This window comes from Ahaetulla prasina, chromosome 15 (genome assembly GCF_028640845.1).
Source record: "Ahaetulla prasina isolate Xishuangbanna chromosome 15, ASM2864084v1, whole genome shotgun sequence".
NCBI classification, from domain to species: Eukaryota; Metazoa; Chordata; class Lepidosauria; order Squamata; family Colubridae; genus Ahaetulla; species Ahaetulla prasina.
This window is the reverse complement of record NC_080553.1, coordinates 3,484,942-3,773,299: the sequence shown is the minus strand read 5'-3', so window position 1 is coordinate 3,773,299 and position 288,358 is coordinate 3,484,942. Positions and strand designations below refer to the sequence as shown.

General features: G+C 44.7%; 1 protein-coding gene across 1 annotated transcript; it reads right to left on the bottom strand.

Moving 5' to 3' along the window:
- Positions 1-73,194: 73,194 nt before the first annotated feature.
- On the bottom strand, positions 73,195-272,831 carry RTN4R (reticulon 4 receptor). The gene is made up of 2 exons (XM_058158563.1): positions 272,510-272,831; positions 73,195-75,340 (listed from the first exon to the last, which is right to left on the bottom strand). The coding sequence occupies exons 1-2, from the start codon at positions 272,622-272,624 to the stop codon at positions 73,902-73,904; spliced, it is 1,554 nt and encodes a 517-aa protein (XP_058014546.1). The 5' UTR covers positions 272,625-272,831; the 3' UTR covers positions 73,195-73,901.
- Positions 272,832-288,358: the final 15,527 nt, after the last annotated feature.

Genomic DNA, 288,358 nt, shown 5'->3' with positions numbered 1-288,358 from the left:
CCTTTCAAAAGAGACATTTACATACCCTTCAAAGGCGTCTAAAAAGACTCCTGAGAATACGATGGACAGCCAAGAAAACAAACAAGTAGATCATTGAATAAATTGATCCAGAGTTTTCGCTCGGGGCACCAATGTCCAGGCTCAAATTATCCTCCTTCGGACACCTTATGAGAAGACCCAGCACTCTGGAGAAGATTGGGAAAGGCGGAAGAAAAAACAGAGGATGACCAAGGGAGGGAGGGTGTGCCTCAGTTACAGTTGCGATGGATACACTGGGAGACTTGAAAGAACAGGTTAGGGATAGGTTGTCTTGGAGAAAATCTATCCATGTGGTTGCCAGGCATTGCAAAGGTCTTGATGGCATAAAATCAATCACAAGACATAAACTTTTTTTTAAAAACCATTAAGAAAAAGACTGCAGAACATCCCCTCCAGCAGCCCCAATAGGAATGAGAACTAGGCAAACAATCAGGCATACCTGTAAAACAATACTATAATCAAGGAACCACCCAGGAGGAAAGTACTGGTAGGTCAAGCAACTGCATACAAACAGGCAGGAAACCCCTTGATGATGTTACGTAGTTGGGTAATGCAATGTTTGCAATCAAATACCCAAATACTTAAGTTCATGAGCCAGCAATGTGCGGCAAAAGCCAAAAAAATCTGATAAAATCCTTGGTTGTGTAAACAGAAACATAGAATCAAAATCACGTGAAGTATTAGTACTGCTTTATAAATCCTTGGTAAAACGGAATACGGAATACAGCATCCAGTTTTGGCCTCCACATTACAAAAAAGAGGTTGAGACTTTGGAAAAAGTGTAAAGAGCAACTTACTGCACGAATCAAGAAGAGGGCCGTGAAAATATTTGCAGATCCCTCGCATCCTGGACATAAACTGTTTCAACTCCTACCCTCAAAACGACGCTATAGAGCACTGCACACCAGAACAACTAGACACAAGAACAGTTTTTTCCCGAAGGCCATCACTCTGCTAAACAAATAATTCCCTCAACACTGTCAGACTATTTACTGAATCTGCACTACTATTAATCTTCTCATCGTTCCCATCACCAATCTCTTTCCACTTATGACTGTATGACTATAACTTGTTGCTGGCAATCCTTATGATTTATATTGATATATTGATCATCAATTGTGTTGTAAATGTTGTACCTTGATGAACATATCTTTTCTTTTATGTACACTGAGAGCATATGAACCAAGACAAATTCCTTGTGTGTCCAATCACACTTGGCCAATAAAATTCTATTCTATTCTATTCTATTCTATTCTAGATGATTTTTTTTTTGTCACAACAGTATACACAAACAATTGTCATAGATAAAGCAACATATTTTGAAGAAAATATAGTAATATGTATAAAAATATGCATCAGCTATATAAATTTGATTAAAGGCCTGGAGACTAAAACATATGAAGAATGGTTGCAGGATTTGGGTATGGCCAGTCTAGAGAAAAGAAGGATGGGGAGGGGGGGCATGATAGCAGTATTCCAGTACTTGAGGGGTTGCCACAAAAAAGAGGGGGTCAGATCAGGAATGAAATGCTACTGGTTAACTCATAACCAGTAGCATTTATACTCACAATCCCAAAAACTTCAACCAAAAACTGCCTACTATTGACCTCACCCCATTCCTAAAAGGACTATAAGGGGCATGCATAAGAGCACAAAAGTGCCTACCGTTCCTGTCCTATTGTTCCCTTTCATTATATCCAATTAATTAGTTATAATTAGTTATTGCATACTTTTACTTATATATATGTTTTTCTTTTATGATGTGTTGTTGTTTTATGTCGATGTTTACTTATACTGTTGTGACAAAAAAACAAATCAAAACAAAACAAAAAAACCTTCAGTTTGGGAGAACCAGTAGTGATAAGAACTACCGGTAATGATAAGAACTACCTGTTTGGGTGAACCGGTAGTTAGCTACCAGTTCCTCCGAACCGGTATTTCCAATGGTCAGCTGTGCAGCAGGGTTTAGCTTTGTTAGAATGCAGGAAATCCTGCTTTCTAGAGAAGCTAAATTGTGCACCACAGATGATCCCCCCCTCACTTCTACTTACCTTCCCAAGCCTCTCTTTGGCATGTACTGTGCATGCGGATGCACAGATCACGTGCAGAGCGCACATTTGGTGCACAGCACGCATGCGGGTGCAGCGCACGCTTGGTGAGCAGTGCAAATGCGAGGCCAGCAAACTGGGAGCAAACTGGTTCGGAATTCACCACTGGGTCAGATTATTCTCCAAAGCACCAGAAGGCAGGACAACAAACAATGGACGGAAACTAACCAAAGAGAGAAGCAACCTAGAACTAAGGAGAAACTTCCTAACAGTAAGGATTATTAACCAGTGGAACAGAAGTTGCCTTCAGAAGTTGTGGGTGCTTTTTAAGAAGAGGCTAGACAGTCACTTGTCTGAAATATTATAGGGTCTCCCGCTTGAACAGGAGCAGGGGGCTGGACTAGAAGACCTCCAAGGTCCTTTCCAGTTCTGTTCTGACCTCCCAAAACAAGAACTCCATAACAGAATGTAAATGTGATATCTTGGGCATCATCCAGCATAACTAGACTATAACATATTGTATCTGCAGGGAGTCAATTAGGCTCTGTTTAAATAGCTTCTGAGACAGACAGTTCTGTTGTTGTATAACTCTTATACTTAGGAAAGTTTTCAGATCGTCCAACCTAAATATACTTCCTTGTAATTTAACCTCTCTGGTTTTTTTTCTTGTCTTCTGGAATAACTCTGAACAATTCTGCCCCAAGTTGTCCATGACCTCCTTCAGCTACTACAGTATCTCCCCACATTTTCTCTTCTCCAGGCTACACATACCCAGTTTATGCCTCTAATCATTCCTCACAATTTTTCCTTCAGGCTCCTTGTCCTTTTTTGTTTGAGTGAATACGCTCCCCATCCCTCTGCTCCACTCTATCAATGTCTTTCCAGAAATGGAACACCCAGAACAGGAAACAGTATTCTAAAAATTTTCTAAGAAAAGCTGAAGAGAAACGGCTGTTTGACGTCTTTTTTTGTAACCAGGAGTGGGCTTTACAATTTTTAACAAGGTAGTCTCTGCCTGGTTTCTGGGTGGGCGTGGCCATGGTGGGTGTGGCCTAATCGGTCTCCTGCACCATGGTGGAGGGGGTGTTTTCGCCCTCCCTGGGCTCTGGAGGCTTTCCACCAGCCTCTGGAGGGCAAAAATGGCCTCCCCAGGCTCCAGAGGCCCTCTGGAGGCTGGAAACAGGCCCATTTCCGGCCTTCCCAAACTTTAAGTAGGCCAAATTTTTGCCCTCCCCGAGCCTCCACATGTGCCTTACACTTATCTGCATCCAAAATGGGTGGAGACTCCTGGGAGGGGTGGGATGAGATGGGCGGGGCCAGCCAGGAGTGGGATTTGTGGGTTCTCTGAACTGCACAGAATCTTAGCTAGAGGTTCTCCCGAACCCTTGCAAACCCCCAGCAGCCACCCCTGTCCGTAACAGCTATCCAAAAATCTTCATATTCTGACACACAGCAGTCAAAGTACAACACACCACACAGCCAATCACCACTCAAAAACTAACCCTACCATACATAAAAGGGATATTGGAAATGACAGCCAGAATCCTCCAACCCCTAGGAATAGCAATGGCCCACAAACTCATAGCCACTCCTCCAGGAGTGTTGTAGCCTGTTGTGGCCTGTCAACCGCTGGGCCCTCTAGCAGCTGAATCAGAGGAGGATGAGGAGGAGGAGGTGTGGGAGTCAGGGCCAGCATCAAGGCAACCTGAGAGCTCCAAGAGGGGAGAGGGAATGGAGCTGTTAGAGAGATTGAGACAGAGGCGGAGCCTGGGCCATCCATCAGCCCTCAGATGGAGACTCAACAGCCCCCAGGTCTGGAGGTGGCTGATGAAGAAGAGGAGGAACAGCTGGATCCAGTTCCTGATGCACAGATGCATAGAAGGCAGAGGAGAGGAGAGCAGTGGAAATCTATAGGCTGATCCTTGAGATGGAAGAGCCACCGCTGCTAGCGAAGCCCCACTCTAGGTCTGGGATAAAAGGCAGGGGGCGGAGATGAATAGATGTGGCAGACAACTATTCATCTCCCTGCCAGGCAGACTTGTTAGCCTGCGGTGAGAGAGAAATGTTTTGCTGGGGCTGCTGGGGCTCCTAATAAAGGAATCATTGATTTAAATACAGAGGGTTTGTTGTGTTTGGGAGCTGGGTCAGAACATATCCAGAACCAAAAGACAAGATACAAAAGGATGCAAGAAAGAATGTCATCTACAAAATGAACTTTAAGTAACCATTGCAACCAATTTCATGTGGGACAAACATCACATCAATTAAAAACCAGGATCCACAAACACCAGCTGGCAGTCAAATGCCACAATCCCAAATCCTTAATCTTTATCCACACTGACACCAAACAGCGCCAGTGTCAGCTTTGGAAGCCATACCCAGCGTTTTCTGGAACGCTGACAGCCAGTTCAATTGGAGCAACACAAAAATCATCGGGCACATTACCACCTGCCACGCTCATGAGCTCATCGAAGCCTAGCCCTCCACAAGAAATTCCATCGACAGACACATTGGCCTACAACCAACCTATGAACTCCTCAGAATCCAAATTCTGACACACAGCCAACCAGAGACAGCACCGACCCACAACCAACCCACACTAGACCCTCCATCCGCAGGTCACCTCCCAGTGACCCTGACCTGATGTAACCTTCTTAATAACCACTCACAAAGCATCCCTGGCCTACTCTTGAGTTGCCATAGGCCAGAAGGGGGATGGGAAATTGGTGAAATGGCCCAGCAGCCACCCCTGTCCGTAACAGCTATCCAAAAATCTTCATATTCTGACACACAGCAGTCAAAGTACAACACACCACACAGCCAATCACCACTCAAAAACTAACCCTACCATACATAAAAGGGATATTGGAAATGACAGCCAGAATCCTCCAACCCCTAGGAATAGCAATGGCCCACAAACTCATAGCCACTCCTCCAGGAGTGTTGTAGCCTGTTGTGGCCTGTCAACCGCTGGGCCCTCTAGCAGCTGAATCAGAGGAGGATGAGGAGGAGGAGGTGTGGGAGTCAGGGCCAGCATCAAGGCAACCTGAGAGCTCCGAGGGGGAAGAGGGAATGGAGCTGTTAGAGAGATTGAGACAGAGGCGGAGCCTGGGCCATCCATCAGCCCTCAGATGGAGACTCAACAGCCCCCAGGTCTGGAGGTGGCTGATGAAGAAGAGGAGGAACAGCTGGATCCAGTTCCTGATGCGCAGATGCATAGGAGGCAGAGGAGAGGAGAGCAGTGGAAATCTATGGGCTGGTCCTTGAGATGGAAGAGCCACCGCTGCTAGCGAAGCCCCACTCTAGGTCTGGGATAAAAGGCAGGGGGCGGAGATGAATAGATGTGGCAGACAACTATTCATCTCCCTGCTAGGCAGACTTGTTAGCCTGCGGTGAGAGAGAAATGTTTTGCTGGGGCTGCTGGGGCTCCTAATAAAGGAATCATTGATTTAAATACAGAGGGTTTGCTGTGTTTGGGAGCTGGGTCAGAACATATCCAGAACCAAAAGACAAGATACAAAAGGATGCAAGAAAGAATGTCATCTACAAAATGAACTTTAAGTAACCATTGCAACCAATTTTATGTGGGACAAACATCACATCAATTAAAAACCAGGATCCACAAACACCAGCTGGCAGTCAAATGCCACAATCCCAAATCCTTAATCTTTATCCACACTGACACCAAACAGCGCCAGTGTCAGCTTTGGAAGCCATACCCAGCGTTTTCTGGAACGCTGACAGCCAGTTCAATTGGAGCAACACAAAAATCATCGGGCACATTACCACCTGCCACGCTCATGAGCTCATCGAAGCCTAGCCCTCCACAAGAAATTCCATCGACAGACACATTAGCCTACAACCAGCCTATGAACTCCTCAGAATCCAAATTCTGACACACAGCCAACCAGAGACAGCACCGACCCACAACCAACCCACACTAGACCCTCCATCCGCAGGTCACCTCCCAGTGACCCTGACCTGATGTAACCTTCTTAATAACCACTCACAAAGTATCCCTGGCCTACTCTTGAGTTGCCATAGGCCAGAAGGGGGATGGGAAATTGGTGAAATGGCCCAGCAGCCAAAGGCAGATGCACATTCCAGACTGATCTCTCTCAAGGCTGTATCCCAGGGTTACCTACAGCAGCAGAGGGGAGTGACCTCTACAACCCACGAAATTGCTCCGTTGGCAAATGTGATTGATGACACACCCTGGAGGGAGGAGGAGAAAAGCTGGCTACACTTGGGAATGTGCCAACATGAAGCTCCTAATAAATAACTGGATTTCTTTTGAAGCTTGGCTCGAGGCTCATGATTTAATTGACACTTATCACAAGACCCATCACAAGACTCACTGATGACTGACACCTAACCCATCACAAGACCCTCACTTGACACACCTACACCTGAAGCTCTTATAAAAGGAAGAACACTGACATTCCCTCAACTCTGTTGAAGATGTTACCTAGCCTGGTAACAAACATTCAGAAGCCAGCCCACAATCTTGGAGAAAGAACCTTCCACCTCACAGTATTTTAAATGTAGCCTGAACAATACAAACTAGAAAAGAGAGGTGGCTTCTTTTGATATAAACACATACTTTTGTTGATACAGCCGAGGATTTCATGAATTGTTGGCCAACGTTCAGCTTGTGAATCATTAAGACATCCAGATCTTCTTTGCATGCTTTGCTACCCACGATGGTTCCTAATATTGTCAGTAGGTGCGTGAAAATCTATGAAGATAAGTGTGCATGAGCATGATTTCCTGAATGATCTAGAATAGGTTAGATCAGGGGTGTCAAACACAAGGCCTGCGGGCCGGATCCGGCCCACGATGTGGTGGGATCCGGCCCATGAGGCCAGGGATGGGCTTCAAAAATTTTAGCAATGGGTTCTCTGCCCGGTTGCTGGGTGGGTGTGGCCATGGTGGGCGTGGCCTAGGCAGCCTCCTGCACCATGGCCAGGGGGGGTGCGTTTTTTCCCTCCCCAGGCTTCGGAGGCTTTGCTTGAGCCTCCGGGAGGCGAAAATGGCCTCCCCATGCTCTGGAGGCCCTCTGGAGTTTCTGGCCTTCCAGGAGGCCTGTTTTTTGCCCTCCCCAAACCTCCGTGCATACTCTGCACTTACCTGCATCCACAACGGGCCACTTGAGGACTTCTGGGAGGGGTGAGTGGGGCCAGCCAGGAGTGGGATTTGGGAGTTCTCCAAACTGCACAGAATCTTAGCTAGAGGTTCTCCTGAACTCCTGTGAACCCCCAGCAGCCCATCCCTGCATGGAGCCATCCTGGAAAATGTAAGGAGCCAGCCTGCATTGCTTCGGCCCGCTCTACCCATTGTGAAGAGGAAACATACCAGCAGTTTGAGAGTGGCATCAAGCTGGCCATGGCCACCTGGTTGGCCACACACATCCAGGTCAACCACACCCCTGATGCGGCCCTCAATGAAATTGAGTGACACCCCTGGGTTAGATTACATACACAACTATAAACATGGGCTTATAAACCACAACAAGGAAATGAAATTATAGTTCGTGCATGTAAAAGTAAATTAAGCATTAAGCTGCTGTTACTTGCCCCATTGCTGGATGAATCTCACAGCTTATTATTATTTATTTTTATTTATTTATTTGTCACAACAGTTATATAAGTATACAATCAAAGGAACATTATGATAGGAACTGTAGGCACACTGGTGCTCTTATGCACGCCCCTTGTAGACCTCTTAGGAATGGGGTGAGATCAATAGTAGATAGTCTTTGGTTAAAGATTTGGGGATTTTGGGAAGAGACCATGGAGTCAGGTAGTACATTCCAGGCATTAATAACTCTGTTACTGAAGTCATATTTTCTACAATCTAGATTGGAGCGGTTCACTTTAAGTTTAAATCTATTGCGTGCTTGTGTATTGTTGTGATTGAAGCTAAAGTAGTCTTCAACAGGAAGGACATTTAGCAGATGATTCTATGAGTTAAACTCATAGGCGAAGGCGGCTGAGTTCTAAATTTTCTAAACCCAGGATTTCAAGTCTGGTGGCATAAGGTATTTTGTTGTAATCAGAGGAGTGGAGAACTCTTCTTGTAAAATATTTCTGGACATGCTCAATTGTATTAATGTCCGAAATGAGGTGTGGGCTCCAGACAGGTGAGCTGTATTCGAGAATTGGTCTAGCAAATGTTTTGTATGCTCTGGTTAGTAGGGTAATCTTTCTGGAGAAGAAGCTATGCAAGATTAAGTTTACAACTCTTAAAGCCTTTTTGGCGATGTAGTTGCAGTGTGCTTTGGCACTTAGATCGTTTGATATGAAAACTCCAAGGTCCTTAACGGGGTGAGGGTCATCTATAAGGTAATGTCCATCGAGCTTGTATTTAGTGTTTAGGTTCTTTTTTCCAATGTGTAAGACAGAGCATTTGCTGGTTGAGATTTGGAGTTGCCAAATTTTTGACCATTCCGACACAAAGTCAAGGTCTTTTTGAAGGGTACCCGCATTGTTGGTAGTGTTAAATAATTTAACATCATTGGCGAAGAGAACACAATTACTTGTAATATGGTCACAGAGGTCGTTAATGTATAATATGAAGAGTGTTGGTCCTAGAACGCTGCCTTGGGGGGGGACACCGCTATTGACAGGAGCAGGATTTGATAGGGCACTGCCTATTTTGAAAGTTATTTTATGTAATGGGGAGGGGGTTGGGAGACGAAAAGCTTTGGATGTGGTTATTTGGATTGGACTTTACCTTGTGATTGACCCGGGAAGCCGGGGGGTGGGGGAGGGAGGGGGGTGTTTTGTTTTTTTTTGGGAGGGAGGGGGAAAAAAGGGGGAAAAATGTTTTTGTTTTTTTAAAACTCTTTCAATAAAAAAAAATATAAAAAAAAATAAGGCACTGCCTATTTTGACCACTTGTTGTCTGTTTGACAGGAACGCTGTTTAACAGGAACGCTGTTATTCAATTATGGAGGGGATTATTCAATTATGTAGGGGACCAGAGATGCCGTAGGATTTTAGTTTTAGAAGAAGTTTGTCATGTATATTGCTTCCTGGAGCAATATATTTATACAAAAAACCCAGCCTCTGCAAAAGCAGGTTGGGAAGTTCTGATAACTGGAAACCAGAGACCTGAATTAATTTGTGTCCTGTACATATCAAAAAAAAAAACACCATTTGGAAACTTGTTCAACATTCTTCACAAGACTCGGCTCTGAACAAAATCGCAAACAGTCCCCCTGTGATTCAAGTTTGAAGGTGAAACATTGACAAATCCATGGCATAGGTGTGCAAAGCAGAGATAAGTCTCAATCTGTGATACATCAAACACAACAGAAGTAAAGCCAGGGTGCTTTTGCGAGAGACAATTCAAGCTGCAAGGAAAAAGAAAAATGTTTAACCTCTAGGCTTTTTGACTGGCCTGTTTTCTGCAAATGATGCCGGAGGTGAGACTGTCAGGCTGCAAGTTACCGGACAAGCTAAGTAGCAATTAATTCCTTATGATGTTCACCATATCTCAAAACCCCCAGAAAACAGTTCGTATCTGGACAATAAAACGGCAGACATAGTATTTTGTGTTGTTTATCTGGGCTAAAGAATGATCCGGTCTTATTGGGATCAGCCATAGCTCCCAGTGCCCAGTCAGCTGTGGTCTTGCTGGAAAAAGCTGGCCTTGGCTTTCACTGAAGCTTCATCAAAGTAAGATTTGGAGCAGACGCCATCCGTTTCCTCAAAGGAAAGAACTGCCAAATTTCAAGCAAACCTACAAGGAATGTTGAAAATAGGAGCAAAAACTTGTAAATCGATTCACAGTTCCAGGTTTCACAGCAGACCTAGGCACCCTGGTAAGATTGGAAGGGAGCTTTGTTTAAGGGAAAAGAGAGAGAAAAGTCTTCAGGCATGTTTCTCCTAAAATCTTACCAATCCCCTCCTGGTATTTTGACAGTGATGTCGCCACATTGTTCTCTTTGTTCTGAAGGTTGAAGAGAGCCAATGTTATGAAGAACATCAGTCTTAATTATCAATCTTATTAATTACAATAAAATATATGAGCCACGGTGTTGCAGTGGTTAGAGGGCAGTACTGCAGGCTACTTCTGCTGCGTGCCGGTTGCCTGCAATTTGGCAGTTCAAATCTCTTCAGGCTCAAGGTTGACTCAGCCTTCCATCCTTCCGAGGTGGGTAAAAGGAGGACCCAAATTGTTGGGGGGCAAGAGGCTGACTCTGCAAATTGCTTAGAGGGGGCTGTAAAAGCATTATGAAGCAATATATAAGTCTAAATGCTATTGCTATTGTCCCTTCCTTCCTTATTGTGGGGCTCCACACCTAAGGCTAGGGGGAAAAAAACCTGGATTGTTTATGACTCAAGCTATTATTGAAATCTGTCTCTCATCTTAATTGTTGGGTAAAACAGGCCGTCCTTTGAACCCATACTGGCAATTATTATGTCATCTGAACATAACATGTGTTATGCTCCCTGCTGGTATAAAAACCTTTGCATTTTGCTATCTTGCCTAGCTTTCTCTGATTTTTTGCTATCCTGATCTCAATATCCAATATTATATCATGTTTGCCATCTGCTGATTCCTTTTCCTAATTGTTTATTATCCTTGTATTTATATCTTGCTGGGCTTTATAACTTCAAATTAGGGGGTTTGATTCATCGGTTTGCAATCCAGCCTGCTGCAATTCATTTTTTAACAGCAGGGAACAAATATCTCCTCTCCCAATTTTCCAGAAATACAATTTCAAAAAACAAACAAACCAGAGACTTCTTTGATATTGAATGTTATCTACATATATAAAAGCAAATTCCACTCACTCATCACGAAATCTCCAGAACAGTAAAACCTGTAAACCTGAAATACTTCACTTACGTTCCTCTTGGCTTCTAGGTGCTCGCAAAGAAAGGATTTTTCAAAATGACCATCAGATCATTAGTACTTCATATACAGTATATTAACATGCTCTGATGCTAAGGAGTTAGACTTTCTTTCTCCCCACCTGAAAAGAACTCTGTTCCAACTGCCACTTGCCACACATTCCGTTCACTGGCAGACATTCCACTCCTTCACTCAGGAGCAGTCTGGGGCTCCTTACAGTACTAAATGTCGCTGCCTCACCAAAATATCTATGCCTTCCACCTAGGGAACTGCTTCCTGACTCAAGGCGGCGGGAGGGATATTATCTTATGAGTTTCAATCACCGACCACCACTATGCCAACGGATTGTGAACCAAATTTTTCCTGCATAGTGTCCCAGTCCCAACTCCCTTCTTACACTGACCCCCTCAGTCCAGATGAATCTGTTCCTTCTACTCTAACACCAGCTGAAGGGAAAAGACTGTCTTTCTGCTGCCCGGAAGTACAATGGATGCTTCCAAATGACGTCTTTTGGAGCCAGAGAGGTGAAGGAGGGAAATTTTATGCCAGCATTCAAAATGTAGGGCAGTGGTGGCTTGCTACCGGTTCGCCCTGGTTCAGGCGAACCGGTAGTAGTGGCAGGGGAGGCTCCGCCCACCCGCCCGGATGTCATGAAATACCCTCTGTGCATGCTTTGTCGTTATCACCAACAAATATACTTTGTTGGTGATAATGACAATGAGAGTCTGTCAAGACCATGGGGATGCTACTATGGTTGTAAGTGTGAAAAATGGTCATAAGCAGCGAAGTACGGGTATCCAGCTAGTATTCAATATGGGGACCCTGGGGTGAGTCATGGGAGAGAATTTCTTCTTAATATTGAGGGTGTTAGTTGCGCTCACCTTCATTAGCCTTACAAGATTGATGAGGGGTCCCCCCCACCTTTTCAAAGGGTTTAAAAGTGAGAAAAAAAATAATCTAGAAAACTTTAAATTACTTTGCTAGATTAAATAAATTGCACAGTGTTCACGTTTTTGCCTGATTAATTTTTCTTTTCCCCAGTCTTCCGGGGAGTTAATTTATCCCCATCTGTTTATAAAAAGGGTCAAATTCTAATTAAAACAGTGGTGGTCCTTATTTAGGTCTTTATTATTAATATATTATTGAAGTTTTTAAATGATTGTTAACAAGCCACACGAGAAGAGTAATTTTTCTGTCTGCTGAATCGACCCTCTCTGTCCCCCTTTCCGCCCCCCCCCCTCTTCATCCTTGATTGCTTTGATTTGAAAATTACGTATCATGGGCAAAAAGACATTTTCCTCTTTTGTGCTGGATAATTACATGAGTTAACAATCCTTTCACTTTGGCTGGGAATTCTGCTTAATGACTTCCAGTCACACACTAAAAAAATTTTTTTAAAAAATGGCGGACTTAAAATTGAAGGGTCCGTTTGACCCAAATCTGCTGATGGCCCACCATCAGCGAATTGAGCGGACACATCACTGAAGGAATCCTGCAGAGGGAGAAAAAAGGAAACATTTAAATGTCAGCAGCAAAAGGAACCAGACAGGGAAAAAAGAACAAGAGCATCAAAAGCGGTTTGAAAATGTCAGCAGGTGTTAAGACGCACACACCTGGGGTGGGCAGATCTCAGAGAGGGGTCCAGCCTGCGTTGGGCTCTGCCGATTCTCGTTCCGTTTCATGGAAATAAATATTCTTTTGAAATTCAGAGAAGAGCATTTCCGTGACGTCTTTCTGGGTGGAATGGGATGGTGGCTTATGGATGGAAACTGATCAAGGAGAGATTCAACCTGAAAAATGAGGAGAAATTTTCTGACAGTGAGAGCAATCAACCGATTGGACAGAAGTTGCCTTTGGTAGTTGTGGGAGCTTCATCCCTGGAGGCTTTCAAGAAGAGACTGGACGGCCATCTGTCAGAAATGGTGTAGGGTCTCCTGCTTGGTCTAGATGACCTATAAGGTCCCTTCCAACTCTGTTAATCTGAATCTATCTAAGATGATGAAAGGTCTGGAGACTAAAATGTGAATAACGGTTGCCGGAACTGGGCCTGGCTAGTCTAGTGATGAGAAGGACCAGGGGAGACATGATAGCAGTCTTCCAATATTTGAGGGGCTGCCACAGAGAGGAGGAAGGGGTCAAGCTATTTTCCAAAGCACCTGACGGCCAAACAAGGAATAATGGATGGAAACTGACCAAGGAGAGATTCAACCTAGAAATGAGGAGGAACTTTCTGACAGTGAGAACAATCAACCGATGGAACAGAAGTTGCCTTCAGAAATTGTGGGAGTTTGATCACTTGAGACTTGCAAGACAAGATTGGACTGCCATTTGTCAGAAACGGTGTAGGGTCTCCTGCTTGAGTAAGGGATTGGACTAGATGACCTATAAGGTCCCTTCCAACTCCATTGATCTGTTAGCCACATCATGTCCACTTCTCTACAGAGACATTTTCTGACAGTGAGAACAATTAACCGATGGAACAGAAGTTGCCTTCAGAAGTTGTGGGAGCTTCATCACTGAAAGCTTTTAAGAAGAGATTGGACTGTCATTTGCCAGAAATGGGTCTCTTACTTGGGCGGGGCGGGGGGTTGGACAGGAGAGTGTCACCCTTGAAAAAATAATCAAAATTTGATGCAGTACTAAAAGGGCAGAGCTTTTGTTGGGTAGCTGTAGTTGCCACCTTGGCTTTTTTGATCGCTTGGTGAGGCCTCATTGATGTCAAGATATAACATCCACTGTTATATCACCAACAACGAAGTAGGCTAAAATATTTTCCATTCAGCACTTTGGTGCTGCCTCGACTGAGATCATACCTTGGTTTTTTTTCAACCTAGGTGGGGAATGGCATTTGGAAAAAGACGGACTTCAAAGCAAGGGGAGTGTGGAAATCTCAGGGTATATTCTGCCCTAGTCTTCCTGCTTTTAATTATCATCCTCTTTTAATGACCCCCATAATCCCTTGCGGGGTGGAGTCTGGGCAACTGAATGGAAATGAGTGTTTACTGGCTGGATGCCCTTCCTGTCGCCAATGCGGAGGGTTTTTCCCAGCCGATATATTCTCATTGTGCCCAGAGAGAGAAATATCTGCCTCTACCTAGGATCGAACTCACAGCCTCCTGACTGTGAGGTGAGAGCTCCACCTCAAGGCCACTTCACAAATGTGTCACTTCTGTAGGAAGTTAGCACCCATCCTTCTCCTAGGAAAATGAGATATTTTAGGAAATATTAAAAAGGCAGAATATTTCCCCTAAATGGGAGGCAGAAACTCAGCCCGCCCCCACCTTTGTCAATGGGCCATTAAAGCCTGGGCCAGTCTATTCTACATAACAAAGATCTTCCTCCTTCAGGCAGAGCCATAGTAGGAATTGCCCAAAGCCCTTTCATTACATCACCCAGCAAGGCTCAACCAGGCTTGGGACTCAAAAACACAACCTACAAAGTTAGCCCTGCATGGCCCCATGGGAGTCTGACAACCAATCAGAACACAAAGCCCAACAGAGGGCATAAAACCCAGGCACTCCTAGCATCTCTGCCCATTTTCTGCCCAGGATCTCAAGCCATGTGATTCTGTTCACCAATAAACCTTCTTTCCAAGCAACTTCCATGAATCCGGTGTCTTTCCCCCGCACTTGGAATTGAACCCAGATGGACGTTTCTTCCAACACTTCACTATTCGATGTTCGATGTTCAATGTTTGGCTCAATCGTGGTCATCAGCTGAGGACGCCGTGTGTTTATGCATTCTCTTAGAAACAAGAAGAATTTATCTCTGGGGAAGGCTGTTCCTTCCCCAAACTTCCCCCCCACTTCTTCTTATCTCACCCTGGAAGGCACAAGGAGAATGGAGTGGATGCGGGACTGAAATTCTCTGAGGTTTTGGTGGAAACAGCAAAGATTCTTTGCAAAGATTTCGTCTATTTTAAGAAGTGGGTTGAACTGGAGCGGCAGAAATGCCAGGCTCTGCCGATAAAATCTGGGTCTTTTATTGTCAGCTCTGATTCAGCAGGATAAAAGAGAAGAACTGCGCTTTTGAAGTGCGCTTTAAAGAAAAATAGGATTTTTTGGTGAAATGCCATCGTGCGGTGAGTGTTATTCTGGCATTTGCCTGGTGATGAGGGGATGGTCTATTTTCCACTGGAGACTGATTTCCAGCCATCTGCATCCTACCTGGCTTCCACATTTTCCCAGAAAACGAAATTTCTCCCGCAGCGAATTAATTGTTCGCTTTATGGAAAGGGAGGGAGGGTGCAGGGTGCATCTCGAGAAAGTGAGGAATGATGGAACAACTTGGAATACAAGTGGTCCTCCTGTCTTGCAACAGTTCATTTAGTGACCATTCAAAGTTACAAAGGCACTGAAAAAAGTGACTTATGACCTTTTTCACAGTTACGACCTTTTTTTTTTTACATTTATATCCCGCCCTTCTCCGAAGACTCAGGGCGGCTTACAGTGTATAAGGCAATAGTCTCATTCTATTTGTATATTTACAAAGTCAACTTATTGCTCCCCCAACAATCTGGGTATTCATTTTACCTACCTTATAAAGGACGGAAGGCTGAGTCAACCTTGGGCCGGGCTTGAACCTGCAGTAATTGCAGGCTGCTGTGTTCTAATAACAGGCTTCTAACAGCCTGAGCTATCACGGCCCCTTTGCCGGAAAAATGACCTTTGCAGCATTACCAGAGTTAACAGCAACAGAGTTAGGATTAGGGTTAGGGTTAGGGTTAGGGAGGTCATCTAGTCCAACCGCCCACACCGTACACCATATCTGACAGATGGCAATTCAGTCTCTTCTTGAAAGCTTCCAGTGATGAAGCTCCCACAACTTCTGAAGGCAACTTCTGTTCCATGGGTTGACTGTTCTCACTGTCCCGGGGTCACGTGATCCCCTTGCGCGACCTTCTGACAAGCAAAGTCAACAGGGAGGCCAGAATTCGCTTAACACCCGTATGACTAACTTAGCAAATGCAGTGATTCAGTTCACAAATGTGGCAAGAAAAGTCAAATAATGGGACAACACTCACTTCACAAATGTCCCACTTCATAACAGAAATTTTGGGCTGAATTGCCTGTACAAAAGTGGAAGTCAGGAAAGCAAAGGCTCAGGATGAACAAAGACTTGCAACAGAAGTTCAAAAAAGTTTCTTTCAACCTATTAACAAGAAAAAAAAGACAAGGAAACAGTCGGTCCACTAAAGAGAAAAGATGGCAAAGGAAGTAGCAGGCGGTAGGGAGAAAACAGAGTTGCTTAAGTCATTCTTTACATCGGTCTTCACATAAAAAGAAATTATAGCCCAATGTTATCCTTGTTTGCCTTCTGTTCCTGTTGTGACCCAGGCCCAAGTAGGTAGTAGTAAATGCAATCAGTTCAAAAACAAACAGACTTTATTAGAAGAGTTGAGAATTATTATTATTATTATTATTATTATTTATTTGATTTTTATACCGCCCTTCTCCCGAAGGACTCAGGGCGGTGTACAGGCAACAATAAAATACAGACACTACAGTATACAATTTAAAATGCAAGTTAAAAAACTTATTATAATTAGCCTAGAACTTTAAAAATTTATAAAAACCAAAACCCCATTTAAAATTAGTAAAAAATTTAAAATCGATAAAATTTATGTAATTTAAAATTTAAAATTTAAGCCAGCCCCGCGCGAATGAAAAGATGTGTCTTCAGTTCGCGGCGGAAGGTCCGAAGGTCAGGTATTTGGCGTAAGCCCGGGGGAAGTTTGTTCCAAAGTGTGGGAGCCCCCACAGAGAAGGACCTTCCCCGGGGGGCCGCCAGCCGACATTGCTTGGTGGACGGCACCCTGAGAAGTCCCTCTCTGTGAGAGCGTACGGGTCGGTGGGAGGCATACGGTAACAGCAGGCGGTCCCGTAAGTACCCAGGCCCTAAGCCATGGAGCGCTTTAAAGGTCATAACCAACACCTTAAAGTGCACTCGAAAGGCCACAGGTAGCCAGTGCAGTCTGCGCAGGAGCGGTGTTACGTGGGAGCTACGCGAAGCTCCCTCTATCACCCGCGCAGCTGCATTCTGGACTAACTGAAGCCTCCGAGTGCACTTCAAGGGGAGCCCCATATAAAGAGCATTACAATAATCCAAGCGAGAGGTAACGAGTGCGTGAGTGACTGTGCACAAGGCACAAATTAACTCATTCTCAGTGTCATCCAAACTAAATCAAAGCAAATTCTTCATAACACAGTTCTTCAGTCTTATCACCAACCTTGGTCTAATTAGGCAAACTGCCAAAGGCTTGACAAAAATTCGAAAGCAAAAGACGCCAACAAGAAATAAATACAGCAAGACAAGGAGCAAGGCTATCAACATTGTTTTCCGACAAAGAGCCCAAATGCTGTTGTTGGTCTTTTAAGCCTTTTGGGAAGGGCCAATCATCTCTTGGCCCTACTCCCGAGTCGTCTTCTTTGCTTTAGCTACTCTTGGCTTCTGGCAGCTCTTGTTGTGGTCTGCCAGCAGCCTGCGGAGCTATCAATGGAGTTGGACAGTGATGAGGCTGAGGAAGAGCGTGGGCCAGTCCTGGAGGCTGGGGAGGGCCTGGATGAAGGCTCTGCGTCGGAGGCTGAGGTGGGGCCAGGGCCATCGAGGAGTGAGATGCGGACTCCAGAGCCTCCAGAGACTGACAGTAGTGAGGCAGAGGAACAGGAGGAGCTTGTTCCTAAAGCACGCATGAGAAGAGCTGCCAGAAGGCAAAAGCAGCTCAAGCAAAGAGGATGACTCAGGAGTAGGGCCAGGAGATGATTGGCCCCTCCCATAAGGATAACAGACCAGCAACAGCATTTGGGCCTTGCTGGAAAACAACGCTGATAGCTTCATCTTCTTGCATTTATTTTGAATCAGTGTCTTCTGAACTTTTGCCAAGAAAGGTCTTTGGCAGTTTGCCTAATTGGATCAAGGTTGGTGATAGGACTGCGGAATTTGCTTTAATTTAGTTGAACTATGCTGAGAATGAAGTAATTCTCAGCTGTTCGAATAAAGTTTGTTTGTTTTACACTGACTGAGTTTCCTACTACCTACTGGGGCCTAGGTCACAACAGCTCTTCTCATGCGTGCATTAGGAACAGGCTCCTCCTGTTTCTCTGCCTCACTACTTTCAGTCTCTGGAGGCTCCCCGATGGTCCACACCTCACTCCCCGATGGCCTTGGACCTATCTCTGCCTCCGACGCAGAGATGGGGCCAGGGCCTTCATCCGGGCCTTCCCCAGCCTCTAGGACTGGCCCATGTTCTTCCTCAGCCTCATCGCTGTCCGACTCCATTGCCAGCTCCGCAGGCTGCTGGCAGACCACAACAGTTCCCTCATCTAAATCATTTATGAAGAGTACTGGGCCTAAGACAGAACCTTGTGGTACCCCACTCCTTTCTTCTCTCCATATGGATGCAGTACCATTAAGCGCAATGTCAACTCGGAAAGGCCTGCTCTCGAGTTGCCGTAAGCAAGTGGGGATGGAAAACTGATGAAATGGCACAGCAGGCAAAGACAAATGCACATTCCAGACTTACCTCTCTCAAGGCTGTCTCCCACAGTTACCCACAGCGGCTGGAGGGGAGTAGTCTCTACAATCCGTGAAATTGCTCCATTGGAGAATGTGATTGATGACACACCCTGGGGGTAGTGGGGGAAACAGGGTCATGATTGGGGCATAAATTACGTAGGGTCAGAGTTGGCTTCACTTGGGAACATGCCAACATGAAGCTTCTAATAGGTAACTGGATTTCTTTTGAAGCTTGGCTCGAGGCTCATGATTTAATTAGGGCATCCTTCGGAACCCAGACAGCAAGCCAGCTCTGACCCTACGTAAGGGTCATTGAGTAGAGTTTGTCAGCCAGTCATCAGAGAGAAGGCAAAGTTGCCACAAATGGGTCTTCAAAGCCAACAGCAGAGACTTTTCATCACATTTCGTTTATTTCAGCATTTTATATAACCATCCATCATACCACAGTGGCACTGGGTGTGGTGCACACTGGATTAAACCTAGAAAACTAGAAGGTCTTTTGTGGGTTTTTTTGGGGGGGGCGGGGAGGGGGAGCGGGGGGAGAAACAAATCCTTCATTATGAAAAAAAATGTCATGAAGTGTTCCTAGCTTAACAATTGCAGTGATTCACTTAAAAACCATGGCAAGAAAGGTCATAAAATGAGACAAAACTCACTTAACAGCATAAATTTTGAACTCAATTATGGTCGTAAGCTGAGGATTACCTGTGGTGGATTTCACAGCTTAACTCTGTTGTGTAAAAATGCAACGCCTTTTCAAACCTGAATTTCCCATCACCCTTCATCTCTAGATAACTCAAACCCTCCCATATTTGGGGAGAGGGAAACAAACTCTCTTTTCCCCTACGCGTCTCTATAATTCCCAAACTTTTTATTACACGCCTCCTTTGTCTTCTTTGTCTATTTGCATACAACACAGCTGTATACTGACGGACTGCTGTGTGGATTGCTCTGTTTACTAATGGCGATACACTTGCGAAAATTGCCCATTACAAAATGGTGCTTTGTGTGCAAAAACCCCCCACAAAACAAAACAAAACAGCACAACACAAAGCAAAGAATACCCTTGCCTTGTTCTTTTCAATGCATTTGCTGATTTATAAATTTATTGCTTCTGATGCCGCCTGCTAGAAAGCCTTCAGTGATATGCAAATTAGATTTTATTCATTAGCTGATCTTCCCCGCTTCTCCTGAAGTTGCAAGGGAAGATTTTGCAAAAAATCAAAAAAATCAAAAAAAAAAAAAGTGTGAGAAGGGCAAGGAAAGGTGTGGGAACATTCTCTTATTCCACCTCCTCCCTTAATTTATTGATAAATCGTGAAGCTGAACATTTCAACAGCTGAAAATGTGTTTGCATGTTAACCTGGTGTGCTAGTACGTTAAATGGTAAGTGGGGGGGAAAGAGGAAAAAGACCCCCACCCCACCCCAAGAAAGGAATAGAGAGAAGGAGATTAAAACTTGGTGATGAAGTTAGAGAATCTTCAGTCCTCTAAGTGTCATTGAATACCCTTCCCTCCCATGGACAGCTTTCATCCTTTTCCCATTTTTGCAGGGCAGATGGAAAGTTCCCTGCATGTTCCCTGAGCTTCCCTGAAGTTCCCTGAGGATGGGCTCCAGCACCAGCCAGCACAAGGATGCGCTAAGCCTTAGTAAGGCCAGCGCTAGAGAACTGCATCCAGTTTTGGTCACCATACTATAAAAAAGAGGTTGAGACTCTAGAAAGAGTGCAGAGAAAAACAACCAAGATGATGAAGGGACTGGAGGCTAAAAGATAGGATGAACGGTTGCAGGAACTGGGCATGGCTTGTTTAATGAAAAGGACCGGGGAGACGTGATAGCAGTCTTCCAATATTTGAGGGGCTGCCACAGAGAGGAGTGGGTCAAGCTGTTTTCCAAGGCCTGACAAGGAATAAAGGAAGGACACTGATCAAGGAGAGATTCAACCTGGAAATAAGGAGGAATTTTCTGACAGTGAGAACAATCAACCAATGGAACAGAAGTTGCCTTCGGAAGTTGTGGGAGCTTCATCACTGGAGGCTTTCAAGAAGAGACTGGACTGCCATCTATCAGAAATGGTGTAGGGTCTCCTGCTTGAGTGGGGGTGGGGGTTGGACTAGATGACCTACAAGGTACCTTCCAACTCTGTTAATCTGTCTGATCTTCCATGATATTCAGATTCTTCTCAAAAGTGCGAAACTAAGTGCAGAACCTTACATTTCTCATAGTTGAATTACATCTTATTATTTATTTATTTGTCAAACACAACAGTATATATAAGTATAAGCATGAAATAACTATATGAATTGGATTCAATCAAAGGGAACATTAGGACAGGAACGGTAGGCACGCTGGTGCTCTTATGCATGTCCCTTACAGACCTCTTAGGAAATAGTAGAAAGTCTTTGGTTAAAGCTTTGGGGATTTTGGGAAGAGACCACAGAGTCAGGTAGCAACTCTGTTACTGAAGCCATATTTTCTGCAATCAAGATTGGAGCGGTTCACATTAAGCTTAAATCTATTATGTGCTCGTGTATTGTTGAGATTGAAGCTGAAGTAGTCTTCGACAGGAAGGACATTGTAGCAGATGATTTTATGAGATATATTCAGGTTGTGCTGAAGGTCGGTGGTGTTGGGGTAGGGCCCAGTGTTCAAGTCTATCAAGATCTCTGGAATCGTGAGCCTATATGCTAGTTTGTGTCATCCACAGATTTTATGAATCTCCCCTCTATCCCTTATCTAATTATTTATCAGGATGTTGAAGAGTCCTGGGTGCAGCATGGCAACCCTAACTCCTTCTGGACTAGCGGTCTCCAACCTTGGCAACTTTAAGCCTGGAGGACTTCAACTCCCAGAATTCCCCAGCCAGCTTTGCTGCCTGGGGGTTTCTGGGAGTTGACGTCCACCAGGCTTAAAGTTGCCAAGGTTGGAGACCCCTGTTCTGGACACAGACCCATGAAGACCACATCTTCTAGATTCCAGTCACAGCCTCTTTCTGGTGAGGAGCCCTCCCCAGGAGTACCTTCATTATTTCCTTGCCTTCTTCTATCATCTCTTGTAACCCTTTGAAGTTGAGATCCTCATCGATAGTGTTTGTTTCTTGAAAAAAATACCTTGTGCTGCTTTTTGCAAAAATCTGTTTTGCTTCCCATTTCTTCTGTTGTTATTCTCCTTTGTAAGCAGCTGAGAGAATATCAATTGGCTGCTGACAGGTGAAGTGTTCTTTTAAGAAATAAATACGGAGAGGCTCCTGGGACTCCAGCAAGATAGATTAGCTCCACCTGAGAATTGGAGAAGAAGTCAGTGTCTTGCGAATGCAATGATTTAGGCTGCGTTCGAAGGGCTGGAAGAGAAGACTTCAAATATTGCCTGCCAAGGACTTTTCTCCCTGGAAAGTGAGAGGAATGTAAATGAAGGTCCCAGGTCTACATGTGGGGAGAACTGTCCCCAGAGCTCTGGAGGCAATTCCCAACTATTAACCGTCAAATGTAATTTTTAAGCTGCCTCTAGGGAGAAACGATTAAATACCCAGTGGGAGGCTATTCGTATCAGCCAGCTCTCTGTTCTTAATTAGAGTCAGGTTTAAAATAAATTATTTGCAGTTGGATGTGTGAGAGGTCCCAACCTATTTTCCTTCCCCACTTCTGACAGCTACCTGTTAGAATTGCTCTGCATTTTTATCCTGAAGGGTCTTGACTAGGTGATCTCCAAGATACCTTCTGTTGTGACTCCAGCCCCCAAACCTGGCCCCATGCCCAACAGTGACTCCGAGAGTGAGGGGGAAGGGTTGGTAAGGCTTACCTTGGGAGCACCGATGCCTTTGGCCCGGCTCCAGGAGCCAGAACCACACCAGTCGGAGGACGTAATGAGGCCGTCATCCCCTGGTTCCTCCCTTCCCCAGGCTATGCCTTCAGACCCAGCTGATAATAATAATCAAGCTTGGCTTGACCTGCGCTTCAGAAGATTAGAGAGGCGGCATCATCAAAAGGAAGGGTGGGGTAGGAGCCCCACCCCACAGGAGCTTTGGGACTGCTCTCACTCCACAGGAAGCAAAAGTTTAGCTGAACCGTTTCAAAAAGAGCTGAAAGTCTTGCTACATGAGTCATTTGTTTGAACTTTGGCAGGCAGCTGCAATTTCTCTGCCAGGACTGATAAGAGCCATGAATCCACTGGCTGAAGGCCAGCTCGTGGGTCTGAAGTGGGGAAAGAGACAGAACACCTTCCTACCATGTTTCCCTGAAAATAAGACCCTGTCTTATATTTTTTGAACCCCAAATTAAGTGCTTGGCCTTATTTTCCGGGAGGTCTTATTATTTTGGGGCAGGTGGAGCAAGACGGGGCTCCTTTTGCCATCTTACCTGATTTCCAGCTCTGTCTCCCTAACCCTAACCAGAGGAAATGGCGGGGACTGGCTGCGCATGTGGGTAAATATTTTGGGGGAGGGCTTATTTTCAAGGGAGGGCTTATTTTAGCTCATGCGCTCAAAAGCCTAATTGGGCTTATTATCAGGGGATGTCTTATTTTTAGGAAAAAGGGTATAATAATAATAATAATAATAATAATAATAATAATAATAATAATAATAATAATAATAATAATAATAATAATAATAATAATAATAATTTAATTTGTATACCGCCCTTCTCCCGAAGGACTCAGGGCGGTGAACAGGCAGATAAAATAAAAATGATACATTTCAATAAAAACAATATTTAAAAAACTTATTCCAATAGCCTAAATTTAAAATACAATACAAAATATAAAATAAACCCCAATAAAATCCATATTTAAAAAACCCTATTAAGCCAGTCCTGGTATAAAGCTAACTAGAGCATATGCCCTATAATTCAAGGGTACGGTCAGTGGTGGGCTCTAAATTTTTTATCAACCGATTCTCTGCCCTAATGAATGACTGGGTGATGTGACTGGGTGGGATGTGACTGGGTGGGCGTGGCCAACTCGACATCACTCACCATGCCTGGCCCCGCCACCCAACCTCAACAAAATACAATCTCTATTTATTTACTACTACTGAATATCACTTAACGGTGGCAAGGAAAATCACAAAATGGAGCAAACCTCACTTAAATCTTGCTTAGCAATGGAAAGTTTGGCTCAGTTGTAGCCATAAATCAAGGACTACTGTCCTGTTTTTTTATGCAATTGAGAAGTTAACACCTTCTTAAGATTTTTGAAAACTGCTCTTCTATGTCATTCTCAGGTTCCTTCTGCATACTTTGTATGCAGAATACAAAACGTTGTATTGCTAACTAGGGCATACAAAACCTTTGCCAGACCAATTCTCAAATACAGCTCATCTGCCTGGAGTCCACACTGTATATCAGTCATTAAAATGATTGAGCGGGTCCAGAGGTATTTCATGAGAAGAGTACTCCACTCTTCTACTCACAATAGAATCTCTTATGCCACCAGGCTTGAAATTTTGGACTTGGACAATCTGGAACTGCACCACCTGTGGTCTGATCTAAGCATAGTACACAAAATTGTCTGCTACAACCTTCTTACCTGTCAACAAATTCTTCGGCTTCAACCTCAATAATACATGAGCAAATAATAGATACAAACTCAAGGTAAACCACTCCAAACCCGACTGCAGAAAATACGACTTCAACAACAGAGTGGCCAATGCCTGGAATGCTCTACCCGACTCCATTGTTACACCCTCAAACCCCCACAGCTTCAACCTTAAACTGTCTATTGTGGACCTCACCCCACTCCTAAGAAGTGTGTAAGGGGCGTGCATAAGAGCACCAGTGTGCCTACCATTCCCGTCCCTGTTTATTTGTATTTATTTCCTTCGTGTTCACAATCTTGGAAGGCCTCCTCTAATTTGTTGCTTTCCTTCTTGAACAGAGATTGGACTCTAAATGGGGTCTGACCAAGCCGAACAGAATGAAATGATTGTTGTTCATGATCTGGACTCCTTACGACAACCCAGATTGTTGGGTGCAAGATGCTAACTCTGTAAACTTCTTAGAGAGGGCTGTAAAGCACTGTGAAGCGGTATATAAGTCTAGGTACTATTACTATTTATTTTCCTTCCTTCCTTCCTTCCTTCCTTCCTTCCTTCCTTCCTTCCTTCCTTCCTCCCTCCCTCCCTCCCTCCCTCCCTCCCTCCCATGCTACACAGTGCTTAGAATGCAGTATTGCAAGCTAACTCTGCCAACTGCCAGCAATTCAATCCTGACTGGCTCAAGGTTGACTCAGCCTTCCATCCTTCTGAGGTAGGTAAAATGAGGACCCAGATTGTTGGGGGCAAGAGGCTGACTCTGTAAACTGCTTAGAGAGGGCTGGAAAGCACTATAAAGTGGTATATGTCTAAGTCTATTGCTATTAATGGCAGCCACTGAGCTATCACCCATTAAACTGTGCAAGAGTAGAAGGCCTATCTGCATGGCAAATACCACATTTTTACTCTTCAGTAGGTCACTGAAAAATGTACAAATGTGAGGAAATGCATTGTACATTTATTCATTTAGAGAAAGTGTACAGCAGAATGATTATTCTTGGTTGATTTCTCAGTGTGATCAGACAGCAGTTTATTTTTATCATATAATAAAGTTGGCTGAGAATTAATAGAGTATTTATTGTTCATCATTGCACACGGATCTGTCTTTGATTCCTTAGTGTATAAATGCAACAGTGGAGCAATTGACAAATCTATCTGGAAGGGTTGTGGGGTCTCCACGTCATGGGTGGACTGCTGGGGGTTCGCAGGGGTTCGGGAGAACCTCTAGCTAAGATTCTGTGCAGTTTGGAGACCCCTCCCCCAAATCCCACTCCTAGCTGGGCCCTCCCACTTCGCCCCTCCCAGGAGTCCCCATGTGGCCTTTTCTCGATGCAGGTAAGTGCAGGGCACACACAGAGGCTTGAGGAGGGTGAAAACAGGCCTACCCGACATTTGGGAAGGCTTCCCGAACTTCCGGTAGGTCCATTTCCTGCCTCCAGAGGGCCTCCGGAACCTGGAGAGGCCGTTTTTGCCCTCCTGGAGGCTCGAGAAAAGCCTCCGGAGCATAGGGAGTGCAAAATCCGGCCCCACCCCCGTCGTGGTGCAGGAGGCTGACTAGGCCACGCCCACCATGGCCACGCCCACCCAGCAACTGGGCAGAGAACCCCTTGCTAAAATTTTTGAAGCCCACCCCTGCTGAAGGTTTTGAAGAAGAGTCTCAAGGATGGTTTCATTGATCTTTCTGCATGTTGTGGAGAGTTGAACTAGATGATCCTTGCAATCCATTCCACCATTCTATGATTCTATGGAAGAATAAGCAAATGTTCCTTTCCCTTCCCTTCCCTTCCCTTCCCAAACTTTCCCTTCTCTTCCGAAACTTCGACATGACCTGAGTTTAACTCATAGAATCATCTGTTACAACGTCCTTCCTGTAGAAGACTACTTCAGCTTCAATCACAACAATACACGAGCACACAATAGATTTAAGCTTAATGTGAACCGCTCCAATCTTGATTGCAGAAAATATGACTTCAGTAACAGAGTTGTTAATGCCTGGAATGCACTACCTGACTCTGTGGTCTCTTCCCAAAATCCCCAAAGCTTTAACCAAAGACTATCTATTGACCTTACCCCATTCCTAAGAGGTCTGTAAGGCATAAGAGTACCATTCCTGTCCTAATGTTCCCTTTGATTGTATACAATTTCATATAGTTATTACATACTTATGATTATATTTATGCTTATATATCGTATAGTTATTTCATGCTTATGCTTATATATACTGTTGTGACAAATAAATAAATAAATAAATAAATAAATAAATAAATAAATAAAATGTCATGTTAGTAACGAGCTGGTTAGAGACATGAATGCACTTTAGTATGCAAATTATGTTGTATTGTTTGGCTAAAAACATGAATTATATGCAGCAAATGTTAGACTACATGATGCAACGAGGAGCATGGCTCTGAAAATTAATGTGCCAGAGACCAAGGTAGTTGTATTTGACAGAGAAAATGGAGTCAACAATTGCACTTTATACATAAATTAAACAAAAATTAGAACAAGTAGACGAATGTGTGCGCTTTGATCATCTTTCCCTAAAGATAAGAAAAAGGATGGATAAACTTTCAGAGACACATGTTCTGGTAGAAAAACGATGCTCTCTCTCTCTGCTTTGTGGAATGCTTTTCTTGTCAAAAGATTCTCCTCATTTTCTTGCTCAATAGTAGTAATTGTGAGAGGGATCTTGGAGTCCGAGTGGACAATCATTAAACAGGAGCCAGCCGTGTGCAGCAGCTGCCCCAAAAGCCAACACAGTTCTAGGCTGAATAAACAGAGGGATAGAATCAAGATCACATGAAGTGTTAATACCACTTTATAAGGCCACGCTTGGAATACGGCATCCAGTTTTGGTTGTCACGATGTAAAAAAGATATTGAGACTCTAGAAAGAGTGCAGAGAAGAGCAACAAAGATGATTAGGGGACTGGAGGCTAGAACATATGAAGAACAGTTGCAGGATCTGGATATGTCTAGTTTAATAAAAAGAAGGACTAGGGGAGACATGATAGCAGTGTTCCAATATCTCAGGGGTTGCCACAAAGAAGAGGGAGTTGGGCTGTTCTCCAAAGCACCTGAGGGTAGAACAAGAAGCAGTGGATGGAAACTGATCAAGGAAAGAAGCAACCTAGAACTAAGGAGAAATTTCCTGACAGTTAGAACAATTAATCAGTGGAACAACTTGCCTCCAGAAGTTGTGAATGCTCCAACACTGGAAGTTTTTAAGAAGATGTTGGATAACGATTTGTCTGAAGTGGTGTAGGGTTTTCTGCCTAAGCAGGAGGTTGGACTAAAAGACCTCCAAGGTCCTCCAATAGTGCTGTAGAAAGTTAGCACACACCACACACCCTCCTAGAAGAATGAAATATTTTAAGGAATATTAAAAAGGGCATATCGTTATACTTTCCCAAAGGGAGAAATGGAGAAACATGGTTTTTTTTTCCAGACAGAAAGCACCCCCCCCATTTTCCTAAATAGCCCACAGCAGCTGTCAGCACTTAAGAGATAAAGAGCTTATTGAAAGAAGCCAAGTATCTAGGTAGCTCTATTCATAAGCAAATAGCCCTCACTCAAGATCCAAAACAGGACAAAGCTATTAAGCCATAATAAGAATTACCCAGCACCATTTCAGAACATTGCATCATCTCATCAGCAAACTTCAACCAAACCGGAGAGACAACCCACAGAGCCAAATATTTCCCATACATAACACCTACGTGGCCCCATGGGAGTCTGATAACAGCCAATAGAACACATGTCCTTGCACAGGAACGGGAAGCTCAAGTACAAAGCCCAGAGAAGGTATGCAAGCCACCCACTCTCAATTCCATCTGGTCAGCTGCCCAGAACCATGTACTTGGTGGTTCATCATTAAACCATCTTTCGAATAAGCCTCCAGCCTCCATTTTGTCTCCAGTGCCTTTCTTCTGGCTTGGAACTGAACCAGATGGATAGTTCTTCCAACAAAGCAGAGCAAGTAATTCCCCCAAATTTCATTCCTATTCTGTATGTAAACCTGAGTTACTTTGGTTCAATCATTGTTGCCCCGCGCCTTCCAACTCCACCCAATGGAAGTCCTGCAGACATGAGACTTTTAGTAGCATACAGATTCTCCCTCCTTGAAGTGAGTTTAGCTCCATCCCTCTTCATGTTCTGGATGACCTCAAGGCCCGGCTAGGTCATGGAGCCTGGAAACGGCTCCATGACCTAGCCTGGGAACCTTGAGACGGTTCCACAGTTAACCTTCACTCTCTCTTATATTTTGTGTTTTTAGCAAATATTTTAATAATGGCTGCATTTGATATATTTATGTTTTACTTCGTTGTTGAATGCTGCCCTTTTTGTGAGATAGGCAGCTATATAAACTTGAGAAATAAAATAAATAAGCCGGCACAGCCTGAGTCCAGCTGCAGGAACCTTGCATGCAAGCTCCCCCATGGCCCTCTCCACTGGAGGCTTTCTGAGATGGCACCAATTTTGAGCTTCATTCAATCCCATTACGAACAACAAACTGATTCAGGCCACAGCAGCTTTCGGCAGCCCAGACCTCCCTCCCCCCGGCCCCCCAAGCCCGGTGTGAGAGAGCTTTGCTTGCTCTCTCAGCTAAGTAGTTGTGCGTACGGGTGTGGTTTCTGCACACCTCTACGCACACACGGCAGCCCTCTTCTCTCCCTGGAGAGGCTACTTAGACAACCGTCTTCTTCCATTTAACAAGCAACAGGATGCTGGGCTGGCTTCAGGCAGAGCCACAGAAATTGTAATTCTGCTCTTCTCCTGCTCCTCCATCACCAAGCCAGGTGAAAAAGGAGGATGGGAAGGGGGAGCGGGGAGGGGGAGAGATCAGCCTTTCCTCTGGTCTCCAGAATCAAAGCCCAGAAATGCCTCAGGAAATGAAAAGTAATCAGATGCCCCCAAGTTTTCTCCGCAACACCCTCACCTGGCTTTTAGAAATGGCTATTAAAGGCTGTGGGGCTGTGGGAAGCCACCCCGCCCCATTCCTAGAAGAATGAAATATTTTGAGGAATATTTCAAAAGGCAGATTATTATATTTCCCTAAAGGAGAACTGGAGAAACATGCTCTTGGAGATAGAAAGCAGCCTCCAAGTCTTTCTTATTAGCCCCCAGCAGGTATTTTGTGTCCATTAAGAAAGATTGGGCCAGCCTATCCAGAAACCAGCCCCAGTCTCCCTGCCCCCAAGCAGAAACTGAGGAAGCCAACTTTTAGTAATGCAGATTTGGTAATCCATTCAAGGCAGGCTATTTTGAAACAAAGGCAGAATGGTAGGATTAGAAGCAGCCCCTCACTCAAGATCCAACATAGGACAAAGCCATTAAGCCACAATAGGAATTATTGCATCAAACATCAACCAAACCTAGCTCAGACAAACACCTAGGATTTGTACTTTTCCTATAGAGTCAGCTATGACCCCTACATAACCCCTACATGGCCCCACGGGAGTTTCACAACAGCTAATAGAATACATGTCCTTGCACAGGAACAGGAAGCTCAAGTTCAAAGCCCAAGAGAAGGTATAAAAAAACCTTCCACTCTCAACTCCATGTGCTCAGCTGCACCAGAACCATGTGCTTTGTGGTTCTGTTCATCATTAAACCATCTTTCCAATCAGCCTCCATGTTTCTAGTGTCTTTCTCCCAGCTTGGAACTGAACCAGATGGATATTTCTTCACACAAGGTGGAACCCGAGGCAGAAGGAGTGAGAAGAAGGCAGAAGAGCTCATCATGAAAGATGCTCTTGGCAATTTTGCTGAAACTTCTTCCCAAGTGGAAGATGCTTCTATCTGTTTTCTCAGCTTGAAAGTGTCTTTCAGGTTCTCTCAGGGGTGCTTCCGATGCTGCTAGAGATATCAGAGAAGAGGACTACTGTGGAAGCTGCCTTCTGTGGAGCATCCTTGGCTGGCGAGATTTCCCCAGGCTAAAAAAAAAAAAAGATTCCTTGGAGCAGTTTCCTCTCGTGGAATGGAAATTTGGGAAGCCAGGGAGGCTGTAGGTTGTGGAGAGAGGACATTCTGTTTGTGGCTTCTCCTCCATTGCAGCTTTCACTTAATTAAAAGATTAATACTTCCCTTCCTCCCAGGTGTCATCAGTCACATGGTCCAATGAATATGGCTGGCAGGCTCCTCTCTTCCTTCACCAGCCTCCTGTGATGATGACCTTGGTTCTCACAGGAAAACTTTTTATTTTGACTTGTAAGCTGGGCTATTTACTTCCCCCCTCCATTCCCACTCTCTGTCAGGGTTCCAAGTAACCCACCCCCAGCAAAAGAAGACCCCGAGGCTAGGCATTCCTCAATGTTTCCTCATATCTGGGAAAACCTGAATCTGAAAGCTTCCAGGTTTTCCCCACCCAAAGGAAAGTCCAAGTCCCTGCCCAGCACCCACATGTCCATCACATAGTCCAATCAAAGCACAGTCCCAACTGAAGATGCCTCCCAGTTCCAGCCCTCCAGGTGCAGGGCAAGATGTCCTTGACTCTCTGAGAAAGGAATGTTATCATGACTACATATCACCCTGGCTCCATACAATCCCCCCTCCCACTTTCCCACAGTAGTAAACATGGCAGGCCGGAAAGGCCAACAAAAAAGATGGCTTCGAGGCATGACACTCTCAGGCTTCGTGGCAACTGTGAGGCAGGACAAGGTTTGTGTCAGCCACGTTTGCTTCAGAGTTGACAGTATACTTTTAACTGTCATGGCTGTGGGATGCTGCAGATGGGATGGCTGCAGTGATGGTATTCAGCTGGTTCTTTCCGGTTCAGACGAACTGGTAGCGATGGCTGCAGGAGGCTCCGCCCACCCGCCCAAATGTCATCATATCCCATTTTTGACCCTCTGCTCATGCCAAGGATTCACATTTGTGAACCGGTAGCGAAGGTCAGTGAATACCACCCCTGGACGGCTGACATGTGGTAATCCAAGAAGGCTAGAGAAAGGACTATTTTCAGGGAAATAGGTGGCCTTTGCACACATGTCTTGGTTGCTAAATACCTGCCTAAACATGTACAGAACTTCAGACTTCAACTATAAGAATATCACTGCGGTTCTCTTGCTTGAAAGAGTTTTGCAAATATTTTATTTCAACATTAAATAGAAGTTATGAGGGATTATTTTACCAATGGTTAGGCAATAAAAACAGAAGTTAGAAATGCAGGGACATAAAAAGGATAAATGTTAAAATGGAAATTTGATAAAGTAGACCAGCTAAATATTATTGTTCTTATAGTATCAACGTTATTGTGATGAATGTTATTGTAAGCATTTTGTTGATGATTGCCTAAAAACAACTGTACTCAGATGACGTACTGTTTGATTGAAATGGAATTTTTACATGTTATTTAAATAAAGTAAATAAAACATTTTTTTTTTTTAAAAAAAGAGAAGTTATTAGGGAAAGATTGCCAGAGGAGTAGTTTTTAAGTTTGTCTTCTAAGTCCAAGATAATACAGACTCTGAATTAAAATCTGTTAAATACACATTGACTGAAGGCACATAGTGGTGCAAATTTTGGGGTTTTTTGGAGGAGGAGGGAAGAATAGAAGAAATACTTGCAGCTGATTCATCAAGTTCCATCTCAGCTACTGGTCCCCATAACGGTCACACTGAGTTTCCTGGAAAAGCCCACAAATTGAACATGAACACAGCATATACTTGCCTATTTGAGATCCTCAACAGCTGGTGTTATAATGTTGCAATGTAAGACTCCCACACACAAAAAAGGGTCACAGTGGCTCAGTGGCTAAGACGCTGAGCTTGTTGATCGAAAGGTCAGCAGTTCAGCGGTTCGAATCCCTAGTGCCGCATAACGGGGTGAGCTTCCATTACTTGTCCCAGCTTCTGCCAACCTAGCAGTTCAAAAACACATAAAAAATGCAAGTAGAAAAAATAGGGACCACCCTTGGTGGGAAGGTAACAGCGTTCCGTGCGCCTTTGGTGTTGAGTCCTGCCGGCCACATGACCACGGAGACGTCTTCGGTCAGCGCTGGCTCTTCGGCTTTGAAACGGAGATGAGCACTGCCCCATAGAGTCAGGAATGACTAGCACATATGTGCAAAGGGAACCTTTACCTTTAAGACTCACTTGTTAAAGGTGGGAACACCACATTTGATCCTGTCTCAAACTGCAGGTGAAGCCACTCAGCTCTGCGATCCAAATTGAAGTCCTAGTGGACAATCAAATATGAGCCAGGAGTGAGCAGGACCCACCAAAAAAGCCAATACAGTCCTAGGCTGTGCCAAAGGAATAATATCAAAACCATGTGAAATGTTAGCACCACTTTATACTGCTTTGATAAGACCACATTTGAGAATACTGCATCTAGCTTTGGTCGCCACAATGTATAAAGATGTTGAGACTCTAGAAACAGTGCAGAGAACAGCAACAAAAATGATTAGGGAATTGGAGGTTAAAACATATGAAGAATGGTTAGTGGAATTGGGTATGTCTAGTGCAACCTTAAACCTTAAAAAAAATAGAATAGAATTTTTTTATTGGCCAAGTGTGATTGGACACTGAAGGGCCATTTGGACCCGTTTCCCACAGAAAAGAAAACACCGGGAGCCACAAAACCCTTCCCATGCCTGATTATTTCTTGAGCGGCCACAAAACTAGCATTCTTCTTCTTTTTCTTGTGCCATATCCATCATCGGATGTTGGGGATCAGGTTGGCAATCCTATTTTTTTCAACAGCCGCATGAAAAAGTGCTGCTGAGTTTTGTCCAAACCAGCCCCTTAGATTTTGAAGCCATGATGTTCTTCTTCAGCCTGGACCTCCTTTGCCTTCGATCTTTCCCTGGAGGATTAAATGAAGGATGCCATATTTTTTCTGGGTATCGCATCACATGTCCAAAATATTCTAATTTTTACTTTTTAATGGTTTTGATGATTTCCCTTGGCTTTTCCCAAGTGGTTTATCACCTCCTCATTTGTGATACGTAACAGCTGCCTGTAAATCCACATTTCAAATGCTTCTAGTGTCTTCAAGTGGTTTTCGGTCAGAGACCAACTCTCTACTCCATAGAGCAGGATAGAAAAAATGTAACATCTGACAAGCCTGATTTTCAATTTTAGGCTTATGTTGTGACAGCAGAAGACATTTTTCATTTTGAAGAATGCTGTTCAAGCTTTCTCTATCCTTGTCTTTACTTCACTGATTATGTCCCAAAACTAGCATATGTAGTTGAATTAAACGTTCTGTTTTCTTTTGAAACTTTTCTTTTCTTGGATTTATCCATGATTGGCCTACTGTGGGGTTGAAAAGCTTAATAAATCGCATCCTGGCGGGTGTCGCACATTGGCGGTTGCTGCTGACCGCTGGTCTAGTGCAGGGGTGAAATGCTACCGGATCGGACAAGTAGGTAGCGGAGATTGGGTCTGGTTCGCCGATCCGGTAGCAATCGCTGGCTGGCCACACCCCAAACCAGTCCACAGCCCGCAGTCCAGCCTTCGCAAGCTGGACACTGGGACACCGGGAAGGCAGCTCGCCACCTGCTTGCCCTTTGGTCAGGGGCCGGGGCCCATTCCCTGAGGCCCTGGAGCCACTGCCTGCCCAAACCGAGTCAGGGAATGCACCATTCCCCGACTCTGGCCTTTCCCCAGAGCTGCTGCCCACTCGCCGCCCGCTCGCCGCCCGTTCGCCCTTCACCTTTGGTCAGGGCCCAGGGATGCCTCATTCCCCTGAGACCCCGGAGCCACCACCTGCTTGCCGCCTGCCTCAACTGGGTCAGGGAATGCACCATTCCCCGACACCAGTCTTGCCCTGGAGCCGCCGCCCGCTCTTCCTTCGTCATTCGGCGTAAACTTACTTTCCTCCAGTGGCTGGCTGCCAGGAAAGGCAAGCATCCAAAAGTTACTGGAGTCCCTCTCCTTGAATATGCCGCCGCCATTGCTGCTTGTTCCATGCACCGGCAAGTTGGGTGTGTGCTTGCGCAGCCGGTGCATAGAACAAGGCAGCTTATTCAAGGAGAGCAACTCTGGTAACTTTTGGATGCTTGCCTTTCCTGGCAGCCAGCCACTGGAGGAAAGTAAGTATATGCCGTGTGGCGAAGGAAGAGCAGGCGGCGGCTCCGGAACAAGGCTGGTGTCGGGGAATGGTGCATTCCCCGACCCAGTTGAGGCAGGCGGTGAGCAGGTGGCGACTCCGAGGCCTCAGGGAATGGGGCGTCCCTGGGCTCTAGCCCCTGACCAAAGGCGAAGGGCGAGCAGGTGGCGAGCGGGCGGTGAGTGGGTGGCAGCTCCGAAGAAAGGCCGGAGTTGGGGAATGGTGCATTCCCCGACCCTGTTGAGGCAGGTGGTGGCTCCGGGGCCTCGGGGAATGGCGCATCCCTGGGCCCCAGCCCCCAACCCAAGGTGAAGGGAGAACAGGTGGCGAGTGGGTGACAAGCGGGCGGAGAGGCTGCAGCTGCAGGCATCTCGCAAAAAGGGAAAAGGCAGAATAGAAATTTAAAATTTTTTCCTACTGGGTTCTGTGGGCATGGCTTGGTGGGGCGGGTTGTAACTGAGTGGGCATGGCTGTAAGGGACATTGAATTGGCCACGCCCACTCAGTCACAGGACACACCCACCCACCAAGCCACACCCACAGAACAGGTAGCAAAAAATTTTAGATTTCACCCCTGGTCTAGTGTAATGAAAAGAAGGATCGGGGTGACATGATAGCAGTCTTCCAATATCTAAAGGGTTGCCACAAAGAAGAGGGAGTCAAACTATTCTCCAAAGCACCTGAGGGCAGGACAAGAAGCAACAGATGGAAACTACTGTTCAGGAGCGAAGCAACCTGGAACTAAGGAGAAATTTCCTGAAAGTGAGGACAGTTAATCAGTGGAAAAACTTGCCTCCAGAAGTTTTGGGTGCTCCATTACTTGAGGTATTTAAGCAGAGATTGGACAGCCATTTGTCTGAAACGATACAGGGCTTCCTGCCTGAGCAGAGGGTTGGACTAGAAGACCTCCAAGGGTCTCTTTCAATTCTGTTATTCTCCACGGAATTGTTTTGACGGTTTGATTCACCGAAATATATTTCTGTGCACACATCCCCCCAAAGCCCACTGAATCATCTGATTGATTCCTATGCACTTGGTTTGATTTGATAACTAAATTGACTCTGTTATTTGATTTGAGGAGTCCGTTCTAAGCTATGTTTCATTCAAATCACCTGCAAATTGACATCTCCAAATCGAAGCTCCTCACAGCCCTAACAATCACCATGATAAATAACCAAAGTCATAATTTAACTGCAGTCCTGGCGAATAAGCATTTCCCTCTGTCCCTACATCTCTCATAATTCTGCTTCATTGATAATGCCTCGGTTTCAGCACTTTGAGGGATGTGGGAAAATTCCCCATTGCTTTGCTCCGCATCACAAACTTGCTGTACAAATTGCTGTGCGATTTCGACCTAAACGAAATTGCAGTAACTCCGTACCTGTACTCTCCAGGAAATTATCCCAGCCTTTGAAATAATTTTATTTACCTCTCTCGGCATGTTTTTCAGCTCCAAAGAGCCCTACCAATATGCACTATGCATCATCTTAATGTTGTGTTGTGTACACACGTATATAAAATAATCACACAACAGAGAGCACACCAAATTGCCCAGAAGGGACATAAGGCTTAGCTATAAAAGAGACTTTTGAAAATATTCAAATAGTTAAAAGCCACAGTTGCACAACGAGGACTGCCAGGTGAGTAGATTTTTTCCCCTCAAATGAAAACAAGGAGCAGGGCAAGACCATTTTATATTCACTGAGAATACTATGTAGAAATGAAAGTAGGGATGGGGATTTTTTTTGGTCCAATCTTCCTTTATAAGGAGGCGTATTACTTCAATTTCAGTGTAATCTGTAACAATAGTGATATAAAAATGTACAACTTAATGAATGAGTGAACACAGAATCTAGAGGAATAAAGGTTCGGCCTTTCCCCAGCTCAATTTCTGTTTAATTTCTCATCTGATACGTGGGTGTTTTTACCCTCATTTGGAAAATAGAAGTCAGCAGTTGGCCAAGAGATCCTGTATAATCCTTGCAGGGGTTTTCTTGGCAAATGACATCAGGAACAAAAAGATACCACAATTTTTCTTAGAAACCTTTATTGGCTTTCTCAGCCAGACCTTCCTGGAGCCCAGGGGTAAGGGCTGTGTTACACAACAACCTCCCTCCGTTGTTGTGTAGAAAACAACATTTGTACCCATTAATAAAGCATATTAGGAAGGCTTTGCCATCTATCCATGAGAACAAAAATCAATTTGTGGTGCATCGCACAAAAAACAATTTTAGCCTGCTGTGCACACAAGATGAACAGCAAAATCTCTCTCCAGTGAAGACAGCAAGGAAGGCGGCGGGGGGGGGGGCAGATAGTAACATACAATTGTAGAATCATAGGGGTGGAAGGAACCTTGGAGGTCCTCTAGTCCAACCCCTGTTCAAGCAGGAGACCTTACACCAGTGATGGCGAAACTTTTTGGCACCAAGTGCCGAAAAGGGAGTGTGCATATGTGTCTGGGCCACAAGCTGGAAGAGGAGCTGCCCAGGGCGCATGTGCATGCCCGAAAATAAACTGTTGTGCCTCGTCCGCTTTCCCCGCAGCCGGGCCCGTCTTATCTGCTTCCGAACGCTGAGGAATGTCCTAACATGCCTCCCGGCCCCAGCCCTGTCTCCATGCCCAGACAGGCCGAGGAAGAAGAAGCGCCCCCAGCCCCCAGCCCTGGCTCCATGCCCAGGCAAACGGAGCAACTAGACCCCTCCCCTCCCCCGCAGCATGTGAGCCTGAGGAAGGTCAATTACCAACAGCTGCAGACTGGAGTGACCCTCGCTTCAGGAGAATTGATAGGCGGCGTCAACAGAAGGAAGGGAGGGGCAGGCCTGGATAAGTGCTGAGTCATAGAGCCACACCCCATGGCCTATATAAAGGACCTGCTTTCTGGCATTCTCTGAGTCAGGCAAAGTCTACCTTATCTTGCTGAAGTCACTTTCTGGTCTCCTGCCCGCCTTGAGAACTTTGCTAGGACTTTGGCAGAGCTGCAGAGGCACGCCTGATTCGGATTTCCCTGACCCGGCTGTCAGCGGAGGAGTGGGACACGACATGAACTTCTGGTTTCAGCCAGCTATTCTTCTGGGTTTCTGGCACGCATGCAGCTGGCTGGCGCATGCTCAAGCTGGAAAACAGTAGACCAGCTCTTCTAGTTTCCAGCACTGCCACATGCAAAAAGATCAGCTGATCATCACACACACCAGAAACCAGAAACCCGGAACAGGAACAGGCGATGCCGCTCAGGCCAGGTGACGTGGCTCCATGTGCCACTTCTGGCATGCATATCATAGGTCACCATGACGGCCATTCTGGACCAATGGTTGTCCAATTTCTTCTTGAAAACCTCCAGTGATGGAGAACCCACAACTGAAGCCGTTCCACGAAGACAATCTATTCTGACTGTCAGGAAATTCCTGCATATTTTCAGGTTGGAGCTCTCTTTAACGAGCTTCCATTCATTGCTTCTTGTCTTGCCCTAAGGTGCTTTCTAGAATAGGTTCCCCCCCCCCCACATCTCTGTGACAGCCCCTCAGCTACTGGAAAACAGATGCCACTAATGTTAGTCAGTTGCCAGAAGAAGCCAAATTAGGAAGCTGAGCAGAAAGGATCTGATCAGGTCTGAGCCATGCCAGGTTGGGACAAGATGGCTTGTGATCCCCAAAGTTATAAAGTTTTTATTGGTTTCATTCCAAAAGTGCCATTTCAAAGTTTGAACATGGGGGAAAAAATCCACTGGTGCCCATAAGAGCCAGGTTAGATCATCAATACCATTTCAAAATCTATCATTTATAAACCACCTGGCAACCCTGAAGCTGCCCTCACCGAGGCCATTTTCTATCTCTATTCCCCCCCTCCCTATCCATCAGCAACACTGGAGCCTCAAAATGGCTTCTGTCAGGTTAGCTTCAGGGTTGACAACTCCCCCCCCCCTTAATTGAAAAGGACTTCCTGCAAAGAAAAGTAATTGCAAAGAGCTTACTTATGGTTCAGTCTAACCTCTTCTTCCTCTCCCTGGGGGCCCCTTAGGTTTCTGGGGGGGGGGGTGGTACTCATCATGAAACTATTTGACCAACCTATGTGCCTTCACATCCCAACTCTTGACCCAAGTAGCTTCGGAGAGTGGGTACCCCTTCCATTGCACTAGATACTGCAACCGCCCCCTGTGCAATTAGAATGCAGGATTTTCTTTATCTCGTAATGTGTCTCCCCTTGCACCACTATTGGTTTTGGGGCTCCAGTAATGGAACACCTACAACTTCTAGTGGCAAGTCGTTCCACTGGTTAAACGTTTTTCAAGTTAGGAAGTTTCTTATTAATTCCAGGTTGCTTCTCTTCTTGGTTAGTTTCTACCCATTGTTTCTTGACTTGCTTTCTGGTGCTTTGGAAAATAAGTTGAACCCCTCTTCTTTGTGGCAGCCCCTCAAATACTGGAATACTACTGCTATCATATCCCCCCCAGTCCTTCTTTTCTCTAGACTGGTCAAACCCAAATCCTGCAACCGTTCTTCATATGTTTTTGTCTCCAGGCCTTTAATCATCTTTGTTGCCCTTCTCTGCAATTAAGAAGAATTTTTTATTTATTTATTTTGTCACACAGTATATATGAGCATAAGCATGTAATAACTACAATAACAATAACAATAATAACAACAGATTTGGAAAGGACCTTGGAGGCTTTCTAGTCCAACCCCCTGCCCAGGCAGGAAACAAATAATTCCCTCAACACTGTCAGACTATTTACTGAATCTGCACTACTATTAATCGTTTCATAGTTCCCATCACCAATCTCTTTCCACTTATGACTGTATGACTATAACTTGTTGCTGGAAATCCTTATGATTTATATTGATATATTGATCATCAATTGTGTTGTAAATGTTGTACCTTGATGAACGTATCTTTTCTTTTATGTACACTGAGAGCATATGCACCAAAACAATTCCTTGTGTGTCCAATCACACTTGGCCAATAAAATTCTATTCTATTCTATTCTATTCTACACCATCTCAGACAGATGGTTAGCCAACGTTTTCTTAAAAATTTCCAGTGTTGGAGCATTCACAACTTCTGCAGGCAAGTCGTTCCACTTATTAATTTTTCTAACTGTCTGGAAATTTCTCCTTAGTTCTAAGTTGCTTCTTTCCTTGATCAGTATACTATACAGTATATATGAACTATACAATATATAAGCATATATATAAATATGAGTATGTAATAACTATATTAATTGGATATAACGAAAGAAAACAATAGGACAGGAACGGTAGGCACACTAGTGCTCTTATGCACGCCCCTTACAGACCACTTAGGAATGGGATGAGGTGAATAGTAGACAGTTTTTGGTTGAAGCTTTGGGGATTTTGGGAAGAAACCAGAGAGTCAGGTAGTGCATTCCAAGTATTAACAACTCTGTTACTGAAGTCATATTTTCTGCAATCAAGATTGGAGCGGTTAACATTAAGTTTAAATCTATTATGTGCTTATGTATAAATGTATATATAATTGCTGGTGGGTGACCCAAGTTCAGGTTCCCCTGGAAAATCCTGCTGTCATTTTGGGCACAGGAAGTTGTTGGAGATAAAAGGATGGAGATCAGCAGGAAACCTGCCTTGAGTTATTGGAGAAATGCTGGAATATAAATCTAACAATGAGACCAATAACAGCCAAGCCTGCAAAGATGCTTGCTGCGAGTCTCTTTTTGAAAGACTGTGATTAAAAGTGCTCATAAACATGGACAATAAATTGTATTACATAAATTGCTCAGCATTTATTCTCAAAACTGCATTTTTAATATATTTGAACGTACATGGCAATAAAAAATTGGTTAGAAAGGCAACATAGTTTAGACAAATTGCAATTAATTTAATGACACAGAAAGCTATCATGACTGCCCCAGGCTTTGTGAATTATCTTTCTACTTCACCTCAGCCCGATCTTCGTGAGAAAATCCACCTTGCTGAATTAAAGTCAAAAGGCTTCAGGGTTTTGTAACAGTGTCAAATATTTATAAAGTTTGTCCGAAAATGGAGGGTTAGTTGCATTCATATACAATACATTAATGTACAATAATCATCATATAGCTTCTTTAACACCTGGGCCAGGTATTATTTCCAGTGAGACCGATCTATCAGGGCAACCTAGTCTACCCTGGTACAGCTGACAAAGTGAGGAGAGGCCATGGTCTAGAGGTTAATACAGCTGCCTTATATGCAAGTGGCCTGGGTTTGAATCCCAGAAGTGTATGGCTAGATGATGAGAGCTAAAAGGCTTGAAATAACTATACTAGGTAAAGGTAAAGGTTCCCCTCACACATACGTGCTAGCTGTTCCTGACTCTAGGGGGCTGTGCTCATCTCTGTTTCAAAGCCGAAGACATCTCTGTGGTCATGTGGCTGGCATGACTAAATGCCAAAGATGCACGGGACTCTGCTACTTTCCCACCAAAGGTGGTCCCCATTTTTCTACTTGCATTTTTTACATACTTTCAAACTGCTAGGCTGGCAGAAGCTGGGACAAGTATTTATTTATTTATTTATTTTATTTATTTGTCATAACAATATATATATACAAGCGTTGCATAAAGGGTTATAAATATATGAACGTATATATGAGGAGAAATGAGGTACTAAAAACGTATATATACATAGGGAAAGAAACAGTAGGACAGGAACGGTAGGCACGTTTGTGCTCTTATGCACGCCCCTTTAGAGTCCTCTTAGGAAAGTGGTGAGGTCAACCGTGGACAGTTTTTGAGTGAAACCTTTGGGGTTATGAGAAGAAACCACAGAGTCAGGTAATGCATTCCAAGTATATACAATTCTGTTACAGAAATCGTGTTTTCTGCAATCTAAACTGGAACGGTTGACATTGAGTTTGAATCTGTTTGTAGCTCTTGTGATATTGTTATTGAAACTAAAAAAGTCATTGACAGGAAGGACATTACAACGGATGATTTTATATGCTAAACCCAGATCCAGTCGAAGGCGACGAAGTTCCAAGTTTTCTAGACCCAAGATATCAAGTCTGGTGGAATAAGGTATTTTATTAGTTTCAGAGGAATGGAGAATTCTTCTCGTAAAATACCTTTGGACACGCTCAACTGTGTTGATGTCAGATATATGGTAAGGGTTCCAGACAGGAGAGCTGTAATCAAGAATTGGCCTAACAAATGTTTTATATGCTCTGGTCAGTAGCGTGGTGTTTTTTGAAATGGAAGTAATGGAAGCTCACTCCGTTACACGGCAGCACTAGGGATTCGAACCACTGAACTGCCGACCTTTTGATCAACAAGCTCAGTGTCTTAGCCACTGAGCCACTGCATCCTTAAAAGCTATACTAGTCTCCCTTTATTTCTTTGTCGATAAATTTAAATTTAACACAAGAGGGGCTTAATTTACTTTCCAAAGCAGTAGAAAGCAAGGCAAGAAACAACAGATGGAAACTATTCATGGAGAGAAGCAACCTGGAATTAAGGAGAAACTTCCTAACTCTGAAAATGATTAACCAGTGGAACGGCTTGCCACCAGAAGTTGTGGGTGCTCCATCACTGGTGGTTTTTAAGAAGAGACTGGGCAGCCTCTTGTCTGAAATTGTGTAGGGTCTCCTGCTTGAGCAGAGGGCTGGACTGGAAGACTACCAAGGTCCCTGCCAACTCTATTCTAATTGATTGATTGAAATGTGAACACGAGGCAACAGTATAATATAGTTGCCAAAAAAAAGAGAAAGCAATTGAAATCCTAGCTTTATAAATAGAAGAATTAAGTTCAAGATCAAGGGATCTCATTATTCCCCTTAGTCTATACTGGTCACCTAAATTGTTAATCGATTTCTGGCACTACATTTTAGGAAGAATATTGACAAACTGCAGCATTCCAGAGGAGACTAAGACGAGACGGAAAACATGCTAGAAGCAGTTGGAGAGATTTGGTATGCTTATCCTGGGGAACCAAAGATTGTAGGGAAACATGTTAGCTTTGAAAGGTGTCATGTAGAAATGTGTCACATTAGTACAATAGTCATTGAGAAAGGTGTCATAACAATATTTGATGAGTAACATGTAGAAGATGGGGCAGAATTGCTCAGAAGAAAAGAAATAAAAGGTTCAAATTATAAGGGAGGGCAATGGAGTCGGCCATCAATAAGAATTTTCTTACTTTAAGACTGCTCAGCAATTCAATGTAATGTTGTGGGTGTTGATGGGCTCACCTTCGGAGGTGTTTAACAAGCTGGGCGGCCAACTATTGAGGATGCCATAGGAAGGGGTTCCTGCACTGCATGTGGGAGAGACCAGGGATGGTGCAATGGCCTAGAGGTGGAGCTCTCACCTCACAGTCAGGAGGCTGTGAGTTTGATCCTAGGTAGAGGCAGATATTTCTCTCTCTGGGCACAATGAGAATATATTGACTGGGGGAAAAAAACAACCTCATTGGCGACAGGAAGGGCTTGTTCTTGCTCTATTCTATTCCATTCCATTCCACTCCACTCCACTCTATTCTTTGGCTTTGACTTATGACTATTTTTCACAGTTACCACCTTTGTAGCATCCCCATGACCGTGTGATCTAAATTCAGATGCTTGGCAATTGGTTCATCCTTGCGACCAATGCTGTGTCCCGGGGTCATGGGATCCCCTGTTGCGAGCTTCTGACAAGCAAACTCAATGGGGAAGGCAGTTTAACTTAATAACTGGTTTACTAACTTATCAACTGCCGGGATACCACTTAACAACCGTGGCAAGAAACGTTGTAAAATGTGGCAAAACTCACTTAGGACTACTGTACATGGAAATGATAAGCTGTGGATCCAACTTAGCTATATGTAGGGGCCGATTTGTATACCTAGCTATTTCTTGGGGCCAATGCTCAAATTAGTGGCCAAAATTGTGGAAACCTTTTGGGAAAAGCGTATTTTTGAGGCGCATCCCCCTAGTCATGGGATCAAAATTCAGATGACTGATATTTATGACAGTTGCTGTGTCCTGGGCTGACGTGACCCCCTTTTATTGGTTGGAAAACTTACAAGGTAATTTTTTTCTACATGACCAAGCGGAGGTTTGCCTCAGACTACAGTAGTGGACAAAATTGTGGAAACCTTTTAGGAAAAGTGTGTTTTTTAGGTTTGATGGTTAATAACACCACTTTTTTGGGGGGGTTTCAAGATAATCTTATTCCACTGCTGGAATGGCCTGGGAATAGCCCAGACCTTCACCCAATTGAAAATCAATGGAGCCGACTCAAGAAACTGGTTAGTCAGAAGCGATCCAGCAATAAAACCCAGTTAATTGAAGCCATCATTCAATCTTGGTTTCACATTATAAGAGCTGCAGAACTAAAAGACTTGGTTTACTCCATGGGAAGATATTGTCAGGCCGTCATTCATGCTAAAGGTTACCCAAAGAAGTATTAACTGACAGGGTGATCATTTTTGTATATCTCATTTTTTCTACGTGTTTCACTTTTCTTCTTTATCCCATAACTGCTATTCTAATAGCAAATCCTTCATAAAAGTTATTGCGTTACATTCTTGATTAAATTATCTTTCCATTGATATATAATTTTATGGTACTACTCCAAAAAAAGAAAAGTGGTGTTATTAGCTGGTTTTAGTACCTTGTATGTACCTTGATGAACGTATCTTTTCTTTTATGTACACTGAGAGCATATGCACCAAGACAAATTCCTTGTGTGTCCAATCACACTTGGCCAATAAAATTCTATTCTATTCTATTCTATTCTATTCTAGAAAATACACTTTTCCCAAAAGGTTTTCACAATTTTGGCCACTACTTTAAGCATATTGTAAAGATGGTTTGATCAGATCTGCACTTGACCGGAAATTGTTGATCATTTGATGTTTATGGTCTCCATGGGCCCTGTAGGAGAGCATAACTGCATTATCTCCTAACTCAGGGAGTGAGGGACAACTGCATACCGTTTTCACTGTCTGTAAGGGTAATTGCCAGTAAATTAGCACACCACAATTAAGGCTGCCAATGAAGCATAAAAGTTCATGCAATGCAAGCTCAGCATGGTAAAGATAATGGTCCACAGAAGAACACCAGCCACTAGCACTGTTTTGATCAGACTTGGAGAGATTTAAGTCAGCAAGAATTAGCCCTGGAGTTTATCAATTTAAAGTTTCCCCCATGCTTCACTCTCTGGCATGCTAAGACCATTTCCTTAAGGAGGCCAGAAAAAATAACTAGGAGAGGAAATGAATGACTGGGAGCCTGGAGGAAACGTTGTTAAAAATAAAAACGGTGTAAGTGATTTTGGCATTGCTTTGAAGAAATGTGTGCTTCGCCTAAATTTGATGCTGTTTGCTTGGGATGCTTTCCTGCCAATAACTCTTTGCAATTTAGGCAGGCTTGGTGACGCTTCTCTGAATGTTTAATTTGCAAGCTGACATTCTACACTGCAGCTATCAATGAATTCATCCCTGATTCGGGAGCAAAATACGGGGAATCCTTGGGAAAATTACTATGCGATGGCGAGCTGAGTAAAATTGGATATCTAAAACCTTCCTCCCTCTGAAGGCTCCCTCCATAGATTGTGCTCTGAATTTTATGAATGGGTAATTCTGCCCTCTTTCCACCCCCCCCACAACTTAATCTCCACAGACCCCCTTCCCCCAATCTTACAAAGGCAATAGAGGACAACAATAACAACAACAACAATAGCAGTAGCACTTAGACTTATATACCGTGTCAGTCAGTGGTGGGATTCAAGTAATTTAACAACTGGTTCTCTGCCCTAATGATTTCTTCCAACAACCAGTTTGCCAAACCGTTCAGACAGTTAACAACCGATTCTCCCGAAGTGGTGCGAACTGGCTGAATCCCACCACTGGTGTCAGTGCTTTACATGCTTCTCTAAGTGGTTTGCAGAGTCAGCCTATGGCCCCCAACAATCTGGGTCCTCATTTTACCCACCTTGGAAGGATGGAAGGCTGAGTCAACCTTCAGCCTGGTGAGATTTGAGCTGCCAAATTGTAGGCAGCTGGCAGGCTGCAGAAGTAGCCTGCAGTACTGCCCTCTAACCACTGCACCACTGTAGATAACAACAACAACAACAACAATGAGAAGGTGAAGATCTTGTGGGACTTTCGAATATAGATGGATCGTCATTAAGAACACAACACACCAGATATCACAGTCATCAAAAACTGAAGTGTACAATTTATTGATATCTCTGTACCAGGAGATACCAGAGTCGAAGAAAAAGAACTAGAAAAAATCATGAAATATCACGACCTGGCCATTGAAACTATGTGATTATGGATGGAACATGTAACCGTGATACCCATTGTCATCGGGGCACTTGGTACCATGTCCAAGAATTTTACAAAATACATCAAGAAATTCCAGTTTCCTGCAATAACACCAGCAGAACTGCAAAAAACTGCACTACTTGGCACATTGTACATTTTAAGAAGATACCTAGGATGATAACAGCAACCCATATCAACCATCACCACCAGTCAATGATATTTGTGATGCATTTTTAAATGTCCAGTTGACTAAGTTTCATGTTTAATGAATAAAAGAAATAATAATATGAATACAAGACTGAAAAATGTTACCTTTCTCTGCTCATTGGGAAAATGTGTACATGAAAAACAATCCTCAAAGGCTACACCCATTACTTTTGGGAAAACACATTAATGTCTTTATCCTTTTGGACAGAAAAGATATTATTGTAATTTAAGCCATGCATCAGTTTACTCCCATGCCTGAAACACCAGGATGGCTAATTCTTCGAGTAATTGCTGCTGTATCATAAACCCTTGATACCAATCAGGCCAATAAATAGACTTGCCAAACCAGCATTAAGGGATTGAATTCCTTTCAGTCGCAGAGATAAAAAAAAAACACCTTTTACAGTCATGCAACTAAGATTCATCTTTCTTGTAACTTTGACTCCTTGGCAGACTTCTGGGTCGGGTGCAAGTTGTGTGACACATACCCAGGATTTGCAAGGATGCCATTTCAACAGGTATTAGATTAATCACTGTTTGCTGGTGGACAACCTCGTTTGGAAACCTTTCTCACGAAATGCTGGATGAGTTTTTCAGAAACCAGCAGAGAAGAAAAAGTACAGATCATGTTTTCACAAGCTCCCAGTCCTCAATATTGGTGTGACATCTACTGTATTCAGTCCAGATGGAACGAGTCAAAGATTGATGGATCAGAATAATAGGAATAGGGGCCGTGATAGCTCAGGCTGTAAAGAAGCCTGTTATTAGAACACAGCAGCCTGCAATTACTGCAGGTTCAAGCCCGGCCCAAAGTTGACTCAGCCTTCCATCCTTTATAAGGTAGGTAAAATGAGGACCCAGATTGTTGGGGGGGGGGAATAAGTTGACTTTGTAAATATACAAATAGAATGAGACTATTGCCTTATACACTGTAAGCCGCCCTGAGTCTTCGGAGAAGGGCGGGATATAAATGTAAATTAAAAAAAAAAAAAGATGGATGAAAGAACAAATATGTGCAATTTGAAGTCTTTCCATGAGAGACTAAGGACTTGGTCTTGTTTGTGTGTGTGTGTGTGTGGGGGGAGTAAGTACAATAGAACCAATGGTGGGTTTCAAAATTTTTTACTACTGGTTCTGTGGGTTTGGCTTGGTGGGTGTGGCATGGCTTGGTGGGTGTGGCTTGGTGGGCGTGGCAGGGAAGGATACTGTAAATTCTCCATTCCCTCCCCACTGCAGGGGAAGGATACTGCAAAACCCCCATTTCCTCCCGATCAGCTGGGACTCGGGAGGCAGAGAATAGATGGGGGCGGGACCAGTCAGAGGTGGTATTTACCGGTTCTCTGAACTACTCAAAATTTCCGCTACCGGTTCTCCAGAACCGTTGCCCCGGAAACGAACGTCAAGAGTTGCTCCTTCTTTTCTAGGGCGTAAGATATGGAATAAGGAGCTATGTTGAGATTCTGCTCAAATGTTAGAAAAAGATTTCCTAAAGTAAGACTGGGTTGGCCTGGGAGTAATGTCCCATAGAGGTGATAGACTCCCCCTTCTTGGGTAAATATCTATGGAGATCCTCAGTGATCCAGGACATGGTTGTCCCAAAGAGGCAACTGGACTTTCTGGTTTTTCTTTGAAGATGTTTCGCTTCTCATCCAAGAAGCTGAAGAAAAAAAAGTAGCTGAAGAAGTTTCTTGGATGAGAAACAAAGTGTCTTCAAAGAAAAACTTGACCCAGCAAAACCCTCTAAAGTTAACTCACAGATTCCTTTATTAGGAGCGCCAGCAGCTCTGGCAAAAAGTTTCTCTCTCATTGCAGGCTGTCCAGCAGGGAGATGAATAGCTGTCTGCCATATCTATTTATCTCTGCCCCCTGCCTTTTATCCCCAGAGCCAGGGTGGGGCTTCACTAGCAGCGATGGCTCTTCTGTCCCAAGAACCGGCCCATAGATTTCCACTGCTCTCCTCTCCTCTGCCTTCTGAGCATCCACGTGTCAGGCACTGGACCCAGCTGTTCCTCCTCTTCCTCATCAGCCACCTCCAGACCTGGGGGTTGTTGACTCTCCATCTGAGGGCTGATGATTGGCCCAGGCTCCGCCTCTCTCTCTCTCTCTCTCTGACAGCTCCATTCCCTTTTCCCCCTCGGAGCTCTCAGGTTGCCTTGATGCTGACCCTCACTCCCACGCCTCCTCTTCATTTGACTTGGCTGTTGGAGGGGCTGACAGGTCACAACAAAAACAAGGAAGTCCAGCTGCCTCTTGAAAAAGCACCTTTGGGACTTTCTTGGGCCTCATGGCCCTGTCATCAAGTACCACCCAACAGCCCAGCTCCAATTGCTTTAGGGAACGTAGCCTCACATACATGGAAGTGAATGTTTTTCCAAAAGGGAGATGTTCTCGGGATGTTCTCTGGGTTGAACTGTGACAGGGTTCTCTTCACTGTTAGTTTAGTCATCTCAGTGGAGAATCAGGGTCCCTCCTGAGTCATGAAAGTAGCCAGGGAGGTGACCAGTGGTTGCATCTATTCAGCAGTGTCCATCTTGCTGAGTTGCCTCAGTCATCAAAGAATTGGGCGGTATGTTCCTTCTTCAAGAAGTTGTCCTTGAACCCAGTGATAACTTTTTGATAACTACTATCCCAGGTGCTTTTTCAGGAGGCAACTGGACTTTTCTTTTGAAGGTGTTTCGCTTCTCATCCAAGAAGCTTCTTCAGCTCTGACTGGATAGTGGGGAATGGAGAAATTTATATTCCTTGCAGACAGCTGGTCATTTGCATCTTTTTAGAGGGTCGTTGAGGCTACTTGGTGGTTTATTTATGTCCTCAAGGTCACCACCATCCTGTCAGAGCTGAAGAAGCTTCTTGGATGAGAAGTGAAATGTCTTCAAAAGAAAAAACAAGAAAGTCCAGTCGCCTCCTGGAAAAGCAACTTTGAGACAACCATGTCCTGGATGACTGAGAATCTCTATGGACTTTTAGCCATATAATTTGGGCTAAATGGACTAAAACTTTGAATGGTGTGGGAGTAGGAATGGATTTCCAAAGGAAAAAATTGCAGACTATAGGAACCATTTGCACTACTCAGGTGACCCTGAGGACACAAATAAACCTCCAAGTGCTTCAAGGACTCTCTAAAAGGATAGCAATAGCAACTTGGATTTATATACCGCTTCACAGTGTTTTTATAGCCCCTCTCTAAGTAGTTTACAGAGTCAGCCAATTGCCCCCAACAATCTGGGTCCTCATTTGACCCACCTCGGAAGGTTGGAAGGCTGAGTCAACCTTGAGCCTGGTGAGATTTAAATTGCCAAATTGCAGGCAGCTGACCATCAGCAGAAGTAGCCTGCAATACTGCATTCTAACAACTGCACACCAAGGAAGGAAGGAAGGAAGGAAGGAAGGAAGGAAGGAAGGAAGGAAGGAAGGAAGGAAGGAAGGAAGGAAGGAAGGAAGGAAGGAAGGAAGGAAGGAACAATAGCAATAACACTTAGACTTATATACCACTTCATGGTGCTTTACCGCCCTCTCTAAGTGGTTTACAGAGTCAGCCTCTTGCCCCCAACAATCTGGGTCCTTATTTTACCAAACTTGGAAGGATGGAAACTGAGTCAACCTTGAATCGAACTGCTGGCAATTGGCAGAATTAACCTGCAATACTGCATTCTAACCACTGTGCCACCACGGCTCTTGTTGCATTGGGCAGCTCATTAGAGGCTTCAAATGGTCCAGAACTCAGAGGCAAGGCAAGGTGAATTGCAGATTTCTGTGTAGCTGATCTTCCATTTTTTGAAGAAAGGACAATAATTCAGAATGTGGCTACTTCTTCTCAGATGTCCTGAGGGTGCTGGGTTGTCCAACCTCACTTTGAAATGTCCCTTTTGACCAAATCTGACAATTAGTAGGGAGTTTGTAAGAGAGGGGAGATAATTGTTTTTCTCCCCTTTGCCCAAAATATTTCTTTCCTCTGTGAAATGTAATTCTGTTTTCAACCTGTCAGCAAAGATGAATTGATGCGTGAATCATTAGTGATTGCTGGCTTGCCAGTAATCTTAATGGCCACACATTCATTTTCTGCAAATCTAAGACAGCCCAAACAAGAAACATATATACCTTGGGCTTTTAAAAGGCTAATTACTCAGAGCTAAAATCAATCAAAGAACAACTTTGCTTGATTGGGTTGAAAAAATCAGGAAGGGAGGATTGGGGAAGAGTCAGGAAAAGTAAACAGTAATGAGTGTTCTTAACAGGACTTCAGGTTGATAGAATAGAATAGAATAGAATTTTTTATTGGCCAAGTGTGATTGGACACACAAGGAATTTGTCTTGGTGCATATGCTCTCAGTGTACATAAAAGAAAAGATATGTTCATCAAGGTACAACATTTACAACACAATTGATGATCAATATATCAATATAAATCATAAGGATTGCCAGCAACAAGTTATAGTCATAAGTGGAAAGAGATTGGTGATGGAAACTATGAGAAGATTAATAGTAGTGCAGATTCAGTAAATAGTCTGACAGTGTTGAGGGAATTATTTGTTTAGCAGAGTAATGGCCTTCGGGAAAAAACTGTTCTTGTGTCTAGTTGTTCTGGTGTTCAATGCTCTATAGCATCGTTTTGAGGGTAGGAGTTGAAACAGTTTATGTCCAGGATGCAAGGGATCTGCAAATATTTTCATGGCCCTCTTCTTGATTCGTGCAGTATACAGGTCCTCAATGGAAGGCAGGTTGGTAGCAATTATTTTTTCTGCAGTTCTAATTATCCTCTGAAGTCTGTGTTTTTCTTGTTGGGTTGCAGAACCGAACCAGACAGTTATAGAGGTGCAAATGACAGACTCAATAATTCCTCTGTAGAATTGGAATTAGAATAGATTGTTAACTAAAGCAGGGGTCTCCAACCTTGGTCCCTTTAAGACTTGTGGACTTCAACTCCCAGAGTTCCTCAGCCAGCTTTGCTTTGCTTAGCTTTGCTGGCTGAGGGACTCTGGGAGTTGAAGTCCACAAGTCTTAAAGGGACCAAAGTTGGAGACCCCTGAACTAAAGAGTCCTGGAAAATGCAGCCACGTTGTGGGCAAATATTGGAAAATGAAATGGCAACATTGGTGAAAAAGAGAAGGGGCTGCCACAAAGGTGAAGGGGTCAACTTATTTTCCAAACACCAGAAAACAAGAAACAACAGATGGAAACGAATCAAGGAGAGGAGCAGCCTAGAATTAAGGAGGGACTTCCTGACGGTGAAAACAATTAATCCCACAATTAAGACCCCACCTGGAACCAATTTTGATCATCATACTACAAAAAAAGATGTTGAGACTTTGGAAAAAGTTCAGAGAAGAGCAGATAAGATGACCAAAGGCCTGGAGACTAAAACATATGAAGAACGGCTGCAGGATTTGGGTCTGGCTAGTCTAAAGAAAAGAAGGACTAGTGGGGACATGATAGCAGTATTCCAGTATTTGAAGGGCTGCTCCAAAGAAAATGGAGTCAAATTATTCTCCAAAGCACCAGAGGGCAGGACAAGAAGCAATGGATGGAAACTAATCAAACAGAGAAGCAACCTGGAATTAAGGAGAAACTTCCTAACAGTGAGGGCAATTAAACTGTGGAGCAGCTTGCCACCAGAAATCATGGGTGCTTCATTACTGGAGGTTTTTGAGAAGAGACTGGACAACTGTTTGTCTGAAATAGTATAAGTTCTCTTGCTTGAGCAGGGGTTGGACTAAAAGACCTCCATGGTCCCTTCCAGCCCAATTCTATTCTAACCAGTAGAACAATTTGCCTTCAGAAGTTGTGGGTGCTCCATTCCTGGAGATTTTTAAGTAAACAAGCAAAGGACATACTGCAGTGTTGAGTTTTCACACAAAACTCAGAGGATCAGAATTTTGACTTCTAAAAATGACCTTCATAGACACACTGCATACTAAGTCAAGAAGAAGGAGCAGGGGGAGAAGGAGAAGGAGAAGGAGAAGGAGAAAAAGAAGAGGAGGAGGAGGAGGAGGAGGAGGAGGAGGAGGAGGAGGAGGAGGAGGAGGAGGAGGAGGAGGAGGAGGAAAGGAGAAAAAGAGGAGGAGGAGGAGGAGGAGGAAGGAGGAGGAGGAGAGGAGGAGGAGAGGAGGAGGAAGAATTATTCCCATGATCATATCAGTTATGGCCAAGTGGATTCACAGAAATAGGTGGCATCCATTCACTGTACACAGATCTTCAAGGCAGGATGCCCAGGGTGACTTTTGGCATCTTGTAGCATCCTCCAAAATTGTGATGTTAAAATAAAACAACGAGAGAATGTCTCTCACCCCATCACCTGGGTGATGTCAAAAGAATGAATGCAGATTTTTTTTCTTAGAGCGCATCACTTTGTTTTATTTCACTTTGAGGCTTCTTCCAGCAGTTCCGGTAGCTGGAAGAATCTTCCAGTCAGCAACTTGTAGAAACATCCGAGCAGGCACAATGCACAGCCAGAAGCTCTTAATGGAAGTGCAATTTGGGGTTACCAAGTCAGGGAAACAAATTATGGCGGCCTCAAAGATCCTGTGAAAAGCTGGGCTGCTGAATGCATTCAGCATTATAGGTTTCATTTTAATTTTTGGTGTCACAGACATAGACATCAATTCATGCAGTGCTCGAGTTCAATAATATGATAGTCGGGAAAGAACAAACCTAAATTAATTCCAGACAGAAGGAAGATGCTTTTGATTAGTTAAAAAAAAACAAAAGTAGACATGGGGGATAGAAGTTTAGCCTGCTTGGAAGGGGGCTGTTCTCCTCCCCCCGCCCCCCGCCACTCTGTAAAAGTGCAGATTCTTACTTGATTCATAGGTAGCAAGGTAGACCTTTGCAATATTCTATTTAATCCTTTTGTGAGCTGGTTATTTTTTTGGTGGGTGGTATCCACACGGTGCTTACATTTGGTGTGACTACTGCAACGTTGGGGTGATGTGGTGTTAGAATGCAGTATTGCAGGCTAATTCAGCTCACTGCCAGGAGTTCGATCCTCAAGCTTGACTCAACCTTCCATCCTTCTAAGGGCAGTAAAATCTTGCCCCAGATTGTTGGGGGCAAGAGGCTGACTCTGAAAACTGCTTAGAGAGGGCTGGAAAGCACCATGAAGTGGTATATAAGTCTAAGGGCTATTGCTCTTCCTTCCTTCCTTCCTTCCTTCCTTCCTTCCTTCCTTCCTTCCTTCCTTCCTTCCTTCCTTCCTTCCTTCCTTCCTTCCTTCCTTCCTTCCTTCCTTCCTTCCTTCCTTCCTTCCTTCTGCCGACTGCCAGCAGTTTGATCCTGACTGGCTCAAGGTTGACCCAGCCTTCCATCCTTCCGTGGTGGGTAAAATGAGGACCCAGATTGTTGGGGGCAAAAGGCTGACTCTGTAAACCACTTAGAGAGGATTGTAAAGGACTGTGAAGCAGTATATAAGTCTAAGGGCTATTGCTCTTCCTTCCTTCCTTCCTTCCTTCCTTCCTTCCTTCCTTCCTTCCTTCCTTCCTTCCTTCCTTCCTTCCTTCCTTCCTTCCTTCCTTCCTTCCTTCCTTCCTTCCTTCCTTCCCTCCCTCCTTGGTGCGCAGTGGTTAGAATGCAATATTGCAGGCAAACTCTGCTCACTGCCAGGAGTTCGATCCTGACCGGCTCAAGGTTGACTTAGTCTTCCATCCTTCCAAGGTGGGTAAAACCCTCTCACCCCCCCACCCATGACCCCAGTTGGAGCATTCTTAGTAATTGGTGGTTAATTTCATCCTAGATCTTGATGGCCATCATGGAATGAAAAGACAGAGGAGGAAGCCAGGGGAGAAAATAGAGGAGAGAGAGACAGGGAGAGAGGGAGGGATCTAATTAACTAGTAAAAGTGATTGGTTTTGGTTTCCTTCTCAGGCAGCTCAGCGGCTGTTTGTCAAGAAACAACTAAAATGTCATGGAAATTTGTAAGAACTGTAACCATTACATGAAAGCCCTTTGACTAAAAATCATATCCAATTGCCACTTTGCTGGATGGTCACTCCCACTGAGTTAATAGAATCATTTGGATCAGCCTGAGATTTTTGCACACAACTAGAAACATTTCATAGAGTCATAGAGCTGGAAGGGACCTTGGAAAGCCCCTCAACATTTCTTGATATTAAAACTGAGGGGGGCAGAGATGGTGGGGAAATATTGGGGCGTTTTTCCCACCCAGCCCCAACTTCAGGGATGAGGAAGAAATCAGAACTTCTTGGAAGAAGGTTGCATCAAAATACAAACATGTACATGAATTTGTCTCCCCTCCCCCCATTTTGAAAAAAAGAATGTCAGTGTTGATCAGTTGAATGTGATATATTTGCAAACAGTAGCAAATCAGAAGGAACAAAGGGAGGGAGGGAGGGAGGAAGGAAAGAGAAGGAAGGCTGGAAGACAGGAAGGGAGGGAGGGAGGGATTCTATCATTTCATGTATTAACTGATTAATGTTTTATTGATTATGTGAAATCAAATTGTTGTTGACACAGTGACACATAGATAGCTTTTCTCCATGATTATAATATAATATAACAACAGAGTTGGAAGGGACCTTGGAGGCCTTCTAGTCCAACCCCCTGCCCAGGCAGGAAACCCTACACCATCTCAGTCAGATGGTTATCCAACATTTTCTTAAAAATTTCCAGTGTTGGAGCATTCACAACTTTTGCAGGCAAGTCGTTCCACTTATTAATTGTTCTAACTGTCAGGAAATTTCTCCTTAGTTCTAAGTTGCTTCTTTCTTTGACCAGTTTCCACCCATTGCTTCTTGTTCTACCCTCAGGTGCTTTGGTGAACAGCCTGACTCCCTCTTCTTTGTGGCAGCCCCTGAGATATTGGAACACAGCTATCATGTCTCCCCTAGTCCTTCTTTTTTATTAAACTAGACATACCGAGTTCCTGCAACCGTTCTTCATATGTTTTATCTCCCCCTGACTTGATTCTCCAGGTCTTCCAACAACATGATCAATGTAAGTATTCTGTCTACCTTGCCTTTCTCTTCCTCTCTTTCAATAAACCAATTAATCAATGGAACGGCTTTCCTCCAGAAGTTCTGGGTGTTTCATCACTAGACATTTTTAAGAAGAGATTGGACAGTTATTTGTCTGAAATGGCATAGGGTCTCCTGCTTGAACAGAGTTTTTATTGTTTTGTATTTTTGACTATCACAAGTCTTCCCCAATATTAAAATTTGGAAGCTTTATACTTTTCCTATCCTGTTTTTTCAAAGTCCAACTTTGGCTTCCGCAGAGTGTCACCAGGTCTTGCATAATTTTGATTTTTTTATAGATATAAACACATTGTGTCATCTGAATATCTTTTCCAAGGCTACCTTACCAAGTGCTGATGTGTAGCATATATCGATATTGCTGGCTCCTTTGCAATTAAAAGGCAAAAAAATATGCACCAATATTGTTGTCAATTCTAACCCTAGTTGCCAAGGCCTTCCAGGCGATGCAATGGTGAGTTAAAACCTCTGCAGAGAAGTGGACATGATATGGCTAACAGATTAACGGAGTTGGAAGGGCCCTTATAGGTCATCTAGTCCAACCCTCCACTCAAGCAGGAGACCCTACACTGTTTCTGACAAATGGCAGTCCAATCTTGTCTTGCAAGTCTCAAGTGATAAAACTCCCACAATTTCTGAAGGCAACTTCTATTCCATTGGTTGATTGTTCTCACTGTCAGAAAGTTCCTCCTCATTTCTAGGTTGAATCTGTCCTTGGTCAGTTTCCATCCATTATTCCTTGTTTGGCCTTCAGGTACTTTGGAAAACAGATTGACCCCCTTCCTCCTCTCTGTGGCAGCCCCTCAAATATTAGAAGATGCTCTCCTGTCTCCCCTGGTCGTTCTCTTCACTAGACTAGCCAGGCCCAGTTCCTGCAACCGTTCATCATATGTTTTAGCCTCCAGTCCCCTCATCATCCTGATTGCTCTTCTCTGCAGTCTTTCTAGAGTCTCAACATCTTTTTTATAGTGTGGGGACTAAAACTGGATGCAGTACTGTAGGTGTGATCTTACTAGGCCTTAATAGAGTGGTATTAGTACCTCCCTTGATCTTAATTGTATCCCTCTGTTAATGCAATTTAGGATTGCATTGTCTTTTTTGGCTGCCACTGCACACTGCTGGCTTATATTTAGCTGGTTGTCTGCTAAAACTCCAAGATCCCTCTTGTAGTCACTGCTATTAAGCCTGGTTTCACCCAGTTTATATGTGTACTTTTGGTTTTTCTTTCTAAGTGTAGGACTTTACTTTTCTCTACATTGAATTTCATTTTGTTAGATCGGGCCCAGGCTAAGACTGACAACCAGTGATAAATGTGGTCTAGCAGAACCTGCCTGGTAAAGGTGAGGATGAGAGATCACCCACGTTTTCTGGATGATTCACCCTCATGAGAAGACGACAGGACAGTGGTCAACCAGGGGGTTTGAGCACAAGGAGCCAGAAGAAGCATTAAAGCTCTCAACTGTAGAAAAGCCTTTAAGGACACTGGGTTCATCTAACCTCACTTTCTTAAACACTTAAACATTAAATTGTGCCTCCTTAGTAACAAGTTTGAGGGACGCAGTGGCTCAGTGGCTAAGACTCTGAGCTTGTTGATCAAAAGGTCAGCGGTTTAGCAGTTCGAATCCCTGGTGCCACGTAACAGGGTGAGCTCCCGTTACTTGTCCCAGCTTCTGCCAACCTACCAGTTTGAAAGCACGTAAAAAAGGCATGTAGAAAAATAGGGACCACCTTTGGCATTCCATGCGCCTTTGGCATTGAGTCATGCCGGCCACATGACCATGGAGCTGTCTTCAGACAGCGCTGGCTCTTCGGCTTTGAAACGGAGTTGAGCACTGCCCCCTAGAGTTGGGAATGTCTAGCACATATGTGCGAGGGGAACCTTTATCTTTACCTTTAAGTAACAAGTTTACACAACAATGCCAATGATGTGACACTTGAGAAAATTCAAAATATTTTTGAAGAACGGGGAGAGCAATTTACAGTTAAATTGGCCGCAATGATTTCTATACTGCTAACAACTATTTGAAGAAGATTAAAGAAAAAACAAAAGCTATGAAAGAAAATAATATGGAAAAAGTTGTAGACCAAGATGGCAAAGAGGTAACAAAAATTCCAGTTGATGTAAATATGATGGAAAATTGGGGGGGAGGGAAGTGTGATTATAAACCAGAAACGGCAGCCAGTGGAAATACAAATGATCGGCCAAGAGATGGAAATTTTTATTATTGTATTTACAAATCTAAAGCCTTTGAAAAAAAATGTCTGAGATAGGAGAAAGTAAGTTTCAAAGGAGATTCAATCATTCCACAACCTGATGAATTAAAGACTATCAGAAATGGAAGAAAGGAATATAAAGTTGTCTTGTTTGATCAGGGCTAAAATTAGAAATATTTCTATAAAATTCTGGAAATTCTTTATGGCATTTTGCCATAATATTTGGACACTAGAAACAACAATTTTTGGATTTGAGAATAGATAAGTATCTCTCTCTGTGTGTGTGTGTGATTATAGGAAAAAAGTGAATTATATGTGTAACATTATAGGGGTGGGAAAAATTTGCATTCTTAGTATTTATTGTAAGGAAGATTTTTTTCTTTCCTTTTCTTTTTGCACTTTGACTTCTTTTCTACTTTCTTTTTTTCCTGATTTCAGTTTGTATCATTAAACTCTTCAATCACAAGTTGTTGGTTTTTTTAAAAAAAATTCTGACACTAGATGCTGTATCTGTCATTAGTTTGGTCTATTTCTTCTTGGAAGAGCTGTACAGCTCCCACTGCCTTAAGAAAGTTCAAAACATTCTTAAAGATCCATCTCATCCTGGGCACCCCCTTTTTTTTTTAACTATTACCATCTGGCAGACGGTACAGGACAATAAAAACAAGGACAAATAGGCTGAACAATAGCTTCTACGCCACAGCAGTAACTATACTGAATTCTACTGTATATAGTTCAATATTAATGAAATTTGAGGGGTTTTCAATTCAATTGTATAGAATGTGAAGGATGTGTGTTTGTGTTTATTTTTATAGTTTTCTTATGTATAATGTACACTGAAGATGGCATTTATCAGTAATTTTGTTGTACACGGTGCAATGACAATAAAGCAGGGGTGACATTTAGCAGGTTCTGACAGGTTCTGGAGAACTGGTAGCGGAAATTTTGAATAGATCGGAGAACTGGCAAATACCACCTTTGGCTGGCCTCAGAGTGGGGTGGGAATGGAGATTTTGCAGTATCCTTCCCCTGCCATGCCCACCAAGCCACACCACCAAGTCACACCATGCCCACCAAGCCACACACACAGAACCGGTAGTAAAAAAAAATTGAATTCCACCACTGCAGTAAACTAAACTAAACTAAACTTTATATTTAATTTTTCATTTCATTTTTTCACTGTCTCTTGACTTTTATTATTAGAGTTTGCAGATCCATTGTATTTTCATGGATCAGCACTGTGTCTCTAGCCTAGTGCAGGTTATTGAGGTTTCTTCCTTCAGTTTTAAAACCGCACACTTTTTCTTCCAGTCCAGATTCTTTTAATATATAATCAGCATGCAGGTGGAAGTAATAAGGGTAGAGTATACAACCTTGTCACTCTCTTTTGCTAACTGGAACCGGTCTGTTCTGCCATGTTCTGTCTCATTTGTGGCTTCTTGATTATTTTCAGATCCAAAGGGTAGGCCAGACCAAGGAACCTTTGCCATATAGTCTAAAACAGTGGTGGGATTCAGCCGTTTCGCACCTATTCGGGAGAACCGGTTGTTAACTTTCTAAGCAGTTTGGAGAACTGGTTGTTGGAAGAAACCTCTTGTTTTTTTCCACTTTACAGGGCTAATCCTGTACGGAAGGCAGGAAGGAAACATTCTGGTGGTGTTTCTAGCCTAATCTTTATTGCCCTGCTTACAGAAACTGCCTGTCTGGTTAACCCTTGTTACATTGTAACAGCTAAGGCGAAGCGCCTATCGACGTGAGTGACGTTGAGTTGGCCACGCCCACACGGTCACGTGACCACCAAGTCACGCCTACCCAGCTGGTCATTAGGGCAGAGAACCAATTGTTAAATTATTTGAATCCCACCACTGGTCTAAAACCAGTTTTAGCCATGGTGGTGCAGTGGTTAGAATGCAGTATTCCAGGCTGATTCTGCCCACTGCTAAGAGTTCAATCCTGACCAACTCAAGGTTGACTCAGTCCTTCCAAGGTCAGTAAAATGAGGACTCAGATTATTGGGGGCAAGATGCTGACTCTGTAAACCTCTTACAGAGGGCTGTAAGGCACTGTGAAGTGGTATATAAGTCCTATTGGTATTGCTCTACCCGTCTGTCTGTCTGTCTGTCTGTCTGTCTGTCTGTCTGTCTGTCTATCTATCTATCTATCTATCTATCTATCTATCTATCTATCTATCTATCTATCTATCTATCTATCTATCTTCACCTATTCTATATCTGGTGGCAGAGTGGTTAGAATGCAATATTGCAGGCTGACTCTGCCCACTGCCAGGAGTTCGATCCTGACTGACTCAAGGTTGACACATCCTTCCAAGGTTGGTAAAATGAGGACCCAGGTTGTTGAGGGTGATATGCTGACTTTATAAACCACTTAGAGAGAGTTGTAAGTCACTGTGAAGTGGAATGTAAGTAAGTGCTATTGCTATTTATTAGAACAGCTACAGCAACTGAGTCTGAACGTGCTTTCCCGATCCTTCACTTGATCTTTGTGTGAATAAGGGAAGGGCCCACCTGACACATTTACTCAAGTGGGTTTTCAGAACTGAGCCTCGCTTGTGTCATCATTGCCTTGGTAACGGATCTTCCTTCTGTCCCTCAAGGCCATTCCCTATTTCCACACCGCATAGAGATTTTGCATGAGGACAATTCTGGGATTCCCATTTTTCTAAGCACATTTCACAGCTTGTCGTGTCCCACTCCTCCCCTGACGGCCGGGTCAGGGAAATCCGAATCAGGCTTGCCTCTGCAGCTCTGCCCAAAGTCCTAGCAAAGTCCTCAGAGCAGGCAGGAGACCAGTAAGTGACTTCAGCAAGATAAGTTCGACTTTGCCTGACTCAGAGACTGCCAGAAAGCAGATCCTTTATATAGGCCATGGGGTGTGGCTCCATGACTCAGCACTCATTAAGGCCTGCCCCTCCCTTCCTTCTGTTGCCTCCGCCTATCCAGTCTTCTGATGCGAGGGTCACTCCAATCAGCTGTTGGAAGTAAACTTTCCTCAGGCTCACATGCTGTGGAGGAGGGGGAGGGGTCTAGCTGCTCCATTTGCCTGGGCATGGAGCCAGGGCTGGGGCAGGGAGGTGCCCCCTCCTCTGCAGCTTGTCTGGGCATGGAGCCAGGACTGGGGCCGGGAGGCATACATTCCTCCGTGTTCGGGAGCAGATAAGCAGACCCCGGCTGCGGTGAGAGCGGACAAGACACAACACAGCTTGATGTGATTGACACAATCGAAAACCTTTCTATAACCGATGAAATGCACACTTGACTTCCTTTTGGGGTCCTTTGGCTCTCTCAATCGGTTGTAAGAGTTGTCTCAATTCTCATTCTGGCAGTATTAACGGGGGTGGGTGGAAGCAGGGGTGAAATCCAGCAGATTCTGGAGAACCGGCAGTGGAAATTTTGAGTAGTTCGGAGAATTGGCAAATACCACCTCTGGCTGGCCCCAGAGTGGGGTGGGAATGGAGATTTTGCAGTATCTCTCCCCTGACGCACCCGCCAAGCCACACCCACAGAACTGGTAGTTAAAAAAAAGGTGGATTTCACCAGTGGGTGGGAGGATGAGTGAACAATGTTGGGAGTGGAGTGGAGGCCAAAAAGAGTTCTTCACAGCAGGGTCACACAAAACGTGAAGACCACCTTAGTTGCTCAGATAACTCAAGCTGGAGTCTCTCTTGGGCAGCATCAAGGTAGGAAGATGCCAGAGGCTGATGATCACTTTGGTAACAACTGCAAAGGTGACCGTTCCTCCTGTGTGTGGGAAGGCTATGGGAAACCACTCCTGCATTTTCACCACAAAAGCCACATGGTTAGAAAATACGTAATTATTCATGATATAGTGCCAGCATGTTAAATGTGGTTGGCAGGCATTCAGCAAGCTATGCATAATTTTCAAGAACAACTTCCCCCTAATGCCTGAAGAGAAAATATTTCGATCGGTGTGTGCTACCTGCTCTAAAATATGCCGGTGCTGGGTACATACTATCACATGTGGTGGACATGTGAAAAAGCAAAGAAATACTGGACAAAAATACATACATGGTTAGAAAAAATGATAAAGCAGCATATAGACTATAAGGCAGAAATATTTTTGTTAGGCATAATACTGGAAAAGTATGATAAAGGGAATCTATATTTAATATCACATGTTTTGACAGCAGCAAGAATTGTATATGCACAGTACTGGAAGCATAAGGAAACACCAACAGAAGAAGATGTAATTAATTTTTTTTTTTTAGATTGCGCAGAAATGAACAGATTGACACTAAAATTAAAAGAAAAAGATTTCCTGACAGTGAGAACAAGCAGTGGAACTATTTGCCTCCAGAAATTGTGAATTCTCCAACACTGGAAGTTTTTAAGAAGATGTTGGATAACCATTTGTCTGAAATGGTATAAGGTTTCATGCCTAAGCAGGGGGTTGGACTAGAAGACCTCCAAGGTCCTTTTCAACTCTGTTATTCTATTCTATTCTATTCTATTCTATTCTATTCTATTCTATTCTATTCTATTCTATTCTATTCTATTCTATTCTATTCCATTCCATTCCATTCCATTCCATTCTATTCTATTCTATTCTATTTGATATCATCAAAGATACCTCAGGAGATATTTCCAATTTGCAAGAAGATGTAATACCGGAGGATGAAATGACATCAGCACTCCAGTCATTGTGCCCAAAGGCTACAGGAGCTAAGTGTAAGAAAGTTTAGTTTAGTTTTAGTTTTATTAAATTTTTATACCGCCCTTCTCCCGAAGGACTCAGCCAAAAGGTAAAAAACATGAAAAAATACAGTTAAGACAACAATTTAAAACCGAGCAAATTAGAAGAAATGGCCAATATTAAAAAATTTAAAATTTAAAATTTCAAACCCCAAAATGATAAAACCCCAATTTAAAAATTTAAAAAATATTAGGCCAGTCCCGCTTGAATAAATAAGTGTGTTTTCAGCTCACGGCGGAAGGTCCGAAGATCAGGCACTTGACGTAATCCAGGGGGAAGTTCGTTCCAGAGCGTAGGAGCTCCCACAGAAGACCTCAAGGTCCTTTTCAGCCGACATTGTTTGGCGGACGGCACCCTGAGAAGACCCTCTCTGTGTGAGCATACGGGTCGGTGGGAGGCATAAGGTAACAGCAGGCAGTCCCGTAAGTACCTGGGCCCTAAGCCATGGAGCGCTTTAAAGATGGTAACCAAAATCTTAAAGCGCACCCGAAAGACTACAGGCAGCCAGTGCAAGCCGCGCAGGATTGGTGTTACGTGTTGCTCCCACTATTACCCGCGCAACTGCATTCTGGACTAACTGCAAAGAGAAGGACTAGGGCTGATATGATAGCAGTCTAGGGGCTATCATAGAAAAAAGGGGGGCTGGCCTATTCCCCAGTGGACCTGACGGCAGGACAAGAAGCAAAGGGTGCTTTGGGGTTCATTAAAAGAGTGATCCGACCTAAAACTAAGGAGAAATTTCCTGACAATGGGATGAATTAGTCAGCGGAAAGCTCGCTTCCCAGAGTTGTGGGTGCGCCATCACTGAAGCTTTTCAAGAAGCGACTAGAGAGCCTTTTGTTCTGAATGGTATAGGGCTGTGATGGCAAACTTATGACACATGTGCAAGAGGTGACACGCAGAGCCCTCTCTGTCGGCACGTGTGCCAGCTGGTCTTTGCATGCACCAGAGCACTGGAAACCTGAAGACCAACTGGCCGGCATGAATGCGCGTGCCAGAAACTCAAAGACCGAGTGGCCGGTACATGCATGCACACTGGCCAGCTGGTCTTTGGGTTTCCAGCACTCTGGGGAGCGCACACCTTCTGGTTTGGGCACTCGGTGCTGAAAAGGTTCGCCGTCACTGGTATAGGGTCTGGTGCTCCAGCAGAAAGTTGAAGACCTCCAAGGTCCCTTCCATCTCCATTATTCTATGTTCTAAGTGATAGATGGCTTCTGTTTTTTAGGTTCGACCAACCAGCACATAGATAGAGCATGCCGCCAAGAAATACACTGCACATTAGGTAGAGTATCTTGGGAAACATCACAATTCTATACCTACAAAGACCACAACAGTACAAACAATTGTATTTCCTGGTCACTCTATTGAAGTAAGTTTGCCTCTGGAAAAAAGCAGAATAAAAAGAATATTGAGGGTTTTGAACGTTAGGGTGGGAGAAAACTCCCGAGAGTATCTTAGGCAGCCAAGAAAATAAATGAATGGCTCATTGAACAAATTGGCCCCAAATTTTTACTTGTGGCATAAATGATCAACTTCAAATTATCATACTTCATGAACATCATAATACAACCCAAATCTCTGGAGGAAGCATTAATGCTGGGAAAGGTGGAAAGGAAAGGAAAGAGCAGGACTACTAGCAGTAGGGTGGATAAACTTGATGGCACATAATCAATCACTGAGTTAATTAGCAGTGCTTCTAGTGAGAAACCTGATTTTATTTCAACTATTATTGAATTACCGTTTATTTCCCCCTCTGTCCCTGGATCTTTTCCAGAATTTTCTCCAGAAACCATCAGTTCTTCTTCCTGATACCCAGCTTTCACAGCTGCTACACTTGGGAGAAACATGGCTTCACAACGCAGACTTTTGCTGTTGGTGTGATGTTTCTGTGCGTCCATCGTTTATCTAGTTCTGTTTTATAAAACCACTTTATAAAACCCTAGTAAGGCCACACCTGGAAACGCAACCAGTTTTGGTCACCATACTAGAAAAAAGATGTTGAGGCTTTGGAAAAAGTTGAGAGAAGAGCAACTAAGATGATCAAAGGCTAAAACATACTGTATGAAGAATGGCTTTTTGGATTTTTGGGTTTGGCTAGTCTAAAGAAAAGAATTAGGGTGATATGATAGCAATATTCCAATTACTGAAGGGCTGCCACACAGAAGAGGGGGTCAAATTATTTTCCAAACCACCAGAAGGCAGGACAAAAAACAATGGTTGGAAACGAACCAAAGAGAGAAGCAATCTGGAATTAAGTAGATACTTCCTAACAGTGAGGACAATTAACCAGTGGAACAGCTTGCCACCAGAAATCGTGGGTGCTCCATCACTGGAGGTTTGTAGGAAGAGTCTAGAGCAGTGATGGCTAAACTTTTCTGGACCGAGTGCCCAAAGCCAGAATCCCCAAAATCCAATGCGCGTGTGGCCCCCTGCATGTGCCCCACCCCTTGCACATGTGTGTACCCTGCCCGCACTCCACCCCTGCATGCACGAGACCCCCTGCAGATGCCCCCCCATGCATGCACCCACACCCACATGTGCCCCACCCCTGTGCACAGGTGAACATGCCCCCCTGCAGGCGCCCCACCCCCTGCGCAGGTTCAGCAGAGATCCAACAACCAGCTGGCCAGCAGGAGGTGCGCGCACACGCATGGTGGAGCTGAACAGCTCACATGCCCACAGAGAGGCATGCCATAGCTTCACCATCATGGGTCTGGAGTCTCTAGACAGTCACTTAACATAACATAACATAACAACAGAGTTGGAAGGGACCTTGGAGGCCTTCTAGTCCAACCCCCTGCCCAGGCAGGAAGCCCTACACCATCTCAGTCAGATGGTTATCCAACATTTTCTTAAAAATTTCCAGTGTTGGAGCATTCACAACTTCTGCAGGCAAGTCGTTCCACTTATTGATTGTTCTAACTGTCAGGAAATTTCTCCTTAGTTCTAAGTTGCTTCTTTCTTTGATCAGTTTCCACCCATTGCTTCTAGTGCTACCCTCAGGTGCTTTGGAGAACAGCCCGACTCCCACTTCTCTGTGGAAACCCCTGAGATATTGGAACACTGCTATCATGTCTCCCCTAGTCCTTCTTTTTATTAAACTAGACATACCCAGTTCCTGCAACCGTTCTTCGTATGTTTTAGCCTCCAGTCCCCTCATCATCTTTGTTGCTCTTCTCTGCACTCTTTCTAGAGTCTCAACATCTTATCTGAAATGGTATACGTTCTCCTGCTTAAACAGGGAGCTGGACCAGTAGACCTCCAAGGTCCATTCCAACTCCTGTTCTATTCTATTCTATTCTATTTTATACTGTATTTATGTGTTTTTAAGTGCCTGTAAACCGCCCTGAGTCCTTCGGGAGATAGGGCGGTATATAAATATGATTAAATAAATAAATAAATAAATAAATAAATAAATAAATATTCTATTCTATTCTATTCTATTCTATTCTATTCTATTCTATTCTACTCTACTCTACTCTACTCTACTCTACTCTACTCTACTCTACTCTACTCTACTCTACTCTACTCTACTCTACTCTACTCTACTCTACTCTACTCTTATTGTTGTTATGGACTTTCTCCCTAATGGTGGATGCCTCTTTTATTTCAAAGCTGAAATCATTATCCCTGTGAATTTCTGAACCTATGAAGATGGTGTATTATTATTATTATTTCAACATCTCCAATTCTTTGCTTTGAGTTGGCTGTGCCTGTTGAGTGTCTGAGACACATACTAGTGTCTCACATTAGATTGGTGTTTGTGTTCTCTTCTTTGACTTTCAATACGAGATTCAATAGATCGTAGAATAATCGTGTCGGAAGGGATTTTGGAGGTCTTCTAGACCAGGGGTCTCCAACCTTGGTCCCTTTAAGACTTGTGGACTTCAACTCCCAGAGTCCCTCAGCCAGCAAAGCTTAAAGGGACCAAGGTTGGAGACCCCTGGTCTAGACCAACCTCTGCTCAAGCAAGAGAGTCTATTCCATTCTGGACAAATGGCTGTCCAGCCTCTTCTTGAAAACCTCCACTGATGAAGCATCCATAACTTCCGGAGGCAAGCTGTTTCACTGATTAATTGTTTTGATTGTCAGGAAATATATCCTTACTTCTAGGTAGAACCTCTCTTTAATGAGCTTCCTCCCATTACTTCTTGTCCTGCCCTCAGGTGCTTCGGAGAATAGGGCACCTCTTTCTTCATTAAATTAATTAGATCTTCCTCACTTCCAGTCATCTAAGTGGAGCAGCCAGGAAGATACCGTTGAAATTTTTGTCAGCAACTTTTTAATTCTAATTTTTCTTAATCCAACATTTCTCATCTTAGATTCTGCATAAAAATCAAATAAAAAAAAAACCCAACAACTTTGGGGCATTATTTCCCCAATTTTGAACCATTTAAATGTTTTATTATATGTTTCAATTGTTGCTTCCTGGTGTTAAGGTAAAAGTAAACCTATGCTAGTTGTTGCCGACTCTAGGGGGCGATGCTCATCTCCGTTTCAAAGCAGAAGAGCCAGCGCTGTCTGAAGACGTCTCCGTGGTCATGTGGCCAGCATGACTCAATGCCAAAGGCGCACGGAACGCTGTTCCCTTCCCACCAAAGGTGGTGCCTATTTTTCTACTTGCATTTTTTACGTGCTTTTGAACTGTTAGTTTGGCAGAAGCTGGGACAAAGTAATGGGAGCTCACCTATTATGCAGCACTAGGCATTTGAACTGCTGAACTGCTGACCTTTCGATCGACAAGCTCAGCATCTTAGCCACTGAGCCACCACATCCCTTCCTGGTGTAATAGACATTGTTTTAATAGGCAGATTGGGCGGCCCAGTAGACATATATTTTTCAAAAAGGGGCTTTCATAATTATATTGTAGTTCACATAGACAATCAAGGAAGATTTTTAAAAATTCTCCCCTGCCTTTCCATCAACCATTAGATGTGATTTTGGGGGTCTTTGCAACTTCTGAAACCATTTCGTGCACGAGATATTTGTCCTCCTAGCTATGGCGAAACTCTCCATTTCAGACTCTTAAGCACTAACACAGAACAGATGCTTATTAGAATACAAATTTATTTAGAACTGAGATGGTGCAGTGGTTAGAATGCAGTATTGCAGACTGACTCTGCTCATTGCCAGAAGTTCAATCCTGACCGACTCAAGGTTGACTCAGCCTTCCATCCTTTGGAGGTCAGTAAAATGAGGACCTAGATTGTTGGGACCAATAAGATGATTGCTTAAAGAAGGCTGTAAAGCACTGTGAAGCGGTATATAAGTCTAACGCTATTGCGAATGCTATTGCCCTTCCGTCCTTCCTCCCTTCCTTCCTCCCTCCCTCCCTCCCATCCATGGTAAACAGTGGTTAGAATGAAGCATTGCAGGCTAATTCTGCCAACTGCCAACAGTTCGATCCTGACCGACTCAAGGTTGACTCAATCTTCCATCCTTCTGAGGTCAATAAAATGAGGACCCAGATTGTTGGGGACAAAATGCTGACTCTGTAATCCGCTTAGAGAGGGCTGTAAAGCACTGTGAAGCGGTATATAAGTCTAAGGGCGATTGCTAGTGCTATTTTTTCCCCCTCCCTGACGATTCCTTTGTTTTCCATTATCTGTTTAAACAGGACTTTAACTAAATTACTGTGTACGATTTTAAGCAGCTCTGCTTGTTTTTCGTGAATATCAGAGTTTTGTTCTTAGCAATATTTCTTTTAGGACACATTTAATTTCACCTTCTAGAATATCTGACTTGAGCTCAGTGATGAAATCTTCATATGCATCATTAATTTGGGATCTAAAAAACTGTTTGTCTTTTTATCTTGCCTATCTTTGAATGAACATTTCCCTAGTTTGTATCATTTTCTTAAGTAAACCTCTTGTCCTTCTCATTTGATAGTTTTCCTCGGTTTTCTAATTGTATATATTTTAATGTAACTTTGATTCTTCTGTTATCTAGAGCTCAATTTTTCACTCTCTCTGATGCCTTTTAACTCTCCTTGAGTGATTTTCGATGTATCAACATTTCCTTTTCTTAGCTTTTTGCAGCTCAGGAATTTTTTTTCTCAGTCTTTAATGTCAGAAACTTTAGTTCTTCTACTATTTATTTACTGCATCTAATCTATTACATCTATTTTTAACTCTCTCCATGATCAGAGACTATAACATACGAAGAAGGGTTGCAGGAACTGGGTATGGCTAGTCTAGAGAAAAGAAGAACTAGGGAGTAACATGGTAAGTGGAGTTCCAGTATTGGGGGGGCTGCCACAAAGACGACTTATTTACTTTAGCACCAGAAGGCAAGACAAGACAAGAAACAGTGGTTGGAAACTAATCAATGAGAGAAGCAACCTGGAATTATGGAGAAACTTCCTAACAGTGAGGACAATCAACCAGTGGAACAGAAGTTGCCTTCAGAAATCATGTGTGCTCCATCGCTGGAGGTTTTTAAGAAGAGACTGGGTAGCCACTTGTCTGAAATGGTATAGAGTCTCCTGCATGAGCCAGGGGTTGGACTAGAAAACCTCCAAGGTCCCTTCCAGCTGTGTTCTGATTGGTTGGTGAGTTGGTTGGTTGGTTGGTTCAACAAGCTTACTATAAATTCCCAATATTTTAGCAGGGTCTGTCTTCTGCTTCATTTCCAAAGCCAGCTGTGGCTCATGATTCCAAATGCTATTCCAACTTTAGCATTCTAGCTAAATTCTAGTATATGACTTTTATTTGGTGCTGCGAGGTATCCTAGAAGCGGCCAATTCCTGCTTCTTTGCTCCTGCAGCTGGAGCACTGACTTGGAACACCTGCTCTGGTTGACTTACCTTGGAACAGAATTGAGCTTTTTCTATCATTTTGAGTTGCAGCTGACATGAGACTCGACGCTTTGAGTTATAAAGATGGCTCTTCCTTCTTTCCTATCATTTTTTCTTGGTCCACAATAGAAGATGTGAAGTTTTTAGGTGTGAAATGACCCATTCCAGTTCTAGAATATCAATCTTTCTGCTTTGACAGTCTCGGGTGTGCCTTGATTCACCATTTCGATAGTTCTTACGTGATTCAAATGCATATCTTTGCAGTCGTGACCTCTCCTTTTGACTCTGGACACAGCATCCTCTAGAGCAGGGGTCTCCAACCTTGGCAACTTTAAGACTTGTGGACTTCAACTCCCAGAATTCTGGGAGTTGAAGTCCACAAGTCTTAAAGTTGCCAAGGTTGAAGACCCCTGCTCTAGACATCCTTTTGGCCTTAATCCGGTGGCATCATAAACCTCAGAGCTGGCTGTACTTGCCCTCCATGGTTCCCCAGTAGCTCCCTTCCAGCTTGCAGGGCCAGTCCTGGTTGTGAAGGCCCCTTCTTGTTGGAAGAAGGGAGTGGTTGGCCTTCCCTTCTCCAGTGGATCATAGTTTATCTCTCATCTATACTCTCCTGCCACAGGTGACAGATTAACAGATTAGCAGAGTTGGAAGGGATCTTGAAGGTCATCTAGTCCAACCCCATGTTCAAGCAGGAGACCCTACACCACTTTTGACCGATGGCAGTCCAGTTTTTTCTTGAAAGCTTCTAAGTGATGAAGCTCCCACAACTTCGGAAGGCAACTTCTGTTCCGTGGGTTGATTGCTCTCACTGTCAGAAAATTCCTCCTTATTTCCAGGTTGAATCTCTCCTTGGCCAGTTTCCATCCATTATTCCTTGTCTGGCCTTTGGGTGCTTTGGAAAATAATTTAGCCCCCTCCTCTCTGTGGAAGCCCCTCAAATATTGGAAGACTGCTATTATGTCTCCTTGGTTTGGAGCTGAATCCCAAATTCCACACAGAAGCTCTTGACTTGGGCCCAGTCGGTGGGGTCAGAATGAGAAGCTGAACCCCTCGGAAGATATGTGGACCTGGGCATGAGGTGATGCTACTAACATAAATGGCACAAAAAAGAAGAAAGGTATGAGGAAGAGGAGGGTAGTTTCATTGATCGATATTCACATATTGTTTGGTTTGGAAGAATGAAAGCTCATTCGTGTGTGTGTGTACACACACACACACACATATATATACATACATACATCAGAACTATTAATTCAGCCCATTAAAATTACGTATCGTAATTTCTTGGATATTTTCTTTTCCCATTTTCTAAATGAAGAGAGAAAGGTCTAACTCCCAACCCCAAAGGACCAGTTTCTCCTGCAAAAAGCTTGTTCCAATTCCTGGGGTGTCCACTCAGGGTTGCTGGGCAAAAAAGGTCAAGATGATGGCTTGAATCATGTAGTCTTCATGTTGTCTTCAATTTTTTTACCCCTCCCAGAACCCCTGCCAATCTCATAATCTCACCAGGCTCAAGGTTGACTCAGCCTTCCAGCCTTCCGAGGTGGGGAAAATGAGGACCCAGATTGTTGGGGGAAATAGGCTGACTCTGTAAAACCACTTCGAGAGGGCTGTAAAACACTGAAAACAGTATACAAGTCTAAGAACTATTGTTACTGCTGTTTTCCTTCCTTCCTTCCTTCCTCCCGTCCTTCCTTCCATGGTGCACAGTGGTTAGAATGCAATGTTGCAGGCAAACTCTGCCCACTGCCAGGAGTTCGATCCTGACCGGCTCAAGGTTGACTCAGCCAAGGTCAGTAAAATAAGGACCCAGATTGTTGGGGGAAACATGCTGATGCTGTAAATCACTTGGAGAGGGCTGTAAATCACTGTGAAGCGGTATATAAGTATGTGGGCTATTGCTATAAGCAATGTTTTTTTGCCACCTGTCAAAATTCAGTTTGTATATTTATGACACAAAAGCAGCAGAATGTGTTGCACTGTATTTCACCAACAGTGATGGGGGGAGTTGTTATTCCAGAGAATAAACAGAGAAATAGTCTATATCGCTTCAGATTGCAGATACAATCACTTTTTTTAGAAGGACTCTCCACAAAAATAAAGCTAGCATTTCTGGAACGAAAATATTAAAATGTAGTAAACTTTTTTTTTATTATTTCCTCAGCAGTATAAAATGTCACAGTTCATTTGATCATCTTGGAACGTGTTTACATTTGTTTACTCTTCCTGTGTAGCTCCAAAATCAGGATATAATCCTTAAAGGATCACAACAGTGGCCAAAATTGTGGAAACCTTTTGGGCAAAGTGTATTTTCTAAAACTAGCTAATAACACCCCCTTTTTTGGTGGGAGTAGTACCATAAAATTATATATCAATGATAAAATTGATTAAAATAATTTAATCAAGAATGTAATGCAATAACTTTTATGAAAGATTTGCTATTAGAATAGCAGTTACAGTATAAAGAAGAAAAGTGAAACATGTAGAAAAAAACGAGATATACAAAAATGATCACCATGTCAGTTAATACTTCGTTGGGTAAACTTTAGCATGAATTACGGCCTTACAACGTCTTCCCATGGAGTGAACCAAGTTTTTTTTAGTTCTGCAGCTGTTCTAATGTGAAACCAAGATTGAAGGATGGCTTCTATTAACTGGGTTTTATTGCTGGGTCGCTTCTGACTAACCAGTTTCTTGAGTCGGCTCCATTGATTTTCAATTGGGTGAAGGTCTGGGCTATTCCCAGGCCATTCCAGCAGTGGAATAAGATTATCTTGAAACTCCCCCAAAAAAGTGGTGTTATTAACCATCAAACCTAAAAAACACACTTTTCCTAAAAGGTTTCCACAATTTTGTCCACTACTGTAGTCTGAGGCAAACCTCCGCTTGGTCATGTAGAAAAAAATTACCTTGTAAGTTTTCCAACCAATAAAAGGGGGTCACGTCAGCCCAGGACACAGCAACTGTCATAGATATCAGTCATCTGAATTTTGATCCCATGACTAGGGGGATGCGCCAATAGCCGTGTGAAAGGCTGTCATAAGTCACTCTTTTCAAGGGCATTGTAACTTGGATTGGCCACTAAAGGAACAGTTGTAAGTCAAGGACTACCCTGTACTTACCCATTCATATGTTTCACAGTGCCTCTGAAACAGAAATGGCTTTCAAATTTTCTTTCCCAGGCTAAAATATGAAGGGAAATTTCTCTTGGAAACCGTGTGGTCTCCTTAACCAAACAGCCCAGGGACGTGCGTGAATATCAAGCTGTCTCCATCCCACAGACAAAGAGAGATTTCCAAAGTAAATTGCAGCCATTTGTACATTACTCAGTTACCTGGAAAGCCAACAGCCACTTCGTTGCTTTGCGGCAACATTTTTAGTCAAAAGTGGAAGGCGGTCTGCCTTAATGAGCTGAGAACTTGGGTTCTAAAGGGAAAGTAATCCCATCATTGAGATTTCTGTCACTCCCTTTCCATAGCTCTTGTTAGAATTCTCTCCAGCTGCTTCCAGTCTCCCTGTCTTAACACCCATCCAGGAGGGAATTTTTTCCCTGGGGAATTTAGAAAAAGTGGACACTGGAAGGTTCTGGAAGGGGTGTCTGGAAGGTGCTGGAAAAGATGGAATGGGACAATCTGTCATGGCCAGCTTGCTGCAGGACAATTTGTCATGGCCAACTTACCACGTGAAAACACCTCCTGGGATAAATTAACAATTCGTTGTGGCAAGATGGCTGTGGCAGGTTGGCCATGGCAAGATGGCCATACTGAGTTGGCCATGGCAAGATGGCTGTGGTGGGTTGGCCATGGCAAGATGGCTGTGGTGGGTTGGCCATGGCAAGATGGCTGTTGTGGGTTGGCTGTGGTGGATTGGCCATTGCAAGATGGTCATGGCGGGATGGCTGTGGAAAGACAGCTGTTGTGGGATGGCCATGGGAAATTGGTTGTGATGGGTTGGTCATGGCAAGATGGCCTTACTGAGTTGGCCATGGCAAGATGGCTGTGCCAGGTTGGCCATGGCAAGTTGGCTGTGGTGGATTGGCCATGGCAAGATGGTCATGGCAGGATGGCCGTGGAAAAATGGCTGTGGGGGTTGGTTGTGGGCAATTGGTTGTGATGGGTTGGTCATGGCAAGATGGCCTTACTGAGTTGGCCATGGCAAGATGGCTGTGCCAGGTTGGCCATAGCAAGTTGGCTGTGGTGGATTGGCCATGGCAAGATGGTCATGGCAGGATGGCCGTGGAAAAATGGCTGTGGGGGTTGGTTGTGGGCAATTGGTTGTGGTGGGTTGGTCATGGCAAGATGGCTATACTGACTTGGCTGTGGCAAGATGGCTGTGGTGGGTTGGCCGTGGGAAGATGGGGCAAAGAGTACAGAGAAGCTGGGGTCTCCAGAAGACTGTCAAAGAAATCTTTTCAAATTTCCTAGAAAAAAATATATATGAAGACTAGACTAGACATCCCAACAGACATACACACACACCCTACAGACAGAGACCACAATTTAGTTAGACCTGCAAGATATTTTCCTCTCTCACTTTCCTTATTCGGGTTATTGTTGGCTCTTTGCTTGTCTGTCCTCTGGCATCTAAGCTCTCTTGGCCAGAGCCCTGATTTCAATCCTTGTTTGTTATTCTGAGCTATTCTGAAATATTCACGATGTGAGCAGACCCTTCAGGGAGCCAGGGAGGGCACTGCACCATTAACAAGAGTGGCTTTTCTGGGAGGGAATCCTTTGCTGACGCCAACTGGAAATTGCATAAAGTGGCCCTGCCTGGCTCAGCGCTGCCTTTCCTTCCGGCAGGTAATGGCTCTCAGGTACCTTAGTAGGAGTTTAACAGAAACCAGCAAATCCAGGAAGAAACTCCAACAATGAAGGACCCCCAGAAGAGGTGTGAGCGGTGTGTGCGTGCAAAGGTGATAACACCGTAAGGAAAAAAGAAAGAAATATTTATTTCGTATTTTTTGTACTTGTACACAAGTAAAATAAAATGCATATCTATATATATATATCTATATTCATATTTATATATATACTGCAGTCTTCAGTGAATGAAAAGGGAGCATTCTTTAACAAATGCCTCCTTCTGCAAACCCAGTCAGGTGGAAACGAAAGGAGGTTAAAACCTCAAAATTCAGAAACGTAGGAATTTTAAAAAATGCCACTGATGTGATCTCAGCAGATGGGAAAATGTGCAATATCGTTTAGGACTTCAAATTACAAGTAATGATTTTAGGGTGAGGGGAACATTACAAAGATATGGGGTTATTAGACCTCTTATTTTTCTATTCTTTCTTTCTTTCTTTCTTTCTTTCTTTCTTTCTTTCTTTCTTTCTTTCTTTCTTTTTCTTTCTTTCTTTCTTTCTCTTTGTGAAAAGGGTAATTCCAAGGACAAAGGCAAGATCAACCAATCAAAATCAAACATATAAATTCCAGAAGGAAGAAATAAATTATTTACACTTTTTGTTGTTGTTGTTGATTTTGTGTGTGTGTGAGAGAGTTTATAAAGGCATCCAGTAAAATGTTTAGCATCGTAACGTTTTTCTCTGGGCATAACTTCTTCTTCACAACCTATGGAGAGAAGAGGCTTTGCATTCCCCCCCTCCCCCCCTCCTGTTCCTCTCTTAAAGCCGAGAGCCCCTCCTGAAAGCAAAGGCTTGATTGATTTCAAGAGAAGCAAAAGAGACTCCACATGACGGGGGGCAGAAGAAGGCTTGGGAGGACTGGGGCGCTGGAACTAGCACTGGGAGCCGGCTGTGCCATACGGCACTGGGACCTGGACTTATTCCTTCGAGAACACCCCTGCCTCCTTTTGGTCGGGGCAGTGGAGGGCTCCACGGGACCCAAGAACTCGGGTTTCAACTTGGTCAAAGGGGGCTCGACTGCACTGGGGTACGTTCCAAAGGGCGAGTCGTTGATGTGCTTGTTGCTGCCGTTTTTGGGCAGCTCCGCCTCCACCTGATGCTTGGTTTTGGCCATATTTTCCTTATCCTTGAGTGGGTTGTTAGGGGAAGCCCGGTTGCTGTGAGAAGAAGGCCCTGCCTTGGCTTTGGCTTCGTAAATGAAAGATTTATCCATCTCCGACTGGCAGCATTTCTGCCCGTTGTCCTGAGGACCGAGCGTCGGGTCCGCTGTGGGCAGTTTGCCAGATCTGGTTTTGGTGCTGAAGACGCTCGTTCTGACCTGGTTGAAGGAGTCGAGGCACCCTTCCAGGTCCGTGCTCTGCAAGCGCTTGAGGTCCCTTCCGGCCAGCTGAGCAGGTAAGTGGCACTCCAGTTCGGAGGAAGACCCTTTGAACTGCTTAAACCAATCCCAGAGCGACCGGGCCTGGCAATCGCACAGCCACTGGTTGCCGTTGAGTCGAAGGTACTGGAGAGACCCCAGCGGAGCCATCGTCTCTCCAGTCAGCACCGTCAAGTTGTTATTAAAAAGATACAAGGTCATCACTTTCCCAAGGTCATGGAATGCCCTCCGATGGACCACGCTGACCCTGTTCTGATGCAGCAGCAGCCTATCCAGGTTCGTCAACCCCCGAAACACGTTTTCCGACAAACTCTTGATTTTGTTCCCATGCAGAAACAAATACGTGAGGTTAGCAAGATCCAGGAAGGTGTCGTCCAGAAGCTCCTGCAGGTCGTTGTCCTGCAGGTAGAGATACTGTAAGGAGAACAGACCCCGGAAAAGACCCGTGGACAACTCCAGGAGCCCGCAGCGATCCAGGTGCAAAGTATGCAGGTGGACAAGGCCCTGGAAGGTAGAAGGACTGATGGACTTCAGGTTCACGTTGTCGCTCAGATCAAGCTCTTCCAACTTGTCGAGCCCATAGAATGCACCGGGTTCAATCAGACTAATATTGTTGGAGTGGATCCACAGAATGGAAATGTTGCGGCAGAAAGTAAAGCTGGTGGACTGGATCAGGTTGATTCGGTTGTTGTGTAGGAAAATCCGCTGAGTCTGGACTGGGATCTCGATGGGGATGGTGGCGATCCCTTGCTGCTGGCAGCTGATTGTGATTTTGGGTTCACTGTAACACACGCAGGCTCCGGGACACAACTCCACTTCGGATGGGAAGTTCAAGCACAGCACCAAAATCAGCAGTTTGCTTCCTGAAAAACGTCCCAAAGGAAGGGGGAGAAAGAGAAAGGAAGAGGCAGATTAGATCATTCACAACATTGTGATTCACAACAGAAATGTTTGAAAGGTACCACTAGGGCAGGGGTGTGAAACTCAAGGCCCGTGGGCTGCATCTGGCCTGCAATGTGGTCGGATCTGGCCCAGGGACCGTCCTGGAAAATGTCGCTTCGGCCCAGTCTACCCAATGCAAAGAGGAAACATGCCAGCAGTTTGGGGCGGGGCATCGAGCTGGCCATGCCCACCCAGCTGACCACGCCCAATGAGTGGGGTCAAGCCGACCACGCCCACCCAGCTGGCCCCGCCCAGTGAGTGGCATCAAGCTGGCCACGCCCACCCAGTTGCCCACGCCTAGAGAGCGGTGTCAAGCTGGCCACGCCCACCAAGTCAGCCATGCCTGCCCAGCTCCCTGAGGTCAACCACAGCCCTCATGTGGCCCTCAATGAAGTTGAGTTTGACAGCCCTGCATGAGAGAATAGACAAACGGCCCCCAGCCTAGACAAATATGAGTAAAACGACCCCAATTGAAACAAGAAATTCCCTCGAGCCAATTATTAGCAACAAATTTTGGAAAGAGGAAAAAACGCCGACAGGTATATTTCTTACAAAAGCTCTCTCCATGCCATGGAAATGCTAGTGCTCCATTGGATATCGGGCATCTCCTTTCTTGACCACATCACAAATGACACCATTTTCTAAATGAAGAACCCTTGGTGAATATTGGAAGATGGAACGTTGTTTTGATATTGATTGATGAAGGTTGGATATTAAAAACTATGTACTTTATTCAAGAATAAATACTAACTCAATCGGAAACTTCTGAGAACTCTAGGAGTGGAATGGTCTGATATATAATGGAGTGGAAGAAAAGTATCTTCTTTGTCTTTGGAAGGGGAGTGGAGGTTTTAAGGAATGACTATGGATTATGATTTGTGCTAGATTTTAATTTTTGTTGTTAGTTTTATACCCTGTACTCGGTTCTCGGAAGTCTTGGGGGTGGGGAGGAAGGGAAGGGAGGGAGGGGCAGAAAATGGATTGATAGTTAATGTACAAAGATGATTGAAGATGTATAATTAATGTAAGATCGGACCTGCCTGGCTACTACTTTAGAATGAAGGGAAAGAAGGAGTAGAAGAGAGAAGGAGGAAAGAGAAGAGGAGGAGGAGGAAAGGAAGGAGGAGGGGAAGAGGGAGAAGAAAGGAGTAGGGAGGAAAGAGGAGAGGATGTAGATAAGAGAGGGGGAGGATGGTTATGGAAAGTAGAAGAAGGTAGAGAAGGAGAGTAAAAGGAAAAGGAAGGGGGTGGTGACCGGGCAGACCCGATTAATTGTATATGATGGTACATTAAATATGTTATTGGATATGTTATTGGATAAGAATGTCAAAATAAAACTTTTTTGGAAAAAAAACAAAAACAAATGACACCATTTTCGTGTGGCCCCAATTACAGAGAAGGTGAGAGAAGGCCGACTCCGTTGGTATGGACACGTCCAGAGAGCAGCACCTTCCACTGTGGCCAAGACTGTCTACCAACTAGAAGTCAATGGCTGGTGACCTCATGGGCACCCATAACAGAGATGGCAAGACACCATCAACAAAGACATGCAAGCCGCAGGCCTGCACCCCGGAGATGCAGCTGACCGTGCAAAATGGTGCTTGATGATCCGAAAAGTGGACCCTGCACCTGCGGGAATAAGCTAGAAAGAAGAAGATATTTCTTATCCCAGGGATCCCCAACGCCCGGACCATGAGCCATTCGGAACTGGGTCGTGGAAGAGGCAGGCAAGCATGTGCATGTGCATTCCGTGCCCTCTTGTGTGAGCAGGGATAGTGGTGAAGCGTGTGCATGCACAACTCCATTTGTGCAAGCTCCCCGACAGTTTCGCAAATGGAGCTGCGCATGTGTGTGCTTCCCGGCGACTCCCGTGGGATCGTCCCCCTCTGTTCCCTCCTCCCACTGGTCTGCAAAGCCAGAAAGGTTGGGGAACTCTGTCTTACTCCATTGTTTGCACCTGTGTAAGTTTGACTGAAGTCATAAATGATTTTTTATGAAAAATGACAGTTTTTTTTTTACTTGGGGAGGATGTCACAGAAATGTTTATTACAATTCAAATATCTGGAGCACCAAGAACAAAATCATCTACTGCAATATCCTTCCTGTAAAAGACTACTTCAGCTTCAATCACAATATTACAAGAGCAAAAAATAGATTCAAGCTTAATGTCAACCGCTTCAAACTTGATTGCAGAAAATATGACTTCAGTAACAGAGTTGTTAATGCTTGGAACTCGTTACCTGACTCCATAGTCTCTACTCAAAATCCCAAAATCTTCAACCAAAAACTGTCTACTATTGACCTCACCCCATTCCTAAGAGGACAATAAGGGGCGTGCATAAGCACACAAAAGTGCCTACCGTTCCTGTCCTATTGTTCCCTTCATTATATCAAATTAATATTGCTGATGCATATTCTTTACTTATATATATATATATATATATATATATATATATATATATATATATATATATATATATATATATATATATATATATATATATATATATATATATATATATATATTCTTCATGATATGTTTTTTTTTATGACAAGTTTGTGTATACTGTTGTGACAAATGAAATAAATAAAAAAACAACAACATGCAGCACGATTTCAGATTTTCCTAACTTCTGGACTCTAGTCATTAACATGTTTGTCTTTCACCCTGTTTGGGAGGGACAGAAGGGTGAATAGAAAAAGTTTTGGCAAAAGAAGAACGGTCGTAAAATGGGGCAAAACTCACTTAAGAAACATCTCACTTAACAAGATAAACTTTGGGCTCAATTGTGGTCGTAAGGCAAGGACTACTTGTATTTCATATTTCTTAACTGCCATCTTCTCTGGAGGGGAATTGATAACTTGAGAATCGATGCTTCCGGACCAGCGTTTCTCAATCTTGGCAATGTTCAGATGGGTGGACTTCAACTCCCAGAATTCCTCAGCCAGCGAGGTTGAGAAACAGACAGTCTCACAGCTGGCAAGAGAGGAAGTCCCTCGGCCAGGGTCATTTTTGCAAGATCCCTCCTGGGGAAGGGGAGCAGCTGATTCATTCGTGTGATGCAGCTCTCTAGGTGGGAAGGTTTAACTACCGTTTTTTTGCGGGAGTTAATTAACTGGATCCTGTTTGCACAACACACTAACCTCTGCTGACCCAGTTTAGCCTGCCGTGCAAACAGAGCCCAATAACAGGAGAACAGCTATTTTTGCCACGACCTTCAGAGAGCAGAAAAAGGCAAGCACTTGGCGCCAAGCAAAATGCAAAAAAGCCACCGCAGCCTTCCTTCGGGTGACACTGAGGCCGTCTTCTCAAGGAAAGGAGAGACAAGACACCAGCAGGTGATGCATGTTTAGCCTTAACAGATTAACAGAGTTGGAAGGGACCTCGTATGTCGTCTAGTCCAACCCACCCGCCCAAGCAGGAGAGCCTACACCATTTCTGATAGATAGCAGTCCAGTCCCTTCTTGAAAGCTTCTAAGTGATGAAGCTCCCACAACTTCTGAAGGCAACTTCCGTTCCATTGGTTGATTGTTCTCACTGTCAGAAAATTTATCCTTAATTCCAGGTTGAATCTCTTCTTGTTCAGTTTCCATCCATTGTTCCTTGTCTGGCCTGCTTTGGGAAATAGCTTGACCCCTTCCTGTCTGTGGCAGCACCTCAAATATTGAAAGATGCTATCCTGTCTCGCCTGGTCCTTGTCTTCACTAGACTAGCCAGGCCCAGTTCCTGCAATTGTTCATTGTATATTTTAGCCTCCAGTCCCCTCATCATCCTGGTTGCTCTTCTCTGCAATCTTTCTAGAGTCTCAACATCTTTTTAATAGTGTGGTGACCAAAATTGGATGCAGGATTCTAGGTGTGGCCTTACTAAGGCTTTACAGAGTGGTATTATATTGTTGGCAGTGGTGAGTTGGCCACAGTGAATTGTCACAGACCCTCTCTTCACCCCACTGGCAGCCAACCTCTTGTATGCAGAGAGGGGAGGTAGGAATACATTTGGAGAGATTTCCGAGCCTGATATAAAGGGCTATAAATCTCCATCAATAAATTACGATCATTTGTTCTGTCAATATTATAGCTATGGCTCAGATATTTTATCTGGGCATTGGGAACGGCACCAAGGGACAGATCAGACCGAAGACGGTTCCCTCTTTCGGGTAATCAAAAGCCGGGAAACCTAACCCAGCCCTGTGCTCTTGTCATCATAACTCACTCGGTGCGTTTAATGAAGCTGCCAATCGGAGAGAGAGAGCTGCAGCTGCCGTGGCTCCGGGCGAGATCTCTTCGGAGGAGAGATGGCACCTGCTCAGCAAGCAGGGGACAATCCATGCCTGAGATTATTAAGTTCTTCCAAAGCCCCTCAAGGCTGAGCATTTGGATCGCGCTGGTGACATTGGCTGGCTGCTTGTCAGGTTTTGACACGCTCCAGACCCATTGTATGGAGCAAAACAAGGCACAGGTTCTGAGTGCCCGGCTGACAGCGTGTCACACGGAGGAGGCTTCTCTTGGGAAATTAAAGCCATTCTAACCACCGGGAGGGGGAATGATGCCAAAAATGCAAGGAAAGACAAATCCGTTGGGAGTTTGGTGAGTCACGCTAAGCATTAGGGCTGTGCGTGTAAGAGAAACAGGGTTTCTCCAGCCTTCTCTTGCCCTATAATGAGGGCACCAAACTCCACATGAGGATAGCACTAGCACTTAGACTTCTATACCACTTCACAGGGCTTTCCAGCCCTCTCTAAGCAGTTACAGAGTCAGCCTCTTGCCCCCAACAACAATCTGGTTCTTCAAAAGGGTGGAAGGCTGAGTCAACCTTAAGCCGGTCAGGATCGAACTGATGGCAGTGCACAGAATTAGCCTACAATACTGCATTCTAGCCACTGCGCACCGTGGATGGATGGATGGGAGGGCAGGCAGGCAGGCAGGAAGGAACGAAGGAAGGGCAACAGTATTTAGACTTATATACCGTTCTAAGTTTCAGCAGCACTGAAAAAAAAAGGGGCACTTTTCACACTCAGGACCATCGTCGCATCCCCATGGTCACGTGATTTACATTCGGATGCCTAGCAACTGACTCCCATTTATGATGGTTGCAGCGGTCACACGACCCCCTTTTGCGACCTTCTGACAAGAAAAGTCGATGGAGAAGCCAGATTCCCTTAAAAACTGTGGCACTAATTTCATGAGTGCAGTGGTTCACTTAACGACCGTGGCCAGAAAGAGCATAAAACGGGGCCATGGTGGCGCAGTGGTTAGAATGTAGTATTGCAGGCTGACTGTGCCCACTGCCAGCAGTTCGATTCTGAGCGGCTCAAGGTTGACTCAGCCTTCCATCCTTCTGACATCAGTAAAATGAGGACCCAGATTGTTGTGGGCAAGAGGCTGACTCTGTAAACTGCTTAGAGAGGGCTGTAAAGCACTGTGAAGAGGTATATAAGTCTAAATGTTGTTGCCCTTCCTCCCTCCCTCCCTCCCTCCTCCCTTCCTCTCATCCATCCATCCATCCATCCATCCATGGTGTGCAGTGGTTAGAATGCAGTACTGCAAGCTAATTCTGCCCACTGCCAGCAGTTCCGTTCTCACCGGCTCAAGGTTGACTCAGCTTTCCATCCTTCCGAGGTGGATAAAATGAGGACCTAGATTGTTGGGGGCAATAGGGTGATTCCATAAACCGCTTAGAGAGGGCTGTAAAGCACTGTGAAGCAGTATATAAGTCTAAGCAATAGCTATTCCTTCCTTCCTTTCTTCCAGCTCACTTGTGGTCGTAAGTCGAGGACTACCTGTGGAACAGTCCCAAATTGAGTCACAAACAACCTATTTATAAACAACTGCAATCTAACCCCAAGATTTGCCCTAATAACCCACCACCCAGTTTAAGAATCATTATTTTAAGCCAAGAGGTTTGCCATCCTTCAAGTTGCACAACTCCTTTGGTGATAATTTCATCCATCATAAGGCGCAGATTCCCCCTACCCACCCCCACTTAATCTTTCTCCAGTTTGACACTCTCCAGATGTGGGCCTACAAATCTCATGACAATAAAGCTGGGAACAAGGAGAATTGAAAGCCACACATCTGCAGGGCACCAGATGGGGGAGGCCTTTACTGGGAGGTGGGGGAGATGACACTTGCCTTACAGGCGACACAGCCAACATTCTTGCAGAATGAGTAGAGAGGGCAGCTGATGGGAGCAGGCAATAAGTGAAATTGTACAAGGGGGTGTATTGGGTGTACAGGGGGTTGGGAAAACATGCCACAGGGTCAGGACATTGCAAAAATGTTCCTGCTTTGAGCCATAAAATGTTGGCACTCTGAAATATATGGCCAACCACAGTCTTTCCTTTTAGGGCACCCAACATCACATAAAATGCAGACAAAGAGAAAGAAGAAATGGGAGCTTAGCTAAACTGAGATCAGGGCTAGCAGTGATGACGTTACCTCGTTGGGTCATGAAACATCTGCAAGAAAACAAGCAAGCCCAGAGAGCACCAAGGACCCCTCATTTCAACCCTGAGCTACAAATATTCTCCTTTATTGGAAAACTGAGTTTATACCAACCCCTCACCGCTCTGTGGTTTTCTATCCTGGTAACCCATCTTGGCTTCCCTGCTTTGCACCTCCTCTATGGCAGGGGTTTGCAAACTTGGCTCTTTTAAGACTTGTGGACTTCAATTCCCAGAGTTCCTCAGCCAGCTTTGCTGAGTTGAAGTCCACAAGTCTTAAAAGAGCCAAGTTTGCAGACCCCTGCTCTATGGCGTAAGTATGCCCCTGTTCCATGACCTGAGATCCATGAGTCACTCGACCTGATAAGCCCTGGCCATCCACAGCTCACCGAGGATAGGGTTTTAATTGCATGGTAGTGGTCACCATCTTGACTTGGTTTTGAACCGAGCAAGTTGACAATGCATTCTTGTTCTCCTGAAGTGCCAAGAGTTAACCCTTTGCTGTATCCATGAAGTTTGGCATGACTCAAGAGATCTGGGAGGAATTGGAAGAGAACCCATCACCTTCCTTTCCACCAGCTGTGACAGGAAAAGCCTCATTCTTCAACGTAATGACTAAATTAGTAGACAAGCGAAATACTGTGGACATAATATACTTAGACTTCAGAAAGACATTCCACAAAGTAGACTACAACCTACTTCTGGTAAGCTAGAAAAAAAGTGGGATAGATAGCATCACCACCAGATGGATTCACAACTGGCTGACAAACTGTACTCAACGAGTAGTCCTCAATGGGTCTACGTCTACATGGAGGGAAGTAAGCAGTGGGGTACCACAAAGTTCCGTCTTAGGCCCAGTACTCTTCAATATCTTCATAAACGACTTAGTTGAGGGAATAGAAGGGAAACGTACCAAATTTGCAGATTGATATTAAGCTGGCAGGAATAGCCAACACCCTAGAAGATAGGCTCAAGATCCAGATGAATCTTGACAGACTTGAACCCTGGGCTCTATCTAACAAAATGAAATTCAATGTAGAGAAAAGTCAAGTCTTACATTTAGGCAAGAAAAACCAAAAGTACATATATAGACTGGATGAAACCAGGCTTAATAGCAGTCACTGTGAGAGGGAGTCTTAGTGGACAACCAGTTAAATATGAGCTAACAGTGTGCAGTGGCAGCTGAAAAAGCCAATGCAATCCTCAATTGCATCAACAGGGGGGATACAATCAAGATCATGTGAGGTGCTAATACCACTCTATAAAGCTTTAGTAAGATCACACCTAGAATCCTGCATCCAGTTTTGGTCACCACACTATAAAAAAGACATTGAGACTGTAGAAAGACTGCAGAGAAGAGCAACCAAGATAATGAGGGGACTTGTTGTGTCTTCCCCGCTCTCACCACAGCCGGGGTCTGCTTATCTGCTTCCGAACGCTGAAGAATGTCCTCCCGGCCCCAGCCCTGGCTCCATGCCCAGACAGGCTGAGGAGGGGGCATCTCCCGGCCCCAGCCCTGGCTCCATGCCCAAGCAGGCTGCAGAGGAGGGAGCACCCCCCGGCCCCAGCCCTGGCTCCATGCCCAGGCAAATGGAGCAGCTAGACCCCTCCCCCTCCTCCACAGCATGTGAGCCTGAGGAAAGTTTATTTCCAACAGCTGCTGATTGGAGTGACCCTCGCATCAGAAGACTGGATAGGCGGAGGCAACAGAAGGAAGGGAGGGGCAGGCCTTAATGAGTGCTGAGTCATGGAGCCACACCCCATGGCAGTCTCTGAGTCAGGCAAAGTCGAACTTATCTTGCTGAAGTCACTTTCTGGTCTCCTGCCTGCTCTGAGGACTTTGCTAGGACTTTGGGCAGAGCTGCAGAGGCAAGCCTGATTTGGATTTCCCTGACCCAGCCGTCAGCGGAGGAGTGGGACACGACAGGACTGGAGGCTAAAACATACGGAGAACGGTTGCAGGAACTGGGCATGGCTAGTTCCTTTAGTGACCATTCAAACTTACAATGGCACTGAAAAATGTGCCTTATAACTGTTTTTCATAGTTACGACCTTTGCAGCATCCCCATGATCATGCAATCAAAATTCAGATGCTTGGCAACTGGTTCATCCTTATGACCGTTGCTGTATCTCAAGATCCCCTTTGCGACCTTCTGACGAGCAAAGTCAATGGGGAAAGCCAGATTCACTTAACAACCGTGTTACTAATTTAACAACTGCAGTGATTCACTTAACAGCCGTGGCAAGAAAGGTCATAAAATGGGGGGGGGGAAACTCACTTAAGAAATGTCTCACAGAAATGTTGGGCTCAATTGCGGTCATAAGTCAAGGACTACCTGTAACCGTTCAGAGGCCTGAGGGAAAGGCCGGGGTTTGCCGCTTGCCAGAACCAGACCCATTTTCTCTCCTGCATCTTCTCTCCTGCTTTAATCAGGGTTAGTCTTGCCAATGAGCAGAAGTCATGCTAGCTTATGGTGTATGTTGTGACTCAAGCCCCTGAACCTGGCCCCATGCCCAAAAGTGACTCAAAAAGTGAGGGGGAAGGGCCGGTAAGGCTTACCTCGGGAGCACCGATGCCTTTGGCCCGGCTCCAGGAGCCAGAACCAGACCAGTCGGAGGACGTAAGGAGGCCGTCATCCTATGATTCCTCCCTTCTTCAGGCTACACCTTCAGACCCAGCTGATAATAATAATCAAGCTTGGCTTGACCCGCGCTTCAGAAGATTAGAGAGGCGGCATCATCAAAAGGAAGGGTGGGGCAGGAGCCCCACCCCACAGGATATATAAGGAGCTTTGGGACTGCTCTCACTCCACGGGAAGCAAAAGTTTAGCTGAACTGTTTCAAAAAGAGCTGAAAGTCTTGCTACGTGAGTCATTTGTTTGAACTTTGGCAGGCAGCTGCGATTTCTCTGCCAGGACTGATAAGAGCCGTGAATCCACTGGCTAAAGGCCAGCTCGTTACTCCGAAGTGGGGAAAGAGACAGAACAGTGTAAGGCCGTGATGGTGAACCTATGGCACGTGTGCCACAGATGGCATGCAGAGCCCTCTTGGTGGGCACGCCAGCTGTCGCCCCAGCCCAGCTTCACCTCGGATGCACATGCGCCTCCCACCGGCCCGCTGGCCTTCGGGTGTCTACTGCGCATGTGCGGGGGTCGGGGCGCACGATGGGGATGCACATGTGCATGCGCGGGGCATCTGGGTGCATGTTTGGGGGAGGGTGCAGGAGGCTTTCCAGGTCCAAAATGAGGCATGGGGAGATCAGCATGAGACCCCTCCTGTGCCGTTTTGGGCCCGGAAAGGTTCCTGCACCAACCTGGCAGCCAAAACGGGGTGCGGGGGAGCTGGGGCCCATGTGCAGGGGATGCCCATGCATGTGCAGGGGGGGCATGCATGGGGGCGCACTCGCATTGCATCTTGGGGGTTCTGGCACGTGAATGCCCTCACACGTTTTGGGCACTTGGCACCAAAAAGGTTAATGATCACTGGTGTAGGGTCTCCTGCTTGGGTGGGGTTTGGACTAAATCTGGGGTCTCCAACCTTGGTCCCTTTAAGACTTGTGGACTTCAACTCCCAGAGTTCCTCAGCCAGCTTTGCTGGCTGAGGGACTCTGGGAGTTGAAGTCCACAAGTCTTAAAGGGACCAAGGTTGGAGACCCCTGGACTAGATGATCTCCAAGGTCCCTTCCAGCTCTGTTAATCTGTTACATCTTCCTCTCAAGTCTATCGATCTGCAGATATGATGATGCACTTTTCCTTCAGGAGAAAGTCGATAAGAATCCTCTCCTGCCTGCACATAAAGGGACTCAGAGGCAGCACGAAGCCTTTTGCTGAGTCAATGGCCTTTCCTTGCCTTTATCTTTGGCAGGCAGGGATAGAAAGTGAAAAAAAAGCCCACACCTAGAATCCTGCATCCAATTTTGGTCACCACATTATAAAAAAGATGTTGAGAGCCTAGAAAAAGTGCAGAGAAGAGCAACCAGGATGATGAGGGGACTAGAGAAGCTACGATAAACAGTTGGAGAAACTGGGCCTGGCTAGTTTAGTGAAGAGAAGGACCAGGAGAGACAGGATAGCATCTTCCAATACTTAAAGAGCTGCCACAGAGAGGAGGGGGTCACGCTATTTTGCAAGGCACCTGAAGGCCAGACAAGAAATAATGGATGGAAACTGAACAAGAAGAGATTCAACCTGGAATTAAGGAGGAATTTTCTGACAGTGAGAACAATCAACCAATGGAACAGAAGTTGCCTTCGGAAGTTGTGGGAGCTTCATCCCTGGAAGCTTTCAAGAAGAGACCGGACTGCCATCTGTCAGAAATGGTGGAAGGTCTCCTGCTTGGGCAGGGTGGTTGGACTAGATGACCTACAAGGTCCCTTCCAACTCTGTTAATCTGTAAATCTGAAATCGTGGAGCAGCCCTTCAGATCCTCTCTAGGGCCATGAGGAAAAATGGCCTCTGAGCTAAGCCAGGTGGGAAGAGGATTCCAGCCAGATGCTGGAAGGGACAAGAGGATTAAGCTTAGGCTGGCCAAATGCCTCTCCTCCTGGTCACGCAGGCACTAAGGCAGGGGTCTGCAACCTTGGGAACTTTAAACCTTAAGCAAAGCTGGCTGGGGAATTCTGGGAGTTGAAGTCCACCAGGCTTAAAGTTCCCAAGGTTGCAGACCCCTGCACTAAGGGACACGCAGGGCCTTCCCTACAGTGAAGCAAAGTGGGACAAACCTTTCAGGGGAGAGGTCAACCAGGAGTAGGGGTTGTGCATTGGCCTTGAGGCCCTTGGCCCTTCACTGAGCAAGCCTTTCAAGCAGCTCCCAGCCCCCCATGAAAGGATATTCTCAGATTCAGGGTGGGCTGCTTTGTTCCAAGGGTTTGGCCAGTCTAAAGACAAGAAGAATTAGGGGAGACATAGTAGCATTATTTCAGGGGCTGCCGCAAAGAAGAGGGGTACAAATTATTCTCCAAAGCACCAGAAGGCAAAACAAGAAACAACGGATGGAAACTGATCCAGAAGAGAAGCAACCTGGAATTAAGGAGAAACTTCCTAACAGTGAGGACAATTAACCAGTGGAACAGCTGTCCTCTAGAAGTTGTGGGTGCTCCATCAGTGGAGGTTTTTAAGAAGAGACTAGACAAGGGGTCTCCAACCTTGGTCCCTTTAAGACTTGTGGGCTTCAGCTCCCAGAGCTTTGCTGGCTGAGGGATTCTGGGAGTTGAAGTCCACAAGTCTTAAAGGGACCAAGTTTGGACACCCCTGTCCTACTCGAACAGGAGGTTGGACTAAAGACCTTCAAGGTCCCTTCCAGCTCTATTCTGATCCAAGAAACAATGGATGGAAACTAATCAAAGAGAGAAGCAACTTGGAATTAAGGAGGAACTTCCTAATAGTGAGGACAATTAACCAGTGGAACAGCTTGCCACCAGAAATTGTGGGCGCTTCATCACTGGAGGTTTTTAAGAAGAGACTGGACAGTCACTTGTCTGAAATTGTATAGGTTCTCCTACTCGAACAGGAGGTTGGACTAAAGACCTTCAAGGTCTGTTCCAGCTCTATTCTGATCCAAGAAACAATGGATGGAAACTAATCAAAGAGAGAAGCAACTTGGAATTAAGGAGGAACTTCCTAATAGTGAGGACAATTAACCAGTGGAACAGCTTGCCACCAGAAATTGTGGGCGCTTCATCACTGGAGGTTTTTAAGAAGAGACTGGACAGTCACTTATCTGAAATGGTATATAGGGTCTCCTGCTTGAACAGGGGGACTGCCATGAGTCCTTCCAGCTCTATTCTGATTGATTGAAGGGGAAAAAATGATGTAGCTTGCAGAATCCTCCAAATCTGGTTTGTTTATTCTCATATATTAATTAAAGCATTAAGGTGGGGCCTCTCTACTGCCTTTATTTTTCTTTCTCAGACTTGATTTTAGCAATTGCACTTAGACTTATATATCACTTCACAGTCCTTGACAATCCTCTCTAAGAGTCAGCCTCTTGCCCCCAACAATCTGGGTCCTCATTTCACCCACCTCGGAAGGATGGAAGGCTGAGTCAACCTTCAGCCTGGGGAGATTCGAACTGCTGGCTGCCGGCAGTCAGCAGATGTAGCCTGCAGTACTGCATTCTAACCACTGTACCCCCACGGGCTCTTTAATGGGAAAGATGCTGATCACTTATCTATTTATTTATTTTCCATGTTTGTAGGACCACCAATCTATCTGACAAACCCCTGAGCAGCAAACATACCGCATAAAACATCAACAAAACACAAATATCCACACAGAAAATATGGATCGAGGGCCAGTGGTGGGATTCAAATAATTTAACAACCAGTTGGTGGGTGTGGCCATGGTGGGTGTGGCCATGGTGGGTGTGGCCAGGGGGTTTGACAGGCAGCACTCGGCCTCCTGCAACCCCCTGGGAGCAAAAACGGGCTGCGTGGGGGGCACTGCCTCCCCCCAACAGCCTGTTTTGGGCCTAAGAAGCCTCCCTGCACGAGCCAAAATGGGGCACGTGGGGACTCCTGGAAGGGGTGGGGTGGGAAGGGGCGGAGCCAGCCAGCAATTTAACTACCGGTTCACCCGAACCGACCAGAACCGGCTGAATCGCACCATTGATTGAGGCCCCCTTATTAAAATTACAAAATGTCTACAGTAGGCCTTATATCCACACTGAAGCTCCCATCTTAACAGCCCATTCCTCATGCTTGGAGGACACCACATCAATGTCCCCTTTTCCTTATTGTGCAATATTTTGGAAACATTCATTTATATTCTTGGGCTCAGAGAATTCCATCCTGTCCATCATGTGGATCTTTTTGGGGTGAAGTCACCATCCCATTCTGGATCTTGAAGAAAGAGTCAACTTTTGATCCAGGATTTTTTTTTTTTGTATCCAGATGGGAAACAGTAGCGTCTTGGACCATTGGCATGACAATTGGGGTCAACTGCATACCAGAATACAGAATTGGAAGGGATGAAGGCAGTGGTGGGATTCAGCCAGTTCGCACCACTTCGGGAGAACCGGTTGTTAACTTTCTGAGCAGTTTGGTAAACTGGCTGTTGGAAGAAATCATTAGGGCAGAGAACCGGTTGTTAAATTACTTGAACACCACCACTGGATACAGGACATGGAACATAGAACAATAGAGTTGGAAGGGGCCTTGGAGGTTGCTGTGTCTGTGCCCCCTGAGCCAGCCCACCTGCCAGAAAGTGACTTGGAAAGTGAGGGGGAAGGGCCGTCAGGACTTACCTCGGGAGCACCGGCTTCCCTGGCTCAGCTCCAGGAGCCAGAAACAGGCCAGGTGGAAGAGATAATGAGACCTCCATCCCCTGACTCTTCCCCCCACCAGGCCACGCCTGCAGACCCAGCTGACGGCAATCAGGCTTGGTTTCGTAGGCAGGAGAGGAGGGAACAACAGAAGCAAGGGTGGGGCAGGCCCAGGAAGTGCTGAGTCATGGAGCCACATCCCACAGGATATAAAAGGCAGCGAGAGCTGCTGTGTCTCTTTGTAACAGGCAAATCCACTGATTAAGAGCTGAAGTTTGTTTCTGGGTGACTCACCAGCGTCATGGAAGATAACGGAGGCTCTTGGCAGATGCTGGCTATTCTGCTGCCAGAGCTGATAGTGCCGGCTAATTAAGCCATCACTCGGACGGAGGCGAGGGAGAACAGAACAGAGGTTGTCTAGTCCAACCCTCTGCACAAGCTGAAGCACAAAGTTCTACCTCTCACTGGTCAGGGATTTTCACAATTCCTCGGCCTGTTTCAAGAACAACGGAATCAATTTGGCTTAAAAAGGAAAAAAAAAACCTGGCTTACAATTTCTCCATCAAGGCATAGACCCTTTTCGGTCCAAAAGCAAGAAGCCTTTCTTATTTGCAGGGCAATAAAAGTATGCTGTAAGGCAGGGGTCTCCAACCTTGGCAACTTGAAGTCCGCCAGGCTTCAAGTTGCCAAGGTTAGAGACCCCTGCTGTAATGGAATGCTTGGACGTTGCGAAAGAAAAGGAGCATTTCCAAGCATGACCAGGGCAGAATAGATGGATAGCTCAGCCCTATTTTGGTCTAAGAGCCGTGAGTGCCTCAGTTAAGCAATCGGAGAGAAAGAAGCTGAAATGATTCAGTGAGACTCTCACCTTAATGAGTTCACTAATGAATGGCAGCCGGGGTGTCACGAATTCCATTTTCAAGATTCTGCCTCCAGACTCTCTTTTTCCTGGCATTAAAGAATGATTGATGAAGCTCCCTGAGAATCTTGCATCTCCATTCATGAACTGTTGGGGCTTGAGAAGAGTGTCAACCTGAAGGCAACAATTATCTGCTTTGCTGTGTGTAGATTACACTCAAGCACTTTGTCCCTTCTGCTTAAAAGATGGTTTCAGAAGCAGGTTCAGAGGAGGAAAAAGAGGATGGCGGGGGAGTAGAAACAAGCCCTATGTTGGAAGACAGAATAGGGCATCCAGCATTGGTCACCATAGTATTAAAAAAGAGATTGAGACTCTGGAAAGAGAACCGAGAAGGGCAACAAAGATGATTAGGGGGCTGGAGGCAAACACATATAAAGAACAGCTGCTGGAATTGGGTATGTTTGTTTAGGGGTGTCAAACTCGATTTTATTGAGGGCCGCATCAGGGTTGTGTTTGACATCGGGGTGTGTGAGTGGGTGTGACCACGGTGGGCGTGGTCAGTTCGATGTCACTCATGTTGGGGGCGCCTGTGGAGGTCCAAGCATTCTGCCAGCAAAAACGGAGTGGCCCTCCTGAGCTCCGTTTTTGCTGGTGGAGGGTTGCAGGAGGCCATTGCAACTAAACACAGAGCTCGGGAGGGCCACATGCAGCCACTCCGAGCTCCGTTTTCACTGGCGGAGGCACTGCGGGCTGGTCCTTCACTGTTTCCAGGGCAGCCCCCTGGCTCTGGGCCCTGGACTTTGAGTTTGACACACCTGGTCTAGTTTAATGAAAAGAAGGACTAGGGGTGACATGACAGCAGTATTCCAGTATTTGAGGGTCTGCCTACAAAGAAGAGGGAGTCAAGCTATTCTCCAAAGCACCAGAAGGCAAGACAAGAAGCAATGGGTGGAAACTTCCTGACAGTTAGAACAATTAATTAGTGGAACAACTTCCCTCCAGAAGTTGTGAATGCTCCAACACCTGAAGTTTTTAAGAAGAGACTGGACAATCGTTTGTCTGAAATGGTATAGAGTTTCCTGCCTGAGCAAGGAGTTAGACTAGAAGACCTCCAAGGTCCCTTCCAATGCTGTTATTCTGTATTTGGCAAGATATCAAGAGGAAGGCATGTTTAGCTGTGAGAAGAGAAGCTGTAGGGAGGTGGGATGGCCCTCTTCAAACTCCAGAAAGGCTGTCTCACCAAAGAAGGTAAAAGCCTGTTCTCTCATGTTCACAAGTGCAAGACACAAAGGATTTAAGTTACAGGAAAGCAGTTCCTGCCTGAATGTTGGAAGACCTTCCTAAACAGCTCCTCTCTCACTTTTCCTGGATGTGTCCAAATGGAAGCCGGGCAGCTTATCTTTCAGTGATGCTTGATTTCTGCACATAAGGACAAGAACTTCCCTGGAATGCCATTTAATCAATCAGAACAGATCTGGAACAGGACCTTGGAGATCTTCTGGTCCAGCTCCCAGCTCAAGCAGGAGATCCTATACCCGTGAAGGTATAGGATCTCCACCTATGGCATGCGTGCCGGAAGTGTCACGCAGAGCTATTTTTCTGGGCATGCGAGCTGTCCCCCAACTCACCTGCAGCTGCACATGTGCGCACACCTCAGCTGGTGTTCGGACCTTCGGAGCACATACGTGCAATTCAGGGGACCCAGCTGGTCTTCGGACCTGTCCTGCGCATTTGTGCATGTGTGTGAGAGTACTGGTACACAGTGCGTGCATGCGCAGATAGCATTCACACATGTGCACTGTGCACCTGAAAACCATGTACACGCACAAATGGTGCAACAGAGTGCATGGGGAGCTGTGTGAAAACTGCATGCATGTGAAGACGTGCGGTTGCGTGTGGCCCACCAGACTTGAAATCCTAGGCTTAGAAAACTTGGAACTCCGTCACCTTCGACAAGACCTAAGCTTAACTCACAGAATCATCTATTGTAATGTCCTTCCTGTCAAAGACTACTTCAGCTTTAATTGCAATAATACTAGAGCAACTAATAGATTTAAACTTAATGTCAACCGCTTTAATCTAGATTGCAGAAAATATGACTTCTGTAACAGAATCATCAGTGCTTGGAACACTTTACCTGACTCTATGGTCTCTTCCCATAATCCTAAAAGCTTTATCCAAAAACTTTCTACTATTGACCTCACCCCATTCCTAAGAGGACCATAAGGGGCGTGCATAAGCGCACAAACGTGCCTACCGTTCCTGTCCTATTGTTTTTCTTTTCTTCTTCCTATATATATGCTTGTACCTCCTTATATTTACCCATATAAGTTTATATACTATATAATCTTTTGTATGATTCCTACATATATTGTTGTGACAAAATAAATAAAATAAAATAAAAATAAAAATAAAATATGCAGATGGTGCGGTTGCGCACACAGCGCATGGGGGAGGAGCCGTGCGAAGCACACGAAGCTCGTATCTGTTTGGCACTCTTACCAGGTTCACCACCACTGCCCTATATCATTTCAGACCCCATACCAGTCCTCAGTCTCATGGCTGAATATTATTAGCAGGCACCCAAGAACTCCTTATAAAGCAAGAGAATGAACCAAGGCTTCAAAGTGAATGGATTTATATCTCAACAAAGACCCACCCACTCCCTTCATACGCCCGTCCCATTCCTCAGAATGCTGCCTGCAACTCTTCCGAAAGGCCTAAATGCAATGGGACAATCTGGTTAGCGTACCACTGACCCTGAAAAAATATAATGTTGGGCCTAATGAGGAGTTAATCGATATGGGATTAAACACTGTGTTGACACTTAAACAGGCCACTTTAGGGGCACATAAAAAGGAACATTGTCAGCAGCACTTACAAGCTTCATCTCCAAAGAGGCCCTGAGCTGAAGGGTAGGATATCAACCAAGTTAATGTTTTTTACAAAAGCTTTCGTTGGATGGTCTGGTATAGATCCCTCGGCTCGTAATTCTGTACGACATCTCGACATCTGTAGATGTCAATCAATCTATCAGAATAGAGCTCGAAGGAATCATGGCGGTCTCCCTGCTCAAGCAGGAGACCCTATACCATTTCAGACAAATGATCTAAGTGCCAAAGCCCACTGCAACTACATTGCCAAAAAAGCTTTAAGAGTTGTAAACTTAATCTTGCGTAGCTTCTTCTCCAGAAACACTACACTACTAACCAGAGCATACAAAATATTTGCTAGACCAATACTCAAATACAGCTTGCCTGTCTGGAACCCACACCACATTTCTGACATCAATACACCTGAACGTGTCCAGAAATATTTTACAAGAAGAGTTCTCCACTCCTCTGAATACAACAAAATACCTTATCCCACCAGACTTGAAATCCTGGGTTTAGAAAATTTAGAACTCTGCCGCCTTCGACATGACCTGAGTTTAACTCATAGAATCATCTATTGCAATGTCCTTCCTGTTAAAGACTACTTCAGCTTTAATCACAACAATACAAGAGCAAACAATAGATTTAAATTTAATGTTAACCGCTTCAATCTTGATTGCAGAAAATATGACTTCAGTAACAGAGTTGTTAATGCTTGGAACACACTACCTGACTCTGTGGTCTCTTCCCAAAATCCCCAAAGCTTCAACCAAAAACTGTTTACTATTGACCTCACCCCATTCCTAAGAGGACTGTAAGGGGCATGCATAAGAGCACAAACGTGCCTACCATTCCTGTCCTAATGTTCCCTTTCATTATATCCAATTAATATAGTTATTACATACTTATGCTCATATATATGTTTATATATTATATAATTATTTTCATGCTTATGCTTATATGTACTGTTGTGACTGACTAAATAAATAAATGAATAAATAAATGAATGAATGAATGAATGAATGGATAGATAGATAGATAGATAGATAGATAGATAGATAGATAGATAGATAGATAGATAGATTTCACATGGCTTAGTGTTGCCAAGGCAGAGAAACCCTGATCTAGTCTCATGCCATGCGTTCCAGCAGGCCTGGGTAGCAGGAGGGAAGCGCCCTGGTTTTGCTCTCTGCCAGGTAAGAAGAGCCAGCAGAGACCACTGGAACACCTCCCAAGGGTTTGACAGCCTTCATTGCCCCTCTCCCTCGGCCAAGGTTAGAATCGCTTCCTGCAGAACTCAGAGAGGAAACACTCAGAACATACGAGTAAATTACAAAGTAGTTTTTTTTTTTTTAATTGAAAGAGTTTTATAAAAAAACAAAAACATTTTCCCCCCTTTTTTCCCCCTCCCTCCCAAAAAAACAAAAAACAAAAACAAAACACCCCCCTCCCTCCCCCACCCCCCGGCTTCCCGGGTCAATCACAAGGTAAAGTTATACATAAACCAAACATAGAATAAAATTTTCCCTTCCAATCCAAACAACCACATCCAAAGCTTTTCGTCTCCCAACCCCCTCCCCATTACATAAAATAACTTTCTAATTATTCAAAGGCAATCTGATATTTCTTAATCTGATATCTGTTTTGTAAATAATCAATCCATTTTTCCATTCAATTAAATATCTTTCCTGCGTATTGTCTTTTAAAACGCTGAGATTTTAGCCATCTCAGCCAAATTAATAACTTTCAATATCCATTCTTCTATTGTAGGTATCTCTTCTTCTTCCAGTATTGTCCAATCAATAGTCTTGCTGCTGTTATTAAGTTCAAAATCAATTTAGTCTCAATCCCTGTACAATCCGTTATAATTCCCAAAAGGAAAAATTGTGGCAGGAACTTTATCTTCTTCTTCAGTACATTTTGAATAATCCACCAAATTCTTATCCAAAAGACCTTAATTTTCTTGCAAGTCCACCAAATATGAAAATATGTAGCATCATCACAATCACATCTCCAACATTTCGCTTGGATATTAGGATACATACATGATAATTTTTTGGGATCTAAGTGCCATCTATAAAACATCTTATAAAAATTTTCCCTTAAATTCTGTGCTTGTGTAAACTTAACATTTCTAACCCAGATTTTCTCCCATGTTTCCAACATTATTGGTTCCTGAATATTCTGTGCCCATTTTATCATACAATCCTTTACCAAATCCTTTTCCGAATCTATCTCAAGCAACACATTATACAATCTCTTTTTTATACAATCTCTACTTTAAATTACAAAGTAGTTTTAACCAGTGGTGAAATTAGATTTTTTTTTACTACCGGTGTCATATCTTGAGGACTAACTATACTGAGGCCTGCGGAGTAATAATGTGATAAGATGGTTGGCCAATAAATTTTATTATTATTATTATTATTATTATTATTATTATTATTATTATTATTATTATTATTATTATTATTATTATTATTATTTATTTGATTTTTATACCGCCCTTCTCCCGAAGGACTCAGGGCGGTGTACAGGCAAAATAAAACAAACAATACAAAGTACAATTTAAAATGCGATTTAAAAAACTTATTTAAATTAGCCTGGAAATTTAAAATTTACCATACATTAAAAACCCCATTTAAAATTAATAAAAAATTTGACATTAAAATTCAATTCAAGCCAGCCCCGCGCGAGTGAAAAGATGTGTCTTCAGTTCGCGGCGGAAAGTCCGAAGGTCAGGTATTTGGCGTAAACCCGGGGGAAGCTCGTTCCAGAGTGTGGGAGCCCCCACAGAGAAGGACCTTCCCCTGGGGGCCGCCAGCCGACATTGTTTGGCGGACGGCACCCTGAGAAGTCCCTCTCTGTGGGAGCGGGTTATTTGTTTAATAAACAAATAAAAATAAATACAGGAGTTTACAGTGAACTGGCAGGACATCTTACTTCCTGAGCACCCAAGGCCCTCCCCATTCCCCACCACTCTTCAGGTAGTCCTCGACTTACAACTTAGTGACCGTTCAAAGTTACAACAGCACTGAAAAAAAGGGACCATTTTTCACACTTGGCCACGTGATCAAAGTTCAAATGCTTGGCAACTGACTCATATTTATGACGTTTCGCGACTTTCTGACAAGCCAAGTCAATGGGGAACCCAGATTCACTTAACAACTGCAATGATTCACTTAACAGCTGTGGCAAGAATGGACGTAAAATGGGGCAAAATTCACTTAACGATTGTCTCTCTCAGCAACATAAATATGGAGCTGGATTGTGATCTTAAGTCGAGGACTACCAAGTAAACGTATTTTCAAAAGATCAACAGTAAGAACAGCTGTATAGCCGCTTAATCTGACAGATTTCAGTAACACATTTCCTTTAATGCGCCACTAGAGAGTTACTGTCGTGTCCCACTCCTCCGCTGACGGCCGGGTCAGGGAAATCTGAATCAGGCTTGCCTCTGCAGCTCTGCCAAAGTCCTAGCAAAGTCCTCAGAGCAGGCAGGAGACCAGTAAGTGACTTCAGCAAGATAAGTTCGACTTTGCCTGACTCAGAGACTGCCAAAAAGCAGATCCTTTATATAGGCCATGGGGTGTGGCTCCATGACTCAGCACTCATTAAGGCCTGCCCCTCTCTTCCTTCTGTTGCCTCCGCCTATGCAATCTTCTGATGCGAGGGTCACTCCAATCAGCTGTTGTTGGAAGTAAACTTTCCTCAGGCTCACATGCTGTGGAGGAGGGGGAGGGGTCTAGCTGCTCCGTTTGCCTGGGCATGGAGCCAGGGCTGGGGCCGGGGGGTGCTCCCTCCTCTGCAACCTGCTTGGGCATGGAGCCAGGGCTGGGACCGGGAGGTGCCCCCTCCTCTGCAGCTTGTCTGGGCATGGAGCCAGAACTGGGGCCGGGAGGCATACATTCCTCCGTGTTCGGGAGCAGATAAGCAGAGCCCGGCTGCGGTGAGAGCGGACAAGACACAACACTTACTATGGCAAGAGGTTGCCAAAAGCCACAGCTGCAGATGTTCCAAACCTGTCCACCCCACCTGAGCTGAAGCAGCTTGTGAGACTATGAGGAGCTGTGGGGTAAAAAAACAAGTCCCACCAACTCAGTGGACATTTCCATTTTCGCAATATACAGGAAGAGCCATTTATCACCATCGTGGTCATCATGTCATATTTGAATTCACCATAATGCAACTGTCAACTCCGAAGTGAACCTGGCTGAAGCCATCTTTGGCAGCCTCTTAGTTGCCACGATCTCTGAGAGGGGGAAGTAGATAGACCAGCAAATAGTCAAAACAAAAATGTTTTCTTGTGGGAACCAAGATCACCCCAACAGGTGGCAGTTGAAGAAGGAAAGGAGTGTCCAAGCAGCTTGCCAGCTAATTTCATAGGACAATTTGACCGGGGACATCTGGGGAGGGAAATATTTGCTCTTTTAATTAAAACCACAAGAATTTTTAGAGTTGGTTTTCACTAGCAGTGCCAATATGATGTATCCAATAAACATATTCTTGGAGGAATCTATTTGCCTTGGAGTTCTGCTTTTGGCGGATCTGTTACTCAGAATCCTGACAGCAACCACAGACCAAATCAGATTAGTGCTTTAGACCAGGGGCCTCCAACCTTGACAGCTTTAAGACTTGCGGACTTCAACTCCCAGAATTCCCTAACCAAAACTGACTGGGGAATTCTGGGAGTTGAAGTCCTCCAGGCTTCAAGTTGCCAAGGTTGGAGACCCCCTGTTTTAGATTGTAAAAGGACGGACTTCAATGGGCTAAAAGAGAGACTAGGAAGGATTCCATGGATGAAAATCCTAAAAGGAAAGACAGTTCAAGATGCTTGGGAAACCTTGAAACGTGAGATGATGAAGGCCCAAGCAAAAAACAAAAAACAAAAACCCAATACCACACAGAAAGAAAAACAAAAGGCATCAGATGTGACCAGCATCAAAGGTGGGATTCAGCTCGTTTGGACCGGGTGAACCGGATGCTAATTTTACATCTGGTTCGCTGAACCGGTAGTTGCAAGGATTGGCTGACCCCTCCCCTCCCAGGAGTCTCCATGCGGCCCATTTTGGATGCCGGGAAAGTGCAACGCCCGCGCGGAGGCTCTGGGAGGGCAAAAAACAGGCCTCTGGGAAGTCCAGAAACTCGCCTGTTTACGGCCTTTGGAGGGCCTCTGGAGCCCAGGGGAGCTCACTTTCACCCTCCCGGAGGCTTGAGGTAAGCCTCCAGAGCCTGGGGAGGATGAAAATGACCCACATGCTGTGGTGCAGGAGGTTGAGTAGGCCACACCCATCTTGGCCACGCCCATCCAGTAACCTGATAGACAACTGGTTGCTAAACTTTTTGAATCCCATCCCTGACCAGCATGCTTGCATAAAGAGTTCTCTGACAAATTGAGGGGCAAAAAGGCCAAATATAAAAAAATGGGAAAAAAGAGTGGCACATAACTAAAACAGAATATCAGCAAACAGCCGGAATCTGGAAAGCTAAGATCCAGAATGAGCTAAGACTGGCAACTAATGCCAAAAATAACAACAACAATGAAAAGTTTCTTTCAATATGTAAGGGACAAGAAGAAAATCAAGAACATGATAGTTCCACTAATGGGAATAGATGACAAGGAGACAGGCATACTGCTTAATTCCTTCTTTGCATCTGTTTTTATGTAAAAGGAAGAAATAGCCTAACCTATCAACAGTAGCACCGAGGGAAACAAGTCAAAATAGGTAAGAAATGGTAAGAGGTATCTTCTTACCATTTCTTGCTTATTTTGACTTGTATACCTGTTCTATCCACCCTGGATGAGTACAAATCCAGATGATTTGCATCCCAGGATTCTGAAGGGGCTGGCATTAGAACCGCTGGATGTCATCTTTCAAAGCAACTCCAGCACAGAGAAACTACCAGAAGACTGAAGAAGAGCTGATGTAGTCCCAATCAGCAATAAGAGGGAAAAAATGGATCCAGAAAATTATAAGCCAATCAGTTTGACATCAATACCTGGGAAAATCCTGGAAAATATAATGAGGGGAAAGATTTGTGAGCACCAAGAAATGAACAAGGTGATTACTGGAAGCCAACATGAGTTTGTTAAAAACAGATCATGACAGACAAACCTTACATGTTGCTTTAGTGGACCAGTGAAATGCTGTGGACATCGTATACTTGGACTTCAGTAAGGCATTTGACAAAGTAGACCACAACTTATTTCTTGGTAAGCTGGAAAAATGCGGGATAGACAGTACCCATAACCAGATAAATTTGTAACTAGCTGGGGACTTGAGGTCAAGCCATATGATAGCAATAGCAGAATACAGAATGGAATACACAATACAAAATAACAGAGTTGGAAGGGACCTTGGAGGTCTTCTAGTCCAACCCCTTGCTCAGGCAGGAATCCCTACACCACTTCAGACAAATGGTTGTTCAATCTCTTCTGAAAAACTTCCAGTGTTGGAGCATTCACAACTTCTGGAGGCAAGTCGTTCCACTGATTAATTGCTCTAACTGTGAGGAAATTTCTCCTTAATTCCAGGTTGCTTCTCTTCTTGGTTAGTTTCCCTCTGTTGCTTCTTTTTTTTTTAAAAAAATATTTTTTATTAAACTTTTAATTTTTAAAAACAAAATAAAGAAAAATACAACAAAAAACAAAAACACATTAAAAACAGATAACAGACATAATGTCCATCTGTTGCTTCTTATCCTGCCTTCAATAGCTTTGGAGAATCAGTTGACCGCCTCTTCTTTGTGGCAACCTGTTAGATATTGAAAGACTGCTGTCATGTCACCCCGATTCCTTCTTTTCATTAAACTAGACATACCCAATTCCTGTAACCGTTCTTTGTATGTTTTAGCCTCTTGATTATCTTTGTTGCTCTTCTCTGCAACAATAGCATTTGCACTTATATACCACTTCATAGTGCTTTACAGCCCTCTCTAAGCAGCGTACAGAATCAGTAGGTTGCCCCCAACAATCTGCGTCATTTTACCCATTTCGGAAGGATGGAAGGCTAAGTCAAGCCAGTCAGGATCACACTCCTGGCAGTGGGCAGAGTCAGACTGCAATCCTGCATTCTAACCATTGCACCGCCATTGCTCAGTGATGAATGGTTGAGAGAGTTAGGCATGTCTTAGATGGGCTGCACAACAGGTTGAGCCACCAACAGCTACTCTTTAGTTCAGTTTTGTGTGCTGTGCAGACAGTGGATGAATGACCAGGGCATTTACTGTCTGCGAATGTTGATCCCTCCACACCAGTGGTGGGATTCTGCTGGTTATGTCCGGTTCAGGCAAACCGGTAGTGGTGACTGCAAGAAGCTCCAGCCACCTGCCCGGATAGAATAGAATAGAATAGAATAGAATAGAATAGAATAGAATAGAATAGAATAGAATAGAATTTTTATTGGCCAAGTGTGATTGGACACACAAGGAATTTGTCTTGGTGCATGTGCTCTCAGTGTACATAAAAGAAAAGACACCTTCATCAAGGTACAACACTTACAACACTTAATGAAATGGTAATAGGGAACAAATTTAACACCTAACACCTGCCTGGATGTAATGCGTGAGCGAAGAGCAAGTGTGGAAGGCCATACGCATGCACAGAAGAGTTGCGAGAGGAGTGAAGCAAGCGCTCGCGCTCACATTTGCAAACCGGTAGGGAAGGGAAGTGAATCCCACCCCTGCTCCATACCTAGTCATACAAGGAATAGTTAAAGGATTAGGGCACGTTTAGCTTACAGAATCTTGAAGGGAGAGGAGGGAACTTTTCTGCCTAGTCCAGAAATAAAGGTTGCAACTGCAAGTTAGCAAGTTCAGGCTGTCAACCAGTGGAACAGTATGATGGTATTCTGTCATAAATTTCAAGAAGTGGGGAGGAGGGGAAGGGGTGGGCTACTGAGGATTCGTAGGGGTTCAGGAGAACCTCTAGCTAAGATTCTGTGCAGTTCGGAGAACCCTCAAATCCCACTCCTGGTTGGCCCCGCCCCACCCACCCTTCTCCTCCCAGGAGTCCCCACATGGCCCATTCTGGATGCAGGTAAGTGCAGGACATGCATGGAGGCTCGGGGAGGGTGAAAAACGACCCTACCAAAAGTTCAGGAAGGCTGGAAATGGGCCCATTTCCAGCTGCCAGAAGACCTCTGGAGCCTGGGGAGGCTGTTTTCACCCTCCTGGAGGTTCAAAGAAAGCCTCCGGAGCCCAGGGAGGACAGCACTCGCTCTCCCCAGCCCCGGTGCAGGAGCTCAACTAGGCCACGCCCACCATGGCCACACCCACCCAACAATCGGGCAGAGAACCCCGTTGCTAAAGTTTTTGAAGCCTGCCAATCTTCAGATCTAGCTTTTCTTTTGCTGCAACCACTTAACCTTAGTAAAAGAACCTATCACTTAAACCAAATGGGAGTCAAGAGTCGTTCTTTTCCAGGGTCCGAGTTGGGGCAGTCCTGACACTTTCACTCAAAGTCTTCAAGCAGATCTGTCAGGGACTGTCGCACTGCGGGGATGAGCTGAATGATCTTTAAGGTACCTTAACTCTGATTCCATGGCATTTTGCATAACAAACTAGTTATTTACCCATCAGAAACTTCAACAGTTTTAGTGAGGTTTGAGATATTAATACTAATACCTTAGTAGGCTTAAAAAGGATTCTTGTATCACACAAATAAACCTGAAAGGAACAAGTATTAATACTTCTATCCTATCTAAATAATTATTTCTGTAGAAAAGGGAAACTAAAGAGTCCCTAGTGGTCAGTCGATTTATTGGTTGTTCCAGCAATAGCCTCCACTACAGTCGGTAGTCTAAAAAAAGTTTATTCGCTGGTTAGATTTCCATCCTGCCTTCTCCCTGGCGCTCAAGACAGCTTCCATGAGAATTAGTTCTCGTATTATGGCTAAAACAACAGCCCTGTGAGATAGGATGGGCTGAGAGGCTCTCCTTTTGGTAGCCCAACTCTTTGACCACTACACCAGACTGTCTCTCTCTGAGTTGGATGGGTCCAAAGGAACAAAGGCCAAGTGCATTCGCGCTAGTGGGCTTTTGCAATTGTGTGTGTGTGTGTGAATGCACACAGGAGAGGAGCTGGGTGATATCAAGTGCTATGCTAAAAGTTACCTTGCACTGTTTTCTCAGCTGAACTCATTTACTTGATGGAAAATAAATTGCATTTTGCTTTTTTTCCCCCCCAGAAGAAACTATCAGTGACATTTTCAGGGATGGGTGTCAGGTTCTTGTGTTTCACTCACTTATCAGGGGGTGGATAAGTAATCATCTCTTTAGTGGACTCCAGCTACCCTTCAGACTCAATAGGGATCTTAATAGAAGTTACTCGGAGAAATTGCTCCTCCTGTGTGGCAGTTTGGGTACATGGACGAGGTTTAAGAGAAGAACTGGGTTGGTGCTTCTGCCAATCAACTGTTCACCCAGGAAAGGAGATGCGCAGTTGATATTACGAGTGTATGGATGGCAACAAACCCCATGCAGGTGACAACCCTCTCCTATTTCTGCCCTCCGCATCCTTGGATCAGGAGGTGGTGCAGACTCCACCTCCTCCTCATTGTTAGTGGGTGGTAGCTGCTCCTGGCCCTCACTGGAGCTCCTAGCCAATTTGCTGCTGTTGCGGGTCTGATGGACCTATCTGAGGCTGCTCCGTCAGGCTAGCATTCTCCGAGCCCTAATCCTAACCAACGCTTGGCTCCACACTTTCCCCTGCAGACTCAAAGTCACCCTCCTCCTCTGAACTTGCATCTGGAGAGGGATTGTTGTGGCTTGTCGGCCCCTCCAGCAGCCAAATCAGAGGAGGAGGAGGAGGCGTGGGAGTCAGGGTCAGCATCAAGGCAACCTGAGAGCTCCAAGGGGGAAGAAGGAATGGAGTTGGCAGAGAGAGAGACAGAAGCGGAGCCTGGGGCGTCAGCCCTCAGATGGAGAGTCAACAGCCCCCAGGACTGGAGGTGGCTGATGAGGAAGAGGAGGAACAGCTGGGCCCAGTGCCTGATGTGTGGATGTGCAGAAGGCAGAGGAGAGGAGAGCAGTGGAAATCTATGGGCCGATCCTTGGGATGGAAGAACCACCTCTACCAGCGAAGCCCCACCCTAGCTCTGGGGATAAAAGGCAGGGGGTGGAGATGAATAGGTGCAGCAGATAACTATTCAGCTTCTGGCCAGACGGATTAGTTAGCCTGTGTAAAAGAGAATCTTTTTGCCGGGGTTGCTGGTGCTCCTAATAAAGGAATTTTTGACTTAACTTCAGACAGTTTGTTGTGTTTGGAGAGCTGGGTCAGAACAGGGCTAGAGGGGCGGATTCATGACAACTACATTCCATTGCACCCAGTCTAAATTTGGGATGATGCTATACTACCTTGGCATCTCTTTTCTAACAGCAACAATTATGTTCCTCGCACATGAAAAGCACAAACTACACCATGTCTGTAGGGCAGTCCTGGGAGTCCATCCCTTCAATGGACAATTGCAGTCCAGCTTCATTCCACTCCCCAAAATCAAACAGAGCCTTTATTTGCTGTCTTGCTGCAGTTTGGAACAAGTGATTCTATGGCCAGGTGTGATAATACTAACACTACTCTATAAAGCCTTAAGAAGACCACACCGAGAGTACTAAATCCAGTTTTGGTCACCATACTATAAAAAAGATGTTGAGACTCTAGAAAGAGTGCAGAGAAGAGCAACCAGGATGATGAGGGGACTGGAGGCTAAAACATACGATGAACGGTTGCAGGAACTGGGCACGGCTAGTCTAGTGAAGAGAAAGACCAGGGGAGACAGGATAGTAGTCTTCTAATATTTGAACGGCTGCCACAGAGATGAGGGAGTCAAGCTGTTTTCCAAAGCCCCCGAAGGCCAGACCAGGAATAATGGATGGAAAACGAGCAAGGAGAGATTCAACCTGGAAATAAGGAGAATTTTTCTGACAGTGAGAGCAATAAACTGATGGAACAGAAGTTGCCTTCAGAAGTTGAGGGAGCTTCTTCACTGGAAGCTTTCAAGAAGAGACTGGACTGACATTTGTCAGAAATGGTGTAGGGCAGGGGTCTCCAACCTTGGCAACTTTAAGCCTGAAGGACTTCAACTCCCAGAATCCCCCAGGCAGCAAAGCTGGCTGGGGAATTCTGGGAGTTGAAGTCCTCCAGGCTTGAAGTTGCCAAGGTTGGAGACCCCTGGTGTAGGGTCTCCTGTTTGGGGGGTGGGAGGTTGGACTAGGTGATCTACAAGGTCCCTTCCAACTCTGTTAATCTGTAATCTGACTGGGAAACGGTGTCTTCTGTACACCCCCCGCCCCCCACACACAATCTTTTCCCAGAGCTCTGTGATGAGAAAGAAGATTTATTGAGAGTGGTTCAAATCAGAGGCAATCCAGATCTGCTTTTCTTCCTGTTAATAAAATTATTAATGATTTAATGGTGTGCAAAGGATGGAGCATGTGTCTGCGAGCTCCCACACTGGGTGCAAAAGCATCTATTATTTCTGCACTTATTGCCTTCTTCCTGCAGGTGGTCACGAAAACTCTGCCACCGTCAAAGTTACTAAGTTAATAAACCATGCCTGTTTCTCCTGAGAAGGGCAAGGAGCATAAATCAGGGAAGAAGATGCTGGCTAGGTGGCTCAGGGGCTAAGATGCTGAGTTTGTCAATCAGAAAGGTTGGCAGTTCAGAAGTTGTGGGAGCTTCATCACTGGAAACTTTCAAGTAGAGACTGGACTGCCATCTGTCAGAAATGGTGTAGGGTCTCCTGCTTGGGTGGGGGGGTTGGACTAGATGACCTACAAGGCCCCTTCCAACTCTGTTAATCTGTTAACTTGATGTCCCCAGCAAAAGTGAGATCCAGAACTCTAAGAAAGACCTGCCTAGCTGGCCTGTTCAGGACAGACTTTGCCTTAAATGTCCTTTCAAAGGAGAGGAACATTTTGATGAAACTCTCCTGAGATAAGTCTGGTACGCTTCCATTTGTTTCATAATATGGTGGCCAAGTGAGGTCGGGGTGGCTATCAATCTTTCATGGTAGAGTTCGCTCTCTAACAGCTAGCAGCCATCTTCATTAAAGTTAAGCTGCTTATTAAACTTAAAAGTGTCACTTAAAGCCGCCATGAATCTTGGTTCAGACTGTCCGAGGAGCCAGGAATAGTTAGGCTGATGAAAGATTTCTCGGGAATCATTTTCAAGGACCACTAAGCCTTCACACCGACAACAACCAAAAGGAGCAAAATCCAGCAAAAATGGCTTTGAGCAACTTTAAATCAGAGTGAAAACAAGTTAAAAGGAACACTGTTTGAAAAGGGGAGGGGGAAAACTTATTTTAGCCCACGTAGAAAGATGCGGTTTTAAATGCAATAAAAACAAGTTAAAAATACAGTTAGAAAAGGGGGAAGCTTATTACCAAACAACATAGAAATGCAATTTTAAATGAAGAAATGCCTGGCCGTAAGATTTAAATCAGGGGTCTCCAACCTTGGCAACTTTAAGACTTGTGGACTTCAACTCCCAGAATTCCTAAAGCTGGCTGAGGAATTCTGGGAGTTGAAGTCCACAAGTCTTAAAGTTGCCAAGGTTGGAGACCCCTGATTTAAAAGGATGAAAAAGAACTAGGCAACAAATGCCATCCTGGAGGGTATTGCAAAGGAAGACCCAAATGTTTATTAGAGAGCCAGTTTATGTATCTTAGAGATGAAAGCTGGTTGGGTGACTCTCCCTCTCTCTTGGCCCAGCCTTCCTTGCAAGGTTGTTGTTGTGGAGAAAATAGGAGGAAGGAGCATGTCTGTTGCCTTGAGTTACTTATACAAAGTAACAAAGGTGGGATAAACAAGGTGGGGTTAGAACTCATGGGACTTAATCTCAGTGATCAGAAAACTGAGGGGGAAAAAGTTATCAGAAAACTACAAAAAAGATGATGAAACTTTAGAAAAAGTTCAGAGAAGAGCAACTAAGATGATCAAAGGCCGGGAGACTGAAACATAGGAAAAACGGCTGCAGGTTTTGGGTTTGACCAGGGGTGAAATCTAAAAATTTTCCCTACCGGTTCTGTGAGCGTGGCTTAATTGGTGCGCGTGGGTTGGTGGTCAGATTACTGGGTGGGCGTGGCCAATAACAATAAATAATAAAAATAATAAACAAAGTATACAAAACAATAAGTGGTACCAAAAACCATCTTTCACACTTTACACACACACAACACAACACAACACAACTGACACACACACAATGTAAAAGCAGCTGCACTTCACACAAAATGGCCCTTGCAACAAGCAGGAACCTCACAAATCCACAGAAAGCTCAAAAACCAACTTTCACACTTTATACACACACATCACAACACAACTGACACACACACATAAAATGCCACATACAGCTTTGTGAGATTTTGTGTGTTTGTGTAGTTAGAGTGAAACACTACAGAAACACACCAAATCTCAGAAAGCTGCACAAATAGTTTATTTTATTTTATTATTTTATTTTATTTATATTTTTTAGATTAGGGGGTCTCCAACCTTAGTAACTTTAAGGTTTGTGGACTTCAATTCCCAGAGTTCCTCAGCCAGCAAAGCCAGCCAGCATTAGTTGCTCACTGAGGAAATAGATTAGCTAGCAACTAATTCTGTCTGGTGCTGAAAGTGAAACTGCTGCTTTCGGGCTGGGAAAGCCATGCGTTAGATCAATAATCAGGTAAGTGCCTAAGAATCTCTTAAAAGGAAGTTTTCTATTTGTAGAAAACATGTTTTTTAAGATTCTGCTGATGAGAAACTCAGGTGAGATCGCCAGAGGAGCCTTTAATTTTTTTTTTTAAGTTTAAAGGCTCTGCTGATCTCAGCTGAGGGGCAGGATCCTCAAAGACTTTTTTTTACTTTTAAAGGCATGTTTTCGGCTGAAGAAAAACTGCTTTTAAAAGTAAAAGAAAACCTCTGCTGATGGTGCGGCTCAGCAGAGGCAGGGTGGGCGGGGCCAGGGATTTTTGCCACCGGTTCTCTGAAACAGCAGCCGCCATTGCTACCGGATCGGGCGAGCCAGTCCGAACCAGGAACATTTCACCCCGGGTTTGACTAGTCTAGAGAAAAGAAGAATTTGGGATGACATGATAGCAGTATTCCAGTATCTGAGGGGCTGCCCGAAAGAAGAGGGGGTCAAATTATTCTCCAAAGCACCAGAAGGCAGGACAAGAAACAATGGATGGAAACTAACCAAGGAGGGAAGCAAACTGGAATTAAGGAGAAACTTCCTAACAGTGAGGACAATCAACCAGTGGAACAGCTGGCCTCCAGAAGTTGTGGGTGCTTCATCACTGGAGGTTTTTAAGAGGAGACTAAACAGTCACTTATCTGAAATGGTATAGGGCAGTGATGGCTAACCTTTTTGCCATCGCATGCCAAAAGTGGGGGTCGTGCAGGGGGGTCGCACTTGTGCCCACACCCATAATTCTATGCACCCAGGGCCCCTCCCCCATGCATGTGTGCAACTCCCCCCATGCTTCCCCCCGCTTTTGGCGCGGAATGGCATGGTGGGCCAGTAGGCCCATTTTTCACCCTCCCCAGGCGCCAGAGGCTTTCTAGAAGTCAGGGGAAGGTGAAAACAGCCTTCCCCTGCCCCCCGGAGGGCCTCCCAAGGCTAGAAATGGCCCATTTGCCAACTTCCGGTGGGACCAGAGTTTTTCGCTCTCCCCAGGTTCGAGAGACTTTCCAGGACCCTGGGAAGGGCGAAAACAGCCTCCCCCCTCCCCGGAGGCCGGAAACAGCCTGTTTCCCGACTTCCAGTGGGTCATGAAGGCCCAAAGATCTGCTGACTGGTGCGCACATGTGTGCTGGAGCTGAGCTCGTGTGCCCACCGATATGGCTCTGCGTGCCACAGGTTTGCCATCACAGGTATTGTTCTGTCCTCCTTCACCTCCGTCCGAGTGATGGCTTAATTAGCCGGCACTATCAGCTTGGCAGCAGAATAGCCAGCGTCTGCCAAGTTCTCTGATATCTCCCTCGACGCTGGTGAGACACTCAGGAACAAACTTCAGCTCTTAGTTAATCAGTTGATTTGCCTGCTACGAAGAGACACAGCAGTGCTCACTGCCTTTATATCCTGTGGGGTGTGGCTCCATGACTCAGCACTTCCTAAGCCTGCCCCACTCCTGCTTCTGTTGTTCCCTCCTCTCCTGCCTACAAAACCTAGTGTCTAACCAAGCCTGATTGCTATCAGCTGGGTCTGAAGGCGTGGCCTGGGGGGAGGAAAGAGTCAGGGGATGGAGGCCTCGTTATCTCCTCTACCTGGCCTGCCTCTGGCTCCTGGAGCTGAGCCAGGGAAGCCTGTGCTCCCAAGGTAGGTCCTGACGGCCCTTCCCCCTCACTGTCCAAGTCACTTTCTGGCAAGGGCCCCGGCTCGGGAGGCGCAGACACAACAGGTATAGGGTCTTCCCGCTTGAGCAGTGGGCTGGACTAGAAGATCTCCAAGGTCCCTTCCAGATTCTATTCTATTCTATTCTATTGAGATTCTCAGTCATCCAAGTCACGGCTGTCCCAAAGGTGCTTTTTTCAAAAGGCAACTGGATTTTGTTTTGTTTCCTAGGAAAAGAAAAGTTCAGTTGCCTTTTGAAAAAAGTACCTGTGGGACATTTGAGAAGAAAGGGGAGAGGGCCCTCAGATCTGTCAGTAATGATCCAGATCACCACCAGATGGCAGCAAAGAGATAAGGAAACTGATTGGGGTCTCTCCAGTCCAGATAGGCCAAGGAGAGAGTGACCAAGGGATGATCCTGCACGCATGGCTGACATGGCAGGCAGGGGAAAGAGGCCCTTTCTAAGAGTTGAGGAGGGCAAGATCGTCTTTTGGGGAGGAAGAGGGACTGCTCAAGCTCCCCCCTGCTGCTGAGCTGGGGTAGCAGAAGCAGCTGAGGAGCCTTCCTCTTCTTTTCCCTCCACACACCTCGATGGCCATCCAATTCTGTTTTCCTACAGTTTTCCTACAAATAGGGTTACCATTCTGGGACTGTGAAATCTGGATGACCACTAGATGGCAGCAACGGGATACTAAACATTCGCTGCCATGTTGGTGAGGTCATCTAGATCAGGGGTCTCCAACTTTGGCAATTTTAAGACTTGTGGACTTCAACTGAAGCTGAGGAATTCTGGGAATTGAAGTCCACAAGTCTTAAAGTTACCAAGGTTGGAGACCCCTGATCTAGATTTTTACAACAGACTTGTGAACATGTCACTTTGGGCTGGTTCAGGGAGATAAGGAAAAGGAGCCACCTGTGTATCCGGTTAGCTTCATCCAAAGGAATATTGTCCAACAAGAATGGGATAATAACAATAACAATGACAACAATTCCACCGATCCTTACGAAAGACTCAATAGGAGGACAAAAGTGCCAAATCCAGTCTAAAATACCTGGCTGATTGTATGGTCAATCATCATCGCAATCATAATTTATGATATTTGGAAGGCTACCAATTCCAAGAAATGAAAGGAAGGAGACTACTGAGAACTCAATCGATCAGACTAGAGCTGGAAGGGACCTTGAGGTCTTTTAGTCCAACCCTGTGCTCAAGCAGGAGACCCTATATCAGTGTTGGCGAATGTTTTCAGCACCAAGTGCCAAAATGGGAGCAAGCCTGAACACGGGGGGAAGTGCCTGAAACCGGAAGAGCAGCTCCTTGGTACGCATGCACTTGCTGGGAAGCTGAGCTTCCGGTTTCCAGTGCGCCCATGTGCACCAGTCCCTTTGTCTTCTGGTTTTTGGTGCGCATGCGCACGTGAAGACCAATCAGGAAGAGGAACCCACAACGGCCGGCGTGCTCAGAGAGATGGCTCTGCATGTCACTTCCCGTATGCATGTCATAGGTTCGCCATCATGGCCTTATACCATTTCAGACAAGTGGCTGTCTAGTCTTTTCCTAAAAACCTCCAGTGAGATTTCACAACGTCTGTGAAACTTCTTCCACAACTTCTGAAGGCAAGCTGTTCCACTGGTTAATTGCCCTGACTGTTTAGGAAGTTTCTTGTAAGGTCTTGCCTCTCCAATCTTCCCATGAAAGCAGGACTCTTGAAACTGAAGTTGTTCCAAAAGGAGCTTTTATTGAAAGGCTTGTGATAACAAGAGGTCTAGGCAGGAACTAAATTTTCCCACTTAAAAATAGCAATTTAAAGCAGTGCAAACAAAGCAGGGGTGGGATTCAGCTGGTTCGGACCGGTTCAGGCGAACTAGTAGTTATGGCCAGTGGCTGGGCCTGCTCACCCACCCCGGAGCTATCCTGTCCTATACAATTGGCGTGTTTTTGATGCAGCGTGCATGTGTGCTAGGCGCACATGAAGCAAAGCAGAATGTTCTATTCTAGGTGAACCTATTTTTAAATTATATGAAGCCCACCTCCGAAACAAAGCCACTCTCACACACAGCAATGCAGGAAACAGAAACAGAAACTTTATATAGAGCTCTTTTCAATCCTCCCCACTCCCATTAGAATGCCAGCGTACCAATACAAATATATGGGACCTGACATTTCTGCATTAATTCCGGGTTGCTTCTCTCCTTGATTATTTTCCACCCATTGTTCCTTGTCTTGCCTTCTGGTGCTTTGGAAAATAAGTTGATCCCCTCTTCTTTGTGGCAGCCCCTCAAATATTGGAATACTGCTATCTTGTCATCCCCTAATTCTTCTGTATACTGCACGAATCAAGAAGAGGGCTGTGAAAATATTTACAGATCCCTCACATCCTGGACATAAACTGTTTCAACTCCTACCCTCAAAACGACGCTATAGATCATTGCACACCAGAACAACTAGACACAAGGACAGTTTTTTCCCAAAGGCCATCACTCTGCTAAACAAATAATTCCCTCAACACTGTCAAACTATTGACTAAATCTGCACTACTATTAATCTTCTCATCGTTCCCATCACCCATCTCCTTCCACTTAGGACTGTATGACTGTAACTTTGTTGCTTGTATCCTTACGATATATATATATATATATATATGTAGATCTTTGGTTATTCGGGTTTTCTCCCGCGTAAAATTGGAAGTGTCCTCAGAAAACATATATATACCTCAGAAAACATATATATATATATATATATATATATATATATATATATATTATTGAAAAAGTTTTAAGAAACAAAAACATTTTCCCCTTCCCCCACAAAACCCCTTCCCCTCCTTCCCCCGGCTTCCCGGGTCAATCACAAGGTATTGTTATACATAAGCCAAACATAGAGTAAAATTTTCCTTTCTAATCCAATTAACCTCATCCAAATCTTTTCATCTCCCAACCCCCCCATTACATAAAATAATACTTCCTAATTATTCAAAGGCAATCTGATATTTCTTAATCTGATATCTGTTTTGTAAATAATCAATCCATTTTTTCCATTCAATTAAATATCTTTCCTGCGTATTGTCTTTCAAAAAAGCTGAAAAAATATAACCTTACGATTTATATTGATTGATTGTTTCCTGATTGCTTATTTGTACCCTACGACTATCATGAAGTGTTGTAAGTGTTGTACCTTGATGAAGGTATCTTTTCTTTTATGTACACTGAGAGCATATGCACCAAGACAAATTCCTTGTGTGTCCAATCACACTTGGCCAATAAAAAAATTCTATTCTATTCTATTCTATTCTATTCTATTCTATTCTATTCTATTCTATTCTATTCTATTCTTCAGACTAGCCATACCCATTCCTGCAACCATTCTTCCTATGTTTTAGTATCCAGGCCTTTAATCATCTTTGTTGTTCTTCTCTGCACTTTTTTTCCAAAAGTCTCCACATCTTTTTTGTGATGTGATGACCAAAACTGGATGCAGTATTCCAGGTGGGGCCTTAATGAAGGCTTTATAAAGCGGTACTAATACTTCCCGTGATTTTGCGTGCCTCTGTTTATACAACTCCATTGCCCTACATTTCAAGGGACCTGAAACAAAAAACCACGGGGGATTCAGAGCCATGAAATCTACCTTATCTTACCCCAGACCAAGATGTTCTGTCTCTAGGATGTCTCGTGGGCTAGAAAAATTAGAAGCAGAGTCTGTTCACTGTGTAGGAATTTAGCACCCACTCTTCTCCTAGAAGAATGAAATATTCTAGGAAATATTAAAAAGGCAGAAGATTATATTTCCCTGGGTGAAAAATGGAGAAACATGTTTTTAGGCAGGAAGCAGACTCACTCTTAATAGCCCTAACCCTCCTCAGTAGCCCACAGCAGATGCCAGCACTTAAGAGATAAAGAGATAGCTGGGTCTATTCATAGGCAAATGCCCTCACCCAAGAATAGAATAGAATAGAATAGAATAGAATAGAATAAAATAGAATAGAATAGAATAGAATAGAATAGAATAGAATAGATTCAAGACTATGGAAGCCCCTAGGGTCACAGCCTCTGCAAGATCTCAAATACAAGAATGAGACCAAGAATAGTAACCTGGATAATATATAACAATAGCACTGGGCTTCTCACCTGCCATTTTACAGCCTCAATGTCCCATTCTAACCCAGATTTCATGCCCATTATATATATAAAATACATAATGAGTGGTGCAGTGGCCTAGAGGTGGAGCTCTCACCTCACAATCAGGAAGATGTAAGTTCGATCCTAGGTAGAGGCAGATATTTCTCTCTCTGGGCACATTGAGAATGTATCCGCTGAATATAACTCTGCACCGACGACAGGAAGGGCATCCAGCCAGTAAACACTCAGCTCCATTCAGTTACGCAGACTCCATCCCGCAAAGGATTATGGGGTCATTAAAAGAAGATGATGATATACCATATACCGCTCTGGACTATAAGATGCACCTTGCTTTTGGGAAGGAAAACAAGAAAAAAAATCTTCCTCTGCCTCTGCCTCCCAGCAATTTACCTCCTTGCAGCAAACAGCAAACAGCCTGGTCAGCTTCAACACAGCCTGATTTAGCATGAGCAGCTGATTGGCGGTTGGATCTGCCTCCCAGAATGCCACCTATCAGCTGTTCAAGGCTGCAGGGATCACCGCCGCCTATCCCCGCTGTCACCGCTGCCACCTATCGCTACCTCCGCTGCCCCATTTTCAGCCTCTGTATGTCCCATTTTCAGCCCATTCCAGGCTATGGAGATTCCCACTGCTGTCACCTATCTCAGCTGCCTGGAACAGGATGCGTGGAGGTGGCAATAGGTGGCATCGGTGATGGGTGGCAGCAATCCCCGCAGCCTGGAACAGCTGATAGGTGGTATTCCAGGAGGCAGATCCAACCAACAATCAGCTGTTCATACTAAATCAGGCTCTGCTGAAGCTGACCAGACTGTTTGCTGTTTGCTGACCAGACTGTTTGCTGTTTGCTGCAAGGAGGGTAAACTGCTGGGAGGCAGAGGCCAGCAGGAGCCGACCGGCCGACGGGGCTTTGGCAACTTTCGCTCTATATTTTGGCAACTTTCGCACTTTTGGGAGGGGGTGGAAAAGTGTGTCTTATAGTTTGAAAAATACGGGTATATAAAATACATGCATGCACACCCCTGTCTGACTGTAGCCTTCAATGAGCGAAACAGTGTTTGGTAGGCAACAATGTTGGAATCATTGTACCTTCCAAAGTACAGGACCTTCCATGACTGCGCTGGGCTTGATACTTGGCCAAGTTGTGGCTGCTCCAGTGCTACGGTCAGTTGTGGTCAGGCGACAGTCATTTCTAATCCTCCTTGCTAGCTTCCCCCAAGAAAACTCCATGGGGAAGCAGGCAGGAAATTGGACATCGGTCCCACTGCCAATGCCTTTCTGCCAAAGGCTTCTTCATTCTGTTTCTCTGTGTAGCTAAGGAAATATCTCTGAGATGATGACCCACCAGGGCACGGGTTGTCCACTGTGTTTGTATGCGTGTGTAGGCGTTTGCGTACATACACGTACATACACAAGTGCACACTCCCTCCCACACAATTTCCCTCTCCGGCTCATTGCAATTCAAGAAATGGAGAAACGCAGAGGAGGATGCTTCTGAAATTAATTACTTTCTAACTCATTTGCTCAAGAGCTACTGTGCTGGGAACATGTAAAGAATTATAACCTTAATTAGGGAGTAAACGACCCCTAACTCATCACTGTGTCTGCCGGCTCGGGGAGCTATTTGCTAGCAAGAATGAAAATATCCGGCTTGATTCCTAACCCAACAAGAGACAAAGAGGCGCACGGCAGCCTTGAAATCGGATCCAATGTCTGAGGTTTCTCAGCCATCCCTAGAGATCCCTCCCTGGAGCTGATCTCAGAAGACATGAGGGTGGGAGAGACGCTAATGGGGGGTGGGGGATAAGCCATCTTTTGGGGCAAAGGCAGGGGTGCTATTCAGCAGGTTCTGACAGGTTCTGGAGAACCAGTAGCAGAAATTTTGAATAATTCGGAGAACTGGCAAATACCACCTCTGGCTGGCCCCAGAGTGGGGTGGGAATGGAGATTTTGCAGTATCCTTCCCCTGCCATGCCCACCAAGCCACGCCCACAGAACTGGTAGTAAGAAAATTTGAATTCCACCACTGGGCAAAGGCTCAACCAGAAAATTGAGAAGATCTCCATGGGCAGACATAAAAAATGAATACATGAAGAGAATGGGCAAGTCACGTCAACAGACACATAGACATTAACAACAACTACAGACGATGCAAAAGGGACAATCAACCAGGCCCAAAGAGAGCAAAAAGACTCCAACACCTCTTGACCTGTAATAAGCAGCGCCCAGATCAGCACAGATTAACTCCAAGGTTAATTTGAGACCGACATCAAGTCAACAATACCCCAATCAAGAAACTGAGCCATCAGTAAACAGCCCAACCAAAGAATCTCTTAAACTCCCCCCCCCCCACGCACACAGATAGGCAACACAGCAGAATATAAATGGACAGCAAACCTCACTCCCTTCTAGCACTGATATTGTTACCTAGTTAGGGTAATGCCTTGTGGTGCAACCAAAACAATCTGGAACTGAACACACTCAAAACCGTAGAAATGGTGGTAGACTTTAGGAGAAACCCTTCCATACTTCCACCTCTCACAATACTTAACAACACAGTATCAACAGTAGAAACCTTCAAATTTCTAGGTTCTATCATATCGCAAGATCTCAAATGGACAGCTAACATAAAAAACATCATTAAAAAAGGACAACAAAGAATGTTCTTTCTGTGCCAACTCAGAAAGCTCAAACTGCCCAAGGAGCTGCTGATCCAATTCTACAGAGGAATTATTGAGTCTGTCATTTGCACCTCTATAACTGTCTGGTTCGGTTCTGCAACCCAACAAGAAAAACACAGACTTCAGAGGATAATTAGAACTGCAGAAAAAATAATTGCTACCAACTTGCCTTCCCTTATATACTGCACGAATCAAGAAGAGGGCCGTGAAAATATTTGCAGATCCCTCGCATCCTGGACATAAACTGTTTCAACTCCTACCCTCAAAACGCCGCTATAGAGCACTGCACACCAGAACAACTAGACACAAGAACAGTTTTTTCTCGAAGGCCATCACTCGGCTAAACAAATAATTCAATCAACACTGTCAGACTATTTACTGAATCTGCACTACTATTAATCGTTTCATAGTTCCCATCACCAATCTCTTTCCACTTATGACTGTATGACTATAACTTGTTGCTGGCAATCCTTATGATTTATATTGATATGTTGACCATCAATTGTGTTGTAAATGTTGTACCTTGATGAACGTATCTTTTCTTTTATGTACACTGAGAGCATATGCACCAAGACAAATTCCTTGTGTGTCCAATCACACTTGGCCAATAAAAATTCTATTCTATTCTATTCTAATGAAATGTCTGCAAGAAAACCACCAAGCTCAGAGAGCACCAAGGACTCCATAGTCCTCCTTCTCCTACTAACAAAGCACTGATGATGTTACCTAGTTGGGTAATGAAACGTTTGCAAGAAAACCACCAAATTCGGAGAGCACAGAGGACTCCTCATTTCAACCCTGAGCTACAAACATTCTCCTTTATTGGAAGTCACAGTAATGGCTGCCAGTGTCAAAATGGCCAGTTAGAAAATCTCTCCTGACCATCTCTGGTCCCTAAGAAGTTCTCCAGCATCTCCGTCAGATTTCTGAAAGGCCCAAAGGACGACTGAAAATAGTGGGAGCCTAGAGGCTGGTGCTTGGCAAGAGTTCGTTTTGCTATTTCTTTTATTTTAATTAGATAACTCTTAAGAATTGGGCACAGCAAGCAGCAGGATAACGTTTGTTTATATGAAGCATTCTTCTTCCTGGATATAAAAGCTGATCAGCTCACACATGGCACAACTGGAGAACAAGTAAATAGGAGGCAGCATGGATTGAGTTCTCCAATTTAAGTTCCAAAACAGACTCAGCTGAGGGCACGCATAGAGTGTGAAAGATTTCCTCTGTATCCCACTTTAGCTGTCACTTTGCCTCTGCTTTCTCTAGTTCAGCGGTTCTCAACCTGTGGGTCGCGACCCCATTGGGGGTCGAATGACAATTTGCCAGGGGTCACCTAAGACCATCGGAAATATAGGAAGTATACTTGCGAGTTGAAGAATTGCGCTCCAATGGTTGACTCCACAAGCCAGCTGCAGGCTCTTCAAATCGCTAGCCGAATTCGGCTTCAGGCGCGATGAATTAAAAAAGAGAGAAATCTTTGCTCTGATGTCTCCCTCTCAAGCCAGCTGCAATCACTCCCAATCGCTAGCCTAATCTGGCTTCAGGCGCGATAAACTTAATAGGGGAGGAGTCTCTGCTTTAATGCCTCTGTCCTCAAGGCAATCGCAAGCAGTTCAGATCCCTAGCCAATACGGCTTCAGGCGCGATAAATTCAAAACGAAAATAATTTTACGGTTGGGGGCGCCACATTGTGGGGAATTGTATTAAAGGGGTCTCAACTATAAAGGTTGAGAACCACTACTCTAGTTGGAACAATGAACAATGAGCCCTATCCAACAAAATGAATTGTAATGTGGAGAAAAGCAAACTTTTACATTTAGGCAGGAAAAAATCAAAGGTATAAGTACAGATTAGGCAAGGCCTGGCTCAAAAACAGTCACTGTGAGAGGGACCTTGGAGTCCTACTGGACGATCACTTGAATACGAGCCAGCCGTGTGCGACAGCTGTCAAAAAAGCTAATATAATCCTTGGTTGTATAAACAGGGGATTAGAATCAACAGCATGTGAAGTATTAGTACCGCTTTATACGTGGTCTTCCTCCCTCCAATCTAGGGACGTCCCTATAGGTGCCTCCTGGAGAACGGCCAAGGGATGGCCCTCCAGTGCGCTGTCTTCTGCCACGGTCCTTCACTAGTTCGATTTCCATCTCTGCTGCCAGGGTGTACCAGCCATACAGCGTAGTTGGAGAGGCTCGTGCTCGACACAGTTCGTAGAGATCTCCATTCAGACCATCTTTGAAAATGTCCACAAGGGTCACCTCCGACCACCCTCTCATCAAGGGAACTAAATCACTGAACTCCTGGTTATAATCAGCCACCGGTCTCCTCCCTTGCCTGATGGTTTTCAATCGACCTTTGGCCTTTTGCTCTGCCAGGGGGTCCTCAAACCTCCTCCTCAGTGCAGTCATAAAATGCTCGTAGTTTTGCAGTAAGGGGGAGTGGTTGGTATATAACGACACATACCACGCAGCTGCTCTTCCGGTCAAATTGTGGGTCACAGCTCTCACTTGTGCTGCCTGTGACCAATAATCTTCCCCCCAGTCTATCATGTGGTCATTCACTGCCAGGAACAGTCCCAACTCCTTCGCATTTCCATCAAATTTCTCTGATATGGGGGAATTTTGGCTTTTCCTTCCCTGCAGCCTTGCTTGATCAGCAGGTGGCGCGACCCCATCCAATTCAGCTTCCTCTGGGGAGAGGGTTCCCGGCTCTGGCTCTTCAGAAATCTCACCGCCCTGGGAATCACCTCTAGCTGGCCCCTTTGTCTTATCTTCCTCCTCTTCTCCCTCCCACCTGGAGGACCGAATAGGGGATTCATACCTTTGGCGAGCTGCTTGTCTTACTTTCACCTCACGGAAAAGACGAAATGCTTCCTCCAACTGGCGTTTGTCTCTTATCTCTCTCTCTTCCTGCCAATCCGAAAGTCTCACCGTCTTTTCTTTCCCCCTTTTTGTTACTCCAGACTGAGGCTCTTCGGTACTTGGTTTCCACCTTTCCTCTTCCAGCTTTAATTGCTCAATCCACCGAGCTCTGCAATCTTCCAGCTCAGGGTTAAAAGTGTCAGCAAAAATTCCTCCGGATGCCTCCCCCAGCTCAGCCGGCAGCTGGCCTTCCATCACATTTGGGTTTTCTCCCCCCCCGGTATTGCGATTGCAATCCTGGTTGGTAGACATGATGTGAGATCCAACTTAATGTCAGGCTACCTCCGACTATAATTAGGAAAGAATTCACCTTGACTTCATTTGGAATAAAGAAAAGTACTTTTACTATTTACAATCTTGATAGCAGCCAAGCTAAGTTGGATCTGAGACAAAATATGGCTAACATATCATATCCCCCCAACTGTCCCTCCTCCTTCAGGAGGTCAGGCTGGTCTGGTCCAATGCCAGCTCCTTCTCGGCCCCTCGTGGTAATTTTCTTCCACAGGTCTCTAGTTGTCAGTCATCTTAGAAATGCAGTGTCTGTTGGAAAAACCCGCGCTGGCAACAATCAGCCGTTAATCCCCCCTCCCACATTGTTATGTCAGCCGACACTCTTAATAGGCTCCTTTCCCTTACCCCGTACGGTGGTATGATACATCTCATTTCCTTAATAGTTTTATAATACAGAAATAAACATTTCACATTCTATCTACTGATATAATCATTCAAAAGTATACGAAGATTGGAGTGGAGGCTGACAGTACCACACCTGGAATACTGCAACCAGTTTTGGTCACCATACTACAAAAAAGATGCTGAGACATTGGAAAAGTCAGAGAAGAGCAACTAAGATGATCAAAGGCCTGGAGACTGAAACATATGAAGAATGGCTGCAGGATTTGGGTTTGGCTAGTCTAGAGAAAAGAAGAATTAGGGGTGACATGGTAGAACTATTCCAGTATTTGAAAGGCTGCCACAAAGAAGAGGGGGACAAATTATTCTCCAAGCACCAGAGGGCAGGACAAGAAACAATGGTTGGAAACTAATCAAGGAAAGAAGCAACTTGGAATTAAGGAGAAACTTCTTAACAGTGAGGACAATTAACCAGTGGAACAGCTTGCCACCAGAAATCATGGGCACTCCATCACTGGAGTCACTTGTCTGAAATGGTATAAGTTCTCCTGCTAGAGCAAGGGGTTGGACTAGAAGACCTCCAAGGTCCCTTCCAGCTCTATTCTATTCTAAAATTCTAGTGTTTAAACTTGGCAGCTTCAAGGTGAATATGCACTTTAACTCCCAGAATTCCCCAGCCAACTATTGCTGCGAATTCACCTGCTGGTATTTAAGGATCAAAATGACCTCCCTACTTCGCTGAGAAGCCTATTAGCTTCCAAAAAGACCCTTAAAAACTCATCTTTTTGTTAAGGCATTTAACCACCGGATTTGTTACCTTTAATTATTAATTCTATTTGCTTCACTTGTTTAATTGCTGTTTTAAAGGTTTTTAATGTCTTGATTCTAAAATTGTTGTTTATTCTAAACCGCTGGGAAACTTTGATCATCAGGAAATGAATAAATAAATGTCCAGAAAAATGCACTTTATAGATCAGCTAAAGAGACCAGGTGTCATCTTTTAAAATTGCCTGTGAAATGAACCTTTCTGGAAAGGAAAATCTTGAGCCTTTAGCAAAATGCCAGGCAAGAGATGCTACTTGTAGTACATACCACAATCAACACCGAGTCTCTTTCTGTTATCAAATGTACCTGGATCACTGCCAGGACAGAAAAAAACCAGCAATAGCAATTAGACTTATATACACAGTGCTTTTACAGCCCCCTCTGAATGGTTTACAGAGTCAGCCTCTTGCCCCCAACAATCTGGGTCCTCATTTTTCCAACCTCGGAAGGATGGAAGGTTGAGCCAGTCAGAATCAAACTTCTGGCAGTGGACAGAATTAGCCTGCAATACTGCATTTTAATCACTACGCCACCAGATCTTCTCTGAGCACATCAAAACAATACATGAGGATAAGGCAAAACAATGTCTCCAGTTAAATAAGAATTGTTGTTCTTAGTTGCAAAGTCGTGTCCGACCCATCGTGACCCCATGGACCATGTTCTTCCAGGCTTTCCTGTCCTCTACCATCTTCTGGAGTCCATTTAAGTTCAAACAGACTGCTTCAATGACTCCATCCAGCCACCTCATTCTCTGTCGTCCCGTTCTTCTTTTGCCCTCAATCTTTCCCAGCATGAGGCTCTTCTCCAGTGAGTCCTTCCTTCTCATTAGGTGGCCAAAGTATTTCAGTTTCATCTTCAGGGTCTGGCGTTTTAAAGAGCAGTCAGAGTTGATCTCCTCTAGGACTGACCGGTCTGATCGCTTTGCAGTCCAAGAGACTCGCAGGAGTCTTCTCCAGCACCAGAGTTCAAAGGCCTCAATTCTTTGGTGCTCAGGCTTCCTTATGGTCCAACTTTCACAGCCACCCATTGCAACTGGGAAAACCATCGCCTTTTGTTTTATACGCACTTTTGCTGGCAGGGTAATGTCTCTGCTTTTTAGTATGCAAACCCTTGAGGCTCTTAAAATAGACGAAAAATGCAAATCCTTGAGGCTCTTGAAAAAAAACCCTATCATTTAGCAATAGCACTTAGATTTATATACCACTTCTCAGTGCTTTAGAGCCCACCCACCCCAGTGGCTTACAGAGTCAGCCTGTTCGCCCCCAAACAATCTGGGTCCTCATTTTACCAACTTGGAAAGATGGAAGGCTGCAAGGAACACCACTATAAAAAAAAAGTTGGAGACTTCAATAAGCCGTGTCACTGAAGCTTTTGGTATGAGAACGATTCCTCAGGAGAGGTCAGAGGCGATGAAGTTGTTGGAGAAATGAGAACCTGACGAGAGAGAACTGCCTACCAGGATCAGCTCAGAAAAGAGAAGGAAGGGCAGTCGTCATTGGCCTTGTCAGTACAACCACCTCCAGAGATGCAGAGATGTCACAGCTTCACCTCTCCCCGTGACCCAGGGCTCAAGATTTGGGGAGTCAAAAATACAAGGCCGGCTCCTTTCCTGCCAGAGAATGTTTGGACCCCTTCAAAACAATGACCGCATCTGGCAAGAGGGGAGAAGATCATTTAAAGCCAACCCAGCTCAAGAGAAAAGTCAGCCCGTCCACTCGTGTCAATTCCAAAGGGGTAAGATAAGGGGCAACAGAGTGTGCTTATGGGGATGGCACACTCAAATTTGTATTTGGAGAGGAATAATAATAATAATACATGGATAAAAATTAAAACTAGCCGAAACTCTCATGAGTTTGCATGGAAGAAGAAGAGAAACGTAGAGTCTTACACTTAGGCAAGAAAAAACCAAAAGGACCCATATAAACTGGGGGAAACCAGGCTTAATAGCAGTGACTATGAGAGGGATCTTGGAGTCTTAGTGGACAACCAGTTAAATATGAGCCAGCAGTGTATAGTGGCAGCCAAAAAAGCTAATCCTAAATTGCATTAACAGAGGGATACAATCAAGATCAAGGGAGGTACTAATACTACTCTACAAAGCCTATACAAAGACCACACCTAGAATCCTACCTCCAGTTTTGGTCACCACACTATAAAAAAGATGTTGAGACTCTAGAACAGGGGTGTCCAAACTTGGTCCCTTTAAGACTTTAAGCTTTGCTGGCTAAGGGACTCTGGGAGTTGAAGTCCACAAGTCTTAAAGGGACCAAGTTTGGACACCCCTGCTCTAGAAAGACTACAGAGAAGAGCAACCAAGAGGATGAGAGGACTGGAGGCTAAAACATACAAAGAATGGTTGCAGAAACTTGGCCTGGCTAATCTAGTGAAGAGAAGGACCAGGGAAGACAGGATAGCATCTTCCAATATTTGAAGGGCTGCCACAGAGAAGAAGGGGGTCAAGCTATTCTCCAAAGCACCCAAAGGCCAGACAAGGAATAATGGATGGAAGTTGACCAAGGAGAGGTTCAACCTGGAAATAAGGAGAAATTTTCTGACACAGAACAATCAACCGATGGAACAGAAGTTGCCTTCGGAAGTTGTGGGAGCTTCATCACTGGAGGCTTTCAAGAAGAGATTGGAGAGCCATTTGTCTGAAATGGTGTAGGGTCTCCTGCTTGGGTGGGGGGTTGGACTAGATGACCTACAAGATCCCTTCCAGATTCTATTCTATTCTATTCTATTCTATTCTATTCTATTCTATTCTATTCTATTCTATTCTATTCTATTCTATTCTATTCTATTCTATTCTATTCTATTCTATTCTATTCTATGTACGGAAGGGAGCGGGAAATTTCAATGAGCTCCGGAAAGCAAAATATGTCCATCCCAACCCTTAAATCTCTTTAAAATCACACTGATTTTTGAGCGGAGGGGGGGGAAGGGGGGGGCGGGTAAGTTTGATGGTTTTTTGAACGGTGCAGTGGAATGGTGTGCTTCCCATTCCCATTCTTAAATCTGCCCCCCAAAATGCTACTGTTGAAAACTAAGCCATTTTTTTACCATGACTCAGTAGCAAAGCCATTGGACTGGCTACCAATCCAGGAAGGTCATTTCCTGGAAGGCACTGGCTACCGGTAGTCTTCCGGGTGCAATTCAAGGTTTTGGTTACCATCTTTAAAGCGCTCCATGGCTTAGGACCGGGATACCTTCGAGACCGCCTTCTGCCGCCGATTGCCTCCCAACGACCTGTGCGCTCCCACAGAGTGGGCCTCCTCAGGGTGCCGTCGACCAAACAATGTAGGTTGGCGACCCCCAGGGGGAGGGTCTTCTCTGTGGCGGCACCAGCCCTGTGGAACGAGCTTCCTCCGGGATTACGACAACTCCCTGACCTCCGGACCTTCAGACGTGAACTGAAGACTTTATTATTTCAGCGTGCGGGACTAGCCTAAGAACAAAATGTTTTAACCAAATTTTAATGGGGGTTTTATTGGTTCTTATTGTTTTAGTGATCAGGCTTTGATAATATTTAGTTTTAATCTGGGTTTTAAATGTCTATTTATTATATTGTTCTATATTGTTTTAATATGCCTGTGAACCGCCCTGAGTCCTATGGGAGATGGTGCGGTATATAAGTTTAATAAATAAATAAATAAATAAATAAATAAATTCTCCACGTCTCATTTCTGACTTTCTGAAAAAACAAATCAGCCAATCTGTTGCATGAACCTCTCAAGCAAGACTCCAGTATCGTTTCTCACTCTTGCTCTGATTAAATTAACATTTTAAAAAGCCGGGAATGGGAGAAAACCTCTCTGCCTTGGCAGGTGAAATCACACTTTCAGATTCACACTGGGGATGGTGCCTGGCCCCAAGGAAGGACCTGCCAGATTCTTCTCCCAAACGACGCGGTTTGCACCGAAGAGAAAAGTTTGGTGACTCCCCATGGATGTTCCTCCCTTCCAGTTCACTAGCACATTTGGGATCTTTGCGACTTTTTTTTTTTTTTTTTAAATTAATACATTTTTCTATAGTGCTTAGTAAACAGTGTATTGTCTGGGTCAATTTACATTATATATAATAATAATGGTAATATTATTTGTTTATACACATTAATCATCTTTCAACTTCCAACTTCCACCTCTATTATCTAACTTGTTGTGTCTGCGCCCCCCGAGCTGGGCCTCCTGCCAGAAAGTGACTTGGAAAGTAAGGGGGAAGGGCCGTCAGGACTTACCTCGGGAGCACCGGCTTCCCTGGCTCAGCTCCAGGAGCCAGAGGCAGGCCAGGTGGAGGAGATAATGAGGCCTCCATCCCCTGACTCTTCCCCCCCCCAGGCCACGCCTTCAAACCCAGCTGATGGCAATCAGGCTTGGTTGGACCCTAGGTTTCGTAGGCAGGAGTGGAGGGAACAACAGAAACAGGGGTGGGGCAGGCCTAGGAAGTGCTGAGTCATGGAGCCACACCCCACAGGATATAAAAGCAGCAAGACTGCTGTGTCTCTTCGTAGCAGGCAAATCAACTGATTAACTAAGAGCCGAAGTTTGTTCCTGGGTGACTCATCGGAGTCGAGGGAGATAACAGAGACACTTGGCAGACGCTCGCTATTCTGCTGCCAGAGCTGATAGTGCTGGCTAATTAAGCCATCACTAGGACGGAGGCGAAGGAGGACAGAACATAACCATTGATAAAACCGATTTCATATTGCATACAAAATTACATGTAGTAATCCTTTACCTGTAAATGACTTTTTCTGTTTTAATCGCAATAATACCCGTGCAAACAACAGCTTTAAACTCAATGTAAATCATTCTAAACTTGAAAATATGATTTCTGTAATAGAGTTGTCAAAGTCTGGAATGCTCTACCTTGTGATGGTGAACCTATGGCAGAGGTGACATGCAGAGACCTCTCTGTGGACACGCAAACTGTCGCCCTAGTTAGAGCTCTGCCGTGCCTCAGGTACCTCCCGCCGGCCAGCTGGTCTTCAGGTCTCTGCCGTGTATGCGCAGGGGTCGGGGAACATGCAGGGGGGAGTGTGTGCATGCCCACGCATGCACACACTCTCCCCTGTGAGTGGGTGGGGCACATGGGGGGGCATGGGCACGCATGGGGTGGCAGGGTGCTTGCAAGGGGGCAGTGCGCACATGCGCATAGGCAGGGCACATGAGCTGGGGTTGCACACACATTGCATTTTGGGGGGTTCAGGTGCGCTTTGGGCACTTGGTCCGGAAAAGGTTAGCCATTACTGCTCTACCTCAGGGGTCTCCAACCTTGGTCCCTTTAAGACTTGTGGACTTCAACTCCCAGAGTTCCTCAGCCAGCTTTGCTCAACTCTGGGAGTTGAAGTCCACAAGTCTTAAAGAGACCAAGGTTGGAGACCCTTGCTCTACCTGATCCAGTTGTCTCAGCTACAAATTTTCACAGTTTCAGTCACAAATTGACTTCCATGGACTTTACTTTATACTTAAGTGGTCCATAGAAGGGGTGTGCGTAAGTGCACTAATGCAGGGGTCTCCAACCTTGGGAACTTTAAGCCTGGGGGACTTCAATTCCCAGAATGCCCCAGCCAGCTGGCTGGGGCTTTCTGGGAGTTGAAGTCCGCCAGGCTTAAAGTTGCCAAAGTTGGAGACCCCTGCACTAATGTGCCAATCGTCGGTCCCTGTTGTATTTTTTTTCTTTCATTTTTGTTTGACAGATTCTAATAAAATAATATAAAATATTAAGAATTATTCTCTATCTTCCTTGTCCTTTATTTTTAGTGTTAACCTATCCATTTCTGCACACTCTAGTATTTTTAGTCATATTTTCCTCTATAGGAGTTTTCTCAGGTTTCCAGTGCTATGCAAATACAGGTCAGATGCATGTAATATTAAATATACATTCTGTTTATCATATTTTTCTGGTAGTATACCGAACAGAAATATTTCTGGCTTTAAAACTATGTTGCTTTAACATTTTCTCTAATCATGTATATATTTTCGTCCAATTTTTTTTTGTGCCTTTGGGTATGTCCATCACATATGATAATACAGTAGTGGCCAAAATTGTGGAAGCCTTTTGGGAAAAGTGTATTTTCTAAAACTAGATAATAATACCACTTTTTTTCGGGGGGAGTAGTACCATAAAATTATATATCAATAGAAAGATAATTTAATCAAGAAGGTAATGCAATAACTTTTATAGAATAGAATAGAATAGAATAGAATTTTATTGGCCAAGTGTGATTGGACACACAAGGAATTTGTCTTGGTGCATATGCTCTCAGTGTACATACAAGAAAAGATACGTTCATCAAGGTACAACATTTACAACACAATTGATGATCAATATATCAATATAAATCATAAGGATTGCCAGCAACAAGTTATAGTCATACAGTCATAAGTGGAAAGAGATTGGTGATGGGAACTACGAGAAGATTAATAGTAGTGCAGATTTAGTAAATAGTCTGACAGTGTTGAGGGAATTATTTGTTTAGCAGAGTGATGGCCTTCGGGAAAAAACTGTTCTTGTGTCTAGTTGTTCTGGTGTGCAGTGCTCTATAGCGGCGTTTTGAGGGTAGGAGTTGAAACAGTTTATGTCCAGGATGCGAGGGATCTGCAAATATTTTCACGGCCCTCTTCTTGATTCGTGCAGTATACAGGTCCTCAATGGAAGGCAAGTTGGTAGCAATTATTTTTTCTACAGTTCTAATTATCCTCTGAAGTCTGTGTTTTTCTTGTTGGGTTGCAGAACCGAACCAGACAGTTATAGAGGTGCAAATGACAGACTCAATAATTCCTCTGTAGAATTGGATCAGCAGCTCCTTGGGCAGTTTGAGCTTACTAAGTTGGCGCAGAAAGAACATTCTTTGTTGTCCTTTTTTAATGATGTTTTTGATGTTAGCTGTCCATTTGAGATCTTGCGATATGATAGAACCCAGAAATTTGAAGGTTTATGAAGGATTTGCTATTAGAATAGCAGTAACAGTATAAAGAAGAAAAGTGAAACACGTAGGAAAAAATAAGAGATATAAAAATTATCATCATGTCAGTGAATACTTAGTTGAGTAACCTTTAGCGTGAATGATGGCCTTACAACGACATCCCATGGAGTGATCCAAGCCTTTTAGTTCTGCAGCTGGTGTAATGTAAAACCAGGATTGAAGGATTGTCTCTATTAACTGGGTTTTATTGTTGGGTCGCTTCTGACTAACAAGTTTCTTGAGTCGGCTCTATAGATCTTCAATTGGGTTAAGGTCTGGGCTATCCTCAGGCCATTCCAGCAACGGAATAGGATTGTTGTGACCCAGGTTCCCGGACTCGGACTCCTGGAGGACGATGATTCAGAAAGTGAGGAGGAACTGGTAAGGCCTGCTTCCCCTGGGCCCTCTCCCTCCCTGGCACCCACCCAGGAGGAAGAGGAGGAGGAGGAGGAGGAGGAGGAGGAGGGGCTGGTAAGGCCTGATTCCCCCGGGCCTTCTTCTGATTTGGCAACGCCCCAAGAACAATCTTGGCTTGATGCAAGACTGCGCAGACGTGACCGGCGCAGCAGAGGAGGCGTTGGGACAAAGTCAAAGAATGATGAGTCACGGATGAGTCACAGGGGCTATAAAGCAGGAGGTGGAACTTCCTGGCTTTTTGTCTTGGACAAAGCAGTGAATTTGCGCGGGCAAACTGTTTCAATGGAGGAAAGAATATATTCGTAAGTAACTCTGGCCTTATCTATAATTTCCTAGTTATCTCCAGAGACTTGGCAGGCGCGTGGGTAGACGTGGCCAGAACATCTCTGTGCCAGAGGAATCCAGCCTAATCAAGCCATTTATGTAAATAAATTTGAAAAGGAGGCCTTTGACTGACTCTTTGTTGGGAGTATTGGGAGAGGGAAATAGAACAAGGATTCTCTTGAAACTCCAAAATAAAAAGTGGTGTTTTTTTAAAAATTATTATTTGCATTTATATCCCGCCCTTCTCCGAAGACTCTTACACTATGTCAAGCAATAGTCTTCATCCATTTGTATATTATATACAAAGTCAACTTATTGCCTCCAATTATGTGGGTCCTCATTTTACCTACCTTATAAAGGATGGAAGGCTGAGTCAACCTTGGGCCTGGTGGGGCTTGAACCTGCAGTAATTGCAAGCAGCTGCTGTTAATAACAGACTGTTTTACCAGTCTGAGCCACAGAGGCCTGTAATTAATCTTAATCTTAATTAATTAATTAATTAATTAATTAATCTTAATCTTAGCCATCAAACCTCAAAAACACACTTTTCCCAAAAGGTTTCCACAATTTTGGCCACTGCTGTAAGTACCTGGTAATGGAATCCTTGTGACTCTTGAGCGATGCTGGCTTTTTTACTTAGAGATGGGTACAGAGGATTTTCCTCTATTATTTTTGCAGGCAGGGAAAGGAAATGTGCGATTTCCCCAGGTACTTCCATTGGGGGTGGGGAGGGGGAGACTGAGAAATTCCAAAGTTAAGTCCCCAAAAGTAGGACTCAGCCATCAGTGGTGTCTGTATCACCTTGCCTGAAAAGGGCTCTAGGCAGAGCCCCCTGGGTTTGGAAATGGAGGAAGCCAAGAAGGTTGTTGGCTGCACATCCTTTGGTTGCCTTGTCACTAAGTATACAGTATATAGTAAGTATACAGTATATAGTAACTCAGTAAGCTCAAACTGCCCAAGGAGCTGCTGATCCAATTCTACAGAGGAATTATTGAGTCTGTCATTTGCACCTCTATAACTGTCTGGTTCGGTTCTGCAACCCAACAAGAAAAACACAGACTTCAGAGGATAATTAGAACTGCAGAAAAAATAATTGCTACCAACCTGCCTTCCATTGAGGACCTGTATACTGCACGAATCAAGAAGAGGGCCGTGAAAATATTTACAGACCCCTCGCATCCTGGACATAAACTGTTTCAACTCCTACCCTCAAAACGACGCTATAGAGCACTGCACACCAGAACAACTAGACACAAGAACAGTTTTTCCCCGAAGGCCATCACTCTGCTAAACAAATAATTCCCTCAACACTGTCAGACTATTTACTGAATCTGCACTACTATTAATCGTTTCATAGTTCCCATCACCAATCTCTTTCCACTTATGACTGTATGACTATAACTTGTTGCTGGCAATCCTTATGATTTATATTGATATATTGATCATCAATTGTGTTGTAAATGTTGTACCTTGATGAACGTATCTTTTCTTTTATGTACACTGAGAGCATATGCACCAAGACAAATTCCTTGTGTGTCCAATCACACTTGGCCAATAAAATTCTATTCTATTCTATTCTAGCAACATTCCCCCCCTCCCCAAATTTCACTTAGATTGGTTCTTTTTTTCAAACCACTTTAAAAGCAAATAGTCTTTTATCTACCTGCATAAGTACTAGTAGAATACTAGCTGCAACACTGCACACCTCCTCTTTCTTCAGAAGCTGTTGACCACAGGAAATCTTTTTTTTCTTTTAACGACCCCATAATCCTTTGTGGGGTGGAGTCTGGGCAACTGAATGCAGCTAGCAGAGTGTTTGAATGGCCGGATGCCCTTCCTGTTGCCAATGCGGAGTTTTGTTCAGCAGACGTATTCTCATTGTGCCCAGAGAGAGAAATACCTGCCTCTAACTAGGATTGAACTCACAGCCTCCTGATCGTGGGGCGAGAGCTCCACCTCGAGGCCACCGCACCACTCCCTGCTGACCACAGGAAATGATTGGACAAAACTGAAAACAAAGTCAAAGACAAATAATTAAGACAGTAACCATTTAAAATAAGTGCGATCATTTTTATTTCCCATTTATTCCTGGGAAAATAACCGTGCTGAGTTACACTACGGATGTATTGTATTCTCGCCATACATTACTTCCATTCTTGATCTAGTTAAGATCAAGATCAACATCATCTAAACCACATCTTGCTTGGAGATTTGTGAGTGACCTTTCTGGATTTTCAGCAGATGAAGGTAAGTGACTGAGACCTTTGGCAGACTTGATGCAACTGAACTCAGGAGGGTTAGAAAGATTGCCTTCAGCCTGGTCTCTGGAGGCCTTTCTCAAGGATGTTCCTTTGGGGATGACATCCCCATATTTAGGTTAAGATAACAAACTTTATCTGAACTCTTTGCCTCCATAAAAAAGCCTGGTACAAATATTGTACATATCGGTTGACATCTTAGAACTCATTTATGTCTCTCATATGATGCCAAATTACTAGACTAGACTAGACTAGACTAGACTAGACTAGACTAGAACAGGACTGGAAGAGACCTTGGAGGTCTTCTAGTCCAGCCTCCTGAACCCCCTCAAGCAGGAGAATCTATACTATTTCAGATAAGTGACTGTCCCGTCTCTTCTTAAAAACCTCCAGTGATGGAGCGCCCATGATATCTGAAGGCAAACTGTTCCACTGGTTAATTGTCATCACTGTTAGGAAGTTTCTCCTCAATTCCAGGTTCTCTTTAATCAGTTTTTCATCCATTGTTTCTTGTTTTGCCTTCGGGTGCTTTGGAAAATATTTTGACCCTCTCTTCTTTGTGGCAGCCCCTCAAATACTGGAATACTGCTGTCATGGCACCCCTAATTCTTCTTTTCTCTACACTAGCCAGACCCAAATCCTGCAGCCGTTCTTCCTATGTTTCAGTCTCCAGGTTTTTGATCATCTTAGTCGCTCTTCTTTGACTTTTCCAAAGTCTCAACATCTGTTTTGTAGTAAGGTGACCAAAATTGGTTGCAGTATTCCAGGTGTGGTCTCATTAGGGTTTTATAAAGTGTTATTAATACTTCATGTCATCTTGGTTCTATGGCTTTGTTTATACAACCCAGGATTATATTAGCTTTTTTAGCTGCTGCTGTTGTACATGGCTGGCTCAGGTTAGGTTGCTAGCCTTTTCCTTTCCTTAATTTTGGTTACAAGGACTCTTGAGCAGAGCCTTCTACATTTGGGCATCTAATGCAGGTGGAGAGGATAACATCCTTGCTGTTGGGTTCATACAATAGTGGCCAAAATTGTGGAAACCTTTTGGGAAAAATGCATTTTTGAGGTTTGATGGCTAATAACACCCCTTTTTATTTTGGAGTTTCAAGAGAATCCTATTCCATTGCTGGAATGGCCTGGGAATAGCCCAGACCTTCACCCAATTGGAAATCTATGGAGCCGACTAAAGAAATTTGTTAGTCAGAAGTGACCCAGCAATGAAACCCAGTTAATAGAAGCCATCATTCAATCTTGGTTTCACATTAGAACAGCTGCAGAACTCAAAGGCTTGGTTCACTCCATGGAAAGATGTTGTAAGGCCGTAATTCATGCTAAAGGTTACTCAATGAAGTACTAACTGACAGGGTGATCATTTTTATATATTTTGTTTTTTCTACATGTTTCACTTTTCTTCTTTATACTGTAACTGCTATTCTAATAGCAAATCCTTCATAAAAGTCATTGCATCACATTCTTGATTAAATTATCTTTCCATTGATATATAATTTTATGGTACTACTCCCCCCCCCAAAAAAGTGGTATTATTAGCTAGTTTTAGAAAATACACTTTTCCCAAAAGGCTTCCACAATTTTGGCCACTACTGTAGGTGTGTTTCGTAAGTCCTTTTTGTTTGGCAGAAGTTGATAACAAAACATCAATAGGGAGATTTGCTCAGATACATTCTTGGTAAATGCACTTTAATTACTTTGGCTCATTTGTCTCCATCCTCATTGGTATGCATTTTACCCTAAATGACCTTCAGGAAGCTCAGAGGGTCTAGATTACAAGTGACAGGGCTAAGGAAAGCCCGATCACTCTTTGTCTCTCTTGTCAAGAGCAGACATCAGCCCAAGCCTTTTAAAAATAAGAAATCCCTCATCAATCATTGATTAGAGTTCAGCAGCTTCACTTAAGAGCATGGACTACACTTCCTTTCCCTAACTTCATCTGATCTGTTGGTAAACAGGAACCAAGAAAGCTTTAGGAGAAAGCAAAGGCCGGAATGCGATTAATTTTTTGGGGGGTGATGGTCATTTAATTTTGAAAGATGGCTCTCAGTTCGGGTGGCACAAGATCCCAGGAAAAACTGCTCATTTAGTTGTACAACTTTTCATTTTGGAAAAAAGGCTTTTGGGTGTTATCCGGTCAAAATCCTGTAGGAAGTTAGCACCCATCCCTCTCCTAGGAAAATGAGATATTTTAGGAGATATTAAAAGGGCAGAAACTCAGTCCTGCTCCCCCACGTTTGTCAATGGGCCATTAAGGCCTGGGCCAGACTATTCTACATAACAGAGATCTTCCTCCTTCAGGCAGAGCCATAGTAGGAATTGCCCAAAGCCCTTTCATTACATCATCACCCAGCAAGGCTCAACCAAGCTTGGGACTCAAAAACACAACCTACAAAGTTACCCCTGTATGGCCCCATGGGAGTCAGACAACCAATCAGAATGCAAGCTCAAATTCAAAAGCCCAGAGAGGGCATAAAACTCAGGCACTCTCAGCATCCCTTCCCCTTTTTTCCCTTCATCCAAGATCTTCAAGGCGTGTGATCCTGTCCACCATTAAAAACCATCTTTCCAAGCAGCCACCGTGTTTCCAGTGACTTTCTCCCCACTTGGAACTGAACCCAGAAGGACATTTCTTCCCACAGTCCCAAAGGTGCATTTTCAGGAGGCAACTGGACTTTCTTGTTTTTTTCTTTTCAAGATGTTTCTCTTCTCATCCAAGAAGCTTCCCCAGCTCTGACAGGATAGTGGGGAACGGAAGGATTGATACTCCTTGCAGACAGCTGGTCATTTGCATCCTTTTAGAGGGTTGTTGAAGCACGTGGAGGTTTATCTGTGTCCTCAGGGTCACCTGAGTGGTGCTCCTGATTCCTGTAGTCTGCAGTTTTCCTCTGGAAATTTAAAGGAGTATAAATCCTTCCATTATTCCCCACCATTCAGTCAGAGCTGAAGAAGCTTCTTGGATGAGAAGCGAAACATCTTCAAAAGAAAAAAAACCAGAAAGTCCAGTTGCCTCCTGAAAAAAGCACCTTTGGGACAACCATGACCTGGAGGACTGAGAATCTCTACGGACATCAAAGACAAGAAGACAGAGCCATTTCAAAATGAGCTGCAACTATGCAAAATGATTTGCTTTCTTTTTTCATAGCTTTAGATTTTCTTCAGGAATATGGAAAAAGTTCAAGATGATGGCCTTGAACAGCTGATCAAAGTCCCATCCCTTTTAAAGCGTTTGGCTGATTCAAATATTCCTTTTTTCACTTACACATCCATATGTGGCAGGCTTATTTTAATAAACAAGTTAAAGCTGTTTAGTACCCTATAAAAAGGATGTTGCAAATGCACTTGGAAGTGTTTTGAAAGTAATGGGCCAAGGGCCATTGGTTTTCTTATGTTCTGTTAATGGAAAGATTTAAACTTGATAAGAAGCACTGTAAGTTTGAAAATGATAAAGCTAAATTCGACGTGAGATTGTATAGAAGTGATGATCATATTATTACTAAGATGTATATACACTGTTATTGAAAATGATAATGGAAGATGAACAAGCTAAAGACTGTATGATAAAATGAGCAAAAAAATATACAGTTAGATCAGTGGGAGAATATGTGGAAAAATGGATTGAAATTTACATTGAATTATATCTTAAAGAGATCTTTGTAAAATGATGTATCATTGGTACTTGACACTGGATAAATTGTCAAAAATATATATTGAGATTTCCAATATATGCTGAAAATGTAATCAAACTGAAGATGCCTTATTTCATTTCTGGTAGACATGTTGGGAAAGCTAAAAATATTGGGATCAAATATCTATTCTGATTCAAAAGATTTAAAAAATAAATGTATAGTTGAAAGCAGAGACTTTCCTTCTGGGGTTAATGGACAAACAGATTGAATGACCTTACGGAAAATTATTTTTATACATGATAACAGTGACAAGAGTCCTTTATGCCCCAAAGCTGTGGTACTTAGAAATACTACAATGGAAGAATGGGTGGTTAAGCTGATAAGATGGTAAAATTGGCAGCTTTGATTAAAGAAAAGACTGGGACCAATTTCTACCTGGAAACCACATTTGGACTTTCTGCCAGAAGATGAAAGAAATAAAATTATGACTTGGGGATTTGATAATTAGAATTGTAAGGGATTATAGTAATAATGCAGACTATTAGCAATAGCACTTAGACTTATATACCACTTCATGGTGCTTTACAAACCTCTCTAAGCGGTTTACAGAGTCAGCCTCTTGCCCCCAACAATCTGGGTCCTCATTTTACCAACCTCGGAAGGAGGGAAGGCTGAGTCAACCTTGAGCCTGGTGAGATTCAATCTGCCAAACTACAGTCAGCAGTCAGCAGAAATAGCCTGCAGTACTGCACTCTAACCACTGCACCACTGCGGCTCCTCTTTTGTTAATTTTAAAGTAAGAGTTTGATGTATTTATATCTCTCTATATATATACCAAAGAGTTAAGCAAGTCCAACTCCTTGTCATTACATCATAGATACAGATTAACAGAGTTGGAGGGGACCTTGTAGGTCATCTAGTCCAACCTCCCACCCAACAGACCCTACACCATTTCTGACAGATGGCAGTCCAGTCTCTTCTTGAAAGCCTCCAGTGATGAAGCTCCCACAACTTCCAAAGGCAACTTTTGCTCCATGGGTTGATTGTTCTCACTGTCAGAAAATTTCTCCTTATTTCCAGGTTGAATCTCTCCTTGTTCACTTCCCATCCATTATTCCTTGTCTGGCCTTCGGGTGCTGCCTCTTTTCGAAAACCTCCAGTGAAAGCAAAGGAACACTGCAGGTAGTAACCTCTTTCACTGATTGACAGCTCTTCCTGTGAAGAAGTTCTTCTAATGGAGGTTTTTAAGATATTGGACAGCTGTTTGCCTGGAACATTGTTAAGGTCTCCTGCTTCCAACTCTGTTATTCTGTATTCTGTATTGGCTTCCCACAATCTAGATTTCTTGCTGCTCCTCAAGGTGTTGTTGGCCTTCTTTGTAGCTGCATTAGACTCTTGGGACATTTTGTGATCCAGTAGCACACCCAAGTCCTTCTCACACATGTTGCTCAACCCAGATTTTCTCCATCTTATCCCTGTTGCTTTCATTTTTCTTACCTAGACTTATGAGTTTAGATTTCTTCATATTGTTGTGACCTCTCAGCTGCCCGCCCCTCCAGCAGCCAAATCAGAGGAGGAGGAGGAGGCGTGGGAGTCCGGGTCAGCATCAAGGCAACCTGAGAGCACTGAGTGGGAAGAAGGAATGGAGCTGGCACAGAGAGAGAGAGGCGGAGCTTGGCCCATCAGATGGAGAGTCAACAGCCCCCAGGAACAGCTGGGCCCAGTGCCTGATGTGTGGATGCTCAGAAGGCAGAAGAGAGGAGAGCAGTGGAAATCTATGGGCCGGTCCTTGGGATGGAACAGGCACCGCTGCTAGCGAAACCCCACCCTAGCTCTGGGGATAAAAGGCAGGGGGCAGAGATGAATAGATGTGGCAGACAACTATTCATCTTCTGGATGGATGGACGGACGGATTTGTTAGCCTGCATTGAGAGAGAAACTTCAGAGGGTTTGTCGTGTTTGGGGAGCTGGGTCAGAACAATATTTAATTTCATTCTGTTTGTTTTTTGCCTGTTTTTTTAAAACCCCCCAGAGGTCTTTCTGGCACCAGGGAACAGTTTCATGGAAGATAATTTTTCCATGGACCGAGTGGGGGGATGATTTCGCGTACAACCTAGATCCTGTGCATGTGCAGATGAAGCTTTGCTTGCTCACCTGCCACTTGCACAGCCCAGTTCCTAACAGGCCATGGACCAGTACCGCTCTGCAGCCCAAGAGTTGGGGACCCAGTTCTAGCCCATGTTTTTTTGTTTCCCCCCCTCCCCACTCTCCTCCTTCCAAGTATTAGCCTCTCCTCCCAGCGGTCAACCCTGAAGTGAGCCTGGCTGAGGCCACCTTTGAGGCTTCATGGTTGCCACAAAGCAGAGTGGGAGAAAGTGGGTGGGGAAGGGAAATTAGATAGCTCGGCTTGCCCGTCAAAATAAGAAGTTTTCTTGTGGGAACCAAGGTCATTCCAACAGGCGGCTGAGAAGAGGAGGAGTGCAGTAACCAGGCAACCTGCCAGCACCACTATGGACAATGTGACCGGTGACCTGGGGGGAAAGGCAGAATTTTCACTTTTTAATTAGGTGAAAACCGCGGGAACTTTCAGAGTTGGCTTTGCCAATATGATGTATACAATAAATTGTTCTTTGAGGAATCTACCTGCCTTGGAGTTCTGCTTTCGATGGGTGCATTACTTGGAACACTGACACCAGCTTTGTATCATCTGCAAATTGGTAAGCATTCCTTCAGTGCTCTCACTCAGGATAAGAATAAGATTTCTAACAAATATCTGTTAAAACCACCCATATAGTCACAATCTCACACTTCCTTCATAGTTGCGTCATTTGGTGCAGAAAAAAAATTCATCCTCCTCTTCAGTTTGTCTTGGAGACCTATAATAAAACTCCCACAGTGGTGTCCTTTTTATTTCGTTTTTAATTTTTGCCCAGACACTCTCAACAGAGCTCCTATGCCCCAAAACCTGAATTTCTGTGGGCTCCTATATTTCTCTCACACATAAGGCAAATCTTCCTCCTCTTTTTGCTGAGACTACTATATTTATCTATTTCTCTCTCACCTCTCTCTCTCTCTCTCTCTCATCTCTCTCTCTCTCTCTATCTTCTCTCTCTCTCTCTCTCTCTCTCTCTCTCTCTCTCTCTCTCTCTCTCTCTCTTATATCTCTCATCTATCTATCTACCTACCTACCTACCTACCTACCTACCTACCTACCTACCTACCTATCTATCTACCTATCTATCTATCTCGTATCTCTGTCTGTCTGTCTGTCTGCCTGTCTGTCTATCTATCGATCGATCGATCGCAGCCTTTCAACACTGTATTCTACTTCTATGTATTATTCCACCACGTTTCAGCAATACCTATGATATCATAGATTTGGAAGAGATCTTGAGGTCTTCTAGTCCAACCCCTGCTCGAACAGGAGACCTTATAACTAACCTGGACAAACAATTATCCAGTCTACTCTTGAAAACCTACAGTGAAGGAACACCCATAATTTCTGGAGACAAGCCATGCCATTGATCAATTGTTCTCATTCTCAGGAAATTCTAGTCTCTCTCTCTCTCTCTCTCTCTCTCTCTCTCTCTCCACCCTTTGTTTCTTCTCTTGCCCTCAGGTGCTTTGGAGAATAGATTGGCCCTTTCTTCTCTGTGACAGCTCTTCAAACACTGGAAGACTGCTATCATGTCATCCCAATCTTTCTCTGTGATAAACATACCTAGTTCCCTCAACTGTTCATCATACACTTTAGTTTCAAGTCCCTCTCATCATCTTGGTTGCTCTTCTCTGCACTCTGCACGGGGTGACGTGTGTCTTACTAGTGCCCTATAAAGTGGCACTATCACTTCATTTGATCTTGATACTATCCCTCTCTTGATGCAGCTAGGATTACATTGAATTTTTTGGCAGCTGACTCACACATAACCAGGACACCTAGATCGCTCTCACGATTACTACTGTTGAGCCAGGTACAACCTATTTTATACCACAGCATTTGTTCTACTTGCCTAAGTGCAGGACTTTCTCACCATTGAACTGCATCTCGTTGAACAGGGCCCAGGGTTCAAGTCTATCAAGATTCTTCTCTAACTGGAGTCTGTCTTCCAAATCGTGGGCTAGTGCCTCCAGCTTGGTGTCATCTGCAAATTTAATAGCCTTCTATCCCCTGATCTAGATCATTTATGAAAATGGTGAAGATCACCGAGCTGGAGATAGAACTTTGAGTACCCCACTAAATATTTCCCTCCATGTAGATGCACTTCCATTGAGAACCACAGACTGAGTATGGTTGGTCAGCCAATTGCAAATCCATCTGGTGGTGATGCCATCTATTCCACATTTTTCTATTGTAGGAAGTTAGCACCCACCCCTCTCTTAGTAAAATGAAATATTTTAGGAGATATTAAAAGGGCAGAATATTTCCCCTAAAAGGGAGGCAGAAACTCAGCCCCCTCCTCCACCTTTGTCAGTGGGCCATTAAGGCCTGGGCCAGTCTATTCTACATAACAAAGATCTACCACCTTCAGGCAGAACCATAATAGGAATTGCACAACGCCCTTTCATTACATCATCACCCAGCAAGGCTCAACCAAGCTTGGGACTCAAACACAACCTAAAAAATTACCCGTGTCTCTGCTTATTTGAAAGACTATACACAAGAAAAATATATTTTAGAATGGAAAATGTGGATTGATTATATTCAGAATAAGTATCAGATAAAAAAATATCGAATAGCATATGAGTAAATTTAGGAAATATTTTGTATTAGATATATTTCTGAAGGAGAGGGGAATTGAGAGTGTGATTAAGTGTGGAGAGACTAGAGATTATAATTTAGGAATTATTTTAGATTATGATTGTTAGTTTTGATACCCTGCATTTTGTTCTGGGAAGTCGGGGTGGGGGTGGGGGTATGGGGAGGGAATTGGGCGGTTGAGACTAGAGATGGAGTGATGGTGAATGTACAGGGATTATTGAAGATGTATAAATATAATTAATGTAGGGTCGGGTCTGCCCAGCTACCATTTTAGAATGGTGGGGAGGGAGAAAAGAGGAAAGAGTAGGAGGTAGGAAAGAGGAGAAGAGGGGTAGAAGAGGGAGAAGAGGAAGGAAGAGGGGTAGAAGAGGGAGAAGGAAGGTATAGGGTGGAGGGAGGAGAGGATGTAGATAAGAGAAGGAGAGGAAAGTCTGGAAAGTAGAAGAAGGTAGAAGAGGGAAGAGAGTTAAAAGGAAGGGGTGGTGACTGGGCAAGCCCGACTAATTGTATATGACTGTACATTGGATGAGTTGTTGGATATGAATTATTATTATTATTATTATTTATTGGATTTATAAACCGCCCTTCTCCCGAAGGACTTAGGGCGGTGTACAGCCAGGAATGTAAAAATAAAACTTTTTTATTAAAAAAAAAAATTACCCGTGCATGGCCCCATGGGAGTCTAACAACCAATCAGAATACAAGCTCAGAGGGGAGGGATATGACATCATATATCTCAGTCCTTTTAACAACTTCAAGAAGGCTCCTAATTTGCACCACTCAGGTGACCCTGAAGTCACAGCTAAACCTCCAAGTGGCCTCAACGACCCTCTAAAAGGATGCAAATGACCAGCTGTCTGCAAGGAGCATAAATCCTTCCATTCCCCACCATCCAGTCAGAGCTGAAGAAGCTTCTGGGATGAGAAGCGAAACGTCTTCAAAGAAAAACAAGAAAGTCCAGCTGCCTCTCGAAAAAAGCACCTTTGGGACAACCACGTAGGTTGTGCTCTACTGTGTTAATTGCCTTACTGCAAGTCCACATTTACTATGTCCACAGCATTTCCCTAATCCACTGATTGCAGCATTCCCATGGTCACGTGATCAAAATTCAGAGGTTTGGCAACTGACTCATGTTCATGACCGTTGTAGTGTCCCGGGATCAGATGATCCACTTTTTATGACCTTCTGACAAGCAAAGTCAATGGGCAAAACCAGATTTGCTTAACAACCGAGATACTAACTTAACCAGGGGTCTCCAACCTTGGCAACTTTAAGACTTGTGGACTTCAACTCCCAGAGCTTTGCTGGCTGAGGGATTCTGGGAGTTGAAGTCCACAAGTCTTAAAGTTGCCAAGGTTGGAGACCCCTGAACTTAACAACTGTAACAAGAAAAGTCTTAAAATGAGGCAAAACTCACTTACAAATGTTTCATTTAGCAACAGAAATTTTGGGCTCAGTTGTGGTCATAAGTTGACGAATACCTGTATATAAATTTAATTTCTATACCATCAAGAAACATCGGAATGAAACTGTTGAAATTCTTCAAAATAAATTTACGATGCAAATGAATGATATCATTCACCCACCAGGTTCCATCTCTCTCTCTCTCTCTCTCTCTCTCTCTCTCACACACACACACACACACACACACACACACAAACCCGGGGCCTTTAGGATGTCTGGTTTCTCTCACTTTGTAAGTCTGTTAAAAAGAAAAGAAAAGAAATTCTACCATTATGTTTTGGGTAATAGTGGGACCTGAACCTGATGAGTCAACATTCAGCAACTCTCTCATGCTATACATTTTTATTTTTTTTTAGAAATCTATTTTAACAAGTCACCAAGAGTCAGCAATGCATAATTCATATGCGTTGTAAATCTCCTTAAAATTGCACAATAATTTCCATCAGTCCTTCTAAAGTGGGTTGGAGGGACTATAATCCAATTGATATATATTATCTACTCTAGTGGTAATGACCATTCCATGTTTTGGTGGAAAAAAATGGAATGGAAATTGGAGCAATGACCCAACAGGCTCTGAGAACTTGAATGTTTTATTTACATCCATTCTCAATTTTTGCTCTTCTCAGCCAAAAAAATATTGGAAACAATTACATCAAAGGCTTAGGACTCTCTGCCCATCTGCAGATCATTCTTGAAAAACCCAATGGAAGGGGCCAAATGTGATCTATAGGGAAAAACCAGCAAAAGACTGGCCAGTTTTAAAAATGGGCCAAAACATCCATCTCATGCTATAAGAGCCACAGTGTCGCCGTGGTTAGAATGCAGTACTGCAGGCTATTTCTGCTGACTGCTGGCTACCTGCAATTTGCCAGTTCGAATCTCACCAGGCTCAAGGTTGACTCAGCCTTCCGTCCTTCCGAGGTGGGTAAAATGAGGACCCAGATTGTTGGGGGCAAGAGGCTGACTCTGTAAACTGCTTAGCAAGAGGCTGTAAAGCACATATAAGTCTAAGTGCTATGGCTAATGCTATTCCTTCCTTCCTTCCTTCCTTCCTTCCTTCCTTCCTTCCTTCCTTCCATCCATCCATCCATCCATCCATCCATCCATGGTGTGCAGTGGTTAGAATGCAATATTGCAGGCAAACTCTGCCCACTGCCAGCAGTTCAATACTGACATTACATTTAGTAATGTAATTTCTAAACAAATAAGAAATTGAAATGAAGATGGATGCAAATAGATTTTTTTTTTTTACATTTATACCCCGCCCTTCTCCGAAGACTCAGGGCGGCTTACAGTGTATAAGGCAATAGTCTCATTCTATTTGTATATTTTCAAAGTCAACTTATTGCCCCCCCAACAATCTGGGTCCTCATTTTACCTACCTTATAAAGGATGGAAGGCTGAGTCAACCTTGGGCCGGGCTCGAACCTGCAGTAATTGCAGGCTGCTGTGTTCTAATAACAGGCTTTGTAACAGCCTGAGCTATTCCGGACAGATAATTGGGGTTGCTCAAATATCATTCTAGATTGAATTGAAAAGGGAAACAACAAGAGAGGGAAAGAAGTAGAGAGAGAGGAAGGCAGAAGAGAGGAAAGGAGAGGGAGAGAGGGAAAAGGAGAGGAAGGGAGGGAGGGGATAGAGGAGTAAGGTTAGAAAGGGAGGGTTAGAAAGGGAGGAGTGGGGGAAGGGAAGGGGAAGTAGGAAAGAGAGGGAGAGGAAGAACAATGAAAGGGGGAAGAGATGAAGGAAGGAAGAATAGAACAGAACAGAACAGAACAGAATAAAATTTTTTATTGGCCAAGTGTGATTGGAGACACAAGGACTTTGTCTTGGTGCATATGCTCTCAGTGTACATAAAAGAAAAGATACGTTCATCAAGAGAAAGGGAGGAGAAGAGGAAAAGTTGTTGTAAAATCAAGGAGGGTAAATGGTAAAAGAGCAGCCCTGAACAACCAAAAATGGAAGTTAAAAGATAAGATGAATGGAAAATGATGGATAAAAGTGTATATATTTAAATAAGTTTATGAGAAATAAAAATAAAAACTTTTTTTGGGGAAAAAAGGAGACCAAGGGGAGATTTCAGAAAGCAAGTTCTTCCGGGGCTTAGGGTTGGGTTGGGATGCAAATCATATCCCGGAAAGCCAAAGGGCATCACTAACAACCTTCTCTACCGCTCACAGCCATCATGGACGGTAAAAACACTACTGAGGAATTCCAAACAAATTTTTAAGCACACTGAGAATAAGGTAAAAACCAAAAAAAATCTAAAAAATCATTTTTAGGAGAAGAAAGCTTGAGAAATTGCAAGGCACAATTTCGCACTGCTTTAGAGAAACTACTTCAGGAATGTTTTTCCACCATCAAATGTCCAAAAAAAATCATTGTTTCTTATAAATAGCCAAATCTCTCTCTCTCTTCCTGGAATGGATGCCCCCACTGATCCGATCAGTAATGGGTGACATTCAGCTGCTAACCAATGCAGAGGTCAGGCCCTTTGGTAGCCTGGATTCCGAGGTCTTTGTTCCATGTGTGTGTGTGTGTGTGTGTGTGTGTGTGTGTGTGTGTGTGTGTGTGTATGTGTGTGTGTGTATGTTGTGTTACTTTAAGTTATTGTTGACTTCTGGCAATTGTCAGGACAAATCCCTGTAGTTTTCTTGGCAAGGTTTTTTTGCAAGTGATCTGCTATTGCTGGCTTCTTAGGGCTGACGGAAGGACTCACCCAGCTCGCTATATGCCTTAAGGCAGGACTAGAATTCATGGTCTCCTGGTTTCCAGCTGGTGCCTTAACCAAACTGGCCAAAGAGGCACCATCTCTTTGAGTGAGAATGATGCACAGGATGGGAAAACTTCTCCCTTCTTCAAGACCTAACCATCACCTTCAGAAGTAGTGGGTGTTCCATCACTGGAGGTTTTTAAGAAGAGGTTGGACAACCATTTGTCCGGAATGGTATATAAGGTCTCCTGCTTGAGCAGGGGGTTGGACTAGAAGACCTCCAAGGTCCCTTCCAACTCTGTTATCCTGTTACCTAGGTGAGCCTGAAGCAGTAGGGAATCCTCCTGTTTTTCAGCACAGGTCTGAATTGCCTGAATTACCTGTCATCTCATGTCAGCCCTTCAAGATAGATCAAGAGAGGCACCGTATGGATTCTAGCACTAACAAAATGTTGAAGACCTAAGAACTTCAAGATCAAGGTAGAACTGCCTTGAGAATCTTTCTCACACTTTCTACTTTCCCAAGACTGAAAACCCATTTTGCTCTCCTTCTTTTTTCTCAAGGCTACATTCTTCTACATTTCAAGATCATTTCTTCATAGTGTTTCTCTTTTCTCTCTCTCTCCCCTCTCCCTCTCTCCTCTCTCCCCCACTCTTCTTTCTCATCTCTCCTCTCTCTCCTCTCTCTCTTATCTCCTCTCTCTCCTCTCCTCTCCTTTCCCTCCCTCTCTCTTTTCTTTCTCCTCTCTCCTCTCCCTCCCCCACTCCTCTCTCTTCTCTCTCTCTCTTCTCTCCCTCTCCTCTTTTCTCCCCATCCCTCTCTCCTCTCCTCTCTCCTCTCTCTTTCCTGCAATTTGTGAAAATGTGTTATTGTTTTACCCGATCAAAAGATCTAAGCTAAGGTTCTTTCTCTGAAATGTGTGAGATTCAATAAGCTGTGAATATGTAAGCTGAGAATAACCCTGTTTGTTCATATTGCACATTTGCAAAGAGCAAAGGAAATTTTGAAGAGTGCATTTTCCCCAAAGTCACCCTATCTAAAAACTGCAAACTTTTGAAACTTCTTCCCTGCCAGTTCAATTCCGAGGCTTTATTCGGAAGCCGAAGTTATGCTTTATGGATTTACAAAATCGATGCGTCAGCAGGAGGAGGTGAATCATGTGGCTTGCCTACTCACCAGAAAGATCCCTGGATCAAAAAGGAAGATACTTTTCATCCAAAAGTTTTGACCGTTATAAAACAATGGATTAAATTAATGAAAGGGGGCTGTGTGGAAGCATTTGGAACTAGTGGCCCTTTCGGGTGAAAGAAGCTGGCAGAGATATTTTCATGCAGCCGTTCAGACAATTCTGCATTCCCCCCTCCCCATTTTTATAATTACATATATTTTCATACTTAAAAGTTTTCAATGTGTGTCATAATCATTAAAATCCCATTTAGAGTTCAATGAAATTAGGACACAGTATGGTCATTATAATATGCATCCTTTGATTTCCTTGCAATGTTCATTAATTCCCAAATTTAGCTCCGTTTGTGCTGTTTTCCTGGGCAGAAAAGCTCCTCTTAGGCTTAGTTCTGTCCCTCATCTGGAAAAACCTCAGCTTGGTTGGCTCTTTCACTCAGCTTGTGATGCCATCAGCCAAGGGGTCCAGCTTTTCCCTTTATGGTCTTCTTTGGAGGAACTGTGGCATGTCAGGCCTGGAAGCCATCTTTTTCGTTGGGTCTTCAGGCCTGCCACATTTTCTACTGTGGGAAAATGGGAGGGGGGATTGCATAGAGAATGGGTGATATGTAGTCAAAGTAACATTCTTTTCTCAGAGAGTCAAGGCCACCTTGCCCTGCAGCTGGATGAAATGACTGGGAGGCATCTCCAGTTGGGACGGTGCATTGATTGGACCATGTGATGGACATGTGGGTGCTGGGCAGGGACATGAACTTTCTTTTGGGTGGGGAAAACCTGGAAGCTTTCAGATTCGGGTTTTCCCAGATGTGCCAATATGACATCTCTAATAAAATGGAACTTTGAGGAAACTCAACCCTCGGAGTTTTCTTTCGTTGGGGGTGTTCCTTGGAACCCTGAGAGGCAGCTGCTCTGCTCACCTAGAAGTATCTCTTGGAGTGCAACAGAAGAGTTGGAAGGGACCTTGGAGGTCTTACAGGAGACCCTACACCATGGGTGTCAAAGTGGCGGCCCACGGGCCAGATGCGTCATGCACAGGCCACACCCACCCCAGCTATGGAAAGGGGAATAACGTCATGAAATGTCTCTTGACGGCAACGTGATGCAGCGAGTTTGACACCCGTACCCTACACCATTCCAGACAAGTGGTTGTCTAGTCTCTTCTTAAAAACCTCCCAGTGATGGAGCAAGCACAACTTCTCAAGGCAACTTCTGTTCCACCGGTTAATTGTTCTTAGGAAGTTTCTCCTTGATTCCAGGCTGTTTCTCGCCTTGATTAGTTTTCATCCATTGGTTCCTGTTTTGCATTCTGGTGCTTTGGGAAATAAGTTGACTAGTGGGGAAATCCAAACCGGTTTGCTACCAATTTGTTGGCTGCGCATGTGCACTGCATGCCAAGCACACACACATGCACAGCATGTGCCAAACATGTACTGCATGTGCATGCACAGAATAGAATAGAATTTTATTGGCCAAGTGTGATTGGACACACAAGGAATTTGTCTTGGTGCATATGCTCTCAGTGTACATAAAAGAAAAGATACCTTCATCAAGGTACAACATTTACAACACAACTGATGGTCAATATATCAATATAAATCATAAGGATTGCCAGCAACAAGTTATAGTCATACAGTCATAAGTGGAAAGAGATTGGTGATGGAAACTATGAAACGATTAATAGTAGTGCAGTTTCAGTAAATAGTCTGACAGTGTTGAGGGAATTATTTGTTTAGCAGAGTGATGGCCTTCGGGAAAAAACTGTTCTTGTGTCTAGTTGTTCTGGTGTGCAGTGCTCTATAGCGTCGTTTTGAGGGTAGGAGTTGAAACAGTTTATGTCCAGGATGCGAGGGATCTGCAAATATTTTCACGGCCCTCTTCTTGATTCGTGCAGTATACAGGTCCTCAATGGAAGGCAGACACAAAATGCACACTGCATGCGCACACATGCACAATATGCACCAAATGTGCGGAAAAAGGAGGCTTCGGAAGGTAAAGTATAACAGCGAGAGGGGGAGAACAGCTGGGCCGTACGATTTAGATTCACGAGAAAGCAGGATTTTAAAATCTAGTGATTTTAAATCACGCAGCACAGTTGATCGTCAGAAATACCGGTTCAGAGGAACCGGTAGGTTTTTTTTACTACCAGTTTGCCCGAACCGGTAGCTTTTATCACTACCGGTTTTCCTGAACCGGTGCGAACCGGTAGGATTTCACCACTGAACTTGACTGCCTCTTCTTTATGGCAGCCCCTCAATACTGGAAAACTGCTATCATGTCACTCTTAATTCTTCTTTTCACTAGACTAGACATACCCAATTCCTGCAGCCATGCTTCATATATTTTAGCCTGCAGCCCCTTAATCATCTTTGTTGCTCTTCTCTGAGCTTTTTCCAAAGTCTCAACATCTTTTTTACATCGTGGCGACCAAAAATGGGAGCAATATTCCAAGTGTGGCCTTACCAAGGCCTTATAAGCCGGTATTAACATTTCACGTGATCTTGGTTCTATCCCTCTGTTTATGCAGCCTAGAATTGCGTTGGCTTTTTGGGCAGCTGCTGCACACTGCTGGCTCATATTGAAGTGACTGTCCATTAGAAAGCCAAGATCCCCCACATAGTTACTGCTATTGAGCCAGATTTCACCCAACCTGCAGCTCTATATTTGGTTTTTTCCTGCCTAAGTGCAAGACCTGATTTTTCTCTACACTGAATTTCAGTTAGAAAAGGCTAAGTGTTCAAGTCTGTCAAGATTCATCTGGATCCTATCTTCAGGGGCAGAGGTCTGCAAACTTGGCTCTTTTAAGACTTGTGGACTTCAATTCTCAGAGTTCCACAGCCAGCAAAGCTCCGGGAGTTGAAGTCCACAAGTCTTAAAAGAGCCAAGTTTGCAGACCCCTGTTCTGGTGCATTGGCTCTTTCTGCCAGCTTAGTGTCCTCTGGAAATTTGATGGCTTACCTTTCTATTCCCTCATCTACATGAAACAGCTTTAATTTTTTTCATTAAATCCTTTTCACATTAAATTGTTTGCATTTTTTTCTTTAAAAATAAAATAAAATGGCCAAAATCTCACATGATGACAGTACATAAAACACCCAGATCTCCTTTCAGAGGTAAATTTCCAAAATCTTGCCAGGATCTCCTGCCTTCAGCAGGAGGCTCGGACAAGAACACCTCTGTGGTCCCTTCCAGACCTATGACTCGATGTTCCATGTTCAAAAGCTTCATTGAGGTGCTGCTTCAATCTTTGGTGGCCCAAGCGCTCAGTGAAAACGGGTTCCCAAACTCTGTTTTCAGCTGCGACGGCCTCCTGCAACCCTCTGCCAGTGAAAACAGAGCTCAGGAGGGCTGCAGGCGTCCCTCTCGAACTCCATTTTCATCTGCAACGGCCTCCTGCAACCCTCTGCCAGTGAAAACAGAGCTCAGGAGGACTGCAGGCACCCCTCTCAAACTCCGTTTTCAGCTGCGACGGCCTCCTGCAACCCTCTGCCAGCGAAAACAGAGCTCCGTTTTTGCTGGCAGAGGCATCGCGGGTCAGTCCTTTGCTGTTTCCAGGGTGGCCCCGCAGGCCAGGTCCATGCACCTCACAGCCCGTATCCGGCCCCCGGGCCTTGAATACCACACCCCTGATCTAGACAGTTACTTATCTGACATGGTATAGGTCTGTGATGATGAACCTATGGCACGCGTGCTAGAAGTGGCGCACAGAGCCATCTCTCCAGGCATGTGAGCCGTCGACCTTTGCTCTTCCAGGTTCTGGTGTGCTGGCCAGCTGGTCTGCATGTGCGTGGGCATGTACGCACCAGGCGACTGCTCTTCTGGGTTCCACCGTGCACATGCCCACCAGCCACCTGGTCTTCCGGTTTCTGGCACGCATGCACACATGAAGACCAGCTGGCTGGTGCACATGCACATGCCAGAAACTGGAACATCATTTTCCCGGTGCGCGTTTGCGCATCGGGCAGCTGCTCTTCCTGTTTCCGGCACTCGGTGCTGAAAAGGTTCACCAACACTGGTATAGGTTCTCCTGCTTGAGCAGGGGGCTGGACTAGAAGACCTCCAAGGTCCCTTCCAGCTCATCCTAGTCTACTTAGTCAAACCTGAGGGCATTCTCCTGACCCATTCACCCCGGGAGTGATGCTTGAGTAGCGTCAGGAATTGTATTTTGTGTTGTTGCCAATGACACTTGAAGCACTGACAAATCAAGTGACCAGAAGACAGCTAGAAGGTGTTGTGTCTTGCCCGCTCTCACCGCAGCCGGGGTCTGCTTATCTGCTTCCGAACGCTGAAGAATGTCCTCCCGGCCCCAGCCCTGGCTCCATGCCCAAGCAGGCTGCAGAGGAGGGAGCACCCCCCGGCCCCAGCCCTGGCTCCATGCCCAGGCAAACGGAGCAGCTAGACCTCCTCCTCCACAGCATGTGAGCCTGAGGAAAGTTTATTTCCAACAGCTGCTGATTGGAGTGACCCTCGCATCAGAAGACTGGATAGGCGGAGGCAACAGAAGGAAGGGAGGGGCAGGCCTTAATGAGTGCTGAGTCATGGAGCCACACCCCATGGCATATATAAAGGATCTGCTTTCTGGCATTCTCTGAGTCAGGCAAAGTCTAAACATATCTTGCTGAAGTCACTTTCTGGTCTCCTGCCTGCTCTGAGGACTTTGCTAGGACTTTGGGCAGAGCTGCAGAGGCAAGCCTGATTCGGATTTCCCTGACCCGGCCGTCAGCGGAGGAGTGGGACACGACAGAAGGTTTCTTCTTATGTTTAACATTTCTGAGATCCTGTTAGGGATTCGGGTCCTGCCAAGCTCTTTCCCCTCTGTCTTTTGAAATCGGAAAGACCAGGGCACCTTCCATTTCAAAATCCCACATGAATCAGGAGAAAGGAAGAGGAGAAGGCTGCCTTTTCCTGGCCTTGCTTTGAAGTACATCAATAACAATTTGCCAACTTCCCTGAGAAGAGAAGAAAGAGTTTTTTGCTCCGGAAATGGACAGGGGTTTGTGTGGCTGTCTGCGGAATTCCTGGCAGAAGCCTAACTTGGGAATTGGCTTTGGACCAAAGGGCTCTTGGAAGCACGAACCCATTTGGCGCAAGGGCACCTTTGAAGGGGAGGGGCGAGCTCTGCTGGTGAAAGCACCTTTGAGGAACTCCAAGGCTGCAGCGTGCGTGGGAGCATGCTTTTAAACTCCAGGCAGATAATGTTTTATTTAAACACAAAGGCCCAAGATTCCGGCTTATTTCAGATATACCCTCCAGTGGCACCAGGTGGGAGGATGGGAAGGAGATGACCTCCAATGCTTCCCCCCCCATCCCCGACACGAATCCATTTCTGTAGAACTGTAGAAACATTTTGTGTTATATAGTGACAGGGTCTCCATAGCTTATGAAGAATTTCTAGCATATAGGAAAGATTTTTCTGGAAACTTTAGTAATTTAAACATTTCCTCCCATCCTTCTCGCAGATTTAATTTACTCTTTTATCTGCAGGAATGCCTGCCCAATTCTCCAATTCCAAACCGGGCTTTTTAATTTCATGTTAGGATCATGGCTGGAAACAAATTTATTAGCCCAAGCAGCCCTCTCTTTTGTTATTAATATCCTCAGTGCCTTTGGTTCACTTCCCAGGAGCCTGACTAAGAAGGGAAGGGGAGTGAAAATACCCCAGCATTTGGGGGGGGGGAAACCTAGATCATCCAAAGACATTTTCTGCAACAGGAAAGGTTCTTTCCTGCAGGTTGCACAGTGTGTGTGCAAAACACAGACCTACTTGCACCTTTCAATTATTGGAAAGAAGGAAATGTGCCGAAAATGGTCGGCTTTTTTTTTTCCTTTTTACTAAGTGCTACAAATATAGGACACTCTTGTTCAAAAGACATCATGTCTGGCTGACACACACGTTGTACAGATTTAGGCCAAAGCCTCAGATAACGAATGGCCCACCGACCGTAGAGGAAGCCAAGTTGATTAAATCAGTGAATGGAAATTAGGTGGCAAATTAAATTAGCAAGTGCATTCAAAGCACTGGATTGACTGAGGAGTCCCTGAATCGAGTCAGATAACCTTTGCTGTGCTGTACATATTTATTCTCCTCAAACTGATGGGGCTGTCAGAATCGGAGCGAGCTGAATTTCTAAATCAAAGCAAAAATCTGAACCCAATATACATTGGTCCAATCATTCAAGTCAGTGTCAGCTCTGCCATCTTTGGCATCCTGCCATCCATTGCTAGAGGGGAGGGGAGGGGAGGGGGAGCAGATGGGCAACAGACATGTATGGGGCATAGGTGGGAAAAAGGGAGGGAGGATGACAGCTTGATGGAGACCAGGGTTGTTAAGAACCCAGCCTGTGCCAGTCTTCAAGGCCATGAAGCTGAGAACGGAATGTGGATTGCTCCAAACAGCTGAGCAGTTCCCAAAACACCTATGCAGCTCATCATTGGCTAAAGATGAATTGGTCATAGGGGGAGGACCGGGATGAAGGGGAAAATTTTGTAATCTTTTGCACGGAAACCTTAGTTCTAGCCTGTTTCTACTGCAGCCTTAATATCCTTAATAAAAGAACCCATCACTTCAACCAAATGGAGTCAAGGGTCTTTCTTTCCTAAGGACCTTCCTAGGGAAAGTCTCTTCTTGAAACCCTCCAGGGATGAAGCTCCGACAACTTCTGTTCCATCGGATGATTGTTCTCACTGTCAGAAAATTCCTCCTTATTTCCAGGTTGAATCTCTCCTTGTTCAATTTCCATACATTATTCCTTGTCTGGAATTCAGGTGCTTTGGAAAATAGTTTGACCCCCTCCTCTCTGTGGCAGCCCCTCAAATATTGGAAGATGCTATCCTGTCTCCCCTGGTCCTTCTTTTCACTAGACTAGACATACCCAGTTCCTGCAACTGTTCATTGTATGTTGTAGCCTCCAGTCCCCTTAATCATCCTGGTTGCTCTTCTCTCCACTCTTTCTAGAGTCTCAATATCTTTTTTTTATAGTGTGGTGACCAAAACTGGATGCAGTATTCTAGGTGTGGTCTTACTAAGGCTTTATAGAGTGGTATTAGTACCTCACTAATAATGTATAATAATAAATAACTTCTATACCACTTCACAGTACTTTCCAGCTCTCTCTAAGCAGCTTATAGCAATGGCCCCCAAACTTTTCAGCACCAGGGACTGATTCCGTGGAAAGAGGTTTTTCCGCAGACCGGAGAGGGCGTAGTTTCGTGCACTGCCTACATCCCATGGATGGGGCTTTGCTTGTTTGCATGGACCGGTTGCTGGAACACAGACCGATGGTTAATGAACCCTGATTTACAGAGTCAGCCTCTTGCCCCCAACTATCTGGATCCTCATTTTCCCCAAAGGATGGAAGTCTGAGTCAACCTTGAGCCGGTTAGTATAGAACTCCTGCCTGTGGGCAGAATTAGCCTGCAATACTGCATTCTAACCACTGTGCACCCTGGAAAGAAGGAAGGAAGGAGGGAAGGAAGGAAGGAAGGAAGGAAGGAAGGAAGGAAGGAAGGAAGGAAGGAAGGAGGGAAGGTGAGTAGGAAGGAGGGAAGGAGGGAATGTGGGAGGAAGGAGGGAGGGAAGGAGGCGAAAAGGAAGGGAGGGAGGAAGGAAGGAAGGAGGGAAGGAAGGAAGGAAGGAAGGAGGGAAGGAGGGAAGGAAGGAAGGAAGGAAGGAATGTGGGAGGAAGGAGGAGGAAGGAGGAAGGAAGGAGGGAGGGAGGAAGGAGGAAGGAAGGAGGAGGAAGGAAGGAAGGAAGGAAGGAAGGAAGGAGGGAAGGAAGGAGGAAAGGTGAGTAGGAAGGAGGGAAGGAGGGAAGGTGGGAGGAAGGAGGGAGGGAAGGAGGCGAAAAGGAAGGGAGGGAGGAAGGAAGGAAGGAAGGTGGGTAGGAAAGAGGGAAGGAAGGAAGGAAGGAGGGAAGGAAGGAAGGAAGGAAGGAAGGAAGGAATGTGGGAGGAAGGAGGGAGGGAAGGAGGAGAAAAGGAAGGGAGGGAGGGAGGAAGGGAGGAAGGAAGGAAGGAAGGGGGAGGGGTGGGAAGGAGGGAATGTGGGAGGAAGGAGGGAGGGAAGGAGGGGGAAAGGAAGGAAGGAAGGAAGGAAGGAAGGAAGGAAGGAAGAAGAACAATAGCAATAGCCCTTAGACTTATATACCACTTCACAGTGCTTTACAGCCCTCTCTAAGCAGTTTACAGAGTCAGCCTCTTGCCCCCAACAATCTGGGTCCTCATTTCACCCACCTCGGAAGGATGGAAGGCTGAGTCAACCTTGAGCCGGTGAGGATCTAACTCCTGGCAGTTGGCAGAGTTAGCCTGCAATACTGCATTCTAAACACTGCACCACCATGGCTCACAAATCTTTCAAACAAATAAACGTCTGTTTTGTGTGCAACAAAGAGGGAAAACACTTGGTTGCCTCTTTGAATAATGCAGTTCCTGAACCCATTTTCCATGTCCCAGTGGACCACTGAGAAAATACTGGTTCGCAGTCAGACTTAGCCTTCCCTTTCTAATGTAAGGAAATGCTTTTGCCAACTTCTAAGAAGGAAGAAAAAGTAGATGAGTCAGCAGATCAGGAAAATAGCCTGTGATATGTGAGACTACACTGGGAATACTGCATCCAGTTTTGGTCGCTAAAATGTAAAAAAAGATTACGAGACTCTAGAAAGAGTGCAGAGAAGAGCAACAAAGATGATTAGGGGACTGGAGGCTAAAACATATGAAGAACGGTTGCAGGAACTGGGGATGTCTAGTTTAACAAAAAGAAGGACTAGGGGAGACATGATAGCTGTGTTCCAATATCTCAGGGGTTGCCACAAAGAAGAGGGAGTCAAACTATTCTCCAAAGCACCTGAGGGTAGAACAAGAAGCAATGGATGGAAACTAATCAAGGAGAGAAGCAACCTGGAACTAAAGAGAAATTTCCTGACAGTGAGAACAATTAACCAGTGGAACAACTTGCCTCCAGAAGTTGTGAATGCTCCAACATTTTAAGAAGAGATTGGACAACCATTTGTCTGAAATGGTATAGGGTTTCCTGTTTAAGCAGGGGGTTGGACTAGAAGACCTCCGAGGTCCCTTCCAACTCTGTTGTTCTGTTAAGCCTGAGAGATATATAGGAGGATGTCCTGGGTGGGTTTCTCCCTTTATTTATTTAAATGGATTAACACATGGATGTTAGTTTTAGCTTTCACCTAGACTGCCCACATCTCTTCCCATCTGGCCAGATGCCAAAAGTCTCTCTCTTTTCCTACTCCCGTTGATTGGGAGTATTTGTTGTTGGGGGACAGGGACCCTGAAAGGGGGGGTGTGTGGATCTGACCTTAGGCAAGAAAAACCAAAAGTACCCATATAAACTGGGGGAAACCAGGCTTAATAGCAGTAACTGTGAGAGGGATCTTGGAGTCTTAGTGGACAACCAGTTAAATATGAGTCAGGAGTATGTGGTGGCAGCCAAAAAAGCCAATGCAATCCTAAACTGCATTAACAGAGGGATATAATCAAGATCAAGGGAGGTACTAATCCCACTCTATAAAACCTTAGTAAGGCCACACTTAGAATACTGCATCCAATATTAGTCACCACACTATCAAAAAAGATGTTGAGACTCTAGAAAGAGTGCAGAAAAGAGCAAACAAAATGATGTGGGGACTGCAAGCTAAAACATACAATGAATAGTTGCAGGAACTGGGCATGGCTAGTCTAGTGAAGAGACCAGGGGAGACAGGACAGCAGTCTTCCAATATTTGAAGGGCTGCCACAGAGAGGAGGAAGGGGTCAAGCTATTATCCAAAGCACCCAAAGGCCAGACAAGGAATAATGGAGGGAGACTGAACAAGGAGAGATTCAACCTAGAAATAAGGAGGAACTTTCTGACAGTGAGAACAATCAACCCATGGAACAGAAGTTGCCTTCGGAAGTTGTGGGAGCTTCATCACTGGAGTCTTTCCAGAAGAGACTGGATTGCCATTTGTCAGAAATGGTATAGGGTCTCCTGCTTGGGCAGGAGGGGTTGGCCTAGATGACCTACAGGGTCCCTTCCAACTCTGTTCCAACTCCATCTTTTAATCTGTTAACCTAATGTCTCAATAGAATTTCCAGTCTTTATTGACCTGGTTCAAACACAATTCCACATTCTGCCTTTTGTTTTGGGGTTTTGTGTGATCTGAACCTAGCAATTTTAGTTTGCAAAATGGTGGCATATAAATCATACAACATCTGATTCAAACTGTTGATTTGACAAGTTGTGCTCATGCGATTAGACCCTCCTGACTCTCTCTGATGAGTTGAATCCAACTGTCATCTTGATTCACAGAAGAAAACAAAATTATACCTAAAACATATGCAAAATGTAATCAACTTGTTTAACGTCACAACTCAATGAGCATGGCAGCTGTGGGGGGAAGCAACGCCAGAATTCCAGATGTGCATCTGATTTCCCAAGGAACACCCTCCCTCCCTCCCTCCCCCCTTCATTAAGAAATGAATTTATTTTTACGGGGCCATTGCAGATTCCAATTCAGTCATTGGTTTTTCACATTTCCCCCCCCAGTGGGCAGGAATTAACAAGGTGTGGAAAGCAGATTCCAAAACAATGAAGGAACACAAGTCGGAAAGTACAGATGGCTTTACAAACAAATGAGACAAGTTTATGGGATTGCCTATCAGCAGCTGTTAAGCATCCAGGCTGTGTAGCTAGAGCATCTGTTGAGCAACTAAGCCTTATGAACCCAAAACCACTTGGGACTACAATTCCTGTAACTCTTTGTCACCCTCACAAATTCTGGGGAAATATATCTGGTAGGTTCCAGGTTGGGAATGGCAAGGCCCTGATGTTGTAGCCTGTCAGCCGCCGGCCCCTCCAGCAGCCAAATCAGAGGAGGACAAGGCATGGGAGTCGGGTCCAGCATCAAGGCAATCTGAGACCTCCGAGAGGGAAGAGGGAATGGAGCTGGCAGAGAGAGAGACAGAGGTTTAGCCTGGGCCATCCGTCAGTCCTCAGATGAAGAGTCAACAGCTCCCAGGTCTGATGAGGAAGAGGAGGAACAGCTGGGTCCAGTGCCTGACGCATGGATGCACAGGAGGCAGAGGAGAGGGGAGCAGTGGAAATCTATGGGCCGGTCCTTGGGATGGATGAGCCACCACTGCTAGCAAAGCCCCACCCTAGCTCTGGGGATAAAAGGCGGTGGGGGGGGAGATGAATAGGTGTGGCAGACAACTATTCAACTCCCTGCCGGTCAGCCCCTGATAGCCTGCACTTCCAAATCCTGTCTGGAAATGATCAGAATTCTTCTTGGAACCTGCAGCACCTTCTGAGTGTGTGTGTGTGTGTGTGTGTGTGTGTGTGTGTGTGTGTGTGTACTGCTGGAAGAAAGCGAGTGCACCTTCCAGGACTTCCTTTGCAAGTTTGGGAAGAGAGAGAGAGTGTGAGAGAGAGAGACTTTGGGGCTAGTTCAGGGGAAAAGGGAATGAGCGTCACTTTCCACAGGACTTAGGGACTTAGCAGCCTGCTGTGAGAGAGCATACTAAAAAGCAGAGACATCACACTGCCAACAAAAGTGTGTATAGTCAAGGCCATGATTTTCCCAGTTGCAATGGATGGCTGTGAAAGTTGGACCACAAGGAAGGCTGAGCACCAAAGGATGGAGGCCTTTGAACTCTGGTGCTGGAGAAAACTCCTACGAGTCTCTTGGACTGCAAGGCGATCCAGCTGGTCAGTCCTAGAGGAGATCAACCCTGACTTGCTCTTTAGAAGGCCAGATCCTGAAGAGGAAACTCAAATACTTTGGCCACCTGGAGAAGAGCCTCATGCTGGGAAAGGTGGCTGGATGGAGTCACTGAAGCAGTCGGCGTGAGCTTAAATGGACTCCAGAGGATGGTAGAGGACAGGAAGGCCTGGAGGAATGTTGTCTATGGCAGGGGTCTCCAACCTTGGTCCCTTTAAGACTTGTGGACTTCAACTCCCAGAGTCCCTCAGCCAGCAGAGGGACTCTGCGAGTTGAAGTCCACAAGTCTTAAAGGGACCAAGGTTGGAGACCCCTAGTCTGTGAGGTCATGATAGGTTGGACACGACTGTGACTAACAGCCTACTGTGAGAAAGCGGCTGCTGGGAGATGTTTCATTAACTACAAAGGGCTTGTCGTGTTTGGGAGCCAGGTCAGAACACCTAAATTGGAAGTGGGGGAGGGCAGATGAGAAGGACCAAATATACTTATCAGGATCTAATGGAAATATTACTGGTACAAGCAAGGAAAAACTGGATAGCACAGTACAGACCTGGTGCTGAGAGATCTAACCGACTTTCTGTGCTTACTTGTCTTCTAGTCTTAGTGGCTTGGAAATTGTGGACATTTTTCTGAATCCCCCTGAGAATAAGATATGTTCTCCTTAAAGGTAAAGGTTCCCCTCGCACATATGTGCTAGTCATTCCCAACTCTAAGGGGCGGTACTCATCTCCGTTTCATAGCTGTCCGAAGACGTCTCCGTGGTCATGTGGCTGGCATGACTAAACACCAGAGGTGCATGGAGCACTGTTACCTTCCCACCAAAGGTGGTCCCTATTTTTCCCCATTTGCTTTTGAACTGCTAGATTGGCAGAAGCTGAGACAAGTAACAGGAGCTCACCCCGTTATGTGGCACTAGGGATTCGAACTGCTGAACTGCCGACCTTTCGATCGACAAGCTCAGCATCTTAGCCATTGAGCCACTGCATCCCTTGATGTTCTCCTACTTGATGTTTCCCAAAGATCTGGTCTCCCCTTTAACGAGAATAGTAAAACTTCTACTGAAGAAGTCCAACACATTCATATATGACCCTTGATTACTTCCCATGCATGAAAGAAACACATGAGCATCACAGATGAACCCATTCAAATTTCATCAATGGTTTGTTGCTGCTGGAAGAACTTCTAAAGTGAATGTTCCTTCATTATCAGATGGAGGGGAAAAAACATGCAGGGGAAACTTCTCTACCATGCTCTGACTTCTGATCCTGTAAAACTGAGCCTGGGCTGTGTTGTCATAGAGACACTCTGCAAACCCAGAGAAAGACCAAAGGCTCAGCATGGAGGAACTGGGGCAACTCAGACCCTTCTGAAGAAGCTGCTTCTTACTTAAAAGGAACAGGCTGCAGGAATGACCCAGAAGGCTGAAATTGATCTCATTTGGCCAGGCCATCAGATAACAGAATAATAGAATAACAGAGTGGGAAGGGACCTTGGAGGTCTTCTAGTCCAACCCCCTGCTCAAGCAGGAGACCCCCATACCATTTCAGTCAAATGGCTGTCCAACCTCTTCTTAAAAATGTCGCGTTGGACAGTGGTGAAATCCTCCATGGATTGACACTGGTTTGCTGCCCGCACATGCACAGTGCGCACCAAACACACATTGCACGCGCATGCACGGTGCACACACAGATTACCTGCTTTCTAGTGAATTTAAATCGAGCGGCACAGCTGATTGTTGGAAATATTGGTTCAGATGAACCAATTGGTTCACTTGAACCAGTAGCTTTTATCACTACCAGTTCACCCAAACTGGTACAAATCAGCAGTATTTCACCCCGGGTGTTGAAGCACCTACGACTTCTGGAAGCAAGTTGTTCCGTGGATTAATTGTTCTACAGTAACTATCAGGAAATTTCTCCTTAGTTATAGATTGTTTCTCTCCTTGATTAGTTTCCACCAGGGGTGAAATCCAGCAGGTTCTGACAGGTTCTGGAGAACCGGTAGCAGAAATTTTGAGCAGTTCGGAGAACCAGCAAATACCATGTCTGGCTGGCCCCAGAGTGGGGTGGGAATGGAGATTTTGCAGTATCCTTCCCCTGCCATGCCCACCAAACCACGTCCACAGAACCGGTGGTAAAAAAAGTTGGATTTCACCACTGGTTGGCACCCATTGCTTCTTGTCCTGCTTTCAGGTGCCTTGGAGGATAGGTAGACCTCCTCTTCTTGGCAGCTCCTGAGATACTGGAAGACTGCTATCATGTCACCCCTATTCCTTCTTTTCTCTTGATTAGCCATACCCAATTCCTGCAACCGTTCTTTATATTTTAGCCTTCAGTCCCCTAATCATATCGTTGCTCTTCTCTGCACTCTTAAATGAAAAACAGCAAGTCTTTGCAGAATGGAGAAATGCACATTTTAGAAGCAGGGCCGCCTCAAGATCCCAAGGACCAAAAGCAGAACGCTTCGCATATTATATATAATCCATCGAGAGATTTGAAAGGACAGGCCCTCAATGTATTTTATTGGTCAAAAGAGACAGGACCGGCTGAAATTGCATTTGGCTGCTCTCCAAGTGTGTTCAATCACATCCTCCAAAATTCACGGCCAATATGGGAAGAAGGAAAGGAGGAGGCTAGTTCCATCATAAGAGGGGGTGATCCTTTAAGGGGTTTTAACAGGGCCTGCAGAGTCACGGGAAGGCTGTAGCCAGGCGGCCTTCCACTCGTTCAAGTCCTATCCAGCCCTTACTGTCTACTATTCTTTTTATCGTCTTCTAAGCAAACTGAATGGAATGTTATTGGTTTGGAGTTCTACCCCCATCTTTCATTTTGGACCTTAAGGCATCATACATAGCACTCCCCACTCATTTCTCTCCTGTAACAGAAATTCTGGGAGTTGAGGTCCACCAAGCTTAAAGTTGCCAAGGTTGGAGACCCCTGATTTAGAGAGTCATTGGCCCTAAATCCCTCTACCCTCCATGATAGAGGGTAGTTTAGTCTTCCCCACTCATGCTTCTAGTCCAGCCCCCTGCTCAAGCAGCAGACCCTACACCAGGTGTCTGCAAACTTGGCCCCTTTAAGACTTGTGGACTTTGCTGGCTGAGGGATTCTGGGAGTTGAAGTCCACAAGTCTTAAAAGGACCAAGGTTGGAGACCCCTGTTTTAGGAGATATTAAAAGGGCAGAATATTTCCCCCTAAAAGAGAGGCAGAAACTCAGCCCCCCTCCCCCACCTTTGTCAATGGGCCATTAAGGCCTGGGCCAGTCTATTCTACATAACAGAGATCTTCCTCCTTCAGGCAGAGCCATAGTAGGAATTGCCCAAAGCCCTTTCATTACATCATCACCCAGCAAGGCTCAACCAAGCTTGGGACTCAAAAACACAACCTACCCAACCTATGCCCCATGGGAGTCTGACAACCAATCAGAACACAAGCTCAAATTCAAAAACCCAGAGAGGGCATAAAACTCAGGCACTCGCAGCATCTCTTCCCATTTTTCCCCTCTTCACCCAAGATCTTCAAGGCGTGTGATCCTGTCCACCATTCAAAACCATCCTTCCAAGCAGCCACCATGTTTCCAGGGTCATTCTCCCCACTTGGAACTGAACCCAGATGGACATTTTTTCCAACAGAGACAAATAAGCCTGCAGGGCTGAACTTTCCAACCCAGTGAATTGCAGTTAAATTCCATCTTGGGGAAACCTGTAGGTGTTTGGAGACCCCGCGGAACAGGGGAGAAGGAATGTCTTCCTGGCAAGTATAAAAGGATCCGCTGAGAGGCAATCATATTTCATTAGTAAAGTCAATATTCAGATTGAATGAAATATAAATGGAGGTGGAGGAATTGGGAACTCTTATATCTTCCGGTCATGGGGGGGCTGCTGGGGGTTTGCAGGGGTTCGGGAGCTAAGATTCTGTGCAATTCGGAGAACCCCCAAATCCCACTCCTGGCTGGCCCCGCCCACACCACCTTGCCCCTCCCGGCCTGTCTTGGATGCAGTTAAGTGCAGGATGGACACAGAGGCTCGGGGAGGGTGAAAAATGGGCCGACTGGAAGTTCGGGAAGACCAGAAATGGGCCCGTTTCCAGCCTCCAGAGGGCCTCCGGAGCCTGGGGAGGCTATTTTTGCCCTCCCGGAGGCTCGAGAAAAGCCTCTGGAGCCTGGGGAGGGCAAAAATGCAGGAGTGCAGGAGGCAGACTAGGCCACACCCACCATGGGCCACACCCACCCAGCAACCGGGCAGAGAACCCCTTGCTAAAATTTTTGAAGCCCACCCCTGCTTCAGGTCCCTCTGAATCTCTAGCTTCTAAGAGTGTGTTAAACAGGGGAGGTTTTTGCTTGTAATGTAATTAATATAAAATTGATTTGCTTCCACCACAAAGTACACACACACACATATCTGCAATGACTATGCATTTTTGATATAGATATAGAGATATACCCTGTTTCCCCCAAAATAAGGTATCCCCTGATAATAAGCCCAATCGGGCTTTTGAATGCATGGCAATAAGGCCAAACGCTTATTTCAGGGTTCCAAAAAATATAAGACAGGTTCTTATTGTCAGGGAAAGACGGTATAAAAAGATGAGTGGGAACAGAGAGACAATAGGAGGCGCAAAATGGCTGCAACTCACATTCTTCCACCTTCTGCCGAAGGAAACCGTTGTCTATCTACCTTGTCTTACCTACATTGATTTGCAATTTCAACCCAATATAGTTTTTTATTTCCAGTGGTTTGTATGCGTAAGTTTTAAAAGTTAATTATTTTTACTTGTTTAGACAAGGGCCTCTGGATTCCACATGGGGCTAAAACTATTTTCATATTTACATCACTTTCCATTAAAATTCAATTGCAGAATCAGGCAGGTTTATTTTTTTTTTTAAATAAATTGCATTCAATTTATTTTTCCCATCTCAAGGGTTTGGCATTGCATTTTTTTATTCCTTATTATTAATTTTTTAAAAAGCATACGCTGCTAATCCATTGCAAGTTTATATACAGTGGCTGAACATAGAATAGAATAGAATAGAATTTTTATTGGCCAAGTGTGATTGGACACACAAGGAATTTGTCTTGGTGCATATGCTCTCAGTGTACATAAAAGAAAAGATACGTTCATCAAGGTACAACATTTACAACACAATTGATGGTCAATATATCAATATAAATCATAAGGATTGCCAGCAACAAGTTATAGTCATACAGTCATAAGTGGAAAGAGATTGGTGATGGGAACTATGAAACGATTAATAGTAGTGCAGATTCAGTAAATAGTCTGACAGAACATATAGGTTTCCCAAAGTCCTTACTGTTGAAAGCAGCTATTATAAGAATGTGTGTTATGTCTCTGTAGTCTCTAGATGTATTGTGATCACATGACCCTGGGACACGGCAATAGTCATATATATGAAACACCTGAATTTGTATCGTATGAGCACAAGGATGCTGGAAAGGACATAACTTTGAATAATGGTCATAACTCACATTTTTCAGTGCTGTTGTAACTTTGAACGGTCACTAAACGAACTGTTGTAAGTCAAGAACTACCTGTAGTTGTTTCATTTATTTCCAATTTTGATCTGTTCTAGCTGCTGCATTTTTTCCAGTGGTGGGGTTCTACTGGTTCACCCTGATTCAGGCGAACTAGTAGCGCCTGGAGTGGGAGGCTCCACCCACCCGCCCGGACGTCTCTGCGCAGAAGCGTCATGCGTGTACACAAGTGCACATGCACCCACAAGCAAACCGGTAGTGGCCAAAATTGAAACCCACTACTGATGTTTTCCCATATCTCAGTCATGCCGACATGTTAATAAAATGTTAGGGGGAATAGGGGACTGGAGGCTAAAACATACAATGAACGGTTGCAGGAACTGGGCCTGGCTAGTCCGGTGAAGAGAAGGACCAGGGGAGACATGATAACAGTCTTCCAATATTTGAGGTGCTTCCACAGAGAGGAGGGGGTCAAGCTATTTTCCAAAGCACCTGAAAGCCAGAGAAGGAATAATGGATGGAAACTGATCAAGGAGAGATTCAACCTGGAAATGAGGAGGAATTTTCTGACAGTGAGAACAATCAACCCATGGAACAGAAGTTGCCTTTGGAAGCTGTGGGAGCATCATCACTGGAAGCTTTCAAGAAGAGACTGGACTGCCATCTGTCAGAAATGGTGTAGGGTCTCCTGCTTGGACTAGATGATCTACAAGGTCCTTTCCAACTCTGTTAATCTGTAACCAAGATGATGAGGGGACTGAAGGCTAAACATACGATGAACCGTTACAGGAACTGGGCATAACTAGTCTAGTGAAGAGAAGGACCAAGGGAGACAGGATAGCATCTTCCAATATCTGAGGGGCTGTCACAGAGAGGAGGAAGGGGTCAAGCTATTTTCCAAAGCGCCTGAAGGCCAGAGAAGGAATAATGGATGGAAACTGATCAAGGAGAGATTCACCCTGGAAATAAGGAGGAATTTTCTGACAGTGAGAACAATCAACCCATGGAACAGAAGGTACTTTTGGAAGTTGTGGGAGCTTCATCAACAGAGACTTTCAAGAAGAGACTGGATTGCCATTTGTCAGAAATGGTGTAATGGGGTTGGACTAGATGACCTACAAGGCCCCTTCCAATCTCTTAATGTGTTAAATATGTTAAAGCGGCCAAGATACTCTAAACACCGAAGGAGCTTCCCTTGCCCTGCCTGTAAGTCTCCTCAATGGTTTTTCTCCTTAGGCAAAACCTTCACGGTGATGACACATCAGTTAGAAACTGAGACGAGAAGGGATCCCTTCCCAACCGGAAGCTCCAGATCTCTCCGCCATGTGGTGAATCAAGGCCATCTCTCCCCCTGGGTCCAGAAAGGCAGATGCTGCCCATCTGGCTCCGTGCAATAAATAGACAGCTCTTAATTATTCATCGGTTAGTATGCAAAGCCAAGGAGCCTTGGAAGAGCGGCGAGAAGAATCGCACGGCACACATGGCTCTCCCTCCCCCTGCCCATTACTTAAATAAATATTTCACGGGAGACAAACTGCATGCATTTTTGAAAAGATCCTCTTGTACCCCTATTAAGCTGATGTACACACACAATGTGCCGTCTAGGAAGGCAGGACTCCAGCTGGGAATCAGCAGAACAGGGGGGGAAAATCTCCCGCGCGGACAGCCTGCAACCAAATCTCTTGGCACACCATGCAAAAGTGGTGGGACTCATCTCCACTTATTGAGATGAGCTGGAACGGTTGCTTTCATGGTGTGGAGACAATAACTTGGTCCTTAATACCAATAAGACCAAAGAACTTAGAGAGTAAGGAACAGATCAAATATCCAGCCCTTGCTTATCAATGGAGGCCAAGTGGAGCAAGTGGCCATTTTTAAATTTCTGGGTGTCATCATAAAGGAGGACCTGACCTGGGGCGCTCACATTGCAGCCCTGCTCAAAAGGGCCCAGCAGAGATTATACTACCTGAGACTTCTCAGGAGACAACAACTGAATGGAAAACTGCTGGTGACCTTCTATCGCTGCACCATAGAGAGTATTTTAACTTACAGCACCTGTGACTGGTTTGCCAATCGCACAGGGGCAGATAGGACAGCACTCCAGAGGGTTAACATCATTGTCCAGAGGATCCTTGGTTTCCTTCTTCCCTCTTTGGAAGAGTTTTATAGCCCCCGCTGCCTTAAGAAAGTTCAAAACATTCTTAAAGATCCATCTCATCCTGGGCACCCTTTTTATTTAAAACTATTACCATCTGGCAGACGGTACAGGACAATAAAAACAAGGACAAATAGGCTGAAAAACAGCTTCTACCCCAGAGCAGTAACTATATTGAATTCTACTGTATATAGTGCAATATTAATGCAATATCAGGGGTTTTCAATTCAATTGTATAGAATGTGAAGGATGTGTGTTTGTGTTTTATTTTTATAGTTATAATGTTCACTGAAGATGGCATTTAATTTCGTTGTACGAGGTGCAATGACAATAAGAGTAAAGTAAACTAAATGAAATCATCTCTCCACCAAAACTCGCTTCTACCCGTAATTGACCCCGTCTGCCAGGAGTTGCCCTGAGCAGTACCAATTCGCAGCTTTGCCCAGAATCGTCCCATTGGAGGCAGGCAAGATAAAGCAACATTTACGTGTCAATTCAGCCAGTGCTTTGCTAGTGTGTATGTGTCTGAAATGGGAGCAGAGATGGGTTTGCAAAGGCTGGAAACAACCTTCCTGCTTTTGCGGGCGATTATTCTCTGGAGGAGCTGAAAGCTAAGATCTTCCCAGGTATTTTATCTCGGCACTTGCTACACAATACGCCGTTTCATTTGGACATGTGTATTATGGACTATAGGCACATAATGCTTCTTGGAGCGCTGCCTGAGAATGCTACAGCACCCGAGGGACTGCGATGCGTGCCAGCAGCCTCAAAGGCCACCGTCACACTAGGCTGAGACACACTTCTTCATTTATTTAATTAGATTTTAACCCCACCCGAATCCAACAAGACTCTGGGAGGCTCACAGTTTAAAACAAACAAGGAAGGGGGGAAGCTAGTAGAATCCTGTTGTATAAACAGAGGCATAGAATTAAATTCATGTGACGCATTACGCCGCTTGATAAATCCTTGGTGAGACCACACCTGGGATACTGCATCCAGTTTTGTTCACCACGTTACAAAAAGGATGGTGAGACTTTAGAAAAAATTCAGAGAACAGCAACTAAAAAAATGTTTAAAGGCCTGGAGAGTAAAACATATGACAAATGGTTGCAGGAACTGGGTTTGGCTAGTCCAGAGAAAAGAAGGACTAGGGGTGACATGATAGCAGTATTCCAATATTTGAGGGGCTGCCACAAAGAAGCGGGTGTGTCAAATTATTCTCCAAAGCACCGGAGGGCAGGACAAGAAACAATGGATGGAAACTGATCAAAGACAGAAGCAAACTGGAATTAAGGAGAAACTTCCTAGCAGTGAGGACAATTAATCAGTGGAACAGCTGGCCTACAGAAATCGTGAGTGCTTCATTACTGGAGGTTTTTTAGACGGCCACCTGTCTGAAATGGTGTAGGCCAGGGTTCTCTGCATGAGCAGGGGGTTGAACTAGAAGACCTTCAACCAACCAGCCAACCAACCAATCAATCAATCAGAATAGAGCTGGAAGGGACCTTGGAGGTCATCTAGTCCAACTCCCTGCTCAAAGCAGGAGATCCTATATCATTTCAGATAGGTGGTTCCTTCCAGCTCTATTCTGATTGAAGAAGGAAAATACCCAATACAATATCAGTGAACAAACAGAATCCATTCAAACCATACACTATGATCGCCATACTAGTCAAATCCTCACAAGAGAAGGCTACAGATATCCATGTCATGGTCCCCATTTTGGCAATGTGGGTGCCTTCTAGATGGGTAAATTCATTCACACAAACACACACACACACACACCAGCTGCAAGTACTGGGACTACTAGAGATGAGTCGGGGAAAGCTTTCAAAGGCACATTCATTTGGCATGGCTGCTCTGGTGTGGCTAGCTGTTGTGGCCTGTTGGCCGTTAGCCCCCCCAGCAGTTGAATCAGAAGAGGAGGTGGCGTGGGAGTCAGGGTCAGCATCAAGGCAGCCTGAGAGCTCCAAGGGGGAAGAGGAAATGGAGCTGTCAGAGAGAGAGAAACAGACGCAAAGCCTGGGCCATCCATCAGCCCTCAGATGGAGACTCAATAGCCCCCGGGCCTGGAGGTGGCTGATGAGGAAGAGGAGGTAGAACAGCTGGGTCCAGTGCCTGACATGTGGATGCACAGAAGGCAGAGGAGAGGAGAGGAGTGGAAATCTATGGGCCGGTCCTTGGGACAGAAGAGCCACCGCTGCTAGTGAAGCCCCACCCTAGCTCTGGGGATAAAAGGCAGGGGGCAGAGATGAATAGATGTGGCAGATAACTATTCATCTCCCTGCCGGACAGACTTGTTAACCGGCAGTGAGAGAGAAACTTTTTGCTGGGACTGCCGGTACTCCTGATAAAGAAATCATTGATTTAACTACAGTGTTTGGGGAGCTGGGTCAGAACACCAGCTCTTGTCCACTGCATCTGCGAAAGGGCACAACAAGATGGGTTAAAAATAACACAGAAGTGTGCTCAGAAGCCTGGACAAGAAAAGAGTGGGACATTTGGCAATCTTGAGCTCAGAAGGATGGGCATGACTGAAATGCATAAACTCAGGTGCGGCTTAGAGACAATGGAAAGGGGAAATTTTCTCCCTCTCACTACATTCAGGGATAATTCAGGGATAAGCCACTGAAACAACAAAAACAACAAAATACCTTATCCCACCAGACTTGAAATCCTAGGCTTAGAAAACTTGGAACTCCGTCGCCTTCGACAAGACCTAAGTTTAACTCACAGAATCATCTATTGTAATGTCCTTCCTGTCAAAGACTACTTCAGCTTTAATTGCAATAATACTAGAGCAACTAATAGATTTAAACTTAATGTTAACTGCTTTAATCTAGATTGCAGAAAATATGACTTCTGTAACAGAATCATCAATGCTTGGAATACTTTACCTGACTCTGTGGTCTCTTCCCATAATCCTAAAAGCTTTAACCAAAAACTTTCTACTATTGACCTCACCCCATTCCTAAGAGGACCATAAGGAGCGTGCATAAGCGCACAAACGTGCCTACCGTTCCTGTCCTATTGTTTTTCTTTTCTTCTTCCTATATATGTTTATTTTGTTTATATACTATATAATCTTTTTGTATGATGTTGTGACAAAATAAAATAAATAAATAAATAAATAAATAAACGAACTCATTAGGGCAGACCACTGAAAGCCAATGGGACTGTGCTGCCCTGTTTCTCTCTCTCTCACACACACACACATGTACAGCAAGGATTCCACAGGCGTTTATTCAAATCCCTTCAAACGGGCCCTCGGAAGGCACCCCCGTTTGCGCAGGTCCACATTCCGAGCTCAGCATGGCAAGACTCTGAGTAACTAAGTCCAATGGGCACACACAAAGTCCAGGAAAGCAGTCCATGATTCAGACGGGTCAGAATATACGGCAAAAGCACACAAGACATCGATAAACCGTTGGTTTAAAGGTGTTGGTTACGACCTTTAAAGTGCTCCATGGCTTAGGGCCTGGGTACTTACGGGACCACCTGCTGTTACCACATGCCTCCCACCGACCCGTACGCTCCCACAGAGAGGGACTTCTCAGGGTGCCGTCCGCCAAACAATGTCGGCTGGCGGGCCCCCGGGGGAGGGGCCTCTCTGTGGGGCTCACACTCTGGAACGAGCTTCCCCGGGTTTACGCCAAATACCTGACCTTGGACTTTCCGCATGAACTGAAGACACACCTTTTCATCCGCGCGGGGCTGGCTTGAATTGAATTTTAATGTCAAATTTTTATCAATTTTAAATGGGGTTTTTAATGTATGGTAAATTTTAAATTTCCGGGCTAATTTAAATAAGTTTTTTAAATCGCATTTTAAATTGTACTTTGTATTGTTTGTTTTATTTTGCCTGTACACCGCCCTGAGTCCTTCGGGAGAAGGGCGGTATAAAAATCAAATAAATAATAATAATAATAAAAATAATAAAAAACCAAAGAGGAATAGATTAGATTAATAGAGTTGGAAGGGACCTTGGAGGTCATCTAGTCCATCCCCCCCACTACCAAAGAAGGAGAACCCTACACCATTTCTGACAGATGGCAGTCCAGTCTCTTCTTGAAAGCCTCCAGTGATGAAGCTCCCACAACTTCCGAAGGCAGCTTCTGTTCCATTGGTTGATTGTTCTCACTGTCAGGAAATTTCTCCTTATTTCTAGGTTGAATCTCTCCTTGATCAGTTTCCTTCCTTTATTCCTTGTCTGGCTTTTGGGTGCTTTGGAAAACAGTTTGACTCCCTCCTCTCTGTGGCAGCCCCTTAAGTATTGGAAGACTGCTCTCATTTCTCCTCTGGTCCTTCTCTTCACTAGAATAGCCAGGCCCAGTTCCTGCAACCGTTCATCGTACGTTTTAGCCTGCAGTCCCCTAATCGTCTTCGTTGCTCTTCCCTGCACTTTTTCTAGAGTCTCATAGAATAGGACAAGAATACCTTGCTGATGACGTTACCTAGTCTAGTAACAAAATGTTCAGAAACTACATTGAAACAAGCTTGGAGAGCAAACCACTGCCAAAATCTAAAACTCAAGCTTCAAGTATTTTCTATTATTGCAAGCATACAAGGCACAGAACTGAGCACGTTGCTCCAGGAATGCTGAAGTCCTCAGGACAGGATTAAAGTAGGCAAGGACAGTGCAGCCCTTCAGGAGAGGCGAGGTTGCGTGTAGCCTAGCTGACGGGTGTTGTGCCTGCCTCCTGTCTGCTCTACATGTCCTTGGATCAGGAGGAGGTGTGGACTCCTCCTCCTCCTCATTGCCAACAGTCCTGGCCTGGAGCCTCCTGGCACACTTACTGCAGCTCTCTGCCCTCGGATTGTCCCTCATTCAACCAATCCATCCAAGGCTGCTCCATCAGCCTAGTACTCTCTGAGCCCCGATCCTGACCAACATTCGGCTTCTCTCCAGAGGAGACTCAAATTCACCCTCCGCCTCTGAACTCGTATCCAGAGAGGAGTCCGTGAGGTACTCATCATTTCACAACGAAGGGCTGACTTGTAACGGTAAAACAGTATGGAATACAACAGCATATAGAAGATTATCACCGGACTGTTCCTGTTAATAGCAGAGCTTGCATTCAACAGTAAATGATAGCTGGGAATTGTCAAAACAGTCAAGATTAGCCAACAAAGATACCCAAACGAAGGCCCTGAAAAGCACATGCACTATTTCTTAAAATTACCTGCTGCGCTGTTTTATCAGGGAAGATCTCTCATCAACAAACACACTTCTATTCAATTGCCTTCTTTCTTTCTTCCAGGTTTCTATTTTTAATTCAAAGAAAAGGATCCGATTCAAAAGTTCAGGCTAAGCTCAAGAAGGATGAGGTGAAGGGGGCAGGGCAGCCTTCTGTATGTTTCGCCACCAAATCCTGGAGCCCAGACAAGGCAGCGGTGAAAAATCAAATGAAAGGAGAGATAGAGAGCAAGGCTGGGACTGTCAATCCCTTGTAAAAAGTGACATATAGCTCCCCAGATCCATATAAGCTGCAAAAAGGAATTTATTCTGCTGTAAAAAAGAAATGTTACAGGCCTTGGCAAATGGCATACATGGGAACTGCCAGCCTGCAGCTACATAGGCGAATTGTCTCAAACTACTGGTTTTAGCTAGCCCCCCTCTTCTCTCTCTCTCTCTCTCTCTCTCTCTCTCTCAAACACACACACACACTTATTCTTCTCTATCCACCTCCATGATCATCTTCAACAAACAAACAAAAATCAATCTATCAAAACCTGATAAGTGTTTGTAAAATCCTTTTTGCTGATCAAACTCAATCAATTCCTAATATGCCCCTGGCAGTTTAGAAGCTCTGGGAGCTGAGATCCTCAGCTTTCCTTTTACAGACAGATTAACAGAGTTGGAAGGGACCTTGGAGGTCATCTAGTCCATCCCCCCCACTACCAAAGAAGGAGACCCTACTCTATTTCTGACAGATGGCCGTCCAGTCTCTTCTTGAAAGCCTCCAGTGATGAAGTTCCCACAACTTCCGAAGGCAACTTCTGTTCCCATGAGTGGATTGTTCTCACGGTCAGAAAATTTCTCCTTATTTATTGAATCTCTCCTTGTTCAGTTTCCATCCATTATTCCTTGTCTGGCCTTTGGGTGCCTTGGAAAATTGCTTCATTTAAAAAGAGTGATTCCCTTAACAAAGGTGGCAAGAAAAGTCAATAAAATGAGGTAAAACTCACTTAACAAATTGTCTGACTTAGCAACATAAATCCTGGGCTCGGTTGTGGCTGTAAGTAGAGGACTACCTGCAAGGGGAATAGAGTTCAGCCCCCAAAGCTGCTGCGTAGCCCAATGGAAACTGACGGAAGAATTCTAGAGTGAAAAATCCCCCGTTGCTGTGGATGCAAAGAGAATCTGTCGATTTTTCCTTGCAGGAGGCAAGGAACTGGCACAAGGAGGCTGGTGCTGGGCTTCCATTGGCTTTGGAAGCTGATTGGGTGATTTGGGGCCGGGACTCAACATTCAGTCCAGCCTACCTCACTGGATTGTTGTGAATAAGGGGAGGAGGAGCTGTCCCCCAGGGAAAGGCATGAGAGAAATCTTGCATGATAAAAAATATGGACTGGAGTGAAGTGGAGTGGAGTGGAGTAGAATGGAATGGAATGGAATGGAACAGAATAGAGCTGGAAGGGACCTTGGAGGTCTTCTAGTCTAGCCTCCTGCTCAGGCAGGAGAACCTATACCATCTCAGACAAGTAACTGTCTAGACTCTTTTTAAAAAACCTCCAGTGATGGGGCAGCCATGATTTCTGGTGGCAAGCTGTTCCACTGGTTAATTGTCCTCATTGTTAGGAAGTTCCTCCTTAATTCCAGGTTGCTTCTCTTTGACTAGTTTCTATCCATTGTTTCTTGTTCTGCCTTCAGGTGCTTTGGAGAATAAGTTGACCCCCTCTTCTTTGTGGCAGCCCCTCAAATACTGGAACACTTCCTACTACTGGCTCACAAAAATGCAAATCTGCCCCCTAAGCCCCAAAAATTTGAGGGCCACAAATCTAAAAATCATCTTTCTTGCCTTTTTTGTAGGCTGCAGCCCTCTTCTCTACAGTGGAAATCACGTGCTGGGCTAATTTTTTAAGAAATAAAAATAAAAAAAGAGAACCCTTCAGGACATTGTTTTAAACTTTGTGGGGCAGAAGTACAAATGGCTAGGTGGCTACCACTTCCCTCCCATTCATTCCACTTTAGAAGAGAAGAGAATTCTTTATTGGCCAAGTGTGATTGGACAGACAAGGAATTTGTCTTTGGTGCATGTGCTCTCAGTGTACATAAAAGACAAGATACATTCGTCAAGAATCATAAGGTACAACACTTAATGATAGTCATAGGGAACAAATAAGCAATCAAATCATATTAGGAAACAGTAAACATAAATCGCAAGGATACCATCAACAAAGTTAAAGTCATACAGTCATAAGTGGAAGGAGATGGGTGATGGGAATGATGAGAAGATTAACAGTAGTGCAGATTTGGTAAATAGTTTGACAGTGTTGAGGGAATTATTTGTTTAGCAGAGTGATGGCGTTCGGGAAGAAACTGTCCTTGTGTCTAGTTGTTCTGGTGTGCGGTGCTCTATAGTGTCATTTTGAGGGTAGCAGTTGAAACAGTTTATGTCCAGGGTGCGAGGGGTCTGTAAATATTTTCACAGCCCTCTTTTTGACTTGTGCAGTATACAGGTCCTCAATGGAAGGCAGGTTGGTAATAATTGTTTATAATTATTTATAATTGTTATAATAATAATTATCCTTTGAAGTCTGTGTCTGTCTTGTTGGGTTGCAGAATCAAACCACTTTCTTTCTGCTAAGGGCAACTTACTACAAAGACTCTCAATTTGACTGTCAGATCTACCCTGCAAAAATCCAGATCACCACAAGAGAGCAGCAAAAAGCTGAGTGTTTTGTGTCACTTCGCTGCCATCTAGTGGTCACCTAGATTTCTGCAACCCACGTGCAGTAAACCTACTTTTTTTAAAAAAAAAAGTATATATTTTACTATTTTTCCTCGACAGCACCTTGAACAAGAACACTGAAAAATCTTTTATCCGCCTCACACTGAAATTTGCAACAATGCCTCTGGAAGCTGTAAGGGCAACAGATTAAGAACGGTGAATCTTCCACCCCTGCCGACACAATATCTTTCATAATAAATGGCTGCTAATAGAAGCAAGGAAGAAAATGCAAAACAGGGCAGCCTCAAGATAAGTGGTTCAACATAGGACAGCAGGTATCTCATATAATGGATTACCGGAGCGGAGATTAAGGAATGCTCCCATGTGAAGATGTTTCTAAATCAACTGGGCTAACGGTAAATGCAATTCTCTACAAATCTACCTGGAGCTCTTTAGCCCAGCTGGATCCATGCCTCTGTGTATGCTGATGCTATATAACAGATATAAAGAAAAAACATCTTCTTCTATACTGGTTTGTATGAATGGAAAGTATTACTGAAGTTGCCTTAGGAAAGACCAAAATGCATGTGATATTTCCTAAAATGACAACAAACAACTTTCAAATCATTTGGATCGTCAATATAAATTTCTGGAAGAAATCAACACAGCCTCCCCAATTCTGTATTTTATTTTATTTTTTTAAAAAAAGATCTTTGACTTGACCCAAAGTAGTGTCAATAAAGATTATAAAGCCTTGGTAAAACCACAAATGAAATACTGCAACCAATTTTGGCCGCCATACTACAAAAAAGATGTTGAGACTTTGGAAAAAGTGCAGAGAAGAGCAATCAAGATGATCAAAGGCCTGGAGGCTAAAACATATGAAGAAGGGCTGCAGAATTTGGGTTTTGCTAGTCTAGAGCAGGAGTCTCCAACCTTGGTCCCTTTAAGACTTATGGACTTCAACTCCCAGAGTCCCTCAGCCAACAAAGCTGGACTTATGGACTTCAACTCCCAGAGTCCCTCAGCCAACAAAGCTGGCTGAGGAACTCTGGGAGTTTAAGTCCACAAGTCTTAAAGGGACCAAGGTTGGAGACCCCTGCTCTAGAGAAAAGGAGGACTGATACCAGTCTTCCAATATTTGAGGGGCTGCCCCACAGAAGAGGGGGTCAGCTTATTTTCCAAAGCACCAGAAGGCAGGACAAGAAACAATGATTGGAAATTAATCATAGAGAGAAGCAACTTGGAATTAAGGAGAAACTTCCTAACAGCGAGGACAATTAACCAGTGGAACAGAAGTTGCCTTCAGAAGTTGTGGGTGCTTCATCACTGGAGGTTTTTAAGAAGAGACTGGACAGTCACTTGTCTGAAATGATATAGGATCTCCTGCTTGAGCATGGGGTTGGACTAGAAGACCTCCAAAGTCCCTTCCAGCACTATTCTATTCTACACCAGATGACAACTAAAATCATGTGTCCAATTCTGGCACTTCCTTTTAGGAATGACATTCACGAACTGGAGCATGTCCAGAGAAGAGGACCCAACATGATAAGGAGGCTGGGGTTAAAAAATTATCAGCAATGGTGGAAAGTGTGTGCAGAAGATAAGATCACCAGGGTGATGCATGATCCCCATCTTCAGGTTTCTGAAAGGCTATCTTTTTAAAGACAGGCAGAAGACAGTTCCAGAAGCCAGGGCAAGAGACAGGAGACTTAAATAAAAAGATAGTGGGAACATCAGGAACAGTTTGATAGCCGTTCAGTCATGGAACTGACTGTAGATGTTTCGACAGATATAGGTGTTGGGGCTCCAGGGTCCCTTCCATTCAGAGGTGGTATTCAGCTGGTTCATACAGGTTCGGACGAACTGGTAGCAGAGATCACATCTGGGAAGAAACCATTCTTTTTTTCCCAGCCATTAGCTGGAAACCACCTTGAGTTCTGATACAGGTACAATCTATCCTGACACATTCCACTGAAAGTAATTCACAGTATTTGCTGACCGCTGTCCTCTGCTATCGACTTCTGGCACAAGACTCGCCAACATGTCAGAGCAGGGCACCTTTTTACATAGTCTATCAATATATGGGCAGAAAAACAGGGTAGATGGTTGCTCCAACTCTCGGCAACTCTCCAACCACTCTTCAAGGGCAGGAGGCTCCTGGAAGATCCTCTAAGACAGGGGTGTCAAACTCGATTTCATTGAGGCCCGGATCAGGGTTGTATTTGACCTGAGGGGGGGCTGGGTGTGTGTGGCCGGGCCGGGCTCAATGTCACTTGTGTCAGGGGCACCTGTGGTGGCCCGAGTGCTCTGCCAGCGAAAATGGGATCCCAACCTCCGTTTTTGGCTGGGACAGCCTCCTGCAACCGTCTGGCAGTGAAAATGGAGCTTTGGGGGCTGTATGTGACCCTTGTGAGCTCTGTTTTTGGCTAGAGGGGCCTCCTGCAACCTTCTGCCAGTACAAATGGAGTTCAATTTTCTGAGCTCCATTTTTGCTGGCAGAGGCACTGCAGCCCGGTCCTTTCCTGTTTCCAGGGCAGCCCCACGGACCAAATCTAAGCACCCCGCAGACTGGGTCCGGCCCGTGGGCCTTGAGTTTGACACTCCTGCTCTAAGAGGACAGTTCTCAAAACTGAGTGGAAACTAGGGGAAGTTGTTGGGACGGGAATGGGATGTGTGCAGGAAGACCATATGACCAGCGGTGGGAATTCAAATAATTTAACAACCGGTTTGCTGCCCTAATGACTGGCTAGGTGGGTGTGGCCATGGTGGGCGTGGCCAGGGGGTGTGACAGGCAGCCCTTGGCCTCCTGCACCCCCTAGGAGCAAGAATGAGCCATGGGGGGGGCAAGCTGCCTTTTGGGCCTAGTAGGCCTCTCTGCACACCCCCGGGAGCCAAAACGGGGCACGTGGGGACTTCGGGGAGGGGAGGGGAGGGGAGGGATGGGGCTAGCCAGCAATTTAACAGCTGGTTCAGCCAAAGTGCTGCGAACTGGTTGAATTCCACCACTGCATATGACCTATGATAACTCTTCCTTGGAAAAGAAACATTCAAAACCAATTTTCTTAAATTGAGAAAGAACTCAGAAAAGATAGGTTGGGGTTGTTCCATTCAAAGGGTTCCAAAGAAGACTCAAGCGTTTTCAACACGACCAAGAAGCTTCCTACTAATTAAGAAATCTTCTGTAAGCATCATTTGCATTTTTCCCTTTCTTCCAAGCCGGCCCTCCATGTTTAAGAAACTTTGGCTGTACCGGTTGATGAGAAAAATAGCAAACACACTTGCTCCCCGTGAAGAGGGGGCTGAATTAAAAAACTCTTGAGAACATCAGCCTCTATGAGTGGTATTTGTGGTGGGCTGCAACTGTTGTGGCTTTGCTCAGGTGGCTTCCAAGGATGACCAGACTGTCCACTGAGCAGCTCTTTCACTCTAACCGGAACTTTCATCGTTTAGTCCAGGGGTCTCCAACCGTGGCAACTTTAAGACTTGTGGACTTCAACTCCCAGAATACCTCAGCCAGCAAAGCTGGCTGAGGAATTCTGGGAGTTGAAGTCCACAAGTCTTAAAGTTGTCAAGGTTGGAGACCCCTGATTTAGTCCAATGGTCTTATGGGAGGAGAACCAAGTTTGCTTGTAAGAAAATTGCAAAAGATGAAGACATGACCTTTGGACACTGCACCCGTCATAAATATGAATCAGTTTCCAGGTGTCTGAATTGACATAAACATGGGGATGTTCCAAAAGTGTTTTTTCAGGAGGCAACTGGACTTCCTTGGGGTTTTTTTTGAAGATGTTATCTTCTCATCCAAGAAGCTTCTTCAGCTCTGACTGGATGGTGGGGAATGGAAGGATTTATATTCCTGGCAGACAGCTGGTCATTTGAATCCTTTTAGAAGGTTGTTGAGGCTATTGGGAGGTTTGTCTGTATCTTCAGGGTCACCTGACTGGTGCTCCTGGTTCCTGTAATCTTCAATTTTTCCTTTGGAAATCCATTCTTATTCCCACACTACTCAAAGGATGCTCATCCCAAATTGCATATCGAAAAGCCTGTAGAGATTCTCAGTCCTCCAGGTCACGGTTGTCCTAAAGGTGCTATATATATATATACACACACACACACACACAGAGAGAACTCAACATAAAATGCCGAACAGTTTACTCCTCTAATTTGAATGGGGATCAGATCAGATCCAATAAACAAAAAAACCACAACTCCATTTCATACCTTCAGGGACCAATGATCTGGAATACAGAAAACCCCCTTCACCCTTCAGTTCGTGATGTGGGATTTAGGGACATGTTAATTTGCTCCCTCGCAATGGGATTTTATTGTTAATTTTATTTATTTAAAGGCTTGTATTATAAAATCCTAAAATTTATAATAATGGTAAAAAAAAATCACATTATGAAAATGAAAACAATCCATTAAGAAGACAGGGAGGAGAGGAAGCAGCTGGGGAAAGTCGGTGTGGTGTGGTGTGGTTTTGTTTTGTTTTTAAAAAGGTGCCTTTTAAATCTTGGTGAATATGGAGCGCATTTGGAGGCAAAAGGCCACAGGAAAAGGACTGTTAAGTCAAGCGATTGGGGACCTCTGTGAGGGTCTCCCCATTGGCACCAGAGTCCAGGACCCTCGGGCTACCTGGAGGGGGGGGATGGGACTCCAGATATTTCTGTTGAGAGAACAGGAACTTCTCTGAAGCAAATTCTTTAACAGAGAATATTTTTTATCGATCCTAGCCCACTGGATGCTTTTTTTCATTCTAATGTTTTATTAGATTATAGAATAAAATAGAAAAATATGAAAGCAAATAGTAGGACACAGTGGGGAGGGGAAGGGGGAAAGGGAAGTGAGGAAGAAAGGGCGAGAAGAGAAGAATGAAGATAGAATAGAATAGAATAGAATAGAATAGAATAGAATAGAATAGAATAGAATAGAATAGAATAGAATAGAATAGAATAGAACAGGGATATAGAATAGAATAGAATAAGCAGAAGAGCAGAAGAGAGCAGAGGAGAGGAAGAAGAGAAGAGAAAGAAGAGAGAAGAGAAGAATGGAGAAATAATAAAATAGAAGAGAAGAAAAGAATGAAGAAAGTATAGAATAGAATAGAACAGAACAGAACAGAACAGAACAGGGATATAGAATAGAATAGAATAAGCAGAAGAGCAGAAGAGAGCAGAAGAGAGGAAGAAGAGAAGAGAAGAAGAGAGAAGAGAAGAATGGAGAAATAATAAAATAGAAGAGAAGAAAAGAATGAAGAAAGTATAGAATAGAATAGAACAGAACAGAACAGAACAGAACAGGGATATAGAATAGAATAGAATAAGCAGAAGAGCAGAAGAGAGCAGAAGAGAGGAAGAAGAGAAGAGAAAGAAGAGAGAAGATAAGAATGAAGAAAGAAGAGGAGAGGAGAGGAGAGGAGAGGAGAGGAGAGGAGAGGAGAGGAGAGGAGAGGAGAGGAGAGGAGAGGAGAGGAGAGGAGAGAAAAAGGCCTTTACTTCCAGCTCTTTCTATTGCAGTAGAATAGGGCATTCACATCAAAGCTGAACTTTTTTACTTTTCCATAATAGTATAAACTAGCAATTTCTATAACAACCAATCTTTATTTATTTATTTATTTATTTATTCAATTTTTATACCGCCCTTCTCCCGAAGGACTCAGGGTACAGCCAAGGTAAAAAGACAATGTAATATACAATTAAAATACGGATTTAAAAACTTATTACATAAGTTTGGAACATAAAAACTAAAACCCACTAAAAATTAATAATAAAAATTTAAAACCAATAAAATTTAAGCCAGCCACGCGCGAATAAATAAATGTGTTTTTAATTCGCGGCGGAAGGTCCGAAGGTCAGGTATTTGGTGTAAGCCTGGGGGAAGCTCATTCCAGAAGGTAGGAGCCCCCACAGAGAAGGATCTACCCCTGGGGGCCGCCAGCCAACATTGCTTGGTGGACGGCACCCTGAGAAGTCCCTCTCTGTGTGAGCGTACGGGTCGGTGGGAGGCATGAGGTAACAGCAGGCGGTCCCGTAAGTACCCAGGCCCTAAGCCATGGAGCGCTTTAAAGGTGGTAACCAAAACCTTAAAGTGCACCCGGAAGACCACCGGTAGCCAGTGCAGTCTGCGCAGGAGTGGTGTTATGTGGGAGCTACGTGAAACTCCCTCTATCACCCGCGCAGCTGCATTCTGGACTAACTGAAGCCTCCGGGTGCACCTCAAGGGGAGCCCCATGTAGAGAGCATTACAATAATCCAAGCGGGAGGTAACGAGCGCATGAGTGACTGTGCACAAGGCATCCCGATCAAGGAAGGGGCGCAACTGACGAACCAGGCGAACCTGGTGAAAGGCCATCCTAGAGACGGCCGTCAAATGATCTTCAAACGACAGCCGTTCATCCAGGAGAACACCCAAGTTGCGCATCCTATCCTTTGGGGCCAATAACTCGCCTCCAACAGTCAGCTGCAACTGCAGCTGACTGAATCGGGGTGCCGGCATCCACAGCCACTCCGTCTTGGAGGGATTGAGCTTGAGCCTGTTCCTCCCCATCCAGACCCGTACGGCTTCCAAACACCGGGACAGCACTTCAACAACTTCGTTGGGTTGGCCTGGGGTGGAAAAGTACAGCTGAGTATCGTCAGCGTACAGCTGGTATCTCACCCCAAAGCCACTGATGATCTCACCCAGCGGCTTCATATAGATGTTGAACAGAAGGGGCAAGAGAATCAACCCCTGTGGCACCCCACAAGTGAGGCACCTCGCGGCCGACCTCTGCCCCCCTGTCAACACCGTCTGCGACCGGTTGGAGAGATAGGAGGAGAACCACTGATAAACGGTGCCTCCCATTCCCAATCCCCCCAGCCGGCGCAGCAAGATACCATGGTTGATGGTATCAAAAGCCGCTGAGAGGTCTAATAGGACCAGGGCAGAGGAGTAACCCCTGTCCCTGGCCCTCCAGAGATCATCCACCAACGCGACCAAAGCTGTCTCCGTGCTGTATCCGGGTCGGAAGCCGGACTGGAACGGGTCTAGATAGACATCTTCATCCAGGTATTGGGGTAGCTGCCGTGCCACAGCACTCTCTACAACCTTCGCAACAAAGCGAAGGTTGGAGACCGGACGATAATTACCCAAAATAGCTGGGTCCAGGGAGGGCTTCTTGAGGAGGGGTCTCACCACCACCTCTTTCAAGGCGACAGGAAAAACCCCTTCCAACAAAGAAGCGTTGATAATCCCCTGAAGCCAGCCTCGTGTCACCTCCTGAGTGGCCAGCACCAGCCAGGAAGGACACGGGTCCAGTAAACATGTGGTGGCGTGGAGCCTCCCCAACAACCTGTCTACGTCCTCAGGAGTCACAAGATCAAACTCATCCCAAACAGACTCAACAAGACGTGCCTCCTCCCTCTCGCTTGGATCATCCCAATTTCGGTCCAGACCATCCCGGAGCTGAGCGATTTTATCGTATAGATAACCACTAAACTCCTTGGCACGTCCCTGCAAAGGGTCATCCCGCACCTCCTGATGAAGGAGAGAGCGGGTCACCCGAAATAGGGCGGTCGGGCGGTTATCTGCCAACGCAATGAGGGTGGAAGCGTAGGAACGCCTCTGTTGTGTCTTGCCCGCCCTCAGAGCAGCCGGGGCCTTCTTACCTGCTCCCGCACACTGAGGAATGTATGCCTCCCGGTCCCAGTCCTGGCTCCATGCCCACACAAACTGCAGAAGGAGAATCTCCCTGCCCCAGCCCTGACTCCATGCCCAGGCAAACGGAGCAGCTAGACCCCTCCCCCTCCTCCACAGCAGGTGAGCCTGAGGAGGGTTTACTCCCAAGAACAGCTGATTGGTGTGACCCTCGCATCAGAAGATTGGAGAGGCGGAGGCTACAGAGGGAAGGGAGGGGCAGGCCTTAATGAGTGCTGAGTCATGGTGCCACACCCCATGGCCTATATAAAGGAGCTACTTTCTGGCAGTCTCTGAGTCAGGCAAAAAGTCAAACTTATCTTGCTGAAGTCACTTACTGGTCTCCTGCCTGCTCTGAGGACTTTGCTAGGACTTTGGACAGAGCTGCAGAGGCACGCCTGATTCGGATTTCCCGGACCCAGCCGTCAGCGGAGGAGTGGGACACGACAGCCTCGCCTCCCTCATTGCCACTAGGTAGGTCCTAGAATAAGACCTAACTAGTGTCCGATCAGCTTCGGAACGACTGGACCTCCAAGTACTCTCTAGGCGTCTTCTCCGGCGTTTCATCTCCCTCAGCCCCTCGGAAAACCAAGGGGCCAGACGAGATCTGCGCCGGGTCAGAGGCCGCAAAGGCACGACACGGTCCAAAGCTCCAGCCGCGGCCTGTTCCCAGGCCGCAACTAGTTCTTCAGCCGTGCCGTGGGCCAGATCCTCAGGAAATGGCCCAAGCTCCGTCAGGAACCTCTCGGGGTCCATCAGGTGCCTGGGACGGAACCAATGTATTGGCTCCGTCTCCCTGCGGTGGTGGGTGGCGGTTCGAAAGTCCAGGCGAAGGAGGAAATGATCTGACCATGACACCGGTTCTGTTACTAAATCATCTAATTCCAGATCATTTAACCACTGTCCAGAGATATAAAGTAGGTCCAGCGTGCCTCCCGCCATGTGCGTAGGGCCATCATTTACTTGAATCAGGTCCAAGGCCGTCATGGAAGCCTGGAACTCCCGAGCTGCAGTCGATGACAAGCCAGTCGATGGCAAGTTGAAATCCCCCATGACTATAAGTCTGGGGGGTCTCAACTGCCACCCCGGCAAGTACCTCCAGCAACTCGGGTAGGGCTGTAGTCATGCAGCAAGGAGCCAGGTACGTGATCAACAAGTCCAACTGATTCCTATGACCCCACCTCACAAAGAGGGATTCACAACCGGCAATCTGAGGGACAGTGGCCTCCCTCGGCTCTAAATCTTCCCTAATAACAACCGCCACCCCACCCCCACCCCTGCCTTGGGCCCTCGGTTGATGAAATGCTCGGAAACCTGGAGGGCACAACTCGACAAGGGGGACCCCCCCTCTGGGCCCAACCAGGTCTCCGTAATGCCCATAAGGTCCGCGGACTCCCCCTGAATAAGATCACAAATCAGGGGAGCTTTATTAACCATGGACCGAGCATTACATAACATCAATCGAAAACCCAGGCTCTGAGGATCATGGCCGCCCGAGGAACGGGTAGGGACTGAGGGGCCGGAGCACGTGATCACTTTCAAACAGCGAGCACGTGCTCCCAACACTCGATACGCCCCCCCCTCCGCCATATCTGCCTCTCCCACTTACCGTACAAATTGAACGACCCTCTAATCCTGAAACGAACCCCTCCCCCTCTGCCTTCAGACCAGATGTCGTAATGCCGCGAACAAGCCCGGGGACTGGCTCCCTCCCCGACGGGTTTTCTCCCCCACCTGTCATATCCCTCCCCCCCTTTAAAAAACCCTTATTTAAAAATCTATTTAAAAATCCCCAAAGGTTCTTCTTGGCCACATGCCACCTCTCTGGGTCCCAAGACCCTTCATTAAGGTAGGCCCTCGATAACATGGAGGGCCATTCTTGCGAGGCGGGGGAATCTCGCAAGCGAAAAAGTTCGAAATCTATCTAATCAGTAAAGCCCAAAATCAAAGTTTCATTTTTTTCCATCTCAAGCTAATTTCTACAGGTACTCCTTGACTTACGACCTGTCACTTTGCAACTATTCGAAGTTACGATGGACTTAACGGGTGGTACTTATAAATTGAACTCAAAGTTCTGACATTGCCTTCCCTCCCCCAACCTCGGTCACCAACCAAACTTCAGGGAAAAGGCATCCAGGTCATATTTATAGCCATTTGCAGCATCCCGCAAGGATATGTCAGCGTTTTAACAATGGTTTTGCCATAAACAAACATTTACTTCCAGGTTCAGCAAAACTGCACCTACAGGGAACCACTGGTTCGCTTAACTGTGGTTTTTGATTAATGACCATAGTGATTATTCTATGACCACCACATTCTCTTAATGACCATTGTAAAAAGGTCATAAAATCGAGTCAGTTACATGACCAACCTGTTTGATGACCATTAGGAATTATGACCATGATGAGCATTGCTCAATTACCGTTTTAAGTCAAGGATAACTGCAGTTCAAATACCCTAAAGGTGTCTCTTCCTGATTGTTCCTGATCGTCAACCACAAATTAGAGATGTTGGAGTCTTTCTTAAGTAAATTGGAGAGACGCGCCATGTGGAATATACCCTGGGACAAACCAATATGCCATTTCTAGAGTAATAGCAAAACACTAGCAGTAGCACTTAGACTTAATTTGCAAAAGAGAAGACCAAGGGAATATGGGATAATAGCAACAGCAATAACACTTAGACTTATATACCACTTTACAGTGCTTTACAGCTCTAAGTGGTTTCTTGCCTCCGACAACCTAGGTGCTCATTTTATCAACCTCGGAAGGGTGGATGGCTGAGTCAACCTTGAGCCAGTCAGGATTGAACTGATAGCAGTTGGCAGAATTATCTTGCAACTGCATTCTAACCACTGCACACCAAGGAAGGAAGGAAGGAAGGAAGGAAGGAAGGAAGGAAGGAAGGAAGGAAGGAAGGAAGGAAGGAAGGAAGGAAGAATAGCAATAGCACTTAAACTTATATACTGCTTCACAGTACTTTACAGTCCTAAGCAGTTTACAGAGTCAGCCTCTGGCCCCCAACAATCTGGGTCCTCATTTTACTGACCTTGGAAAGATGGATGGCTGAAACAACCTTGAACCGATCAGGGTCGAACTGCTGAACTGCTGGCAGTCAGCAGAATTAGACTAAAATGTTGCAATGCTACAATGAGAGAGAGAAGAATTAATCAGTGGAACGACTTGCCTCCCGGAGTTGTGAGTGCTCCCTCAATGGAGGTTTTCAAGAAGAAATTGGACAGCCATTTGTCCAGAATTTTATGGAGTCTCCTGCTTGAGCAGGGAGTTGGAATAGAAGACCTCCGAGATCCCTTCCAGCCCCAAAATTCTATGTTATTATGTTTCTATGACCCTTATGGAGTTTGCATGAGATATTGCGTGCAATTCAAGTATGAAAGACTCCATAGTGAACTTCAGTGGACCCCGAATAGGTCAAGACTTGGAGTAAAACCAAGATGTTGAAGTGGATAGTTTAAATTGTATTTTATTCCAGTTTCATTTTAAATTGTATTTTATCCAATTCCATTTGTTTTTTTTATCAGATTTTAGTCATGATTTGTGTCTGGAACTCTGCACTTTGATATGGCCCAAGGGCTAGCCAAAAAAGTAACATTAACTAAGAAGAGATTGGACAACCACTTGTCTCATATGGTACAGTGTCTCCTGCTTCAGTGAGGGGTTGAATTAGAAGACCTCCAAGGTCCCTTCTAACTCGGTTATTCGGTGAACTTTCATCATTTTGACATTCATCACAATTAGGAATGGATGGAAGCATCCAGGAAGGTGAGGAGAATTAAACAAGTCAACATGGTGTCTCCAATTGTGTTACTGAAGCTGCACCATTTTTTCATGTGCTACACATTCACTGCCATGTAAAGGGGGCGGGGCTTTGATTGTGCCTGTCAACTTGCAAAGTATCCCTGGCCTGCTCTCGAGTTGCCCGTAGGGAAGCGGGATGGGAAACCGATGAAGCAGCACTGCTGCCAAAGACAGCAGTACATTCCAGACATACCTTTCTCAAGGCTGTCTCCCAGGGTTACCCACAGCGGCCCGACAGGGGGGACCTCTACAACCCGCAGAATTGTTCCGTTGGCAAATGTGATTGATGACACACCCTGGGGGGGAGGGGAAAAACAGGGTCATGATGGGGGCATAAATTATGTAAGGTCAGAGCTGGCTTCATTTGGAAACATGCCGACATGAAGCTCCTAATAAATAACTGGATTTCTTTTGGAGCTTGGCTCAAGGTTCATGATTTAATTAGGGCATCCATCGGAACCCTGACAGCACCGCCATCTTGCCTTTTTTTTTACCTACCATCAAGGATGTTCTATTAAGACAATGAAACAGGCTTATCCAGAGACATCATACGCCCCTTGGCTTGACTGACTCCCTGGAAGGGGTTAAGGTCTTTTCTAGAGGAGAGAAAATGAGGAACGTTTTGACAGAGGGGGAAAAAATAAGGATAAAGATAAGTGTCTATCTGCTCCCACCAAGAAAAAGAACAATACTAGTAATTACTCTCGAGAAGGAGCTCTTAAGAGAATGCATTAGATTTTTTTTTTCCTTTTGGTAAGTGAGAACATTTGTTATTTAAGTCATACTGAATAGAATAGGGATGGGAATGGAATGGAATGGAATAGAATAGAATACTCTATTCTTATTCACTATACTCTATTCTTATACATTCTGTTCTACTCTACTCTACTCTATTCTAAAGAGAACTAAGTGGCTTAAGGCCAACTAAGTTACAAGGGTTCTGAACAATAAGATCATCATGTTTTGCGAACTTGGATTTTAAGGGTTTAACCTGTTATGTGAACCCCACCCCTCAAAAAGACACAGCATCTGCCACAAAAACAGGGCCTTCCCTACACCTTTCCAAGGAATTACTGCCCGGAATCTTTCTTTCTTTTCCCTCCCCCAAAGTCAAACTCTTTGCCCAATCTTTTGCACCGATAGAAAGGATGCACAAAAAATAATGGGGGATGGGGAGAGAGATAAAATGAGCTAAATAATTATCCTGGAAATTACACCAAAGAGGCATTAATTTCCTTTTTGATCCCTTGCCTGAAAGACTGCCTGTATAAGAGGACGTCTTTTCATCATTTATTCACCAGCAAATGCATTTGGAAATCTGTCTGAAGTCTTCCCGGAGAGGAGGAGGCTGCTCAGTGAGAGATTTATTTTTATTGGAAGTGGGAAGAACCAGAAGGGCCAAAGCAGCAGAGCAGTGCTGAGAATGCTCCAAAAATGGCTTTCAGCTGAAATCCCCTTTTTTTGCAAATATTACAGCGGTTCCTCCTGTAAAAACAGGCCTCCTCCAGATTAATCTGTTTCCAGAAAGAAAGAAAGAAAGAAAGAAAGAAAGAAAGAAAGAAAGAAAGAAAGAAAGAAAGAAAGAAAGAAAGAAAGAAAGAAAGAAAGAAAGAAAGAAAGAAAGAAAGAAAGGATTCATTCATTCATGAGGCTGCTTTTTTATCTTTAAGATCATATTCAAATGCCACTTGACTTTTTTCAAAGGTTCCATTTTCTAGCATGATTACCAAGCTCTACGCTGTATGTGTGTGTCATTGATTTCAACAACAGAATGTACAGCTTTAAACTGGTAAACTGATTTAGCCGGTTGAAATTGTTTTTCTTGACTGAAAGTTCAAAGAGGTTTTTTTTTTCCTACCTTCCAATTACTTTCAAATAATGAGGAATGCTGGGATATCTGAAGGATGCATATTGGCAAAGTCTCAACTCTGAGGGGTTTTTTTTTTCCCCCCAAACAATGTTTTGTACCAATAAACTGTCTTCCAATCTTCTGGAAGTTTTCTTCGTGGGGATATAACCTATTCTGCCCACCCTTCGGAGGAATTGCTTGTGTCATAGTTGGATTTTTGTGTTAAAACTTTCGGATAAGTCTAGTTCCATGAAGGCATCTGGCCCTCTCAATTCCTGGCCAATAGATGAAGAAGAAATGGAGGTAGGGACAGATTTTATTTTCCTGGGCTCCAAGATCCCCGCAGATGGGGACTGCAGCTGAGAAATGAAAAGACGCTTGCTCCTGGGGAGGAAAGCTATGGCAAATCTAGACAGCATACTAAAAAGCAGAGACCTCACCCTGCCAACAAAAGTGTGTATAGTCAAGGCTCTGGCTTTCCCAGTTGCAATAGATGGTTGTGAAAGTTGGATCATAAGGAAGGCTGAGTGCCAAAGAATTGAGGCCTTTGAACTCTGGTGCTGGCGAAGACTCCTGTGAGTCCCTTGGACTGCAAGGCAATCAAACCGGTCAGTCCTAGAGGAGATCAACCCTGACTGCTCTTTAGAAGGCCAGATCCTGGAGAGGAAACTCAAATACTTTGGCCACCTAATGAGAAGGAAGGACTCACTGGAGAAGAGCCTAATGCTGGGAAGGATTGAGGGCAAAAGAAGAAGGGAACGACAGAGAACGAGGTGGCTGGATGGAGTCGGTGTGAGCTTAAATGGACTCCGGGGGATGGTAGAGGACAGGAAGGCCTGGAGGAACATTGTCCATGGGGTTGCGATGGGTTGGACACTACTTCACAACAAACAGCAACAAGTTCCATGAGACACAGAGATGGGCAAGCCATGGAGAAAGAAAAATGTGTAGCATAGCTAGTCCTATTTTTAGAACAAGAGAAGTTTGGATCAATGCTAATAAGTGTTGGTCAGAGCTCCATTCCCTTGTTATAATGGAAACCTCCCCAATTTAACCTGCAGATTTTAGGCCAACCTTGAGCTGAGCAGAGTCCTTGGCTGTCTTGGCAGGACCAGCAGAGGAGCTGTCCATCAGCACCGGAGCGAGCAACCTTGGAGCTTAAAGCTGCCTTCAAGAAGCTGAGAGATGAGAAAGGGAACAAAACCCAAAGAAATTGGAGGTTTGTACCCCAAAAAGTAAGATAAACAATTTGGGGCAAAACTCACATAACAAATTTCTCACTTAGCATCATAAACTTTGGGCTCAATTGTGGTCGTAGAGGACTTCCTGTTATTCTATGTTCCAAAGTTTGCCAAGGTTGAGAAATCCCACTGGAAGGTGAGGAAAAGAACTGGTAGGCTGCAGGAAGGACCTAAACCAGGGGTGTCAAAGTCAAGGCCTGGGGTTGGATGTGGCCTGTGGGGTGCTTAGTTCTGGCCCGTGCAGCCACCCTGGAAACAGCAAAGGTGTCTGGAAACGGCAAAGGTGCCTCTGCCAGCAAAAATGGAGCTGGCTATCAAAACAAATTAAAAACAAAACAAAAGGAGAAATTTTTCCCCTTTTGCATTTGATGGCAAAGGAGGAAGGGAAAGAGGAAAGGAAAAGAAAAAGAAGGGAAGATGGGAAGAGAGCAAGGAAGGAAAAATAAGGAAAGGGGGGGAGGAAGAAGGAGAATGAAGAAGGAGGGAGGGAGAGAAAGAGGGAGGAAGGAAGGGAGGGAGGGAGGGATTATAATATGAGGAAGGGTCTCAGGGAAATCCCTGACATGAGTGACATTGAGCTGGCCACGCCCATCATGGCCACACACACCCGGCCCTCTGACATCAAACACAACCCTAACGCAGTCCTCAATGAAATTGAATTTGACGCCTTGGACCGAAACAATTAGAATCCAGAGTTTGTCAGGTGCCAGTCAAAAATGGAAGATTGGGGCATCTCGGTACAGCAAACCTAGGGCCCTTTTTCATTATTACTTTAATATCTCCAGGTAAGTGAGAGTAAAAGGAAAAAGCACACACACAACGGTTCTGAGACTGGGATGCCACATCAAAAACTGGAACAAAAAAGGGGAACAAAGGGAATGGACAGGGGAATTTTATACAAACAACAACTTTAAAAAATATTGATTTTAAGTATTTTTCTTTGTGCCTCCCCCCCACACACACACACAAAAAAAGACTGAAGACGTCAGGCTGGTTTTAACAAACACAGGAGAACAATCCAGTTCAGCATTCAATACCATCATTCCAGACATTCTTCTAACTAAGCTAAACCAGCTACAGGTACCGGAACAGACTTAAGTGGATCACAAGCTTCCTAACAAACAGGAAGCAGCAGGTGAAGCTAAGCAAGATCACATCAAATACCTGTACAATTAGCACAGGGGCCCCCCCCAAGGCTGTGTGCTCTCCCCACTTCTCTTCTCTCTGTATACCAATGACTGCATCTCCAATGATCCATCTGTTAAGCTACTGAAGTTCGCAGATGACACAACAGTGATTGGTCTCATTCGAGACAATGACGAATCCGCATATAGACGAGAGGTCGAACGACTAGCCTTGTGGTGCAATCAAAACAATCTGGAACTGAACACACTCAAAACCGTAGAAATGGTGGTAGACTTTAGGAAAAACCCTTCCATACTTCCACCTCTCACAATACTTGACAACACAGTATCAACAGTAGAAACCTTCAAATTTCTGGGTTCTATCATATCGCAAGATCTCAAATGGACAGCTAACATCAAAAACATCATTAAAAAAGGACAACAAAGAATGTTCTTTCTGCGCCAACTCAGTAAGCTCAAACTGCCCAAGGAGCTGCTGATCCAATTCTACAGAGGAATTATTGAGTCTGTCATTTGCACCTCTATAACTGTCTGGTTCGGTTCTGCAACCCAACAAGAAAAACACAGACTTCAGAGGATAATTAGAACTGCAGAAAAAATAATTGTTACCAACTTGCCTTCCATTGAGGACGTGTATACTGCACGAATCAAGAAGAGGGCCATGAAAATATTTGCAGATCCCTCGCATCCTGGACATAAACTGTTTCAACTCCTACCCTCCAAACGACGCTATAGAGCACTGCACACCAGAACAACTAGACACAAGAACAGTTTTTTCCCGAAGGCCATCACTCTGCTAAACAAATAATTCCCTCAACACTGTCAGACTATTTACTGAATCTGCACTACTATTAATCGTTTCATAGCTCCCATCACCCATCTCTTTCCACTTATGACTGTATGACTATAACTTGTTGCTGGCAATCCTTATGATTTATATTGATATATTGATCATCAATTGTGTTGTAAATGTTGTACCTTGATGAACGTATCTTTTCTTTTATGTAACACTGAGAGCATATGCACCAAGACAAATTCCTTGTGTGTCCAATCACACTTGGCCAATAAAATTCTATTCTATTCTATTCTATTCTATTCTATTCTAAATTGGATGCAGATTTATCCTTCCGCTTTCTATAATAATCCTTTTGGCTATTGCTTGTATACAAAAGGCAAACAATTCTTGATGTTTTCAGAGATTCTAATGCTTGTGCAGAACCAGAAAGAATGCAGCACATTTGCAATAGTGGCGAATATCTGCAGCTCAGGCGTACCATGAGGGTGGAGGCTCATTCTCTGCGTTTGTGTGTTGGTTTCCAAATGTTTATTACCAGACTATTGTTGTCCTTCGGGAGAAGGGCGGTCTAGAAATTAAATTATTATTATTATTGTGGCCTGTCAGCCGCCAGCCCCTCTGGCACCCAAATCAGAGGAGGAGGCATGAGAGTCAGGACCAGCATCAAGGCAACCTGAGAGCTCCCACGAGAAAGAGGGAATGCAGCTGGCAGAGAGAGAGAGACAGAGGCGGAGCCTGGGCTGTTTGTCAGCCCTCAGATGGAGAGTCAACAGCCCCCAGGTCTGGAGGTGGTTGATGAGGAAGAGGAGGAACAGCTGGATCCAGTGCCTGATGTGCATATTTGCAGAAGGCAGAGGAGAGGAGAGGAGAGGAGAGGAGAGGAGAGGAGAGGAGAGGAGAGGAGAGGAGAGGAGAGGAGAGGAGAGGAGAGCAGGGGAAATCCATGGGCCAGTCCTTGGGACGGAAGAGCCACCACTGCTAGTGAAGCCCCACCCTAGCTCTGGGAATAAAAGGCAGGGGGCAGGGGCAGACAACAGATGTGGTAGACAACTATTCATCTTCTGGATGGACGGACGGACTTGCTAGCCCGCATTGAGAGAGACACTTTTTGCCAGGGCTGCTAGCATTCCTAATCAAGGAATCTTTGAGATCACTTCAGAGGGTTTGTCATGTTTGGGGAACTGGATCAGAACAACTAGGTAACGTCTTCAGCGGAGTTTAGGGGATGTCAGTGCTCTTCTGTTTCTAAGTGCTTCAGGTGTGGGTGTGTCAAGCTGAAGATGTTACCTCGCCTGGTAACGAAATGTTCAGAAACCAACCCAGAAGCTCAGAGAATGAACCTTCACCCTCAATGCAACACATGTTCTAATGCAGGGTCCCCAACCCCTGAGCCCACTACCAGGCCCGGAGCTATTGTGGCAGACAAGCTCAAATCCACATCTGCCTGAGCAGTGCTCCATTTGTGCAAGGAACGGGCACGTGCGCCTGCTGCTCGTACAAATGCAGCTGTGCGTGCACTTGCCTGCCCTTCATGCGTAACCATCCTCTCTTCCCCACCCCCCACTGGGCCGCAAACCCAGACAGGTTGGGAGAACATAATGTGGTCTTACCTGAGCTATTGAGTGACTCCACTGTTATGAACATCTGGCATTCTCTCTTAGCCTTTGTTAGGGTTCCAAGTAATACACCCATTGCAACAGAACTCCGAGGCAGGTAAATTCCTCAAAGGACAGTTTTATTTGGAGATGTTATCTTGGCGCAGACTGGTGAAAAACCAACTCTGACAGTTCCTGCGTTTTTCACCTCATTAAAAAGCGAAAGTTTCCTCCCTACCCCCAAACAATAAGTCACATTGTCCAATCTGGGTGCTGGCTGGTTGCCTGGTTGCTTTTCTTCTCCTCCTCTGGCCAGCCAGCTGTTGGAATATCCCTGGCTCACAAGAGAACTATTTTGTTTTGGCTACAAAACCCCAGTTATCTCTACTTTCTGCCCCTCAGCTCCAGGCTGTGTCAAGCCTGAAGCCTTGTGAAGAAAAATCCCTATAGAAAAAGCTACAGAAAAGAAAATGACCACAGCCAGATCAGCTCTGGGTTGACAGCCTTTTGGATTTAAAGTATTTTTAATCATAACTGGGTTTTTTAAAAACATATTAACTCATTTATAATCTTGTTGCATACTACCCAGTGTCTCTTTTTCGGGAGATGAGCGACCCTATGAATTTGATGAACCTCCAACACACCAAGATCATAGCAGTAGACCCTTAAAATCATATTTCTCTGGATACATGAAATAAAACTGTTAAGTAACCACTTTATAAAAATAAAGAAACCCTGAGTTACATTAACCTTGAGATCAAGTCAGGGTTGTTGTTCTTGCATCTTCGCATATCACCGCCTTCATTACTATCATCAGCAGCTTAATCTTCTCAACACCAGTAACTGGGAGGGATACATACATACATGCCTTATGCACGGTCACTCACGCCCTCGTGACGTCTCGTCTGGATTACTGCAACGCTCTCTACATGGGGCTCCCCTTGAGGGGCATCCGGAGGCTTCAGTTAGTCCAGAATGCGGCTGCGCAGGTGATAGAGGGAGCCCCTCGTGGCTCCCGTGTGACACCTATTCTGCGCAGACTGCACTGGCTACCTGTGGCCTTCCGGGTGCGCTTCAAGGTTTTGGTAACCACCTTCAAAGCGCTCCATGGCATAGGGCCGGGCTATTTACGGGACCGCCTACTGTTACCGAATACCTCTCACCGACCCGTGCGCTCTCACAGAGAGGGACTCCTCAGGGTGCCGTCAGCTAGGCAGTGCCGTCTGGCGACACCCAGGGAAAAGGCCTTCTCTGTGGGGGCTCCCGCCCTCTGGAACGAACTCTCCCCCAGGACTTCGTCAACTTCCGGACCTCCGAACCTTCCGTCGCGAGCTCAAAACACATTTATTCATCTGCGCAGGACTGGATTAGATTTTAAATTTATATGGGATTTTAATGGGTTTTATTATTTATTATTTATATTGCTTTTTAATAATCTGGCTATGTAGAATAAGTTTTTTAATTGTTATTTTAATCTGTATTTATATGTATTTTTACTTGCCTGTGAACCGCCCTGAGTCCCTAGGGAGATAGGGCGGTATATAAATGTGATAAAATAAATAAATAAAATAAATAAATACATACATACATACATACATACATACATACATACATACGTAGTTATGTATATACCCACAGATATTATATGATACAGAGAAACAACACAGTCTAGTTCAGATGTATACCTCTCCATGGTGAGAAAAATGAAAAACATTTTCATGTTGCCGAAGTTGAGAAATACTGGTTCAGACAGCCAGGGAGGCAGTTGAAAGATGGAAAGATGGATAATGGAAGGGGGCGGGGGGGGGGGGGAAACTCAAAGAATCAGCAGAAGCAACCTCTATCGCCTCCAACTGTAAAATGCACTCAGAAATTTATCCCAAAGAAACTAGAATGAAAATCTAAAGCAACTTGAGGATAAGGGTTAGGGTTTTTTTTAAAAAAATGATGCCTTCTTTCAGAACTTAACAAACAAATTATTTTTAGCTGGAGCGGCTTCTGGCTTAAACTCTGGACAATAAGGAAGCGACCGGCCCGGTCTTCCACCCCATATTAGAACAGGGAATGAAAAAAAAAGGGGGGGATCTATTTCTGTGATGCCCAAGCAAGGACCCCACTTCCTCCACCACAGAGGCATCAGTGAATCAATAGTCCACAGAAAAGACAACATCATCCTTCACAAATTCATCCCATCTATTTCACAACTGCAAGTCTTGCTGAATGATTTCCCTAGCCTCTTTCCGTTCCTCTTCATTTGTGGGTTGCTTGCCAGTGGCAGTGAAATAAAGAGACAAATGGAGTCCCCAAAGCCTCACTCGCCTCCAAATCTTTTTTCTTTTAAAAAAAATAGTTTTTATTAAGCATTTTTACCTTTAAAAACAGGGAAAAAAGGACAAAAATCCAATAAAAAACAAGACAAACGTAACAATATATACTATTTTTATAGCCTTCTGCATCGGCATGTATATTCTGCTTTCATATTCAACTCTTCTACTTTATCTTTCTATCTTTTATAACAACTTTGATAACTCTTATCACCACACTAGACACATATATTTACATTATACTTATTTACATAGTCAGTAGTTTAACATTAATAATAGTTAGTAGCTTATGGTTTTTATTTAATCAATATTAAATTAAATTTCTTATTTCTTATTTTGGTTTGTTTTCTAGCCACTCATACATTTTATTCCACACTTTATAGTAATTCGAATCTTCTCTTTCCTTTGTTTCCATAGTCATTTTATCCATTTCTGCACATTCAAGAATTTTTTTAATCACTATTTCTTCTGATGGAATATTAATCTGTTTTCACCATTGCGCAAGGGTAATCCTAGCTGCCATCAATCTTTCTCTATTTTTGGATCTATTATTCCTAATAGGAATAGCTCCAGTTTAAATTCTTTTATAGTGTAATTTCTTCCAACCATTTCTTAATTTTACACCAGAATTTTTTTACATTGGGGCACATCTACTACATGTGGTAGTATGTTTCTAATTTATGGCCACAGCTCCAATATTTGGGTGATAAATTTGGAAACATTTTGGCCAATCTCGCTGGAGGCAAATGCCATCTATAAAACATTTTATAAAGATTTTCTTTATATGCTTCTGCCATCATAAATTTGTAATTTCTTTCCCATCATTTATCCCATTTTTCTAATTCTATATTGTGTCCAAAATTTCTAGCCCAACTAATTGTCGTTTCTTTTACTGTTTCCTCTTCCATTCTATATCTTAAAAGAAAATTGTACATTTTTGTAATCATTCCCACCCCATCCTAATAGTAATTTGTCCATTTCTAATTGTTCCCTATATATACCATATTGTTCCTGGTCTTTTTTAAATCTAGTTTAAATTTGTAGATAAGGCCACCATTCCAAATTGAGCCCTTGCATTTTCAAATCTTGAACTGATTTTAATTCTCCTTTTTCGTCAAGTAACTGCATAGCTCACCATTTTGCTCAAATCTGGGTGTATCATTACTTCCATCGCTGACAACCAAATTGGGATTTTCCTATAATGATTCTTTTTTATTTTTTCCCAGACTGTTAGCAGAGCATCTCTTAAGATGTGTCTATGGAAATATGAGTGATATTTATTCTTTCCCTCCCAGGGGAAGCCGTGCCAGCCAAGTTGAAGATCGTGGCCTTCTATCATTAATATTTGTTTGTTTTTTAATTGAATCCAATCTTTGAGCCATGTCAAAGCTGCCGCCTGATAATATAGCTCCCAATCTGGGGGACCAAAACCATCCCTGCTTCTGCTATCTTGTAATAGTTCAGACAGCCAGGGAGGCAGTTGAAAGATGGAAAGATGGATAATGGAAGGGGGCGGGGGGGGGGGGAACTCAAAGAATCAGCAGAAGCAACCTCTATCGCCTCCAACTGTAAAATGCACTCAGAAATTTATCCCAAAGAAACTAGAATGAAAATCTAAAGCAACTTGAGGATAAGGGTTAGGGTTTTTTTAAAAAAAATGATGCCTTCTTTCAGAACTTAACAAACAAATTATTTTTAGCTGGAGCGGCTTCTGGCTTAAACTCTGGACAATAAGGAAGCGACCGGCCCGGTCTTCCACCCCATATTAGAACAGGGAATGAAAAAAAAAGGGGGGGATCTATTTCTGTGATGCCCAAGCAAGGACCCCACTTCCTCCACCACGGAGGCATCAGTGAATCAATAGTCCACAGAAAAGACAACATCATCCTTCACAAATTCATCCCATCTATTTCACAACTGCAAGTCTTGCTGAATGATTTCCCTAGCCTCTTTCCGTTCCTCTTCATTTGTGGGTTGCTTGCCAGTGGCAGTGAAATAAAGAGACAAATGGAGTCCCCAAAGCCTCACTCGCCTCCAAATCTTTTTTCTTTAAAAAAAATAGTTTTTATTAAGCATTTTTACCTTTAAAAACAGGGAAAAAAGGACAAAAATCCAATAAAAAACAAGACAAACGTAACAATATATACTATTTTTATAGCCTTCTGCATCGGCATGTATATTCTGCTTTCATATTCAACTCTTCTACTTTATCTTTCTATCTTTTATAACAACTTTGATAACTCTTATCACCACACTAGACACATATATTTACATTATACTTATTTACATAGTCAGTAGTTTAACATTAATAATAGTTAGTAGCTTTTGGTTTTTATTTAATCAATATTAAATTAAATTTCTTATTTCTTATTTTGGTTTGTTTTCTAGCCACTCATACATTTTATTCCACACTTTATAGTAATCCGAATCTTCTCTTTCCTTTGTTTCCATAGTCATTTTATCCATTTCTGCACATGCAAGAATTTTTTTAATCACTATTTCTTCTGATGGAATATTAATCTGTTTTCACCATTGCGCAAGGGTAATCCTAGCTGCCATCAATCTTTCTCTATTTTTGGATCTATTATTCCTAATAGGAATAGCTCCAGTTTAAATTCTTTTATAGTGTAATTTCTTCCAACCATTTCTTAATTTTACACCAGAATTTTTTTACATTGGGGCACATCTACTACATGTGGTAGTATGTTTCTAATTTATGGCCACAGCTCCAATATTTGGGTGATAAATTTGGAAACATTTTGGCCAATCTCGCTGGAGGCAAATGCCATCTATAAAACATTTTATAAAGATTTTCTTTATATGCTTCTGCCATCATAAATTTGTAATTTCTTTCCCATCATTTATCCCATTTTTCTAATTCTATATTGTGTCCAAAATTTCTAGCCCAACTAATTGTTGTTTCTTTTACTGTTTCCTCTTCCATTCTATATCTTAAAAGAAAATTGTACATTTTTGTAATCATTCCCACCCCATCCTAATAGTAATTTGTCCATTTCTAATTGTTCCCTATATATACCATATTGTTCCTGGTCTTTTTTAAATCTAGTTTAAATTTGTAGATAAGGCCACCATTCCAAATTGAGCCCTTGCATTTTCAAATCTTGAACTGATTTTAATTCTCCTTTTTCGTCAAGTAACTGCATAGCTCACCATTTTGCTCAAATCTGGGTGTATCATTACTTCCATCGCTGACAACCAAATTGGGATTTTCCTATAATGATTCTTTTTTATTTTTTCCCAGACTGTTAGCAGAGCATCTCTTAAGATGTGTCTATGGAAATATGAGTGATATTTATTCTTTCCCTCCCAGGGGAAGCCGTGCCAGCCAAGTTGAAGATCGTGGCCTTCTATCATTAATATTTGTTTTTTAATTGAATCCAATCTTTGAGCCATGTCAAAGCTGCCGCCTGATAATATAGCTCCCAATCTGGGGGACCAAAACCATCCCTGCTTCTGCTATCTTGTAATAGTTTGAATTTGATACGTGGTTTTTTTCCCTGACCAAATGAATTTTTTTTTTTTTTTATTCAAAAAGTTTTACAAAATTTTTTTTCCCCTTTCCCCTCCTCCCCTCCCTTCGCAACCCCCGACTTCCCGGAACGAGCACAAGGTATAGTTAAAAGTAAAACAAACATATGCTAAAAAGTTTTCGTCCCAACTTAATTATACCCCTACAATCATCAATTCCTAACTTCCCCCAAAAGCAATCAAAATAATACATCATAATCATTCAAAACAGTCTGATAACTCTTAGTCTGATATCTCGTTGAATATAGTCAATCCATTTTCTCCATTCCTTTAAGTATCTTTCTTGCGTATTGTCTTTCAAAAAGGCTGATATCTTCGCCATCTCAGCCAAATTGGCAACTTTCAATATCCATTCTTGTATTGTTGGGACTTCTTTTTTCTTCCAATATTGTCCTATTAGTAATCTTGCTGCAGTTATTAGATTTAAAATCAATTTAGTCTCAATTACTGTACAATCCGTAATAATTCCCAACAAGAAAAATTGCGGCAGGAACTTTATCTTCTTTTTCAGAACATTTTGTAAAATCCACCAAATTTTTATCCAAAAGGCCTTTATGTCCTTACAAGTCCACCAAATGTGAAAATATGTAGCGTCATCACAATTACATCTCCAACATTTTGCTTGCATTCCTGGATACATACACGATAATTTTTTAGGATCTAGATGCCATCTATAAAACATTTTATAAAAATTTTCCCTCAGATTCTGTGCCTGTGTGAATTTAACATTTCTAACCCAAATTCTTTCCCACGTTTCCAATAATATTGGCTCCTGAAAATTTTGTGCCCACTTTATCATACAGTCCTTTACCAAGTCCCTTTCAGAATCTATTTCAAGTAACACATTATACAATCTCTTTATATGCTCCTGAGACTGATTTCTAATTTGCTTTACCAAATTTCCCTCGTTCTGCTCTATACCAATTTTTTGATCTCCCTTCCATCTAGCATGTAATTGCTCATATTGAAACCAAGTATAATTTTTCCCTTCCTCTCTTAATACTTGCAGAGATTTTAACTGCAAATTACCTCTTTCAGTATACAAAAGATCTTTATATGTAATCATTTCCTGCTTCTGTTCTATGTTTATATTTTCTACTGTATGTCTAGGACATACCCATATAGGAACCTTATAATTTAGTTTATAAGAGTATTTTTTCCAAACACGCAGAAGGGCATTTCTTAGCACATGATTTTTAAAGGCCTTATCCACTTTTTTGTCATAAATTAAATATGCATGCCATCCATATAACAAATCATAACCTTCTATATTCAAAATTCTGTCCTCTGTTAAATTAAACCAATCACTTATTGCAGAGAGAGCAGCTGCTTCATAATATAATTTAAAATTAGGCATTTTTAAACCTCCCCTTTCCCGAGAATCTTGAATTATTTTCATTTTAACCCTAGCTTTTTTACCTTCCCATATAAATTTATTAATTCCCTTCTGCCATTCCTCAAGATTCTTATCTTTCTTAATTATTGGTATCATCTGAAAGAGGAATAAAAATCTAGGTAAAACATTCATTTTAATAGCAGCAATTCTCCCCAGCAAAGATAATTGCAATTTTTTCCAAACAATCAACTCCTTCTGAACTTTTTGCCATAAAACCTCATAGTTATTCTTATACAATTTCACATTTGATGACCAAATGAATTTTGATGTCATTTTATTTAAAAAAACTTTGTTCTAGTTTTATCAGTACTGTTTGAAAAAGATAAAGTAATTTGGGTAATATATTCATTTTAATTGTTGAAATTCTGCCATTTTTTTTTCTTCTATAAAATTCTATTCTTCTTAACGGTATTTGTAATTTAGTCCAATTTTCCAAATCTTTATGTATTTGTAGGAGTGTATTATAGTTGTCTTTTTTAATTGTGGTGCATTTTGCCGATAGCCCTATTCCTAGGTATTTAATTTTTTTAATTCTCGAGATTCCCAATTTCTCCTCTAGTTCTTCATTCTGTCTATTTGTTAGATTTTAAGTCAATATTTTAGTTTTCTCTTTATTTATTTTGAGCCCTGCCACTTTGCCAAATTGGTTTATATCTTGTAGTAATAATTGTCCAGATTCTAAAGGTTCCTCAATAATAAATGCCAATGCCTGGACTTTATATTCATGTGATTTAATTTTTAATCCCTTTATTTCCAAATTATCTCTAATTTGTGACATTAATGTTTCCACTGAGAGAATGAATAACAGAGGAGATAAAGGACATATCTATCTTACTCCTTTAGTTATATTGAAACTTTCTGTTTGTTCACCATTTAATATTATTTTTGCTCTCTAGTTGGAATATATCGTTCTGATCATTTCAGTAAAGTTTTTGCCAAAATTCATTGCTATTAGTTGATTTATCATAAAGTCTCAATTTAGGTTATCAAATCTTTCTGTGCGTCCAGGAATATCAAAGCTGCCTCTTTTTCCTGGTGAGCCTCATAGTATTCTAATACATTCATGGTTCTTATGTTATTTTTTATGTGTCTGTTGGACAGAAATCCGTTTTGGTCTGGGTGTATAATTTCATTTAATATATTTTTAATTCTGTCTGCTATTATAGCCATAACTATCTTATAATCAGCATTTAATAACAAGATTGGCCTGTAATTTTGAATCTTCTGCGTTTCAGTATTGCTTTTGGGAATAAGTGTTATTAAAGCCTCTATCCAGGATTTTGGTATCTTAGCATGTTCTAGTGCTTCATTATATGTTTCTAATAATAAATTTTCTAACAGTTTCTGAAATTCCTTATTGAATTCTGCTGGAATTCCATCCGGGCCTGGGGTTTTGTTATTTTTTTGTTTTTGGATTGCCCTCTTCACTTCTAGCATCGTTATCCTCTCATTCAATACGTCTTTTGTTAAATCCGGTAGGATTGGAAAGTTCCTCTCTTGTAGGTATCTCTTGATATCCTTCTCTTCTATTTTTTCTTGGCTATACAGAGTTTGGAAATAACTTCCTGCTATGGGTTTTTTCTTTTCTTTCTGGAAGTGTATTGTCCCTTTTTCATCTTCTAGTTGCTGTATTAATTTCTTTTCTTTTTCTTTTTTTAATTTGTAGGCTAACCATCTTCCCAGTTTATTAGCATTTTCAAAATAGTTTTGTCTAATTGATCTAAATTTTTGGGTCACTTCTTACTGCGTAATTAGGTGTAATTTATGTTTAATTATTTGTTTTTCTTTGATTTTCTGATTTTGGTGTTCTTTCTGTAATTTTGATTCTAATTTTTCCAATTTCCCCTGGAGCTCTGAGTATTGTTTCTTTTTATTTCTCTTTCTTTGTATTGTATTTGCTATAGATATACCCCTCACATAGGCTTTCATTGTATCCCATAGATTTTGGGTGGTCATTTGTTCATTCCGTCGTGAGCTAAAAACATATTTATTTATCCAAGCGGGACTGGCATAAATAGATTGATTTTAAATCGGGTTTTATTAATATTTTAAATTTTAAATTCATTTTAATTTTCAGCCGTTTAGTAATTGTTATATTTTAATTCGTTTTAATTGTATATATCCTGTATTTTATTCTGGCTGTACACCGCCCTGAGTCCTTCGGGAGAAGGGCGGTATAAAAATTTAATAAAATAAAATAAATAAATAAATAATTCCAATTTTCCTTTCAGAAAAGCTCTAATTCTTTTTTTACATATTGGATATAGTTCTTTTCTTTTACCACCCTCTGGTTCATGGTCCATCTCCCTTTCCTCCTTACTTCTCCTTTTCATTTAATTGTTAACTGATTGTGGTCCGCCCAGGTATTGGTTGCAATTTCTATTTCTGCTATATCTTTTACTGTTGGATTGATTTCTCTCCATACATCTTTTAAATTTAATTCTTGGACCATTTCAAAAAATGCATTTGGTAATGTTCTCCTTTCATGATTTTTTTTTCTTCCTGTTCTATAATTTCTCTTTGGATCTACCACTGCATTAAAATTTTCTAATATGCAAATATTATCCAATTCTAATTCTACTAATTGTTTGTGTAGTTTACTATAATATTCTTTCTGATTTGTGTTTGGTGCATAGATAACTGCAATTAATACTCTCTTTTTTTTGTTTTATAAGGACTTCTATCAATAATGTTCTTCCCTCTTTATCTGCGTATACTTGTTTGGGCTTTAGCCATTCCTTTATATATACTGCAATTCCCCTTTTCTTAGATTCAGCCAATGCTAGATACAATTTCCCTAATTTGGGGGTTTCCAAAATACCACTTTTTTCTTTTTGTATATGCACCTCTTGTAGGCATACAATGTCCATATTTATTTTTTGGAGTTTGGTGATTGTCTGTCTTCTTTTTATAGGTGAATTTAGTCCATTTATATTAACCGATATTAAATTCACCTCCTCCTCCATTTTATTACTTATTTGTCGCTCTTGTTCCCCTTCTTGGTTTTATTTCCCTTTGATGTCTTGTCCTCACTCCTGATTTTCTGTGTCTGTTGTCTCTCTCAATTCTTGATCTGGTTCATTTTCCTCCATCTGTTGCTCCTCTTGACTCTTTGCATCTAACTCCTCTCCAATGTCTGATTCTTCCCCTAAACATTGTTCATAGAATTCCTGGGTTTTATCTACTGTATTTATTTATTTATTTATTATTTACATTTGTATACCGCCCTTCTCCCGAGGGACTCAGGGCGGTTCACAGCCAAATAAAAATACAATACTATAAATACAGATTAAAAATACAATTAAAAAACTTATTAAAATTGGCCAGAATTAAAATTTGGAACTAAAAACCCATTAAAACACATTAAAACACATTAAAACACTACCCCAGTCCAGCGCAGATGAATAAATAGGTTTTAAGCTCGCGGCGAAAGGTTCGGAGGTCCGGAAGTTGACGAAGTCCTGGGGGGAGTTCGTTCCAGAGGGCGGGAGCCCCCACAGAGAAGGCCCTTCCCCTGGGTGTCGCCAGACGACACTGTCGCGCCGATGGCACCCTGAGGAGCCCCTCTCTGTGAGAGCGCACGGGTCGGTGAGAGGTATTCGGTAGCAGCAGGCGGTCCCGTAAGTATCGGCCCTATGCCATGGGCGCTTTAAAGACATTCACCAACACCTTGAGCGCACCGGAAGGCCACAGGTAGCCAGTGCAGCCGGCGCAGGATAGGTGTCACTCGGGAGCCACGAGGGCTCCCTCAATCACCAGCGCCGCTGCATTCTGGACTAACTGTAGCCTCCGGATGCCCCTCAAGGGAGCCCCATGTAGAGAGCATTGCAGTAGTCCAGGCGAGGCGTCACAAGGGCGTGGTGACTGTGCACAAGGCATCCCGGTCTAGAAAGGCGCAATTGGCGCACCAGGCGAACCTGGTGGAAAGCTCTCCTGGAGACGGCCGTCAAATGGTCTTCAAAAGACAGCCGTTCATCCAGGAGAACGCCCAAATTGCGCACCCTCTCCATCGGGGCCAATGACTCGCTCCCGACAGTCAGCCGCGGACTCAGCTGGCTGTACCGGGATGCCGGCATCCACAGCCACTCCGTCTTGGAGGGATTGAGCTTGAGCCTGTTCCTCCCCATCCAGACCCGTACGGCCTCCAGACACCGGGACAGCACTTCGACGGCTTCATTGGGGTACAGCTGGGTGTCATCAGCGTACAGCTGGTACCTCACACCAAAGCCACTGATGATCTCACCCAGCGGCTTCATATAGATGTTGAACAGAAGGGGCGAGAGAATCGACCCCTGCGGCACCCCACAAGTGAGGCGCCGCGGGTCGACCTCTGCCCGTCAACACCGTCTGCGACCGGTCGGAGAGATAGGAGGAGAACCACCGATAAGCGGTGCCTCCACTCCCAATCCCCCAACCGGCGCAGCAGGATACCATGGTCGATGGTATCAAAAGCCGCTGAGAGGTCTAATAGGACCAGGGCAGAGGTAACCCCTATCCCTGGCCCTCCAGAGATCATCCTGCGACCAAAGCCGTCTCAGTGCTGTAACCGGGCGGAAGCGGACTGGAGCAGGTCCAGATAGACAGTTTCCTCCAGGTGAAGGGGAACTGATATGCCACCATACTCTCTACAACCTTCGCCGCGAGCGGGTTGGAGACTGGGCGATAATTACCTAAAACAGCGGGTCCAGGAAGGCTTCTTGAGGAGGGCCTCACCACCGCCTCTTTCAAGGCGGCGGAAGACTCCCTCCAACAAGGAAGCACTCGTAATCCCTGGAGCCAGCCTCGTGTCACCTCCTGAGTGGCCAGCACCAGCCAGGAGGGCACGGGTCCAATAAACATGTGGTGGCATTCAATCTACCCAGCAACCTGTCCATGTCCTCGGAGTCACAGGGTCAAACTCATCCCATACAACATCACCAAGACCGCCCTCAGGCGTCTCGTCCGAATCGCTGCAATCTTGGTCCAGACCGTCCTTCAGCTGAGCGATTTTATCGTATAGATAACCGTTAAACTCCTCAGCACGTCCCTGCAGCGGGTCATCCCGCTCCCCTGGTGAAGGAGGGCGGGTCACCGAACAGGGCAGCTGGGCGGTTATCTGCCGGCGCAATGAGGGAGGAGGCGTAGCAACGCCGCATCCCCTCAGTGCCACTAGGTAGGTCCTAGTATAGGATCTAACTAGTGTCCGATCAACCTCTGAGCGGCTGGACCTCCAGGAACTCTCTAGGCGTCTTCTCCGGCGTTTCATCCCCTCAGCTCCTCGGAGAACCAAGGGCGGTTGGGACCTCGCCGGGTCAGAGGCCGCAAAGGCACGACACGGTCTAAAGCCCGGCCGCAGCCCGTTCCCAGGCTGCAGCCAGTTCCTCTGCCGTGCCGTGAGCCAGATCCTCAGGAAGTGGCCCAAGCTCCGTCCGGAACCTCTCTGGGTCCATCAGGCGCCTGGGGCGGTACCAGCGTAATGGTTCCGTCTCCCTGCGGTGTTGGGTAGCGGTCAGAAAGTCCAGGCGAAGGAGAGTGATCTGACCATGACAAAGGTTCAATGACTATTTCCTTTAAGTCCAGATCTCGACCACTGACCAGAGACAAAAATCAGGTCCAGTGTGCCACCCCGATGTGAGTGGGGCCATCCACTACTTGAGTCAGGTCCAAGGCCGTCATGGAGGCCAAGAACTCCCGAGCTACCGTCGATGGCAGCGGCAGATGGCAGGTTAAAGTCCCCATGACTAAAAGTCTGGGGTCTCCACCGCCACCCGGCAAGCACCTCTAGGAGCTCGGGCAGGGCAGCTGTCACGCAGCAAGGAGCCAGGTACGCCACCAGCAAGCCCATCTGACATCTATGACCCCACCTCACAAGAGGATTCACACCCGGATATCTGAGGTACAGTGGTCTCCCTCGGCTCTAAACTCTCTTTAATCACAACCGCCACCCCTCCACCCCTACCCTGGGCCCTCGGCTGATGGAATGCACGGAAACCCGGTGGGCACATCTCAACCAGGGGTACACCCCCTTCATTGCCCAACCAGGTCTCTGTAACGCCTATAATATCCGCGGCACCCCCCTGAATTAGATCATGTATTAGGGGGGCCTTATTGGCCACGGACCGTGCGTTGCATAACATCAGATGGAGGCCCAGGTCCTGAGGGTCCTGACCATCCGGGGAACGGGTAAAGTATCCACTCTTACTTTCTTATCCTGCCAGGATATTAACATGCCTTCGGGTATTAACCAGCGGAATATTATTCTATGTTTTATCAGTTGTGAGGGGAGAAATTGATAGCTCCTTCATTGATCTCAAATACTTTTCAGTAGTTGTTTGAGTATTATAATTTCCTTTCCTTTATAAGTCAGTTGGTCTTCTCTTGTTCTTTTATAAATTTCGTCTCACACCTATTTTTTCGCGAACCTTACATGGATTTCATGGGGTAATCTGTGTCATCGCATGTAGTTGGTATGTACTCGATATGCTTCATCAATATTGTTTCGTAATATCAATATTGTTTCGCAGAAAAAATAATTGCTACCAACCTGCCTTCCATTGAGGACCTGTAAGAGGGCCGTGAAAATATTTGCAGATCCCTCGCATCCTGGACATAAACTGTTTCAACTCCTACCCTCGTTTTGACGCTATAGAGCACTGCACACCAGAACAACTAGACACAAGAACAGTTTTTTCCCAAAGGCCATCACTCTGCTAAACAAATAATTCCATCAACACTGTCAAACTATTTACTGAATCTGCACTACTATTAATCGTCTCATAGTTCCCATCACCAATCTCTTTCCACTTATGACTGTATGACTATAACTTGCTGGCAATCCTTATGATTTATATTGATATATTGACCATCAATTGTGTTGTAAATGTTGTACCTTGATGAACGTATCTTTTCTTTTATGTACACTGAGAGCATATGCACCAAGACAAATTCCTTGTGTGTCCAATCACACTTGGCCAATAAAACCGACCCGTGCGCTCTCACAGAGAGGGACTCCTCAGGGTGCCGTCAGTGAGGCAGTGTCGTCTGGCGACGCCCAGGGGAAGGGCCTTCTCTGTGGGGGCTCCCACCCTCTGGAACGAACTACCCCCAGGACTTCGTCAACTTCCGGACCTCCGAACCTTCCGTCGCGAGCTTAAAACACACTTATTCATCTGCGCAGGACTGGATTAGATTTTAAATTTATTGGTTTTAAATGGGTTTTATTTTTTATATTGTTTTTAAACATTCGGCCTTTTAGAATAAGTTTTTTAATTGTTATTTTAATCTGTATTTATGTGTTTTTATTTGCCTGTGAACCGCCCTGAGTCCTTCAGGAGATAGGGCGGTATATAAATACGATTAATAAATAAATAAATAAAATTCTATAAAAATTCTATTCTAATTCATGCTTGTCCATTTGCAATGGCTCTGCTAGCAATTCCGTCATAAGCTTGTGGAGATCCTCTTCTTTGTTCTCTGTTACATTTTGGAATCTTAAGTAGAAGGAGGATCTGTCTAATTCTAAATGAATTATCATCTCTTCTAGATCTCGGTTCGCTGCTGTCAATCTCTCCCCCCGCTGCTTCCAATTTCTTTTCGATTCGTCCTGTTCTTGCCTCCACTATTTTTATCTTTTGCTCATTTTTGGCTATTGAATCTTTCCCATTCTATCATCTAGCTTTTTAATATCCCCCTTTACTTCACATAGTTCTCCTTTCATTTCTTCATGGTTATTGTTTATTGATTCCTGCATTTTCATCATAACCTCCTGAATCATATTCAGTGTAGTTTGCATATTTTGTAAGGTTAATGCTGATCCTGGTTTTTTGCTACTTGACATGTCTGTTATTAATGTCTGCTGGGGAGGCTGTCATTAGAGTTTTCTTCTTTACAGTTTTTGTGACTGTGGATGTTTGACATTTTTAATTTTTGGAAAAGGTTGTTCCACAGCACCACAGATATCTAATCTTCTACTCTAAAGGAACTTTCCTTAGTCACTATCCCAATCTATATCTCTTTTTATATCTGGTATCTAGAACAATTGTAATATTTGTATAATTACAATGAAAATACAGTCCAAATTATAATATTTCTTTTCTATGCACAATCGCTATATTGTGCATAGGTTCTACATTTAGGCCAAAAAAACAAAATGCACAGGTACCGTATATGTGGTACCTTGTTCAATAATAGTGACTGTGAGACGGATCTTGGAGTCCTAGTGGACAACCATTTAGATATGAGCCAGCAGTGTGCAGCAGCTGCCAAAAAAGCCAACACAGTTCTGGGCTGCATAAACAGAGGGATAGAATCAAGGTCACGTGAAGTGTTAATACCACTTTATAATGTCTTGGTAAGGCCACACTTGGAATACTGCATTCAGTTTTGGTCGCCACGATGTAAAAAAGATGTTGAGACTCTAGAAAGAGTGCAGAGAAGAGCAACAAAGATGATTAGGGGACTGGAGGCTAAAACATATGAAAAACGGTTGCAGGAACTCGGTATGCCTAGTTTAATGAAAAGAAGGACTAGGGGAGACATGATAGCAGTCTTCCAATATCTCAGGGGTTGCCACAAGAAGAGGGAGTCGGGCTGTTCTCCAAAACACCTGAGGGTAGAACAAGAAGCAATGGGTGGAAACTGATCAAGGAAAGAAGCAACTTAGAACTAAGGAGAAATTTCCTGACAGAACAATTAATAAGTGGAACGACTTGCCTGCAGAAGTTGTAAATGCTCCAACACTGGAAATTTTTAAGAAAATGTTGGATAACCATCTGACTGAAATGGTGTAGGGTTTCCTGCCTGGGTAAGGGGCTTGGACTAGAAGGCCTCCAAGATCCCTTCCAACTCTGTTGTTGTTGTTGTTGTTGTTGTTGTTGTTGTTGTTGTTGTTGTTGTTGTTGTTGTTGTTGTTGTTATATAAATCACAGTTATATATTATTCTATTTCTACTTAATATTATTTAATAGACAATATCTTAACAGCTATTTTTTCTTTACTTAATCGATAAGAGATTAAAACTAATCAGCAATTATTTCCAAATATATCTTAATAGTAAATAAGTATATTAAAGTCTATAATCAGTATATATAAAGTATATAGGTATATAAAAAACAAGAGGAAAAGAATAAATATATTAGGTATATCTGCTTTTATGTATATATAAGATATTAAGTTTTAAAATTCAAAGGTTCTAAATAAGTCTCATAATAGCATATATTCGTGATGGCGAACCTATGACACAAAGCCACAGGTGGCAGGCGTAGCCATATCAGTGGGCATGCCAGCTCAGCTCCGGCGCGCATGGGCACACCAGCCAGCCAGAGGGCCTGGGGTGTATGGGGAAGGCCCGCTTTTCTTTCTCACCTGGCTCCAGATCCTCTCTATGTATCTAGGGAGGGCAAAAATAGCCTTCCCCAGGCCCTCTGGAGGCCATAATGGCCTGCTTCCCAACTTCCGGTTGGACGGGAAGTGATGTTTTTTGCTGTCCCTAGCCTCCAGAAACTCCTAGAGAGGCTCTTGTGGCTGAGGACAGCAAAAACGCCACTTCCTTTCCAACCGGAAGTTGGGAAACGGGCTGTTTTCGCCCTCCCCAGATGCATAGAGAGGATCTGGAGCCAGGTGAGAAAGAAAAACAGGCCTACCCGGCCATCGCATGCCAGGAGCCGGGGGGGGGGAGAGTGGGTTGCACATGCATGCATGGGGAGGGACGCATAGAATTATGGGTGTGGGCATGTGAGTGCATGAACCTTCCCCCCCCACCCCTCCCCCATCCTGGCACGCGATGGCAAAAAGGTTACCCATCACTGATATATATCTTTAAATTGTACAGGAGTGTTTAAACTATCAATAATATATAATCGATGTACACAGTTGGTTTGATGAGTCCAGTCCAAGGTTCTTCACCCAAATTACCAAAGTTCTTTAGTACTCAGTCTCTCTGCTTTCTATTTTCTCTGCTACGTCCGGTTCTCCAGGTTTGAAGATGGGCAGCTTCCTCCAATTTGCTCAGTCACTATCCCTTCTCCTCACTTTCTCTGTCTCTGTCTTCAAAGAGACCCTTTCTTTTCTTCTTTTTCCAGTCTGTTCACCCCTTGCACGTATCTCACAACCCCAGTCTCAGTCTCAGCAATCTTTTCGATCTCTCAACATGACAGTTTTTCGGATCGCCACTCGCAAAACACTTTCACTCTCTGTCAATTCTGCTCCCACCGCTGTTCACACTTTGGAGACTCACTTTGTCACGCGTTTACAGATCCCATCGACTTAGAGAAGTAATTCGGTATTTCACTTTGTTTAAACTCTCTCCGCCAATACTTCTTGCTGTTTCTTTCTTTCTTCCTTTTTTTTTTTTTTTGGCGTCCTCGCCATACAGTCAGGCCATCACGCCTCCAGACCTAGCCATAACAGCTGGTCTCTTCTGTGCCAGATTTTGGGGTTTCCACCCTCCGTAGTGGGGGATCGCCCTTCTCCCCACCACCTCTGAGTTATCCCCTCTCTATCGCTGTCCTCTCCAAGGGCAACTTTACTGTTACTGGCCTCCAGGTGTGAAAAATCAGGCAAAAAACCCCGGAGTCCCATTTTCTACTTTGACATCACCCCAGAAGTCTCCTCCAAATCTTTTTCCCTTTCGGCTCTCCCTTGGCTGCTATCCGAGAGCTCCGACACACACAAACACACACAAACACACACACACAGTGGCAGAGCAGCCGAAACTGAGCTCTCCTCTGCACAGAGACTTGGCTTTACAGGAAGCAAGTGAGCCGACAACTGGACATTCAAGGTTTCTCCCTGGCATTTAATGTATACTTCATATTTACAGCGTAATGACTTTTCAGCCTCACTAACTTCCCTTTCAAGGCAGAGACTTTGACTGTATTGCCTTCAGCTTAAGTGCTAACTACAGCTTCACACTGATAAATATTTTAAGACTCTGGAACTTTTAAACTCTGCTGGAATCAAGCTGGCCAGCTGTAGCTCCGGCTGAGAGAGTGAGAAAATGGCTCAGATTATGCAATCAGTCTTGCTCCTTTCCAAAATGCTGAGCACATTTGCAAAAGATCGGAGTTTGGTAAAGAAAGAACAGGTGCATAAAGCTCCAGGCTAGAAACCAGGTGACTGGGAGTTCTAGTCCTGCCTTAGGGACAAAAACTGGCCTGGTGTCATAGGGCCAATCAGCAGGAGATGGTGAATTCTAGTTCTGCTTTAGGCATGAAAATCAGTTGGGTGATTTAGAGCCAATCACCAGGACATGGTGAATTCTAGTCACACCTTAGGCATGAAAGTTCGGTGACTTAGGGTCAATCACCAGGAGACGGTGAATTCTAGTCCTATCTTAGGCATGAAAGCCGATTGAGTGACTCTGGGCCAATCATCAGGAGATGGCGAGTTCTAGTCCCATTTTAGGCATGAAAATTGGTTGGGTGACTTAGGGTCAATCACCAGGAGATGGTGAGTTCTAGTCCCGCCTTAGGCATGAAAGCCGGGTAGGGTGCCAATCCCCCTCTCTTAGCCCAGCCCACCCTACAGGGTTGTTGTGTGGAAATAGGAAGATTAAGGAGTATTAGGTATATTTGCTGCCTTGATTTACTTGTAATACAGGTGGGATAAAAATCTAATAAATAAATAAATACGGTAGTTAGAAAAAGGCTGGGCAGGGCTGCCTGGTAAAGTACAGCTCCCAAGAGCCTTTGTCCACCTTCCTGCTTACAGAATTATTTGCCTCTCCAGTAGCATGAGGTAGGTAAAATAGCCAAAGCCCTTGTCGTGGTTGTGCAGGCACCACACAGGAGGTTGTGGGGATCTGTCCTGATTTGATTTGACTTCAGATTCAAGATTCCAAGAGGATATCATTCCATCGGAGTTTCAAGGGATTCGATTCCAGCTTATTTGAGATGCAAGATTTGATTCGGGGAAAAAAAAAAAACAAATTGTGTCCATTGCTATCATGGGGAAGGCATCAAAACCACTGCAATGACATTTTGGCAGAACTGGATGAAAACTGCAGAGATCGTAGACTCTCCAGAGGGCATTAACCCTGCCAAGTTCCAGCTGGATCTCTTTGAGGGTTTTATTGCAATAAACATTTGAAGCGTTCCCCCTGCACCTCTTTAAAGGCAGAAATGCCAGGCAGGCCCCACAGCCTCCAAATTGCACAACAAAGAGCGTCGGTTGTGCTGCATCAGTGTGGCAAGCGGCCTCTTCCAATTTAGAAAATGAGATTTTGCAGGAGGAGGTTAAAAGCCCTCCTTCTACTTGTTCCTCTGGAGCGTCGGAGCACCAAAGGAGGGTCTCTGTCCAGCTTCAGGAGGGTGGGGGGAGGGGAGGGGGGGCTGCCCTGCTTGCTGGCTTTTCTGGGGTGCCCTGAGGATTGGCACGGCACGTTGGCAAGCTCGGCCCCTCCAAGTGAGGTAAGTAGCACAAACTGTGGCTTGTTCAGAGGCAGAGCTGGCTGACAAGGCTTGGTTGTCTTTAAAGGTCTATGGAGATTCTCCATCATCCAGCTTCATGGTTGTCCCAAAGGTGCTTTTTTCAAGAGGCAATTGGACTTTCTGGTTTTTCTTTGAAGACGTTTCGCTTCTCACCCAAGAAGCTTCTTCAGCTCTGACTGAATGGTGGGGAATGGAAGGATTTATATTCCTTACAGACAGCTGGTCATTTGCATTCTTTTAACAAGTCATTAAGGTCACCTGGATAATAAATCTCCAAGTGACTGGACTGCCATCTGTCAGAAATGGTGTAGGGTCTTCTGCTTGGGGTGGGGGGGGTGTTGGACCGACAAGGTTCCTTCCAACCAGGTGTGAAATCCAGCAGGTTCTGGAGAACTGGTAGAGGAAATTTTGAGTAGTTTGGAGAACCGGTAAATACCACCTCTGGCTGGCCCCCGAGTGGGGTGGGAATGGGGATTTTGCAATATCCTTCCGCCAGGAGTGGGGAAGGAATGGGGATTTTGCAGTATCCTTCTCCTGCCATGCCCACCAAGCCACACCCACCAAGGCGCGCCCACAGAACCAGTAGTAAAACAAGTGGATTTCACCACTGCTTCCAACTCTGTTAATGTGTATGTGTATCCAGAGGAGAACAGGGGACGCGGTGGCTCAGGGGCTAGGATGTTGAGCTTGTTGATTGAAAGGTCGGCAGCTCGGCGGTTCGAATCCCTAGTGCTGCCGTGTAATGGGGTGAGCTCCCGTGACTTGTCCCAGCTTCTGCCAACCTAGCAGTTTGAAAGCAGGTAAAAACTGCAAGTAGAAAAAATAGGGACCACCTTGATGGGAAGGTAACAGCGTTCCTTGCGCCTTTGGCGTTGAGTCATGCTGGCTACATGACCATGGAGACATCTTCGGACAGCGCTGGCTCTTCGGCTTTGAAACGGAGATGAGCACCACCTCCTAGAGTCACCAACGACTAGCACGTATGTGTGAGGGGAACCTTTACCTTTACCTTTTTATCCAGAGGAGAAAGATATTGGTGGGTGGAGATGTGCATTCAAAGACAGCTGCAGGCCACAGGGCCAAGGCATTGATTGGGGCCACCCAAGTAGGATGAATAAATAGCAATACCACTTAAGACTTTATATACAGCTTTACAGTGCTTTACAGCCGTTGACAGTGTGTCAGCCTATATTGCCCCCAACAATCTGGGTCCTCATTTTACCCACCTCAGAAGGATGGATGAGTCAACCTTGAGCCTGGTGAGATTCGAACTGCCAAATTGTAGGCAGCCAGCAATCAGCAGAAATAACCTGCAGTACCGTACTCCAACCCTGCGCCACCGTGGCTCATTACCTTAGACGGGGGTGGGAGGGGAAACCCCATCCATTCCCAATCAGGCACATTAAACTGGGCTATTTGGACTTCAACTCTTTAACGGAACCCATTCCAAGTACATTACAGAGGCATTTTTGTGTATGAGATGGGAAGTGTGTAAAGTTGCAATTGCTTCCTCCATCATTGCTTTGCACAAGGAATGCGTGCAACTGAATTTGGGGGGGTTATCTCTGAGCTCTTTACAACCTGCAGCAAACAATGAACTCCATTCATTGCAAAGGGAAATGTGGCATTCATTCGAATTTGCATGAGAAAGCTTTCTTGGTAGACTCATAGAGGATAATTTCACTGAACGCCCTCAGATTCAGAAATGCTTTTATTATAACTGCTTTGATTCAGCCTGAAAACAGAATACGGAATAACAGAAATGGAAGGGACCATAATGGTCTTCTAGGTTAACTCCCTGCTCAAACAGGAGACCCTCTACCGTTCCAGACAAATGGCTGTCCAATCTCTTCTTAAAAGCCTCCAGTGATGGAGCACCCACCACTTCTGAAAGCAAGCAATTTCATTAACTGATCTGTCAGGAAATTTCTCCTTGATTCTAGTTTGGACCTTATCATCGATACTCTTCCAACTGTTACTTCTTGTGTGCTTTGGAGATAGGTTGACCCTCTCTTCCCTGTGACAGCCCCTCAAGTACTGGACGATTGCTATCATGTCATTCCTAACCCTTCTCTTCGTTAGACTGCAACTCCTCTTCATATCTTTTAGCCCCCAGTCCCCTAATCATCTTGATCTTCTCTGCACTCTTTCTAGAGCAGGGGTGTCAAACTCAAGGCCAGATCCGGCTCATGGGGTGCTTAAATCCACCCTGCAGGGCCACCCTGGAAATGTCAAAGGACTGGCCCATGGTGCCTCTGCTGGCCAAAATGGGCCATGTGCCACCCCCCTGCAGCCCGATTTTTGCCTCCCCAGCCTCCTGCAGCACTCTGCTGGCCACGAACGGGCCACATGGAAGCCCGTTTATGGCCAGCAGAGGCTGTGGAGGATGAAAACAAAGCACAGGGGGCCACGCCCGCCTCCCTCACCCCGGCCCTGTTTTGCCTGACAGGATGCTGCAGGAGGCGTCCATCCCTTCTATCCCCTTGGTCCTCTCCATGGAGAACTACAATGCTGATCCGGCCCTCGAAGAAATCCAGTTTGACATCCCTGTTTTAGAGTCTCAACATCTTTCTTTATGTCATGGTGACCAAAACTGGATGCACTTTTCCAAGTGTGGTCTTACCAAGGCATTATAAAGTGGTATTAATGCTTCATGTGATCTTGATTCTATCTCTCTGTTAAGACAGCCAAGGATTGCATTGGATTCTTTAGCTGTCACTGCACACTGCTGGCTCATGTTTAGATGGTTGTCCACTAGAATGCCACATTCCTTCTCACAGTTACTGCTGTGGAGCCAGGTACCAATTATACCTGTGCATTCGTTTTTTTCTTTGCCGTACTTTTCTCACCACTGAATTGCATTTTGCTGGATAGGGTCCAATGTACAAAGATCTTTCTGGATGCGGTCTATGACAATTCGCCACAGCCAGCTCGCCATGACTAACCAGCCACAGCCAACTCACCATGGCCAACTCACCATGGCCATCTCGTCACAGGACGAGATAATATCAAAGCAATAGATGCAATCTACATAGACTTCTGTAAACCTTTTGACTCAGTAGTACATGATAAAGTTCTCATAAAACTAAAATCCTACGGCATCTCAGGACCCCTCCACAATTGGATAACAGCTTTCCTATCAAACAGACAACAAGTGGTCAAAATTGGCAATGCTCTATCAAATCCTGTTCCTGTCAAAAGTGGCGTTCCCCAAGGCAGCGTTCTTGGACCAACACTCTTCATATTATACATTAATGATCTCTGTGACCATATTACAAGTAATTGTGTTCTCTTTGCTGATGATGTCAAACTATTTAACACTACCAACAATACAGCTATCCTTCAAAAAGACCTTGACTTTGTATCTGAATGGTCTAAAACTTGGCAACTCCAAATCTCAACCAGCAAATGCTCAGTCTTACATATTGGAAAAAAGACTCTAAACACTAAGTACAAGCTTGATGGACATTACCTTACAGATGACCCTCACCCCGTTAAAGACCTTGGAGTTTTCATATCAAATGATCTAAGTGCCAAAGCCTACTGCAACTACATCGCCAAAAAGGCTTTAAGAGTTGTAAACCTAATCTTGTGTAGCTGCTTCTCCAAAAACACTACACTACTAACCAGAGCATACAAAACATTTGCTAGACCAATTCTTGAATACAGCTCGACTGTTTGGAACCCATACCACATTTCTGACATCAATACAATTGAACATGTCCAGAAATATTTTACAAGAAGAGTTCTCCACTCCTCTGAATACAACAAAATGCCTTATGCCACCAGACTTGAAATCCTGGGTTTAGAGAATTTAGAACTACGCTGCCTTCGACATGACCTGAGTTTAAGTCATAGAATCATCTATTAAAATGTCCTTCCTGTCGAAGACTACTTCAGCTTCAATTGCAACAATATATGAGCACACAATAGATTTAAGCTTAATGTGAACCGCTCCAATCTTGATTGCAGAAAATATGACTTCAGTAACAGAGTTGTTAATGCTTGGAGCACACTACCTGACTCTGTGGTCTCTTCCCAAAATCCCCAAAGCTTCAACCAAAAACTGTCTACTATTCACCTCACCCCATTCCTAAGATGTCTGTAAGGGGTGTGCATAAGAGCACCAGCGTGCCTACCGTTCCTGTCCTATTGTTTCCTTTTGTTATATCCAATTTATATAGTTATTACATACTTATATATATGCTTATATATTGTATAGTTATTTCATGCTTATGCTTATATATACTGTGTGACTAAATAAATAAATAAATAAATAAATAAATAAATAAATAAATAAATAAATAAATAAATAAATAAATAAATAAATAAACTGGTAGAATAGAACCTGTCAGCCTTAGCTCGCTACAAGTTTATTGTTTTATTGCTCTGGGTAGTCTGTCTCCTGATTTATGCATTTATTACTTTGCTTGCTACAGCTGTCATGGTAACTGGGGGTGGGGTAAGGAGTGCTGGGGGAGAAATGGAGAGTTTTCTTCAAAGGTGTTCAGCAGTTGGAAAGCAGGCTGACAACAGTCAAGGTTAACGGTCGGAGCATGCCAGAGGGATGAAACCATCTGAAGATGCACCCCACTTGCCACCTAGGGGAACGTGGATTAGACAAGACTGACTGGACTGCAGGGAGGAGGGCTTGGGGCATAATTCTTATACGTGAATTCCACGCCAAATACCTCAAAGCTTGCTTTCATTTTGTTTGCTTTCAGTTCTTACTCAGTAAAAGTACCTTTCTCTACAAACAATGGAGTTGGGGTTTTCCTTTCTTGAGTCTTGAAAGGAGGCATCCCTGACAGAACCATTAAAGAAACGATGCAAAAGGAAGGAAAAAAATGAAATGTGAATGGCAAAAATTAAAATGATTTTTATTTATTTTAAATAATTAAATAGAATTGTTAAATTGTCCTGCAATGAGTTGTCTTGCAGAGATTGGCCGTGGCAAGTTTGCCCACTGGAAGTTGGTTGTGTTGCAAGTTGGCCGTGGTGAGTTTACCACAGCAAGTCGGCTGTGGCAAGTTGTCACATTCCCATCTGGATGTTGTGTCTTATTTGTTGGCAATTCTATCCAGTTTGGTGTCATCTGCAAATGCGATGTCCCCCTTCCCCTCATCTAGGTCATTTATGAATATGTTGAAGAGCACCAAGACAGAACCACTGCATGCAGATGTCGTTCCATTGAAGTCTATACTTAGTATAGTGTGGTTGGTCAGTAAGATGGGAAACCATCTTGGGGTGATGCTGTCTATCCCATATTTTTCTATCATAACAAGAAGTAGGCTGTAGTCTACTTTGTCAAATGCCCAAGTATACTACTGTCTATTTTTATTTTATTTATTTATTTATTTTGTCACAACATCATATAAAAGGATTTTATAGTATATAAACATATATATGAGTAAATATATATAGGGGCTGCCACAAAGAAGAGGGAGTCGGGCTGTTCACCAAAGCACCTGAGGGTAGAACAAGAAGCAATGGGTGGAAACTGATCAAAGAAAGAAGCAACTTAGAACTAAGGAGAAATTTCCTGACAGTTAGAACAATTAATAAGTGGAACGACTTGCCTTCAGAAGTTGTGAATGCTCCAACACTGGAAATTTTTAAGAAAATGTTGGATAACCATCTGACTGAGATGGTGTAGGGTTTCCTGCCTGGGCAGGGGGTTGGACTAGAAGGCCTCCAAGGTCCCTTCCAACTCTGATGTTATGTTATGTTATGTTATATAGGAAGAAGAAAAGAAAAACAATAGGACAGGAACGGTAGGCACATTTGTGCGCTTATGCACACCCCTTATGGTCCTCTTAGGAATGGGGTGAGGTTAATAGTGGAAAGTTTTTGGTTAAAGCTTTTAGGATTATGGGAAGAGACCACAGAGTCAGGTAAAGTATTCCAAGCACTGATGATTCTGTTACAGAAGTCATATTTTCTGCAATCTAGATTAAAGCAGTTAACATTAAGTTTAAATCTGTTGGTTGCTCTTGTATTATTGCAGTTAAAGCTGAAGTAGTCTTTAACAGGAAGGACATTACAATAGATAATTCTATGAGTTAAACTTAGGTCTTGTCGAAGGCGACGGAGTTCCAAGTTTTCTAAGCCTAGGATTTCAAGTCTGGTGGGATAAGGTATTTTGTTGTTTTCAGAGGAGTGGAGAACTCTTCTTGTGAAATATTTCTGGACTCGTTCAATTGTATTGATGTCAGAGATGTGGTGAGGGTTCCAAACAGGTGAGCTGTATTCTAGAATTGGTCTAGCAAATGTTTTGTATGCTCTGGTTAGTAGTGTAGTGTTTTTGGAAAAGAAGCTACGCAAGATTAGGTTTACAACTCTTAAAGCCTTTTTTGCTATGTAGTTGCAGTGGGCTATCTATCTAACAACATTTCCTTGGTCTGCTAATTTAGTCACTTTGTCAAACAACCAAGGTCATATTTAAAAATAAAATAAAAGAATAATGTCACTCAGAGCCTGCACAAGCAAGGGAAGACCCAGTAGAAACAGCTGACAGTCAGACTAATTAAAATAGCCTGTTTCTTTATTCTCATTGCCAAACAGTAAAATAGCTGCCAAAAGCAGAGCCAGACTCTGTGAAGCAGAGAAGCAGAGAAGGAAGCCTTAAGAGTTGTAGTATCCTGTTCACATGAGAGACTCACCCTACAAAATACAGGCATTTGAAACCAAAGCTGCCCAGCAATGCCAACTGCCTAATTAGTATTTCGACTGGACGGTATGCATAAACTGAATCTTCTCTCAGTGAAGAACCACATTCCATAATATGGGGGGGGGGAGTTGTTAAAATATCCTCTTTCATAGAAGAATGGAGTTGAAAGGGACTGTTTTGACTCAGTTCCCCAAACATGACAAACCCTCTGACAAAAACTCAAAAGATTCCTTTATTAGGAATGCTAGCAGCCCTGGCAAAAAGCTTCTCTCTCACCACAGGCTAACAAGTCTGGCCAGCAGGGAGATGAATAGTTATCTGCCACATCTATTCATCTCTGCCCCCTGCCTTTTATCCCCAGAGCTAGGGTGAGGCTTTGCTAGCAGCAGTGGCTCTTCCGTCCCAAGGACCGGCCCATAGATTTCCACTACTCTCCTCTCCTCTCCCTTCTGCGCATCTGTGCATCAGGCACTGGACCCAGCTGTTCCTCCTCTTCCTCATCAGCCACCTCCAGATCTGGGGGCTGTTGACTCTCCATCTGAGGGCTGACGGATGGCCCAGGCTCCACCTCTGTTTCTCTCTCTCTGCCAGCTCCATTCCCTCTTCCCCGTCGGAGCTCCCAGGTTGCCTTGATGCTGACCCCGACTCCCAAGCCTTGTCCTTCTCTGATTTGGCTGCTGGAGGGGCCAGTGGTTGAGAGGCCGTAACATGGACCACCAGGGCCCTCACTGGTCTAGTCTCCTTTTGGCCATTTCTATGTCCAGAATTCTCATCTGGTTTTGTCAACATTTTGGCTCCAGTCTCGTCAGATCAGATCACAACTTCTGTGATGCCCAGCTTGGCAGAAGACACAAGTGAAGTAAACCTCCTCAAGATAAGCCTATTCAGCTCTGTTTGCTAGCAAGCCTACTTTTCAAAGCCCTGTTCGTCTCCTCATGGTGGCAAGAAGGCGAAAGGCAGACTGTTGCAAGAGGCTCTGTCTATGACAACTTGATATGGCCAACTCACCGCAGCCAACTTGCCATGGCCAACTCAATGTGGGACAACTCGCCATGGCCAATCCGGTGCAGCAGGAGAAGAGTTACAGTAATATCAAAGAAATAATGGGATAGAATCATTAAAAAGGAATACTAAAGGAGGGAAAAAATGAAATGTGAATGACAAAATATTTTAATTATTGTAAATAACTAAATTGAACTGTCAAATTGTCCTGAGCGAGTTGGCCATGGTGAGTTTTCCCATTCCAATTGCAAGATGTGAAAGACCAGTCATGCATTTAATTAAAAGTCTATTTAAACATTTTGGGAGAAATTTGCAAAAACTACACGTCCTTGGGGAGGGTGGGAATAATGTGACAATCCACCATGGATGTATTGATGTGATATGGCCGAATGAAGCTGGGTTGTTGTATTTGACTCCCTGAATGCATCATTTCAGTTGCCCATGTCCACCTCAAACTAATCCAATGTTAGTTATGAATAAGGATGTTTTAAAAACCCACACAACCAAAACCCGCTATGAACTATGCTGAAATAAAACTGGACTTTGCTGTTGGGCAAAGGCCAATGTACGCAAAATTCTACTAGCATGCCTTGCCCACTGAAATCTATAGAACGAAAGCTCTTGGGCCTTTCAAATTAAGCCTTCCAAGTAAAGAGAAGATGAAAAGAAAACATTGTGTGCTATGAGACATTAAGTCCGGCTGTCTAATAATTCACAACATCATCTAGCCATCATCGCTGTGATATAAACATGTTAATGATGCATTATCAAAGCAATGGCTAGATTATGCGGTCAATCACTAAGGCGGTGAATCTCATTATGGTTACAACCTTTAGTCAATTCAAAAACAAACAAGCAAAAACACACCATGTCAAAACATGTCCTAGTGATGGGGACATAACGGTAGGGAGGGTTTGAAGTGAATTTCCCATAGAACAAGTCAAAGAAGTCGTGTAAGATTAGAAGACACAGAGAGACCGGGGCCCAAAGAATCACTGTCAAGTCTGCCATCTTTGGTGTGGCGCCTTGCTGGCATCCTGCCATCAAAGGCTAGGAGAGAGGGGGACATGGGGAGGGACAAATGGCCAATCAACCTGCATTTGCAAGTGATGGGAAATTGGTAAGAGGATGGGAAATGACAGTTTGACAAAGAGCAGGGGCACTCGAAAGGAGTTTGTGCCAGCACCCAAGGCCGTGCACCCTGAGAAAGAATGTGGATTATCTCAAACATCTCAGTGTTCTCAAAACATCTAGGTGAATCTTCATTGGCTTAAGACAGATTGGTATTGGGGGGGGGGGAGGACTGGGATGTGGGGAAACTTTCTGTATCTTTGGTGAATGGGAAATTTTTTTCTAGCCCAACTTTACTGCACCCAACATCTTTTAGTAAAAGAACCTATCACTTCAACCAAATGGAGTTGAGGGTCTTTCCTTCCCAAGAGAGCGGACTGGGGCAGGTGTGACAATTGCTGAGCCTGACACAACTGAATGGATAACATTGTCATCAACATAAAACACCCTTGCAAGCATGTTTATTCAGAAATACGTTACACTGTACCCTGTGCCTCTTTATCCTACATAAATACAAGATTATGATTTTAAACTTGCTTACATTGGAATTTATGTTCTTTTTTTCCCCAGAAGGGTAATTTTTGTGCCTGATAAAGAGCTGGGGAGAGATTTTATATTAAAGAAAGTTTTTGAACTTGGAGAATTGGAGGAGGAGAATAGATGGGGGGAGGCTCCCCTCCCCTCCTCCTCCTCCCTCTGCTCCCCAGCCCTGCTGCTTCCCTATGGAAGGGAGCAAAGCCTTTGTCAGCTCATCCATTACAGCAACACACCTCTTCTTGATTTCCTTTCTCTTCCTGTGAGCAAGATTGCCAAGGTTGCAAAATTACCCTTATTCTCATTCTAATGCACGATCACACAGGAGAAGGAAAAAAAAAGCCGACAAAAGGAACCCGCAGAGCTAAAAGAGCCAGAATGGTCTTTTGGAGGAACGGGGATGACAAAAAAAATAAAAAAATAAAAAATGCTGCACTCCAAACGCCCGGGGGATAACAGAGTGCAAGAGATGTCGGCAGGAATGGTTATCGAGAATAGCAAAGCGGCAATTTGATTGCCGGGGACGGCAGAGAAGGATCCAACTTGGAAAGGCCTCCTCCGGGCTCCTGCTTAACTCAGAAAGCTTCAGCCCAGTTAGAAATGGCCCATTCAAAGGGTAATTGGACACCTGCTTCCAAAGCCATGCTACTCAGGGCTAAAGCTAGGAAAGAGCTTGATGAATAACAAGGAACTGAGGCCCCGGGAAACCCACTCTAAGACAGCAGGGGGAGTGGAAAATAAGCAACTACCAAGCCAGAGAAGTCAACAGCTCAAGAAATGGAAAGCAAAGTTGGAATCAGGGTCGCTGTTCCCAAAAGTCAGCCTTCGAGGGACCCAACTGGATGAAAAGTGGGCTAGATTCCCACATGTCTACTTTAGAAATATTTCACAGGAAGCCTGAGAGAAATGTTGGGCACATTCCAGCTTAAACAAATGCAAAAATGAAGCCAGGAAAGAGCACCTTCAACATCAAGGTGCTCTTTAAAATCTCCAAGTTACAATTCTTCTCCATTTCTTGCATGGAAAGATCCTAGAGACACTGAAAACAAACTGGGCAAGAAGTCCAGGGTGCAGGTGCGGAAGGAGATACAGATTAACAGAGTTGGAAGGGACCTTGTAGGTCATCTAGTCCAACCCCCAGCCCAAGCAGGAGATTGGCCTACACCATTTCTGACAGATGGCAGTCCAGTCTCTTCTTGAAAGCCTCCAGTGATGAAGCTCCCACAACTTCTGAAGGCAACTTCTGTTCCATCGGTTGATTGTTCTGCCAGAAAATTCCTCCTTATTTCCAGGTTGAATCTCTCCTTGATCTGTTTCCATCAGTATTCACATGGACTCCCCCTTAAATATCTGCCAGGCTTTGAACAACGATTCAAATTCACATTGGCTCCTCCCCCTTTTTCCCAGTTCTTATCCAGGAGGTCAGATTGTGAGTTGAAGCCTCCATGCTCGTCCCTCATCCCTTCCCTGTGAGTCTGACAGCGGAGGCAATGAGGGGTGAGGGGGTGAGTCAAAGCCATCCAAGCAGCACATCCAAGGTACCAGAGTCCCACTTTTCTGTCTAGATCAGGGGTCTGCAAACTTGGCTCTTTTAAGACTTGTGGACTTCAACTCCCAGAGTTCCTCACCCAGCTAGGGCTGGTTGCAAGGAAATACAGGAGTGAGCAGAACAAGAGAGCAAGGAAGGAATCGGGAAGAACCAACAAAGAGAGGGGAAAATTGGTAGAAAGCATCAGAATGGAGGGTAAGAGAAGCAAGGACAGAAGAGGCAGTGAAGGAGGAAAACAAAGGAGAAGGGGGCACAGGAAGAAGAAAGCTCAGTGTTGCAGACAGAGAGAGTAGAGGCAATTAAAAGACGGAGCAGGAGGGTCGGGGGGGGGCAGGGAGTGGACTAAAGGGAGTCTGTAGCAACAGGAAACAAAAAATGGGAAGACTGAAGTTCAATAGGCATTGGGGAAAAGGATTAAATAATTCAAAAGATGATGTCTGGAAGGTGAGTTGGCAGAACCTGAAGCTTAGGAAATGTTAGAAATAGGCAAAGGAAGTGGGTTGCCAAAATTGAGCCAGCTCAACCAAGGATCCCAGATATGGGCTGCAAAACCTTCAACCAGCACTAGAAGGCAGCAAAGAGAAGAAGCTACTCTTTGGTGCCCTCTACAGTTGGGCAGCACAGAAACAGTCTCAGCCACCCGGGTTTAGTTTCTGCAATCTTTGCTCATGGTTTATTTATTTTATTTTATTTATTTTATTCAATTTTTATACCGCCCTTCTCCGGAAGGACTCAGGGCGGTGTACAGCCAAGTAAAAAATCACAGTATAAATATTAAAAGAAATTAAAACAAACATATTATAAAGTGGCCGAATTTAAAACATTTAAAATATTAAGATATAAATAACCCCAATAAAATTTTAGGCCAGTCCCGCTTGAATAAATAGGTGCGTTTTCAGCTCACGGCGAAAGGTCCGAAGATCAGGCACTTGACATAAACCAGGGGGAAGCTCGTTCCAGAGCGTGGGAGCTCCCACAGAGAAAGCCCTACCCCTGGGGGCCGCCAGCCGACATTGTTTGGGGGACGGCACCCTGAGAAGGCCCTCTCTGTGAGAGCGTACGGGTCGGTGGGAGGCGAAAGGTAACAGCAGGCGGTCCCGTAAGTACCCGGGTCCTAAGCCATGGAGTGCTTTAAAGGTGGTAACCAATACCTTGAAGCGCACCCGGAAAACAACAGGTAGCCAGTGCAGACTGCACAGGAGTGGTGTTACATGGGAGCAACGAGTTGCTCCCACTATTACCCGCGCAGCTGCATTCTGGACTAACTGTAGCCTCCGGGTGCACTTCAAGGGCAGCCCCATGTAGAGAGCATTGCAATAATCCAAGCGGGAGGTGACGAGGGCATGAGTGACCGTGCATAAGGCATCTCGGTCAAGGAAGGGGCGCAACTGGCGCACCAAGCGTACTTGGTGGAAGGCCCTCCTGGAGACGGCCGCCAAATGATCGTCAAACGACAGCCGCTCATTCAAGAGGACACCCAAGTTGCGCACCCTCTCCGTTGGGGCCAATAACTCGCCCCCCACAGCCAGCTGTGGCTGCAGCTGACTGAACCAGGGTGCCGGTATCCACAGCCACTCCATCTTGGAGGGATTGAGCCTGAGTCTGTTTCTCCCCATCCAGACCCGTACGGCTTCCAGACACCGGGACAGCACTTCGACAGCTTCGTTGGGGTGGTCCGGGGTGGAAAAGTACAGCTGCATATCGTCAGCGTACAGATGATAACTCACCCCAAAACCACTGATGACCTCGCCCAGCGGCTTCATATAGATGTTGAACAGGAGGGGCGATAGAATCGACCCCTGAGGTACCCCACAAGTGAGGCGCCTCGCGGTCAACCTCTGCCCCTCTGTCAACACCGTCTGCGACCAGTCGGAGAGATAGGAGGAGAACCACCGATAAACGGTGCCTCCCACTCTCAATCCCTCCAACCGGCGCAGCAGGATACCATGGTCGATGGTATCGAAAGCTGCTGAGAGATCTAATAGGACCAGGGCAGAGGAACACCCCCTGTCCCTGGCCCTCCAGAGGTCATCCACCAACGCGACCAAAGCTGTCTCCGTACTGTTTAGTTTGATGATCAGAGCTATCTATAATTGTTTAACAATTTTTAAACAATAACCAGTTTATAATTTTTTTAAAAGTGTATCTTACAATGTTGTTCCATCTTCAGAAGGACTAAGTCTGTGTTTGGATGATACACTAAGCCAGTGGTCCCCAACATTTTGGGCAGCGGGGACTTGTTCCGTGGAGACGTTTTCTGTGGACTGGAGGGGACGTGGTTTCATCTGCTGCCTGGCAGGTCTGAAGGCCTAATACAAAAGATGGCTTCCAGGCCTAACACTGCCTGCATCCCATGGATGGAGCTTCGCTTGTTTGTGCGCCCCAGTTTCTGGCATGTCACAGACCAGTGCCCATCCACAGACTGGGGGTTGGGGACCCCTGCACTAAGCCGTGAACCATATTTTATTGAATAAATCCAAGTCCTGAACCATCATTCATGGCTCTATGATGGTTTGTCTCATGAGATGAACAGATGCGATGCGTTTTGCATAAACCCAGCCAAGTGCTTTGTAACTCAGATTTATCAGAGCTAATCTCAGTAAGTAAAAGGTGTTAAACTGGAATGTTTGGGGTGAAAATACTGCTGTGGGAAAGAGCTCTAGCTAGCCCTCTCCTAGAAGAATGAAATACTTTGAGAAATATTAAAAAGGCAGGGTAAAATATTTCCCCTAGAAGAAATAAAAGAAATCTTAAGGGAGACAGAAACTCAAGAGCCCCAGCTCCCTGCCTCCAAGAAGATACTAAGCTGAGGCCAGCTTTTAGAAATGCAGATTTGGTAAACCATTACTCCCGGCAGCTAAGTCTGAACAAAGGTAGGATTAGCTCTCAGCCATAATAGGAATTGCCTCTGTGGCTCAGACTGCTAAGACAGTCTGTTATTAACACAGCTGCTTGCAATTACTGCAATTCAAGTCCCACCAGGCCCAAGGTTGACTCAGCCTCCCATCCTTTATAAGGTAGGTAAAATGAGGACCCAGATTGTTGGGGGCAATAAGTTGACTTTGTATATAAATATACAAATAGGATGAAGACTATTGCTAACATAAGCTGCCCTGAGTCTTCGGAGAAGGGCGGGATATAAATGCAAAAACATTTTTTTTAAAAAAAATTGCATCATCTCAGTTGCACCACAACCTCCTAACTTTGACCAAACCTGGGAGCTCAGACAACCTACAGAGCCAGCTATGACCCCTATGACATCCAATAGAATACATGTTCTTGCACAGGAACAGGAAGCTCAAGTGCAAAGCCCAAGAAAAGGGATAAAAGCCACCCACTCTCCACTCCATGTGGTCAGCTGCACCAGGACCATGGGCTTGGTGGTTCTGCTTCATCATTAAACCATCTTTCCAATCAGCCTCCATGTTTCCAGTGTCTTTCTCCACACCTGGAACAGAACCAGATGGATATTTCTCCCAACACTTCATAGACCTCCCAGCAGGCACGTAGGCAGGGTCTCAGCTCTGGGTGAAAGAAAAGGCATTTGAAGAGGACTGAAGTCGAGCTGCACCTAAGAAAGGGACGCTTGTCCCTACAGCTGCAGTCTGAAATCAGCTTGCAAATGGTCAGTTTCATTTGTAACTGATTGTCCTTTGTAAATCAGGAATCTGGAAAATTCACCTTTCAAGTACAGGTCATCCTCGACTTATGGCCATAATTGAGCCCAACGTTTCTGTTAAGTAAGTTTCACCCCATTTTACGACCTTTCTAGCCACAGTTGTTAAGCGAATCACTGCAGCTGATAAGTTAATAACCCGGTTGTTAAGTGGATCGGGCTTCCTCCTTGATTTGGCCTGTCATAAGTTCGCAAAAGGGGAGTCAAGGGACTTTGGGATACAGCGATGGTCGTAAGTATGAATCAGTGGCCAAGCATCTGAATTTTGTTCATGTGACCATGGGGATGCTACAGAGGTTGCCATTGTTAAAAATGGTTCTAAGTCAGAGGTCTCCAACCTTGGCAACTTTAAGGTTTGTGGACTTCAACTCCCCGAGTTCCTCAGCCAGCAAAGCTTTGCTGGCTGAGGAACTCGGGGAGTTGAAGTCCACAAACCTTAAAGTTGCCAAGGTTGGAGACCTCTGTTCTAAGTCACTTCTTTTTCAGTGTCGTTGTAACTTTGAACGGTCACTAAAAGAACTGTTCTATGTCGAGGCTACTTGTACAATTGTTCTTTCTAGTTAGTTTCGCTGACAGGAGGTTAAAAAAATAGTGCTCAACAAAAACAAAAGGAATCATTCAAACTGGGCTAGAGAAATCTGCCTTTAAAATGCCACAGAATATCAATGCTGGAACACCTCCTGAGCATGTTGTGTGTTGTTGCTCCAGAAATAGGTTAATTGCCAGCTTTCCAATATCTTGATGCTGTTCTTGCAGTGGTGGAATTCAAATGTTTTTATTACTGGTTCTGTGGGTGTGGCTTGGTGGGCGTGGCAGGGGAAGGATCAGGGGTGAAATCCAGCAGGTTCTGACAGGTTCTGGAGAACCGGTAGCGGAAATTTTGAGTAGTTCAGAGAACCAGCAAATATCACCTTTGGCTGGTCCCAGAGTGGGGTGGGAATGGGGATTTTGCAATATGCTTCCCCCAGGAGTGGGGTGGGAATGGGGATTTTGCAATATCCTTCCCCTGCCACACCCACCAAGGCACGCCCATCAAGCCATGCCATGCCCACCAAGGCACGCCCACAGAACCGGTAGTAAAAAAAATTGAATTTCAAAGGATGCTGCAAGATCGCCATTCCCTCCCCACTCCTGGGGGAGGGATATTGCAAAATCTCCATTCCCACCCCACACCTGGGGGAAGGATATTGCAAAATCTCCATTCCCACCCCACTCTGGGACCAGCCAGAGGTGGCGTTTGCCGGTTCTCCGAACTACTCAAAATTTCCGTTACCAGTTCTCCAGAACCTGTCAGGACCTGCTGAATAGCCCCCCTGCGTTCCTGCCTAAAAATGTAATACCAATAGATATAAATTTAAAGATTCATATGCTGACTCCAGACATGTGAAGAGAAAGTGCGTAATTAAGTGTGAATTTTCATGCATGGAAATGTTTGCCGTAATACCAGCTCTGGTGTTTTCTACCTGTCACCCAGCATTCAGATGCTGGCATATTTCAGCTCTAAGTACTAATTAATTAAGGTGATTGCTACTGTGGCGGATGATGGGCTTATAATAGACTTTATCTGCAGCTAAGAGGGAGTGGCAAGAGATTACAGGGAGCTTAAATGCTCTCCTAATTGAGCGCCAATGGAAACCTCTGGATCCTGGGTAAACAGCCATCGTCTCCTCCCTTTCCTCAGGATGGAAGCATCTGAAGTAACAGAAGTGGCTAAACATGTCAGGTCCTTCAGTTCCTCCCCATCTGTTATTTCTTGAAAGGTGCAAACAAGCCACTGGCAGTAGTAGTAGTAGTAGTGGTGGAAGGGAAGGGAAGGGAAGGGAAGGGGAGATCTTTTGTGAAATTCCACCATAATAAAGCCATCAAGGTGGTGAAAGGGTGGGGGTTTGCAGCTCAGAGGAATCCTACCCAGATCCTATCGACTGCAATCTCTGAATCAGAATAGAGCTGGAAAGGACCTTGGAGGTCTTCTAGTCCAGCCCCCTGCTCAAGCAGGAGACCCTGTACTATTTCAGAGCAATGATTGCCCAATCTCTTCTTAAAAACCTCCAGTGTTGGAGCACCCACAACTTCTGGTGGCAAGTCGTTCCACTGTTAATTGTTCTCACTGTTAGGAAGTTTGTCACATCCCATTGGACAAACAACATTTATGACATTTCCATTCCCCTGTTTATTTCTAGTTTTCAGCAAAACCCGCCCCATAGTCAAAAAAATAAAATAAAAATGAGTTTGTTTAATGATAAGAGTGTTGGGTTAATGACAGCAGCATTAGCAACCACCACAGAAAAGGTTTTAAAATTGAGCAGGGTCCTATGATGGAAGTTCAATTATGATGGTTAAATCGAGGGCTACTTGTCCTTCCAACTGCATTAACCTTTTCAACTCACCCCCAGATCTCAGCCCCATCTCAGCATCTGGACTACCCCTTTATCCTGGGATATTTTAGCAATAGCAATAGCCCTTAGACTTGTATACTGCTTCACAGTGCTTTACAGCCCTCTCTAAAAAGTTTGCAGAGTCAGCCTATTCCCCCAATAATCTGAGTCCTCATTTTACCCACATTGGAAGAATGGAGGGCTGAGTCAACCTTGAGCCGGTCAGGATCCAACTGCTGACTGTGGGCAGGGTTAGCCTGCAATGCTACCTTCTAACCACTGCATCACCACAGCTTTTATATTTTAAGTGCAAATATATAGCATTCCTTTCCCCACGACAACAGAATCTTACCTTACATGCACGATGTTATTGATAATAAATGGCTGCTTAATTAAAAGATAAATACACTTATTGCAACCCCCCTTAGTTGGTATAGCAGATGCTGTTATTGTTGTTGCAATAACCTATAGTTTGCAAAAGATGCATCGGCCCTGCTGGTGAATTGGGCAAAATTTGAATAGCCTTTCTAAGCAGGAAAGAAAAACAGTAAACGAAAAGGTCATTTTTTGCATAATTCCCAGGGTATTTTGAAAAGGAAGGCAATTGCGCCAGTCCCACAGTTTCTCCTTTTCTCTGACAGGTACATGGTTTTCGGTGAACTAGGGGAGGGAGGGGGAGCAGGAAGGTTGGTTTCAACAGCAACACACTTGTCGAAATATTAAGATCAGGCTCTGGGAGTTGGGTTGGGTTGGGAGGAAACAGAAAAGCTTTACACTCTGAGAATGCTGACGCGAGAGCCATTCCAACGATGGGCTCTTCCTATTCGCAAAGCTGGAATCTCTAAAATTCATTGTGGATAATGGTGCACATGTGATGCGCTTTGGTTCATAAAGGTTACTCAATTACTTTCCATATTGCCGCTGAATATGTATGTATGTATGTATCTATGTATGTATATGTTAAAGGTAAAGGTTCCCCTCGCACATATGTGCTAATCGTTCCTGACTCTAGGGGGCGGTGCTCATCTCCATTTCAAAGCCGAAGAGCCAGCACTGTCCAAAGACGTCTCCATGGTCATGTGGCTGGCATGACTCAACACCGTTACCTTCCCACTAAAGGTGGTCCCTATTTCTCTACTTGCATTTTTACATGCTTTCGAACTGCTAGGTTGGCAGAAGCTGGGACAAGTCACGGGAGCTCACCCCGTTACGTGGCCCCAGGGATTCGAACCGCTGAACTGCTGACTTTTCCATCAACAAACTCAGCATCTTAGCTACTGAGCCACCGCGCTCCTGTTACGTATATGTATATATGTGTGTCAACCCTGAAGCTGTCTTAGCTGAAGCCATTTTGCCTGCTTCATTGGAGCTGAGGGATAGGGAGGGAGGATCTGAGATAGAGGAAAAGCCAAAACAAAATACTTTCTCTTGGGAACCAAGGACATTTTCACACCTGGTCGGAGGAAGGCGGAGTGATGCCACCCGATTGACACACTACACGATGACTGGACCATGTGACTGATTGTTTTGAGAAAGTAGGAAAACTCTTACTTTTAATGGGGTGAAAACTGTGGGAGTTTCAGAGTCGGTCTTCATCAGATATGTGCCAATATGATATTTCCAATAAAAGTGATATTTGAGGAACCTGAGTGCCTCGGACTCTTGCTTGCAATTGATTTATTACTTGGAGCCATGACAATATGTTCTCAACTTACAATAGTTTGCTTAGTGACTATTTGAAGTTACAATGGACTGAAAAAGGTGACTTATGACCATTTTTCACAGTTAAGATGTTTCCAGCATCCCCATGATCATGTGATCAAAATTCAGGTGCTTGGCAACTTGTTAGAGTAGAGTTGAGTAGAATAAGAAGTAGAGTAGAGTAAATTAGAGTAGAGTTTGAATGGAATGGGAGGGGAGAGGAGAGGAGAGGAGAGGAGAGGAGGGGAGGGGAGGGGAGGGGAGGGGAGGGGAGGAGAGGAGAGGAGAGAAACTGGACCTTGGAGGTCTTCTAGTCCAGCCCTCTGCTCAAGCAGGAGAACCTCTTGGACAAGTGACTGTCCAGCCTATATTTGTGATGGTTGTAGCCTCCCAAGGTCATGTGATCCCCTTTGGACCTTTTGACAAGCAAAGTCCATGGGGAAACCAGATTCACTTAACAACCGTGTTACTAACTTAACAACTGCAGTGGTCCACTTAACAACCGTGGCAAGAAAAGTTGTAAAAATGGGGCAAAACTCACTTAACAAATATCCCACTGAGTAATGTAAATTTTAGGGTCAATTGTAGTCATAGGTTGGGGACTACCTGTATTCAGGTAATACCAAAACTATCTGGGACCATTCGTATGCATTTTCTGATTTGAACCTTCTCAAATGAACCATGGTTTGTGTAGTTTTATCCTGCTCTTGGCTGCCCCGCCAGACATTTAAACTAGCATGGAAATACAAGGAATGTGCTGGTCTACTTGTCCTCTTGATGCCTTCAAATATTCATACATCTACCCATGTCTGGTTAAGCAGTCAGAAAGTGCAGCAGAATGGAAGGCCCTCCAAGGATTAAGAATATTAGAGAAAATTCATGATGGATCAGGCCCCAGAACGCTGCAATGGTCTTAAGTATGAATCAGTTGCCAAGTATCTTTGATCAAATGAGCAAAGGTCCTAAGTGTGAAGAACCATCATAAGTCACTGTTTTCAGTGCCATTGTAACTTCAAAGGGTCAGTGAATGAACTACAGGTAATCAAGGACCACCTGTACCCAGGTCACACAATTTCACCCCGTAAGTCCTAATTTGCAGCCCTCTGATTGCCTCTGTGCCTTCTCTGCATCCATTTCAGCTTCTCTGTCTCCTTTTTAAAAATTCTGTGGAGCACACATGTGCGTGTGCTGAATGGTGCGGAGGCCTAGAGATGGAGCTCTCATCTCACAATCAGGAGGCTGTGAGTTTGATGTTAGGTTGAGGCAGATATTTCTCTTTCTGGGCATGATGAGAATTTTTTTGTTGTTGTTTACATTTATATCCCGCCCTTCTCCGAAGACTCAGGGCGGCTTACAGTGTATAAGGCAATAGTCTCATTTTATTTGTATATTTATATACAAAGTCAACTTATTGCCCCCCCCAACAATCTGGGTCCTCATTTTACCTACCTTATAAAGGATGGAAGGCTGAGTCAACCTTGGGCCGGGCTTGAACCTGCAGTAATTGCAAGCTGCTGTGTTCTAATAACAGGCTTCTTAACAGCCTGAGCTATCACGGCTCTTGTTAATTTATCTGCGGACTATAACTCTGCATTGGTGACAGGAAGGGCATCTGGCCAGTAAACACTCAGCTCCATTCCATTTCCCAGACTCCGCCCCACAATGGATTATGGGGTCGTTGAAAGATGATGATGACACATGTACATGTACATGTACACACACACACACACACACACACACACACACACACAGCCATCAGCACTGGGCTCAGTACATGAGCCTGACCAAAGCATGAATTCCTTCCCCCAATTTGGAAACTGCTCTGATGCACTGTAAAAACATATTGACCGGTCATTATGCAAATAACGGAGAATGATGCAAATCGTACGGTTTGTGTCATTTGTGTACTGTCATCTCTGTGGAGGACAACAGGAATAATAGACATCTACCCTGTTAAATGGTCGGTTAAACCAACTGTATATTTTGATATTTCTCGTCTTGAAGGGCTAACTTAATGAATTATCATCAAAAAGCAACTGTCGCCTAATCTCAATAAAATATCTGGATGTTCTCTCCGTACTCTGGAAAAATGAGAAGAAAAGTATTGAAATAAATAAAAGAAACAAGGGAAGGGAATATCAGTTGGGCCAGCCAGCATCGGCACCCTTAGGAAAATTTCCACTGATCCAGGAATGCCTGGGCACCTTCCCCTCATCCCTACTTTTGGCCTGGGCCATCCACTGGTGGACACTTTTGTTGAAGGGACTTGCTTTAAATGCTTTGGGCTCCCTGGACTGTGGAAGGGGGCTCTGATGGATGGCCTCACAATGTCATGAAAGGTGGGAGAGCCAGCTTGCGCAAGTGGAGCTGAGCCCAAGTGCTCATCCACTGCTCCAACAGCCTGGTTCCGAACGGGCCAAAGCCCAATAGTGGGCCGCCGCCTGAGCGTTGGGGACCCCTGCTTGGAGAGGAAAATTTAGCCAGTTCTGAAGACTGAGGCATTATGATAATTTTAAGCCGACAGGGATGGCACGTCTCCCTTTGAATGCCTGGAGCGTCCAGGGGCTGAGGACAATGGTGTCCCAGGGCCCTCTGGCATTGGAGGAGGTGGTGAACCAGATGGGGAGCTGCCTGCCTTCACAAACACACAGGAGGATCTGATGCAGATGGGCAGCAGTGATGAGACAGACTAGACTAGACTAGACTAGACTAGGAATAGAAACTGGAAGGGACCATGGAGGTCTTCTATTCCAGCCCCCTGCTCTAGCAGGAGAACCTATACAATCTCAGTCGACTGTCCAGTCTCTTCTTAAAAACCTCCAGTGATGAAAGAATCCGTGGTTTCTGGAGGCCAGCTGTTCCACTGATTAACAGTCCTCACTGTTAGGAAGTTTCTCTTTAATTCCAGGTTGCTTCTCTCCTTGACTGGTTTCCATCCATTGTTTCTTGTCCTGCCTTCTGGCGCTTTGGAGAATAATTTGACCCCCTCTTCTTTGTGGCAGCCCCTCAAACAGCCCCTCTGATGTGCAACAGCTGCCTCCCCCACCTGGTCCAAGAGCTCGGAGAGTAGAGCAGACAGAAGCCGAGAGGAGATTTGTGAGGTTACTGCGAGGAGGCTGCGGCGCCCCCCACCCACATTCAAAAGGAACACCTGGCCAGGGTTGATGTAACCTGAGGCCGGCACTCACTCCCCTAACTTTTGGAAACCTTGACCTCTGGACTTCGACTTGTGTTTCAGGCTCTGGATTTGCACACCTTGCTTTGCGGACTCTAACTCGGCTTGTGGCTTACGGATCTTGTTTTGCAACTCTGCACCAGATTTGTGGACTTGGCCTTTCTTCCTGTTGGGGGGGGCTTAGTCCTGGTGACTATTGGACTCAGCTGCTGGGACTGTGTTCCATTGACTGTGGATGGCTGCTTTCGTCCGTTTTCTAATTAGAACTGCAGAAAAAACAACTAATTCCCACGACACTGTCAAACTATATACTAAGACTGTATTATTATTATTATTATTATTATTATTATTATTATTATTATTATTATTATTATTAATATTATTATTATTATTATTATTATTATCATCATCATCATCCTTCCTATTACCTATCTCCTTCCACTTATGACTATAACCTTTTGCTTGTATCTTTACAATTCATATTCTTTTATTTAGTTTCCTAGTATGATTTGATTGTTTATTTAGTATCCTATGACTATCACTAAGTGTTGTATCTTAGGATTCTTGCTAAATGTATTTCTTTATGTACACTGAGAGCTTATACACCAAAGACAAATTCCTTGTGTGCCCAATCACACTTGGCCTATTCTATTCTATTCTATTCTATTCTATTCTATTCTATTCTATTCTATTCTATTCTATTCTATTCTATTCTATATCCCTCTTCTCCTCTCCTCTCCTCTCCTCTCCTCTCCTCTCCCCCTCTTCTCTTCTCTTCTCTTCTCTTCTCTTCTCTTCTCTTCTCTTCTCTTTTCTCTTCTCTTCTCTTCACATGGACTGGAGGTTTACCAACACCACTGCAGGGCCGCCTGGTTCAGCAGTACAATAATAGACTTTATTGGTTGTCTGCATCTGCCTGCACAACCTGGGTCAGTACAACTAGCTTGATTAAGACCCAGCCTGTCAGGCCACGCCTTCTCAAGACAGGCAGGGCTGACAGCTGAGTACAGCCATTAGGATAAGAGGCGCCCACTCAGCAGGCATCATCTGGGGTTGTCAGCAGTGATGGATGGCAAGAGCAACTAATGGGCTCTTCTCTCCACATTTGATTCCTCATTTGCAAGCAGTTCCTGCTGATGGTTCACCACAATCCATCATGCTTTGTGTGGCCAAGCTCTGTAATTACAAAATTTATTCTCCTGCTATTGTCAGATTAGCTCATGGCTGACAGCAGGGCAAGCAGAACAATGGAAGAAAGTGTTTTTGAGCAGTTGAAGGCATCTTGGCCTCTACTACTCCTCGGTCTATCCAGTTGGACAACCAAAAGTGTACCAAAATCCAGGAATGTATGAACTGTGCATTATCTTGGGTATGCCTAGCTCCATTTTGTTGACAACAGTTGGCAGAGACAATGTGTTTTCTCACCCTAGGATTTATCATTCCCCCAGAATTTAAATTGGCCCATCCCCTTCTAGCCTTGAGGTGGGGAAGGGTCCAATAGGAGAGGTGAGTCTCTCCAATGGTTGTACAGAATCTGATACCCTACTTGTAACATGTAATTTAGTAAGGAGATGGATTCCCAAGAGGGGAATGGTACATTCCAGAAAAGTAAGTGGTAACTCGGTTCATAGAGTTTGTGTGAGAAAAAGTGAATGAAGACACTCCCTCTCCAATAGTTCCCAGTGTATAGACTTCATGTAGATAGTTGTTTGCTTCAGTCGGGCAAGATTCTGTCTATAGGTGTGGAAATAAAGATATCTGCTTGGAAGATTGACATGTCTTTCTTGTTTTGGGGGTCCCCCGACAGTACTTACCCACTGAATATGATTATGTTTTGTACTTAATTGGGTTTTAACAGTGATTACACAGTATGGATGTTCTGAATGTCTGCGGTTTGTATTTATATTTCTTAAATTCTTGATATTATTTTATTTTGTTGTGAGCCACCCAAAGTCACATACTGTATATGAGATATACAGCTATACAAGTTGAATAAATAAATAAAACAATCCCAAGGGAAGAGATCAAGTCCTCTCATGATCTTTGCTACAATTTATGGGCTATGTGAACAGCCAGAGAGGCCACTGAAGGGTGGAAAGATGTGTAACTGAGTGTGAGAAACGGACAAATAGCCTATTGGACTACCAGAGTCCATCGGTCTCAGAAGGATAGCAGGCCTAAAAAAAAAAGCCACATGAACCAAAGTTTTAGATAGAAAGCTTTCGAAGTGTATCAGAACTATTTGTAATCCTGCTGAGCTGTTGCTGTGAAATGTGATTTTGCAAAGGACGTAGTTTTGAAATATATTTGGAATCAGAAGGTTGAAACTGTGAGAAATAGGGAACTGAAAGTAGCCAATGGACAGAGGTTTGAGATGTACATGGCAATGGTGGAATTCAAATTTTTTTACTATCGGTTCTGTGGGCATGGCTGGGTGGGCGTGGTGTGGCTTGGTGAGTGTGGCTTGGGGGGCGTGGCAGGGGAAGGTTACTGCAAAATCCCCATTCCCTCCCCACTCTGGGGCCAGCCAGAGGTGGTATTTGTTGGTTATCTGAACTACTCAAACATTCCGCTACTGGTTCTCCAGAACCTGCTGAATGGCACCCCGGTACACGGATGGAGACTGTCAGTAACAAAGAACAAGGAAGTAAGTTGTGAAATCCATGCAGAAAAGTATCAAAAGAATGTCTTGGGATGAGTTCAGGGCCACTGGCCATAGCTACTCCTTGGTGGACTCAGCTATGTCAGTGGACCTCATTGCAATGGGTTATTACTGTAAGTGGTGTTATGATGGCTGTTCATGTTCCAAATTGCTCATGAAATAAACCTCTGAATCTTAAAGTAAGAATTATTATTGTATTGCTGTCTCCTGTTCTTTTATTGGAATATTTTTATGACATGAGAGTCAGGAGTCTTCCACTTTCAAAGCAGATGTGTTTCAAACTCCACCCTGAAGTTATGTAGAAGAATTTGAGATATTGATATTGATTGTACCCAGTTTTGTTTCTCCATGACATCAGAATCAGATTGGAAAGGAAATCGAGTGAAGGTTCCCCAAACTGGGTGACTTCCAGAGGCACGGAATTCCAAGATTTCCCATCATTACTGCTAAAGATGGTGAAATGTCATGGCTGCCTCCTGCTCAAGCTTCATGAGCTGGAAGCCTGACATTAGCAACTGTGAGGTGAGAGGATGGAAGAATTCAAGGAAAGAAGCAACTTAGAACTAAGAAGAAAGTTCCTGACAGTTAGAACAATTAATAAGTGGAACGACTTGCCTGCAGAAGTTGTGAATGCTCCAACACTGGGAAATTTTTAAGAAAATGTTGGATAACCATCTGTCTGAGATGGTGTAGGGTTTCCTGCCTGGGCAGGGGGTTGGACTAGAAGGCCTCCAAGGTCCCTTCCAACTCTGTTGTTATGTTATGTTATATGTTAAGGAAGAAGGGGAAAATGGAAGCCCAGCTGAGCCTTATGAGAAGCTTCAGCCAGCCAAGGTCAGCTATCAGTATGCAGAACTGGGAACCAACAGCCTGTTTCCTAAACAATATACAACCACCTAATTGGACATTTACAGATAACCAGGGCATGGTCAGGGGGGAAGAGGAAGGTTTACTTTGTATTGTTTGTACGGGAAACCTTCAGATTCAGCTTCGCTACTTCTGTAACCATTTAAGCTTCAGCAAAGTATACTCTTGGCAAAACAAGCAGTCAGGAATCTTTCTTTGCTACTGCTAGATGACTGAGGGGGATGGTTGAGTTTGGTCCGTGCATCTGGAGCAGGGGTGAAATTCAGCAGGTTCTGGAGAACCGGTAGCGGAAATTTTGAGTAGTTGAGGAGAACTCAAATACCACCTCTGGCTGGCCCCAGAGTGAGGTGGGAATGGAGATTTTGCAATATCCTTTCCCTGGAGTGGGGTGGGAATGGAGATTTTGCAGTATCCTTCCCCTGCCACACCCACCAAGCCATGCCCACCACGCCACACCATGCCCACCAAGCCATGCCCGCAGAACAGGTAGTAAAAAAATTTGAATTTCACTACCTATCTGGAGGCGTCCACTTGTGAATGACGTGCCAAGGTGAAGCCACCAAATGGGAAAATTATCTAGAGAAGACAATTCTTCAGTGGAGGAATAGTTGGTTTTATAGTACCAGGAAGACTGGCTACCTGAATGAATGAACTCTGGAAGTGCTGACATTTCCACTATAAGCCCCAGGCATTTAGCATGTTTACAAACTAATTTTATGACAGTCTTGCAGGAAACTCTTTTATGATAACTGCTGCAAAGCTATCACCAGTTTTGGTGTTTTTACTATAAACGTAATTTTTATTCCCAATGATACACTGCTACGGGAATGTTATAACTGAAGAGTAGCCCCAATGTGTCACAGAATTCTGACCAGTCATTCCTTGCTCAGCCATAAATCCATTCTATTATTTATTTCATTCGTTTGTAAGATTTTATTAGGCTGCTCCATTCCAAACTGAAATTCTGCAGTAATAATGTTCTCCTCTCTACATTAGTCATAAATTTGACCGGTTGTTAGGCGTATAGAAATACATGGTAGTCAGAGAAATTCTCCAGCATCTTCTCTGACCAGTTCTTACTCCACTTGATGAAACCTCATTTGCTTCAGAAATTCCTTCCATGGAGCACAACAATGTTCAGTAACCCTCCTCTGCTTCCTGCTTCTATGGCACCCATTTTGGGGATGGTTCCACTGGCTGCCACCATCTCACCAAGGAACTGTCACCAATTTGGATGCTTGAAGGGTAGTAAACATTCTCTCCCTGAGTGGCAGGGGGATTTTTTTTTTTTGGCCAGGTGGTTTGGGGTAGGGGGCCTCATCAACCCCTAATGTACAGAATTAGGGCGAAATTTTCCTGAGCGCTATGTTGTGTTTCTCATTCTACTGTCTTCTGCCTGGTGTTCTGCAACCTCTCTGCTTTCAAGGATTCCCGGATGGGGCCTTGGGATTGAATAGACAGGTGGGCCTCTTTCAAATTGGGAAATGAAACTGGAAACAAATGTAATTTGGAGCCTTCTTCCTGACAATCTGCAGTCTTTCTATCTAGCCATTTAATCCCAAGGAAAGAGTTCAAGAATTCTTCTAAGAAGGATGAGGAATAATGGATGGAAACTGATCAAGGAGAGATTCAACCTAGAAATTAGGAGAAATTTTCTGACAGTGAGAACCATCAACCGATGGAACAGAAGTTGCCTTCGGGAATTGTGGGAGCTTTCAAGAAGAGACTGGATGGTCATCTGTCAGAAATGGTGTAGGGTCTCCTGCTTGGGTGGGGGGTTGGACTAGATCTCCAAGGTCCCTCCCAACTCTGCTATTCTGTTGGGGTGCAGGGACTGGAGGCTAAACATATGATGAACTGTTGCAGGAACTGGGCATGGCTAGTCTAGTGAAGAGAAGGACCAAGGGAGGCATGATAGCAGTCTTCCAATATTTGAGGGGCTGCCACAGAGGTCAAGCTGTTCTCCAAAGCACCCGAAGGCCAGACAAGAACAATGGATGGAAACTGACCAAGGAAAGATTCAACCTGGAAATAAGGACAAATTTTCAGACAGTGAGAACAATCAACAATGGAATAGAAGTTGCCTTCAGAAGTTGTGGGAGCTTCAACACGGGAGATTTTCAAGAAGAGACTGGACTGCCATCTGTCAGAAATGGGGTAGGGTCTCCTGCTTGGTCTAGATGACCTATAAGGTCCCTTCCAACTCTGTTAATCTGTTAAGAACCTTATTCAAAGGATGGGTAGTCAGGAAGGCCTGAATAGGATTGGAGAGATGTACAGCAAGATATTCCCTTTCCATTGGTCTACAGACCCCATGACTTTCCTGCCTTTGATCCAAAGAAGGACTTGGCGGTAGAATTTTTCCCAGAGGAATTTTTTATATATGTATACTGGGAAATCCCAAAAGATCACTTAAGGAAATTCTGCTTTGAGAGCTTTTTCAGTACCGGTGGACCTGTCACCATGAAGGAGGTGCCCTTGCCCTGAGAAAGAGTTGCAGAATTGGTTCTTTCTCAGGAATTCATCCACCCAGTTTCTTTGTCCATAAATCTGGCGTTTTCCCTCCAAATTTATGAGGAAAGGAACTGGAGAATCAGTTTGGAACAGCATTTAAATCCAATTTCCCCAATCTGATACGTATCTGAAATATGCCAAAGAAAAGTCTCCCTCAGGTGCCCAAGGGATCTTCCTTCCGTAAACTGAAGGGGTGATTAATCCAGAGGTTCTGTACAAATGCAGTGACACGACGCTCGTGGCTATGGCACCTTAATGTGGCATTTTATGCCTGGGGAAATTTATTTAAATGTTATCTCAACACCAAGCAACGCCTGAGTGATTCCCTTTTAAGATAATCCGTTTTCTCTTGCAGTTGTTTTTATTGTAATTGCAATTTTGCCGTGGAGTTAAAAAATTCCTTTAACCCCCCCCCTTTTTTTAAAAAATTTACTGACAATTATTTCTATTATTTTGCTCAAACAAATAAATACATGGGAAAACAGCCAAGTCACACTTTTATTATTTCCCAGAATACCTTTAAACCTCTACAGATATTCCAGGCATTTCTCCGACCGTAAAAGTCTCCAGCAGTTATAACCAGACTCCTGGAAGAACTCCATATTATGGGAACCTGACCTTGCCTGGCTGTTTATCTCCTTTGTTGTTTTAACTTTCATTCAAGGCTATTTTTTCCCCCCAGTACAGATTTATTTTGGTCTGGCACTAGCCTGTGCCTGGCAAAGCCCTGGATTAAAAGAGGGTCAAAATGGGAATATACATTCCATCCTTTATTTTTCTTCTCTGCCTAATTGGTTTTTGGCTAAAGAAAAACAGTAACATCTTGCGCTTGGCTGGAAGCTGGACAATGAAATAGCAACATTTTCTGTAAAAGAAGGATATAAAATCACAGCGGAGAAAAAACCGTGCTTGAACTCCCATGTAGAGTTAGCATTGCTGAATTGGGTCCCTGATTGGGGTGAAGGTTATTATCACATCCCTTTTGTCTTGGCATGGATTCAGTAAAGCAAGACGGGCCTCCATCTCACCAAGTGCTCCAAGGCTGTCACTGCCTGGAACCCCTTAACACTATAAAAAGTCTCTGATTTTATAGTTTTGGCTGGAAATATGCCTCCTTCCCTGAAAACAGGCCAGGAGAGGGAATGAATAGAGAACTTCTTGGAGCTCTAGAAGAAGAGTTGACAGCCATTTGTCCGAAATAGCATAGGGGTCTCCTGCCTGAGCAGGAGGTTAGGCTAGAAGACTTCCAGGGTCCCTTTCCAACCCTGTTATACTTTTAGAGGGGGTACGAGCAGAATCCACCACTGATTGCTTTCTGGGAATGAGGTCTTTCAAATTACTGAGATTGTTTCTTGAAAGCCTCCACGGGGTGCTTCAAAAACTAATCCCTAACGGTTGTTTAATCTTGCCATAGACACTCTATTTATTTATTTATTTTCCCAATGTTTTATTTGTTTTATTTATATAACATTCAATTTTCATCAAACGGTGTGTGGTCTGGGTACAATTATGTTTAAGTAGTCATAATACAAAATTTTGTCGTGCTATTCATCACCATGATATTGATAATATAATAACATAATAATATAATAACAAAAATACTTAACTCTCCACTTAAGCATCTCCTCTTTTCTTACTTCTGTTTCTATTGTCTAGCCTTTGATAGAGTATGTCCCATGTCAAATAATATTCAGTCTCTTCTTTATCCTTAATAATAAGTGTTACTCCATCCATTTCTGTGCATTCTAGTATTTTCTTAATTACATTCCCCTCTGCCGGGATCTCATCATTTTTCCATTGTAGCGCAAATACAATTCTAGTTGCGGTTAGTATATGCAAAATCAAATATGTAGACACTCTATTTATTAAAAAAAGCAAAACGTGTATTTTTCTTTGGTTTCGATGTGCATACTTTTGAGCTCATTTAGAGAATTTAGCACAAGAATGCCTCTTTCAAATACAATTCCTATTGTCCTCTAACGGAAAGAGTGAGAACAGGTAGCCCCAGTCCAGGGATCAGCAACCTGAAGCTCTGGAGCCGCATGTGGCCTTTTCACTCCTCTCCGGGGCTCCCTCTCGCTCAAAATATGTGTCACAACCGCCAATATGTGACACCGCTGGCACGCAATTTATTGAGCTTTTCAAACCCCAGTGGGCCAACCATGGAGAAATCCAAGAAAAGAAAAGTTTCAGAACATAGTGTAAGCCGCCCTGAGTCTTCGGAGAAGACACAGACTTCAGAGGATAATTAGAACTGCAGAAAAAATAATTGCTACCAACTTGCCTTCCATTGAGGACCTGTATACTGCACGAATCAAGAAGAGGGCCGTGAAAATATTTGCAGATCCCTCGCATCCTGGACATAAACTGTTTCAACTCCTACCCTCAAAACGACGCTATAGAGCACTGCACACCAGAACAACTAGACACAAGAACAGTTTTTCCCCAAACGCCATCACTCTGCTAAACAAATAATTCCCTCAACACTGTCAGACTATTTACTGAATCTGCACTACTATTAATCTTCTCATCGTTCCCATCACCAATCTCTTTCCACTTATGACTGTATGACTATAACTTGTTGCTGGCAATCCTTATGATTTATATTGATATATTGACCATCAATTGTGTTGTAAATGTTGTACCTTGATGAACGTATCTTTTCTTTTATGTACACTGAGAGCATATGCACCAAGTCAAATTCCTTGTGTGTCCAATCACACTTGGCCAATAAAATTCTATTCTATTCTATTCTATTCTATATAAATGCAAATTAAAAAAAAAAGAAGACACAGAATGTTTAATTCAACTACATAGGCTAGTTCTGTGGCCGCTCAAGAAATAGTCAGGCACGGGAAGGGTTTTGTGGCTCGCAGTGTTTTCTTTTCTGCGGGAAACGGGTCCAAATGGCTCATTGAGTGTTTAAGGTTGCTGACCCCCTGCCCTAGTCTTACGACCACAGTTGAGCCCAACATTTCTGCTATGGAGCCAGACGTTTGTCAAGGGTGTTTTGCTCCATTTTATGACCTTTCTTGCCACCATTGGTAAGCGAATCAGTGCAGCTGATTAGTTAGCAACCCGGTTGTTAAATGAACCCAGCTTCCCTTTGCTTGTCCCGGGACACTTGCAACCTTCACAAATATGAACCAGTTGCCAATAGTCTGAATTTTGATCACGTGACCATGGGGATGCTGCAAAGGTCGTAGCTGTGAAAAACGGTCATAAGTCACATTTTTCAGTGCAACTTAGGACCTGGGTACTTACGGGACCGCCTGCTGTTACCGCATGCCTCCCACCGACCCGTACGCTCCCACAGAGAGGGACTTCTCAGGGTGCCGTCCGCCAAACAATGCCGGCTGGCGGCCCCCAGGGGAAAGGCCTTCTCTGTGGGGGCTCCCACACTCTGGAACGAGCTTCCCCCGGGCTTACGTCAAATACCTGACCTTCGGACCTTCCGCCGCGAACTGAAGACACATCTTTTTATCCGCGCGGGGCTGGCTTAAATCGGAATTTTAATGTTAAATTTATTAATTTTTAAATGGGGTTTTTTAGTATGGCAAATTTTAATTTTCAGGCTAATTTAAATAAGTTTTTTAATTGTATTTTAACTTGTATTTTGTATTGCTGGTTTTATCTTGCCTGTACACCGCCCTGAGTCCTTCGGGAGAAGGGCGGTATAAAAAATAAATAATAATAATAATAATAATAATAACTTATGTAACATTCAACGGCCACTAAATGAATTGTTGTAAGTAGAGAATCTGTACTCAACTACTTTCATCTATGAAATCCTTTTTCGTGTGTGTGTGTCTCAGCCTCTGATTTGGAAGGCCCACAAACAGGCTCCCTCCCTCCCTCCCTCCCTCCCTCCCTAGAATTAAGAGTGGATGACTGTTTCAATAAGGCCAAGCAGAGGTCTCAGTAGCATCCAATGCAAACAACTTCAATGTGATAAATAGCAGCCAGTCAGGGAAAAAAGCCCAAATGTTTATATGGAACTCAAATAGACTCGTCAAGCAGTAAATAAAAGCTTGCACAACGCCTCCCCACCTGACAGAAGCACTGGGAGTTTGGAGACAGAAAGTGACAGGAACACGGCAGGCAAACAGACAAAATATGATTAATAAATAAATAAAAGCATTTCCCCAAAAGGGCTGAAACGGGCAGGTGGCCAGTGAGCGGAAGAGGGTACAGAAGCCTCGACTTGGGTTTTGGAATGGAAGCGGAAAAAGCAGCTTTCTGCACAATGGCACTCAGTTTGGCTTGGAAACCCAAGGAATTCCTGATTAATGACCTGCGGCATGTGCCAAAGATATGGGGAGGGTCCAGTGGTGGGATTCAAATAATTTAACAACCGGTTCTCTGCCCTAATGATTTCTTCCAACAACCAGTTCACCAAACTGCTCAGAAAGTTAACAACCGGTTCTCCCGAAGTGGTGCGAACTGACTGAATCCCAGCACTGGGAGGGTCCCAAAAGGCTGTAGGCTGACTAGGGTCCCACACTCAGTTGAACCTTAAGGCTGAGTTAACAGCTGGCACATCATCACATTCAAAGAAGGTGCAAAATTCAAACCATCTTTCTTATTATTATTATTTTCTGAGATTTTGAGAAGTTCGGGTTCGAGGCGATTCGGGCAACTCCCTCAATTGCTCGGTGAAATCAACTCTGAGACTTTTGTTCTTGCATCAAGAGTTTGGCAGATGCAGCTACCGGAAAAAAAATTCCTGTCTTGTTGATGTCACATTACTGTCAGGTGTTGTATTCCTCTACAGATGTTCTCTTCTTGTGGGGTCTATCACAATTCACCACAGCCAACTCGCCACAACCAACTCACTGCGGGACAACTCTCCGTATGATAATTTACTGTGGCCAACTCGTCGCCAGACAACTCCGTGTGGGGCAAGAGGTACACTAATATCAAAGAACTGGTGGAATAGAATCATTAAAGAAAGGAGGTACAGAATGAAATGAGAATGGCCAAAAATGAAAACATTTTTTTAATTTATTTTAAATAATTAAATGGAATTGTTAAATTGTCCTGCAGTGAGTTGTCCTGCAGTGAGCTGGCTGTGGCAAGTTGTCCCATTCCATTACTATGGGTTATTTTATGTTAGTGCCTTTGATTGTATCAAAGGTACTTTTTCAAAAAGTAAATGGACTTTTATTTTCAAAAGTCTGGTTGCCTTTTGAAAAAGCACCTTTGGGACAACCATGACCTGGATGACTCAGAATCTCCATAGATGCCTTTGATTGCAGTGAATAATTTGGAAAGATCCTCTAGGTTGGAGCCAGCTAATCTGCCTCCTCTTTATTTAAAGTAAGGAAAGGCAAACTCAACATTTCCTGATCGATCACTCAAGATGCAGGACTTTCTATTCTCAGGACTGCAGGCAAAGGGGTCAAACACGACCCCAGGCAAGACTTAGTTTGGCTGGTGAATTCCCGACACCTCTGGATGCTTTACAAGTCCCTGGCCTGATGTGACCTTCACCTGATGTGACCTTCCCATCACAAGACCTACTGACCACACTATCAGGGTTCCAAGTAACAGCCCAAACCAAGTAAGACTCCGAAGCAGGCAGTTCCTCAAAGATCCATTTTATTAGAGGTGTCATATTGGCACATCTGGAAAAACTCGAATCTGAAAGCTTCCGGGTTTTCCATATCCAAAAGAAAGTCCAAGACCCTTCCCCTGCACCCACATGGCCATCACATGGTCCAATGAATCCCCCGTCCCAACTGGACATGCCTCCCAGTCACACCACTCCAGATGCAGGCTGAACGTCCTTGACTCTCAGAGAAAAGAATGCTGTTATGGCTAAATACTGTGCAATCCCCGCTCCCAGTTTCCCACAGTATTAAGTGTGGCAGCCCTGAAGATCAAAAAGAAAAGACGGCCTCCAAGACTGACACACACAAAGCCCTTATAAGCAAAAAAAAAAAACCACTGACAATGACATCCCCTATATTCCGTTGAAGGTGTTACCTAGCTTGGTGTCGAAATGTTCAGAAACTAACCTACAAGTTCAGAGAACAAACCTCCACCGTAACACTGTTTCTCACTAAATTAAAACAACTGCTGTATCTGCATATTACAGAATGCCCAAATATCTGAAATATAGCTTAACATGACAGCCTAGTTTCCACCACAGGCTAAGATAGTTGTCTGGATTTCTAACTCTAGAAAAAGTGCAGAGAAGAGCAATCAAGATGATTAGGGGACTTGAGGCTAAAACATACAAAGAAGAACAGTTGCAGGAACTGGGCCTGGCTAGACTAGTGAAGAGAAGGACCAGGGGAGACATGATAAGCAGCCTTCCAATATTTGAGGGGCTGCCACAGAGAGGAGGGGGTCAAGCTATTTTCCAAGGCACCCGTAGGCCAGATGAGGAATAATGGATGGAAACTGAACAAGGAGAGATTCAACCTGGAAATAAGGAGGAATTTTCTGACAGTGAGAACAATCAACCGATAGAAAATTTCCCTTCAGAAGTTGTGGGAGCTTCATCCCTGGAAGCTTTCAAGAAGAGACTGGACTGTCATCTGTCAGAAGTGGTGTAGGGTCTCCTGCTTGGGCAGGGGGTTGGACTAGATGACCTACAAGGTCCCTTCCAACTCTGTTATTCTGCCCCTTTCTATTCCTGTGGCTTCAACCATGTGGTTAGTCAACACCCTGACACTACAGAACAACAGAGAACACAGAATCCACCCCTGAAGACATCCATGTTCTCATCCTCATGTGAGCTTCAGTTAGTGCAATGCAGGAACCCAGCCATGACATGTTTTATGTTGTCTTTGGTCACTCACAACTCTTGCAGAAGCGCACATATTAAGACCTATCAGGAATGTTGTCAAACAAACATGCTAAGAACCCCGGCAATCTGCTGTGACATAAACGTACAAGGCTTTTTGTGTCAAGTTGTGGAAGTTCTTCTCTTGCCAAATTCTGCCACTGCCTTGGCCAACCAACCTTCCCATTTCAGATGCTTCGCCCCAAACCTGGCTTTGAAAAATCTGCCACGTTGATGAGGGAAATGCACTTTGCCTCAGACTAATCCATCATCCTTACTTGCCATTTAGGGCTAAATACACAAATGGGCTCCCAGGAAAAACAGAGTATTAAAGTGTGGAAGTTCGGCCACCGTATGGCTCTCATTTGCTTCCAGGGGAAAAAAAATCCTCATCTGCCTTGTGAAAGAAAAAAAAAATGGAATGGGTTCTAACCTGGTCCCTGGCTACCTCTGAAGTTAGAAAGGCCAGTGAGGAATTAAAAAAGACCTGCAGCTAAAACAAGCAGGTACCACCACCCAAGGCCCACAGGTCCTCAGTCCTTATAATCATCCTGGTCATATGTCCAAGGGGACCTGTTCTGACCCAGTTCCCCAAACATGACAAACCCTCTGTAGTTAAATCAATGATTCCTTTATTAGGAGCACCAGCAGCTCCGGCAACAAGTTTCTCTCTCAATGCAGGCTAACAAGTCCGCCTGGCAGGGAGATGAATAATTGTCTGCCATATCTATTCATCTCCGCCCCCTGCCTTTTATCCCCAGAGCTAGGGTGGGGCTTTGCTAGCAGTGCTGGCTCTTCCGTCCCAAGGACCGGCCCATAGATTTCCACTGCTCTCCTCTCCCCTGCCTTCTGCGCATCTCCATGTCATACACTGGACGCAGCTGTTCCTCCTCTTCCTCATCAGGTAGGATTTCAGCTCCCCAAGGTTTTTAGCCATCTGGCTAGAGGAGAAGGAACTGAGGACCAATTTATCTGGATGGGCAGGGAATAGAAGTGTGACACTCTCGAACTGCAGAGTAGCACCAAGGTTTCCCAACATTTTGAAACTTAGCTCCCACAGGCTGGAATGGGACAACTCACCACAGCCAACTCGCCTTGTGACAACCCACTGCAGGACAATTTAACTATTTAATTTAATTACCTAAAATAAATAAAAAAAATATTTTAATGTTTGTCATTCACATATCATTCTGTCCCTCCTTTTGCATCCTTTCTTTAATGATTCAATTCCACCATTTTTTTGATAGTAGTGTAACTCTTGTCCTTCAGCGAGTTGGCCATGGAGAGATGGCCAAGGCGAGATGGCTGCAGCAAGTTGGCCATGGCGAATTGGCCAGAGGGGCCTCTGTGGCTCAGACTGGTAAGACAGTCTGTTATTAACACAGCTGCTTGCAATTACTGCAGGTTCAAGTCCCACCAGGCCCAAGGTTGACTCAGCCTTCCATCCTTTATAAGGTAGGTAAAATGAGGACCCAGATTGTTGGGGGGGCAATAAGTTGACTTTGTATATAAATATACAAATAGGATGAAGACTATTGCTAACATAGTGTAAGCCGCCCTGAGTCTTCGGAGAAGGGCGGGATATAAATGCCAATTTAAAAAAATAGTGAATTATCATAGAGACACGCTCACCCCAGGCCACTACTGCTGGAAGCAGGCTGAATTGGGACAGAAGCTAAAGTCCAAAATCTTAGAAGGGCACATATTCTTGCCCGATACCTAATCTTGCTTCTGTTGCCCTTGCTAGTGCCACAGATTAAGCCAACAAGGCCATGCAAATCCCTGGACGGGGTTCAACCAACATTACTAACAGCAGAACAAAGTGCCACAAAACAGCACCGGAGTGACATCTGCATATGGCTAAGGTGGGTTGACTGTGATCCAGACAGACGCAAGAAACATCCATTTCTGGGATATCAGCAAAGTAGCCCACGCACATCAGTTGTGGATTAACCAGAACTTTTGGGTCACCAATGGAGGCATATAAAGTTGCATGTACAACCAACCTAAAAAAATGTCATGTGCAAGAATATTTGACTGATTTTCCATAAATGCTTCTAATTTGCACCATGTGGTCCTTTGGAGACAAATATGTGGCGCTGCTGATGCGAAGGTATGAACCCAGCAGAAACAAAGGCAGCAAGCAAATGGTGCCAATTCCCTCCCAGTTTGTTGTGAGTTATTCTCTTGGGGCTATATATCCATGTTTCTTTGGGGCTCTAAACACTAGGGCTTATTTTTGGGGATGTCTTATTTTTTCCATGTATGGGAGGCTCACTTCTTCTGCTGGCTCGCAGCAGGGCAGTGGGCCGCTATGTAGGGGGATGGAGCTGCCCCATATGCCCTGCAATGGGTTATCTCAGGGCCCCCTCAGCCAGGCCACCTAGATCCCGACACCTGCTTTGCCTCGCAGCAGTCCCATCCGGCAGTACCCCATGTCTTGGGCAGGCAGCTGCACAGGCGCTTAAGTAGGGCTTATTTTGGGGGGAAGGGCTTATATTAGGCACATGCAGAAAAACGTGCTAGGGTTTATTTTCAGGATAGGTCTTATTTTCAGGGTAACTGTTGTGTCTTGCCCGCTCTCACCGCAGCCGGGGTCTGCTTATCTGTTTCCGAACGCTGAAGAATGTCCTCCCGGCCCCAGCCCTGGCTCCATGCCCAGACAGGCTGAGGAGGGAGCATCTCCCGGCCCCAGCCCTGGCTCCATGCCCAGACAGGCTGAAGAAGAGCAAGTATCTCCAGCCCCCAGCTCTGGCTCCATGCCCAGGCAAACGGAGCAACTAGACCCCTCCCCCTCCTCCACAGCATGTGAGCCTGAGGGAGGTCAATTACCCACAGCTGGAGACTGGAGTGACCCTCGCGTCAGAAGACTTGATAGGCGGAGGCAACAGAAGGAAGGGAGGGGCAGGCCTGGATAAGTGCTGAGTCATGGAGCCACACCCCATGGCCTATATAAAGGATCTGCTTTCTGGCATTCTCTGAGTCAGGCAAAGTCTAAACATATCTTGCTGAAGTCACTTTCTGGTCTCCTGCCTGCCCTGAGGACTTTGCTAGGACTTTGGCAGAGCTGCAGAGGCACACCTGATTTGGATTTCCCTGACCCGGCCATCAGCGGAGGAGTGGGACATGACAGTAACGGTATATACACGTCACAAGTGCAGAGCCATTTTGGTCTAGTGGTAAAGGCACCAGGCTAGAAAGCAGGAGGCTCTGAGTTCAAATTCTGCCTTAGCTGGGCAAGCCGGCTGGGTGACTTTGGGCCAGTCACTCTCTCTCAGCTGAACTACCTCACAGGGTGGTTGTTGTGGGGAAAAGGAAAAGGGGGAGGAATTTGTGTTGGGTATAGTCACTGACTTCAGTTGTTTGTAAAAATATAGCCTTCCTTGAGTTCCCCTGTGTGATAGGGAAGAGAAAGGGCTTATAAATTAAGCTTTGTAACTTGGAACAATCTTGTACAGCTTATCTGTTTAAAAACCAACAAAAACCAATAAATTTTGCTTGAATAGATATTCATATTTCTGCTTGGTTTCTAGGTACTTCTGCAGAATTAAATAGGAAACATACAGCACATAGAAATGTCTGTACAAACACTATCAGTTCTCAGTCAATTTGAGGAAAGTATACTTATAAAATTTATTTCAAAGAAAAAGAGAATGTGGGTGAAATTTATATGCACAGAGAGAGATAGATGCTCTCCTGCTTTTTTAATAACCAGGTGGGTGAGGGAAATGCAAATCTCCTGCCTCTTGTTGCTACAGCTTCCCAATCTTCAAGAAGAGAGTAGACCTCTGATGGCAAACTTTTTCGGCACCAAGTGTCCAAACCGGGACCGTCGTGTCCCACTCCGCTGACAGCCGGGTCAGGGAAATCCGAATCAGGTGTGCCTCTGCAGCTCTGCCAAAGTCCTAGCAAAGAGCTAGGGGTCGGGAGGCATACTAGGACATTCCTCCGTGTTCGGAAGCAGATAAGAAGACCCCGGCTGAGGTGAGATCGGACGAGACACAACAGGGACGCACGTTCATGTGTGTGCATATGTGCACGCCAGAGTGCCAGAAACCCGATGACCAGCTGCCCGGCATGTGCAAGCCTGTTTTTTGGCTGTTTTGGAGGCTGTTTCAGCCCGTTTTGAGGCCCATTTTTTGCCCGTGTTTTTGCCCATTTTCCGAAGACCGGCTGGCTGGAAATGCATGCCGGAAACCAGAAGAGCAGCTGGTGATGGCGCATGTGCCCCCGGAGAGCACTCTGGTTGCCACCTCTGGCATGCGTGCCATAGGTTCACCATCACGGGACTAGACAGTCACTTACCTGAAATGCTATAGGTTCTCCTGCTTGAGCAGGGGGCTGGACTAGAAGACCTCCACAGTCCCTTCCAGCTCATTCTAGTCTATTCTAATTCAACTCCAAGGGAAAAGATCAGGAGGAAAGTCTTCTCAGGGCCCTTTTCAGATTCTGAAGCCAGGAAAGGGGTAACTAGAAATTCTCTCTCCAGCCATCTGCCGCCTGCCTGGCTTGTTCTCCTGTGTTCTCACCCTTGCTTCAATCCCAAGGGAAGATTTCAAAAGAAAAGTCTTGGACATTATGACTGAAGAATTTCCTCTTACTCCTAAGAAATTTGAAGAAGTCATCTGTCAGGGTTCTGACGGATGCCCTAATTAAATCATGAGCCTTGAGCCAAGCTTCAAAAGAAATCCAGTTATTTATTAGGAGCTTCATGTCCACATGTTCCAAGTGAAGCCAACTCTGACCCCACGTAATTTACAGCCCTGGCTTGACCCTGTTTCCCCCCTCCCCCCAGGGTGTGTCATCAGTCACATTCACCAATAGAGCAATTTCACGGGTTGTAGAGATCACTCCCCTCCGGCTGTTGTGGGTAGCCCTGGGAGACAGCCTTCAGAGAGATATGTCTGGAATGTGCTTTTGTTTTTTGGGTGACATACTGCTGCTTCGCCATTTTCCCATTCCCCTATGGAAAACAGTCCTAGGATGCTTTGCAGGTTGACATTATCCACTCCTAATTTCTCTGATCACCAAACAAATAATCTTAAGGCTGGGATGACAATCAACAGAAGGTTCTGCCCTAAATCACCTGCTGTTCATCGGTTCCCATACAGTTTGGCTAATTCAGGAGAAACTCTTCACTATTTAATCCCTCCCAGATCCTGAAGCCTTGGCTTTTTGCACAGTCTCTATCCCGAGCAATAAAACGTTCTGGTGGTTTCATCGTCAAGGAAGTCTTTTCAAGACAAGTGTTTGGACTGCAAACCCAGAAACCTTCTCTTCTGCCCTCTGAATCCTTACCAAAACTCAAGACAATAAAAGCTTCTCATCATCCCAAGGGCTTCCATAGTTCTCCTCCTCCGATCAGGACTTCTCCAAGAGGTTCGTGAAACCTAATTCTACACCTTTCTATCTTATGCACAGGGAACCATGCAAGTACAAAACTCACCTGTAAAACTGCATCTCTTTGTCTTTGGGCCATTATGCAAACACCTATGTCAACTCGTAAAGCATTCCAAGCCTGCTCTCGAGTTGCCAAAGGCAGGAGGGGGGGAGAACCAACAAAGCAGCTCGGCTGCCATGACCAGATGCATATTCCACGCATACCTTTCTCCAGATTACCAGAGCCAACCGGAGAGGTGTGTTTTCTACACCCCGTGAAAGTGCTCTGTTGGAGAATGTGATTTATGACACACCCAGGGAAGAGGTGGGAAACAGGGTCACAGTGAGGCCATAAATTATGTGGGACAGAGCTGACTCCACTTGGATAGTGCCGACATATTGCTCCTAATAAATGACTGGATTTCTTCTGAAATTAGGCTTGAGACTCGTGAATTAATTAGGGCATCCATCAAGACCCGATAACCTATATCCATCAAGACCCGACAACCTATATGTCTAAACAGAACAGAACCTCTGCCTTCAACAGAAAGTTTGGACTACCAAGATACAAGACTTCACCAGGCGGCCATTCCCTTAACACACTCCAGTCTCCACCCAAGCAGCACTCAGGAGCAAGGACCTTAAATCAGGTGCTAACATATGAAAAATCAATTTATTTATTTATTTTGTATATGGAATGCATATCCAAAAATTTTCATCTGACACATCTTGCAATTATAATGCAAACTATAAAAGTTAAGAATAAAAACTAAAACCAAGACAAATTTAAAATCTGCATCTTTAACACTCAAAAGCTTGGTAAAAGAGGTGAGTTTTCCATCTTTTTTCTAAGTATAGTACTGAGAGAACTGCAGCCAAAGACATTTCTTTGAAGGGAGCATTCCGAAATCTGAGTGCCACACACAAGAAGACCCTCTCCTGTTTTCCAGACAGAGGGTCTTCTTTCAAAGGGTTACGGAAGCTTTCCATGGTTTCTATCAACAAATCCTCTACTAGACTCTCCAACCAAGGACTATTAAGTCTTCCGTTTGATTGCTGGAATATTCCCCAACCTTATGAGCCAACCGTGTGCGGCAGCAGCCAAAAAAGCCAATGCAATCCTAAATTGCATTAACAGAGGGATACAGTCAAGATCAAGAGAAGTGCTAGTACCACTCTATAAAGCCTTAGTAAGACCACACCTAGAGTACTGAATCCAGTTTTGGTCACCACACTATAAAAAGGATGTTGACACTCTAGAAAGAGTGCAAAGAAGAACAACCAATATGATGAGGGGACTGGAGGCTAAAACATACAATGAACAGTTGCAGGAACTGGACCTGATTAGTCTAGTGAAGAGAAGGACCACGGGAGACAGGATAGCATCTTCCAATATTTGAGGGGCTGCCACAGAGAGGAGGGGTCAAGCTATTTTCCAAAGTACCTGAAAGCCAGACAAGGAAGAATGGATGGAAAGTGAACAAGGAGAGATTCAACCTGGAAATAAGGAGAATTTTTCTGACAGTGAGAACTATCAACCCGTGGAACACAACTTGCCTTTGGGAGTTGTGGACGCTTCATCACTGGAACTTTCAAGAAGAGACTGGATTGCCATCTGTCAGAAATGGTGTAGGGTCTCCTGCTTGGGTGGGGGGTTGGACTAGATGACCTACAAGGTCCCTTCTGTTAATCTCTTAATTCCACCACTTTCCTTCCCAAAAGAGTCAAAAGAGGAGATTGGTTGTGGAAGATACATCTTATTCATTAATGTGATGGAAATGGGGGGGAAAAATTCAGGTGCAGAAGAATGCAAAAGAGTATACTCAATTAAGTCAGTTCCTTTCTTCCGCTTCTTCTGCAACACAGCAGAAATTCCACATTTGCATTGTATTTGCAGCCTCTTACAATGTTGATCTGCTAATTGTTCCTACTCTCCTCTTAAAAGGGTCAAACCCCAAGTTTTCTCCTTAAGATGTGCTCTTGGGTTTAATCCCCGCCTTAAGAATTTCCTAGAGAGATTAGTTAGAGGGCCGTAATGAGGATGTTAGGTAGGGTTTCCTGATTCAGAGGCAAACAGAGACTGGATAATTATCTTTTTAATGGGTTGAAGAGGTGATGCTACAATGCTAATGATTTGCTTAATGGCTAAAGGTTTATTGTGATGAGCACCATGAAGATGTTTATGGAGCTGCAGAATACACACGGGTGCCTTAGAGGATATGAGGAAGAAAATATAAAATGTGACACACGGACACATCACATTGAATATTGATTCTAATTTTGGGCACAAAACAATGAATACAGTGGAACAAACGAACAAGCAAAGGCAACCAGGAAGATTGTGGACTTGTGGAACTTACACCTCCAAAGGAACTGGGTATGTTTAGCTCTGAGAAAATATAACCAGGTTTAGGACAAACTTCAGCAAGTACTTTATGTATTGTCACACATATGATCATAACTGTTCTCTATCATCCCAGTTTACCAGAGGTAGAATAATGGACTTTAAGGGACAAGAAAGCGCTTCTGGTTGAATATTAGGAAAAACTTCCTGATAGCTTTGACAATGATTGGTAAAAGGGGATGAGTATCACCAAACTGTCTGGTTCGGTTCTGCAACCCAACAAGAAAAACACAGACTTCAGAGGATAATTAGAACTGCAGAAAAAATAATTGCTACCAACTTGCCTTCCATTGAGGACCTGTATACTGCACGAATCAAGAGGGCCGTGAAAATATTTACACACCCCTCGCATCCTGGACATAAACTGTTTCAACTACTACCCTCAAAACAACGCTATAGAGCACTGCACACCAGAACAACTAGACACAAGAACAGTTTTTTCCCGAAGGCCATCACTCTGCTAAACAAATAATTCCATCAACACTGTCAAACTATTTACTGAATCTGCACTACTATTAATCGTCTCATAGTTCCCATCACCAATCTCTTTCCATTTATGACTGTATGACTATAACTTGTTTACAATTTACAACATCAATTGTGTTGTAAATGTTGTACCTTGATGAACATATCTTTTCTTTTATGTACACTTAGAGCATATGCACCAAGACAAATTCCTTGTGTGTCCAATCACACTTGGCCAATAAAAATACTATTCTATTCTATTCTAATTGAGCAGACGGAGGGGACAATTTGCCATGGCCAACTCGCCATGAGACAATTTGCCACAGTACAACTCACTGTGGGACAATTTAACAATTCAATTTAATTATTTAAAGTAAATAAAAAAATATTTTACTTTTTGCCATTCACATTTCATTCTGTCCCTCCTTTTTCACCTTTTCCTTAGTGATTCTATTACACCATTTCTTTGATATTAGTGTAACTCTTGTCCTGTGACAAGTTGCCCATGGTGAGTTGCCCATGGTGAGTTGCCCATGGTGAGTTGCCCATGGTGAGTTGCCCATGGTGAGTTGCCCATGGTGAATTGCCCATGGTGAGTTGCCCATGGTGAGTTGCCCATGGTGAGTTGTTCTGCAGTTAGTTGGCCATGGTGAGTTGGCCATGGTGAATTGTCATAGACCCCAAGCAGAGGCTGGATAAAGGCTTTTAGGAATGGTTGATATTTGACCGAACAGAGAATTGGATTAAATGACATTTATGGCCCTTCACACTCTAGGATTCCACACTTTTCAACTTAAGATGCTACTTGCTCCTTTTTCCGTCTTTACAATCCAGCTAAACTGGCAACTGAAATTTATTTTAATCCCCATGATTAAAGGAAAGCATCAAGACATTTTGCTGCCTGAGGTAGAAAAACATAATGGTGCAATTTTATTCTCCGGCAGAATACTGCTACTTTCCAGGTTCAGTCATTTGAAAGAACCAGCTGCCTGCTTTTAGGAACATCTAACACTCTTCACTAGGTCAGGAGACTGACTCCTTTTGGGGTCTTAGGTGATACTGGGGGCCACACAGAGCTCTTCCACCAAAAGGGCAGGACAAGCAAAAATGTGGATTTGCAACTTTGGCTACTTTAAGATACATGGACTTCAACTCTCAGAATTCATGCTGGATGGGGAATTATGGGAGTTGAAGTCCCCATATTTGTCCAGATCGAGACACACAGATTTACACCATCCAAAGTAATAATGTCCTCTGTTTAATGATTGGGCCAACCCTGGGGTACCCTGAAATGGAGCTCAGTTATATAGCATGAGGCGATATAGTCTGCAATATTTACATTTTTGGTAAAACTCATTCAATGAATCCAAGCTCTGCAAGCTAACTAGGAAACCTTCATTTTGTTTGCAAATAGTAATATTAAAGATTCTAAGTACCAGGGTTCCAAGTAACACCCCCAGCAAAAGAAGACTCTGAGGCTAGAAGTTCCTCAACGTTTCATTTTATTAAAGATGTCATATTGGCACATCTGGAAAAACCCGAATCTGAGAGCTTCTAGGTTTTCCCCACCCAAAAGAAAGTCCAAGTCCCTGCCCCAGCACCCACATGTCCATCACATGGTCCAATTACTGCACCGTCCCAACCGGAGATGTCTCCCAGTCACGCCACTTCAAGTGCAGAGCAGGATGACCTTGATTCTCAGAGAAAAGAATGTTATTGTGGGTATATCTCTCTCCGCTCCATGCAATCCCACCTCCCAGTTTCCCACAGTACTAAATGTGGCAGCCCTGAAGATCCAAAGTAAAAGATGGCTTCCAGAATTGACATCTTCATTTTGTTTGCAAATAATATTATTAAAGATTCTAAGCACCAGCAAGAAGGAGTCCTTACATTTAAAGAGCACCTGTCATTTCAGATCCATCCTGGCAGCGCCTGTTAGCAGGCATCCACTCACCTGCTGCCCACCACATCCCTCACCTTGATGTGTCCCTGCCACATCACCAGCCCTCCCATTAAAGTGACTGGGACTGTCTGTGAGTCAACAGCAGGTCAGAAGAAGAGCCGCTATGGGACAGAAATGACAGTTACTCTTTAAATGAGTTGATTTAAATCAAATCCATCCTGAGTTGATTTAAATCAAATCCATCCTGTATCCTGCCTTCATAAGGATCCCCGTCAATCACCAAATGATATGTAAGGAGGTGTGTTCAACTAACTGAAAGACTTAAATTGGATTTACAAAGTTTTTACAGATGAAAGAACTACTTTTGCAGAAGATTTACGTACCAGTGATGAACAGCTCATTGCTACGGTTTACAAATTATCTGCAATGAATGGAAAGGGTGAATATATGCTAAAGCTTTTTCTGATTAAATGGACAAAAAGAAACAATATAATATTATGCTTGACCAATGGGAAAATGTGGACAAATGGATTGAAATGTAGATTAAATTATGATTCTAAAAATGATAAAATGATGTATCATTGGTATTTAATGCCTGAAAAATTGTCAAAGACTGGAAATGAAATCAATATCATGGCATCTTTTATCGTTTATGGTACACCTATAAAGCTGCTAAGCAAAAGAGATTTGCTGATCTTCTTAAAACTGATGCACATTTGAAACCAGAATTTTTTATTTTGGTTTGGAGGATTAAACAGACTGAAAAAAAGCGAATACAATCCTTGGTTATATCAGAGGCACAGAATCAAAATCACGTGAAGTATTAGTAGCACTTTATAGATCCTTAGTAAGGCCGCACCTGGAATAGGGCGTCCAGTTTTGGTCACCACATTACAAAAACATGTTGAGAGTTTGGAAAAAGTGCAGAGAAGAGCAACTAAGATGATTAAAGGTCTAGAGACTAAACCGTATGAAGAATAGTTGCAGAGATTGGATTTGGCTAGTCTAGAGAAAAGAAGGATGGAGGGACATGATAGCAGAGTTTCAATATTTGAGAGGCTGCCACAAAGAGGAGGGGGTCAAGTTATTTTCCAAAGCACCCAAGGGCAGGACAAGAAACAATGGTTGGAAACTGATCAAGGAGATAAACAACCTGGAACTAAGGAGAAATTCCCTAACAGTGAGGACAATTAACCAGTGGAACAGCTGGCTTACAGAAGTTGTGGACGTTCCATCACTGGAGGTTTTTAAGAAGAGACTGGACATCCATTTGTCTGAACTGGTATAGGGTCTCCTGCTTGCTCAGGGGGTTGGACTAAAAGGCCTCCAAGGTCCCTTCCAGATCTAATTGATTGAAAGGAAGGATGGGATTTCTTATATATGACAAGTTCTGCAAGGTATCCTATATGCACAAAGGTGGAAGGACCTGTGAATTCTCACAATGGAAGAATGGATTGTGGAGTTAATGGAACTAGTTGAAATGGCAAATTTGACTGCTTTGATTCAGATCACAATTTGACAGCTTTTCTTTCAAAAAGGAGGGTACTTTTAGTTTTTCCAAAGTTTTGACTTTAGGGTTTGATGACTAGATATATTTCTGATTATAGAAAAAACTGTTTACTGTTGCAATTACAACATACATTATATAATTATATAAAATATATAACTATATAATTTATATAATTATATAAAATACAATTGTGTATTGTTGCAACAATACATGAGCACATAATAGATACAAACTTAAGGTAAACCGCACCAAACTCAATTGCAGAAAATATGACTTCAGTAACAGAGTTGTTAATGCCTGGAATGCACTACCTGACTCCGTGGTTTCATCCCCAAACCCCAAAAATTTTAACCTTAGACTGTCTACTATTGACCTCACCCCATTCCTAAGAGGTCTGTAAGAGGCGTGCATAAGAGCACCAGCGGGCCTACCGTCCCTGTCCTACTGTTCCCTTCAATTGTATTCATTTTATGTATTCAATTCATGCTTATATTTATATATATTATCTAATACGTACTCGACAAATAAATAAATAAATAAATAAAAATTTAAAAGATATTACATTTGATTTTATGTCATTTTATGTTTTTATATATTGGATATTATGTATATTCCTGGAGTTGCTAGTATGATTCATTTATGAGTTACTTTTTTATTTAGACTAAGAAATCATGATATTATACATTGTTATTGTTTTACTGTTTGATATATCTATCAATATATATAATGTTTTAGTTTGTATTTGTCTTTGGTTAAACTAAAATAAGTGAATCCTTATAATTTTATCCCTATTGAAGAGAGTTGGAAGTACCTCACACTATCCAGGGTATGCTATTGTCATGAAGATAACATTTGATTGTGTGTCTACTAGTCAAAAAAATGTGCTTTTAATGACCATTTTATTTATAAAAAGTCACTAAACAAGGTATCTGCTAAAAGAGGAGTGGCTGTAGTAGGAGACAATAAACAGCATGACTCCACACCTTTCCAGAGAGAATTTCAGGTGTTTCAAACAAGAATGGAAGCATTGAAAAAACTTGGACAACTTTGTATTATAACTTTAACTGATGTAGGAGAAGGACTGTCAGAACCTAGAGGTGGGGTTAAAAGAGGAATCAGCCTAGAATCCTCACACAACCACAAGCAAACCCTTGAACTTTGTTGACTGTTATCTAACTCCAAGCATATGCCAATGTTTAGTTGAGAATATTCTAGTGCTGTTATGTCTAATTTATGGCACACATGCCAGAGGTGGCCCACAGAGTGTGGGTACATGCGCCATTGCCAGCTGCTCTTCTGGTTTCCAGCGTGCACACGTGTGCTGGCCAGCTGGTCTTTGCGGGCGCCAGAGCACCAGAAAATGGCCTGAAAATAGCCAAAAACTAACCATTTTTCAGGCCGTTTCCGGGCCATTTTCTGGGCCAATTTCAAGCCATTTTCCGGGCCATTTTCAGACCCTTTTGGGGGGCATTTTTGCTCACGCTGGAGCACCGGGAACCTGAAGACCAGCTGGCCAGCATGTGCACATGCCCGCACATGCACAAGCGTTCTGGTTTGGGCACTCGGTCCCGAAAAGGTTCACCATCACTTTTCTATTGCACAGGCATGATTAGGAAATACATCAGCTTAATTGAATCTTCACGTGTGGACAGGATCGTTCCTGGTGCAATGAGAAACAGGAGAAACCTTGGCCTCACCCTAGTGAAAGCCGTGCTTGAGAAATTCTCTGAAAACCCTCCTCTCCCTCTCAAGTCCTTTTAAAAGCAAATTCTCTGCTGTCAAAGAGAATGAAAAATGGTACAATGGAGAAAATGTAGGTCTTTTACACAGCATTAACATTTGCTAAATTGATTTTACAAATCTATGTCTTCCATTTCCACCTGCCTTACTGTATAGAATATAGCATGTGTTCCTATTCCGTTAACACATGATCTTCAAATGGAGCACCAGCCACACAACCTTTGATCCTCAGCTCCACCTTATGGATGGGTCCTATTCTGACCCAGCTCCCCAAACACGACAAACCCCCTGAAGTTAACTCAAAGATTTCTTTAATTAGGAGTGCTGGCAATCCCGGCTAAAAGTCGCAGGCTAACAAATCCAGCCAGCCAGAAGATGAATAGTTGTCTGCTACATCTATTCATCTCTGCCCCCTGCCTTTTATCCCCAGAGCTAGGGTGGGGCTTTGCTAGCAGCCGTGGCTCTTCTGTCCCAAGGACCGACCCATAGATTTCCACTGCTCTCCTCTCCTCTGCCTTCTGCGCATCCGCACGTCAGGCACTGGACCCAGCTGTTCCTCCTCTTCCTCATCAGCCACCTCCAGATGCGGGGAGGGGGCTGTTGACTCTCCCTCTGAGGGCTGATGTTTAGCCCAAGCTCCACCTCTGTCTCTCTCTCTGCCAACTCCATTCTCTCTTCCCCCTTGGAGCTCTCAGGCTGCCTTGATGCTGACCCGGACTCCCACGCCACCTCCTCTTCTGATTCAACTGCTGGGGGGGCTAACGGCCATCAGGCCACAACAGGTCCTTGAGCAAATGGGACCTTTGAGTTATAGGGAAGGTAAATCTTTATATCGAAAACTGTCATTAGAATAGGGAGTTAAGAAATTGCACGCTGGGGCCAAATTCCAAGACAGTGTTGTGTTTCCCAAAGTCCACCCTTTTGCTACTCGGTACTGCATGGCAAGCTACTTTCCAAACTTTTAGGGAAGCAAGGAAGTTAAGCACATGGGCTGTAGGTCACTTCACACCATTGCTGGGCTCCTCACTGCAGTCTTCCCTCAATACAGATCTCCTTGACTTACACCAGTTCACGTAATTCAAAGTTTACAATGGCCTTAATAAAAGTGACTTATGGCCATTTTTCACACCTGTTTTACATTCGGAAGCTTGACAACTGACTCTCATTTATGGCAACTGCAGTGTCCCAGGGTCACGTGATCAACTTCCGCAGCCTTCTGTCAAACAAAATAAATGGGGACCAGTGTCGTGTCCCACTCCTCCGCTGACGGCCGGGTCAGGGAAATCCAAATCAGGCGTGCCTCTGCAGCTCTGCCCAAAGTCCTAGCAGAGTCCTCAGAGCAGGCAGGAGACCAATAAGTGACTTCAGCAAGATAGGTTCAACTTTGCCTGACTCAGAGACTGCCAGAAAGCAGATCCTTTATATAGGCCATGGGGTGTGGCTCCATGACTCAGCACTCATTAAGGCCTGCCCCTCCCTTCCTTCTGTTGCCTCCGCCTATCCAGTCTTCTGATGTGAGGGTCACTCCAATCAGCAGCTGTTGGAAGTAAACTTTCCTCAGGCTCACATGCTGTGGAGGAGGGGGAGGGGTCTAGCTGCTCCGTTTGCCTGGGCATGGAGCCAGGGCTGGGGCCGGGGGATGCTCCCTCCTCTGCAGCCTGCTTGGGCATGGAGCCAGGGCTGGGACCGGGAGGTGCCCCCTCCTCTGCAGCTTGTCTGGGCATGGAGCCAGGACTGGGGCCGGGAGGCATACATTCCTCCGTGTTCGGGAGCAGATAAGCAGACCCCGGCTGCGGTGAGAGCGGACAAGACACAACAACCAGATTCGCTAAACCACTGGGTTCCTAGTTTAACAACTTCAGTGATTCATTTAACAAACGTGGCAAGAAAAGTCATAAAATGGGGCAAAACTCACACTAACAAATGTCTCCCTTAATGACAGAAATGTTGGGCTCAACTGTGGTCATACGTTGAGGACAACCTGTATCCAATTTAGCAGAAACAGCCCCTCTCAATCTCAGTGGACCCATAGAATTACTTTAAAATTGGTGTAGCAATTAGAAAAAGTCACATTGGCTAGGATAACGGCCCAAAGAGATTTCAGATAGAAGGGACCTGTCAATCTTAGCTGCAGGGCTTTGGGAAAACAGGGCATTGATTCTGCCTGCTTCTGCTGGGAGCCACAACCTCATCTGGGTTGCATGTTTGAAGTGGAGGGTAAGATTTGCAGCCAACTGAATCCACCCTTTCTTGAAATCCAATCAAAATATGCCATTGAGAAAGTGAGACATATCTTATGTTCTGTACAGCTTTTTCTACAACTTGGAGGAAAAGAACAATACAGATTAAGAAAAAATGTGAACGAATCTAACCAATACTATGATTGTAGCCATCCTTCCTATGATAGCTTTAGCGCCAGAGATGGGATTCTGCCAGTTCTGTCCAGTTCAGACGAACAGGTAGCGGTGACTGTGGTAGCAGTCCAGTCGCTCCGAAACTGATCGGACACTAGTTAGGTCCTATTCTAGGACCTACCTAGTGGCAATGAGGGAAGCGAGGCGTTCCTACGCCTCCACCCTCATTGCGTCGGCAGATAACCGCCCGGCCGCCCTGTTTCGGGTGACCCGCTCTCTCCTACATCAGGAGGTGCGGGATGACCCTTTGCAGGGACGAGCCGAGGAGTTTAGCGGTTATCTATACGATAAAATCGCTCAGCTGAGGGACGGTCTGGATCGAATTTGGGATGATCCAAGCGAGGGAGAGGAGGCACGTCTTGTTGAGTCCATTTGGGATGAGTTTGACCCTGTGGCTCCCGAGGACGTGGACAGGTTGTTGGGGAGGCTTCACGCACGACATGTTTACTGGACCCGTGCCTTCCTGGCTGGTACTGGCCACTCAGGAGGTGACACGAGGCTGGCTCCAGAGGATTATCAACGCTTCTTTGTTGGAAGGGTTTTCCTGCCGCCTTGAAAGAGGTGGTGGTGAGACCCTCCTTAAGAAGCCCTCCTGGACCCAGCTATTTTGGGTAATTATCGTCAGTCTCCAACCTTCGCTTTGTTGCGAAGGTTGTAGAGAGTGCCGTGGCGCGACAGCTACCCCAATACCTGGATGAAGACGTCTATCTAGACCTGCTCCAGTCCGCTTCCGACCGGATACAGCACGGAGACAGCTTTGGTCGCATTGGTGGATGATCTCTGGAGGGCTCGGGACAGGGTTATTCCTCTGCCCTGGTCCTATTAGACCTCTCAGCGGCATTCGATACCATCGACCATGGTATCTTGCTGCGCGGTTGGAGGATTGGGAGTGGAGGCACCGTATATCGGTGGTTCTCCTCCTATCTCTCCGACCGTCGCAGACGGTGTTGACAGGGGGCAGAGGTCACCGCGAGGGGCCTCACTTGTGGGGTCCCTCAGGGTCGATTCTCTGCCCTTCTGTTCAACATCTACATGAAGCCGCTGGGTGAGATCATCAGTGGTTTCGGGTGAGATACCAGCAGTACGCTGATGACACCCAGCTGTACTTTTCCACCCCGAACCACCCCAATGAAGTTGTTGAAGTGCTGTCCAGGTGCTTGGAAGCCGTACGGGTCTGGATGGGGGGAAACAGGCTCAATCTTAATCCCTCCAAGACGGAGAGGCTGTGGATGCCGGCACCCGATTCAGTCAGCTGCAGCCGCGGCTGGCTGTTGGAGGCAGTTATTGGCCCCAAAGGATAGGGTGCGAACTTAGGTGTCCTCCTGGACGATCGGCTGTCGTTTGAAGATCATTTGACGGCCGTCTCCAGGGAGGCCTTCCACCAGGTCTGCCTGGTTCGGCAGTTGCGCCCCTTCCTTGATCGGGATGCCTTATGCACAGTCACTCATGCGCTCGTTACCTCTCATTACTGTAATGCTCTCTACATGGGGCTCCCCTTGAAGTGCGCTCGGAGGCTTCAGTTAGTCCAGAATGCAGCTGCGCGGGTTATAGAGGGAGCTACACGTAGCTCCCATGTAACACCGATCCTGCGCAGGCTGCACTGGCTGCCTGTGGCTTTCCGAGTGCACTTTAAGGTGTTGGTTATGACCTTTAAAGCGCTCCATGGCTTAGGACCTGGGTACTTACGGGACCGCCTGCTGCTACCACACGCCTCCCACCGACCCGTACGCTCCCATAGAGAGGGACTTCTCAGGGTGCCGTCCGCCAAGCAATGCCGGCTGGCGGCCCCCAGGGGAAGGGCCTTCTCTGTGGGGGCGCCCACACTCTGGAATGAGCTTCCCCCGGGTCTACGTCAAATTCCTGACCTTCGGACATTTCGTCGCGAACTAAAAACACATCTCTTTATCCGCGCGGGGCTGGCTTAAATTAGTTTTAATGGGAAATTTTATTAATTTTAAATGGGGTTTTTTAGTATGGAAATTTTTAATCTCAGGCTAATTTAAATAAGTTTTTTAAATGGTATTTTAATCTGTATATTGTATTGTTTTATATTTGCCTGTACACCGCCCTGAGTCCTTCGGGAGAAGGGCGGTATAAAAATCAAATAAATAAATAAATAAATAAATAAATAAATAAATAAACCCGGCTGGACGTATGTGCCTATTTTACCATGTTTTTGAGGCCGGGCGCATGCATGGAAGGCGCATGCGTGAGCAAAAAGCATGCGCAGGAGACCGAGCATGTGTGGAAGGTGGCGTGTGCACTCACATTTGCGAACCGGTAGGGAAGATAAGTGAATCCCAGCTCTGTTCAGCACTTACGTTATTTGGACAGGCAAGGGAGGGGAAAAGGAATGAAAAAGAAAGAAAAAAGAAAAAAAGAGACAAGAAGGAAGAGCAGAAAGGGGAAAAAAGTGAAGGAGTACAAAAGAAAGAAAAAAGACAAGGAGAAAAAAGAGAAAGTGGAAAGGAGAAAAAGTGGAAGAGCTGAAAAATAAAATCATACATTTTCGAACAAACTCTAATTCAACAACTGGTCCTTCCTTGTTTCTAGTTTGAATGTGATATTTTCAAATTTCAACACCGATTGAAATTGGATTATTTTCCAGCAGAAATATTACAGCACTGTGAAACTTTGTACAACTTTGTGCTGGAGGATGGATAGGTTTGCAGAAAACAAGATGAAAATGTCATCTGCAAGAGAAAAGAGGAAGATGCAGGTAGAATCGTTCAATAGGTATTTGTGAGCATTTGCATTGGCTTGCTACAATTTATAGAGCCACCCTGGATTTGCTCAAGCAAATTGTGCCAGACTAAAGCTTTTTGCTTCTTTGATAGATTAGTAGAAATGGGGTAGATACAGTTTCCCAAGGTGGTATATTATGGGTAATGTCCATCAGAATGATGAATTCACATTGGTTGAATAACCGTGCCACAACAGTTGCCCCTACCCCCACCATTCATAGAGGAAAATATTGTGAGGAGTATCGCAGAGATATGTCCTAGATGCTTTTTATCATGAGCATGGGGCTGGACTTGAAGACCTCCAAGGTCCCATCTAGCTTATTCTATTCTATATCAGTCCTCTTATCATCTTCATTGCTCTTTTCTGCATACTTTCTATGGTTAAAAGTTATGCCAGGAATAAATCTCTAGATCCAAATTTGAAATCCAAATTTTTTTACTACTGGTTCTGTGGGCATGGCTTGGTGGGCATGGCAGGGGAAGGATACTGCAAAATCTCCATTCCCACCCCACTCCTGGGGGAGGGATATTGCAAAATCCCCATTCTCACCCCACTCCTGGGGGAAGGATATTGCAAAATCCCCATTCTCACCCCACTCTTGGGCCAGCCAGAGGTAGCATTTGCCAGTTCTCTGAACTACTCAAAATTTCCGCTACTGGTTCTCCAGAACCTGTCAGAACCTGCTGGAATTCACCCCTGCTCTAGATAGATTGATTTAGGCAACACCAAACAATTGCTTCAGTTACAGAATTAACCCATAACCTTCAAATCACAATGAAAGAAATGAACCGATAAGTTTAAAGACTGATTTTAGTTCACTTCTCCATGATATGCTATCCATCAAGTCCTGCCAAATAATAAATATTATTTGCTCAGTGGCTATCAAAAACTGTCAAAGCTCAGATTCCAAAATTAAATGCACAGATAAGGCTAAGTAAAACGTTTGAGGAGTGTCAGGTAGCCGAATCTGGGTGTCAAAATATCAATCACTTGGAAACATTTTGGAAGAAGGAAATTTCATTTTCTCTGTACTTAGCAGTGGGCAAGTGGACTCCAAGGGTCTCCAGACCACTAGCCAGTAAGATAAGTTGACATCACCACTTGTGAAGCTCCAGATGGGAGCATGTGAGTGGAATTTAAAGACTGACAAGGCGACCAAACCATTCATGAATGACCCACACTCATAACCGTCACAACCTGTCCTGAAATAGCAAAGTCTATTAAATTATCCTAAAATCTACACGGCATAATTTATTATTATCATCATCTCTTTTATTCATTAAACATGAAACTCAGTCAACTGGACATTTAAAAATGTGTCACAAATACCACTGACTGGTGCTAGGTATCAACCACGTATCTTTGTAAAATGTATGAGGTTCCGAGTAGCACAGTTTTTTGCAGTTCCGCTGGTGTTATTGCAGGAAGCTTCAATTTCTTGATGTGTTTTCTAAAATTCTTGGACATGGTACCAAGTGCCCCGATGACAATGGGTATCACTGTTACATGTTTCATCCACAGCCGTGTAGTTTTGATGGCCAGATCGCAATATTTCATGATTTTTTCCAGTTCTTTTTCTTCAACTCTGGCATCTCCTGGTACCGCAATGTCAATAAATTGTACGTTTTGGTTTTCCACAACTGTGGTATCTGGTGGGTTGTGTTGCAAGTGACGATCCGTCTGTATTCGAAATTTCCACAAGATCTTCACGGTCTCATTTTCGATAACTTTTTCCACTTTGTGCTCCCAACTCACTTTAGCAACTCATGTCTTCTTCTTCTTCTTCTTCTTCCTATTATTATTATTATTATTATTATTATTATTATTATTATTATTATTATTATTATTATTATTATTATTATTATATTAGCCTTTTATCCTTCTCACCTTTCCTATTACCTAATTCCTTATCTTCTTATGACTATCACTTTGTTGTTTGTATCCCATGATTTATGTTAATTGCTTTTATTTAGTATCCTACCGGTATTATGATTCATGTTGATTACTTATTTAGTAACCTATGACTATCACTGAGGAGTGTATCTTGTGATTTACGATGATTGTATTTTATGATTATGATGAGGATTTATCACTTGTTGCTTGTACGTACACTGAGAGGTTATGCACTGGAGACAAATTCCTTGTGTGTCCAATCACACTTGGCCAATAAAACAATTCTAATTCTATTCTGTAATTTCCAGAGTAAACTCTGATGGTTTGAACTGGTGTGAAATGCTCCATCTGTTTTGTGTACAATGCTGGGATTTTAAGAATTTATTCCAATAATTTCAGCCCAGAAATGATGCTAGAAAGAATGAGCGGATTTACTCTGAAGTTATCCACCCGCCTTCAGCGTGAAAGCTGCTGGGTGACTTTGGGTCAACCGCCAGTCAGCCCAGTGCACCTCACAGGGTTGTTGTGTAGAGTAAATAAGAGGGGGAAAGAGTACATGTTGTTCTCGACTGAGAACAGCTCATTTAGTGACCATTCGAAGTTACAATGGCACTAAAAAAAGCCACTTGCGACCATTTTTCTTACTTATGACCACTGCAGCATCCCCATGCTCATGCGATTTACATTCAGATGTTTGACAATTATTTCATATTTATGACCGTTGCTGTGTCCAAGGGTCACATGATCCTCCTTTTTATGACCTCCTGACAAGCAAAATCAATGGAGAAGCCAGATTCACTTAACAACCGTCTTACTAATTGAACAACAGAGGTGATTCACTGAACAAACGTGGCAAGAAAAACTGTAAAATGGGGCAAAACTCACTTAACAAGTTTCTCCGTTAACAACGTAAATTCTGGGCTCAATTGTGGTCGTAAGTTAAGGACTACCTATATTACTTATGTTCACCAACTTGAGTTGCTTCTAAAAATACTAAAGACGGGACGTTAAAAAAAAACTTGAGTTGTACTGCTTATTCAAAAATGTTGGTTTAATATTAGTTGGTGAAAATATTTGCAGACCCCTCGCATCCTGGACATAAACTGTTTCAACTCCTACCCTCAAAACGACGCTATAGAGCCCTGCACACCAGAACAACTAGACACAAGAACAGCTTTTTCCCGAAGGCCATCACTCTGCTAAACAAATAATTCCCTCAACACTGTCAGACTATTTACTGAATCTGCACTACTATTAATCGTTTCATAGTTCCCATCGCCAATCTCTTTCCACTTATGACTGTATGACTATAACTTGTTGCTGGCAATCCTTATGATTTATATTGATATATTGATCATCAATTGTGTTGTAAATGTTGTACCTTGATGAACGTATCTTTTTTTTTTATGTACACTGAGAGCATATGCACCAAGACAAATTCCTTGTGTGTCCAATCACACTTGGCCAATAAAATCCTATTCTATTCTATTCTATTTAGTCACCAAACTGGGTTTGTACAACAATCTAACAAAAAAACAAACAGAGCATGGCTTTGTGAGATATGTGAATCCAGTCAATTGTGATTTATCCAACAAATCATCTTTTAAAGGAAGCTAAAGTTCAGTTTGTTCCATTTCCATTAAAGACTAGCTGAGATCTCCAAAGGGCAAGCCAGAGTAATGCATAATTTTCAATTATGGTACATTCTTAAAAGTTGTAAGACAAATGAGAGTACAACTTGAAACAATCTTTGCCTCCTTACTATTTTTTCCCCCCAAAAAACCCAACACATAATTGACCCACTATAATCACAATTGTAGGCAAATCTCTTTAAACTTATCTTGTATCCACCTCTGACTGGATGGGGGAGAATGGAAGGATTTATATTCCTTGCAGGCAGCTGGTCATTTGCATCCTTTTAGAGGGTCGTTGAGGCCACTTCCAGGTTTATCTGGGTCCTCAGGGTCACCTGAGTGGTGCTCCTGGTTCCTGTAGTCTGCAATTTTTTTCTCTGGAAATCTGAGGAAATTCATCACCGCAGGTTTTCTCTGAAACAGTCTCCTGCTTGAGCAGGGAGGGGGTTGGACTAGAAGACCTCCAAGGTCCCTCCCAGCTTTATTCTGATTGATACTTTGAGAAATAAAAGCAGCAAAGGCACATGGGAAAGGCAACACTGCCTTCTGTTTCCCCCCTCTTTGCAAGAACCACCCCCCCCTCCAGGAACCTCACATAAAGTACACTTAATGGCCGATTTAACTTTTACCTCTTTCTCATCTGAAACAAGAATGGAGAAAGGATTTTTTAAGCTCTTTGCACTTGATGGCAATTACACACCATCAAAGAAAAGGGCACTCGATTTATACCAGGAAAACAAGATTCTGCGGCCTGTTAAATTAAGCTGATGTAATTTTCCTTATTGAAGAATAATCCATTCTTATGTTTTTACTTCTGCACAAGACTGTAGAATAGGTTATTCAAACAAGGGGTGGGGGGGGGAGAGTATGTGCGGTTACACATGCCTAATAGATAAATTCAGTTCTTTTTTACTTTCCAAAAGAAAGATATTGTTCACCCATAAATATTTCTCTCCTACTGTAAGGACAAGTTCATCAAAATGTAGCAAATTTAAAATATGTGAGTTTCAACTCCCAGAGAATTCATGCTGCCCAGGGAATTCTGGGAGTTGAAATCCACACTTCTTAAAAGTTGCTAAGATTGAGAAACCCTGTAGTAGATCTTTGTTCTTGGGGCACCATTTGGAATAAAAACTGACCTTCTCACTTTAATAAGTCAACCCATAAAACAGAAGTTGCCTTCGCAAGCTGTGGGAGCTTGATCACCGGAAGCTTTCAAGAAGAGACTGGGCTGCCATCTTTCAGAAATGGTGTAGGGTCTCCTGCTTGGGTGGGGGGGGGGGTTGGACTAGATGACCTACAAGGTCCCTTCCAAGTGCCTTAATCTGAGTCTATCAAAGGTCTGGAAACTAAAACATATGAAGAACGGTTGCAGGAACTGGGTCTGGCTAGTCTAGTGAAGAGAAGGACCAGGGGAGACAGGAGAGCATCTTCCAATATTTGAGGGGCTGCCCCAGAGAGGACGGGGTCAAGCTATTCTCCAAAGCACCTGAAGACCAGAGAAGGAATAATGGATGGAAACTGAACAAGGAGAGATTCAACCTGGAAATAAGGAGGAATTTTCTGACAATGAAAGCTATCAACCGATGGAACAGAAGTTGCCTTCGGAAGTTGTGGGAGCTTCATAACTGGAGGCTTTCAAGAAGAGATTGGACTGCCATTTGTCAGAAATGGTTTAGGGTCTCCTGCTTGGACTGGGGGTTGGACTAGATGACCTGTAAGGTCCCTTCCAACTCTGTTAATCTTAATCTAATCTTATATTAGCAGCCTTTGCAGCAGAGGCAGAAATATTGTTGGACACCACTGTGAAATCAAAGCTTCTGCCCCTTTTTACAGGTGTGGTGTGTAAAAAAAGAGGCAATGGTCACACCTTTCGGTTTTTTACCCCCTCTGCCACTTCTCCCAACCACCCAGCCCCCCTCTCACCCAACACTGTGTTCCTCCGGCTTCAAAGCTTGCTCGGATCAGCCAATGAAGACTCTTCTGCACACCTGGTCCATAATGGATAATGGGCCCTGAAGGTGCATGCACGAGCACCTGGTCTAAGCTCTGCATCTCCTGGCTTGAAGATCTCGTGTTCTGCATAGGGATTTTTCATCACGCCCTAGAAACCTACACAACAATTGGATTATCCCTTACACGGGGTGGGGGTGGGGAAAGGATTCTCCTTCCCCTCCTTTGTGTGGGTTTTAAGGACTGATTAGACATTTATATTATAATAATAACATCGAGCAACTTTCTGTGGCACCACATACTGTTTTTTTATATATATTATGGAGATTAATACATTCCTTTGCTGAAATGATTTTCTGGGTAGTTTATAGCATATTTCATACCCTCACATTCATAGACAAACACAGCAGCCTTCTTTCTGGTAGAGGGATGCCCAAGTACTTTCCCTTGCTTCTGCCACCAGGTGACTGTTTTTTATTTGGGAGGGAGGGAGGGAGTAAGGAAGGGCTGAACTGACATCTAGGACTGCTCTTTCCATGAGATGCAACACACAAGCTTTTGCAGGCCTCTGGTCCTTTCACCATCTAACGGAGGGGGGCAGAATACATATCCACACAATGTTCTGTTCCCAAGAGAACTTTTCAGAGAGGTTTAAAGCAAGCAAATTGTCAGCAGCCAGGAAGAATGAATCAAGCGATCCCAGGATTCTAAGCCTTTGGAGCCCAATATTCTCCATGCTCTCATTTAATTAGATTTTTTTTCACATAGTCCTAAAAATTTCCCATTAATTGACCAGTTAATTTAGCCCAGGAAGCCAGCTTCCTGAAAGAGGCAAAATCTATCTAAAGTGTTTTGAAGGCACCCTGAGATATTTCTGCTGCAAGCAAACAAGGAGGTGTTTGGTTTCTCTGCTGCATTGAAGTCATATCCATAACCATCAACCACATTGGAGAGGGAGGGAGGGAGGGAGGAGAGAGGGAGAGAAAGGGGCGGAAAGGGAGGGGAGGGGGAGGAGAGAGAGAAAGGGAGGGAGGGAGGGAGAGAGAGAGAGAGGAGAGAAAGGGAGGAGAGAAGGGGAGATAGAGAAAGGGAGGAGATGGGGAAGAGAAAGGGGGGAGAGAGTGGGGTAGAGAGAGAGAAAGGGAGGAATGGAGGGAGCAAGAGAGAGAGAATGAGAGAGAAAGCAAGTGTGTGTGTGTGTGGAATAGGGAGAGGGAGGGAGGGAGGGACAGAGAGAATGAACGAATGTCTCTTACACTCCCTGTAAAGCAGCCTAGGAGAGAGTGAGAGAAGCAGCCAATAATATCCATTAAGATACACAGAATCTCCCCGACGTAATAGGAGGGGGGGGGTAATCCAGGGCGTAAATCCAGGTGGGAACCTCATTCAACCAGCCCCCCCCCCAGTCTTAGGGAAGTCCTCTGCCTTGAGGGCTGCCTGTTGTACAGCTTTTTCCCCTTCTTCCTGCTTCCCTGAGAGAATTGCCACTAGGTGGTACCCTTGGAATGGCACTTTCCCTTTCCCCCCCTCCACCCCACAAAGGATACCCCCCCCCCATCAGCCGCCCAGTCTGTCCACCTGGCTTAGGGCTCCCCGACCCAAGGACGAGATCAATAAATCCCACCAACTCACTTGGAAGAGCTCTGGCTGCCTTTCCCTCCCCACCCCCCCCCCCCCAGCCGCCCTCACAGCTGGTTTCACCCAGAGCACCACGGAAAAAGGGGGAAAAAGGTGGAACGAAAGCAATTCCCAGCCTACACAATATTCGTTCACTTTCCATGAAATTCCCCCCCCCTCCAGCCTTAATCCAGTTTAGCACCATTGACTAATGCATATTTTACGTAAAGCTGAGAAAAGTAACAGCGAGAAGAAGAGGAGGAGGAGGAGGAGAAGAAGAAGAAGGAGAAGGAGGGGGGAGGAGGAGGGGAAGAAGAAGAAGAAGAAGAAGAAGAAGAAGAAGAAGAAGAAGAAGAAGAAGAAGAAGAAGAAGAAGAAGAAGAAGAAGAAGAAGAAGAAGAAGAAGAAGAGATCTTTTCATTGATGGTGAGGATGAAGATCAAGAGGAGGAGGAGATGTAGCTTCAAAGCTGATCAATTTCCGTCTTTTCACATGAATGTCACCTGGTTTGCCTCTGGGCGCCTCCACCTTTTCCTCCCCAAACTCCACCCCACTTTTCAGAGCCATCCACACACACACACCCCAAGCCACCCCTGCGCTCCAAGGGGCTGGAAGGCCAGCGGTTCACACACGCACGCGCACACCTCCGCCGGCCGCTTTGATCCGAAGGAAGCCTCTAGCCGCAGGGAAACCCAACCGGCTGGAGGTCATCTCTCCCCGCTGCGATTAATAATAAAAGATGCGACCGAGCAAGACAAATCCTTTAACCAGGGGGGCGGGGGGGGGAAGGAGGGAGAATAGCTCGCTCTCCTGTAATCTTTAAAGCACTTTCGTGGTTTTTTTTTCCTTCGGGTCCCCCGCTGGGAACGTCAGATTGTCTCCTGCCCTCTGAAATAAATCATTGGAAACTTTGGCCAACTCTTTCCCATCTCTGGGGTTCCAGAGGCCAGGCTATTTGGTCCTCTTCTGCAGGGGAGGGGTCTGTGTGTGTGTGTGTGAAGGGGGGGAAATTCCTGCCCTCGAAGTGGGAGGGGCTCCTCCTTGCCCCGCCACAATCTTCTCTTGTGGGGTGGGGGTGGGATTCCTCCCGACTGAACAAAAGCTTTGCAAAACCTCCATCGAATAATGTCAGTCCGGCTGTCAGGAGGAATCCCCCCCCACCCCCACAAGACCCAGCCTTCCGCAGGGATCACCGCTTGCCGGTGGCAAGAAGGACTTCTCCCGCCCCCGCCCCCCGGCTCCACAGGAAAGGCCCAGGAGGAGGAGGAGGAGGGAGAGAGAGAGAGAAAGGGAGGAGATGGGGAAGAGAAAGGGAGGGAGAGAAGGGGAGATAGAGAAAGGGAGGAGATGGGGAAGAGAAAGGGGAGAGAGGGGAGGGAGAGAGAGAAAGGGAGGAATGGAGGGAGCAAGAGAGAGAGAATGAGAGAGAGAAAGCAAGTGTGTGTGTGTGTGTGGAATAGGGAGAGGGAGGGAGGGAGGGAGGGAGGGAGGGACAGAGAGAATGAACGAATGTCTCTTACACTCCCTGTAAGGCAGCCTAGGAGAGAGTGAGAGAGGCAGCCAAAAATACCCATTAAGATACACAGAATCCCCCGGACGTAATAGGGGGGGGGGGGTAATCCAGGGCGTAAATCCAGGTGGGAACCCCATTCAACCAGCCCCCCCCCCAGTCTTAGGGAAGTCCTCTGCCTTGAGGGCTGCCTGTTGTACAGCTTTTTCCCTTCTTCCTGCTTCCCTGAGAGAATTGCCACTAGGTGGTACCCTTGGAATGGCACTTTCCTTTCCCCCTCCACCCCACAAAGGATACCCCCATCAGCCGCCCAGTCTGTCCACCTGGCTTAGGGCTCCCCGACCCAAGGACGAGATCAATAAATCCCACCAACTCACTTGGAAGAGCTCTGGCTGCCTTTCCTCCCACCCACCCCCCGCAGCAGCCTTCACAGCTGATTTCACCCAGAGCACCACGGAAAAAGGGGAAAAGGTGGAACGAAAGCAATTCCCAGCCTACACAATATTCGTTCACTTTCCATGAAATTCCCCCCCCCTCCAGCCTTAATCCAGTTTAGCACCATTGACTAATGCATATTTTACGTAAAGCTGAGAAAAGTAACAGCGAGAAGAAGAGGAGGAGGAGGAGAAGAAGAAGAAGGAGAAGGAGGGGGGAGGAGGAGGGGAAGAAGAAGAAGAAGAAGAAGAAGAAGAAGAAGAAGAAGAAGAAGAAGAAGAAGAAGAAGAAGAAGAAGAAGAAGAAGAAGAAGAAGAAGAAGAGATCTTTTCATTGATGGTGAGGATGAAGATCAAGAGGAGGAGGAGATGTAGCTTCAAAGCTGATCAATTTCCGTCTTTTCACATGAATGTCACCTGGTTTGCCTCTGGGCGCCTCCATCTTTTCCTCCCCAAACTCCACCCCACTTTTCAGAGCCATCCACACACACACCCCAAGCCACCCCTGCGCTCCAAGGGGCTGGAAGGCCAGCGGTTCACACACGCACGCGCACACCTCCGCCGGCCGCTTTGATCCGAAGGAAGCCTCTAGCCGCAAGGAAACCCAAGCGGCTGGAGGCCATCTCCCCCCGCTGCGTTTAATAATAAAAGATGCGACCGAGCAAGACAAATCCTTTAACCAGGGGGGCGGGGGGGGGGAAGGAGGGAGAATAGCTCGCTCTCCTGTAATCTTTAAAGCACTTTCGTGGTTTTTTTTTCCTTCGGGTCCCCCGCTGGGAACGTCAGATTGTCTCCTGCCCTCTGAAATAAATCATTGGAAACTTTGGCCAACTCTTTCCCATCTCTGGGGTTCCAGAGGCCAGGCTATTTGGTCCTCTTCTGCAGGGGAGGGGTCTGTGTGTGTGTGTGTGAAGGGGGGGAAATTCCTGCCCTCGAAGTGGGGAGGGGGCTCCTCCCTTGCCCCGCCGCAATCTTCTCTTGTGGGGTGGGGGGAGGGGATACCTCCCGACTGAACAAAAGCTTTGCAAAACCTCCATCGAATAATGTCAGTCCGGCTGTCAGGAGGAATCCCCCCCCACCTCCACAAGACCCAGCCTTCCGCAGGGATCACCGCTTGCCGGTGGCAAGAAGGACTTCTCTCCCGCCCCCCGCCCCCCCCGGCTCCACAGGAAAGGCCCAGGAGGAGGGGGGGCTGGCCAGGGGGAGGGGAGAGGACACAGCCCCCCCCCCCCTCGCCCAGCATCTCAACCTCTGCAGACACCTGCCGGAGCTGCAGAGCCCCCCACCCCCAGCCCCGCCAAAGACCACCGGGAAGCTCGGGCGAAAGCCAACAAAGCGGGGGAAGCCCGAGGCCTGCCTCTAGTGCGCTCCCGAGGTGGAGACCCTGCGCGGGGAGGGAAAGAAGGGGAGGGGGTCGTGCCTAGAAACCAACCGCTGCGGTGCTTTTCGGGCTGGAAAGAAGACGCCTTCGCCTCCAGCCTGTGTGGGGGGGGGGGAGAAACGCTGCCTCCCCCCCCCAACGCCCCCCCCCCGGCCTCTGGGGCTGTCCGGCCGCCGGGACAGTCGTCCCCAAAGCGGGACCGGAGTTCCCACCGACGCCCCCACCTCTGCAAAGCCCAAAAGGGCAGAAGCGACCCGTCAATTGATATTGATATATTGACCATCAATTGTGTTGTAAATGTTGTACCTTGATGAACGTATCTTTTCTTTTATGTACACTGAGAGCATCTGCACCAAGACAAATTCCTTGTGTGTCCAATCACACTTGGCCAATAAAAATTCTATTCTATTCTATTCTATTCTATTCTATTCTATTCTATTCTATTCTATTCTATTCAATCCTTCCCTCCCCACCCGCTCCGCCTCCCGGCAGACAACCAGCGGCTGCGACTCTTCCGCAACGCCTGGCTTCGCGCAGCGGCTTCGCTGCCTCCCTTGCCTGGGTCGCGCGGGACCAACTCTGCGCCCCAGCGCCTCCTCCTCCTCCCCTCCCTAGGGCTGTGGGTGTGTGGGGGGGGGGTCCGGCATCGGACGGCCTCGCCCGCCTCCCCCCCTGTCCTCCGCGGGCTGAGCCCACCGCGCGCGCCAAACTTGCCAGGCGGAACTTCTGCCGCGCCGAGCCCGCGGATGCCACCCGCCCGCCCGCCAGCTGCGTCCCGCGGGCGCCCTCTTGCCTACCTTTGGCGATGGCCCTCTTCATCTTAGGCGCTCGGGCAAGGCACGTCTCGGGGGGCAGCAATCCTTCCCCGGAGGGGCGCGGCGGCGGCGGCGGGCAGGCGCCGCGGAGCCTCATGCGAACTTCCGAGCGGGCGCGGCCAGCCAGGGGCTGCCTCTGCCGGCGTCTCCGCGGAGGGCCGCCCGGCTCCTCGGGCGAGCGAGGCGCAGCAGTCCGGCGGCCGGAGCCAGCATCCAGGCGCAGGGAACGGGACGGATGTGGGGCGAGCGGCTCTCGGGTTCCTTCCCGGCGGCGAGGACAGCGATGCGGGCCGCCTCCCGCGCGGCTCCCAGCCCCGGGCGACGCGTTCCGACCCCCGCCCTCCCCGCCCCTGCCCTGCCCTGCCCTGCCCTTGCGTGCCGCCGCGTCGGGAAAGCGGGCCGCCGGGTCCCTGCTTGGAGCCGAGGTGCGCCGCGCCGCGCCAAGCCTGGCCGAGCGAGCCAGCCAGCCAGCCCGAAAGGTGTAGGACGCCAGATGGGATCACGTGGTGGGAGGGAGACGGCTCGGCCTAGATCGAATTTACTGGCGGGGGGAGGGAGGCGGAGGAGGCGGCGGAGGAGGAGAGGAGGGGCCGCAACCGCCGCACGCTCAGCCGGAGAAGCGCCCGGAGCAGCGGACCGGGAACCGCTCGCTGCGGCCAGGCTCGGCCTCGCCCGGGGTGGAGCTGCCGAGCATTGAGCCCCGCCGCAGGTTGGCCGCGCTCGGGCGAAGAAAGGAGCCGAGCCCGCTGGGCGCCACAGCCGCGGCTGACGGGGCTGCCTAAGGAAGGAGAGCGGCGGGGGTGAGGCGGCCTCAGGCGACTGGCCGAAGGGGCGACGACGCCCCCCCTCCGCCCCCGCCCCCCCGGCAAGGAAGGCGGGCCGCGCGGTGGACGGAGGACGGGCTGCTGCCCTCGCCGGGCGGCGCTCGCTACCTGAGGGACGGAGCCACCTCAAGGCCGGCGAGGAGAAGGCGAGGCGCCCCCCGGGCTCTGCAGAGGGCGAACCGGCCGGGCCCTGTTGGCCCCCAGCCCGGGAATGAGTCCGGGGGGAGATTTTCCACGGCTTCCCCCCCTCTGCCCCGCGCCTTACCCAGCGGGGACTTGGTTGCTAGAGGCCGGTTCCCAGCCTGGCCTGGGCGCGGCGCGTGAGGGAGGCGCTCCATGGTCGCTGCCGCGCTCGGCTCTGCCCGCTTTCCCTGCGCCTTCTCTCGCCCGCCATCCCGGTGCGTTCGAGGGGCCGCCAACCCGCCGCCCCTCCTGACGACTCTGGAGGCCCGGCGGGCCCTGGACCCACCCGAGGATGGCGGGCCCGGCCTTACCGATCAATACAGCGGCGCTGGCTACAACCCCCAGTTACGGGCTTGGCCGTCCCGAGGCGAGCCGGGAAGGGAGTTTGACCAGCTCCGGTGAATCTTGGTCGAATTCTACAAAGATATAATAAATTAGGCGAAATCTGGCTCAAAAACGGTAACCGTGAGAGGGATCTTGAAGTCCTGGTAGACCCCCACTTAAACAGGAGCCAGCTGTGTGTGGCAGCAGCCAACAAAGCTAACACCATCCTTGGTTGTATAAACAAACATAGAATCAAACTCATGTAAAGTATTAGTACCACTTTATACAGCCTTAGTAAGGCCAGACCTGGAATACTGCATCCAGTTTTGGTCACCACATTACAAAAAAGAGGTTGAGACTTTGGCAAAAGTGCAGAGAAAAGAAACAAAGGTTATTTAAAGTCCTGGAGACAAAATCACATTGAAGAAGGGTTGCAGGAATTGGGTTTGGTTAATCTAGAGAAAAGAAGGACTAAGTGTGATATGATAGTATTCTAGTGTTTGAGGGGCTGCCACAAAGAAGGGGGGGGTGTCAACTTATTTTCCAAAGCACCAGAAGGCAAAACAAACACTGGTGGAAACTAATCAAGGAGAGAAGCAACTTGGGATTAAGGAGAAACTTCGTAACAGTGAGAACAATTAACAGCTTGCCTCCAGAAGTTGTGAGTGCTTCATCACTGGAGGTTTTCTAGAAGAGATTGGGTATAGCCACTTGTCTGAAATAGCGTAAGGTCTCCTGCTTGAGCAGGGAGCTAGATTAGAAGACCTCCAAGGTCCTTCCAGCTCTATTCTTGCAGAGTTGCAGGTGGGTGTGAGAGCACCAAGCATAGAGGCCCCAGACTATGACCTGTGGGGCTCAGTTTCTGGGACACCTTCTGGCCCATAGAAGAAGCTCTTCTCACATACACAAGGATGCTCACTTGGACTAGTCTGCCATTTGGACCACGAGCATTGGGAGGGGGCTTGTGGCCCACTGTCAATCTAATGTTTAGTCTTTCTGACTTCTCAAGCAAGAGCAAATGGTGCCCGATTCCGTTCGCTTGTCAGGGTTCTTCTGCTGACCCCAATGGACCCTAGAGCTCTTGACCTTGCGTGTTTCCAACATTTGGTTGGGTTGAAAAGAATAAAAATAAAAGATATGTGAAAACCAAACTAAGACAAAGACCCGTCAAGTGGAGCTCAGCTTGTTACTTTTTCCCTCTTGAATTCCTTCCAATGTACTGTTAAGTTAGAAACATCCATGGAGTTTTCCTGGTAACATGCAAAATGCTGCTTGCCTGTTGGAATTATTTTCAACTTGCCTGGTGATTCTTCAGCTGTTGGTCTTCTGTCCAAGGGCCAGCCCTGCTGAGCTTCAAGCTCAAAAAAATGTTTCCAGATGGTATTAGGGTAACAGAGGGGCTTAATTTGAACCGTTTAAAATAGCAATTCTTTAAAATTTAGCCCACTTTAAGCTTAAGGCTTAGGACAAACGGCTTTTCCTGCCTCCTGTTGCCTTAGCAGATCGACTCATCTAGCAGCAGCTGGGAGGAGTAAAACAAGAACCCCTTGGGGTCTCCAAGAATTTGGATTTTTGGAGATGCCACCACTAAGGATGGAGGGGTCCGTGGATTTAGTTATCAGGATGTACATTTCTGCTGGAGCACTAATTCACATCTTGTGAAGTTTCTAACGAGGACATTGAGAATAATATTCTAGGATTGTCACGTTTCTCATTCCACAACTTGGCAGACATAATCAGAGGTTCCACAATCAATGAAACACATACTGACTTGCTCTGTGTAGTTTCCAGTTTTCTTAATTACCTAGCATGTCATCAATAATGTTTCATATTCCCCAGCCTTATTTATTGACAACTTGAGCATCTGACATCTTCTATCCCACGCAGGGCTCTAATCTCTTGAATGATCCTGAACATTATTTTGAAAACAAGGGTGTTGTACCAGTGGTGAAATGTAAAATTTGTTACTACTGGTTCTGGCTTGGTGGTGGGGGTAATGTGACTGGGTGGGTGTGGCCAACTTTTTTTTTTTTTTACTTTTAAAAGCATTTAAAATTTTAAAAAAAGCAATTCAATCCTGACTGGCTCAAGGTTGACTCAGCCTTCTGTCCGTCCAAGGTGGGTAAAATGAGGACTCAGATTGTTGGCAAGACACTGGCTCTGTAAACCGCTTAGAGGGGGGCTGTAAAACGGTATATAAAGTGCTATTGCTGATACTCGAGGTCTTCACAGTTTGGAGGTATCTTGGATATTCACATCGCTGCTGAGCAATATTTCAGTGTTCTCCTTCCATCTTAATTTGATCTCTGTTGACTTGATTACTAGGTGTCCGTGGAATCCTTTAACATACCCGTGAGGTTGGAACCTTCTAAATTCAGATATTTTTTGAAAGACTTCCTATGTTTTTCTATGTCTGTTTCCATCATCATTGTCGTGTCCCACTCCTCCGCTGACGGCCGGGTCAGGGAAATCCGAATCAGGCTTGCCTCTGCAGCTCTGCCCAAAGTCCTAGCAAAGTCCTCAGAGCAGGCAGGAGACCAGAAAGTGACTTCAGCAAGATAAGTTCGACTTTGCCTGACTCAGAGACTGCCAGAAAGTAGCTCCTTTATATAGGCCATGGGGTGTGGCTCCATGACTCAGCACTCATTAAGGCCTGCCCCTCCCTTCCTTCTGTTGCCTCCGCCTATCCAGTCTTCTGATGCGAGGGTCACTCCAATCAGCTGTTGTTGGGAGTAAACTTTCCTCAGGCTCACATGCTGTGGAGGAGGGGGAGGGGTCTAGCTGCTCCGTTTGCCTGGGCATGGATGGGGCCGGGGGGTGCTCCCTCCTCTGCAGCCTGCTTGGGCATGGAGCCAGGGCTGGGGCCGGGAGGACATTCTTCAGCGTTCGGAAGCAGATAAGAAGGCCCCGGCTGCGGTGAGAGCGGGCAAGACACAACAATCATTATCTTTACAGATTCTGCAATTCTGCTTCTTGACTCATCTAACAGCTCTCTAAAGCTCTTTGTTAAGTTACAACGGCATTAAAAAGAGGGACTTACGGCCGTTGTTCACATTGTAGTATCCCCATGGTCACCTGATTAACATCCGGATGCTTGACAATTGACTCACATTTATGATGGTTGCAGTGTCCCGGAGTCATGTGATTCCCCTTCTGTGACCTTCTGACAAGCAAAGTCGATGGGGAACCCAGATTCACTTAACAACTGGCTTACTAATTTAACAACTACAATGAGTCACTTAACAACTGTGACAAGAAAAGTTATAAAACGCGTCAAACTAACAAACATCTCACTTAACAAGAGAAATATTGCGCTCCATTGTGGTCATGACCTGAGGACTACCTGTAGCCAATTCAATGTCTGTGGATTCATTTGGTGAATCCATTTGGAGGCACAGTTTCGTTAGCTATGAAGAAATCCCTGAACTGGCAGAAATTAGTAATTCGGTCTCCTGCTACATTTCGGCTTGCTAAGCCATAGGATCCAATTACATTTTCCTTCATATGTCCAACATCGACATTCCAGCCTCCAATTTCGAGCAGCACGTCTTCCCGACGCATTTTGTCAATTTCAAATGATCATAAAACTCCGCTTGTTCTGCAGTAATGCAAACTTCATATTAAAGGGTTGTCCACAAAGTCTAATTTATATTTTTATTTATTTTTTTATTTATTTTAGTTGATTTTTATACCGCCCTTCTCCCGAAGGACTCAGGGCGGTGTACAGGCATAATAAAACTGACAATACAATATACAAGTTTAAAATACAATTTAAAAAACTTATTTAAATTAGCCCAGTGATTAAAATTTACCATGCTAAGACCCCGTTTAAAATTAATAAATTTAACATTAAAATCCCAATTTAAGCCATCCCCGCGCGGATAAAAAGATGGGTCTTGAGTTCGCGACGAAATGTCCAAAGGTCAGGTATTTGGCGTAAACCTGGGGGAAGCTCGTTCCAGAGTGTGGGAGCCCCCACAGAGAAGGCCCTTCCCCTGGGGACCGCCAGCCGACATTGTTTGGCGGACGGCACCCTGAGAAGTCCCTCTCTGTGAGAGCGTACGGGTCTGTGGGAGGCGTGTGGTAACAGCAGGCGGTCCCGTAAGTACCCAGGTCCTAAGCCATGGAGCGCTTTAAAGATCATAACCAACACCTTAAAGTTCACCCGGAAGGCCACAGGCAGCCAGTGCAGGCTGCGCAGGAGCGGTGTTACATGGGAGCTACGCGTAGCTCCCTCTATAACCCGCGCAGCTGCATTCTGGATTAACTGAAGCCTCCGAGCGCACTTCAAGGGGAGCCCCATGTAGAGAGCATTACAGTAATCCAAGCGAGAGGTAACGAGCGCATGAGTGACTGTGCATAAGGCATCCCGATCAAGGAATTATAGGGTCATTGATAGTCAGGTTCTGTTCTTTCTTAGCCATAAAAACAAGGCCATTCCTTCTCCTTTTTTTTTTTCATTTCTTACATATTAATACATTTATGACTGAAAGAGTCCCAACGTAGCACTTAACACTTAGCACTTAGACTTATATACCGCTTCATACTGTTTTACAGCTAAGTGGTTTACAGAGTCAGCCTGTTGCCCACAACAATCTGGATCCTCATTTTACCCACCTCGGAAGGATGGAAGGTTGAGTCAACTTTGAGCTTGGTGAGATTCAATCTGCCAAACTGCTGGCAGCCGGTGATCAGCAGAAGTAGCATGCAGTACTGCACTCTAACCACTGGGCCCCTGCAGCTCAGTCAGGTTCGGTGCGCTGATGCCCGGGATGATGGCTATAGTGGTTCCATTTTATTGTCATTATGTGGAATTTCGCATTTGTGCTACTGATGTTCCATATTCCCACTGAAATTGTCTTTCTTTTCCTGCATGGCAACATCAGCAACCAGACACCCCAAAGGTCTAGCCATGTAGTTAAGATCCTCAACTCATCCTGTGTAGCATGTGGAGTGCTGTCCGACATCATTGTTGTCCAGCTCTATATCATGAATTACTGTATATTTCCATGTGGTTTTGTGGGTGAAAAGCATGATTTACCATTGCTGTGCTGCCCTGCTCTCCCCCCGCCCCTGCACACACACACACATACAGGTGGTTTATTCAACATCCCCCCAAACAGATCCCTGTTGCACACGTCCAGATTCTAAGTTCAGTAGGGCATGAGTCACTGGGTAACCGAGTCCAACGGGCACACATGAAGTTCAGGAAAGCAGTCCAGGAGTCAAACAGGCCAGGATACATGGCATGAGCACACAAGGCACATGTTTTGGCCTGTCGGCCGCCGGCCCCTCCAGCAGCTGAATCAGAGGAGGAGGCGTGGGAGTCAGGATCAGCACCAAGACAACCTGAGAGCTCCGAGGCGGAAGAGGGAATGGAGCTGTCAGAGAGAGAGACAGAGGCGGAGCCTGAGCCATCCGCCAGCCCTCAGATGGAGAGTCAATAGCCCCCAGGTCTGGAGGTGGCTGATGAGGAAGAGGAGGAACAGCTGGGTCCAGTGCCTGACACGTGGATGCACAGAAAGCAGGGGAGAGGAGAGCAGTGGAAATCTATGGGCCGGTCCTTGGGACGGAAGAGCCACCGCTGCTAGCGAAGCCCCACTCTAGCTCTGTTGATAAAAGGCAGGGGGCAGAGATGAATAGATGTGGCAGATAACTATTCATCTCCCTGCTGGACAGACTTGTTAGCCTGTGGTGAGAGAGAAACTTTTTGCTGGGGCTGCTGGGACTCCTAATAAAGGAATCTTTGGGTTAACTTCAGAGGGTTTGTCATATTTGGGGAGTTGGGTCAGAACAGCACATTGCTCCAGCAACACTCAAGTCCTCAGGGTGAGGTTAACTAGGCAACACGGTGCAGCCCTTCATGATAGGTAAGATTGCCTCCTCGCGTGTGTTGTCTAGCCGACTGGCATTGTACCTGTCTTCTCTCTATGTATTCTTGGATTAGGAGGACTGTGGACTCTACTTTCACTTCATTGCTAATGGCGGGTGTGGGGGGGGGGTCCTCGCCTGGAGCCTCCTGCCCAATTTGCTGCCTCTGTGGCTCACCTGCTCAGCCTCAGCCTGTCACTGATCCGCCCAGGTGAGGCAGCTCTGGCAGGTTAGCATACTCTGAGCCCCGATCCTGACTAATGCTCAGCTCTGTACTCTGTGCTTTCCTCTGCTGACTGAAACTCATCCTCGTCATCTGAACTGCCTCCATCCGAAGAGGGGCCTGGGGGCAGATCCATGACAATTCCTTCCTTCTGTGGCCACTTTTGCCATTGTCGCTAAAGTGATCGCTTGCCTCTGGCATCTTCCTCACTCGCTGCTCCCCAAGAGAGGCAGCTGCTGGCTTTAGCTGAGCAGCTGGGGTGGTCTTCACACCTTGGGGGGATTCTGCTGGGCGGGGGGGGGGAGCTCTTGGCAAACACTTCCCACGCTTGTTCTTGGATAGACCTTCATCATGAAGCAGCACATCAAAACCTGGAAGGGGAGGAATGTGTTTTATGGCATTGCCCAAATCCAATTTAGTGTATTCAATGAACTAATTAAACAGATTTAGTAGGATACTCATTGTGGACTGGATCAGTGTAGTTCCCCCTCCCCCCTTCTCTTCTCTTCTCACCTAGCTCATATTGGATGCATGGACTAGGAGTCGAGTGATTTTGGCTGAGAATATTATCTTTGCTAAAGGAACCAAGCTAATATTTGTTTGGGCATCAGTTATAATGGGAATACAGCCACACCAGGCTGTGGTGCGAATGCAGCGAGACAGAGATATATACCGGTAATGCTTAAAGTGTTGAACTAGGATTAGGAAAAGTCCTCAAACATGAAGACTCACTGGGAGATTTAGGATGGTTGCTACGTATCAATCCCCTTAACCTACCACACAGAACGGTTGTAGGAATAGCATAGCATAGCATAGCATAGCATAGCATAGCATAGCATAGCATAGCATAGCATAGCATAGCATAGCATAGCATAGCATAGCATAGCATAGCATAGCATAGCATAGCATAGAATAGAATAGAATAGAATTCTTTATTGGCCAGGTGTGATTGGACACACAAGGAATTTGTCTTTGGTGTATATACTCTCAGTGTACATAAGGAGAATAAAAATTGAGAATAAAAAGATACAGCACTTAGCAGGGGTGAAATCCAGCAGGTTCTGACAGGTTCTGGAGTACTGGTAGCGGAGATTTTGAGTAGTTCGGAGAACCGGTAACTGCCACCTCTGGCTGGCCCCAGAGTGGGGGGGGGGAATGGAGATTTTGCAGTATCCTTCCCCTGCCACGCCCACCAAGCCACATCCACCATTCCATGCCCACACCCACCAAACCACGCCCACAGAACCGGTAGTAAAAAAAATTGGATTTCACCACTGACACTTAGTGATAGTCAAGGTTGCTAATAAGCTATCAAATCGTACTAGGAAACAAAAACAGTATAATTGAAAGATACAAGCAAGTTGGTTATTGTAATAAGTGGGAAGAGATAGATACTAGTAAGGAAGAGAAGAATAATAGTAATACAGTCTTAGTAAATTATTTGACAGTGTTGAGGGAATTATTTGTTTAGCAGAGTGATGGCCTTCGGGAAGAAACTGTTCTCGTGTCTTGTTGTTCTGGTGTGCAGTGCGCTATAGCGTCGTTTTGAGGGTAGGAGTTGAAACAGTTTATGTCCAGGATGCGAGGGGTCTGTAGATATTTTCACACCCCTCAGATGCTAAAAGTTCTGGAAGAAAAATGGGGGGAAATATTACAGTATAGTTAATATGGATATGCATTCCATCTCCAATCCAGCCACATAAAAAGAAAGGAGGGAGGGAATCAATATTCATTGTTAATAAGATCATACAAGTGGTCTTCCAGCAGTGCTTTCCATAACGAAGTTGGACTTTTAATTATATTTTCTCTGCTTGCCTTGACAATAGAAAAGGAGCAGGCTGCACATTTTATCCTTCTGTTCCAATACATAATAAAACCTTTCAACAGACTGCTGTATTATCATTCTCTTTTCTATCTATATTTTTAAGTGTGGTCATACATCCTCACACCATCTCGGAAACCACTCATCACTGACAAGAATAATCTTTTTGCTCATTTAAAGTATAGCACTGAAGGTTTCGGTCAATAAATGAACAATCATGTCTAAATCTTCAAACAGAACCATATGTTGACATAGCAAAATAAAATAGACCGAGAGGCAGTTCATAACTTGGATTGCTTCAGATTGAATTTATAATAGCACGTCAGTATTTTGAGTTTTTCGGAACGTGACCAAAATCTTCCCCATCACCAACTCTGCCCGGGGAATGTTAGCGGATTTTATAAACAGATAATTTTACAAAGGTTGTCCCTAGAATTCACACAAGGTTTTTGAGGGCTACGATTTTCATACCTGGTTTGAAACTGCCAATTATTATTACCTCTACTACCAATTATGCTAGTTTCCATTTCCAATTCAATCTTGGTCACCAATTATATTATATATTTGGCTCATTTATTAAAGCTCAATATGTCAAGCAGTGTACAATTACTAAAAGAGACACGTTTTCATGTTAATCAACTAACTGTGCAAGGAACAGGCAAGAACTGCAAAACAGATGTTGCCATTATCCTGATTTTTCCTTCTTGGGGATATATAGCCCCCCCTTCTGCTCCCTTGTTATTCAGATGCAAAGTTTTGGGGAGAACGTAGAGGTGCCATAATGGTAATGTGAATGATACACTGGAGGCATTGTGGAAAAGAAAGATTCTCCCCATAGCAACCAACCATCGAGGAAGGCTCTGAAAATGACTTATTAAAAAAAGAAAACAAGCTGGAAAAAAATTATTTAAGAAAAGGCACAACTTATTTTGTGTAGTGTCAGGCAGAAAAAAATATCAAGCACCCACCTCACTTCCCCCCCCCTCCCCCCCGATCTGCTCTTATTCATTAAGAGGAAAAATGCCCAGGTTTTTCCAATTTCTTTCCATGCAGAAGATATTGAAATCTCTTCCTGGACAGTAGTGGCTGTTCCTGCCCATTTTGAGCCACGAGGAGGCCAAAGCATTGTGTGGTGTTGTGTGGTCCTTCGTGTCTCCTCACCAACCTGAAGCCTCTCTGACTTCCAACTTCCAGGGAGGGAAGTTCCTCTAGAACAACGATTCTCAACTGGGTGGACTTCAATTTCCAGAATCCTGTCAACGAACTCCCAGAATTCTGTAAATTGACATCTCCCCATCTTAAAACTGCCAACGCTGAGAACTCCAGAACTTGCTCCAGAGATCGTTCAAACAGGGAAAAGCACTACACCCAATAAGGAGGCCACACATGGGAAATGCACCCCAGAATATAACAATACCTGGAAGACCCGATCATTGGTAAGAAATCCACCAAGAGAAATCCTTGCATTCAGCACACATAATCATTCTCCATCCCGTAGGACACTTATCTCATTCATACCCCTTTGCTCCACCAGGATTAGCTAGGAGCAAAGAATTGGGGGCTGTTAAAAATGGCATATGCAGGGGGGGGGGGCATGACCAAACCTGAAGACCTTCCTCTCCATCAAACTCCCTGAAACTTTATTGTCCTTATCCGTGGGGAGGGTTTCGCCTATCTGAAGACAGGAAAGTATAAACAGTGAAGCCCTAAAACAGAGTGCATTGCATCTTTCAGGAAATCCTACAAACCAATAACATAAAGAACTGGAGAAAATCACAAATACAAAGACCTGCAAACAGAAGTGTAACAACTGAGGCAAAAGAAAGCAAAGATAGTACCAATAGTAATAAGTGGACAACCAATTAAATATGAACCACCAGTGTACAGCGGCAGCCAAAAAAGCCAATGCAATCCTAAATTGCATTAACAGAGGGATTCAATCAAGATCAAATGAGGTACTAATTCCATTCTATAAAGCCTTAGTAAGACCACACCTAAAATACTGCATCCAGTTTTGGTCACCACGTTATAAAAAAGATATTGAGACTCTGCAAAGAGTGCAGAGGAGAGCAACCAAGATGATGAGGGGACTGGAGCTAAAACATACGATGAACAGTTGCAGGAACTGGGCCTGGCTAGTCTAGTGAAGAGAAGTACCAGGGGAGACATGAGAGCAGTCTTCCAATATCTGAGGGACTGCCACAGAGAGGAAGGGGTCAAACTATTTTTCCAAAGCACCTAAAGGCCAGACAACGAACAATGGATGGAAACGGATAAAAGAGAGATTCAACCTGGAAATAAGGAGAATTTTTCTAACAGTGAGAGCAATCAACCCATGGAGCAGAAGTTGCCTTCGGAAGTTGTGGGAGCTTCATCACTGGAAGCTTTCAAGAAGAGACTGGACTGCCATCTGCCAGAAATGGTGTAGGGTCTCCTGGTTGGGCAAGGGGTTGGGCTGGATTTTTTTTTTTTTTTTGCATTTATATCCCGCCCTTCTCCGAAGACTCAGGGCGGCCCACACTATGTTAGCAATAGTCTTCATTCATTTGTATATTATATACAAAGTCAACTTATTGCCCCCAACAATCTGGGTCCTCATTTTACCTACCTTATAAAGGATGGAAGGCTGAGTCAACCTTGGGCCTGGTGGGACTTGAACCTGCAGTAATTGCAGGCAGTTGTGTTTATAACAGACTGTCTTACCATCCTGAGCCACCAGAGGCTGGTGATCTACAAGGTCCCTTACAACTCTGTTAATCTATTAATCTGTTAAAGTGCCTTTGGTGCAATCTCAAAACATCTGGAGCACCACTCGAACGCCATAAGCATTGACAAATAGCTACTCATCAATTGCAAAATGTTGTTTTACTTGGAGCAGCTAACCTCCTGCAATGATACCTTTAACTCCATCAAAAGCAAACATCTGGCTATCCGAGGTTCTTGAGAAGGATTTGATGGGTGAGCAAAAATTCTAAATCCAGTATAAATATCTGACTGACTGTGCAACCAATAATAATAACTACAATGACAACAATTAAAGGGGTTTCACCAGTGCCTGCAGCCCAGGACTCCATGATAGGCACAGCTTGGGCTGAGTCAAAACAAGGTATGAAAACCAGGTATGCCTGGCCCTGTGCTGAGCAAATAGAAGGAATTCTCCAATCCATCCCAAAGAAAGGTTCTTCCAAAGTGGAGGCAACCAAGAAGGCTGTAGAAGGATGGAAAACTGGGTATCAGAATTCAGCCTCTTCAGTGGCCTCCTGAGTCTTCTGCCCAACTTGCAAATCAAAAACATCCCTGAGAATTTTGAAAGGAATCCTCAAACATCCTGAGAATAAGGTTACCTCTTCTGCAGGGGAAGAAAACTTCAGACAAATTACAAAGCTGAATTCAGCCTAGCCTTAAACTGCCATATCACCCAGGTTTTGTGCCTGGGAGGAAGGTTCCAGAAGGAAGGATGCCTTCTGCGCCCTAAAAATCACCTTAAGGCGGATGGCTTTTGCAGAGAAACAAATTCATCGGAGTACTTCTGCGGTTGGAAGGGAGCCAATTTCCCAGATCTCTGGAAGACACCTTGCTTTGGTGGAATAATTATATGTTCATATCTCCCTAATTCTTAATTATACTGTGATGCACACTTCCCCTTCAACTCAGGAGAGCTTGATTGAAGGGTTGCTTTTCCATTGTATCAACATTCTGACATCAAGAGAGAGGAAAGCTGATGCAGCTGGTGAGGGGAGAGAGAAAGCTGCGTCAGAGGAACAACTTAATCTTCTGCTTCTCCTGCCATTGAATCAATTGGGGCCCCCCATGCTCTCCTGCCCCCCCCCACCATGCCCTAGAGCTACAAGGATATCTCAAACACAGTGTGGACCTCAGCATCCCTCTTGATTTGCCTGAGACCGGGTCTACGATACCTCGCCATGGCCAACTCTTTACGGTCGAATTGCCATGGATCAACTCACCATGACCAGCTCGTCATAGGACAAGTTGCTGCGGGACAAGGGTTATGCTAATGTCGAAGAAATAGTGGGATAGAATCATTAAAGAAAGGGTGCCAAAGGAGAGATAGAATGAAATGGGAATGACAAACATTAAGATATTTTTTAAATTATTTTAAATAATTAAATGGAATTGTCCCGCAATGAGTTGTCCCATAGTGAGAATAGAATAGAATAGATTTTTTTATTGGCCCATTGTGATTGGACACACAAGGAATTTGTCTTGGTGCATATGCTCCAGTTGACTGTGGCAAGTTGACTGTAATGAGTTGACTATGGCAAGTTGACCATGGCGAGTTGGCCGTGGTGATTTGACCCATTCTGTCTCAGTCCTGCAATGAAGATCAAGGCCTTGAATGAATGAACAACCTGGCCCCTCCACCCCCCACCTGCATCTCTGCCTACCTGCAGACTGGATGATTTGTCACAGAAGCAAGACACGCACGCACACACACACACACACACACACACACACACACACACCCCGTCAAGTTGACCATAAAGAGAATCACTGAGTTGGGGGATCAAACACACATTTCTTCAGCTATCTAAAGGAACGAATGGATTCCAGAGACTGCGGGGAGGGAGAGAGGGAGTGGCAGAAGAGGCTTTGGCAGGCAATTTGAATTGCTCGGCTTACACAAGGAGGGAGGAAGTGGATCAAAGAACATCCGATTCTCTTATTCACCTCTCCAGGACCAGCATGGCACGTCTGGGCTTTTTCAGAGATGTGAAGCTGCAGACACACAGAAACATTGGCCCGATTTTGTAAGAAAGGCTTAATGCAGCGGTTCTCAACCTGTGGGTCGCAACCCCGTTGGGGGCCGAATGACGATTTGCCAGGGGTCACCTAAGACCATCGGAAATATAGGAAGTATACTTGCGAGTCGAAGAATCGCGCTCCAATGGTTGACTTCACAAGCCAGCTGCAGGCTCTTCAAATCGCTAGCCGAATTCAGCTTCAGGCGCGATGAATTAAAAAAGAGAGAAATCTTTGCTCTGATGTCTCCCTCTCAAGCCAGCTGCAATCACTCCCAATCGCTAGCCTAATCTGGCTTCAGGCGCCATAAACTTAACAGGGGAGGAGCCTCCGCTTTAACGCCTCCGTCCTCAAGGCAATCGCAAGCAGTTCAGATCGTTACAGCTTCGGGCGCGATAAATTCAAAAAACCAGTTTGCCGCTTTTTTTCCCCTTCTGCGGCTGCTGAGGCGCGCTGAGATCCTCAGGGGTCGCCACATTATGGGGAATTGTATTAAAGGGGTCGCAGCACTATAAAGGTTGAGAACCGCTGGCTTAATGGTTTTTGCGAGTTTGCTTACCTGAAGTTACAATGGCACTGAACAAAGTGACTTACGGCCATTGCAGCCTGTCCATGGTCTTATGATCAAAACTCAGACGCTTAGCAACTGATTCATATTTATGACAGTTCCAGTGTGCTGGGGGGGGGGTCACGTGATCCCCTTTTGCGACCTTCTGACAGGCAAAGTCAATGGGGAAAGCCAGATTTGCTTAACAACCGTGTTACTAATTTAACAACTGCACTGATTCACTTAATGATTGTGGCAAGAAAGGACGTCAAAAGGACATCATTTAACAAATGTCTCATTTTGCAACAGGAATTTGAGGTTCAATTGTGGTCATAAGTTGAGGACCACCTGTAGTTAAATCTGCTTTTTCCACTCAGGCACCTTCAAGGACCTCTAACTTTTGGTAGCTGAAGGGCTCCCACATGTTGGCTTGGTTACTAACACTTGTTTAGTTTGTATAGCAGAGTCTTTACCACTCAACCCTTAACACTTAATCTCCCCCCTGGTTTGGCTGACAAAGCGAGGAGAATCCGTGGCTTAGAGGTTAATACATCTACCTAATATGCAAGCAACCCCGGTTTGAATCCCAGAAGGGTATAGCTGACGAGAGCTAAATAGCTTGAAATAGATCTATACTAGTCTCCCTTTATTTCTTTGTCGTTAAAACATAAATTCAACACAAAAAATATTGTCACGAAAGTGACTGCCTGAGAAGGCTCCTGGAGTGGGGCTGAAATGCGAAAGTGGAAGTTGTATGCTCCATCCCATAGTTGGGTAGACCAGGTTGCTCTGATAAAAAACACTTAACCTCTTCCCTGATATAGCCAACAAAGCGAGGAGAGCCCATGGCTTAGAGGTTAATATATGTACTTAATATGCAAGCAGCCCGGGTTCGAATCCCTGAAAGGGTATGGCTAGCTGATGAGAGCTAAATAGCTTGAAATAGATCTATACTAGTCTCCCTTTATTTCTGTTGTGTCCCACTCCTCCTCTGACGGCCGGGTCTGTAAAGTCTGTATCAAGCGTGGCCACAAAGCCTCTGCAGCTTTGCCAAAGTCCTGTCAGAGTTCTCAGGGCAGGCAGGAATCCAAAGTGTGACTTCAGCAACCAGATTAGACTTTGCCTGACTCAAGGAATGCCAGAAAGCAGATCCTTTATATAGGCCATGGGGTGTGGCTCCATGACTCAGCACTTATCCAGGCCTGCCCCTCCCTTCCTTTTGCTGACGTCGCCTCTCCATTCTCCGGAAGTGGGGATCTCTCCACCCTCCGTCCGC

Coding starts and splice junctions, on each gene's coding strand:
- RTN4R (XM_058158563.1), bottom strand. CDS start 272,624: ATGAGGCTCCGCGGCGCCTGCCCGCCGCCGCCGCCGCGCCCCTCCGGG. Junction 75,341..272,509: donor GAAGAGGGCCATCGCCAAAG/GTAGGCAAGAGG, acceptor GACGTTTTTCAG/GAAGCAAACTGCTGATTTTG.